The 288,358-nt window shown below is 44.6% G+C and overlaps 10 protein-coding genes and 3 long non-coding RNA genes across 36 annotated transcripts in view; 8 read left to right on the top strand and 5 right to left on the bottom strand.

The window, feature by feature from the left end:
* Positions 1 to 472, top strand: part of LOC125720308 (ELAV-like protein 2) — a 20,829-nt gene extending 20,357 nt beyond the window's left edge. For all 8 annotated transcript variants that reach the window (XM_048995536.1, XM_048995539.1, XM_048995532.1 and 5 more), the window contains one exon: positions 1 to 472. This exon is cut by the window's left edge. The gene's annotated coding sequence lies outside the window, so the exon portion shown is untranslated.
* Positions 473 to 70,576: 70,104 nt separating this feature from the next.
* On the top strand, positions 70,577 to 72,634 carry fabp2 (fatty acid binding protein 2, intestinal). Its single transcript, XM_048995550.1, has 4 exons — positions 70,577 to 71,203; positions 71,511 to 71,683; positions 71,843 to 71,950; positions 72,453 to 72,634. Exons 1-4 carry the CDS (start codon positions 71,137 to 71,139, stop codon positions 72,501 to 72,503), a joined length of 399 nt encoding a protein of 132 aa, XP_048851507.1. The 5' UTR covers positions 70,577 to 71,136; the 3' UTR covers positions 72,504 to 72,634.
* A 188-nt stretch (positions 72,635 to 72,822) lies between these two features.
* Positions 72,823 to 103,089, bottom strand: usp53b (ubiquitin specific peptidase 53b). 7 transcript variants are annotated; one of them, XM_048995525.1, is made up of 19 exons: positions 102,678 to 103,088; positions 100,735 to 102,501; positions 99,865 to 100,194; positions 98,567 to 99,150; positions 97,423 to 97,515; positions 97,019 to 97,153; positions 92,952 to 93,065; positions 91,217 to 91,299; positions 91,022 to 91,127; positions 89,747 to 89,893; positions 88,474 to 88,623; positions 86,992 to 87,160; positions 84,394 to 84,540; positions 80,400 to 81,054; positions 79,924 to 79,991; positions 75,936 to 76,014; positions 74,924 to 75,681; positions 74,640 to 74,734; positions 72,823 to 74,098 (listed from the first exon to the last, which is right to left on the bottom strand). In XM_048995525.1, the coding sequence occupies exons 4-18, from the start codon at positions 98,708 to 98,710 to the stop codon at positions 74,658 to 74,660; spliced, it is 2,925 nt and encodes a 974-aa protein (XP_048851482.1). In that variant the 5' UTR covers positions 98,711 to 99,150; positions 99,865 to 100,194; positions 100,735 to 102,501; positions 102,678 to 103,088; the 3' UTR covers positions 72,823 to 74,098; positions 74,640 to 74,657. The 7 variants fall into 7 exon arrangements, with proteins under 7 accessions (XP_048851482.1, XP_048851483.1, XP_048851481.1 ...); XM_048995526.1 differs by having other exon boundaries at positions 102,384 to 102,501; XM_048995524.1 differs by lacking the exon at positions 100,735 to 102,501.
* Positions 103,090 to 105,561: 2,472 nt separating this feature from the next.
* On the bottom strand, positions 105,562 to 113,368 carry myoz2b (myozenin 2b). Its single transcript, XM_048995545.1, has 6 exons — positions 113,229 to 113,368; positions 111,697 to 111,807; positions 110,670 to 110,836; positions 109,693 to 109,819; positions 107,782 to 107,965; positions 105,562 to 106,869 (listed from the first exon to the last, which is right to left on the bottom strand). The coding sequence occupies exons 2-6, from the start codon at positions 111,776 to 111,778 to the stop codon at positions 106,644 to 106,646; spliced, it is 786 nt and encodes a 261-aa protein (XP_048851502.1). The 5' UTR covers positions 111,779 to 111,807; positions 113,229 to 113,368; the 3' UTR covers positions 105,562 to 106,643.
* A 3,263-nt stretch (positions 113,369 to 116,631) lies between these two features.
* synpo2b (synaptopodin 2b) lies at positions 116,632 to 128,975 on the bottom strand. The gene is made up of 4 exons (XM_048995551.1): positions 128,826 to 128,975; positions 128,138 to 128,739; positions 124,510 to 126,539; positions 116,632 to 119,560 (listed from the first exon to the last, which is right to left on the bottom strand). Exons 1-4 carry the CDS (start codon positions 128,879 to 128,881, stop codon positions 119,117 to 119,119), a joined length of 3,132 nt encoding a protein of 1,043 aa, XP_048851508.1. The 5' UTR covers positions 128,882 to 128,975; the 3' UTR covers positions 116,632 to 119,116.
* A 1,544-nt stretch (positions 128,976 to 130,519) lies between these two features.
* Positions 130,520 to 141,931, top strand: LOC125720309 (polymeric immunoglobulin receptor-like). The gene is made up of 8 exons (XM_048995540.1): positions 130,520 to 130,650; positions 135,864 to 135,918; positions 136,177 to 136,331; positions 138,095 to 138,445; positions 139,540 to 139,860; positions 140,039 to 140,083; positions 140,506 to 140,599; positions 141,181 to 141,931. Exons 3-8 carry the CDS (start codon positions 136,286 to 136,288, stop codon positions 141,335 to 141,337), a joined length of 1,014 nt encoding a protein of 337 aa, XP_048851497.1. The 5' UTR covers positions 130,520 to 130,650; positions 135,864 to 135,918; positions 136,177 to 136,285; the 3' UTR covers positions 141,338 to 141,931.
* Positions 141,932 to 144,855: 2,924 nt separating this feature from the next.
* On the top strand, positions 144,856 to 155,955 carry LOC125720310 (CMRF35-like molecule 1). 3 transcript variants are annotated; one of them, XM_048995541.1, is made up of 8 exons: positions 144,856 to 145,042; positions 149,633 to 149,956; positions 150,249 to 150,546; positions 151,041 to 151,141; positions 151,876 to 151,961; positions 152,166 to 152,225; positions 152,583 to 152,654; positions 152,915 to 155,955. In XM_048995541.1, exons 1-8 carry the CDS (start codon positions 144,997 to 144,999, stop codon positions 152,915 to 152,917), a joined length of 990 nt encoding a protein of 329 aa, XP_048851498.1. In that variant the 5' UTR covers positions 144,856 to 144,996; the 3' UTR covers positions 152,918 to 155,955. The 3 variants fall into 3 exon arrangements, with proteins under 3 accessions (XP_048851498.1, XP_048851501.1, XP_048851499.1); XM_048995544.1 differs by having other exon boundaries at positions 151,876 to 151,969; XM_048995542.1 differs by lacking the exon at positions 144,856 to 145,042 and adding an exon at positions 145,110 to 146,167.
* A 1,108-nt stretch (positions 155,956 to 157,063) lies between these two features.
* LOC125720306 (protein transport protein Sec24D-like) lies at positions 157,064 to 173,709 on the top strand. Of its 2 annotated transcripts, none has more exons than XM_048995522.1 (23): positions 157,064 to 157,167; positions 158,383 to 158,552; positions 158,772 to 158,874; positions 159,020 to 159,090; positions 159,462 to 159,728; positions 159,959 to 160,080; positions 160,331 to 160,442; positions 160,770 to 160,897; positions 162,075 to 162,213; positions 162,674 to 162,789; positions 164,092 to 164,216; positions 165,166 to 165,357; positions 165,896 to 165,989; positions 166,077 to 166,193; positions 167,005 to 167,175; positions 167,784 to 167,880; positions 168,754 to 168,899; positions 168,995 to 169,133; positions 169,705 to 169,823; positions 170,730 to 170,909; positions 171,031 to 171,222; positions 171,566 to 171,655; positions 171,742 to 173,709. In XM_048995522.1, exons 2-23 carry the CDS (start codon positions 158,426 to 158,428, stop codon positions 171,877 to 171,879), a joined length of 2,985 nt encoding a protein of 994 aa, XP_048851479.1. In that variant the 5' UTR covers positions 157,064 to 157,167; positions 158,383 to 158,425; the 3' UTR covers positions 171,880 to 173,709. The 2 variants fall into 2 exon arrangements, with proteins under 2 accessions (XP_048851479.1, XP_048851478.1); XM_048995521.1 differs by having other exon boundaries at positions 158,960 to 159,090.
* A 600-nt stretch (positions 173,710 to 174,309) lies between these two features.
* On the bottom strand, positions 174,310 to 215,906 carry LOC125720312 (Kv channel-interacting protein 4-like). Of its 4 annotated transcripts, none has more exons than XM_048995548.1 (8): positions 215,726 to 215,906; positions 180,207 to 180,331; positions 178,288 to 178,357; positions 177,574 to 177,644; positions 176,864 to 176,971; positions 175,975 to 176,079; positions 175,556 to 175,618; positions 174,310 to 175,470 (listed from the first exon to the last, which is right to left on the bottom strand). In XM_048995548.1, exons 1-8 carry the CDS (start codon positions 215,811 to 215,813, stop codon positions 175,423 to 175,425), a joined length of 678 nt encoding a protein of 225 aa, XP_048851505.1. In that variant the 5' UTR covers positions 215,814 to 215,906; the 3' UTR covers positions 174,310 to 175,422. The 4 variants fall into 4 exon arrangements, with proteins under 4 accessions (XP_048851505.1, XP_048851503.1, XP_048851504.1 ...); XM_048995546.1 differs by lacking the exon at positions 215,726 to 215,906 and adding an exon at positions 196,227 to 196,361; XM_048995547.1 differs by lacking the exon at positions 215,726 to 215,906 and adding an exon at positions 184,805 to 184,895.
* A 7,470-nt stretch (positions 215,907 to 223,376) lies between these two features.
* Positions 223,377 to 226,331, top strand: LOC125720592 (uncharacterized). Of its 5 annotated transcripts, XR_007385504.1 has the most exons (6): positions 223,377 to 223,624; positions 223,761 to 223,955; positions 224,311 to 224,409; positions 224,933 to 225,186; positions 225,300 to 225,432; positions 225,511 to 226,331. It is a non-coding gene; the product is annotated as an uncharacterized LOC125720592 (long non-coding RNA). The 5 variants fall into 5 exon arrangements; XR_007385505.1 differs by having other exon boundaries at positions 223,377 to 223,955; positions 224,933 to 225,094; XR_007385506.1 differs by having other exon boundaries at positions 223,377 to 223,955; positions 225,300 to 225,428.
* Positions 226,332 to 232,401: 6,070 nt separating this feature from the next.
* On the top strand, positions 232,402 to 233,568 carry LOC125720591 (uncharacterized). Its single transcript, XR_007385502.1, has 2 exons — positions 232,402 to 232,810; positions 233,166 to 233,568. It is a non-coding gene; the product is annotated as an uncharacterized LOC125720591 (long non-coding RNA).
* A 2,624-nt stretch (positions 233,569 to 236,192) lies between these two features.
* LOC125720598 (uncharacterized) lies at positions 236,193 to 239,113 on the top strand. The gene is made up of 3 exons (XR_007385517.1): positions 236,193 to 236,335; positions 236,475 to 236,648; positions 236,991 to 239,113. It is a non-coding gene; the product is annotated as an uncharacterized LOC125720598 (long non-coding RNA).
* Positions 239,114 to 239,733: 620 nt separating this feature from the next.
* Positions 239,734 to 269,759, bottom strand: LOC125720552 (adhesion G protein-coupled receptor A3-like). Its single transcript, XM_048996085.1, is given in 21 exon segments — positions 239,734 to 240,604; positions 241,010 to 241,256; positions 241,258 to 242,191; positions 242,404 to 242,499; positions 243,297 to 243,442; positions 244,067 to 244,190; positions 245,117 to 245,241; positions 245,331 to 245,536; positions 246,461 to 246,647; positions 247,192 to 247,392; positions 247,933 to 248,064; positions 249,798 to 249,947; positions 251,075 to 251,282; positions 252,377 to 252,541; positions 252,856 to 253,063; positions 253,931 to 254,091; positions 255,168 to 255,239; positions 255,656 to 255,727; positions 260,004 to 260,075; positions 263,013 to 263,084; positions 268,576 to 269,759. Coding segments are annotated over 21 exon segments (4,395 nt in total). The 5' UTR covers positions 268,842 to 269,759; the 3' UTR covers positions 239,734 to 240,053.
* Between the last annotated feature and the right edge of the window lie 18,599 nt (positions 269,760 to 288,358).

Below are 288,358 nucleotides of genomic sequence, written 5' to 3'. Positions count from 1 at the left end.
TTTACTGTTGGGGGGGGGGGGGGATCCAACATCGTAGCTCTGAAAAGGACAACATGACGCACACCTAATTTCACGCTCGACATATACATCAACGACCCCCCCCCCCCCCCCTTACTCGATGCAGTCATTTCTTCTCGTCGTTTGGGTTTTAGGTACAGGAATTACAAATGGGATTTGCCAGTAAATTTCACCCCCCCTCCCCTCAGTTCGGACTCCATCACAACAGTGTCTCTCTACCATTCCTTCCCCACAGATCAGTATCGGCACTGAAGGGGACGTCTAGCAGGTCTACCTGCTAGTCAGTCTCTCAAACTCTGCTTATTTAAGGTTGTACAGTACGACTCTGTCAAAAGCTGTTGGAATAGAGCATATCTTTTTAGTATTTAAAGGGATGTACGTGTTTACTTTTGTGTTTGGACGCATTGTACTTTTTTTCCATGTTCAGTTCACCAATAAATGAGTTGAAGGGAAATGAACGCATGCCTGTGGTCATTTCTGCTTAAGCTGTGACCAGCTGGACTGCAGGTGACTTGCATGACTTGAGTCGCAGACCTTTCTGGGATATTTTAAAGTAAAATTATTACTACTGTACAGCTGCCTTTTTTGGCTTGGTTAGTATTCAATCCAGTGTTTTTACTAGAAATATCGGAATGGCATAGTGTGTCAGGCTCCCATCCATCTAAATCGCCAGTCGTAAATCGGAAGCCTTGCGCGAGTCCCATGTAAGCTACCGTAACGTGCTCTCTGCCTCGGCTGGATTGACACATTTCAGATTTATCGGCCTACAGAAGGCTGCCAATTGTACAGTAGGTTACACGATTTTTATAGCAGTAAAATGGTGCGTCTGGTAGCATGAGTATTTGGGTATTTCTTCATTTGTGGTGGTGTGAAATGTCAGTCAAAGCTGTTCTGAGTGGCTGTAATGTGACTGCTCACTTTGACGCACCGCCAGTTAATACCGTACGGAAACAATCATGTATACTTCCTCATGAACTGACATAACCTCGTGGCTCAGGTAAAAACGGTCTCGGAGAGGGATATTGTGGGCTTCTGAGGGGAGGTCGTGCTTCAGGCTGAAACGATGGGGAAAAACTCGTATATTGTATGTGTGGTCTGCCTCCGAAGGTAGTAAGGAGAAAGGTCTCTGTGGGTGGGGCTTATGTCTGCTGTATAATTTACTTTGAGCAAATGGTGCCTGTCGCTGATCGACGCCTGTTCCCGATTGGTCGAACCATTCAGTGATTGACAGCGCACGGTAATCCCGCCCCTCGCCAGCATGTGTGTCAGCTCAGATCATCTACACCCACTATAGCTATCTATTGCCGCCAGGAAGCCGTAAAGCCCCCCGGTGACATCCGGGGGTGCAGCACAAAGTTATATCACTGCCTTGCTGACACCGTTCATCCAGAACAACTTACAAATTGGGTCGTTATTCCAGGGGAATTCAGAAAAGTGCCCTGTTTTCCAGGTGCCGCCACAGCTATGCAGTCAAGGAACACGACTCCGCGGGCTGCCCCCCTACCCCCCCAACCCCCCCCCCCCCGGTCTCGTCGAGGCGAGGTGAGCCTTACGCTGGGGTGCCCGGCTCGGTCCCTGCTGTGCCACGCGGCCGTGGTGGATGATGGTATCCGGGAACAGGGATCACTGCCATTGTCACCTGTCACCTTCTGCGCTCTCCCGGTTCTGTTAGGTTCTCAGGCATTGCCGGGGACGAGCTCGCGCCGCGCTCCGGTGACTCACACCGCTCCCGGAGTTGCGTACGGCCTCTTCTGTAGAGGCACCCTGCCAGGTGTGGCGCAGGGTCCCAGCATAGTTGCTCAGCCCCCCAGCGAAGAAAAGCTTCCATGCATCCTGTCCCAAATGCGATCGTATCCTGTGCATCCTGGAATTATTGCATTTTATCAGGAGACTCTGGTGCCACCCCCCCTCCCACAGCACAGAAACACACTGAGGTGAATCAGAGTTACCAAATCGCCCATAGGGGTGCATGTGTGTGAATGTTGTGTGTGTGTGTGTGTGTGTGTGTGTGTGTCTGCCCTGCGATGGATTGATACCAAGTGCTGGGTTCTTCATTACCTTCTGGGTTCTAGCTTTCAGGCTCTGCACCACTGAGACTCTGTGTAGGACAAGCAGTATATTAGATGAATGAATGAATGAATGAATCTCAATATTGTTGCGTTTTTCTGTAAAAGACATTGCAGTTTTAAGATCATCTAAAATCAAGAAGCAGAAATTTCGCTTTTAGTGAGGATCTGCGGCGGAGGTTCGTCAGACTTATTTTTTGAAACCTTTTTCTTTTTTTCTTTTTTTTTGATGCGTTTGGAGCCTCTGCATAAGTGGATTCCTCCCAGGTGGTGGCGTCATCCTAAAGAACTCGTTCAGCCCTGTCCCCTGCGTGACAGATGCATAATGACATTTTTGGTATACATTTCTGCGCCTCTGAATCATATGCCCTGACGAGAAGCGACGGGGAACTGAAGGAGAATATTTTAGCCCTAAAAATGTAGGAGCAGGCAAGGAACTAAAAACCTACCCCACCCCCCAGCCCTCGCTATCCACTAGTTTGCGGTCCTTGGAGTAGGAGTTGACAGCTTCACAAGAAGATGCGGCACTAGGTAGCCTGGAACATCAAGAAGAGCGTCGGGGACACAGTCACCCTCTGGAGACATGATAGGGGAGAGAATTTAAACAGGGACATGCTCACTCTCACCACGCATGTATGGTCTTTAGATTATCCGTATTTTTGTGAAGCTTTTTTGAAATAGTTCTAAGTTAGCATTCTGTAAATTTGTTGCTCAGATGAATTTTAGCGGCAATGAACAGCTAAACTAAGCAGGGGCAGCCTCACGCACGCGCCAAAGTGTGCCGTGTAAATCAGATGTCTTATCTTTGCTAAGTAACCCTTTGCCGGAGCCTCCTGTTGTCTCTCTGCTACCATGCTGTCGTCTGGAACGATCTGGCAAACGGGCCGTCGTCGCCGTCATGACCGCTTACAGGCGAATGTCGCACATGACGAGTTTTGTTTGTTTATTACTTACCTTTCGATTAGCTGTCCCTTCAGGTTCAGCCTAGCCTGGGTCAGATGATGTAACATCTTTTTTTGATGCCATGCTGGGGAGGGGGGAGGGACTGCTCAGCCGGGATGTGTGGGCGACTTGCCCGCAACTCCTCACCCAGGGGCCAGGGACAGGGGCCAAACTCCAGAAGCGGACACAAACTGGTCCTCGTCCGATGAATGAATCGCGGAACGGAAGAGGAGATACCCAAGATCAGCTCATTTGCTTCTGCATGCCTGTCTCTGTTTAATTTAATAAGTGCAAAATTTACCGTGATATCCAATTACCGTGATATCCATTTACCATGATATCCATCCATCTTTTCACTGCTACCCATGGTCAGCATCACTTTGGGGGTGGGGGGGCTGGAGCCTAGATATATATATATATTCCAGCATGGAATCGTTGGGAGTGTTTCACCCCGCGCATGAGCGTTTGGCTTCCGGAAGCCATCTCCACCTCCGATGCCGCAAAGCATTATGGGACAGCGGCACCTTGCCACGGAATACCATCCACACCCCAACTGTTCCCCACTCTTCCTGTGATGACGCTTTCTCCTCAGCCCGTTGCTGAGGACCTGTGAAATTGCAGCTGTAAAGCGCCGACTGATAGCAGCTGAGAAAGTTTCTGCAGACATAACCTGGCCCCAAGACCTTCTTTGTTCTTATTTATAATTGAGGATCCCCCCCCCACCCTCGGAAACCCGCCAGCGCTGTCACCTCACGGCTTTTCCCCGTCTTCGTGTCCCATGCTAACTCGTGGGAGGCTGTTGCCGTCCTCATGCCTTCGCGTACCTCCATAAAACGTGTAGCTTAGAGAATGGCTTCATTATTTCCTGTTTGGGGTGCGTCCATTTGAACTCTCGCTCTCAGACCACAATTTCCCCATAAGACATTTGGGGCGACATCCCCTCCGCACAAATATTTCAACGATTATGTTTTCCGATGAGCGCCGGCATCGTGAGTACAATGTGAGCCCGGCGTGGAAGATGGGGATCGCGCGTGAAGTGAAGGTTACCGCAGTTGAGAGTCATCGCGAAACCTGTCACACTGGATAGCACTTGGTTTCAGCTTAGGCCATCACACAGGGAAATGAAATCTTGCGGTGAGATCACATACTCATTCACATGACTCATTTTTGTCTTTCTTAAATTAGTTTGTTGGGCTAATGGTGGAGCTGAATGCAAGATCATTCGGCCCTTTGTGCATGGTTAGGGCACATTTTGTGTGTGTACAGTTTATATGTCCTGTGCTTCCTATAGTAGACTGTGGGGTTACCACAGCCCTGTGTTGGGAAAGTGGTTATCATGGATGGATGGATGGATGGATGGATGGATAGGGAGAGAGGTTGGATAGATGGATGGATGGATGGGGAGAGAGGATAGATGGATGGATGGATGGATGGGGAGAGAGGATAGATGGATGGATGGGGAGAGAGGATAGATGGATGGATGGATGTATGGATGGATTGGGAGAGAGGATGGATGATGGATAGGGAGAGAGGTTGGATAGATGGATGGATGGATGAGGAGAGAGGATGGATGGATGGATGGATAGGGAGAGAGGTTTAATAGATGGATGGATGGATGGATGCATGGATAGGGAGAGAGGATAACACTTCCCCTATGTGGGTTTACACTGAATCTTAATCTTCTAAGCACTGGCACAGGTAGTAGAGGGAGGGCTGGCATGATGGCTGCAGGGAAGCGAGCGCAGCCGTCTACATCACGCAGTCGCTGGGCAGCGCCTGACGTTGCATAAGGGCCTGTGGTGAAATGTTCAGGCTATTCCTGCCCACATGCTGCGTTCAGGAGTGTTTTCTTCCTATCTCAGAGCGAAGAGATCAGTGGATTTTTAATAGTGTCCCTGTCGAAGCACAGTGCACAACAACAGCACTTTAAATATAGTCCGTATTAGATATTCATGCTTTTGATATGAATTTCTGCCCAGCACCAAGTAACAAGTTTTAATGAATCGTCAAAAGACAAAATCAGCATATTTTTAACTAAACATTCATATCCTTTTTAGTACAGAATCATCAACTTAAATTCCAGTTAAGTGAATGTGTTTGTGTGTGTACATATATAAATAATGAAGGCCTGCAGATTTGTTCAGTACATTTGGAGAAAAAAATGGCTCGATATCTCATTTACAAATGGAAGTCTCTTGTACATAATAAATTTTAAGGGTCAATGGGCGCAAAGTACCTCAGGAGTGGCTCTATTCAGGGCCAAGTGGCTTCGATACTTTGCAGGTAAATTCACAAGTGCCTTCCCTTTTATTAAAGGACTCCCAGTGTTTTTTTTTTAATTATCACTGACATAGAACAATACAGGTATTAGTGCCTAATGACATGTGGACCCGCTGTCAAGATCTGGCAATTTTCACTAATCCGAAAGAAAAAAACTTAGTTGTTGAGGGAGCATTTTAGTAGGTGGGTGGCCTGTTACTCGTTCTTTGAGGTTGGATTGAATGCTGTTTGTTTCTTATTGGCTAAGCAGTAAAATGAGGCACATGCGGATGGGGCGGGGCTTAGGGGGCGGGGCTTAGGGGGGCAGGCGGGGCTTGGGGCTGCAAGCACCTGCCTGTTTTGCCCAAACTATTTAATGTGAATTTGTACTTAGCCGCCCTTTTTAAACTTTGAGCACCTGCCCCTTAAAAAGTCTGTGTGCAGACCTGGTGCGAACCTTCATCTTCAGGGGAAGGAGACCAGAGCCGCCTGTCTGAGAATAAAAAGCGGCCGAGTTCTGCATCTCGCCCAGTGGTGGTTGTCCGCAAGCAGCGGGGTGAGTCACAATGTCATCGAAACAGCAGAAGGACAGAAGGTCAATGCTGGTTCGCTCCCGGCCTCGGGTTGCAGTGCGGGGCGAATCCACAGGCCAGCCGGCGATGTTGGAGCGGCGGGAAAATCACCGAGCCGCTCCGAACTGGCTTCGTCACTGCCGAGGCACCTTCCTAGAAGAGCTGGAGGAGGAGGAGGAGGAGGAGGCAGGGGAAGCTGCAGATGCTCCCTTATACACGCACCTCCCATCCGTCACCATCCCGGACATTGTACAGACGTAGAGGAGGCGGGCAGAGAAACGAGCAACCAGGACTGTCACGATGGGTCCATCCTATGCAGGCGCCCACTGCATTACCGCCAGAACAACACATGCATGTATAAAATATTCCATTTTCCATATCTGCTTACCCAATGCAGGCTTGCAGCTCTATATATAGGTAGAAAGCCTCCCTTGCATCACTGGCTTGGGGTACAGGTGGAAAGAATGGAAAAATAATCATTGGCATGACATTTTGAAGTGGTGTTCACAACAAAGTAACCACTACAAGCTTTTTTTGATTTGTATTTAAACGTAGCTGCAGTTTCGATGATGCACACGATATCTGAAATACTTTTTGAGCTATATAATGTCAGCTTACTGGGAAGGAGCTGAGAGGCGGAGCTATCAGTTGATCTCAGATCCCCTTGGGTTTTTATTTATTTATTTTCCATGAAACAACAGGGTTTCGTTTTCTTTCCTATATTTCGTTTTACCTTTTGTTCACTATTCATTTTCACCGTCGTTACCCATTTATTTGTCAGTTACTGACATTCTTACTCAGTTCTTTGTCATTTGCTCTGGAGAAAGTATTAAGGGAAGGATGTGAAGATTTTTTGTTTTCTTTTAAAATATATTTAAATTGTATAGATGTGGATGGTGATCCTTTGATGTTGAGGTCAGCGGCAAAAAAACCCGCTCTGGCTTGTTGCAGTCTCGTGGCTGCGGCCTACGGCAGCCGCTCCCTCCCTCCCTGCTACCTCCCAGCTGCCTCTCAACTGTGTCTGGCTAGTACTAGGCCTTGCGTAGTGAAGCAGGGAGCCGGAGGTGTGGAGGCTCAGTATGGTGGAGGCTCGGCATTCAACTTTTATCTTCACTGAAGCCACGTGCCATTGCTTTACAGCAACACCAGCACCAGCAGCAATACATAGCTAAGATGCATGTCAGCCGTGTTAACCTCATCGGTAGCGTTAGCCATGTTAGCCTGATCAGCACCGTTAGCCATATTAGCGTCATCAGCAGCGTTAGCCGTGTTAACCTCATCGGTAGCATTAGCCGCATTGCCTGCATTAGCCCATGCTAACATGTCTGATATCTATAGTACTGAAATTCATTCATCACAAATCTTTGAATTTCCCTAAGCAAGCTATTATCTGTGACAAAAGAAGCTGTTAGTGCACCTTCATATATGTATTTTTCTAATGACTATTATTATATAATACTGTTAAAGGATAATCTTATAAGAATTATTGTTGGTGTTTACAAGTCAAAAGGTTTACTTATTCACTAGTTTGGAACTAAAAGATGTTTCATTCACTATGTATGGTACTATATAGCTGTACATAGTCATGATTAAACTCCTGATTGCTCCCACAATGCAGTGGGGCATGACCCGAGTTGGAAGGGTCGCATTCGCTAGGTCACTAGGTCATTCCTCCCAAACTGTGCGCCCAATCTGTGTCAGCACAGGTGTTCCTCAGGATGTAAATGCAATTCTCTGATGAGAATGATGTATGTTTGTATGCTATGGCCTCAGCCACTAGAATTGAACCAAACCAAGGATTTAGATTAGATTAGATTAGATTAGATTTCAAGTTCACAAACCAGTTGATATCACTAGAGTTTTTATGGTGGCTCAGTCTAGTTTTCCTAAACCTGTCCATGCTCTCTACATGTGGAGAGCCTCTGGGAGTTTTACTTACACAAAAATATTCTCAGGGCAGAATGGAAAATGATTGCTTCAGAGTTAACCAATCAGATTGTAGAGGTGATGGGTACAAACAACCAGAGGAAGTAGGACCATTGGTTGGTCCTACCTCCTCTATAATCTGATTCATTATCTCTCTGAGCAAATCAATTTGCATTCTGCCCACAGACATTTTTGTGCAAGTACAACACCCATGAGTGTATGGAGATAGCACGTTCTCTCCATTTTGGCTCCCCACAGTCCAAGAACAGGTGGGTGTCTTGTAGTTGCTCATAGTGTGCATGTACGTACTTTGAGACAGGCTAGCATCCTATCCAGGGTGTCCCCTGCTTTAAGATCTCTGCTGCCTTGACTCTCTCAGGATAAGAGGCTGGAATGTAGATCCAGAAGACCCACTTTCACCTTTGGCCTCTTATACTTTGGGTATTTACTAGCAGATGCAGACTACTCACAATGGGAATTCTAAGTTATTCCTTTATTTATTGCAATGAAATGAAAGACAGAACTAGCCTTGGTCTGTCATAGCTATCTGCCATCTTCATATCTCATACCATACCTGTTTAATATCCTAACAGCGAACATGGGGCAGATTTTATTAAATTTGTTGTTTCACCTACAACATTTCGCCCACACAAACGCCGACGATCATCTGAATTCGCAATAACAAAAACCGCCATGAACGGACATGATGGCGACCGATGACGTGGGCGATGCAGGTTTCCAGCTACCGTCAAGCCACACAGCGAGCGGCGTGAATTGCGCTGGTAGCCCGTAACGCGGGTTTTACGAATCGCGGTCCTGGCGGGACGAGCCCTGCCACGTCGACTGCGATCTCACTACGGGGGCGACTTGGATGGGAGCCGCGGAGCAGCGTGTTAATCAAAGTGCACCGGAGCGAGGAAATTAAAGCCGCAGCCAGGACCCCCCCCCCTGCGAGCCATGCCGGAAGCCTGGGGAGGGACGGGCTCCAGCAAGGTGTGAGACAGGCAGAGTGAAGCCCCCGCCACTTGGGGCAGGGGGAAAAAAAAATACTAATCCGTCAGCATTAAAATTACATGGTTGAGAAAGTTAATGTGGAGGAACAAAACCAGATAGGGTTGTACAACAGATGTCGTCGCATAGCAAGCCTGAAATGAAATTCTGTACTCTGGGATACGATGGTGTTACCCGTCGCCATCTACGCGAGATACAGAGTCAATGGCAGCATCGACAACATCACACGGCACCAGCTATTCGTGCTTTCGTATGGTAGAATGAGATAAGTACGTTTTTATGATGAATAAGGGAAGAGCTGCATAGCTTTGAGATCACTGTTGTTGTTCTGAGGGTGTTTGGTTTTTTGGGAGATTGAGTCGTTTTGTGCGGCTCTGTTAGTAGGGACTGTCCCTGTGATCAGAAGGTTGTCGGTTCACATCCCCGGATCAACACCTGCCTTTACTATTATGCCCTTGCACAAGGCTGTTATCCCCTATTACTCCAGGGACTGTCTGCTTTCTCAATAGTACATCACTTTCAGATAAAGGCATCTCCTCAATGAATGTGAGTATCAGGCTCAGGCCTTAAAAGGTGCAGTAAACACCTTCCTCACACCACAACTACATGCCAGTTCTTCAGATTTCAGTTCACTTTTGGTATCATGACAGGACAATTTCTGAGGTTTCTGTGTAAATCCTATTCATGGTAGTGCTAAAACAGATCATTTCACCTACCTGACCATCACTGTTTACTACTATAACACCATTTGTTAAACGATTTTCATATAGATCGCTAAAGACGTAAGATTTTATGAGACCTGCTAGCTACCTATGCGTCTCTTAAAATAATACGATTAGATAATAAAAGCGAAATCTTCACGTGTAGATAATGGAGTCCCATAGTTTATCAGGGGTACGGGGTGAGGCTGAGGGTGGAGATGCAGCAGAACCTTGCAGAGTGTGACAGTGTCCTCTTATGTTCGGGGATTAACCGTGACAGAGGGAAGAAGCAGCCAGGACAGAGTGTGCAGCCCGATGCACTCCCCCGTGAGCTCCGAGCCGCTACCAGCCAGTCCAGCAACGAAGCCGCTTTCCATTTGGATACATTAAGATTAATGAGTTCCCAAAATGCCATCCCTCTTCACCGCTGTGTAGAGCTTTGAGCGTATCTGAGCTCCGTCAAACTGCAGAAAATTTGCCTGGAGACAGGACTTGGGGGGGGGGGGGGTGTGCACTGCACATGGGTGAAGGTGCCTGCTGGGAGATTCCGTTCCTTTCAGCGCGTGAGGGATCGCTCTGGGGGGGGGGGGGGATGTCAAGCCGTGCGGTACCTCGCAACACCGTAGCGTTTCCGGGTGAAGTAAGGAAATCACTTACTGCTGACTTAGCTTGTCCTGAAGAAAAAAACAAAAATCAACAACATGCTATATTGTGATGAAGAACAATGAAGAACAATGCATTTTTCTCTGTCACAATCTGGCAGGTTTTGTGGTGATTTCCTGCAGTAGGATTATATAAATACCACGTTATATTGTCAATCAAATGATTAGTAAATAATTTGTATTTGTAGAGTCTGATTTTAATATAACCCTGTCCAGCTTTCCCAAATTATCCCGAACCCCCAAGTCCACGTTCCCTTATTGCATTGTGCTGATCTCCACAGCATCCCGGTTGTTCAGCACCTTGCATGTTGGCCTCGAAGAGTTAAAGTCAATCGGTGCCATTGACCTACCTCTTGGGTTTCTGCTACCGATGAAACGGGTTCTGTTTTAGTGACGAGGCCTGAACGCCAAGCTCAGCCTCCAAAATCCACCAGTTACAGCAGTTTCGTTTTGTGAGAATACTTTAAAAACTGTTCTGTGAGGAAAAGTAGTGTGAACGAGTGCAGTAAAAATAGCCAGAAAGAAATAATATAAATTTTCCAGTGGGAATTCTCTTAGCTGACTGTCAGTGCAGGTCCTTTGTATTTTTGGAGACTCTTATTCAACGTTTCTTTTTTTTTGTCTTTATATTATGTACTGGGGCTATTCAGTTATGGTCCTGTGGGACCCTGTTCCTGACGTTTTAATCTAACCAGAAGCAGGACCATGTGATCCATCTAATCGCTCTGATCCAATCAAAACTGCGCCTGCTCTGAGCTCACAGTCTGCACTTTGATCTATGGGCCCATAATTAGACAACGGGTAAAACTGTAGGAGTGCTGCAGTGTATATTTTGCATTACACAGTGTAAGAGATGCATTTCAGTAGTAGAATAAAAGTGATTTATATTTAATGATGTCATGCTGATATCAATAATCATTCAACGATATGAGGTGTAAGGGTATTAAACGTACCGGGAGACTCACTGCCACTCCAGTCATCACCTGGAAGGGTTAACAGGAATTGTGCCCCCCTGGAAATGGAGACCAGTAAACAGAACAGGGATCTTGTTATGTAGTCGGTAAAAATGACAAGGACAGTTCTTCACGCAATCCCATAATTACCAATTAACAGCAGCTCACAAATGAAGCATTCACGGTGGCAATCTGACTCCCAGCGCACATCCTCAGCGTTGATGTGGCAACGTAAGCAACAGAAATATCGCCTCCCTAACTGTCACCTTCAAGAACGCAACGCGGTCTGGATGGCACCGGTCTGAGCTGGACTGGACACTTCCCCGTCGTCTCTGCGGTCAAGATGAGCGTGTTAGCTGGAAGAAGGGAGGGAGATCTCAGCAATGCCAGCCCTTGTGCAAACAGATAAGCCTGGACGCAGATAAGAACCAACGAAGAAGGATTGTCAGTGACAGTATATAGTGGTCTCACACTACGGATGAACTTTTGCTACAGGACTAATTGGGCTGTCTTATTACCTCAGCCCACTCTGTGTGTGTGTGTGTGTGTATACTGTATATATATATATATATATATATATATATATTGTCCTACACTGACATCATAACAATTTTCTAATCCAGTCCTCAGTCGCTGAGCCCCTAAAGGTGGGATGTTGACGAAAACAGAGGGACGCTCCCACCCTCACATCACTGCAGCACTGGCGAGATGCGGGTCCTCAAAGGTACTCCAGGATACTCCATCTCGCACGAGTAGGTCACTTTGGGCCTGAGCTTGGCAGCGCTGTTTACGTGAAGCCAATTAAAATCAATACCCAATCAGGAAGGCGAGAGGCCCGACAGAGGGAGATAAACGCGCAACTCGTTGACACCACGCTGTTGTCTTTCAGAATCATCTCTCTAATATGTCGAGGAGAAAATTGTCTTCTAGATTATCTTCGTGACAATGAGGAACGGTCCACGTGCATTTTATTTTCTCTCCCCATAGTACTTTTTCTATTTTCGGCTTCAGTGAATTTGAAATTAAAGGAACTGATCAGTAAATGATATGCTGTGCAGGTTTCTTTTCAATACGGAGAAAATTACAGCAAGTCTGGTGCAACTTTACGTCTGGTGCTTTATTTTCATTGAGCTACACGAGTGCAAAAATAAATAAATGAATAAATAAATAAATAAATAAATAGCAGCCCCCCCCCCCCCCCCCCCAGAATGATGGCAATAGCAACCCAACTTTAGAAATCTCACCGCAGGCTTCAGCTTAGGCAACTTACAGAAACGGCAGAGTGTTCGCGATTCTGCGGACCCGAGGAGCGAGGATTTGAATGTGCTTAACTGAGCGCGATGCATGAGTTGAAGAGCAATGGGTTTTTTTTTTTCCTCCCTCTCTCTCTCTCTCTCTCTCGCTTTGAGGACAGACAGCAATGCTGAGTTTGGGATTTGCCGTTAGGCCTTGGGGTCTTCCTGGAGCTGTTGAATTGGCACACAAACACGGCTCGCCCACGCGTGACTGTGCCTCTGATGGGGGAGCCCCCCATATCTCCACCCAGTCCCTTCATGTATAAATATGCCCAGAATGCGTGCATTTATTTCCAGCAGAAATCAGCCGGTTTGAGGCCGTCGCCGTTGTCGGTTCCCCATTGAATATCACCGTCACGCTGCCACAGAGTGTCCTCATTTCAAAGGAAGTTAAATATTAGTTTAACTCAATATACCAATCAGAAGTGAAATACTTATATGCTTTGCTGATCCATTAAGTCAGTGTTTTCATATACTTCTGACAATGTTCGATAGATAGTACAAGAAAATTTAGCGAACAAGACAAACTACAGCTTGCTTATAGCACAGAATTACAGGGACCTTTTACCGAATAGATCATTTTTCGACTGTAAATATCCACTGAAAAAGAATAAAAATATGAACATATGTGAATATGTGTACAGATAGAAAATGTTGAAAATTGCATAATTTGACAGTAATTTCAGTATATAACTTTGATGTCTTTCTAAATGACTTTAAGGCTAAATTTTAGCACGATGCTATCCGAGACGATTTTTTCCACATTCGCGAATTTTGCTCCATCTTGATACGGCTGGAACCCGGGTTCTCCTCTCAGTCCCTCCCTCATGGACCCTCGCTGTATGCTACCCAGCCTCATACCGCAAACCCAGCCCTGTGCCAATGATCACTTGTTCAAATCCCCACCTTCCTCACGAGGAGCATGAGGACATAGTTACCGCGATACGACTTCCAGCAGGTGACTCCACTAATGGCACCAAGTTCGAGAGGAAAAAGGAAAGAAAAAAAAAAACACACCCTTAACATTTACTACTCTCACGGTTTCCATAGCAACACTCTCATCCCATTCTCTCCTCGGAAGACAATTCATTCCGGGAAAAAAGGATTCCCAGTGAGAAACCGGTAGTTCAGGTGCTGTGTTCTAATACTGCTGTGATGATTTCATGGCAAGTAAATAATTCTATAGTCTAGTTTCATGGTACAAAACAGGCACGGTAAATATATTTCGGTAATCATTAAAAATGCAGAATCAAAGAACTGCCCCTAATATTCCTATAACCAGCTGAAAAAGAGTTTTTTAATACAGAACTAAAGTGTACCTCTCCAGCAATGATTGTATTGGCTTTTCACGTCTTGGCTATATCCAGCAATATAGCGTAAGATAATGTCGGTCCTAGAAAATTCTACCAGTGCTTTATGCTTCTGGTTTCCCTAAAAGACGGTTGTACATTTAATTCCACGAAGAAAAAAATAGATTTTTGCAGAGTAAATATTAATGTCGGAGGAGGCAGACTTTATCAAACAAACAAAAAAAAGAATGTATTTTTTTCTGTGATTTGTTGGCACAATTAAAATTCATCCATCTATCTGTTTGCTGCTGATCTTTGATTGAATCCTGTTGATCGGGATTTCGGCATAGCATACAAGGCTGAGGTACACAGTGCATGAGATACCGGTCCATCACGGGACATGTACACTCACGCACAGGAAAGTCAATTTAATTAGCCTGAAAGGATATTTTTAGACCGCAGGAGGAGATCAGGGCCCCCAGAGGAAGCCTACAAACTCCAAAAAAACAGAAGTGGGATTTAAACCCGCCCCATGTTGGTGAGGTGCTTTGCGCCACCCTGCCCCCCTGCAGAAATGTCAGACTAAAATAATCACATTTATGCAGAGAACACTTACACAGTAATGAAGAGCAATTCATGAAGCCCACTAATGCACAGCCTTTGTTAATAAAGACTCAATATTGACTAGTAAATTAATATTACTAAATAGGGAACAATTAAGCAACAAAAACAATATATAGAAGTTATTTACTACACTGGGAAAACGAATAATGAAGATGAGTTTTGTATAATGCAATAATCGTCTCCACAGACACCCACAGTTCAGAGTGATAACATATGTCAGCTTTTTTCATGAAATCCAAACGATTCCTTTCTGTTTGATGCAAGTCAGTTTTTAAATGTCCTTGGAGATGCGAGGGGATCCTTCTTAAAGAGAACAGGCCTGACATCAGCGTGAAGATTGAGTGAGTGGAGACGTCCACATTCTGCTCACCCATCGCTCCTCTGTTTTCCCATCTGGCCATTCGGACAGGAATTGCTTACACAAGTGGAATGAAAAGAGGTGTTCTCTCCAAAAACCTGCTGTGCTTGATTCAGCGTTTAGCTCTCTGTTATTGCTGGAAACATCCGGATCTTCGTCTTCATATCTGCCTCTGCATTGTTCACGCAACATATAAGCCAAAAATGTTGAGGAAAAATAGACATTAAGGGTGTCTCTCAACGATTAGAGCACATGTTGCATTTCACAAGGTAATGTTACATTCATAAGAATGCTCCTTTACCACAGTAACTATTCACTAAAATGTATAAGCTGCCCATTGTGCCATTTTAGTCTCTGTCACGTTTAAGGGGAGACTGGTGTAGCTCACAGACATTGAGTCACTCACTGAATTCACCTGTGACGTACCGTATCACTGGTTACACAAGTTTGCGGTCAGTTTCCCCCCCCCCCCCCCCCAGACCCATTTGTAAGCATATTTCAAATCAATTTTAATCATTTACAACAGGAACTGCAGTACTTTTCAGTATATACAGCACTGTGAAAAAACATTAGGCAGTCAAAGAAAATTATGTATAAATGATCTTCATGTTGGTTTAAAACTGAGATAGAATGTCTGCCGAAGTGAATCAGACTTCAATATTTCTCCAAAAGTGATCACGGTGTTTCCTGTGACCATCCAACACCCATATATCTGTCGACCGCTAGCGCACCATGTTTAACTAGTCAATTAAGTGAGCTGGCAAATTTAACACACCCGGAACTGCTTTGAGGAGGCATTTCTGCAACAAAACAATGTTCTTGCAGCCCATCTAATAAGATGCAGGTAACTTTTTGGAGAACAGGAGATACTCTTGTTATTTTTTTTAATCGTATTTATTTTGTGGATCGTTTGCATATATTATAATGTTAAATTGTGTTTTTTTTTTCTGAGCAAATATTCACTTACTACCCAGATTGATCTCTTTAAACATTTTCGCACAGCAATGTATTTCAACTGAAGACTTTATTACAGCTAATTATTGATGATGTGATGAATGTGTTTTTCTTTTATACTGTATAGAACCTCACAGAATTTATTTGCTAAACATCCGTCCATCACCTTTACATATTTGTTAGTGATCGTCTAAATTAAGAATAGGAGAGGCCATAATACTGGACCTTGAGGGACCTCTATTTATAGACAACCTAGTGGAGACAGAACCAGGCTTTCCCGCCTGAGTTTGGAAAGTTCATGGATTCAGTCATAAGCCAAGTCAAAAGCAAAAATTGTATAAGAACAGAGAATTTAATGCATTGCTGTTACCGTGTCACAATTACCATTTCAGTGCTCTTTTACTGCATTTCCCTCCTACGGCATGGTGTCACATCTGAATACATGTTTTATTCATATAGCAACAAGAGAACATGAGTGATAAAGACCTACTCGAGCCACAGGTTATGACTCATTACAGAATGATGACAGTTCTCGGAAGACACTGTAAAGTTTCCGTTTTTACACCCACTTTTATCTAAAGTCCTTCTTGCTCAGCGGTCTCTCACAGCCAGCGATCCACCTTAAAAGGAAAGCGTGTTGTTTTTTTCTGCAATTTTTTTTTTTTTTACACAATAAGCTACACAGGATTGTGAAATAGATGGAGGAGCAGGTATCAGTCATCGGTCTCCGTCACACCTCTGAGGGACATGATCTGTGCCTGAGACACAAACTCCTGCTCAAAAATGTAACATCGCAAGGCTATAATTTGAGATGTGAGCTGAGCTCTACACCTATAATGAGTACTTTTACCCTTTATCCACTCGTGAGGCACTTATGTACTCTGAACCTTTCTTATTTTTTCATTTCCTCTGCTGAAAATGCTTTTTAAAGATCCTTTAAGTACGATAATTTGAGCTGATTGCTGAAATTGTGATTTTTTTTCCCATATGTATAGTGAATGTTGCGATTGTGACTTTTCGTTTTGATGATTTTTTTATTGCTAAAATAACAACAGATGCCACGATTCCTTAAACCAGCCGGTTAATTTGGTCGATTCCAGCTGGATGTCTTGATCTAAGATGAATAGTTTGGTTTCTTGTAAACAGCAATCCAATGTGGACCAAGCAGCATTTTCCCCACATGCAGAAGTCTGAATATTTGCATTAGAAACTTTCCTTGAGGTTTCGTTGACTTACAGAATTTTCAGACATCGGAGTTTCAGATATTTGGAATTCGCTGAGCCGAAACGAAATGAGGTAAGTCTACGCAAAAATGAAAGTTTGCATGCATGTGATATTGAGCATCTACAAATCTGAGAGCATTCCTGTCATCTCACCCCCAGTGGCCCACTATTAAAACCGCTTTACTAATTGTATCTGTATCTGCAGACTGTAGCATAACAATGTGTTTTACATATTTAACAACATATTTATGCTGCTACTTTTGCAAACACAACTTTCATTTCATACAGAAACAAAACAATAATCGTAAAGAAAAATAACAGGGAGAGTCTTATATTTTACAATGAAATGAATGTAGATGTATGCAATCACAGTATAAACCGAGTACTTTTTTGATGAAAATGGATTCAATCTGACTTTTTTTTATTATTGTACACAGCATTGAAGCAGAATGAAAGCTCAAAAATGAAATTGATTGTCAGATTGCAAAACAATGCCACACAATGGAAACATTGTCCCCGTTCACTTTTGATTATGCAGTTAATGTCACTGGCCAGAAATGCACCCTAATGGCACTCGCTGATAATTTCCTCTCATTCCTACCGAGTCACGGAGGAAGCAGGGTCACTAACGAAGCGCAGATACCTCTAATGTCATTAAATTATTCAATGCGCACCGTATGACGTTATGATCTATGCTGAAAATGCCCTCAGTAAAGATAATACAGACACTCCTCTACTTACGAACTTTCAACTTACGAACTTTCAGACATACGAACGAAGAGGACCGTAAGTCCAAACTGTGTTCCTTGGGCTCCCGTTTCCTGTCCGCAACATAATTTTTTTTTATGCGCGCCAATTCCTCCCAGTACGACTTCTGCCCGCTACTCCCGCCGCGCAGCAGTGTAGCGTGCGAACTCCCATTATCCCAGGTCTTTGTACCTGCCTATACCCTTAAAATGATGTTGAATAACTTATGACTTATGACCATTTCAAGTTACGAACGGCCGTTTGGAACATATCTTGTTTGCAAGTAGAGGAGCGCCTGTATACACAGGCATGGCATTTGATTGGTCAGACACACAACTACGCAATGAGAGGAATTAATGGTTTAAAAGGGGGGCCAATGAATTCATATTTTAGTTATATAGTTTTAAGTTATATACATATTGCAGTTATATATGCACATGCTGTGTGTATGTATATATATATATATATATATATATATATATATATACACACACATATACATATTGGAAGATCTATGCAATAGTCTTCCTGCTAGCGCAAGCTAAAACCCTGGGTTCCTTTAAATCTGACCTAGATAAGATTTTAACATCTCTGAGCTATTAGTTAAGTTCTCCCCAAAGGAGCTTGGCCAAATGGTCTCCTCTCGTTTGTAAATTTCTTATGTTCTTATGGCACTGAATATTACCATCATAACACTCATCATATTACCTATCTCACTCTGAAAACTCTTCTCAGTGTCCAGCACATGGATGCCACCGAACATTACCATTATTAGTAGGTGAACTGCCCACTTAAGAGGTGCTTTTGTCAACTGTAAACAAGCCATTTAGGTAAAATGCAAAATTGCATAATTATGCACTCATTTGCTAAGTTCATTCATTATATTTCAGTCAACAGATGAAACCTTTTTTTTAAAATAAAATCACTGCAAATGCAAAATAAACAAATGCAACACATGGAATATTATGCCTGCTGTTCATCAAAGGGTTCGTTTCTGAGTAAGTTTCCTTACTATATTGCTTTAGGTTATAAAAACATTACTGTGTTGGAGAATGTACGTTAACACAGCATTGAATCGCAAATGATTGTAGTTTTTTTTTCCTAAACAAATTTTTTATCCCTAAGGGAGTATTGAGTTCCAAAGAGATGGCGTGATGCCACTCACTAGCCAGGCATCATACTCAGGCATGATTTAATAGCTCTGAAATTTCACTTCATCACTGAAAAGAGGCTTTCTTATCATTGACTAATTATTATATTCCTTCCCTGGTGCCTGAAACCTCCCCTTGTTTTCCTCATTAATATATAATAAGTTACAAAATCTCCTTGATAATTACAAAACCCAGACACAGACGTCGTGTACACCAACACTTACGGAAACACACGAAAAGCACGAAATTCAGTGACTGTGGAATTCCAGTGGAATCTAACTGAAGGTAATTCTCATTTTCTCTCGACTTGTGTAACTTAGGCGACGTCTCCAGGCCCCGTGGCCAGCGTTTGGGGGGAAATCCACCGGCCACATGCTTCTCGAAATCAGAACGCGGCGTTTCCCAACACGGTGCACCCCGGACAGCCAGCACCAGCCTTGTCGGTGTCTGCGGGGGCCGAGATTACATTTCTATCATTTGTTTTCTATTTAATGCTGGACCTGGGGGCAGACCGTAGGATCAGTCATCATGTCCTGACTGTCCCCTTGATTTCCCTTGAGTCCAGGCAACTAGACACTCGCAGAAAAGACTGCATTCCTCTCATTTTTAATGCATGAAATTCACAATGCTAATATAACACACTGCAGCCTCCGTAATACTGTATATATTCATACTGAAAACATGCACTAGTGTGATTTTAGGACTGCAACAGCAGTAACAACCAATAAAAAACAGTATTAATTCACATTAATATACATTTATGCACTACATAGGCATTTGTCATGGGCACTTTCGTTAGTGACTTGAAGGCTTAAGGAAGACCGAGTACCTACCTTCTAGAAATTTCCACTCTTGGTTCCAAGGATCTTATATCGGATCACACTGTTCAAACCAGAGGATATGAGTGAGTCTGAGATGATTTTTTTTTCCAGGGAATGTAATTCACAATGATCCAAGTGAACTTGCAATTAAGGCAGTTTACTGGTGCAATCGTAGTCGCTGTGGACAAAAGATGTGTAATTTTTGTCAGATGTGTGTATAAATTGCTGACTGCCAGGCCGGGTCTTAAAAGCTCTCTCTTAGAGACGACAGATTGCTTCGTTGATGGAGGGACCCGCTCGTGCTCTCTAGGGGTGGTTGCCATGGTAAGGTAAACTGGCCCACTGCTGAATTTTGCAGATTTCATTTTGGGAATAGGAACCTTGACTCTCCCTACCTCATTCTTGGCCATCATGGGCAGGATGGGTGATGAAGACGGATATATTCCACTCATGTTCGTGCCCACCACATGGTCACTAACACATTTTAGCCCCCGATAATCTCACTGGACGCTGCAGAACAAGATATATTTCTCTACTGGCATGGTGTATATCATGGCACAATAGTGTAAAAACATAACCAGGTAGATAAAAATTTCCTGCCGCAAACCATCGGAAGTGTATGTAGAATCGGTATGAAAATGCTAACCATCCGATCAACGTAAGCTCAAAATAAACAAAAGCTAATCAGGTTCCGTTCAGCCCATGAATTTATATCAGGTGTGGTTTTATTTTGTCACTTTTGCAGGTATATGATTAATTCTGTGAATCAAATTCAAACCATACACCCCCTTCTCGTCACATACACTGGGGAGAGGAGCCTGTCTTGCACAGATTAATATGACTTTCCTCCAGTAATCTGCACGGAGCCTCCTTGGCAAATGAACAATAGTCTGTCTGGACATAAAATTAAGTTCCCTCTGCTAGCCTATGATTCAGACATCTCCTGCACTCTTTCCGAAATGCGTAGGTTCCATTGTGCCCATTTGGCCGCCTTGCCTACCTCCAAACGATATTACTCCGTGTGTTTAAAACCCACCTCATATCCGAAGCTACTGTTGCAGTCAAGGTGCACAAAACATTCCAGATATCAAATGCCTTTTCAGGCCTGCTGGTGTTTTAAATGTGGAAAGTTGTGCTTTGTTCACTACGTTATCGAGCGCATGCAATGTATGACTTTAACCGGTGACCCTTTGCTGTTAAATACTGAAGGCCGAGAGACTTTGTGACCACAGCGTGACAACAGGCTCCACAACTCAAGTTGGAAAGTATTTGTGGAACCAGACTTGTGACCAGACGTTCACTAGGGGAGAAGCAGCATTTTACTTCCGACATTTTCAGAGATATTGTATGCTGCAAGCCCCCCCGGGGGCAAAGCAACACCGAGTGACTGGGCTAAGCTGATGGGCAGTGTCTCCATGGCGATTGATTTGCACCCACGGGTTGAATAAGAGCCAGCTGGTCCTGATTGGACTCCTGGCCCCTTTAAGGGCGTAAACAGAGTCAATGTGATACTTGGGGGGTATTGGTAATTATTATCCATCCATCCATTTTCCAAACCGCTTATCCTACCGGGTCACGGGGGGTCCGGAGCCTATCCCGGAAGCAATGGGCACGAGGCAGGGAGCAACCCAGGATGGGGGGCCTGCCCATTGCAGGGAACACTCAAACACCATTCACTCACACATACACACCTATGAGCAATTTAGCAAGTCCAATTAGCCTCAGCATGTTTTTTGGACTGTGGGGGGAAACCAGAGTACCCGGAGGAAATCCCACGACGACACGGGGAGAACATGCAAACTCCGCACACATGTAACCCAGGCGGAGACTCGAACCCGGGTCCCAGAGGTGTGAGGCAACAGTGCTAACCACTGCACCACCATGCCGCCCCAGTAATTATTATCATTATTATTATTATTTTCATTATCATTATTAGGGTATGGATGGTAGCGATGCTGCTACCGATACTGAAACCCCAAATATACGCCCCCAAATTATTATGATTGTTACAATCCACCCATCCATCCACTTTCTATACCCTCTTGTGATATGCAGGATCGTGGGGGCCTGGAGCCTATTCCAGAAGCTACTGGTGCAAGGTAGGAAATATCCCAGGATAGGGCACAAGCCCATTAATAATTATAATAATAATAATAATAATAGTTACAGCGGGGAATAGGGCAGGCATAAAGAAGATGATGATCCACTTGCGATTTTGTGACAAAAAGGGGCAAAGACAGACCGAGAAACAGGCACTTAAATACACTGAGCACAATGATTAACAAGGGACAGGAGTGGTTATACAAGACTATGGGCAATGAGGAGCAAGTGAGGACAATCCAATCAATTAAGGCACAAGACAACAGGTGGAATAAATTACAGACACAGGAACTAGGGAATATTGTGAAATACAGAGGGCAAACACTAGGAAGGACCTGGAACCCAAACACAAGCAGAACAGAAAGCCCATAAACAAACAACACAGGTGAAGCTGGTTCCAGGGCAGCTTCAAACCCATCGCCGGCAGGTTGTCAGCCCATTGAGCTATGCAGGGAGCAAGGGAAACACACTAGGGACTAAGAGCTAAGACAGAAAGAACAGCTTGGGCAGCGACACCTACTGGCTAAACAGGGAATGAACACATAGGACAGGGATGGACTGTATAATATTATTATTATTATTATTTTTTGTTTGCATGCAATTTTTCTTGTGTTGCGTATATTTGCAGAATCATGTCGCATTAATTTTTTTTTGCATTGCTAGTAAAAAAGGGTTTCGTTTTCCCCCCCGAGGAAATATTTCTCTCAAACTTCAAACTCTGCTGAATGTTCTTGCACAAACATTTTGAAATCTGAAGTCAGCCTATTGTCTTTGCTTTAAGATTATTCTCAATTTATTTCGGTCTGCTTCAGTGCGAGCAGAAACAGGACTACTAGAAGCCTCTATTTAATGCAGCTTCAGCAAACTATTTTTTTTTTATGCCTTCTTAAACCAGTCAATATTTTGTGATTCCTAAGCAATAATGTTTAGTAGTAGTAGTTTCTTCATGTGTGGCTGAGAATTTCCTTCATATCAGTACTGATGTGACTGACGCTGAAAAGGAAATTAGAGGAAGATAAATATTATTAGAACATTTACACCACAGACTGTCAACATTATTACATGAGATTATTTAGGGGAAGGGGAGTGATTAACTGTCTATGAGTTGACAGTAAAGGGGATTAAAAGCATAGCAGTGTAGCTGAGTTGCATTTTCAAATTTTAGAGATGACAAGACTCATAAAAGCCAGTGTATCATAAACATTTACTGAAGTATTCTTTTAACAATCACCATCCATCTTCCAATGCCGTATCCTGCACGGGGTCTTGGGAGGACCTTGACCCAATCTCGGGCAAGACAGGGCACCAGGAAGGCACATAACTGGACACGTGAAGCCTGAATGAGCAGAAGTGTACGCCGAGAATGAGTTACTGTTCATTCTAACGTGCATTGCACAAATGCATAATATCAGGCTATGCAACAATGTCTATATTCCACTGTATAAAAGAATTGCAGCCTTGTATTGCAAGAATAGATGGTACCACTTTGCAAGAATAATCATAGAAGTAATTCTAATTATGGTTGTAATATAGCAACGATGCTAGGAAAGAGATGATTAAATCTGTAGCCTTTTAAAATGAGTACGCGGCAGGCTTCTCATCTTACAGCACGTTGCCGTCGGTAACTGCCTCACTATTAGTTTGCACTATTGCTTTCTGCTGTCTGTGTTATAAACACGTTTGTTTTCCGTAAGCACGCTCCGCCAGCCATTCGTTTCACCCGACGACTTCCGCGCTGACAGCTCGTCCCCAGGTGCCACGTCTCGGAAAGCGGGTACACATCCAAAAAGACGGCAAGTCGGACCCGGTACATCGCAGGCAGAAGCCTGTGCAGGCAGCGCGCCTCCCGATTCGGTAGCACGTTGGAGATTAGACCTGGCACCCTTTAGTCAATCCGCTCCTCTATAACGGAGGCTTACAGTATATCAGACTCAGGATAGATCTGGTAATTATTTCAGCTACTAGAGTTGCAATAATCTTCATTTACCGCCTCCCACTCAGAGGCTGGTATGCACACTTCTGTCTCTGGGAAGCCACTAATAAATACACAGACATTGCAAATGATGCTTCCATTTTGTACAATTATATTTACTTTTATGGAGATCTGTTTTCTTCTGTCATCCTCCTGCATATGTGCCAGAGTCATTTATTTACAGGAATAAATTACCCAGATATGTGGTGCTCCCCCCCCTCCCCCATGCTGATACTAAAATGGCCCAAAACCCATAAAGTCTGTGATCCTGTTCACTCTGGTTCTGTTACACTATCTACGTGACGTTTTGCGGACCCCTGTGGGTAGGGCGATGGGGGGGGGGGGGGCATACAGTGACTTTTTGAGGGGGGGGTCCCTGCCAATCAGAACGGCCTTCGGTTACTAATAAGTCACCATTAGCACTGAAATCGGAATTGTCTTACACACGAACGTCTGTCATCACAGCGCCCCCCCCCCGGTTACCTGACAGAGGGCGGCGCTGTGAGCGATACTGTGAACAAAACTCAGCTGACCGGTGAGAATCTGACGGGACGTGTGGTAAAAATCTTTGTCGCGGGATCGACACTTCTGTGAGAGACCCACGGGGACAGAAAACCAAGTGATGTGAAAGGGGGTGATGGAGCTGAAGTTGCAGGCTGCGATGGGGGTGGTCACGTCACAGGGACTGGGAGAGTGAAAAGCTGAAACGAAGGGAGGGGCTCGCAAACTCACTAGTCTCTTGCCTGCCTGTAGGCTGCTGCCTGAAAGCTATTTTTCATTTAATATTAACGCGTATGTTTCTCATTTGCTGACTCCTTCTGTCGTTAAATGACACAAACACACATGTAGATGGGCTCCCCCTCCTCCTCATCACAGCGTAGCTGTTGTTGGGACTCATCGCATCGTGTGATGTCGCGAAACAGGCCCGTCTGCCTGCCGGAGGCAGCGCCCTTACAAGACCTGAACAGCCACCAAATCATCACAAATCGGAGTCTTAGCGACGAATGTGTGTTTGCAAATTGCTTACATCACGAAGTGGTACTGGATTCCTTTTTAGATTTCCTTTGTTTTTTTATGTGTTTTCACAGCAAAAATATATAATGTAAACATAATGTTCTACTGTCTGCAATGGTTTGGTGCCCGGTCCTGGGTTGTTCTCTGCCTTGCACCCACTGCTTCTGCGATAGGCGCTGGACCACTGTTACCCTGCAGAGGACAAGTGGGAACAGTGGGATGATCCATCTCAAGGTGTAGATTAACCTGTTAACAGTAACTGCAAGTTTAAGGAAAGCTTGTGTTTATATTATGTTTCATGACCACGCCCTCTTTGATCAGCCCTGCCCACATCTCAGACCACGCCCCTTTGATTTGCCCTACCCACATCTCAGACCATGTCCCCTTTGATTGGCCCTGCCCACATCTCAGACCACACCCCTTAGATTGTCCCTGCCCACATCTCAGACCGCACCCCTTTGATTGGCCCTGCCCACATCTCAGACCACGTCCCCTTTGATTGGCCCTGCCCACTTCTAAGAGCACACCCACTACAGTCTTTTAAAAATCGGAACGCCAGTGCTTCGCTTTTGCATCAGGCAATGCATGAAGGCCACATGAGTCTCTTCCTCCGGGGGATGCGGAGAGATGCTCGCCTCCAAGCTGGCGGAGAGCTGCGTGAGGCCCCTGAGTGTGACTGATCATGACAGAGGGTGAGGGAGCCATGGGGAGGTAGATAAAGTAGGGTGGGGGGACAAAAAAAGACATTCTGATCCGCGACAACAATTGGAAGTGCTTGTGAGGAGCGTGTGAATGGAACATGACAGCCTAGCTGACGTACTCCCAGCAGACAGGACGCCCCGCGTCTGGCTCTTCGCATCTGCCGGCTATGTGCTTGACGTTAGCATAATTCATCAAAGCTCCCCACACTGGACCATGTCGACCGTTAGGGCTTAACATCCGTGTGTGTTCAGTCAGGACCGGGAGCCCCCCGGATCTGTGTCGTCGTTTGGAGATCCGGCTGGATGGCCCAGAGAGCGGTTCCTTCGCATCTGCAGGCTCAGTTCTGCCATGATGACCCGTCTATCTGTCCGTGGACAGTCCACGCGCTTGCGAAAGCACGTATGTGGAACGTGAGCCCAGAAGCAGACACCTTTATACGGCACGTGCACATCTATAGATGTATATCTAGATGTGACATATGTGCAGGTGCAGAACATACTCACAGTTACACTATAGGAAATCTTTTGAGAATTTTGCAATTGTGAAATGCAATATAAGAATTTTCATTTTGCTCACTTGCACGCATATGCGCTTAATGTACCAACATCGCAATAACGACAATGCAAGCAGTCTTTAGGTTTCTAGCAATTCAGACCAAAAGTAGGTCATCCTTTGAATCCATTTTCCAACATGAATATGTACTGACACGTAAGTAATAAGTGACAAGACTGGGCGATGTGTCGCCCCCCCCCCCCCTCGTGTAAGATGGACCATACATACTTTGGCTGCCAATTTTAATCCTGTGCAGGTTAAGATTCTGAAAGATAAGATATTCTTTGCTATAATTCCCTTCGTCTAGCTAAGAGAAATCCCTTAACCTACAGCATGCTAAACTCGGGCTGCAAATTCAGCCACAAACTGCTTCTCCTTCCCGTCTGCGAACGAAAATCACGAATGCTTCCCCGGTTCATTTTGAGACCCGTGGTGCAATTATGTAACTGTGATGTATGGTAAGGCGCACAAAGCGCTAATCCCTCACCCCTAAGTGCTTACCCAGTGCAGGCACTTGGTAAGCCTGAAGTTTCTCAGCAGAAGCAAAGGGGAGGGGACACCTAGGATGGGATGCCAGTCTATTACAGGGAACACACTCCGGGCAATTTACAGACACCGATTCACCAAAAGGCACAATTTTTGATTGCAGAATGAAGTCAGGGGGGTGGCAGTGAATCCTCAGGAACGAGGGAAGAATATGCAAATTCCAGACACAGCAGGGGGTGGAGACTGAACTGACAAACTTTGGGGTGTAGGGCCGCTAGGCTAACACCTGAACCCCCACTCCATGCTATAGATAATGCTTTTATTTATATACTGTATAATTGTTTTTAAAATCGAAGTCTGATTTAAGGACAAAAATGCAAACACGGTGGGGCAGGTTTAGGTCTACGGTTCGGTCGAGGGTCACAGTTTGTCACCCCCCAGGTCCGCAGATGATTGCACTACTGAAACTTACACAAACCACCTTACCTGTTAAATACCTTGCTTTTACTCCTCTACATTAGTTTTGTATTTTGTATTGTATTTTTTCTCCGCCTGCCTATTGTCACAACGCTAAGAGTAGCAAGCCGAGCCAGAAGAACTTCACCGGCCTCAGTCGTGTGGCAATAAACATTCTGATTTTATTTGTATAAAATACAATACAGTCCACCTGCAAACTAAAATTATCTACCTATTTAAAATACTGTATTTCTTAGCAGATTCTTGTCAAAGCCGTTTAATGCGCTAAGAGGTCCGCCCAGAATTAGTCCTCCCACAGACGCCGAGCCTCTTGATTTCACATTTTCACGGATGAAATCTGCCAATTTAAATAATTCACCGCTGTTAGTAATATTAGCGAAAGACGTCCGGCAGGTCCCGCTGCACGCCGAACCGCCTCTGGCTGCTCTGCATTTAGCTAGCTGCCTGCTCTCAGAGACAGAGCAGTTTAATCAGAAAAGTTGCGTAAACACAGGGGAACTGGAGGGTTTAGTATGCTCAGGGTCGATACAACTGGTTCATTGCAGTTTTTTTTTCTCATTTTTTGTTGCTGTGAAGACGGCCTGTCCTGCCTTGTTACGGCGAAACGCTCCAAACGGAAGAGCATAGCCTCTCGCTCCCCTGACTGTGTCTGACACCCCCTCTCCCACCTAGGGAGGCATCACAGAACTGCTGAGGGGCTCCTGGACCAAAACACCCCCGTGGTGAGGGTTTGGGGTCAGGAGATCAATGGGTGCCAGTGGGGGTCACCGGTAGCCCCGTGGAGCAACACCGTCTTGCTCTACTGATGCGCCTTTATGGTGTAGGGGCCAGTCAGCCTTAAAATGGCAGGCCGAGGCTCATGAAGACACATCTGCACACAGCTCAGAGTGTGAACCTGCGCACAAACAGCTTCCTTTGTGACCAGGTCGCACGATCGATGGATGCCATTCTGTAGCAACTCTGAAGGAAGCAGCCATTGTTTACTGTGTAATTAATAAGACAAAATGAACAAACGATCAGGTGGCATTTATAGTATTAGAGTGTTTATGACCTTGATTCAAGTTCATTTTCAGTGTGTATATATATATATATATATATATATATATATGGGTGTGGAGCCTGGCTCTTGAGGGGCCCCTGATCAGGCACAGATGGGGCGGAGCCAGGCTCTTGAGGGGCCCCTGATCAGGCCCAGATGGGGGCGGAGCCTGGCTCTTGAGGGGCCCCTGATCTGACCCAGATGGGGGCGGAGCCTGGCTCTTGAGGGGCCCCTGATCTGGCCCAGATGGGGGCGGAGCCTGGCTCTTGAGGGGCCCCTGATCTGACCCAGATGGGGACGGAGCCAGGCACCTGAGAAGCCCCTTCTTGGGCTCAGATGATGGCCATTTCTCTCTCTGCAGCCTGTAGCACCCTCACCTGCAAGCCTCAATGTGCTCTTCATTCATTCATACGAATCACGTCATCCAAGTAACACCGACAGGCTTTTTTTCTTTTCTAATTCAAGCGAGATATGGAATCCACTTCGGGCAGAGAAGTGCTGATTACATTCAGGATTGACAGATGATGGATAGCGACCCCTGGAGGATCCGCGACCCCCACCAGGCCTTCTGCTCCCGGCACGGCTATCGATCTGCGGCTCTCACGCATCTCCCGTCGATTCGGAATGGGGCGCTAGGCATTTACACGCGTTCTCTTATGGAACCGGAGATAGGGATCAGACCTCCCGAATGGTAGAAGGTGTTTTCCGAGGGGTTATAAGGTTGCGGCCGCCATTCAGGCCCACCGCCCGTGCCTCTGTGAGCCCTCTACCTTTTCTTCTTTGCCTTTCCTTGTTTGTTATTTTCCCATTTTTTTTCTCTCAACAATGACATTCCCTCTTACACAAAGGAATCCTGTCATTACATTTTAACTGTACAGCAGGGTGACTTTAGGTAAAGACCAAACTATTCGGCTAAAGCACAATGCGGCACCAGAATATGTCGAATGCATCTATTGTGACAGAATGAAAATTGCTCCATGTGATTATTTTTAAACACTGCGGTATTCTTAAAAGTAGTTATCCGCCTGTGATATGCACAATACTGCTCAGGTCCTACTTTGGTTGCATGAAGATGTCTGCTGATTTTCTATGTCAGTGTTTCCTGACCCGGTCCTCAGGGACCGCGAGACAGTTCATGTTTTCGCTCCCTCCCAAATTAGGGAACTGGGTGGGAGCACAAATGTTGTCTGTCCGGCAGTGAGTTGGAAGCAAGCAAAAACGTGGACCGTTTGGGGGGGCCTCAAGGACCGGGCTGAGGAGCACTGACACCTGCAGGGAGAGAGGCCAATGAAATGAACGTAATCCTGTGAATTTATTAATTTTGGTCATTTAGTTGGGGTCTCAAGATGGGACCAGAGGGCCGAGATAATGTCCAGGGTCTCCCTGCTCTGGCACGTTCAAGTCACCAGTCCTGCCCCATAATGTGCAACCAAGGGTTGGACATGAGAATTTTTGCTACCAGCCAAGTGTGCTAGTCTCAATGAACATACACTAGCCCATAATATATAATGTAAGTTTTCAAGCACAAAGAGCAAAGCAAAAAAGGTGGTTGTGGGAAAAAGCAGATACATTAAATCTAATTAGTTTCCCACCGTCTCTTCTTCACTCTGGAGAATCTAATGCCAATCAGGCCCTTTGTGTTGATTGGCTAACTGGAGAGAGAGGTAAGGAGTATGATTACATCACTGATTACGTCACACAACAAACCACCTCAGGGATGAGACCAAAGGGCAGCCGTGTGGTCGGTGAGACCTCAGCACCACACTAGTGCGAATGGTTGGAGCACCAATCCTGCCACCAACCTCCAAGTTTTCCTTGAAAGTTGGAGGACCTCCTTGCAGAGCTGGATGAAGATTAACATCGTGCCCAGGATGAAGCAATTGCATGTTAAGGGCCTTGCTGAAGAGCCCAACAAAGTGGGATCACTCCTGATATTCATAGTATTCAAACCAGCAACCTTCCGATTGCTAGCACAGATCCCTAGCCTCAAAGCCGTACTTGCCCTTTGCCTAATCTCCAGCCCTGCGTGTGACACCTCCACGTTCACGTCTGTGCCACGTGATTTGAGGCCTTCCCGCTTTGCTCTCCTTCCCCTGGGGGGGAGGGGCAGAGCTGACCCCCGCCTGACCTCTGCCTTCCCTGACATCCAGGCTCCTCGCGGAACCTTCTCCCACTCTCGCTCTTTCCCTCTCGGGTTTCCACCTGCTTCCGTCTACATAAAAAAGAAAAAAAAACAGCCATTTCGCTGTTCGCCTGCGGGCAAAATCAGCCACCCAGCAGCCCGCTCTGCCGCTCAGGATGTCCATGTACCAGAACATATGTCTGTTGCACATATTTATAATCTCTGCATAGCCGGTGCATAGCTAATGAAAGAAACTTTTAAGCCATTATTGCATTGCGTACTGAGAGAATCTAGTTCACCTGTCACTTGTATTAAATGTACACTTTTCTCCTGGCTTTTTATTCACAGTGACAGGAAAATGTGCAGAGAAAATGTAATTATTATTTAAATAAGGGGCCTCGCAAACCTCCAGGGTTTGGGATTCTCAAAATATGCTTCTACCTCCAGTAGGTGTGTATACAGGGGCGGGGCCACCGGAGCACTGGTCTCAGCTGAAACCTGATTGGCCCCTGGAGTGCATCCTCCCCTGTCAGTCATTGATTCAAAATATATCATTGGCCCCTTTGTGTGTATTATGACCCCTCCTATGCCCCCGTCTTAAAAAATTGAAAAATTGAATAACCCCTGACCTCTAGTGTTTAAGGATCCAATCTGTGTGTATCAGTGGTATATGCATTTATGTTTATGTGCAATTCTTTAGAATTTTCAATATATAAAGAATCAAAAGGACAGTCAGATTGTCTCCAGGCAGTAATATTTCATCATTTACCTACGTTGCATCCAGAGGAAATCCCTGAGCCGTTCCTGACTCACTTCAGGAGTGCAAATCTTCCAGCTGTGACCTGTCTCCCATTTCCGCTCATTGATATATGTTTTCCTATGAGGGGCGGGGTAGAGGCAGTCAGTACGAACATCCGGTTGGGTGCACTGGCGGTGTACTGACATTTTCACTGGAGGTTGTGTGTGTGTGTGTGTGGGGGGGGGGGTGTTCCTACTTAATATACACAGAATAGCAACTGATGAATGAGCCCCTAGTGGGAGCAGAGCTCATTAACGGTCACATGACACCTCGGCCTGGTAGGTACCAGGTGCTCAGCAGCAGTGTGTCGGGGGGTCATTTTAACGACGCGCCGCAAGACTAAGACCTAAACGCCACTGGCACTGCAGAGGCAAGGATGCGCCGTTTAGACATGTCTGTGGGATGCCTTCAAAGATAAGGAGCAGAAGAAGCACTTTCCCCGCAGCCGGAGGACTGGGAGGGACGTGACCCCATCGCCTGACTCCACATTCTCCCAAGCTCCCAGGCGTGACAGCAGCCCGTAGGCACCTGTAGCTGGTATGGAGCACAGGAAGTGGAGGTGGAGCTACAGCAGATGTGGGCGTGGCCAGACATTTCAGGGTGCAAGGTTCAGATGTTCGGGTTCAGATGCTTGGACAACCGTTAGCCGAGTTGGGCGAGTGCTTGCGGAGTTGAAGGTTCTTGGTTTGATCCCGGAGTCCAGCTTTCTGAGCAGCTGTATGTGACTGCGGGTTAGGCCACTATGCCTGTTACCGGAAGGTTGCTGGTTCTAGTCCTTGGCTGTGCAGATTGATTTCATCACTGGGCGTTTAATCAAGGCCCTTAACCCTTGGCTGCTTCAGGGACTGTCTGAGCCTGCTTTCTCATAACATAAATGCTGTTAAGTTTAAAATAATAAAACATTCCCACATGGAGTTCTTAAGGGCCTATTATAATGCAAAGACACCAAATTTAATATTTTTCTCAGGGGAAAGTATGGGCCATCTGTATCTCCTTAAAGATCTCCATGCACATATGACTGTATATCCAGGACAGGGTTACACTGAGCGTGAATCTCCAGACACACAAAGCAGAGAGCTGGGGATGCCCAGGACAGGATGCTGGTCCGTCACATGGCATATACAACCACAAACACACACTGAGCTTTTGTGGGATTTGAACCCACAACTGTGTCACCCTCCTTAAAGATAATCTGAGGAAAATTGTGTTCCTATTAAGTTCATTCATATTAGTCAATGAATAATTATTTGACACAACATAAGGTTTAAATGTATTTAAATAATTTTTAGACTAATAATTACTTACATATTTCAAAGAAGGTCTCCTGGAAATTGCTTCCCTATTCCAGTTTATTTTTTATAAGTAACAGCTGCTTCAGCGTGACATAGTGAAAAATAAATGACATGTTGGCAAAGGACGATTTAAAAATGAGACGCATGTAAAGAAGATGTAAAATACGGGGGGGGGGGGGAAGATTAGCATTTCCGTACGCTGTGCTGTTCATGTGCTGCTGAAATCCATTGCAAATTCATAAGTAACACTTAGCCATATCAGTAATTATGTTGTTCATTTATACGCTTTTCCAACTATACTCAGTGGTCGAGCTGTAAAAATATTTTAAGGGAGGTAGTGGGATGAGATGGGTAGATTGTGTGGTAAGGATTAAAATGTGTTTCGGTTTGGAGTCCGCCAGTTCAGTTCCTCCAATATAGTCGGTATGACTAGACATAACAATTCAGGCGGACAGCATGTTTTCAAAGGGGATGGTTTTGGGGGTCTCGTGCTGTGGGACGGATGGATATTTTTGCTTTTCATTTAAATTAGTTTTCAGCAGAGATTCCATGTATAAAGTGTATAAGGTATAAAGGTGTTTGTTAGATTACTTGGAGCAGCTGTCCTGACAGGCAGCCGGATGGACGGAGCGGCGGGACAGTTCGGGGTCCTAAATCCACCGGGTGACCTGCACCTCCTGTCAGGCTGACACGTGCCCTTTTAGGAAGCGCCCTCTCTTAAGCACATTAAACACCTTCTGTTTGGACGCCATTGACCTGAAAGTCCGCTCTCATTGGCTGGGATTCAGGAGCTGCCCGGTGCTGCGTGTGGTTGGTTGGTGGTACCTGCACCGGACGCCTGGCACCTCCACTACTCTCTCTATTGACTTCTTTTTTTTTTCAGGTAGTCATTTCCTGTACTTTACTTCTCCTTTGTGTGTCGGATAGATATAGACATTTGGAACCTGGAGGGAGCAGAAGATTATGGAAAGTGAAATAACTGTTAAGGGATGATGGCAGATAGCAAATCCTTCTCTGTAAACACTTAACGAGGAGCCATGCTGAATAAGATGGATTATGCTGTTAGCGTCTCCTAGCGATTCCTCCTTCATGACGTCCTCCCAGTCTTTTTAAGGGCGTCTGTTCCCCCGTGTCTCACACGCGTCACAATTAATGTGACTGCGACGCATCAGAAGGAGGGGACAAGATCGGTGAGCTCAAGCGCGGTGCAGTATTGACATGGAACCCTTAACAAACAGGGCAAGATGACATGGGTGGAGTTTATTTACGATTCGTCGCGGACTGAAGAGGAGAGATGGGGGATGTTTGGGAGCGTATCTGAACCTACACGTTCGCCTCCAAGCTTTCCTACCCCTCTGTGGTCCAGGAATAACATCCTGGTGACGTGACTGTATAGATCAGGGCTGGGAAATCTATTCCAGAAAGGGCTACTGTGTGTGCGGGCTTTTCTGCAACTCCCTAATTAGCTTACTAATTAAAGGATTGATTGGCTGAAGAGTCGTCACACCAGGGTTTGAACAGCTGACCTAAAGGTTACCCCAAAAACCTGCACACACACCGGCGGAAACCGGCGGATCAGACTTGATCAACCAATGGCATACTGACCACACACAGACAAGATTAAAAAGTCTATACTTATGGTTTATGAGTTGGCAGCAGCTAGAGCACTCAAATGCTAAAGCTCAAGTCATAAATAGTTATTTAAAATGCGATGGAGACATGTATATATTAGCTACCACAGTTTAATTCATAATGTGGGCAATCTGCAGTAAAAATCCAGGAATAGCGACCTAAAACATACGGCAGGTTCGCTAATACGCCAGCTTCAGACTGACAGCAATTATCTGTTTGCTAATTATCATCGAGGACGGCAAGTGCGCAACACAATTTGAGCACGACGCTGTGGGGACCGACGGCGACTTTTGCCCCAGGCCTGGATAAAGTGAGCATCCCCACCGCCTCCCAAGGACTCCGCTGTCTGCTTGCCATTGATTGCTCTGTCTACAGCAATTAAGCACGATGGGATTATTTGATCGACTGACCCTTTACCTGACCTGGAAAAAGACCCGACTCCCAGTGCGTTTTCACAAACAACATCAGGGCCGCGTTTCCCACTACTGGTCGGGCTAAATCTCCTGCCCCGACAAACTGGGGTCATAAAAACCCATCTTTCTCATGGGTGAGGGTTCATTGCACATTGCGCTTTGGCTCCGCCGTAACATGTGCGCTGGTCCCCTATATTTTCCATCGGCGTGTGTCCTTAATGAGCTGTGGTGGCAGACAGGGATGGAGTCCCCATCCTTCGTCTATGTGGGTCGCGTTTACATGTTCTTCCGGTGCTGTTATGGGATTTCTTGGGGGGTTCTCTGGTACGCCAAACAATCTGTAGCTGTGTGTGACTGAGGTTTGTGCCCTGTGATGGAGTGACACCCAATATTGCCCTATTCCCAGTCTTGGCCTGCAGCTTCTGGGATGGGTTCCTGGCCCTCTGTAGGACAGGTGGTGTTGATGATCGTGTTGTTAATGAAATGTAAGACATGACTGAAAAAGGTTCACACATTCATTTGGATTTTTTTATCTAATATGAAGCTCTATCTATCTATCTATCTATCTATCTATCTATCTATCTATCTATCTATCTATCTATCTATCTATCTATCTATCTATCTATCTATCTATTTATCTATCTATGTGGCTTTTATTTTAATAATAATGGATGGGCCTTTCAGTCGGCCTCGTGCCCATTGCTTCCATGTTAGGCTCCGGACCCGCCGCGACCCAGTAGGATAAGCGGTTTGGAAACTGAATGGATGGATGGGTCTTTCAGTTAAATAGTCTAAGCACTGACATAGCCAATAGGGACAGCGCATCCTCACAGACATTGTGTTGAGTATCAGGGGAGCCGAAGGCAGGAAGCCTCTCTGGAGGAGACATTGACTGTGATCTCATCTCCGCATGGGGCTTTGTCACATGCACTGGGCCTAAAAAATCTTTTCACTTTGCTTAACACACAATCCACGCCCAGATGGTTGCTCTGTCGTGTGCTGGGAGGTGTAAATGGTTCTGTTTATATGCATGTATGTGTGAAATTCTCCGCGGTAAACGGCACGGCGTGGCCTCGCATTGTCTGTGAAGCCACACCGAAGTCGGGAGTCCAAACCGCGTCGCCATATCGCCGCATCCCGATTCGCACCCGCAGCCGTAGGGCGTGGCTCTTCAAACCTGGCCCTAAATTCCAAATCCAGGCCTTATTTTCAGTTCGACCAGGTACTTGGTGTAATAATACCTGACACTGATTGGCCAGAGGCTTCACTCCTGGCTCACAGGTGAAGGAGGACTGGGAAATCAGCAGCGCTCGGCTATCGAGAACCGTGATTCGAATAGCTCTGCTATTCTGGTTCTGTTCTCAATCTGCAACTCCTGGCCAAATGTGCCCGTACAGGTTGTTTAGGGCAGGCAACCATACCTACTCATACGCCGCATCTCAGCAAAGGTGTGCTTTGGTTTCCAAAGCGAAACGGGGACCCGGTACTCCCAAAACTCAAAGTATGTTACTCCCGGAGTTCCCCGATGGGTTGTGACAGCTGTCAGCACTCTGCGATCCGACTTGGGGCACCGAAGGCTGTAAAACCCCGTTCCTCGGGCCCTGGGGCTTGGATTGACAGCAGCGCAATGCCTGTTTTTAGCATCTGGGATGTGACGCATTAGCCGTGCTTCAGTTGTACACCTTCGTTTTGCACATCATACGCTGGTAATTTGGGGATGTGATGTCATACGTAATTCTTACTCTTGATGTCTGTGCATGTGTGTGAGTGTGTGTATATATATATATATATATATATATATATATATATATATATATATATATATATACAGGTCTGGGTCTAACCAACATAGCACAATGCTTACGCTTCCCTGAGGCGATAATTGGTTACTGATGCAAGATTTTTACATTTCTAGCAAGTAACTTCTGTAAATAGCTTGAGAATAAAAGCCCCTTTAAACGTGCGGAGGAGGCATGAAAATCTGTTAAAAACAAAACCCTTTGTTATGTGACTTTCTGCTTGTGACATATGCAAGAGCACAATTACGACCAGAATTTAGTTCGCATCCAAAAAACGGCAGGCAGCATGGAGAGGCGGCAGCGGCGGCAGTGCTGGGAGACCCCGGCATCGTCACTGACGTGCACTTTGCGGCAGAGCCGGCATCCATGCAGAGCCGGCATCCATGCAGAGCCGGCATCGTCAGTACGCATCGAAGTGGTCACATGATTCAGCTCTGCTGTCAAAGTAATGTGTGTATCACAAATGAGGTACTTACTCGGATTTGGCTCGCCATGCAGGCAAATGGAAACACTGCGTTATTCCAACAGAGGTCAAAATTCACCGGCAAATTCTCGTCCCTAGTCGTTTCCTGTTAAGGATTTTCGACTTTCCAAGGACCATTATAAAAGCTCACCTCACCCATGCAGCAGTGTCTTAGGTGCTTTAATGGTATCCAGCGGGAAAGATGCGGTTTCTGCCGGCAAAATCTCAGCAATGGCCTGTAAAGTGACTACCTTTCTTGATATGGGGACAACTTAACAACCTCCCATTACGACAGTCTATGGCGGCAGTCGGCACGACGACAGGCGCTAAACAGCAACCTCGGCGAGACTACGGACGAGCGCTGTCTCCGTTAATGAGACGACTCCGACTCCGGCTCCGAGATGAGTCAGTAAAGGGGTTCAGTACCTTCTCAGGAAACTTGTCGTGCTGCCAATTAAGAAATTAGCAAATTTTTAAGTGTAAGCCGTCCAATACACCTCCGTCCATTCAGTCTAACTCTTTCACAGGGTGTCAGTGATTTTAGTCTCTCCATTTATGTGGGAAAAGAGCACAGCATTCAATTAACTTGCATAACATCCTCAAATTACTGATGTTCCTTTTTTAACGATCATTTTATGCCTTTATGAAAAAATAACTACGTATGTAAATCATTCATTCGGCTTGATGCATGGACTGGAATGACCGCCATTAGTATAGATGATCAGTATTTTATTCCTTGATTGAGAAAAGGAATGCTCTTACATATGTTACTTTATTGTATCATTTACTAGTTTTTTTTTTTTTAATAAATAAGCGTGCACAATTAAAGTATATTTTTTTCCCTTGTTCTTAGCTGAACATATATCTAAACATCCTCCTTAATGTAATCCCATTTTAATTAGAAAGGAGTAGCACGCATCCAAAACTCACAATCTTTACTCCCCGTGGTGATGCCACACTGGCACGGAATCAATCACCAAGGCGCCTGTTGCCATGGAAACAGCTCCCGCACCGCAAAATAAGCGGTAAATGATTGCTTGTGTGACATATTGTTCGCAGAGTGTGGAAAGTTTTTTTTTTTTTTTTTTTTTATCACTCCCTGTTCTAACTATGCAAGGGAGTTAAATTAAAAGCTGTAAACATTAAATAAATCTCAATCAGAAAATGATGGGAGACGTCAGGTACAAAATCAGCCCCGATGCCGAAGTAGGGAGGGAAGAAACGATATTCGTGTGACAGATCAAAGGTGAAGGCGACCAAAAGCACGGCAAGGAATGTCGGCAGGTACTGGGAACGTGATTTCTGTTGGAAGAGGTGTAAGAAATAAATACGCAGTAACAATAACATTAATCACCCCAGATACCAAGAAAATAGTCTAATATGCATTAAGGAGTTAATCTTTAAACCAAGACTGACAACAACTATTGAGAGGTTATAAGTAACAATGTTAAAGCTGATACTTCAAGTGTTTTGTGTTCATTCTCTCACCATTTTTTATCCATCTTACAAACCACTTATCCTACTGGGTCGCGGGGGGTCCGGAGCCTATCCCGGAAGCAATGGGCACAAGGCAGGGAACAACCCAGGATGGGGGGGCTGGCCCATCGCAGGGCACACTCACACACCATTCACTCACACATGCACACCTATGGGCAGTTTAGCAACTCCAATTAGCCTCAGCATGTTTTTGGACTGTGGGGGGAAACCGGAGTACCTGGAGGAAACCCCACGACGACATGGGGAGAACATGCAAACTCCACACACATGTGACCCAGGTGGAGACTCGAACCCAGGTCCCAGAGGTGTGAGGCAACAGTGCTAACCACTGCACCACCATGCCACCTCCGCCTTTTTTTATATACTATTTTATTCAAATGAATAAATGTTATTCATATGATTTAAAACCCAATGTCTGATTTGACCGCTTGTTAGTCATGTGATCGGACATTCAGTGCTCCACATGGGAATTCCACCTTTGTGCATAATTAACCCTGATTGTTTTTTCTTGGTATTTTTTTGCATGTTATACGTGTGTTTTGGTCCCTCCCAGCTCCAGGACCAAAAACGTGGACCAGTTGTGGGTCTCCATTTATGTAACACTGATACAGAGAGATCAGATTCAATCATTGAGACCCTTATTCTGATATATTCAAGCATTATGGGAACCAACATTATTTATTTACAATGTGAACTAAAGGAAAAAGCTTTTTTTTTTTTGTTTTGAGAATTTATACACAAATGTAGATGCCAAAAGATTAATTATATTCAAGCAACAATGGCCTTCAATATGGCGGTATTTGGATTTTTAGTTTTAGGGTCACTCTACTTGTGTCATAAAATTTACCAATATTTATGAATTATTATAAAAAATAAAAATTATGGGAGGTTTACAGTGATGATTGGGTAAGGAGTAGTACTGTATTGTGTAGTGAAGTATAGTTGAGAATAGCCCATATCCTTAAAGAAACCGCACAGTTTTTACACCCAAAAGCCCCACAATCATTCAGTTGGGAATTATTTAAATTGCGGCGTTTATGCAGTTTGCTTGATTGTTTGATTGTTTGTTTGCACGCTTGCTTGTTTGTTCGGGTCTAACAACAGCCAGCCGGAGAAGCCCAGTTCATAACCATCCGTCCAAAAATCTCATCAGCAACAAACGAGGAGATTTATAACCCTGCTTTGTCTCATCTCAGGAAAAAAAAAAGTTATTTGGGGATTCTAGAGACGTGTCCAAATCAATATGTCACTCGATAACAATGTGCTTTATTCATAGTATAACGATTCTAGGTTTATAAAATTTAGTAATCCATCTTTAGATAATATTAGCATTTCCTAGTGAGTGTACAAGGACAAAAAGGGGATTATGCATAACGGTTCAAATGACTACTGTACAAATCTTGGAAATACTAAAAAAATTTATGTGCATCAAATAATTTTTAGATTGTAATTTTCATCTCACTTATAGTTAACAAGCTTTCACAGCAAACCCTACTAACCCAGAGTACAAAAGGTTGCATTTTATGACATGTGCGTTAAGTAGGTGTATTCTGTGTGTCTGTGCAGGGGCAGATTAAAACCCCATAAACCCAACAATGATCTGCCACAGGTTTCACGCCGAATTAAATGTCTGTCATAACAACCGTGACATGGGTCACATAATGTGTCAGACACCTGAGAGAAAGAGAAGCTAATCGTTTTTTATTTTTTTTAGATTTTCTTTAAGATTGATGAGACCGGGGAAGTTACATTATCGTTTTTTTAAAGCCCAATCACCTATTTTAGTTTTTGTAAAGTGTTTTCTTTTAAAGCCGTGTGGTGAAAATCGTTCTCTAGGGAGGCTACGGGAAAGAGGACCCCTAATTGATTACTTCCTCGAAGAGCAAGCAAAAATCTGTACGGAGAGCCGTTCCCTTTCTGGGTATATCTATTATTTACGATAAAGGCCTTAAAAATGGATTCTGCCTAAATGATGTACCATTCCAGTTTTATACAGGTTAGCCAACAGCGTTGAGAGAGGTACACTGTGTGATGGGGAGCCGTAGAAGAGCCCCATTCAGTTAAAAATAAATCTGATTATTTGTGTTATTGTTAAAAAGGTCTGGAGGAGACTGATACATTCGTGGTCTGTCACAGACATCATCCACCTTCACACTACTTCCCCCGGTGTGGGTCACGCTACACTAGCAGCATGTTCAGCAGGTCAGACCTAACTTCTCTTCCCAAGGCTATAGCTATCTACTGAGTGATGCCCCAATCTTCAGGTTGGGGTTATATAACTCCTTGTGTCTTGGGTCTTCGCGCAGTGGAACAGCTCTGATCTAGGTAAGGATATTTTATTGATCCCCATGGGGAAATTCTCCTCTCTCCTACCCCGTCTTGCTTTCCATGACACACATCGCATGTAGGTGAGGACAAGCTTGGCAGGAAAGGCCAGCCACCTGCACCAGAGCACATGGAGCCGGCCGTTAAGGGCCTCGCTCAAGGGTCCACAAGCATGGCTATTCTGCCAAGGCTGGGCTCGAACCGGCGACCTTCCAATGACAGGCACACGCTGAGCCAAACGCCGCCCCAAGGTCCAACAAAATGCCCTGACCAACTCGGCTAATCTTCTCGATCTGCTCTACTTCTGAGCTCCTCAGGTTCTCTGAACTCCTCACCTTGCGCGGACAGTGAGTCCAGGAGCCAAGCAGAGAAATATGATGTTGCTGGTTGTACTCAAATCCTCGTTCTTCTGGTCATTATCCACAGCAGAAGACCAAAAGGGGAGGGTGGGGCCCGTCTGGAAGGTGACAAGCGGCCGCGACGCAAGGCTGTCGCTTGTACTCCGTTGAGGTGAAACTGTCGCGAGAGCGAAAGATCTCGCTAATTTCTTGGAGATTTCTGAAGCTAAGCTGCGAAATAAGCTCCACAAAAAAGCACTTTTTGCGGGTGAACACTGGGGCTGTGAATAACATCTCTTATGGTGACACATTATTTCAGGCCTCTGTGGTGTGAGATCTCCCTGACCTTTACCGTCTGGCTCCCCTGTGTCGCAAGGTAAACTGGCTTCATGACGGTCGCCAGTGTGGCACCACATGGGAGAGTCACAACTCCGGCCTCTTTGTGTCCTCGGCTGAAGCTTGGTGATACAGCCTCTCTCATTTCTATCTTCCCCTCATTCTCAGCTTGAGAAATATTTCTGGCCATCATGGATGTTATTTTGTCTGTCAAAGTCGTCTCTACTGTCAATTAAACTGTCCTGAAAACTCTCTGCATCAAGGGCTGCTGGACTGCTTCTGGATTCTCTACGATTCCAAAGTCCCCTGTTCGCATTAATGCTCTGCACCACCTTTGACCATCGCATGGCTAAAAGAAACCCCGCCTAGATACGTCACGATTGCAGCAAACCGGGTTACAATCGACTCATCTTCAGTCAAGCTTCTTCTATTTTAAATGAATCTGATAAACACCTTTTCTGCTACCTGTGTCTGTCAGGTACATCCCATGTGAGGCTTCCTTCTTATATAACAATAAATAAATAAATTAAGCATAAATAGACATGGATAAATGTACTGGCTTACATAAACATTCTGGCTCAATAAATAGAAATAAATAAAACCTGTTTATACCTATGTACTGCCCTGCGAGATGTAGGAGATTAATTAAGCAGTCTGTGTTGCGTCCTTCCGGAGGGTTAATTGGAGTGTAAGGGGCCTTATATTCTTCAGGCTCGTCCTATGGGAGCCATTGACTGCTTTGCAGACTGGGGTGGGGGGGGGGAGCTTGCTGGCAGATCCTGGCCCAGTATCCACATGCAGTTCGGCTCTCGTGCCCCCGTCACGTCTTTCTTGCTTTTTCCTTGTGACTCACTCCTCTGTCAACACTGGGGGGGGGGGTGGGCTCAGCCTGGCTGGCTACGCTGTAGATAAGCAGGGCTACACCCGGTCCCTTGCAAAACGCAGCATCCGCGTGCACCGACCGCCAATATCCAGGCGAGAATCGCACCATCGGTGCTGCTCCCATATGCACTGCCCACCTCCCCACCCCCCAAGACAACATTGGCACTGAGCGTCGATCCTCCAGCGCTCTGTAGCCCAGAGAACCGCACTTCCCTCCTTTAATAAATCAATCAGCATCAATCAGCCAACAGGTCCCATGGCAACAAACTGACACGCAGGACAAACAGGATGTGAGGCAAGGAGGACAGCTGAGGTTGTTACAATGCAGGGAGCTGCTGTGCTTTACGGTTTGAGTCATGACTGGTACTGTCTGGAGAGGGACAATGGGTTTGCTTAGCATGTGTACGGAAAAAAAGACTTATACACTAATTCTCAAATCAAATGGGATTGCCAGTGTAGGCATGAAAGTTACGTCACGGCTGGAAGCGAGGTAGTGGATTTTGAATTTGTTTGGGCAAATGGACAGAACGTGATCATATGCAATTTTTTGGACCACTTTAAGTTATATCACTTTGATTGTTCATTTTGAAATAATTTTGGTTGAAACAATAAAATAAGGGGCGGCATGGTGGTGCGGTGGTTAGCACTGTTGCCTCACACCGCTGGGACCCGGGTTCGAGTCTCCGCCTGGGTCACATGTGTGTGGAGTTTGCATGTTCTCCCTATGTCGTCGTGGGGTTTCCTCCGGGTACTCCGGTTTCCCCCCACAGTCCAAACACATGCTGAGGCTAATTGGAGTCGCTAAATTGCCCATAGGTGTGCATGTGTGAGTTAATGGTGTGTGAGTGTGCCCTGCGATGGGCTGGCCCCCCATCCTGGGTTGTTCCCTGCCTCGTGCCCATTGCTTCCGGGATAGGCTCCGGACCCCCCGCGACCCAATAGGATAAGCGGTTTGGAAAATGGATGGATGGATGGACAATAAAATAAATATGTTTGTACAAATATTGTCTATTGAACTGCATGCAAAAATGACCATGGGCTCAGCCTTTCTACAGCTTTTGTTTCGATTAAAAGACAGACACGAATTGTAAACTTTTATTGTAACTAACGTTGCTAAAAATGACAGAATAATTCTGTTAAAAATTTATGAAAACTGATACACAAATTTTTATTTACTGGTCGGGGAAAGTAGTTTTAACCAATCAATGTTTTCCGCTCGTAAGCGTGAAATTAATGTCTTTCGGTACAAACGACTAATCCAAATGAACAGTAACCGTGGTATAAATGTGCATAAGCTGTGCATTAACCCTTACAAATGATCTTTTTCCACTTCATGATATTCAGTCGGTGTAGCTAAGCAGGAAATCAGCCATTTTATTTTATTGTTTTGGTTTTCGTAGAATGAACAATTCTGTACCGAAAGCCATGTTCGCTCGTATTCATTGTGCTCCGACTTCATTCCTTCATTTCACTCAGTTGTTTTCTTATTTCACGGGCTGAATCTGGGCTTTTTGGAGATACTTTGCATGTGTGAGATAAGCCCAGCTGACGTCTCCTCTGCAATGCATTAACCCAGCTCCGGAGGGCCCTGGCGTTTAGCAAGAACCTTCCGGCAGCCGCAAGGACGGTTTGCTCGGGGCTGATAACGGCACCGTGCCGACTCCTGCCAGAGCGAGTGGGGCTCGAGTTCCACTGGGCCGGTCGGGGCTTGGGAGGGGGTCGTGACAGCGGAGGGGCAGAGGTGTCTCACATCCCCGGCACGCGCTATATAAAGCTCGATAAACCTCTCTACAGCTCCACGTACATCCTTCCTGTCCGACGGAGCTGAGAGGAGCACGCTCTCTCTTGTCCTCCGGTGTGCCGGGAGAGTGCCTTGCCGGCTGCAGAGACAAAGGCTCCCCGAAAGGGAGTGTATGAATATTCTGCATGAGTAATGCTACACAGGCTTATTTTTGACACAGCCGGTTTCCGGGGGGAAATGGGAACGCTTATAATGTAGGAGAGCCATCTGTTATCTGTGGCTGGTGCTAGAGAGTAGCCCAGAAGCGCACCAGGCAGACTCGACACTCCCCTACAAATTGAATACGCTTTTTTAATTCTCCCCGTCTCTCTGAATAGAGGCTAATCAGGCACGTGTTGGGCTGAGGGCGGTCGGCCCTTTCTGCCACCATCACACTTTAAGCCGCCGCTGACCGCATTGCTGGGAAATCGCAGGAATCGGGGAGGTTTCGGAATCGCGGCTCAAGCTCGGAGTTTATATTCGGGGCAGGGGATTTTATTTTTTGCATGCGTGGATTTGTCTTTGTACACATTCATCAGTCTCTTATCTCGCCCTTTGTTTGGGAACCAAGTACATCAGAGATTAGAAGCTATCTTTGCAGGGGGAAAAAAAAATCGCCATTGACTACTTATATCACTGGAAATAATTTCACACTCTAATAGTCTGAAGGATGTAGATGTGGGCAAATATCCCGGGAAGGTAAGGTTACATATAGCATGTACCTGCCACTTCTAAACATGACAATTTCCTGAGAAAATAGCTTCAATAATGGCCTGAAATGACTGCTTTGCTATGTGGCATTATCTCCAAGGCTCCTGTCTCTGGCCCCTATTTGCATGTTAACAGAAAAACATTCTGATAGGCAACAGGACACATTCTCCCATGCGGTGCAAAGAGGTGGCACTTCATAAGACATAATAAGACGGGAAAACTCACATCCCAGGCCAAAGAGAGTGTGTCACACTCTTCAGTAAATATTACGACCAAAAACACGGCAAGCCATGTAAGAAATTCAGCCATATATTAAGTGACAAATGCAATTAGGAAATCCATGTATCCACCAATCGTCTGTACTGCCTTATCAGTGTGGGATTACTGTGTGCCAGGAGCATATCCCAGAATGCACTGGGCATAAAGCAGGGGACACTTTCGACAAGATAAATTAAGTAATACATGCCTCATGTAAACCCAGCATAGAAAAACATACTTCACACTCTGTACCTTTCGCCCAGTGACTTCAAAGCGGCTCAGATCACAGCGCAAAGTGCCAAGAAAAGCCAGAAAGTCCCAACATATTTGGGTCAACCACCAATATCAAAAGCAAAGTGTGGGGATTGAGTCATTTCCAATAACATCTCTCACAAAGTCTCCAGCAGTCCAAGTCTATAAGACTGCTAAAGTTTCACAGCACCACGAATCCTCGCAGTATATAAAAAGTCAGTTCACGGCTTGAACATCTATACAATCATTGCTCTATTCCCATCACAATCCATGATCCACCTCTTGTCTAAGCAACCCTTATCGGTGTAACATATTTCGTACATGTTGACCTGAACGGGAAACCAGGCTGCAGTTGAGTTATCCACAAGAATCAAGAATGGACAACTCCCACAATACACTTCTGTCAATGTTAATTGGTGTGGGCATCTCTGCAATCATTGGTGATGCCACAGTAAAGACTGACCTGATCTCCCAACTTCTTCAGAAGGGAGTCACAATCCTGCTGCAACAGGATTGGCTGATGGGAAAATGAGCGTGACATAAAGAAATGAATATTCAGCGGTCACTTTTTGCAAATTTTTTTCTCTACCATAGATGCCAAAAACGCAGTTTGAAACATTTACAAACATCACAAAAACGATAGTTCCAGGCACACAGCCACGTAGTCAAATGTCCAGCTAGTACCCTCCATCCGAAATTTATTTGCACCAAGCAGCAAGTTATGAAAATTATGAGTTTGAATCTGCGGGCCTGCGTAGTATGTATATTCATTTTAACCAAGACAATGATATTAAAAAGATATTAAACTGGAAGATCACAGAAGCTGCAAAATATCTCCTGGATCTGGGGCTGTGACCCAAACCAAAAGAATGGACTGAGCTGAAACAGATTGTGTGTGTATGTGTGTGTGTGTATATATATATATACACACACACATATATATGTATATATATATATACAATCACACACATACATACATATACTGTACAGAAGAGCATATAAAGAGTTATCATCAGTTAAGGTTCCAAAAAGTGCCCCGTGTCCCAGCACCTTGTAGCTGTAGCGGACGCCAGCATAGTGAGCGCCATCAGATCGAGACACGTCTCCTTGATCCCGCTGCTGCTGATGTGTAGATATGAGTTTTCCCACCGTGAGATGGAGTCAGGAGCTGTGAGTCTCCTCATCAGCCTGGGGGAGGCTGAACAGAAGTGCCCCGTCAGCACATTCACACAAGCGCCCTCCTGGGGGAGAGCTGATGCAGCTGTTAGGGTATGTATGTATATTAACAAAATGTAGTCCGTCTGCTTAGAGCACCAGGAATTACACACACACACACACACACAGCTTTATAATTATATATATATATATATATATATATATGTACATATATATATATATATATATATATATATATATATATATATGTCTGTGTGTGTGTTTGTATAGATAGTGTATGTTAAAGAAGCTCGTGTGTAATCCTGGGTGTTTGCATTGTGTGTGTGTGTGCATGTGCGTGTGTGTGTGTGTGTGTGCATGTGCGTGTGTGTGTGTGTGTGTGTGTGTGTGTATAGACAGTATACTGTATGCTAAAGAAGCCTGTGTGTAATCCTGGGTGTTTGCATTGTATGTGGTATAAAACAGCAGCTTATCAGGCACCAAAGTTAATTATATTCCCATTAAAATATGCTAAGTCTGACGCCTTTTCTCCTTTTAATTTAGAATTTGATTTGTTGGTAAATGGGCCATGACACTTTTCATTAGAATAGAGATGGCACCCGTCAAAGATCAATTAATACTATATTAACGTGGTGTAACATGTGATATTATACTATAATGTACTGTGGAAACAGAAAATGGAGGGACTGAACTGTAGCAGTGTTAGCGAAAGCTGTTTGTGCATGTGGTGTTTACCTTAACATAAGCAGTACATCCATCCAGTCTTAACATACCCATCCATCCATCCATCATACATTGTTTTAACATATCCATCCATCATACATGCAGTTTTAACATATCCATCCATCCATCCATCCATCCATCCATGCAGTCCTAACATATCTATCTATCCATCCATCCATCCATCCATCCATCCATGCAGTATTAACATATCCTTCCATCCATCCATCCATCCATGCATCTATCCATCCATCCATCCATGCAGTCCTAACATATCCATCCATCCATCCATCCATGCAATCTTATCATATCCATCCATCCATGCATCCATCCATCAAATCTTAACATATCATCTATCCATCCATCCATCCATCCATCCATAAGATTACCCAGTATAGGCTATGGGGTCCATCTGCAGATAGATGAACAGTAACATCGTGCTTCATTCTTAGTATTTCTCAGCACACACTTTCAGTCAGACTGACTAACTAGGCTAATAGGACATTTATCCGTGTGAAATACTGAGAGTTTAATGCTTTGAAGCGGCGCTGAGCTTAAACTGGCAAAATTTAGTCCCTAATCCAAGTTTTTACCAGCCGGAGAAGCCGGTTAGACGGCAGTAAGGAGTGTGTTACGGCTGGGAAGCACTGAGTGGCACAGCCTATAGCTGCCAAGCTGCATTTCACTATTCAGGCACTTATCTAGTTATTATTATTATTATTATTATTATTATTATTATTATTATTAATAATAATAAAAATTATTATAATAATAATAATAGTGATAATAATTGCATGACAAACATTTTAATTTCCTTTTTTCAGTGCACAATTTACACTTTGAACTGTTAAATCCATTCAGAGCACTTATGTTCAAAGAAAAAAAATCACATGCAGACATTCGCTCACGTGTGCATACACACACACACACACACACACACACACAAATCCATTTTTAGCCAGCAGATATGCTGGGATTTGGTGAAAATTAGCATTTAAATTAAAGTGTGTGCTGAGATAGAAAGTCATCGCGTTTATGAAATCCCTGCTGCCCCGCAGCGTGTTTTACAACGCAGATATACAACAGTGCACAAGGGCATGTCACAGCTGATTGACAAGCTTGTTCTGCCTTACAATTGGCTTTGGAGAGATGCCATTTTGTCCTTATTTACTCACTATAAGCAGCCTTTTAGAGGTCTAATAAAAATTATATATATAAGTGTTAGTGTTAGGTAATATTTTACAATAGACATTGACTGCAGTAAACAAATTGTAAAAATAGAAATTATATAACAACATTATTTTCCTGCAAAATGATCTGTCTCTGGGCTAATTTAATAATGGTGGAACCTCTCGTCTTCAATGAAATTTAATTGTCCCCACGTCGCCTGGTAACCTTAATCGTGGCCAGATCAGCCTTTCTGGCGTGGGATGCCGTGAATTATGGCCACACATAAAACGTGTCTTTGCCAAAACATTAACCACGTGGGTTTGTTGTCCGAGCTTGAAATAACTACATATTGCAAAGATGGAAGTGGCTTTCTCAGTTGTTGCTGTTGTTGTGACAGCCTTGTTCAGAGCGGCTTAATTTCAGTAAAAGCATAAACATACATGACTAGATTAAAGATGTGAATGTTCACCATTCTCTTGCCACTTTCACTTTGCTGCTTTGCTTGATTAGTAAACCAAAGCTTATTTATTGCTAATGGAATTTCACCGTAAAACTACTTACACACACATATATATATTGTGTGTGTGTGTTTGTGTATGTATATATATATTTTAAATATCACACATAGCTACATGCAAGTTTCACAATTCCTGAAGACATTGTAACACACTGGAAATATTAATGAATGTTGGCTATGGATTTAAATCCCAGTTGACAATATTCTTAAATTAACTGTAATCACCAGCACCTGACAGCCCCAGTGGCATTATGGGTAAGGCTCTGGTCTCCTAGGCTGTGGGTTTGAGTCCCATCTGGGCTGTGATTGATTATGGGCAGCTTCCGTGGGTTAGCTCTCTGTCCAGATGGTTGGATGGTCACTGGTGTAGATCTTGTAGTTGATGAAGTGATTTCACCCTTTGAGCCAAGCCCATAACCCCAGACCATGTTGCTCTGGATATGAGTCTCAGTGAAATAAATCACATCCCTTATTATTTGCATAATCTGTTACAACAAAGGTTCACCTTCGCCATAGAAACTGTTGGCACTGTTGGAGTAAATTATATATTATATTGAATTTTTACAGTCCCGTAATATGGGAACAGCAATGATTGTGAGATCCGCATCAAGGACTGAAAGTTCGAATACCCATGTCACCTGAGTGAGCACGCACAATCTGGATGCTTACATAACCGATTTGTATGAAAGCAATTTATTAAGCAAAGAACATTATGTCACACTCGACGCTCCCATGTGAAAAATTGTTACCCCCCTTATGCTCGACAGCTGATTGCGCTGCCTTTAGCAGGAATGACTCTGACTGACTGAAAGGCGGATCACAGGGAGAATATAGTTTTAAAAAAGGGTTCAAAGTTTGAATTCCCCAGAATCAAAACCTTTGCTGTGCCCTTTCTCAACCTATCGACCACAAAGTACAAGGTTGCCTCTCCTGACAAACACCGTTTTTCTCAAGACGACTTTAAAAGCGAGATAAGCAGCGCCGAGCCTGAAAGTAAATGAATTAGCATTCATCTTGATCGCTTAACCCAGTTTGCTTAGATAAATTGAGATTTAATTTCTTAGACTTTCTGCCAGGACTCGCGAATTCGCCTCTTTGACACGAAAACAATATACATAATGTAAATGCGAATGCATTATTAATGTCTCAGCCCCGAGATGGAACACCTGTAAAACACGGGAACTGTCAGATCACCTCACTCAGGCGGAATTTCAATGTATGTGGGAGAGGGAAGGAAATCACAGCTGTCACCTTAAACACACTGATGGAGAAAACGTACAGTTCGCATGAGCATCCCGTGTCATTGTGGGGACCCCATCCTGGATTGTTATCATAGCCTCCATTACAGGCCCCAGACCCCCTGCACCCATGAATAGCAGAAGCGGGTACAGGGGATGGATGGATGGATGGATGGATGGATGGATGGATGGAAGGCTTGTTTGCTAATTCTCTCCTTATGCAGTTAGATGAAAGCACAGCTTGTAAGGAGCAAAAAAAAGTTGGTGACACTGAGGGAATTGACAGCCTAAGTACAGTCCAAAGCCAGTTGGTCTGCTTATAAATCAGCTTCAAGATGAAGGTGAACTTTATAGTCCAATTCCACTGAAATATGTTCTTATAATACACACACACACACATATATATAATGGATGATGTATTGTAGATTATAGTTATAGATTAGATTATTAGAAGAGGAGAGGGCTGCAGAAAATGCTTCTCTTAGTAATCCTAACTCTCAGACAAGCTGGGACATCAGAACTGGGATGAGATGGGGGAGGGGGGGGGGGGCATTATGTGGATTATTATATTCTTATTTTGCAGAACAAATTAACTGAGCAAGCTTCCATTTATTCAGGAGCGAAGACACAGCACTGGTCTGGCTTCATTTATATCTGCACCGCAGGGATCGTATTACACATTAACGGTTAATCTCCTTCACTGTGAACACGATGCACAGGTGAAGCAGGATGAGGACCGAGCTATTTATATGACCGAGTCATATCTCCTGCCTGTAACTCCAAGGAGCCCTTATACCAGAGGAATAAATCTTATGAAGGTCTGAGCGGCAATTTAAAGTACAACATAGATCCCCCCAGTCTAGTGATTAGAAACCTCGTACCCATAACCAACCCACAAAACTAATGAAATGTACTACATTATACTGTGAACTGGTGCATGTAGATGTACTACTTTCTAAGTTTGCATTGATCACTCATAAACTTCATACAGCCTCGCTCACGTCATGCAGATTTCAAGCTTAAAATTTTGTCTTATACGCTATTGCACATTGTACAGTAGTGTCATGAAATGGCTTTCAAGCTCTCCACAAACGTGCTTTGAAAGGAAATACGTAACACAAAGAACAACAAAATATCGTAACATGGTAAGAAGCAATAAGATTAAAGTAACGATAAACTGAATGAAATATACTAAATAGAAATGGAGTGGGAAAAAATAGTTGTGCTATCAAGATATGGTGCCCAGTGTCCAGATCAAGGTGTAGGCAAACTAAGCAGCTACCTACGACTCGATCAGCACAAGGGAGGAGCCAAAAAAGTCACACACACACCACATCCACACCACCTCCACATACACACCACATACACACCACATCTACACCACCTCCACACACATTCCACATACACACCACATCTACACCACCTCTACAAACATTCCACATACACACCACATCTATACCACCTACACACACGTCACAAACACACTACACACACACCACATCTACACCACACCACATGCATACACTACATACACACCACATCCACACCACATCCACACCACATCTACACCACCTCCACACACACACCACATACACACCCCATATGGTGTATGTATGGTGTGTGTGTGCATGTGGCATGTGTGTATGTGATGTATGTGTGGTATGTATGTGTGTATGTATGGTCTGTGTGTGTGTGTGTGTGTGTGCATGTGGTCTATGTGTGGTTTGTGTGTGCATGTGGTGTGTGTGTGGTGTGTGTGTATCTTATTATTATTATTATTATTATTATTATTTATTCGGTCATACATTAACCTTTAATTTACCAGGGGGTTATTCCATGAAAGTAGCTAAAGAAAGCCAGAGTTTTTCGAAAAAGTCAGACTCAAACTAGCGCCATCTCTAAACTTAGCCTCTAAACTTAGCCGCAGTTCAGTTCAGCTTTAAATAGTTAAGGCTCATACAAGACAGACTTGCATAATCTGAGTTAGTGCGCACACCCGCGATGTTAAGATGCCCAGATGAATGGATGAACGATTGATGGATCAAATGAGTCAGAAAGCGTGTAAAACGAGAGCGGCACGTGTTTCTTTCCGCCGCAGAACAAACGCTGCTGATGGAGCTGTATGAAAAATACAAAGATAACCTTCTGGGTTGAGTTCTCGTGTCATTCTTACTGTATAATGTTATTCTGTATTATTTGATCTCCGTAAAATAACTTCCATCGCATCCGTGTGAAATGTTCGCACAAATAACCATATCTTGTCTTTCCTTTTTTTCTAATAAACTTTCAAAGTAGACTGTGACTAAACAAAATATAAAAATATCTTCCTGTTCATATTATTTTAACGGATTTTGTTTTTCAATTGCAGTCATTGCATTTCATGTTTGACCTTTGTGATATGATTACGCTTTTGTTATAATTCTTTTGGAATTAATTGAAATGCTGAGACGTTAGTTTTATAGCCTTTATTATATTTATGATATGACATGAGTAGTAAGAGCGCGGAATTTCGACAAACAGAACGATCTTTTGGGAATCTGTTCTCACACGTACGACGTTCTTTGGAGCGAAGCTTAACTAAGCGAGACAGTTAATCTGGTCCTAACCAGGCTTGTTCACTCGTCTAAATTACCATGGTAACTCAGCGCGGATTCATATAAGACATGTTGATGGAACAGAACTCCCACTGAAATGAGCTAGACTTGTCGAAACAAGTCAGACTTTCCCTTAATCTTGCTTCGTGGAACACAAAGGCAAAGCATTAAGAACAGTTTCTTATTTACAATGACAGTCTGGAATAATACATTGACTTACTGTATTGGTATTTCCCCACAATAGCCTTTTCCAGTGTGCAGTTTATAATAATTCTAGTTAAACTACGTATGTTTTTAGCTATTTTAGTAATTACTTAAAGTTCCTTATAATTAGGTAACTGCTTTTTTTCTTAATAATTTTTATATAAACTATACAACCAAATCAGTAATTTTTTATCAAATGATCGAAGTAAATTTGCTCATATGGTGAATAAAATTGTGTTTCCTTTGAGTTTCCAGGTAATTTTATTAGCTAAGGACGGATTGTTATTATAATACTACTGCTATAAGTAATTTGACTCCATTGGTTTTTGAAAATAGGTTTTGACAAGTTAATCGTGATGAGCAGCCTTATGTACGACGTTACGTTAAAAATAAGCTGTATAAAAATAACAAAAACAGGGGGGTTCAGTGTTTATATGTTTGCCCGTATAGAGCGATTAAACGACACACAAGAACTCATAATGAAAGCGATAGTGGCAGTTATAATTACAGATTTTAGATTAACTAACTGTAACTGGAGTTATACAGTATATTGGTAAATAATGGCTTGTAAACAATGTGCATATTATGGGTTTTATTTCATCTATATAATATACTCTTTCAAAGCAAATTCTGGATTTCACTTTCCTTTCCATTAAATATCAATCAGGATGTAATGAAACATAATTGCCGTGTGTAATAATTCATACTGCAGATATTCATTCACCCACACCGTTTTCCCGGAAGACGCCTCATTGCTGCCCCCGAAGGCTCTAGGGGGTACTGCGTTGAAGGCTTTCCAAATCACAGTTACCTGTACAGCTCTATTGATAAATAATTTGTGGGTTTTACCCTAATTTACAGCAGCGTAGTTTCCTTACTAGTCCAAAGTGGGGCGGGATTTCAGAAGGTTTCTTGAAGAATTACTATTTTGGGAGGGTGGGGTCATTTATAATGGATTTGTAGCTGTATTATGGAGCACCTAATGAGCCCCCCCTTTGCAATTTGTTTATTATTTATCAGCTAATTATCATTGAGATTGATCATTAGAAGATTAATAAGGCGGTAAATGACAGGTTCTTGGGAATCATCTTGTTATTGCTTCCTTGTCTGGTAAGGTCTTCTGATCTCTGATGCTCAGCTTCTCTGTTAATTACCACCATCCGACAGAAGGTCACTTAGCATTTTTTTTTTTTGAGGGGGGGGGGAGGCTTGCCACACACTTTCCATCTTACACAAAACGCTCAGAGTTTTATGCTATGATTCACATACCGCTGTTTGGTACATGGTCTTTCCCATCAGAATCATTCAGTTACCTGCGATCTTTTTTGTTTTTGTTTTTTTCGATTCATTTACGCAGCGTTAAGTAAATTGGGTTTCTGCAGTGTGGACTGGAGTTCAGGCCGCAAAATGAACACAAACTCCATCAGGGTGTATTGCATTACCCACTATCATTCTGTGTGTCACATTGTTGTGGGTCTTCAAGTCGACCTTCAAACAAGTGGTCTTTGTTTCCAAGCTCCTGTGTCCTTGAGATTCCATGGATCCAACATGTGCGACCGGGAGACGCGATGTATGGATTCCTCAGAGCACAGCACCTCCTCATTGGACCTTGTAAATCATTCATGAAGTTTTGATCTGCACTCTCACGGTTGAGAATAACGCAGCGCAAATAGCGCATAAAAATCAGGACCATTCAACTTCTCGTCCTTCTAAAGTTCCTGTAAGGCTGGTAAATAAATACTGTATTAGTACACAATGAAGAATAAGCCAGATGAAGGCCGTGAGTACCCTGGTGAGTACCATAGTGAGTACCATAGTGAATACCATGGTGAGTACCATGGTGAATACCCTGGTGAGTACCCTGGTGAGTACCTTGGTGAGTACCATAGTGAATACCCTGATGAGTATCCTGGTGAGTACTATGGTGAGTACCAGAGTGAGTACCATGGTGAGTACCTTGGTGAGTACCATGGTGAATACCCTGGTGAATACCCTGGTGAGTACCATGGTGAATACCCTGGTGAGTACCATGGTGAATACCCTGGTGAATACCCTGGTGAGTATCCTGGTGAGTACTATAGTGAGTACCAAAGTGAGTACCATGGTGAGTACCTTGGTGAGTACCATGGTGAATACCCTGGTGAATACCCTGGTGAGTACCATGGTGAGTAACATGTGCAGGACTGATTCAGGCACATGAACCTCTGCACCGTGATTGCTGTCAGACACCGACGGGACTCTGGAATTGTATGATCAGCTAGAAGATAGCTACATAGTATTGGGTTGATTCCTCTTTATAGTGTCACATGAGTCGATATAATCAAATAAGATGTACTGGGGTCTGATGTAGTTCTTACTTGATGAGTACTTCATGAAAAAAGTGTCTCACAGCAAGCTGGGTGTCGAACTGGAGAGTCATACAACCGTTACAGAGGGATTCTTTTGCTTGGTCTTTAACTGACGTGGAAAGATGTTTCTCAATGCTAGACTCCTTGTTCAGTGGAATTCATCCATCAATATGAATTTGATAAATATTGCCTTATACAGTATAGCAAATTTATATTTATACTGCAGAAATGAGTTTGATATTGATTAAGTCGTTGAGTTGACTGCCAATCAATAAAATATTTGAGTGATTCTAATAGATACAGCTAGCATTTATTAGTCGGTTGTCTTTGAAAGTATTTAAAGAGTGTTGTTATACTGCCAGAGGATCATTTTCACTGCAGTGTTAACCAGCAGCATTTGAAGTGATTTATCTGCAGGGAGCGGCAGCTCACTCAGAGGAGGGAGAGAGAGGGAGAGGTGACATCTGGCACACTGTAAAAAGCAGCATTTCGTGTTTCATTTGATCATTAAATTTGGCGGTAACAGCTCACGCCCGTCGCTGCTGGCTTATCCGCTCTGCCGCGTGCGTCACCGACAGCTACCTCGGAGGAGACGGTGTGACCGGTCCCGCTGTGGGCCGTGTGCTTAATTCCCTGTGCTGCCTCTCTCACGCTTCTCCCCGTCGAAGGGCACGTTTATCGCCCAACACCGAGAGACCTGTCAGTGTCAATGCCACTGTGCAATTAAGCTGCCGTGTAATACAAAGGCGACCAACACCGTCAGCACGCTGGGACTGCGGGTGGAAAACCACACTGCAGGCTCATGACCACACTGCAGGCTCATGACCACACTGCAGGTTCATGACCACACTGCAGTTTCATGACCACACTGCAGGCTCATGACCACACTGCAGGTTCATGACCACACTGCAGGCTCATGACCACACTGGAGGTTCATAACCTCACGCTCTGCCTCCTGTTACACAACACAGTTAGTTAATCTGAAACTATTTACTTTTTGATTATCCATCCATTCATCCATCCCACCACTGATCCATCTGTCTTCAAACCGCTCCGCCTGGTGAGGGAAACAGTCTTTTTGATTACACTTTTCTAAAAAAAAAAAAAAAAAAAAAAAAAAGCAAAAATCCAAATTTTGTCATTTCCCATTTTGCAAACACGTCCGTTTCCATGACGAAGACCTGCTTCCCTTCCGTAGAGGTTTGCTGGTGATATAAATCTTTTAAAAAAGCTGGGATACATTTTTAATAGATGCTGCAGGTTCAGGATTGCCTGAGTCACCCTAAAGAAAGATTTCGGGGGGGGGGGGGGGGTGCATTTGGATTTGAAATGTTCTGCTCCAGTGATGTGAGGTGAGGGGGCGATGAGCTCAGCTCTTCATCTCGGTTAGGGTCCACCACTGCACCGGTGGGGGTCCAAGATAAATCCGCAGGGGAGAAAGAGCCCAGCGGAGAGACAGATGATGATTTCGGGTTTATGAACATACAGATTTCCTAGGGGAGACAGAAGGTGTTCCTCACATCCAGTTTCTGACACAGTCCTGACACGGCTGGTTATCGACGCTGTAATTCCATCCAGCCGCAGCCCTTCAGTGCTTCCTGTCGATGGGCCAGGGTCACTGTCTACCCCCCCCCCCCATCCCGTAATGATCGCCCGTGACCCCCGCCCCCCCGAAATAATCAACCAAAGATGCTAAAAAATAACGACTGATAATTTTTAACAATTCCTCCACCCGCCACGAGCTACCAGTCCACAATCTGCCCCCCCCCCCCTATCAAATTGGTTCTGGCATCAACACTGTCATGGACCATCACATGCCAGGGCCCCAAGTGAGAATGTAGTGGCCAGAGTGAAACGCCAAGTATCTGACGCTCATGTTCAGTGTGGAACAACAAGGGGTGGATGCAGGGGACGTGCGTGTCATTAAAACAGCCTCTCTGCTATCATTTTTGCCGTTGGGGGGGGTGGGGGCTCTGTAATTTCCGTTCTGTTCACTGGGAGCCAGGCCAGTCGCTATGTTTCACCAGATAGGACAATGTGACCTTTGAATCCGAAGTACAATTACACCCAGGAAAATTACGAGATCTAGCTTTGAACCCTGACAGTCTTTTCAAGAAGCTGTTAGGAACGGCAGGCTAAATTACTTCAGGAAACATGTTAGGGGCATTTTCTGCCGAAATGAGATCACAGATGCCTCCGGTTTTAAAGGTTCGAGGCTCGCCGCTCGGAAGGTGCACTCATCCTGTCAATGTGCCGCAGCTACATTCAACCCGCCTGCCCCAAAACACGCTCGCACAAATAGTCACCTTAAATGGCTGACATCCCGTCAATCAGGATATGTAAATGGTGGCTCGCAAAGTGTTTTAAGAGGCAATCTGTGTAAGTAACACAGCAGGGAGTCCCCCATGGAATATGGCACGAGTCTGCTGATCATTTACATATTAATCCACACCAGTGAGAAATTCAAGAGCCACGTTTTTAATTAGAGCATGATCAAGTGCTTTGGAAAAAAGGTGCTGCCTCTCAACACAGCTAATTAGGTCTCGAAACGGGCGCGGGAACGTGATAAGCTGTAATGAATCTCAATCTTCATATCCGGTAGGTCAGAAAAAGAAAACTGATTTTATTTACATTGGGGGGGGGGGCAGCCCAATTTGCACTTTCAGACATTTGAAGGAGGGGCCCACTTTGCTGGTGAAATTCAGTCCAGGTTCGCAGGTGAAGATTGGACTCTATTTCTTGCAGATGGAATGACAACCTTTGGGTCATTAGTCTGTGTTTATAAATCCCACTTTTCATGAAAAATCATTATTACCTAATAAATAAGGCATAATTATTTAAAATAATTATATACAGTGTACTATAAATAATCTCATTAGGTATTTGAACCTGTATAGCACCCTATTTATTAGAGTCGTTAGTCGGGCCCTTTGAAATGGCACTCCTGCGGGGGTCCAAGCTAACGTCAGTCAGGATACGGTCTCTGGCCTTAATTGCTCTTCCAGCACTTTGTCTGAGGAGCTTCAGCTTTGGATTGAGGTCGTCTGGATTTTTTACTGCTTACCAGAAAGGTATTTCACTTGATAAACAGTGGCTCGCCGCAGTCCGGCAATGCTTGTGATGCATTATGTTTGGCTTGGAGACCACCGCTGGGAATTGCACCTGGCCAGTAGGTCAGAGCTGTTGATCCCTTTTTAGGACATCATAAGCTGTGAAATATTGGGGCAGGGGGTGGGTGGGGGGATGGCACGGTGCCCAGATTGGCTTTTGAGGTGCCCTGTGCTCTCTCTTTAGGGTTAACAGGACGAAAACTGTGGTCAGAATTTTGTTACAAACTCCACTCGATTATGCGAGTCCCAGCAACCCAATTGATGCCCAGAGTTTAACTGGGTATAATAAAAATTTCACAAAGTAAGTCTGTCAGCGAGCTACTGCGTTTGTCATTAGCGGGATTCTGTGCAAAGATCTGCAGCGAAGGGCTGGGTCTTTAGGGGCGGACGTTGGAGACGCATCATTGTGTCATTAATAAGTCTCAGGAGTACGACATGGTGATATATTCCTCACGCAGGACGTAGAAATGGATCCGTTAAACCAGCAAGAAGCATAATTACCTCTGTTTAAAGGCTTGAAGTGTGTCATTGGAGCAAAGAACAAACTGACGCTTTCCACCGGGACACGGACAGCACAACTGTAAATATTCTTTTCAATTTGCATGAAAAGAAACCAGTGATGGGCTCGTCTGGATGTTCTCAGTAGGTTCGAAAGGATGGCATGAAACACAACAGCCTGCTTCACATCAGTAACTCCCAGGCCTTGTAGATCCTTAGTATTTGATTGCTTGTGTTTAGTATTCATTTTCAACATTGATTTCAGTGGGATGTGGTAGACTTAACACAGATTAAATCCACATACTAGCCCTAATTCTTATATATATAACCCTATTGACTGGTAGCCATTATCACATTTAATGTTCAAGTACGGTTGGCAATGGAAGCTTTCATCTTCTCTTCTAAGAAGGCCATAAAAGGCAAAATAATAATCTGAGTATAATACAGTAATGAATCATACTCCTCTGTGCGACCCCCACCCTTTGACGTCAAAAGTATGAAGGCGATAATAGAAACTTTAATTCACTTGTACCAGTGAAACAAAGCTTGAGACGTAACGATGTTTATAGTCAGTGGAATCGAGCTAACACAGGTGACCCTGGTGACCTTCTAATTCCGCTCTGGACTTCAACAAGAAGCACTCAATAAAGACTCTTTTGAAGCCCATGTCAGCCCGACTGGCCAAAGTTCTATGGAGGCTCTTTTCTCATCCTTAATCTGCGAGCCCTGGGACCTGCCTGGGACATACGAGCGTGATGAGGTGTCTCGGGTGCAGGACAGAAGTGCCAGGTCTGAGCAGACTGGACACGGACCAATAAGAGGAACTCGGCAGACATATTTCTGGAAGGCAAATCATTTATTTTAGATGCTCTTATTGGACTTAAAGTATTTTTTTTCCCGGCACTCTTTGATCACAAGATCAAAGCGTGCCACTGTTTCATTATAATACATCACCTTATATGTGGCTAAAATGTCCTTTCACATATATACGCACAATGTTTCAAGAGTTTTAATCAATAATATGTCCTCCTGAATGCATTAAACATGGGACAATAAGGGTTTTCCATACATGCAGAGTGATAATCTATCAGTGTAGCACCCAGCTTCAGCTGTCGCGTTGTACCAGTACTTCTTAAAAACTATGCTAGTAGTCACTAAAGAGGCTTGTAAACACTTCTCTTTCCCCACTGAAATCACACCGTAGCCTCCTTAATCAACACATCTAAATAATCAGCAGCCGGCAGAACTGATTTCCCTCAGCTTCTCAACCCGTCGAGTTTTTTGTGAACGTATAATAATTGCAAATTGAGTAACCGAAATAGTTTTCACGTTTCACATATTCCTGTCACATCTTGTTGTTTTGTGCATTACAATGTATATACTGATATATCATGTTATATGTATACTCTTTGAAAATTATGTGTCGTGGTTTTATTTTTATTTTTTTTGGGGGGGGGGGGGGGCAGGGTATAAACTCTTAAGGTTCATATTCTTTAAAGAAAGTTAAAAATAACCACATATTGCAAACGTAGTCTTTCTGAACAGGAACTAATCCATGTCTAAGTTACTACTGCCTAAAATCACAAGGTGAACTGCAGTGATATCTATCACTCCTTTTCTATAAAAGAATTATAACAGACTTCAAAGCTGTTTTGTGTGGATCTTTAGATAGTCTCGCAAATGTAGAATAAACCTATCCCACGAATTATTTTAACCATTCATTTGCGAGTGATACTCGTCTACAGTGTTTACATTATCAGAAGCACAATGTCAAGCAAGCAATGAGATAAAAAGTGTGAAAAAGTGTGAAAATAAGAATGACACATTAAACACTTAACAGCTAGGAGAGGTCATTAATCGCTTAACGTTGAACACGAAGCACAATATCACCAGTAATTAAATAAACTGTACACCAGTGAGATCGCTCAACTAATACGCAGTCTAAAATATAATATTGTCAAATTCTGAAAAAGTAAGGGTGTATGCAAAGTATTTAGAAAGTAGTGTAGTTTAATTACAAAGCAGACAGTGGCTTGTTATTCTGGAACAGATATTCTGTCATCACCCCGTTTGCGTTAACCTGTGTTAACAGCTGAGGCCAAAGAGATTTGATATCTGTCAAAACTACAGCCAGAAGGGACAAGACACACTGAAGATGTGACTTAAGTGGGAAAAAAAATGAAGATTTTCCTTTTTTCCCAACGAATCTCCTTTTCCAGTCTCACCCATGCAGCATTTCCAATGAAACGAGTAAGAAACGACGCACAAAACAGGTATATCCCCTTAAAAGGCATAAATTCATAAATTCCTGTCACAGGCTGATTGCTTTTGCGACGTTTCGACAGCGAGCGCACCTTCAAACCCGCTCCTGCTGATTACAATGATTCTGATGCTGAAAGAGGAGCACCGATGACTTGGTGCATGATATGAAGAAGACTTCATTTATTTATCTTTTTTTTAGTGGCATGCCTACTGATTTCTAAGACTGTGTTTCCCGTCTCACAGCCTGAGGCGTTGTAGCCCTGCACACATGCAGAGTGAGACTGACAAGAAGCCATTAAAAGATCCATTAACTGTTTAGCATACAATGCCACTGTCTGTAATTATAAATATGTTACGTAACGAACATTCCCCGCTTCTAAAATATTTCTAACATGAATACATTATCGGGGACTAACAAATGTAAATTGATAAAATGTGCAAAACTTTCCTGTGAGCGCGAGATGAAACAGTTTATAAACAAAAAAAACTTGGAAAAAAGGGGGAAAAAAGTCATAATTTCCGAAAACTGGGAAGCTTTGCAAAGAAGCTTTATAGCACAGAATAAAACACAAAGGTTGTAAAAGTAGACTCAGTTCTCAGTTCGCCTGTGTGTCTGCTGCCACCTGCTGTTCATTTTATAAAACTTCTTAATTAAAAATGTACTCATTAAGATTATTATTGCGTTGCAGTACGCATGCTAAAATAATCAGCACTATCAAAACTCTTATTCTGGAGGGGTGTGTATTGTGAGAAACCAATTAGTCCGTCTGCTTTTGTGTTTTTTATGTTTCTTTTTTAAAGAGAAGCTAGCCGTTAGAAATTAAACTCATTATGGAACTTAATTTTGCTTCTGAGCGCCATGATTTAAACTACTGCAACCTCAATGCAGTTTGTTTTATAAGCAGTCTTTTCCAAAAGCTCGGCAGTCTCGCGCGGGCCACTTTATCATTATCAGAGGACGTAAACGTGATATTTAGGCTAATAAAAGAATGACGCGGTGAAATAAGCGGCAGGTAAATCTCATGGGGATTTCTAGAAGTATGACTGCCAGGGTCAATCGCCTATGGCTGCACCTTCTAATGGGGCGCCGACTAGCCAGCCGATTTTATTTTGTCTGAAGCGGGGGGGGGCAACGGTGATGCTCGCCTAGGGCGCCACACCGGCTAGAACTGCTACTGACGACCGTTCACTTTGAGGGCAAACAGGCTGAGATGCAGACGTCAGTACTATGGAGGTTTTCGCTGAACCGTCATTCCCGATCCATCGCCAATGAGACCAGCCAAGGAGACAAGGTGACACCCCGTGTGGGGGGGCTGCTGTCGGGGTCGGTGGGCTGTCACTCCCGGCTTTAGGCATCACTCCCACTGCTGTTCTGCTTTCCTTTGGGCGATGCGAGGTGTTAATGTCACTTCACTTTCGCAATGGAGTGGGGTGTCCAACCCCCCCCCCCCCCCCCCCCCCCCCCACACACACACACACACCGGCTTGATTTCCTCATATACTTCGTACAGTGTACGAGCTGTTTTATAAATCGTTAGAATGTTCTGGGTTTTTAGATTATGATCTTAAACGCCTTCAGGAGAGAATTAATCAGTTTCGGTTTTGAATAACAGTTGAGATAAAATTAAATACTTGCATTGCATCACCCATTTTTACTAAAAAGAACACTGAACTGCAAAAATGACTGTTTTTCATATTGGCCTATATATTCAAATATTCAAAGTTTGCTCTCATTTTCATATAGATGTGAAATGCACTGGATGTAGAAGTGAATACTGGGCTTTGCATGCTTTTGAAACGTGTGATATATGTCCTGACATTTTTAATTCATGTATTTAAGTGTTTGTTTCTGTATCGCATTAACTTTCAGTTAGTCATTAGTAGACCTACGCCTATATAAGTCTCCAGCCTTTCTCTGCTGGCTCTCGTTAGCGGCGTCTCCAGTCCTGCAGCGAAGGCTGCTTTACCAGGGTCCATGCGCCTGACAAAGCAGGGCAGCTCAGCTCGTCTGGCTCAGGACGGCCGACCATAACGCACATTTCTTTCTGCCTCGCTTAGCATCGGGTTGCATCTCTCCTCATTGTAGTCCTGTTGACCAGCTGCCCACAAAAGGCTCAAACAATGTGCCGACTGTGCTTCCGATGCCGCTCCGGGGGCGACGCTGTTGTAATTCAGACAGTCACTGAAGTATAGCGCGTCAATAATTGAAAATAGTCAATCAGCGTTTAATTAAGACTTGCGTTTATGACAGATTGAAATTCTACCTTTGGGGCAAATTGTGATTAAAAACATCCCGTTCGACACACTGAAGAAAGCTTCTTTTAAAATATTTATTCAGGTAACATAATTGGTGCAAGATCACTTGTTTTGCTCCTTTGAGTGAGACCCTTTCTCCGACTCTGTCAGGCTGGCATATTTAAATCCCAGCTGACTGTTATCAGTCTGTGTGTTTTTTTTTATTATAACTTGTTCATTTTCACCTTGTCTACCACCTCACTCAATATTAATCTTACTATCACGGAAGTACCACCTCTTCTGTACAAATATAACAGATTCTTACCACACTTATACTTTATGAAGCCAACATGCCTGGTAGTAGCTATTGAGCTGTCGTAGGGATCAGGTTTCTTACCCCTGGTGTAAGGCGTTTAAGGTTCAAGTTTGGCCATAGCTGTACCACACTGATATTGACCTGCCTGGCAGCCCGACACGTGGGAAACTGTATAGCAGAAAGCCTGACATGATATCATGCAGGCAGTGGACAGTGTGGCATTCGCAAAAGTATTGACCTGTTGATGATAGGGTTACACAGATGTATGGTACATAAGTATAGACTCTCAAATTGCTCAAATGTAACTTGCTGGTGATGTCATCGGGAAACGTCCAAACTTACTACTCAAGACCCAAGAGAATTATCTCATGGCTCCTCCACCATCTTTGAAAATGTACCCTTATTCCTTCGTATAAGCCAGTATGGTGTAAGGCAGGGGAGGGAACCTGATCCATGGAGGGCCGGTGCGGGGTTTTGGGATGGCCTCTCAATCAGCCAATAACAGTGGATTCCAAGGACTGGAGTTCAGAATCGCTGCTTTATTATTGGCTGATTGAGAGGCCATCCCAAAAAACCCACACCGGCTCTCCATGGATCAGGTTCCCTACCCCTGGTGTAAGGCATTGGTTCTCCAACTGTGGTACATTTACCAGCAGTGGTACTTGCAGTGCCCCCTAGTGGTATGTCAGAAGACTGGTAATTTAAAATTTATTTGCGTGCACTGAAAAAAGCAATAGATATTGAAACTTGAAATCAATGTAAAATTACTTGCTATAAAAATATTTGTCCTTAATTGTTTTTGATTATGATATTTTTAATGTTGCCTGTCATGTATTCTGTAGACTGTCCAGTACTGCATCTTACACAGATACATATTAGTGCCACAGTCACCAATCGAACCAGACAGAACAAAAAAAGCAGGCAGAAATCAGGTATTTTGTCATATGCGTTGTAGTTGCTGTAACTTTTTAACCCCTGTGTTACCTGGCTGCTTTGGTTTGACTCAAAGTGGTAATTGGTCCAAAAAAATATAAACGTCATTTTCATATTGCTGTGATATGCGTCAGAAAGGGAGAGTTGATTAGTGCAGACTTCTGGTGTCCAAACAAACGGTATCAGCTCAGTGCGGAAGAGCTTCTTCTGGGACGAGGAGATGGCACAAGGCTTGCTGCAGTAGAGAAAGAGCAGAGGCGATTATGTCACAGAGAGGCTCCTCCTGCAGGAGGTGTGGGGTAGAGCATGCAGCTGGAAGGCGCCGCTATGGCCTGTCTGCTGGAGAGCTGATTATAGCGTAAGTCCAGGTCTGTCCATTTACAGTACCAGTCAAAAATCTGGACACACCTACTGAAAATCATTCAAGATAGCAACCCTAGACACAGCTCTAGGTTATGTAGTATGATCTTGTGAAGAAGATAAGAGATGGAGTGCTGTGACAGATGACCTGAGCCCCCACACTCCCCCCGACCTAAACCCTACAGAGCTGTTTAGGGATGAGTCGGATCGAAGAGTAAGAGTAAGGTGGCCAACTTGTTCCCAAAATGTGTGTAAACTCCTCGGACGAATTAGGGCTTTGGGATTAAGCCCCAGAAGTCGTAAGATATCAGGAAGACCCACGTGTTTCACTGGGAAATCAAAATACCAAGTGCACTTTGAAGTACAGAAGCGTTACTTGGGATTGATTTTGTCTTCCTGTTTAAACTACTGTTGTCTGTAGATATGGCAGTAGTCCGATAAATGGTTAAATATTCATTCAGTAAAGTTTACATTACCATAAGGACAATATGAGTACCTCGTAGTTCTTTGGCTTTAGTTAAGTTTAAGGTACATTTTTTAATGCAATATTAAGGAGATTTTTTAAATAGTAAATTTATCGGTACAACCATTCTTGTTGCTTTTCACATAGAAAGTAGATTAAAGTAGAACTGGGTGGGTAGTATAAAAGGAAATGTAAAAATTCTGGGGTAAAAGTTCAGACTTGAACATGAGCAGTTCTTCATCATAAACCAAGGTGGCAGTATTGAGCCAGACCTTTTCTGCAATTGGTTCACACACACACACACACACACACACACACACACACACACACACACACACACACACACACACACACACACACACACACACGAGGAGCAGTGACCGTGCTCAGGAACGTACACTTTTCGCGGTGGATGTGTGTCAGAAGCCGGTGTCCGGCGGTCTGACAGCTCGCGTCATTGCATCACCGCTCTCGTGTGTCAGCTGGTCCGGAATCAAAGAGCAGGTTATCGGAGAGAGATAATGTGCAGGTACTCGGAAAAGAGCCATAAAACAGGAAGGAGGGGATTTATGGAGCTTTTGTGGAAAAGTACCGGGATCCATGCTGTACGCTTTGTGTCTGGTACATCATGCTGTACGCTTTGTGTCTGGTGCAAGGTGCATGGAGCAGAAATGCTGCATTGACGAACTAACATGCCTGTCATTTGTACATGTATTCATATCACATGCATAGACTCTGCACTTTTAATCGTTATTCCAATACAGGGTCCATTCTTGGATTCGACTTCAGAAGAAATATGGGAGGCAATTCATAAAATTTTCCAAGTGGGGCGAATGAAGTATATACAAAAAAAAATGGGACAAATTGCTAAATGGTTTTAGAATGATCATTTTTCAGAGGGGCTAAGACTAAAAGCAGGATCTTGCGAACACACATTCCGGATCTCCATTAGGAATGCCGATAATGTGGCTTCCTAATAAGGCTGATGCCACTTTCTGTGCCCCCCCCCCTCCTTAGCATGTTTGGGAATTTAACAACAGGAATCGGTTTTCCATCCTTTCAATATAAACATATAAATGTTTTTTTTTTCTTTTGATGATTGAAACTATGATTGAAAGTCGTGACACTAAGTCAGATATTCCAAAAGCTGAAATTACACTGTAAATAATGGAATTTCAGTTCCCATCTTTCGGTTCTCTTGAACCCTCTGCTTTTCCATTGCCTTACATGCATCTCCTAACCATGCAGGCTGACAGTGAATTTCCAGTGAAAGATCTTGGTGTCGAAACGTTGCCTTCGGTCTCCCAGTTTCACTCAGAGATTCCCTCTCTCGCCGACGTCTCTTACTCCAGAGCTAATGCTTTGAGCTGTAGATCCCAACTAAACCGATAAGAGGCTGGGTGTCTGCATGCTGCATCTCTGACTCTTGCTTTCAGTTACGTCTTGTCCTAGTGTCACCGACAAACGGAAATGAATGAGGACAGGTTGGCCGCTTTGGGGCTCCGAAGCATCTGCTCAGCACTCTGGGTGGTACTGTGCGGCCCAGCCGATTAAGACTATCTGCCCCGATCGGTAGGTTGCTGGTTTGAATCCCGTGGCCGGCAGACTGATACCACCATTTGGCCCCTGACCGAAGCCCTTAACCCCCAGCTCCAGGGCCGCTGTTGGCTGGATGACCCTGTGCTGTGACCCCCAAGCTTGCCCTCACCTGTCTGTATGGTTCTCACAATTTACCCACAAGGGTGAGTAAAGTATCACTGTTCGATTCGCTCATGGTCCAGGTCTCAGGAATGTTTTTCCAAGAGGTAACCATAGATGCTGCTCAAATTTAAGCTGTGAAATGTGATATGGACACCAATGTACCAGGCTCCTCTCATTGCCAGGAAAATGGTCAACAATACTGGTAGCAATTTCTGTGAATGCCACACATTCATAACACCTGACAATGCAATTATAAAGCATTATAAACATGCTTATGGATATATATTTAAAGGCATACATTATAGTTATGTTTATTATGCATTATGAATGCTTTAGGAAGCCCTCAGCTATCATGCATAATAAATACCTTCCAAATGCAGTACAAAGCATCCTTAATGATTATACTTACCATTATAATACATTATAAAGGTATCTATAATGCATTATAGATGAGAGCTTGATTGGAGCTTCTGACGTATTATAATCAATACTGTAATACCTTATGACTGTCAACAGAAGATGCTGTAATGGTTTATTAATTATAACAGCCCTTATAATGCATTACGAGGGCATCTATAATGCATTATAGATGAGATATTTACATAAAATGTTACCACAATATGTTCAAAGCTACTCTGTAATGACCATCAAGCACCATTGGTGGCTGCATGCAGGGGGGGAAATCAGTGGTTCTCCTGATAATCTTGATCCAAACTCACTTCCTAATCAAGATCTCTACGTCATTGAAAGTCTATGGGCAAGTTGTTGAAAATGTGTGTGGGGGGGGGGGGTTTGGTTCTCCAAACACTCCTTTACGGTTAGGCGAGTTTGATCTACTGTGCAGAGACAGGCAGTCCAGGTTACAACATGGCCTCAAAATATAACAACACCTCTGTCACAGGACTGTGACACAAGGACACATGACACCAGACAAAGATTATTTAGAAATTTATTTCAGTGAGTTGCTAATGTGTGTGTATATGTGGTTTATGTACATATTACATTGTGGGGACCAAATTGTCCCCACAATGTCATAAGAGCCTGCTATTTTGACCTTGTGGGGACATTTTTACGGTAGGGGTTAAGGTTGTATGGTTGGGATTAAGGTTATGCCCATGTAATTGAATGCAAAGTCCCCACAAAGATATAGAAACCTCATCTCTGAATTGCCCAGATGACAATGGAAATATGACTGAATACTTTGTATTTAGTTCTTTGTAATACGATTCCAGTGCTTACTTTTATCTTAAAGCCCTGTGCAGTGCTCCAGTTTTCTGAATAAAAAAAAATGCTATTTTGTAAATGAAATATTCACAAACTAGCACACTTCTGTGCTGCTTGGTGAGAATGTCCACACAAGCTATTTCACAGAGAATAGTTTCGCATATGAATATCAGCGGCTCATAACACACTGAACCCACAAAATGGCTCCAGGGAGATGAAATTGATTGTAATTGAACTGGAAATGATTCAAGTCCGCCATTATGGAGTGTGTATATTTAGCTTTGTCAGTGTGTTTAACGGCAAGTGCCAGAGAGAGAGAGAGAGAGAGAGAGAGAGAGATAGAGATGGTGGCTATCACCACCCTCTCCTGCCTTATACTCTGTAATGTAAAGAGATCTTATTGTATGCAGAGAAATCTTATTTTATCCAGTGCAAATAGAAGTGGAATTATACTAAAGAAAAGATTATTTCACGCTCAAATATATACAGTACCAGTCTAAAGTCTGGGCACACCTGCTGAAAATCGATGGTTTTTCAGCAAGAAAGCGACCCTAAGCACACATTGGGGTTATGTGAGTACTGGATTATAGTGTGAACGCGGACAGATGTTGAGACAGATGACCCGGCCCCCACAGTCCCCACCCTTAAACCCTAAAGAGCTGTTTTAGGATGAACTCAATCAATGAGTAAAAGCAGTTTCTGTGGAAGCTTCTTCAGGACTGTTGGAGAAGCATCTGGAAGTTGGTTGAAAGAATGATGAGTCAGCAATGCTGTCATCGAAGCATCGAATCTTGGCGATTGTACAGATTGAGATGTTGGTCACTTCTCTTGGTCGCAAAAGCAGGCGTGCACAGACTTTTGACTGCCACTTTAAATGCAAGTTCCAGCCTGCGTTAAAGCACCTGGCGATTTTCAGCTAGCCATTTAGAAGGTGCGTGGAAAAAATTATGCAATAGATGCAAAAGTTGCAGGTTTTTCCATCCAGCTTTCCACACATTTCACATACACTTGAATGGCTCACAAGCAACCGATGCAAATATTTTAGTGACAGCGGGACACCCACAAAGCTGGAAGCCTTCTGGCAGAGAGGCACACATCAGCTTACTGCCCACCAGACATCACAGGACTTAGAACTTAAGTGGATTTGTCACTTACTCTTTGTTTGTTTCCTTTAAATATATAACACGCAATGCTGTTCAGAAGTGCTGAATTACAACATTATAACAAGCATCCTGTATTTCACAAGATGCTTGTGTTTCTGGTTTCAATGCGTGCTTCACACTTTCAAAGGTCACACTCTATTTTAATCGTAAGCTCTTGAGCTGTCATAGCAGAGTGAATAGTGGTAATCCCAAGTCAAGTTCAGTGAAAAGGTTATTTCAGGCTGGCAGCAGATCTGCAAGACTCTCCTGACCTGGCAGGAACGATAAGGCAGCACGACATACCTGCTGCGACAGGATTCATTACATCTGGCTCTAGGTCTTTTGTGAGGCCACTGTCTGCAGAGCTAATATTAATTAAAGTAACATTTCTGTCAGCTGTACCTCATTTTCATTTTTGAATGATTGTGTTACCGAGTTTTAATGCACTGCAAAGGCTAATACATTCTGTGAGCATTTAGCTTAATTTGTTTTCTAATTTCCCCTGAAAGGTTTCTGGCTCTGAATGATAATGGTGCTTTTTAAGTGTCTGATGTTCCCATGGATGACACGGGTGGTTTTTGGCCAGCTGGAGAAGGAGATTCCTCCTCAGTGGGCAGCGGTTTCTGGCTAGCCGCAGACGGACATTAGTTCTTACTTTACCACGAGTATTGGCTAGCTGAAGACAGACACTCATTCTTAGTGAACCAATTGGTCTTGGCTAGCTGAAGATAGGCGGTAATTGTTAGTGAGCTGCGGATTCTGGCCAGCTGGGGAAAGAGGCTCCTTCTCAGTGGGTTGTGGGTTTGGGTGAGCGTGGTGACCAAGGGTCTTTTTGTGGCTTACTGGGCAATTTCACATTTTTTAAAGGGTTTGGCTGCAGGGTTACTCGCTGGAAGACAAACTACCATCGAAATCTTTGCGTGAAAAAATCAGTTGCAGTTTTGTGACGTTTCGGTGTATTTACTCCTGAAAACGGAGCGTTTTATTACCACACACCATGGGCATGAAAGAAGCATCAAACTTTGGTGTCATCGTTTCGTTATCACAGGGTCCCTCTAAATAGTACTGCGACACAAAATATCTGACTAAACCTCTGTGGAAATGCTGCAGATCATAAAGTGGAAATTGCGCATTTACTGTGTGGTCAACACAAACATAATCTGGTGCAAATCTTAGCGTGATGTAGGTCATCTCTAAAAGCATTTACATTTTAACTTACAATTCCAAAGGTCTTTGATAACACGGTGATATTGTGGAAAGATTATGGTACGTATAATCTCTTACAATAAAATTGGCAATGGGTCATGTCGCCGATCTTCTTAGGGTCAGTGAGTCAAAGGTCAAAAACACGGCATTGACTCTGTGAAGATTGACCTTGTTAAACCCAGACTTCCATGATGTGTCGGATTACAAGTCAAAATCAGCAAAACAAGCATGTAATAGTAATTTATATTTAGTTCCCAATTTTGGCAAATGAAACAAGCTGTATGTGCTTAAAACTGCTTTTCAGAACTTTACATCTGTGGCTTTCATGGCATTTATAAAAGAGGAATTATACTCTCACGTGTGTGTGTGTGTGTGTATGTGTGTGTGACAAGTAAACCACTTTCACAATGACTTCCCTTTTCTGGAGCGTCTGTAAAAGTGTTTTCCGTTCCGCAGGGAACTCAGAAATGTGAGCGTCTCTTGTGTCTTAAGACCAAGTGACACTTTAGAGAAACAGCCTGCATTCCCTGAATGCGGTTCAGTTCTGTCTCAGCATAAATGGATACGCGGCACCCGAAGTGCCTGCGAGGGCAATTCGATTCTTCCGAGAGACGCCGTAACATCTGTACGTGAAATTGAGGGACTTTCAAGCCTTCGTTATGCGCTGGGGGGGGGGGGGGGAACCTCGGAGCTACTCACGTCATAAGTGGCACAAAGAGAGACGGTCTCGAAAGAGAGTGCGGCCAGGCATTTCGTCACGGCGGCGAGGGGCAGATCCGTTCTACACGAGCTTTAAACAGCCACATCAGCAGGCAGATAACAGTGTCTGATAAGAGGGTGCGATAACAGCTAAGACGGTTTAAAAGGATGTACTCTGACACTTAGAGGCTACTGACACATGCAGCCATGACGTTCGACGGCACCTGGAAAGCCGATCGCAGCGAGAACTATGACAAATTCATGGAGCAGATGGGTAAGGAGATGCACTCGGGGAAGGCTTTGTGATCAGCTGTCAAAGGGACCCTGATACGTAAATCACCACGGCTTCATAACAGGATGTTGCATTATATGGCTACATTAATCACTGCTATTTGGGATTAAGCCACGTTCTATTGCAATATACAATCTCATATAACAATCTATGCATGAAATTCCATATGAATGAAAAAAACACACACATGCAGTTCGCTGGCACAGAAATGCAAAAACTCACGCAGTGCTTTGTGGATCAGTCTGAAAGTGACCAGGAGTGACGATGGGTTTCTGGGTGTCCGTCACAGGCATCAATATGGTGAAGAGGAAATTAGCTGCACATGATAACCTGAAGATCACCGTCCAGCAGAATGGAGATAAGTTCCATGTGAAGGAGAGCAGTACATTCCGCACACTGGAGATCGACTTCACCCTGGGAGTCACCTTCGAGTACAGTCTAGCAGATGGGACCGAGCTTTCGGTAAGCAAACCTGTCATGGTGACCGTGACCTAAACATCACAAGGCCCCGATGTACCTGAACCGAGATCGATCCGAATCCCTGCGTGCCGATAAGTTGTTTCACGCAATCGTGTCAGACTTTTCACATCAGATCCGCTGATTCTCTCTGTCGCTTCCCAGGGCTCCTGGATTCTGGAAGGTGAAACACTGAAAGGAAAATTCACCAGGAAGGACAACGGGAAAGAGCTGCTCACCACGAGAGTGATCTGCGGGGACGAACTCGTGCAGGTGGGCATTAGGATCTGGGTCAAACTCTGACTTAAGCTTCCTGTTTGTCACCAGCAGCCTGGATTCAGTTCCTTACATTCAAAGCTGTGGAGAATCCCCCACAAACTCAGCTACCATGGTGTACCGCTGGTATTTTTCGGTGATTTCATGAGTTTTGTGGTTCATCTGGTAGTGTCACGGACTCACACATCCAGGACTGTGGGCTTGATACAGGGTCTAGCTCTCTGTACAAAGCGCACACATTTTCTCTCAGGGGGGTTCCACTGCAGGTCAGCTAACTGGCTATCGTAACTGCCCATTGGGTGAGTGAACAGTACTTAGTTATGGAAGGATGTCAGTCCCCAGGATGTTACCCTGTCCCATAGCATAGGCTAGGAGTCACTGTGACCCTGTTTGGGTTATCGGGTGTCACTAGTGTACATTTCAGGTATATGGATAACAAAATGCCACCAATCATATCAAATGACTCATTTTTAAATCAATGCTTATTTTCTTTTTTCAGACCTACAGCTATGATGGAGTGGACGCGAAACGGATTTTCAAAAGGGGTTAGGACTCTGCAAATTAATTTTTTTTTTTATTATAACATGAGACAAACTGTTTCTGGGTTTACAAATGTGTGGTGTTGCATTGTCCTAAAAATAAAATGGTTCATTACTCCACGGCAGTATTTGTTACTGAAAAATGGATGAAGAAATAAATGCATGAACCGTAAAATGTGTAAATGCTTGTATTTGTTTCTTGTAGCTCTGATATTTTGTCTTATCGATTACTTACCACGTGATTCCCATTCGAAGGTACCTTTACAAGATTCCTTTGAGAGCAAAAATATTCTTGTCATGCAAATTAAAGAGAAATCTATTACAGCACACTTACATGTTGAATAAAATCCAGTTTATCAAACAATATAAATAAACAATATAAAAGCATTTCCGAGTATATGTACATGATTTTACAAGTTATGGTACAAATTAGATTTTAATTTATTGTACATGGAAAAAGTAAAGGCACAGGATATTTAATGTACAAGGTACATATTTAAGAAAAAAGAGATAAAGAGAATTCATGCCTGAGCGCTTTTTATAATGCAACACAAAAGCGCCAATGATAGAAAGTAACAGGTGCAGCGTTTCATTAAAGCCCAGCCTGGAAAATACTTCAAATTGTCTTTCTTATTTAGGACACAGATTATGGCATCTTCGATTCCTGTGCAAATCCTTCTGAATACTGAGTAAAATCTGTGTTTATGCAAAAAAAGCAAGACCTACATTTACAGAGAAGAGCTTTACACTACAGTATATTTCATTAGGCCGTGAAAATAAAAAATAACGTAAAGCTCTACTATACTTCAAGAAAACTCTGGGAAACAAGGAGAAACCAAAACAGAGAGCATACAGAAAGGGATCATAAGTGGGATCATGCTGACCATTCCATTGTCCACTCCCTGCGGGGTGCGAATTACGCAATAAGAATATAGATTTTAGAGACTGCGTACTTTTCGTCAAACTTTGCCGCTGTTACTGCTGTTTGCTTGCATTGCAGTTCTCTAGACGAAAAGCCCAAAGGCGGTAGTAAAATGTGCTTATTTTCGGCTGTTTAGCTTAACCCCCCCACAACCCGCCAGCCGGAGTACTTGACAATACAGTTCGTTAACTCGCTAGTAATGTGTAGCTAGATCCTGCAAATAATTCATCTCATTATGGCTCTTCGAGAAGAATCTCACCGCTTCCTGTGACTGACACAGCAAATGTCTGCTGTTAGCTACTTAAACGACAGTTTAAAGTGCAGGTAAACCTTAAAAACAAAGCGCGCGTCACAGCTAGCCCTGATCCAGAGTGTTTTGTTTACTAGGCTTAGAAAAAAAAATCGTCTTGAGCTTGGCTTTTTCCATTTTTGGTTGAAAATGTAACAAACCCAAAGATGCATAACAAAGTGCCTTGCCTCTCCTCCTCCCCCTCCTCCCCCTGACGTAATACCTTGCCGCAGGGCCTGTACATTCTGCTCCACGCGCGACCTGCAGCTTCGCAGAGGTCGTCCGCTATTACACGAAACCGTAGAAAGCTTTCATTTCATCCCCTTTGGCCTCCACTTCGGCACGTGGTCTCCGCACCACACCTCCGAGAAACATGAATGCGAAAGGCTTTATCTCTGAGGGATTACAGAAGGACATTCATTACCTTCTGATGCTGCGTTTAAAACGTTACGCCGTTCAGTACGAAAACTAAGCACCGTGTACGAGAAGCTGTAAATGCGGTATGAGCAAAAAAAAATCGCACAGACAGCCAATAAATGAAGAAACTGTTATTATGCACTTAGTGGCCAGATTATTTGGCCGACCTGCTCGTTAACCAAATCAACCTGATCCTCCGTGACTGCAGTTGAATACATAGAGAATCACTCGCAGAGATTCAGATACTGCGTGGCTAAGCATGACAGCTAAGATATGTGATGTAAGAGATTTCGATTGCGGTGTGATTGTTGTTTCTGGTGTCTCAGAAACAGCGGCCATTCTGGGATTATAAAATACTACAAGTGCAAAAATAACAGCTCAGTATGACAGTAGTATAGAGAACGGCTTCTCTAGACGCAGAACTCGTCTACCCTTAAAGCAGTTCTGGAGACAGAAGAGGATCGTCTGTTAGACTTCTGAGAAGATGCTTGCTTAGCAGGCAGAACTTTGTTGACTTACCAGTCAGTGTGTTTCTCATCACAAGAAGCCATGCTCATCCAGCCCTCTAGGGGTCACTGCGTTCCATTTTATGGTGGGTTTGCTGATAGAAAGGCCTGAAACACAGCAGTCATATATATAAAGAAACAGGCGACAGTCTGAGGCCACAGTTGATGTCAGTGTGATCCGCAGTGGCACTTCTTCACCGATGAAAATCAGAATCACGTGACCATGAGATTAACGCGGCCTTGTAAACACAACTGCACTGTTAAAGGCTGTAGACGAGCCTCTGAGGTGATATTTACCTGTTTCAGGCTTAGTTTTAGGTAGGTCTGAGGACAGAACAGTCTCTGCTGGGACAGGAGGGCTGGTGTCACCAGAGTCACTGCGGTCGCGGCCCCCGGGATCAGCAGCGGGCTTCCAGTGAGGCCTCCGGTGGTACCTTAGCCGGTACGTGTCCGTCATGCAGTTGTCCACGGAAAAATAGGTGGTGAGCGAGATTTTAGGGTCACGGTAAAGCGTGGGTATTTCCATCCTCTCCTGGTCAGGGGAGGTTGCCGTGGAGACGGACTTCTGTTGCCGTGAGACAGGCTCCGGTGCCACGTGCGAGTGGACCTGGGGGGTTTTGGCCGGGGGTCGGGGGCTGGTTTGAGACGGCTCCTGCAGCAGCCTGGGTCGATACCCTGTCCGGCAGTCCTCAGGAAACGGGGCTTGCTGGCGGCCATGCCGCCCGGGAAGCGGAGGTGAGGATGCCAGCCAGCAGAGAGGCTGGCTCTGCTCGCCAGGCCAGATGCGGAAGGTGCGACAGGGCACTGGGCTCGGGCGCGGTGACTCTGGAGGTGCCGCCTCGCTGTTGCTGGAGCGGTAGGCGCTGTCCTCCTGCTCGGACGCCGGGCCCGTCAGTTCGTCCGAGCTGTTCCACTCCGAGCTGCTGGTTTTAGACAGCTGCTGTGTACGGGGGCTCCTGCCTGTCACTTCACGCGGTGTCACATCCAGGGATGCAGACTCCCCACTGGAGCCGCTGGCCCTCTCCGGGCTCCTGGAAGAGACACTGGGCTTTCTCCTGCCAAAACAAACCGCGAGGAATCAGTAATCTCCCCCGATTCTCGTGGACTGATACTTCTAGGGCTTATAGCCATCTGAGGGAATAGCTCAGACAACTAATGACGCTCATTCACAGAATAAAAACATGTGGCTGATATTCTAAAATGAACAAACAGTGAAGACTGGTAGTGGCTGAGTGGTTGGCACATTTTTATAATTTTAAATACATTGTCATCATCGTAAATAAGTTTCTGACTTTTTTTTTTTTTTTACCTTAAACTTGGACTAAACCGGCTGACGTGGGCATCTTGAAGGTGGTAATCTGCTCTTTTAGTTTTCATCTGATGTCCCCCTTTAAAGGAAATCCATACACATTTATTTGTCAGTGATGTTGATTAATATTCCTGGCTAGGAAACATAGATGCTCACATATGTAAGCAGGTTCTAAATGATGCAATCATATTACATACAATCACACTAGTGCTGTAGTTCTAGACCGGGCTCAAGACCAGTTTTTTGTGGTCTCGGTCTTGTCTCGGTCTCGACTCTATTTGGTCTAGGTCTTGTCTTGGTCTCAACTCTGTTTGGTCTCGGACATAACCATCTCGATGGGATGGAGAAAAAAAGAGAAAACAGCGCATCCTCACAGAACAGTATCATTCTTTATTACGCACCTCAATTCAAATGCAACCAGTCAGATGCAGACGTTACATTGTATACATTTTCTCAATGGACACTACCAGCGCTTCACAGTCCACACACATCATACACATCGCATCATAGCAAAGTCGGCAAAGAAATGTCCGAAAATGTCCGCGAAGTTGGCAGTAATTAACTTTGGCTTTACAGAGGACAAACAGAATATTTGTAAAACGTCCCAATTTTTGATTTAATGAGTAAAGATACTTTTCAGCAATTCCTTTTTTCTTTACAGTTGACCTGAGCAATGTGATGTCGATTCTAGGCGTAGTCTGTTCTCGGTCTTGGTCTTGGTCTCGACCTGCCTTGGTCTTGGTCTCGCCTTAGTGTGTCTTGGTCTTGATCTTGGTCTCGGTGGTCTTGGTCTTGGTACCCTCAAGTCTCGGAAGTGTCTTGGTCTTGATACCCTCCGGTCTCGGCAATGTCTTGGTTTCGGTTAGGCGGTCTTGAATACAACACTAAATCACACTACAGACTCCTCCCCTCGACCACTCTGTTCTGTTCACGTGGGAACAGAGAGCTTCCTTCTTCTTGAATCCGTCATGCCCCTACGTTTTCATTTTCAAACATGGCTAAAACTAAAATACTGAATTTGCAATACAGCTCTGCTGACTGCGGGAGCCGCTACATGTCAGAGAAATGAAAGATGACTCCAGGGAAGCAGAAACGAGCTCTTAGATCATGCAGCCTTTGGTGCTGAGCAGTGAGGAATCCTGCCTCGGTACTCTGTCAGCTTTATAAATAAATATTTAAAGCTCCTGTTGCATTTGCTTCCTGTTAGTTGGAGGTTAAAAGTTGAACAGACGGATTGGTTATGTGTAAAGGATTACAAAAACTTTGTGCCACTGAAAACTGGAATCCATTTGCACAAGCATAACGTACAGAAGAACTAGGGAACAGAGGTGGGTAGTTCAGGTCCAGAAAGTAAAAATCCAGACCAAGATTTTGCATCCACCAACCAGTTTAGTACTCTGTGATTGTGACTCTTTATACTGAACTGGTTGGTTGAAACAAAATCCTGGTCTGCATTTTTACTGCCTTTGAAAAGCATTTTGAATTGCCTTGTGTCTGAATTGTGCTATATAAATAAACTTGCCTTTCCTTGCTTCGCCTTGCCTCTGGACCTGAATTACCCACCTCTGCCTGTGTGGCACTGAAAGCTGATCTGAGCAGCAGCTATAAGATGACCCACATCGACAGCGTATCGACACGGTCGACAGTAGTCCCCAGTGGCCCTTCTTCGGTGCTCCGATGCACCCTCCTCCTCGCCAGCCAAGCAGACAGTTGGGAAAAGCAAGTTATGCAATAATGCTATGAGCCTAACCCTAACCCTCCCGCCAGCCCCCCCAAACATCCCAGAAAAATCCAGCGAAGCGCAACTATTTAGGAGACTAAAACCATTACAGGGAGTTTCCGGGGGGGTTACTGCCTACGATATATCTGACACGTGGGGGCCGTGAAGGTGGGGGCCGTGAGGGTGAGATCATACCTTCCTCAACAGGCCTACAGCAGGCAGGAGAAACCAGCCAGGAGTGAAATGAAGTTTCATCGTTATTAATTGTTTCCACTACTGGGACAAATTCTGAATCCTTATCATTTACATCTGAAGCTCATAGCTTGTTATAGTAATGGGTCAACATTTCTACTTGGCTAAACTCCCCATTAAGGATCCCCCTGATACAAGTGATGTGCAAATTCCAGTGGCACAAACTGATCCATTAACTAGACCAGGACAGTAAAGCCACTCTGCGATTCGCTGGGTTCATGCACAAATTCTGGCGGGGGTTGTACTTAAACTGTTTTTTGACCTAGCTGCCCTTCACTAAAAAAAGATGCTTTCACTTTAAGCCGAGCATTCGAAGGCTTAACTCTGTGTTACATATCGCACCATTTCCTTTGCGGCTTTTTTGAAAGAACCAGATTTATCTGAAAAGAGAGATAGAAGCGGGAAGATGAGTCAGAGAGAGGGAGGTCGAGAGGAAAGAGAGAGTGAGAAGAGAAGCAGAAAGAGGGAGAGAGTGGAAGGGAGAGAGCGAAAGAGATAAAGGGAGAATGCCACTGGTTTGGTGCAGAGATCCATTACACTGGAGGCAGCAAGGGGGCAGCAGAGAGTAGCTCTCAGAGTCAAGGCATGTCATGGCTGCTGGGCCAACACGCCAATCGGGCCACACGCTGGATTCCTACTCGATATAAATAGGCACATACCCCCCTCCCCCCCCCACTGCCCTCCCCTCCACTGACCCAGCGGTCCATGCAAGGATAAAAGCTGCAAGCTGTCCTCTGGGAATTTTGGCTGTGGGTTCACAGGGGTCCTAAATATGGTCGGTGCTGCTGGAAATGCACAGGCTGGGACTGGCGTCACAGAGAGCAGGGTGGGCTGTTATCGCACTCGCAGTCAACCCCCACACCCGGGGATCACAGGGCGGCGAATCAGACGAGGGCAGCGAGGGAGGTGGGCTGAGCCGACGGGACGTCCCGCAGAGAGATTACAGCTGCAGTGCATTTTTAAATCAGTTTTTTGGCTTGTCTTTTAAAAGGGATTAAAACTGGACCAAAGAGGACCTCCGCAAGCTGAATAAATAAGATTCAAAATACCAGCAGAGGCTCCTTATGTTACACACAGGCCATCCCAGATGTGACCAGATGTGAGCTTTTGCCGACAGGATGAATAAGGAAGAGAACTGCTCACAGGAATAGCTCTTACAGTATAAGCAAGATGTTTCTTTTAAAATCTAGAACTGAACATTATTATTCAGTTGATTTCGCTTCCAGAAAGAAGGATTTATCTTACGTGACAGCTGATTGGTCGGATACACAGACCAATCACAAACCGCGTGCCACTTTACTTTTGCCTAATCCCCTCTGCTCTGGGCTTTATGAGTACATGTACACTCTGGCTGCCGTCAGCTTTTCACTCCCTCAGCCCACCCCCCCAGAAACCGTGACCGGGATAGTGGTTAGATATTAATCCAGTCCCGTGTAGGTTTTCCCCCAGCCGCTCCACATGACCCCCCACCAAATCCCAGAATGATGGAGGTATTTTAGTATCCAAGGGGTCAGTGTGTCACCACTATTTATTGCTAATTCGCAGTGATGGCTGTCTGTCGGATGCAAATCGAAAACACTAATGAAACGAACATCTCTCGCTACCTACGTCTAATTATAGCTGCAAGCGATCAGGCATTACCTAAATAACAAACAAAAACAATTTAAACAAAGGTTAAGTAATACTCTGCGGAAAATACAGGGGAAAAACACTAAACTTTCAGATATCCGTTATCTATGACTATTTACAGTGCCTATTTCATTTGAGTTTGATAAACAGTTCAGCCAGCAGCAACATTTTAAACAGGATACTGTGTCTTTTGTTGCTATGTTACTAAAACTCAGCTAACCTATTTTTATAAGCATGAAAGTACGAGAAAATTAGAGGTTTCACTGAATTAGCCTAGTTAACTCTTTGCTGACGAACACGTTGGATCTCTTCGCTATGTAGCCTCAGGCGCTTAACAACTCTTAAATCACGGCGGTCGAAGGATCTCACCAAAGCACGCCGTCTTACCGGGAAGTGTGGGAGATGGCAGGATGTACGCCTTCGCTTGCTCTGCTCTGCTGTGACAACCCCCGCCCCTGGAAGGAAGAATTCCCTGTCCGCTGAGACGAAACTAAACATGACACAATGAGGGCCCGTGCTGTGCCTGCTCTGGAGCCAGGAGGCGCTAATGGGCAGGTCTGCAGTTTGGGAGGGTGGCCTGTCTCTCGGTGTGTGTGCCAGTCCATAGACGAGCAGGCCCATCATCCTTCTGAGAAGGGGATGGACGCCTCTACTGCAATCCATATACTTCATATGTTAAAGCCCAATTCGATCTGGATTGAAATATTGACATTGACTACCAAGTGTTAATCAGTGCTGTGTCCAGACAGAGGTCAACAACAGGCCACCCATTTGTTGAAATGTCCACGCAACAAAGTTAGACAGAAGATGTATGAAACATGGAGAAAAGTTCCAGGAAGTTCTGGAGAGTTCCTGACTCTTACCTTGCCGGCTGGTCCTCAGCGACCCCAGTCAGCTCATTTGGTGTGAGGTTCTCCACGCCTGGAGAGTCGGGGTTTGTGGAGCCACTGCTCAGCCTGTCGCTGCTCTCGTACCCGGACTCGGTGCGCTGGATTGCCCAGGAGCTGCCCCGCAGTTTGGGGTTGGCCCTCCCCTCCGGGCCGTCTTTGTCCGGACCGGCCCTGCTCTCCGACTCCAGAGAGCTGTGGCTCGCGGTTTCCTGCCTCTGCTCATCCTCGTAGATGGTCATGAGGCAGTTGGGGCGACGGTCGTCCTTGGCGCGGGGCCGCTCCCGCTCGCAGTGTACCAGAGCCGGGCCGGGAAGCCGGCGCTGTGGCTGGTGCTGCTGCTGCTCGCGCCGCTCCAGTTCACTCAGCACGCTGTCCACATTCAGCACCTCCCGCACCGGCCTCCAGGGTCGGCTGTGGGTGTGGCCTTTCTCACCCTCGCACTTCCGGCCGTGGCCACCAGGAGGCGCTCCATGGATGTGGGATTCGCTGGGCTGGCCCTGGTGCTGCGTTCTCTCAAGCCGAGGGGGCCCTTTGGCCTGAATTCCATGTGACCTGGGCCCGGCTTGCTGGTGCCCCGCCTTCTCTGGGGGGGAGGTGCAGCGGGGGTGTATCTTCTCGGAGAAGGCATCTAAATGTGATCACAGCAGAGGATGCCGTTATGAAACTAAGATATCAAGAGGCTTATTTTCTTTTTTATTTAGTTTTACATTACGTTAAATTTTCACTTGAAATCCAGTTTAGTTTTAGTTTGTTTTCTGAATCATTTTATTACTTTTTGTTTTAAAGTTTATATTTTCGTTGTGATAATTTTTTTAGTTTCAGTTTATACTTTAGTAATTTTATTTCAAAGGACAGACTTCAAGTTCAATATGTGTAATCTTTAGAGAATTCTTCATGAATACACAATGCAAGTAATGCCCTCAAAATGGGCAAAATGTGTGTCAAGTATTATTAACAGTAATTAAAGATAAATCATTACTTTAATGAAATAGCATTCAAAGTACACAGAAAATACTGAATGCTTATTATTTATTTACAGCACTATTTATAGTCTTTGTTAGTTGTGTTTTTTTTATTTTATGTCTCCATCTTATTTCATGTAAACCTACAAAAACGTTTTCTTATAGTTCTTGTTTTCTTTTACGTTAATTACCCTGACACACAGTGTGTCAAAAAAATCTGCCCCGAGGTTCACAGATTTGGCAGGAAGTGTGGAGTCTATTGCCCAGGGCCACAAAGCTGGAGATTCTCTGGATGGGACGACAGTCTGCCAAGGGGCAGCACTCACACACTAACACACATTCTCGCAGAAGCGACCCTAGCGGGGACTGGAAACGAGAATGCCCTGGGGATATGGGGGAATTCCGTATAATCAGTCAAACGCACAGCCCTGCAGGTGGAGGTCAACCTCTAGCTACCAATTCATTCTGTAAAACTATCTTCCATAACCATTTATCCAGTACAGGCTCCCAGTGCCATACAGTTAAGGAAAGCAGTTTCACACGTTAAATAACCTTGAGAATTGAGCGCTAAAGTTCGGCACTGAAATTAGCTACCTGAACCAGTCATTCCGGGATCTCTAGGTGCGTTTAGCATTAGCGCCTGCCTGTGTTTGCCTGCGCCATGTCTGTCTGCGGGGCAGTGTCATGCCAGTCCGCAATGCCAAGTGAACCTGGCACACAGCATCACATCCCCCCACATGCCGCTGTGCAGCTAATAGCTGCTGCGCAGGGGGGCGGGCAGTCACGCGTGTGAGAGCGGGAGCACAGACGCATATGGGCACAGTACTGGCTGTCGGGGGCCTCTCCTTGCCTCATCATGATTTCCTCTCTGCTGGCCCCCTGCTGGCCACCTGGGGGTTCAGCGAGAACCAGTCAAGGTCGAGATGAATCACAGTTGGCACTTGGTGGGAGGAGGTTGGGGGGGCGGGGGGGTCACCCAAGGAAGGAGGAGGGTGTAGTCACACGGTCGAAGCTCACACCATCCCCCCGTGCCTGCTCCTCTTCCTCTGACCCACCATGGCGTCGAACTAAATCACCAATTAAGCGTTTCTGTAGATCCAAGGCATCTGCCATCGTTATTTTAACAGTGGAAACAAGAATCTCCTCACCAAACTCTCAAGTCTAGTCAAGTCAAATTGGCTTTACTGTCATACCGTCCATATACAGGTATCGAAGCAGCATTCCACTCAGGACCGTGGCGTAACATCCAGCAGCAATGACTGGGGAGATGGTCTTCACAGTACTTAAAGTGCAAAAACAGGGTTGGTGCGGGTCATTTATGGATTAGTTACATCAGCAGTTTATTAATGCGGGCAGCCGGTTAACGCGCCGCAAGGCAGGATTTCGTCGACGTTACTCGGTTTTACCGTACACCCAGAGCCCTGACTGATGCCAGCTGACGTTTAGCGCACATATTTATAGCCCCGTCAGAAGTCCTCAGAGCACAGGGCCCTTTGGCGCCAATTCGCGGATAATCAGATTAACGGGAGCAGCCCGGGAAAACACGTCCGAGAGCCAAATCGGAGAAACGGCGACGGTCCGCGAGAGCGTCTCGGCGACGTGTGACTAAACAGACCTGCCTTGTGACTGAGCTCTTTTATTCCGCTTCGGATGAGGCTCCCGTCCGCCAGCCTCGAATCACACCGACACCACGTATACGGGAAAAAGGGCTGGTTTCCTTTGCTACGACATGGTGGCCCCGCCCAAATCACTAGCTGTGCTCCACCCTCTCATCTCATCGACATCTTCCGGTACTTTCCCCATAAACAAAAGCAGCACCTCTAGATGGTGCAGTGGTTTGGTGACTCAATGACTTCACACCTCCTGGGTTGTAGATTTGGTTCCTGCTCCTGTTTCTGTATATGATGTCTGAATTACGTCGCTGAAGTGATATTTCTTTTAAAAATGCAGCTATATTATACCTCACAAGTTACTGGCAGATTTCCTGCCTGACATTTTACACGCACACACTGGTCCCTGTGTGTTACTGGTTGAGAAAGCCTGACTTTTGGCACACTGTAGTGTCAGAATATAGGACGAGTTCTCCGCAGGATGTGACCCTGTCCTGACAGCTCATGTCAAGGTGAGGTTGAGTCAGGTGAGCGTCTCCATGGCAACAGGGCAAACGTGGTCTGGGGTGCTTTGTGGCAGCTCGCATCAGGGTGGTCGTGTGTCACAAGTAATCTGCTTCTGTTGTTTCCCTCCCAAATGTTGGGTTATGTTGGGCATGGGCTATGGGGCACCCAGGACAGAGGGACATGGATAAGCCCACGTAACATCCATACTGAGCCAAAATCCGTAACGTTAAAACACCGAAAGTCAGAAATTTACCATCCATACTGAGCCAAAATCCGTAACGTTAAAACACCGAAAGTAAACCAAGTGGCATCCAGACTGAGGCGAAAGCCGTAACGGTGAAACGGTGAGATCTATAAATGTAAAACGCCAAAAGTAAAGGGTACTTTAAAAAGTGCTTATCAAGGTATACAGACCAGATCGGTTTTGCTGAGATATGAACTATGTGACCACTGTGATGGACTGGTATCCCATCCAGGGTCTACCTGTACCTTGTACCCTATGCTGCCTGGGCCAGGCTCCAGCCCAGCCCCCCACCCTCCTGGGATCCTGTACTGGATAATGAGTTGGAAGATGGATGGATGAATGAGATAAACAAAAAAACTGCAATGCACAGAGCAAATATTTCCTGATGTTACCCTCTATATATCCGTAGTTTGTTCTCTTATTTGCTTAGACACAGGTTCCTAGACAAAAGTCCTGAGGATCTTCCTATTGGTGATCCTGCACGTCCAGCGACCTGAGTTAACATTCTTCTCTCTTCAGATAACACACGCTGTGTACTGTGCTGCGTGTTCCTGTCCTGTGCGCACTGTAAAACAAAAAACCCCACCTCGGCTGATTCTTCACCACACCTGACCATCATGAACATCCCTACAGGTGGCTCGTACCTCGCTGGGCCAGGGAGTCTAGTCTTCTCTGCCCCCTTGAATGCTCCTTCCTCTGAGGGTGCGGCGTCCGCACCTCCCCAGGCCTCTGAGTACACTCCTTGGGACCCTCCCTTAGTTTTCTTTTGGGACTGGTGGAGGGAGCTTTCGCTGCAGGACAGAGGGGGCCGTTAATTCTCAGATGGGTCTTCCTTCGGTCCTCCTCGATCCCGCTAAATGCTCCTCACATGCAGTAGTGTTTTTCCCGGAAACCCCCGGAGGTGTCCGCTGCAGCAACAGGAACGGTGAAACCTATTTCCACTCACCTCGTTTCATCCCAGCTAGAACATTCTTTGTGAAAATAAAAAACCCTTTTCAGAGGCGGCAGGTGGCCACCTCAGTACAGCCAGTAGTTTCCTTTCTCGTTAAGGCGAATGTGTAATCGCACTCTTAATATTTCTCTGGCCGTAATTAACATGCCAAAAATGTCAAATAATATACCTCGAGAGCTTTATTAACGAAAGTTAAGGGAGGTAAATTGCAATTTCTTATAACATACTTAATAGGTGAGTTTACAGTATATTATATATAATAGAGGTATATAAACACAGTGCCCAGGCAAACCCCAGGATTTTAATGATTTAACCGATAACACTGCATGATGATACATAAAGAGTGTAAATTAAAGGTTCTCTCTGCGGTATCAGGCCTGTGCCTGCTTGCTAGCAGCTCAGATTTACAGGACTCCTCTTTGGACAGCAGGGGGCGCACATGAGGAGGCGCACACCCAGACAGGCCAGGCTTTCATGTACATAGTCGCTCAGTAACGTGCTGAGACCTGCTGACTGACCCTCGTCCGCATTTAGCCGGGGCGGACGGCTACCCCACGGCCCCTAGCTACTCAGAAGACCCCCAGACACACTCTGAAATGAACTCATGTAGTGCCTTTGGGCACAGCAATGGTTCCTTCCTGGCCATATGCAATTTAAACCGATTTTAATTACACCGATTTAATTGCTTCTGTGACTACTTGTGAGGTTCCGATTAATTTAAATCGCACCCGTCACATCACCGTTGGATTCTTACGCAGAACTTCCCAGGGACGGCTATGTTTTAAGAGTGCAAAATAAAAATAAATTGAACGGAATGAGCTGAAACGAGGTAGACTGTGCTGGCATCGATAAGCAGACCGGCGACTGCGCTTCCTGGACAGGCTCCAGGCTCCTATTCTCTTAATTAAGGAGGGACAGCGAGATGTACTGAGCTGGGGGAGTTTTTTTATCCCTTCCTTCTTTGGTCATAAGTAATGATGTGCTCCGCTACGGAGTGTGCTGTTTTAACATATCCATTAAGCGGGTAGTTCTAGTTCCGCATATTTCTGTGAGTGACATTGACAGTAAAAGGGGGGGGTCCCTGCCAGAGGGAGCCGGAAGCCAGGGCAATCCGGAGCGCGTGTGGGTGTGTGTGTATATCGGGGGGGGGGGGGGGGGGCAGCTCGGGCAGCAGGTGGTTATCAAAAGATAGAAGGCAGAGTGAGTCATTCACTTAAGTTACTTGGAAAAAACATTTATCTGCTGTCATTAAGCACTGCTTGTCCTGTTATAATAATTTTGCTAAATAAATCACAATAACCAATAGTGCACCTGAAATCAACACATTAATATATTATCAATCAGCAATTTGCCTAACAGACTCTTAAGATGCACGGGGGCTTTAAAGAGCTGTACACCAGTCCTCCATGAAATTTCCGTTAGCCTAAAGGGGGCTTATTCTCGTTGAAAGAGAGAAACTTGTTTCCTGTTTCTATCTATAAACTGCCCAACCCCTCTCCGAGAAAGCTGAGGTAGACGGGGGTATGTGAGGACAGCGGTAGGATTTTACCTTCAGCAAAACATTAGCTTAAGGAGTTGACGCAAGACGCTGATATTGTTTTTCTCAACAGGCCCCCCGGTAAACCAAGCAGCTAAAGCTAACATAATCCCCCAGCTAAAGATATGTCAGGCATGAAATCAGACCTGGCAGTCAGTTCAATTAATCTCTTGCAAAGAGGAGAGCCTGATAGTACCGCTACGAATCCACAGGTTCTCATCTGCACATCAGACCCCTGTTTAAACAGCTTGAATTGTGTCTGTAAGCACATTGATGGGAAAATACATTCAAGTGTAAAATGTCAAGGTGTAAATGAAAGTGAAAGTTCAACTCGAATTTCTTTAAATTAAAGAACTTGGCCAATGAAAGACAATGGAAAGGACTGTCATTCGAATGTTTCATGGCCATTAATCTTCGAGTTTCCCAGAGAAGATGAGATGGTTGGGTATTTCTGACAAGCTTAACGGGAAACTCAGATAGCATCAATCGCTACTTGCATGCAGTTTTGGTCTTTTAAGTCTGATGAATCGCAGACCGTATGCTACTTCACAGATGGGTCAGACACAAACAGGACTAGACAGAGGACCCAATTGAGGACTTCAGAGAGCAGAGAAGTAATGAAGCCAGACTTGTGTCTCCCCCATACTGCCCTGTGACCGTTTCTGCGCCTTAGCACAGTGTGTTCTTAGCTAATAAGTTACTGTAGCTGGAGACCACACTTTCAACTTTCAAGGAGCCGAAGAGGAGGCTCACCCATAGCTTCTCCATTGACGGGGAGTTTGCGGTGGGACCAGAGGGTGGTCTGTCGGGGGGCGTCCTCCGTGGAAACGGCTCCGCCTTCAGGGTTGGCGTAGAACAGAAGGAGTGGCTGGAAGTGACCTCGGATACATTTAGAGACCACGTCTTTCCACTTCGAGCCGACCTACAAAGCCAAAGACACTTACGATGACTCAAAATACACACAGTACTGTTCAAAAGTCTTAAGCAATCAAAGAAAATGTTTAAAGCTATTTATCTCGATAGCAAGTGTACTGTATATTTGCATCAGAGAAAAACTAATTAACATTAGAACATACAGCACACAGATTAAGAGCAACACAATGCAAACTAACAAGAATTTCTTCATGTATCTCTTGATGTATCGATACGATAATCGATGATTATGGCATCAGTTCCCACATATTATCCTCGACGATTCCACCAGCTCATTTAATTAATCCATTTAATTAGTCGAATAACTCAATGATGTATGGATTAGCGGAACAAGCTGCGCTAGTAGCCGAGTCAAAAAATACAAAAGTGCATTGAATGGTTACGGCAAATATTGAGGTGACCATAAGTGAGGTGTCGAAATGCCTCAGCTGACACACTTTAACAGACAAAACAATGAACGACATGAAGATAAACATCATTTTCTTTGACTGCCTGAGACAGCAACGTACGACATATCCAACCAACACTTTCAATGCCTAAAAGCAAAAAAAATTTAAATCCTGCGAACAATATTAATTACTCACCCAAAAGTGACATATTCTTTAAGTGTTACTGAGCTTGTAAGCATGAATATATTAGCAATACTAATGCCTCACACTCATTCTAGCAGCTCTTTTCTGTCTGCCAGATTGCTGAAAACATCCATATATCAGAGCTGCTTATCCAGCCCAGGGTTGCAGATGAGCCTGGAGACTCTCCCGGGAAGCTCAGGGCAGGAGCCAGGGAACACGATGAACATTTTCGGGACGCCAATTAACAAAACCACATGTTTTTGGACCGCAGGAGGAAAGTACATCACCGGGCTACGAACCCAGGAACACGGGGAGAACATGTGGTGCTGCAGTTATAAAAAGGTGTTCAGCTACCTTCAGGGTTAATCATGATTGACCTAAGCAGTGAGAACAGAGATTAAAGCCCAGCATAAAATGGTAAACACGCTGCACATGCATCATCGTCCGCTTAGCAGTACAATCTAATAGGACCGGGCTCTGATCTAAAATGCACAGAACATACTCCTACGCTTCACTGTAGTCATTTGTTCTTGTAAGCTCTTGTCAATTGCATTAGATTATGTTAGGTAATGGGTTTTGCTTTTTTAAGGCATTTTTAAGGGCAGTTCAAGAACACGTGTACTACAATATCAATGGTTCGCAGCGATTCATGGGTATGCTCTTCGGTTTCTCAAAGGCACCACCTCCCACCCCCCCTCCCCCCCCCCGCCCCCCACCATCTCACACCCACCTCCTTCACAGTAGCGTCATCGAAGAAGACCCATCGGGATGTTTTGGTGTGGTGGGCAAAGGCGCAGTAGTGTCTACTGGAGTAGCAGATCATTCCCACAAGGAGAAGCTCGGTCCGCCTGCCGTTCTCGTCCGCCACGCGCCAGAAAAGCTGCGATGGAGATCGGGCCGGTTAAGGAGGGGTCTTCTTGCCAACACTGTGCCCCCGAGTTGTGTGCAGGATAACCAGGGAGATCACGTCGCACCAAATCCCAAGTTGATGGGATGTCAAGGCTAAGCTTCATGTCTTCCAGAATAGTCTTTAATTGGATTTGTTTCACAAACGGGCACATGCATGAGAATTATACTAGGAGCTGTTCGGAAGGACCTAAAAGAGAGCCACTGGAGAATTTTCAGACAGCACTCCCATGAGTGCATTTGAGCATAGCGGATGATGGAAAGGATCAAGTGGAATCCGGAAATAAAAGCTACCAAGGCAGCAGAGGTTTTACTGTGAAATTAGTCACCCTGGGGTTTCGCCTCAGGACGAGAGTTCAAGCTCCACTCTGCGGGCATGTGTGTGAGATGGCATGTTCTCCCAGTGCTGTACTGGGTTTCATATTGCAGGTTAGTTTGACTAATTGGTGTAAACTGCCCAAGGTGTGTGAGAGAGTACAGTATTCTGGCATCCCATCCACGACGCACCCTAGCCTAGCATCCTCTGCTGTCTGGGTCAGGCCACTCATTACCCTGGGCAGATGGACAAATCGCCCTAAAGCCTAGAGAAACAAACATTCAAAGTAATATTTTTGCTCGGAGAAACACAGCAAACAAACAAAAGTATAAATATATACAGTCTCACGTCCAGTTACCTGATCGAGCCTCTGTTCATATCTTACTTGTACTTCAGTATATAGATGTGATGGACGGCTACAGCATCGTGGTCCCGGTCTCAAATGTGAGCGTATTTAAAATTAGAGCCTAACGTGTAATTCAATTGCAATCAACACAGTTTACAAATAAAAGAGGTTAATTACAATTGCAAGGAACAATGGGAGTCCCCATTTTACAGAGTTGTAGTGAAACCCTTGTAACCTGACTTTTTGCCTAGCTGGTGAACATGAGTTTCTTTTCCATTCTTTCCCATTTCTCATATATACAGACCGACTGGCTGTCTCTCTATACTCTGCCCCCACATGCGAAACGCCATTCACACCATCAGCACACACCCGTGTGAGAAGCTCAGCCCATCAACTTGGGAAGAGGAAGGGCACGCAGAGCAGGCCTCCCCTTACCTCACAGAGGCTTAGGTGTGGCCCCAGTGATCGGATGACGTCCTCTGTGAGGTCGGACTGCTCCGCGTCCCACACAAAGCCGATGGTGACGATGTCCGGGCAGTTCATCAGCACACGGCGGATTCTGATACTCTGTCCGCAGTTGCTCTGATGTTCAAAAGCGGGAAAAAACACATATAATCAGTAACAATACAAATGGTCACATACTATATCGTCTCGGTGTGGTAAATGTGCATGGTGATGTCACGAAGGACATTTTCGGCATCCGCCGGCTACTGGGTGAGCAAGGACAACATCTTTAAGATTAAGGTTCCCAGAGAAATTCTTTAAGTGGTCGGTTTTAATGCTCATGCAGGCTATAATGATCCCACTAGATCCTACTTCCGAGCCTGGCTCGAAAAGATGAAAAACAGTCTCTGGAACTGATTTATACTGTAATGTAATATTCAAAACACAAAATACTGACTGCAAAAGGCAAGGGGGAAAGTGTATTTTTTTGGTATATTTCAACGGTGTCTTAGAATATCCATAATACAAACATCTCTCTCCTGATCTGAACATCACACAAAGAGTTCATTTGCACAAATATCCGTAGCTCCTGGTTACATTCTGCCCATGTCCCACTCCTCCTGGATTAGCGAGATCTGCTAACACGGAATGAGCGGGTTACAGCCCGGGCGCCATAGCAGCAGGAATGCCTACCGATACTTTGCAGTATGTTCCAGCAAGGCTACTCCGCTCCGGGCTGTCGCGAGGGTCTCGCGGCAGGCGGCGCTGGTACCGACCCGCTAAATGTTCGCGCCAGACAGTGGTATCAGAGCAGCATGCTCCGGTTGCCAAGGGAGACGGCTGACTGTTATATATAGCAACACACGATGGGCCCAGCTCTCCCTACGGGCAGCTTATGCGTCGTCAGATCCCAGCTATGGCAAAAGAGCTTGATGCTGCTCTCAGCTAGGCCTAAACCCTCCAATTACAAACCGCTTCTCGTGCCTCCGCTGCCGGGCTCCATGACGCTGGGCAGGTTGGCGGGAGGATATGTAAACAGTCGGCTGAATAAGGTCAGTATGGAAACGGGGTATTGAGCTCAGTCCAGAAGGACAACAGGACTCTACAGCACTCAGGCACTGAACCAAAAGCCATCCATATTTATAAAAGAAGAGTTTAGTCAGTCCATGGAACTGAACTGCAAAACAGGCCAGTGCGTGACTGCCGAGAACACCGAAAATCTGTAACGGGGGTGAAGGACTTCGTGCGTGTGGGTCAGCGATTTACCGGGCAGTTCCTGAGGTCCCCAGTGGTGCTGGCCGCCTGGAGCAGCTCCCCAAATGTGTCGGGCCGGAGTCTCTCACTCTTCTCCAGCACACGCTCCACCTGCTGGCTGGGAGGCCGAAATGCAGAGAGAGCGGCTGTCACTGAGGCCAGCGGTACATTAGGGGGCAGCGCGACACGAGGAGAAATGAGGCTTACCAGAGGGCTGTGGTAGAGACGTAGTGCACCAGCTCCGTGAACGGCAGCGGGTCTGAGGATGCTCCGCAGCTGCGGCACACGGACTGGCGATGACCGTCAAAAGATAAAGGTGCGTTATTGCATGCTGGGAACAGCAGGGAACAAGAAGTTTACAAGGCGGCGGTGTATGTCTCAGCGGGTTAGGTTGAGTGACTGAATGGTTGCTGGTTCAGATGGGGTATACAAACCCATTTAATTTGGCTTCATTCATCCACACAATGAACAGACCTTTACATATAAATCATTACATTGTCAATATCAAACTATCTCCTAAACCCCTGCGCAGAGTGAATTCACAGTTGGGTCCCTTAGCGTGGCCCTTAACCCACATCCCTGCTGGGAGTCTGCTTTCTCAATTGTACGTCGCTTTGGATAAAAGTATCTGCTGAATAAATAAAATGTAAAGGTACATACATTTTAGTACAAAACTCCCCATAAACTTCCCATAACAGTAATAAACCTTAATCGTCAAGCATCATTCCCTTTATAACCTTGAGTGATAACAGCTCTTCATTTGTTAGAATTTGACATGCCTGAAATATTCTATCCAAAGCAATTTAAAATTATTCATATTATTCAGATTAAATAATTGGATCACACGTTCTACCCAGTTCTGCACTTGCACCCATTCATGGCCTACGGTTGTGCTCAGAGGAGAAGATTGAGTGCCATTTCATTGTTTGCAGAATGACCATAAAAACCGTTTCTTTTGCATAAGGACAGTGATTGATGACTCGAGGCGGGAGTGCGCTCACAGTGTATACGTTCACCACTTGAGTTGGACATGCGCTGTTCGCATTTTAGCACATGTGCCACTTGACATTATTTAGTTTCAGTTTCATTGCAGTCTTCGCACGTAGACTGTTTCAGCCGGCAAATGCTACAATGTTGCCACTGTGGTCTAAGATGCGGGGAACATTGACTAGTGACTCTTTGAATTAGGTGTGTGAATGACCAACATCATTCACCTTCCCTGGAGTCATTCATGTTAATGTTTTCCTCAGTCATCTAAAGAGCCCCTTTTTTGTTCCTGTTTATGCTTGTGTGTGTGTGTGTGTGTGTGTGTGTATGTTGACCCTGTACCTGCCATGTCCCCATCACTCTTGAAAAGATAATCTCATGGCCCCAGAACCCGCCGTTCCATGCCAACCCACCCCCCCCCCCCCCCCATAATGTCATTTTGTTAACCATCCAAAGTGATTCTCTCCCACTCTCTCAAACACACACTGCCTCTCTTAGATACATGTATAGTCTATCCTTGTGACCTTGGACTGCATAAATGAAAGATTGATGAAGAGTTGCTATAAATACGAATACGAAGGCAGAAAATAAACAAATTTCAATAATTAAAAATACATGTTAGACATAGCAGCAGAAAGACAAAAAAAATACATTATAATCCTCAGGAATTTGGCCTGGGAAAATTTCTCTCTACAATCTTTTAATCTATGTATATTTTTAATCTGTCGTCTATAATTGGTCTTGACATTTGGTCTATGGTATGTTTGGTCTATCTGACGTGGTCTATAACATTTCTTTGGCATTTAAAGTTTGAAAAATCACAAATCATTTTTTCCCCCATATAATTAGCCACCTAAACAGCATTTTATGTCACTATTATCAATCCAAATCATACACATAGTAAATCTGGACAGTTACTTAATGCAGAAAGACCGCCCGCCTGTTGTAATCACACCTGTTCATAGAGCGTCATCGCAAACTTCTGATGCGTGATGCAGGACTTTGACGTACAGGTTTCCATGCCAATGTCAGAAACGATGTGCAAGTGAATTCTCTCCAGAATGTTCTCCTAAAACACAAAAATAAACACAAACCTTATTATGGAAATATGATGAGCACATTTTCACGCTGTTTCACCAAAATAGTTTTAACACTCAGATCAGCAAAATGTATCCAGTTGCTTCTTTGTTTGTGACTAAGATCTTTTTTCCATCATCTTAAAATTGAAGACTGATTATCCATCCATCCATCTATCCATTCACTTTCCAAGCCACTTATCCTACTGGGTCACGGGGTATTGATTATCCATCCATCCATCCATCCATCCATTTTCCAAACCGCTTATCCTACTAGGTCGCGGGGTACTGATTATCCCGTAAAAGGAATTATGAAACATTCCTTTTTGAAAGCACGACCTGAGGTAGCAATTTGGCTAGAAAACTGTAAATCCAGGTCATTTTAAAATGCATTTATTGTACAGCCGTGGCCAAAAGTCTTGAGAATGACACGAATATTAATTGTCACAAAGTCTGCTGCCTCAGTTTTTATGATGGAAAATTTGCATGTGCTCCAGGATGTTATGGAGAATGATCAGATGAGTTGCAATTCATTGCAAGGTCCCTTTTTGCCATGAAAATGAACTTAATCCCAAAAAAAAACCCATTTCCACTGCATTTCCTGCCACAAAAGGACCTGCTGACATCATTTCAGCGATTCTGTCCTTAACACAGGTGACAATGCTGGAGATCCCACTGTCATGCTGATTGAGTTAGAATAGCAGACTGGATGCTTTAAAAGGAGGGTGGTGCTTGAAATCATTGTTCTTCCTCTGTTAACCGTGGTTCCCTGCAAGGAAAAACGTGCAGTGATCACTGCTTTGCACAAAAATAGCTTCACAGGCAAAGATATTGCCGCTAGTAAGATTGCACCTAAATCAACCATTTATCAGATCATCAAGAACTTCATGGAGAGAGATTCAATTGTTGTGAAGAAGGCTTCAGGGCGCCCAAGGAAGTCCAGCAAGCGCCAGGACCGTCTCCTGAAGTTCATTCAGCTGCGGGATCCACCAGTGCAGAGCTTGATCAGGAACGACAGCAGGCAGGTGTGAGTGCATCTGCATGTATAGTGAGGCGAAGACGTTTGGAGGATGAACTGGTGTCACGAAGGGCAGCAAAGAAGCCGCTTCTCTCCAAGATAAACATCAGGGACAGACTGATATTCTGCAAAGGTGCAGGGATTCACCCCCATTGGAGGATGGGGGTGAAGTCATTTCCTCTGATGGATCCTCTTTCCGATTGTTTGGGGCATCCGGAAAAAAGACCAAACAAACCCAAAAAAAAAAGACTGTGGACAAACAAAACCCCAAAATTCTGACAAACTCCAATCATTAATTATGCAAATATGGGCAGCCGTCAGTCAGGATCTGGCCCAGAATTTGACTGACAGCATGTCAGGGGGAACAGCAGAGGTCTGGAAAAAGAAGGGCCAACACTGCAAATATTGACTCTTTATTTTATGTAATCTTTACTTTATGTAATTGTCAACAAAAGCCTTTGACACTTATGAAATGCTTGTAATTATACTTCAGTTTGCCATAGAAACATCTGACATAAAGATCTACAATCACTGAAGCAGCAAACTTTGTGAAAACCAAGACTTGTGTCATTCTCAAACCTTTTGCCCACGGCTATAAATGTATTTAATTCCATTAGCTGGGAATTTCTCAGCTACCCAAATAAATAGTTCGGCATTGACAAGATTAATAATCTGCTCTAGAAATGACGCAGGGTGGAAATAAATTAACAAGTAAAGACGGTTCTCCTTCCTCAAACGCAAAGAACAACCTCATCAAGCCTTCCCAGAACTTATGATTCTCCCTCACGGTTTCCTATAGCCTCACAAACAGCTTAAGCTACGCTTTCCAGAAAAGGAGTGGTATCCAGAGCACTGAGCGTTCAACCAACTGCGTTGCCAGGGAGTTAAACCTGCTTAGTAAGACATTCTGAATGCGCTTCCCTTTGGGTCTGAATAGAAGAGCCGGCAGATGTGCCTGACTCCTGCACTTCGTTTTAAACAGATGATCGCAGACTGTCAGGTTGCCAGAGCTTCCCTGTGATTTAGTCAGTTAGCTTCTGTCTTAGTTACTGCGAGGGAGATGTCTTGAAGGAGGGGTTTCCATAATAAGATATGCTACCTAGAAGCATATGCTGGAATGCATGCTCAAGGGAGACGGGGACATTTTGCAGTGTTTGTTTCATCCTCCTCTACTTTAATCCTTATATTTATGCATAAGAATCCCTAAATCCTTCCTGAATTGAGGCTGCTGAGAATGGAGGATTTGCCGGACCGTGCACAATATAAACACAATGATGTTCTGCCACAGATGCTCAGCTAGGACTGCTGGCAGCCTTGTTACGACCTACCCCCCCCACCCCCCCACACACACGGGTCATTATCTACCTCTCCACCACGTGCTCCCTGGCTTTTATCTTGAATCCAATAATGGTTCACTCTGTGCTGATTAGCTCAAGCCGATAGACCAGCTATTCCAGCTGAAATAATCATCAGCTTGCGGCTCGAGGCCGGTCCGTGACCCCCCCCCCGAATCTCGACGTGCCGCAAACACAACGGACCCTCCGCACCACCGGCGTGAAGACGACAGAGGCGGACTTTCTGAAAACCACCTGCTACCTTCAAAACATATCCTGCTACCGCGGCAGTAAAGAAACACGCAGCTCAGCAAAAGCTCTTACGCCAACATTCTACTCCTAACATCATTACCATAAAGCCGTCATCAAATCGTTGTAGGATTTAAATACTATCTCAGCTCTGACATTTTAATTTTCAAGACTGATCTGATGGTCTCATTCCAAAAGAGCCCGGGGTGGCTTTTCTCAAAGAGTATTAGTTATATTGAAAAAGGCCGGTATTTTACCAGTGAGTTAACCCAAACAAATGTCAGTGAGATTTAGGGTTTCTGTTCCGCGATTCCTTTAAGTGATGTCAAAGCTGCCATAAAAATGACTAAGACTACTTTTGTTTTGTCATAATGGGAAATGAAATTATGGGGATTACTGCAACGGTGCACCCAGCTGAACAGTACCATGCAGGTCAGTCGATAATACTCACTGAGTTAACATTTATTGACAGTCCCCTAAAACACACTCAGCCACTGCAGATTAAACCAATATTGTTTTTCCTTTCATACAAAGCAGGCCTGTTTTCAGCAGCAGAGAAACAGATCGGCAACAGCGACGATACAATTTGTCTGCATGCGAGATCCCTACGTTTCCCGTGAGAACGTACTTTATACTGTTACCCTGGCCAAAAAAAAAAACTGTGTAATTGCAATGGTGGCTTCCAATACGATTTGGATAGACAGATCAGAACAGCTGAGTAACAGGAAGACGTACATCTGCAGACTAGGTGTCCTTGAAGAAAACCAAACATTGTAGCTTTAAAGTTACCCTGGAAACCGTGGCAAAAAAAATCTCACCTGTCCTTGTCAGAGATAAAGGTTTGAAAGAAACAGGTGCCACATATAGGCTGGGCTCTAGAAGAATCTGTGATGATTTCTTTGCCACATTGTTAGTGATTTCTGTCTAAGACAAGTACAAGGCACTGCATTTAATTAAACAAATTACATAAACAATTGGTCTCAGATACAATACCACCATGGTAACCCCAATACCAAACTTTGATGAAAAAGTTTATTATTATTGTGAATGCTTACTCAGGATCTTCGGAGAGATCACTAAAAACAAAGTGTTCAGTTTTTGCCAGTATAGTGGCTTTGTACTTGTGACTTCACAGGGCTAGTAGGAGCGACAGTGGGGGGCTGCAACATGGCGGTTGCATAACACACAGTGATAACCATCGCTAGTCCCAGCCAGAACACTCCCTCTCACAAGTGGGCCGCCCTCTGGCTGAGACTGCCTTGAACCGGTACGACCCAGCTCCCCAGACCGGCTGCTGAGGGGAAGTTCGGCTTGCTCGCCGGCACCGCGGGAGAGACGGACTCACAAAGCACTCGGCCGCGTCGTCCATTAGGCCCAGCTGGAAGCGTCGCTCGTCCTTGAAGGTCTCAGCCAGGGCATGGCGTAGGTTGTCCGAGGGGAGCGCCCTCTCCCGACTGTGCTGGAACTGCGTGAAGATGCTCTGGGGGACCGTGAGGCACTCGAGTCAGCTTCATAAGCCAATTACCGACGGGTTTCCAGATGGCTCTCTGGATTCGGCCAATAGAATCAATCCTCACATCACCAGCTGATGACTGAGCTGGAATATGTGTGCACTTAAGCACTAGTCAGCAAGCACTGGCACATACATTACCATTAAACTCAAGTAACAGTACAACATGAATAACCCTCACTGGATTGATACCAAACAAATGACTCCCCAGCTCCAACACGGAAGAGATGTTTACATACCTTCAACGCACAAAATATGCAGGCATCCCCAAGACAGAAGTGTCCTGGGAGTTGTCTCAAACTCCGCCTAAAGATGTCCAGCTGCCATAACACCTGCAGGTGTGGCAGGAGCGAACACTATGTTAGTGTCCTTGTCACAGAATCGCAGGACTAATTTAACCCCGCCGTCGTGCTACGCCACGGGGACACACAGATGTACATGCATTCATTCATTTCACGCTGCGTATGCTTATCACCGAAAACGGTATTCGTGTCACAGACAGGTCTCGCGACAGGAAGCCCTGAATCCCCGTGGACGATTCTTAGAAATGAACGCTAAGCTGATTGCCGCGCTTCCGTCGCGTTTAGCCCAAATAGAGCTCGACGTATCAGTGGAGAAGCCCAAATAAAGGCTGACCTTTCTTGGAGCACGGAGGGTGGAGAAATGGCACGATTTGCCCTTGAGTACTGTTTGACAAACTTTCGACTCAGTCGCACAGCCTGAGGTTAAGATCAGCACAGCGGGGCGATGTTTCATTTCACGACGCAGGACTGACAAGCTCCGCCAGCTACGGATGCCTCACTGCGACTGGTTATGGCGTACAGCCTCGAATACAGATCTCCTTCCCTGCTCATAATTTCCGATCATTTTGAGCAACCCTGACCACCTCTTTTATGCTACCTCCTAAAATAAGGATCGTGGCCACCAAGTAGGAGGACCTCTTGCATGTTCCAGATTAACCTCTGGTGTCAGTGGGGAAGTACCCCGGTGCATCGTGACAGACAGCCCATAATCACCTACCGCCTGAGCACCGTCAAGTTGGATCATAAGCACCATGGAGAAAATAGATTCCTACGGCGAAAAGCATGCGTACCCGAAATCCTTCTAGAAAATCCTTTCGGCGGTTGCCTCTCTTATACATTTTTTTTCCATTTGCCAGGGGATTTTGTGGCGTATCCCAGAAATACAAGCTATCCTTCAAAACCAAGGCACAGACCCTATCTAGAGGGTTTTTAGGCCTATTGTCATTAAGCTGTTGGTCAGTCGATCTCCGCTGTTGTCGTGACGAATTTCTACATGTTCCGGGTGCTGTGAGGCATGGCAACAAGGGAACAGTGAGAACAAAGAAGACAATCAGCCCTGGGATGGCGAGGCAGGACCTACCTGCACAGCACTGTTGAGAAAGCAGCTGTTCTGCCCAGGCTCATTGAGCAGACCCTTGGTGAGAGCCAACGACACCATACTTCCTGGCTGGTAGGACTTGCCAATGTCGCTCACTGGCTTCTTGAAGAGCTTGACCCATGCCATGAGAGGGTACCCCTGGTGAGGGCAAAGTCAATGGCCGGAGCAAACAGGCCAGTCTGTTGGTATGGCTGGGCCGGGCGTTGTGGGGGACATTAGCGAAGAGGATCCAAGGAAGATTTGTGACAGATTACCAGTATCCACCCCTCGCTGACTGGAGGGGCCACGAGGTCTGCTGATGGCGGTGAACTTTAGCAGCCAGGAATAGCTACAGAAGGTCTGGGTGGCAGCTCCGGGCCTCAAGGGCACGGCTGTGTGTCACCCAGAGGCTCCATCCCAAATGACGGTCCCCCTCCCACGTCTTCCTGTGTCCAGCCACGTAGGAAAGGGGCTGTGGGCTTGTACAGACATTGCACTGCATCCCTTTGAACCAGGGGGCGTCAGCGAGGATCATGTCCAGGCTTCGGGCTGGCAGCCTTGAGCATTTTATTTCGATAGCCTTGGATCTACCGAAAAACAGGACAAATCGATGAACATACAAGTCGCCGTGCAAAAGTAGCGTCCTACTCAACGGCGTTCTTCTCTAATTTAATTAAGCGACAACTTAATTAGATTATACAGTAGGTCCACTTTGTTAGCTGTAATTACGTACCATAAATCTTCATACAGTCACACCTCAACCTGACACACACGTCATCATGAATACCAACTTCATCCTTTCACCTGGCACTAGACACAAGTGACCTTCTGCTCGTTCATGCCCTATTAGTGCAGCAGTCCCTACGACCCAGGGAGCCCAGAGGGATGCCAGTCCATCACAAAGCACACACTCCCATGCATATTCACAAGGAGAACCTAAGCGGCATTGATCCCAGAGCTTTGGCAGCTTGTGTCCATCTACAGTGGCTTTTTAATTAAAAAAATGCAGCCAAACAAAAAGGATATAATGGTGAAAGAGCATCGAACCTGATGCAAGGACCCGTATTCATTACGTGACAGTGGCAGCTCGCGTCCATTACAAAACCCTATATAATTACATTATTTCGCTAATCGGTAAGTGTTATTCAGTCCACATAGTGCTTTTTCCATCTAAGCTGCAGGATATCGTCGTTGACGCAATTACGGCTAAGTGTGTAGCCCAAGGGCACAGGAAGGGGCCCTCAGAGGAATCGAACCCGCAGCCTTTTGGTCACCGTCCCGATGTTTGACTACGACGTTACCTGCTGTGTGTTTTGATGAGGTCACATTTCAATCATCCGTCTCCCGCCAGCCGATAAAGGACATCGCCGGGCATGCCGTAATCTCACTCACTTCAGGGGGAAAGTTTTGGACGAGGTTCCCGGCTAAAACGTTGTGTCACCCTTTGCCCAAAACTGCTGAGTTGAAAATTAGCGAGGCCCGGGAAGAGTGCCAGATCGAAATATCGCCGAGTTGCTTTCAGCCGCTCCTCCGGACTCGGCCAACACAATCAGTCAAGGCTGCACTGCAATTTCTCTCTGATGTCTGAGTCAGAGATCCATGAATCACTTCAGAGCCAAAGCGAGTTAGACCTGTAACAACAGGGTAATAAAGGTAATATGAAAGACTAAGCTAAACAGCCATTTGCATCTCATTGTCAAATTGGCACAACATAAAATGCATAACCTGATCTCCACACTGGTAAACTATCCCAGGGCCGGTGGCACAGTGATGTGTTACATGATGCCTGGACACTTTTCAGGGTTTCCATTCGAGGTTATATGGGTCACTTTGGGTATTAAACAGCTGCTAGTTCCCTCCATGTCACGGGCAGCCTCTGAAGGTTAATTTTGATGTGTAATGGAATTAGTCAAGGGGTATTAAGCAAATTATAATAAGTGTCTAAAAGGACGTCCCATGCTATGCAGCAACCCTTGTGGTCCTGTGACCCAGAGATTTCAGTGATGCAATGATGTTTACCTGGTGATGCAGGCTAACAGAATCACGTGCTTTGCACCTAATAATAATAATAACCAGAAGCTGTGCCCAATCAGTTATCCAAAAGCTATATACTCCATGCATTGTTTGATTCATCCATCCATCCATCCACATCCATCCATTCATCTTCTAACCACTTATCCTGCTCAGGGTCACACGAAGGCCCGGAGCCAATCTCAGGCAGCACATGAGGAAAGCGAGACACAGAAACAGGATGAGTATGAGGCGCACTATCAACAAGAAATAAAGCTCTAAGAGCGACAGCGTTTTCAGAAAAAAAAATTGGGGCAGCAGCGGGTTAGTAAGACGCTAAACTGCTAATCTGTCATGCCTTTCATCTCTGTCTGGTTGGTGCGTAAGACCCTCCTGAAGTTCTGTGTTACGCAGCGAGTGTCAGCGCTAGTTCCGAGCACAGAGCGTGACACCGACACGCTTAGCTTCGCATCCGAACATGTGCCAGCTCGTGGCATTCATTAGCCGGTGTCCTTGTGTTGTCGTTAGAATCACATGGAAAAAGCTCTTTCTATGTCACAAGACCCAGCAAAAATCTCTTTTGAAGGAAGCAATGAATTGATTATATTACTCCTATTGCTGCTAAATCGCTGCATATGAGAGGCCCAGTAATGTCTGACAACAACAACAACAACAACAACAATAATAATAATAATAATAATAATAATAATAATAATAATAATAATGTAACAGACGGATTACACAAATGTCCAGTTCAGGCTGTTTTTCCCAGCATGCAGCATTCTTGGTAGTCTAAATATTAAAAATGAGAGGTTCAAACGTGTTTATGGTAAAAACAAAGACACGTTCACCATCAGATGGAGAATCAGTCACTATTTCCGCCAACAAACGCCAGTGATCAGCGTAAAAAGACACACATCTGGCTCCACACGTTAACTAATACTTTACACTTTTCTTTGCACTACGTCCGTTTGATATTCTGACAATTACCAAGAAAGGTAAGGTCTAACCGCGAAAACGAAGCATGTGAAATTTTTCATTTAATAGGATATTTAAAAATAGCAAGAAGTGGTGCGTTTCAGAGCAACTTGAAGGTTTAAAAATAATAATAATAATCCAAACACATTAATTATCTCGGTATTTCACTATTTAATCTTACTACGCAGATGTGAATATCCCGAGCACACACTGCATCAAGATATAGTCTATTATATGAGAGCTTTGTATATTTTCAGTTATTTTATGGTGCATTCTAATAAATACGTAGCTATTGTAAACAGAATAACAAAATACTACAGAATTGTCATTTAATATTATTTTCTTTCACTTCGCAAAACAACGTACTCATTTACTTTGATTTAAAATTGTCAAAACCTCAAATTAAACGATCAGACATACGATAAAAACAATAAAAAACATGAAAAGTATCTTAATCACTCAAAATGAGCAGTACGCTGGACATCAGCACTCGCTCTAGAGCATTTTGCTGTATATAATATGACATAGCACGCTTATGACCAACTGCTGTATACTACCATTAAATATTATAAGATTGATAATATAATATGTAAATAAATATCACAGTAAGCAGCTAGAAAACGATTAAAAAGAGTCCATATGACGGACCTACACTCTCATTCCAATTGATTAGGTACATTACACCTGTTAACATATACTTCATGATCTGTCTCCAGCTAATCAGCTATATAGTGCTAGTATTCCATGTATGATACTAGTATTGGTTTTACTAGATGTAGTCGAACTAAACGCTCGTGAAAAAGTTTATGGTCTAAAAGCGAGGAGCACTCACCCCTCACCGCCGAGCCAACGGAGCTGTGCGGTATTTTCCGCCAGCTTCGGCTGCACTTCTCTCGGTAACACGGGTGGAAAGTCCCGGCGCGTTTGTACCCAATTCAGATCGGAAAAATCTGGAGCTCCGCATTAAATAAAGTAATAATAAAAAATAAAAGCATTAAATAGTGAGACTCTTGTCCGATTCTGCCCGAAAGAGCAGCAGGGGCTTTTGCTTTCAATCTGCACCTGTAATTTTCATGGTATGACATGAGGGGAAGCGGTAAAAGCGACGCTCGGCGATGCACCGTACCTGAGTAATGATCCGCATGATGTGACACTTGATCGGCAGGTTTTCGGGACTCGTGTCCTTAGCATCACGCTTTATTACGGGCTGTGCGGACGGGCGCTGCGCCGCGCTCCGGAGTCCGCGCTGGATGAGTGATGTTTCGGGAGCTGCCGATGAGGTCAAACCCCGCCTCCGGAGTACAGTATGCTGCAGTCCCTCACCGGGCAGCCGTGCTCGGCGCTGTCATGCTCACCGGCCATACTGTAGAAAGGCTTCCTCCCATTCGTTTCACTGATCGCCCAGGTAGGACACCCCGTTCTCCCGGAGCAGGGCGATCATCCTGCCCCGCTGCTCCGCAGCTGGCAGATGTCGTTCGGAACCGTGCGCCATATTTGCGGCGTTTACTCCTAATCATCCGTGTTCAGTGATTAATAGGTGCAAATCTAGCAAATAACGTTATATAAGACACGCATTACGGCAGCGATTTTCGTGCAGCTGCGGACACGAATGAGAGTAAAGCGAAAACTAAAACGCCTTTGTCACGGAATTATTGTTAATATATTCCTATTTGTTTCATATTGTAGCAGCACGGTTAATAAGCCCACGCGTTTAACAGGCCTTTAAATATACTGCGTTTTTTTGTTTTAGTGTCACTTTACAGAGTATATTTGGAACAGTAGGAATAAAGCATGTTGATTAATGAAGCAGTGATTCAGTTCATATGGAATAGATCTCTAGCACAAATACCGGCATAGCGCTATTATTATTATTATTATTATTATTATTATTATTAGTTGCAGTATACTTTAATAGATATACAATTAATCATCACTCATTTGTTTTGCTTATCAGAAATGCACTTTCAGAGATACACAGCACACTACCTGATTATGAATAAAAGTAGTTCTGACATACAATGTATATGTATTTTAATTTTTGTTTTTTTTTGGGGGGGGGGAGATACTCTGTTTAACAAGTTTACTAGCTTTATGCAACTCCACTGTTTCCTGGGTCTTATTATTTAATAAATGAATGACATGTTTATTTTTCAATACTCGTACTTCTCGGCAGGGCATAATAATGGTATAATAATAAGTATTGCGGGGGTGATACGGCAGTGTGCATGTAAAATATCCCAGCTCACATATTTCTCCTCCAGCGTATCATTAATCTCGGTTTTAAACATCTGTAACGAGTATCAACAATTTACGCATGGCGCCGGTTAGCTCGCAGGTTTCATGTAAAGTTTGGCTATGGGGTGTTATTTGGCTAACTAATGAAGGCCATCGTTTATTCTCGGGATCATTTATTTCAAATTGATCTCCTCATTAAACTGGGGGATTAAGAGTGTTGTAGACTGCTGATGCTCTCATCCCTGTCCGTAAAGGATGATTCACTAGGCAGCCGTACTGACACTTATATTAGACGCCCTGGCTCTTCTCAACGTCTGTGGATCCGAGCTGCGGGTCAAAACTTTTCAACTTTGAAATAATTCTGGTGAATCGCTGAAGCGTTGCTGTGCCCTGCTGCACCGATTAATTTCTTATAATAGAGAATCTACTTGCCGTAGACGCCTGCCAGTCTCGCTGGCTGTGTTCAGAGGCTGCGTGATACCGCCACTATAAAATACATTAGGCAAATTTGCCAAACGAGAACATTTAATTATTACGGTGCTATATTTTTATGTCCATCAATTTATTGACCCAATAGCAATGTGTATTTTTTATTTGGATTCCAAGCTGAAGACAGATGTCATAAAAAAAACAGGCGAACGCGTGGCTAATAGTGGAAATAGTTCGTGTGACTTGTGAAAACATGGACATAGATAGAATCTATCATTCTGTGACCCAAAAACCAGCAATCAGCATGAGCTTGATGAGACTGAAAGCTCCTTGACCTTGACGGATCGCGTGCGCAGCTAAATCTGTTTCCAGATGCATGTTACCCAGAAGGTCACTTGATGGAGACGGAAGCGATGTTTCAGGTACTTTCAGGGATCGTTTGGTTTTTATATGCTTCCCGTAATTAGTTCTTCCTCATGGTCAAATGACCAATGCACATGTCAAGAAAACCATAAAAAGCATTTAAAATAATATCTGTAAGCCAATTGAACAGAATAATTGCAATGACTAGCAATGTAAAAACAAGGCTTGATGTAACAAAGTCCCAAACGAGCTTGATGGGCCGAATGGCCTCCTCTCATTTGTTAATTTCTTATGTTCTAACAATTAAGGAACAGCTAGATGGCTGCCGTCATTTCTGACCAGCGCTTTTTAAAGTTACACTCTCTGCAAACTCACTGTGTCTGGCAGTCTGATAATGATGGTTGTGGCATTTAGCTACTTGCCAGTGGCAACCTTTCCATGCTAAAACTGGGATATTGGAGCATTATGTTTCCCCTCGGTTGATTGGTTGACCTGTTCAACTCGACCAATGGTGAACAGTGACACATATGTTCCTTTGGCTTATATAAACTTTAGTGCTGCCTTGCGGTGTAATGAATAGGAATGAGACGACAAGCAATGACTGAGCTCACCTTTCTCTATCCTCACATTCACCTTGTCTCCTACTGATGTAAAATGCAGCACTGTGACCTCGCAACTCCAGGGCAAGGGGCTTAAAATCCTAGCTCTCCTCTGTATATGTGTGTGGAGCTTCCAAATTGTACGGATCTTCTCCATCAGTCCAAAAAAAATAATAATAATAAACCGCACCGGCAAATTGACTTCTGTCAACAGTAGACTGATAATGAACTTGAACTTCTCATGGGGAGAGTGCCTTCGTGTCAATGCACTCGTGTGAAAACGATTAAAACGTGCAGCCACAACCCTTGGGACTGTTCTTTGCGGTCATGGTTTTGACGTCTGTGATCAGTGTGTGCCGGGGAAAAAGACATCAGACTTCGACGTTGTCGTTCGCCGACAAAGTTTATTTTCACAGCATATCTAGAGAGAAAATTTATGCATAGCCCATTTCACATGACCCCCGGTGTCGCGCTGGTGCCCTAGAGGCAAAATAAATAGAAGCAGATGAAAAATTCAAATTCAAAACTCATAATATGAATCACGTTATGGTGCCAGCTAGTCTTGTATATAGCTACCGTTTGTTTTTTTTTCTCTATTCCCTACAAGCGATCAGTGTTAACGTCCATTAACTCACTGTGTTTGCAGCTTGGATGGAGATAAACAGCTTTTTATTGTTTAATGTTGTTGATGTTTAGCATGCATGTTTTGCTTACCAAAGTAGCAATGTTTACTTTCTGTATATATGTAATAAAGAGTATTTAGTACCAGTTCCAGTCTTTATAGAATCAGATCCGCCTTTGTCCGTGATCAAGGCACAATTCATATTGGTGAAAGATGTTTAGTGAACTAGCTTATGCCATAAATGAACACTGCACACTCAGGTCCGGAAAGTCAGTTGAATCAGTTGAATACTCTGTGACTCTTAATAGTCACCTGGTTGGTTGAAATAAAACCTTGGTCTGGATTTTTACTTGCTGAACCTGAACTTTCCACCTCTTTGTTCAGTGCATGGGTCTTTATATGTAATCTGTGGGTTTGTGTGTATAATCTATTGTAAAGCTAAAACCACAGATAAAATAGTACGAACTGCCAAAGTCACACAGCATTCAACAACTGGACAAACATTCATTTACGTTTTACAATGAAATATAAACTAACAGTTTAGCTTGTTGGTTTTGAAGCGTTAACTGTATCAATTCGTATGTACAAGTCAGCCTGATATTTGACTGAATGAAAATTTAGCTCATGTAATTTAGCTATTTTGTTGAATTGCTCTGAATTTAAGATCTAAAGTATACAATCATTCCCCTGATAAAGCTCACCATCCAGAAGACATGAAATGATAACATGCTGATCTGGTCACATCCCAGTAGGTGGCGCACATCATGAGGCATGATGTGCACCATGCCTGTTGGCACGGGCTGCCTGTGGGATTACGTGAAATTGTCCTCCGTGGTCACGTAGTTCAGAGATCGTCGGATTCGGGGATGGCCACGGGTTCCAGAGGCACGGTGGGCATGATCAAGGGGGCGCCATCAGAGATCCAGCCCTGTGCCGTTCTGTTGAAGGTTGGCCGCTTGCTTCTGGGGTCCTGGAGCTCGGGGTACTTGGGGTGACTCAGATCCATGTCGGGCAGCTTGAACGTGATCCCTCTGGGGGCTTTGTCGAAACCCCCGAATGGAGTGGCTACCCTGGATGAGGGAGGGCAGATCATAACGGCACATTCCCGTTAGAAATGCGCCACGCTGCTCTTCGAACACCCACACAACCGGACAGCTTCATTTCGACATCCCTCAAAGCAAGAGGTGAGACGCGAAGCGAGTCAGTCACTGGACTCCACAGCCTAGGAAGCTACAGGCACAAAGCAGGGAACGACCCAGGATGGGGCACCAACCCGTTTGCAGGCCACACACACCATTCGCTCACACAAGTCTCCCTACAGGCAGTTTGATAACTTCAATTAACCTCAGCATGTTTTTGGACTGTGGGGGAAACCGTCAGTGTCGGGAATTTTAGGTCCAGAAGATAAAAATCCAGACCAAGATTTTGTTTCAACCAACCAGTTCACCATAAAGAGTTGTAGTCACAAAGTACTCACCTGCTTAGTAGAAACAAAATCTTGGTCTAGATTTGTAGCTTCTGGACTTGAAATGCCCAACACTGGAAACTAGAATACCCGGAGGAAACCCCACAGTGGTATGGGGACCATGCAAACTCCACACACATGACATTCGAACCCTGGTCCCAGATGTGTGAGGTGACAGTGAGCCACTGAAATTGCTGCTAGCAGGTAGTGAGACTATGCATTTGGACCAAAACTAGTCTTGAAGCCAAACCGTGAAAATTTCCATGCTAAAAAATGAAGTACAACTGCATGTATCTGAAAGGAATTACATGGTTTCTGTGGGAGAAAAATAGTTGCGGTTGTTAGTAGTTCTTGCTGCAGCCCAGTGTTTCCCAACCTTCCTTGCATCCTTGGGGATCCACAGACGGTCCATGTCCTTCCAGGGAGGGAGCAAAAATGTGGACCGTCTGTGGCTCTCCGAAGACCGGATTGGGAACCTCTGCTACGACCTATCCCAGAAGTGCAATGGGTGTCATACCTATTAAAGCTCTTGTAGTCTGGCATCTCTGACCGGGGCTCAGGGACTGGCATCTGGGGGTGTAGCGTTTCGGCCAAGGCGGGGTCGTGGATGATAGCCTGCTCCCAGGGGGACTGGTACGACTTGGGGACAGCTGTGGTGTTAAACTTCTCAGGAGGAACATCCTTCAAGGGTCCTCCGTAACCTACAAGCCGGGCCGTTCATCCGTGACCGTCAGACGCCCGCGCTGTCGACATGCGACCACTCACGCGACACCTGTGTCTCAGCCTCGAGCTCCATAAACATGACCTTGGCGTACTCAAGGCGAGTCCATGCCTCCTATCCTCAAATCTTCTAATATAAGAGAAGATTAAACTTTCCTATTGTGCCAAGGCTTAGTCTTGCCATGCAAGATTAAAACAAAAATCAGAGTTTAAAAATGCCAAATATAAAATAATAATAATAATAACGATAATAATAATGCAATTTTAAAGACAGATTAAAAACAGTTTTAAAGATTGGATTCGTAAGACGGTAAGTAGCTAAAGGAGTTGTGTGCTTGAGGGTGCATATAGGGCACTGTATAAATGTAGAAAAATGCAGGATAACATATGTATGCAAAAGAATGAAACAGATCATTAAATAAATACTATTAAGATCAGGGTCCAAGAGTGACGGGAAAAGCAGCTACGAGTCCAACCCTGTGAGATTCGCTGCAATGTAATGAGATGATGCAGTCTGTCCAAATCCAGAAGGATGCACTCTATACCTCTGCCAGGTATATCAAGGGGGAAAAGCAAAGTCTTATCTAGCCCTTGAAATAAAACAGGCTGCTTGTATATTGTGTACAGTGTTTTCTGGCCCGAGGAAAACATGCCCTTTTACTACAAACACGCAGCCGGTGACCTGCATCCTGCCAGCAGTTACGCGAGTCCCTATGAACGCCATGCCGGCCGGGGCTTCCTCTCGGAAAAGGGGATTTGCCCGGAGATGGCGTCGTTTCATGTAGATGCCTGTCACAGCCTGTATTTATAGCCCCCTGCAATGGGAATGAACTCTGACTTTCTATGTCTTAAGGAAATTGAGGTCTTATGGGGGGGGGAGGGGGGCTGCAGCCAGCAAGACTAGCAGGCTCAGTAATTAATAGAGAAAAGTGCCGGTAACAGAGTGCCCCTAACAATAATCCGCTAAGCACTGAACCACGCTGTGAGTCATCTGCACGTTCGGCCGCTCGACTGGAATTTACCACCATTGCTTAAAGAACAGTGCTGGCTACTGTCTACTAGCTGTTAGTTCCGCTTCCTTTCTGATGGTTTTTATCCAGTAGCCTGATCCTCTGGGACTTTTGGATACTGGGGTTAAGTAGGGATCGTACAATACGGACGAATGACCGGAGTGGTCGCGATTACCAAGTCCCCTGTGGGAGTCAGGCCTGAAATAACATATCGTGGGCTTACCTTCATCGCCTAATGTGCAAGGAAGCGGCTGGTTAAGAGGATTGTGGGGAATGCACAAGTCTATCGTGTTAAACAAATCTTAGGGGTCGATCTCGGACGAGCTGCCCGTGGTGGAGAAGCTAAGCAGTGGGGCTGGACATGTCCAATAGGGGGTAGGCTACAGAGGGCTGAAATTATTTACGTTTTCCTTCAGAAGCCACCCAGAAGGGGTGTATGTATCGCACGGCTGCGTTTGCTTGACAGTTCACTCTCTGCTAACCGTAAAATTCATTGCCTTGCACTTTTCGCAGATGTCAGCGGAAATTTGAAATATAGGATTTGGGCCTGTGCCCTCCGGTGACTATTTCAGGCAGAAACCCTGGGGACAGGGGTGTGGGAATCCATCGGTTTGTGTTGTACATTTGGGCTGAAGGCTCTGCCAGAGGCCGCGCAGCATGAGGCAGCCTGCAGGGGGCGGGCCGGCGACGGCACCCACCAGGGGCGATGTTGTTGGGGTGCGCAGGGGACCTCGGATGGGGCGCGTTCGCTGACGTCTTCGCACCCGGCCCGCTGCCGTCGTCTTTGCCTTCCTCGTGTTCCCTGCTCTGGCCCTGCACGCCATTCTGGGAAGAGGGAACACTGCGGTCGGAGAATCCCGGAACCAACCCAGCGTGGCCAGGCCGGGAAATCGGAATTTACTGCCGATATTAGCGTTAACGACTCCGTTTTATTGGCGCGAATCTTATGGAAGACGTGAAGCAGCTCATGTACATAAAAAATAAATAAGCCTCGTCGTCAAAAGGCACGCATATAATTAGAAGGAGAGCTTTTTAAAGCGTGACTTACAGCCAGAGCCCCAGCCCCTGCGCCCCAGCCCCCCCACCACCCTATAATTATTTGGCTTAACAGACATGACATAAGGAAATGAACTCCGGGCAATTATCCAGCTGAAACAATTACATACAGTGCTGGGGGCTGTCGCCCCCGGACACATACTTTCAAGCTGAAAAAATTTGGTAACTGGCACCGTAGTTTACATGGGGAGGGTCTAGGGCACAGAATTAATTGCTTAACAGTGACCCTCCTAACTTTGTGCGTCATAGTCGATCACATGCAGTAGCAGTAAGGAGCGACGTGACAGGCTGAAGAAAATGGCAGAATCGCCTGAAAATAAGGGTTTGGAGCCTAATGGTGAGACTTCGTCATCACTGAAGAGACGGCCAGGGGCGGAAGCATGTGGCATTGGTGCCGCCGGACCCACGTTGTCAGATCTGCTTGCTCTGTAATCTCTTCCCTCCCCAGGGAGTCTAGCTTTCTGGATGAAACTGGCGGGACGCACGAACACCCGCAACTGCTGATAAATTCGCGGAGCTGCTGTCAAAATTGGGAGTGTCGTCCGCATATGGGATGCTACCCCAGTTGCGCGATACCCCCCTCCCGGACGCGAGGAGCCAGAGCTGGAGCCTGCCTTACGTCGAGTTGCACGTTAGCCTCGTTCTGGATGCTCTCGAAGGTGTACTTGTCGGACCTCCTCTGCCGCATCTTGAAGAGGCGCGATCCCTTGTTAGACAGCAATGACAGCTCCTCCAGCATGATGTCCTTGGGCGTGCTGAGCTTCTTCCCCAGGTCCATGGTGTTGCCTGGAGGTGGGGGTTGGGTGGTGGGTTGCGGGGGAACAGTACAGTGAGCTTCCCGAGCCATTCCAAAATCTGCCCCCGCCTTCACCACTGATGTGAAACATTGAGCTCCCTGATCTTCAATCGACAATGTAAAGCCAAAGATCCCCTAAGACAGAAAACATATCGGAAAAACAGGACTATTCAAATCTCAGTCCTTTTTTGTTGTCTTTAAGATGAGACTGCCAATGACCTGAAGGCACGCTTTATCACTATACGTTACAGTAGCAGGAATCAACCTCACTCAGTCCTCATGTGAGCCTACAGAAGATCCGTAAAATTTTCCAAAATTCACGTAAAAAGCACCTACTTACAAAAATGGACTGAGAGAGTTTTGGAAACGTGCCCTTCAGCTGAGCCTGTTTGAAGGACACTTATTTAACTCCATGCTGACTTTACATATTCTCTACACTCTTCTGGTTTCAACAACCTAATATTCATTGTAACATACATATTCAGCGATCACCTTTCTGCCTTAACGAACGCAATCAAAGTAACTTTGAAAATTATTTATTTAGATGATATATAAATATTGAAACGGTATTCCTATGGATTTCCTTGTTCTTTGTATAACCCCGCGGGGCTCTCAGCCACACATCCCGAGCGGTAAAGGGCATCCAAGTCTTCAGCTGTTACGGATTTGCGTGCCTCCACAGTGGGACACAAACAGTTGTCTCTCCCCTGACCAGAAATAGCTCAGAAGGACGACTACAAAAGGATCAGATGCCATAGGTCACGCTATTAGGGTATTTATGGTACACGGCGGGAACGGCTTCTGGCGTCCTGAGCCCAAGGTGTGTGGGGGTTCGAGGGCTGCGTCATACCGTCGTAAGCGCGGACCTCTCGACATATAGCCGCAGCCTGCATCTTCCTCTCCCTGGTTGTCATCATGGTAACTCGAGACATGACAGCGTCAGACGGCAGGCACGCGTACCCTGGGACCAGAACACATAAAGGACGTCGGTTGCGCGGCTTGCTCCGCCCACCAGAGCGTGCTTCACATCAGGCTTTGTTTGTCCCCTGCTGATTGGACGCTGGTCGCCGCCAAGGCAGAGAGTGTTGAGTGGGAGCGAAATATTGGGCTGGTTTAAAAGACAGAGTTAGTAGCTTTAAATGAGCTCCGCGAGCTGGCGCTGTGCGTTGAGGATGTCAGGTGTAGTGAAGGGTTTGCGATTCACGCTGTTAGATGCCAGTATCGCCCACTGCACTGAGAACATGCTTACGGTCACAATTCTCTATTGTGCATTAATTCTGAGCACTCCAGTCAAAATCTGTGCTGATCTCAGGTGTTCCAGCGGACGCCGGCCTCCTATGGAGCTTTTCCTCCTCTGATTCTCCCCAAAACTCTTAGGCCCATCTACTGGAAAGCAGCAGCACCGTCATTCGAGCCCCAGTTCCCTCATTACTGGTTCCTGTTCGCCACGGTACCCCCTGTCCCCGACGCTTTTTAATTTAGTCTGGATGCTCCAGTGCTGTTTCGTGGCGTATCTAATGAACTGCGAGAGAGCGCTGCAGGATTCACTCGTCGTCGCAAGGAAAAGAACACTCCTTCGTGTCACAATGCACAGGAAGCACAGCGACGGATTGTCCGACACAATTTCCTTGGGGTATGCCAACCCCCCCCGCACCCACTCCCCCGCATCTGAAGGAGAATAACAGAGAAACTGCCAGCCGATTGGACAGCCACGTACTCACTTCAGGGAACTTCCGAGAATAACACCCCAGGGTGCCGTGCATTCATGTAAGATATTAAGAGACGGGACATGCAGTCGAGGCCCTCAGCGTCCATCACGATAGTGTGTCTGGTGACTCGCAAACCTCAACGCGCCCTTCTGTGTGTCCTTTACTGCACGTGTTCAGACTCTCGTTTACTTAGTTCAGAGCGGCCATTGACTCCTTAACACCTACTCTCACTTCCATTCTAGTGTTAACATGTACAGTTAAAAGCAAAGTGTGGCTGTTTAACGAACAGGACTTCACAGCCTGCACCCAGACCACAATGAAAATGCATTTTTTTTTTTTACATTTTTTGAGCCAGTCATCAAATCAGTGTATAAATAACAAAAATAACTTTTTCTATCCAGAATTAGGAACCTGGACCTTTTGTGGTTTTTATTGTCCTCGTTAATAATAATAAAAAAAAATGTATCTCACATTTGCATTCTGTAATTTAAAAAACTATTTTAATGAAGAGAATTTAGCTGCTCCGGGTCACCTGAGGCACTGTGAAGGACGCGGTAATGCTGTGCACGCCGTCCAACTCTGTGAGAGTCACAGTGCTTGCTTGTGGCAGTAAGTTACGTGGGGATTTCCGTGCAAGAGAATCAGCATCGACAGTGACGGAATTAAACTGTACCTGTGTTAGCGGTGCCTTCCTCTTGCTCGCCGTGTATCCTTGAAAGCAGAGAGCCCGACGGGGGGGGGGGGAGTCAACCCAGGTAGTCGTTCTGCGTGGATCCTCACGCTCCCCAGGACTAAAGCAAACTGGGGAGGGGGGGGGGGGGATGGTGGTAGGACGTTCGAGTGCCTGTTGTCGCTGGTATGTGGCTCACATCAGCTGCCTAAATATAGATTCCCCCAAACTCTCTGAGCAGCGGATGTGTGTGGACGTTAGTGTGTTCGCATGCGTGAGAGCAGGTCAGCGGTCAAGGTTTATCACAGCTGCTACGTCTATAAGCGTGTGTGTCTAGGTCCCTGGACTTGCCTACATAGAAACAGGTGCATCCAGATCATGGATTCCACCACAGTCTGCTTTGGGGGTCTATACATTGGTGAGTTCTTGGGTGGTGGGACCAAACATTCCTAGGCCCAATTCTCAGTCCAGTGAAGTGTTGGTGCCAGGGGCAGGTGGGGACAAAGCTGAAGAGGCGGGGCTTATTCAGGATGACATGGGCCGAGCCTTATCCCAGTTTGACGGGGAATGACACAGCGGACCAAGGTCAACCCCCCCGAACAAACACGGGCCACTCTTGCATAACCCTCCTCACCAAAGACCGTCGCTACTTATCTGACAGTTACCACTTCATCACTCCTTCTTTTTTGGGAAGTGGGATCCGGAAACTGCGACACCGGGCATGCGGTGGGGCATCTCTGTAGCTGCAGACCCATACTGAACGTTTGCGTGTAACGAGATTTCCCATCCTGCCCGGAGATATGAGGGGAATGTACATTGGAGACAAAGAGCAGGCTGCCTGACTTGGTTACAATGCCGCTGTTCTCTGACTTGGTCACAATGCCGCTCTTAGCAATCCGTCATGTCACGATGAAATAAACGGCACTATTTATAATTTAAGTGCGTGCAATTTTCGGATCTTCTCAACAATTTGTCCTGTCATCACGGCAGTGTTTACAGCTATTTAATTGACTTTATTTATTTAGTTTATTGACAGATATAAGGATTTATAGTGTAATTTCAGTGTAATATAATAACGCATGAAGTGCGTTACATTCCGCTAGCTAGCTGAAGTGTATATAATTACAGTCGCTAAACTGTTCCGATGCTGGTTTAGCACAGCACTCCGATACACTCCTGACTGAGACGTAGGACAATGGCCCGAGGCTCGAACCCGAAACAGCGGCATAAACTATTAAAAAGACAGATTAAGCTACCAGATTGAAAAGACCAGCATAAAATATATTATATCATTCTAGGCTTGCATTTTATATTAGTATCTAAAGAGCAAACAAATCTGTCCAGGCTCATTTTAAGATTAAACTGCAATATGGTGTCTTCTTCTGAAGTATGACTATTATGGAAATCATATTTAAATAAAATGCACGTGTTTATATAACAGGAGTGGGAGTGTTTGGACGGGTGAATGTCAGTCGAGGACAGTTCAGCTTTACAATGCCTCTTCTAAAATTTATTAGAGAAGTGCAAACTGAAATGATATTAAGGTTTAGTTTCATAAAGATGACCGGCCTATCAGCTTAAAGTGAAATGTGCAACGTAGATTGTCATAAATGACTATACGGGCACTGTTATGTGTTTGGAATTGTAATGGGGGGAAAGCGGGAGTGTTTAGAGTCGTTGGCATGGAAATTTTTATGCAAACACTAGCTAGTACATTTTGTAACTTGAATTCAGCAGCAGGGAATTGCCCCCAGCTGTCAGGGCAGGGAGTGTGCATCCCTAAACAGGACATCTTAAATTGTGAAATAGAGGTAGGGATGGACCGTAGCTCTCAGTGGGTTCGGACACCGCACCTGTGATCAGAAGGTCGCCGGTTCAAATCCTGTGATTTCACCACTGGGCCCCTGAGTAAGGCACTTAACCCCAGTTGCTTCGGGGACTATCTGACCCCGCTTTCTCAAAAAATGCACGCTGCTTGGGATAAAAATGTACGCCACTTAGGATAAAGGTCTGCTAAAGAACTGTAAAATGGGGGGTGGGAATGGATTCAGAGCATAACACCGTAAGCAGCGGATGTCAAACCTTGAAATCCTTTCCCACAAGTTTTGATTCGTGGATAATGAAGGTCCAAAACACTGCCTGGAAAACTTCATTAAAACACATTCACAGTAGCTCATAACCCGCATATACATTTCCGCAGCGATATTAGCATGTGATGCTTAGCATCTGCAGAAGTTTGCACTCTTGCCTGTCCCTGGTACTTTTATTAATCTCCTTGGTAACCAGTTTAGATTATCTTTCTGCTTGCGCTGTCGTTAAAACTGTCACTTAACTTATGAGGTCTCTCCGGAGAACAGGAATTATATCTCACAGACGGGGTATTTTGCTTAGTTTAGTGCAGCGGATGCATTCGTGGGCCAGAAATAACGCACCGATCACCCGTAACCTCAGTTAACAGTACGTCTTATTTTAATATTTCTATTGGTAGCTTATTTTAATTATTGAATTATTTTAATTATTCTCCAAATGTCTGGTTTGGCTTTTTTAAAAAAAACACACGTCATGATATATGACCGATTCTTCAGAATATCTTCATTTTAGCCCATTTTTTTTAAACAGCTCAACTTCAATAACATTTCAAATTCATCGACCGATATTTTCAAATCAAATATAGCAATAATAATAATAATAATAATAATGCATTTTATTTGTAGGTGCCTTTCAGGACAGAACAAGACGCCTTACAAAATATGTTTCACTGATAAACACAGTAGCTAAAATAAATACTGCATGTATTAAGTGTAACAGGGCGAGAGTCGAATTCTTCAGTTCAGAACAGTGGTTAAAGGTGCTGGCTCTTCCATTGACATCTTCTTATCTTCTCAATCCCAGCCATTCATCGCTTAAGAGCCTTTTGAAGAGTGGGGCGTTTTACACAATGTGAAGGGGAAATCGTTAGGGAAAGCTACAGGTGTCCCTGCTTTTCAAAGCTTCTCACAACAGCAGGATTAGCAAGAAGCTTTCATGACAAATAGCCAACATTTACGTAAAAGAAATCTAGCAGTAGAGTAGCTAAGTTTAACCAAATGTGGTCAGTCTTCTAAATATAACTATAAATCAAATACATCAAAGACTACTGTCCAAATTAGATATTTCTAAGACCAGAGGTATAATTTCAGAAATAATTACTAGTGACTGCTGTTATGTTTTGAAATGAAGATTAAATATTAGCCGTTTTGTATATCCTCGATGTCTATTTGAGGAAATATCAGATTGTGGTTGTGTGTAGCTCAGTAGGTCAGAGATCCGCGACGCTGTCTGGAGGATTATGGGCTCAAATAGTCTGATGTCACGTAACTTTGCACACGTCACATAAATAACACAGCGAGGCACAATGAGTCTGTGAGCACGTCGTAAAATGTTTAATTGCATCACTTCGTTCAGACAGTGCAAAATGTGCGACATTCACAGCTATCTCCTAAATGCTGTTTAGAAAAAAAGTACTTTATTTTTACCACAATGAGTCATTTTAGTATCATGTTATTACGTCATTTTGCTCTATATTTAGCAACAATTAAAATGGAAAGTATCAGTCAAAGGCCATTCGTTGTAAGTTTTTCATGCTGTCTGAATATTTTGGGCTGATCCACGGCCTTAGAGAAGCGGTCAGCGTCCCTGGCGACCCAAAACCAAGTGGGACGACTCACGCCGCAGAGCAGCGAAAACACCACAGGTAATAAATAGCAGACACAGACCTTTCATTAAATACCATGGAAACAGCACTAGAGACAGTAATTATTCTTGTCTTTTCCCATTCATAAAACATCACATAATTAATCAACTGTTTCAAATCATTACTTACTTATTACACACTTTAGAAATCACATAAAAATAGCATCACTATTTATGTGGAGCAGAAGTAGCTGCTGGTACGAAATGGATTTAAAGCCGAACGTGTGCTTTTGCGGAAAGTGTGGATAAAGTCGTATGAAAATGCATTTTTGTTAAACAAATTGAAAACATAGTGTCCTGTAAGTATTCATACAAATAGTGGCGGGAAAGTAGGAAGGTTCATGATATGAAACTGTGCAGGTAAAATATGGATATTTAATGTCAATATGTGTACTAAACAGAGGAGGCTGGACCATTGAGCTATTCTTGAGATTCAATTATGAAATGAGTAATAATCTTATTGTCATTTAGAAACAAATTTTCTCTATTCTTTTGAAAATTAATCAGTATTGTAATATTGTAAAATGTATTATCTTCTTACATCCTCCGATTTTTCAGCCACCAGCCACTATTTCAGAGTTACCCAACAGTCCCACAATTACTGTCCCTGATTCAAATACATATTTACCCCAAAATTCCAAACTGTGTCAACACGTCTTCATGCTCTTTTTTTTTTCATTATTTACAAACCATCGTGAGGTTACTAGTCACTGCAATTCATGACAAATATAATTAAAAGTTACAAAAGACTTAAAAGCGAAAGCCTGAGTGCCGGGAAGCCACTGCAGACACTCATCAGATGAGGCTTTACATCACCTGCGCCTTCATAATGCTTTTATATTGCATTCGTACAACGTTCAGTACACCTTCATAATGTATTCATTAAGTATTTATAAAATATTCATAAACATCATATATGTACACCTTAACATCCTAAGATCCCTTAGCAGCTGTAATATACATGAATAACAAACATTATTTAATAATAACAAACATTATAATTGTATAATCATGTAATGTTTGTTGTTGTTGTATATTAAAGCTGTTAAGGGATGTTAGGATGTTAAGGTGACCTTGCATGCTGCTTATGAATGTTCTATGAGTGCATTATGAATGTTCGGTGAATGCATTATGAAGGGGCACTGAATGGGAAGTGTTACACATCATTTTTTTAATCTGCCCCATCAGAAATTATATCTTTTTTTCTGTAAGCCTCAAACTCAGTCTCAGAATTTACACACACTGGACGTATACTGGACACTATCTACTCTAACCTTCATCTCTCTGCTCGATTCTTGTACATGTCTGACTCTTGGTCTATCCATCTCTATTCCTATGTAACTAAATGCTTTGTCACAAATTAGTATTTTTTAATCTCTTTAAACTTTCTTCGCGTGTCTATTTCTGCTATTAACTTTCTCAGAGTCTCTTCCTCAGTTCATCTTCAAGCCAATCCATCTTTCAAGTACTCTTATAAGCATCAGTACACTTTGTCCTTGGAGTGAAATGGTTCATTTGTATAGCTTCCTGTCATACAAGGGTCACGAAATGATGTTTTCTTCAGCTGAATGAAAAATGCTAATGTGACGTGGGTGCATTGATCTTACGAGCCAAGCAGTGCATCACCGAGAGAAGTTCTCGGGGATTTTAGAATGCAGATGGTGTCCAAGGAAACGCCACATCAGGCTACCGTTAGAACGCACAGCCACCCGGAATACTAATAAACCTTTACATGCACAGGATGTGAAAAGATGCTCATTACAGGTATGTCACGTGACTGTAAGGAGTAGCTAGCTGGACCTGATCTTATTTTCGGTGGCATCCCTCTATGTTGACGCCCACATGACATGACGCTGTGCGACGTGACAGCAAGGGGCCCGTCGCTACACCGATCACAGCATGTAGGCTGGAAAATCGTTCGCCTCACTTCTCCTATGCTTGCCTCAGAACATCAATTTTGATTTCATTTCTGGCATGAAAATATCACGGTGTATCCGTCCTTCTTTGATGTGAAATGTCAGTGTTTCTATAAATAGGGAAAAGGGAAGGGATGATCGGCTAAATGTGTGTCTGGTGTCTCAGAAGTCTGAAACTCTGGGTTCCGTCTTGTACAGGTATATTGTATTTGAGGGGTTGATTGCTCTTAATATTGTGCTGTTTTAGTGTCTCCAGGCCAGGCCGCTTAATGGTCTGTAGACCTGCTGATTGACGGGCTTTCTGAGCCCAGAGCTCGACCCGCTGTACCTGGTGCTGTCCTCCGGCATAGATCGCTGGGACTGATACTGCCCAAAGGATGGCCCGTACTGGGTCGACGAGGCAGGGGGGGACAGCGGGCTCTTAGCTGTGGCGATAAAGGCTGGAGGTGCTGGGTAGAAACCCTCACTTCTCCTCCGTTGCTTGGACGACTGGCCCAGGGTGCTTCTGCCCATGGACTCCCAGGGCCCAGCCGGCCTGGTGGTGGTCTCCTGCCACGAGGTCTGCCTTTCCAGGGAATCCCATGAGGGCTCGAACACTGGAGTGGAGGAGCTGGATTCAAAGCCCGACCTGGACGACATGGACGGCAGCCTTCTGGGGAGACTCTGAGAGTAAGTCCTGCAGGAACCCTAAAAGAAACATTTTCCATGTTGTTCTACATGTTACACGACTCACCTACGGCCCTGCCTGGTTTTCACCCAGCCATATGCAGACGCTCGCCAGGTTACAGTGGTCCGTGTTACGATATTTCGACTTCAGTACATTATTCAATAAATTACATGAGATATTCAACATTTTATTATAAAATATGCTTTGCGTTAATGATTTTGCCCAACTGTAGGCTAATGTCGATGTTTTAAGCATGTTTTAAGTAGGCTAGGCTAGGCTATGATATTTGCTAGCTTATTTGCACAGTATCAGAATTAAAAGCATTTTCGTCTTATAATATTTCTGACTTATGATAAGTTTATCGGAACGTAACCCGATTCTGGGGAGAGGCTATATGTCTATTTTTTTTTTACTTCATTTACATTTTGTGCTCGGTGATCTTCACCATATTGGATGGTTTGTGTAAAATAACCCCAAATTGTGATGTGTATGTTATGATCAAATCTCTATGTGACAGACTCATAATTAGCTGTAGTTCTGCTCTGGTGTGAGTTTGAATATTGATGTGTTGCTATTGGACATTTCACTTGATTTAACTTTCACCAACACTCACAAATTAGCATAACAAACACATTAAACATAACTTTCATGGTTGGCCAGCGCTGACATTTTGGGCTACATGAATTTAGACTTTTTGGAAGTCCCAGAGATGTCCCTTACATGGGGTGACCACCTAATCCATGTCTAGGGGGGGGGACACTTTGAGCTACTTCAGGTTTTACGAACTGCTTTAAAACTGAGAGGCTCCAGTGTTTGGTTAAACAGTTCAGCACTTCTTGTACTTTGACTGGTTTGTTTCCTTGACTGAAAGACTCACCCAGCTGTTTCACATTAACATTAGTGACACGTGCATGATTATAGGAGACTGACCAATCAGCACGCAGCAAGAACTCGGATCTTAAGTGAAATCCAGGTCCTTTTAATTGAAATGGTTGAAATGGTAGTTTTCAAAGCCTGTCTTAGCTCACAGTGTCCCTTCTGACATGGATTAGATGGCCATCCTACCCTTACATGGAGTTCCCTGACAAATAGAACATTAGAACATGGATGTTTGCAGCTTCATTATCTTTTGAATGTGTCGTTTATGACCTATTACGGTTCCTGAATCATAAGTGTACAAGCAGAATATTGATTTCTAATGTGGTGACACCTTAAATATGAAGCAAGCTAAGCAAACTGGGTGACTAATCTCCGTTTTCTGTGCGGAAAAACCCCTTTCGGAAACACAGGAGATCGGACGCATTAATGAGAGGTAAGCAGCGAGAGGTAAGATTCCAGAATCGGTGTCACGTGATGTTGCTGGATAAGGTGCTGAATGTACATAACGTCAAGCCGCAATAGATTGCAGTGTTTTATGTGTGCGGCGGGCAGCTGGAATAGGGTGTCTGCTGCCACCGTCTGGCGGACTAGTGTAAGGACCGCAACGTTACGTGTTTCAGCCTGCTGCTTCAAAACCACAGCCAGCCCAGCAGAGAACATTGTATCTCGGTGAAGTGTACCATCTTCTCACTTTCACATCTTAAGTGGTTTATTTTGGTCCACTTCTGTTTAGTGGTTTCCATGCAGTCGTGCCATTGTTAGCCAAAAAAAAAAAACTATATGTGCTATTAACACAATATAATTTAAATTATTTAAAGCCAGTTAGAGTTAGATTCTTTGCTTAAAGAATTTCACTTTGGATCCCCCCCCCCTTCATTTTATAATTTATTTAATATGATTACGCACATGCACTTATCTTCATCTGATCCCACTATGCGTATGAAGATCAAAAGCTGTCTAAATATAGTCACTGGTTCTAGCTTCTACTGAGCTCCCGCTGATATTAAATTCAAGCATCACGTCTTTAAAATAAGCTTCGGACTGCATGACGCGACAATGACATGCATGGAGACGAGTGCTAATGCTCAAAAACATGACTCCTTAACTTCGAAGGATCCGTTCATCCAGAATTATAGCTCGTCACCACTGACTCACTGATTAATTCAAAATAAACATGTAACTGGAGCCGGAGAGAAGCGGTTTTCCATTTGTCTTTGCTCTGAGATCCTCTGGCAGAAATTCGTCGTATCAGATCCTGTCAGGCAGTGACAGACTTTTAAATAAGGACAGCGTGGTTTCAAGATGTTGAGCATTCGGCTATTAATAGACGTTGGTTAGCTTCCTATCGCTATGCTTATTCACTACCCTAGTAAACTAAAGGGGCCAAAATGTAACTTTGAATGTCTTTTAGCGTATCGATGCTAACGGCGCCTGCTATGCGGTGCACGGAAGCAGATTTTGGGGCCTGACTGATATGACCGTGTCACATCAGCAGGCAGGTGAAATTGTTTCAGTAAGTTAAAAAATGGCAAATATTTGTAACTATTTAAATCACGGCCCTCAAGGTCGGAGCCCTGCTGGTTTTCCAGCCTTCCTTTAGCAATGAAGCCTCTGGCCAATCAGAATCAGTAATTATTACACCAACTACCTGGGAGAACTAAAAACGCGGCCTGGATTTGGAATCGAGGGCCGGGTACGAAGAGTCAAATTGTAATCCATCAATAAGTGATCAAGATAAATGCATCTGTCTTATACGATTTATATGACTCATGCCGGGATTTGGTACTTATAATATTTAAATATGCAAATACAATCATTTGAATCTTATATTAATCATATTTTAAAGACACTTACTGCAACAAAGTGAAAGTGTGCAATCGGTACATTCCGGGATGTGAGCTCCGTGTCAGGGTTGGAAAAAGAAAATGCATCGTTTGGAGCGAGAATCAAAGCAATCAGAAGGGAAAGGGTGGAGCGGCGAAAGCTGTGAACCGCACGCCAAACAGGAAAGTTAGGAATGAAGAGAGAGAGACGAGTGAAGGAGGTATTTAATAGTACAGATTTGAAGCACGTGAAAGGCAAACGGAGAGAGGCACTTCCAAATAACAGAAAAAAAACAAGACAACAACAGGCAACAAGAGTCTGCTACAGCTCCTCAGTACGCAAGGAGGTTACTGCCCTGAGGGTATCGGGGCTTAGTGCGTGTCCTGAAAACGCCATGGAATGAACACTGGCAGAGTAGTACGTAGCCTGACAGACTAGTGTGAGAAGGGAGGGCGACCGCGAGCAAAAATATGGTGGCAGAGATCACCTCAGGTTGGGACGCTGTGCCTCCGTCGCAAGGTCGCTAGTTCAGACCCCAGAGTCAGCAGAGTGATGTCATCATCGCGTCCCTGAGCAAGGCCCTTAATCCCCTCCCGTGCTTTCTCAATTCTGTGCTGCTTCCGATAAAACCGTCTGCGAAATAAATATGAGTCTACGACTGTAAGGCTGACTGCAAAGATCAAAACGTTTGATTTTGATTCTGAGGAAGAGGATCTAAAAATGGTTGAAATGTCAGTGGATTCACAAGGGGGCCTATTATCTCTCATGTAGCACAGATTTTAAACAGGGACATATTTTGAATAATTGGTACTGATTAAGACCTAAATGATGCAAAATATCTCAAATAACTAACATACCAAAAGACTGTTGGAAGCACTTGAAATTTCACTTCTGTTCTCTGTATGGGGTATAGACATGATTACAGTGAAGTTCATAGATTTTTATGCATCAAGGGAACACAACCCTTTGAGGTCCATAACTGCACTGTCTCATCTACTAACACCCCCCCCAGTACGTAACCACAGCTACACCCCTATCACTAAGTCTCAGCTCCAAGCATCTTCTAAACGTCACCAATTATAAAGTGAGCTTCTATACATGCATGCTGTTCTCTAGCAATAAGAATGTCCTTGCTTCCAATTCACTGCGCGTAATGTGCAGTGTGAGGGGAAAACAGCATTTGTAGTACAGACAGTAATCCCATCTTTTGTAATTACATTCTTATTTATTGTCACCCTTAGTGAAATTCAATAAACAATATCCCTACCTCTTTCGTTTCTTTAATCTGATCAACATTCACTTTCCCTTTATAAATCCTAACTCCCCCTCGGACATTCCTACACTCACTCTCGCTGCAAAGTCATAAAAATCACAGTGGAGATCAATGTTTACAAATTACTACCGATAAACCCATCAAACAGTTATTGGGCAGACACCAATAAATAACCACAGATAAATTACTTGTGCCTTTTTCTCATTTGCATCTTCACCCTTTCTGTATAAAATATGAACTCCCTGCATTTCTGGCTCTAAGGATCAGTTACCTTATATTTTATCATTTTATTTTGCAACCATTCGCAGCTGATAGTCAACATGGCAGCTGTGTAATAGTAAGCTGAATTCTGCAGTAATGCTGAAACAATACTTTATTTAACACTATCCAGCTGAAGGATGGCCTTAATTCTATGCAATAATAAATTAATAATATTTAGGTATCCTCAGAGCAATTTTTTTTACATCCTTGTGTAAACCTTGCTGCATATATGTAATACACAGGGTAGATAAAAAAAATCAATTGTTTTTGTATTGCACTAAAATCATTATTACGTTCTTTTTCCAGGATAAAGTTGACTCTGAACATTGGGTTGGGGTTCTTAGTAGCTTAATGAATTTAACAAACTCTGAAGTGCATGTCACTTTGATTACAGCATTAGCTACAATCTGACATGCCCTATTGCCTCATGACTACTGGCTTCCACAGCTTGGTTGCCGTAGCCGGCTGTTTTGCAGAGAAATTGGGTCGCGGAGCCCCAAACTTGGCAGTTCCAGAGGTCGGCTGAGGTTTAGAGGGTTTCGAGAAGCTCAGGACCGTGGAGATGCCGGAAGCAGGCAGGTGCGAAGTGGCCGGAGTGTAGCTGTGAGGACCGTCATGCAAGGTGGGTGACAGAAGAAGCACCCCACATTTCTGGTGGGGTTTTGGGGGAGGTTTTGGGGGGGCTTGGGGCTGCTTCAGTGGCTGGCAGGCAGAACGGGAAGGAACACTCACCGGTGCAGTGGGCTTTGATGCTTGGCCTGTAGGGGGAGGGACCTGAGTAGCAGAAGTGGTAGCTTTTTCTTCAACAGACGGACTATATGTGAAGAGGGAGGCATTCAGTTGGTACGGCTGATGTTTCATGACATCCAAGGAATTAATATGCTTGGGCGCTGGTTTCCCCTTCTCGGTGGTCTTAGGTTTAGGTGGCGCACTGGAAGATGGGGGTGACTTTACTGCTGCAGGGGGGTATGAGGGGGTCAGAAGGGGGTTGTATGATGAAGGGGGTGGTGCTCGAACAATGGACGAGTACTTCCAGGCACTTGGGAGTGAAGGGGAGGGTGACTGGGCCCGGGCCTTGTTCGCTTGCACCGTCTCCGAGTCCACCACAAACTTCTCCATGCGTGACTGTCTTTTGGCAAAGAGTTCAGCTCCTCTACCCCTCATGGTGGGCATGTCTGAGGCTGGGCTCATAGCCCTAGCTGAGGAGGCGCCGCCAACCGAGGGAAACCTCGAGCCGTAGGTGCTGGTGGAGAGGTGAGAAGCGACAGATTTGGCAGAGATGTAAGGCTGATTCCATGAATTCCTGAGCTGGTTTTGAGTCGGAAGCACAGTAGTCACTGGAATACGTTGCTCAGCCCAAGGTGGCTGGGCTGGTGCTTGAGGCTGAGACATACCCCAGGGAGCAGCACCTGGAGGTGGTTGTACTTTGGGTTCAGGTGCAGCCCAAGCACTCACAGGTTGCTGGAGTGGCGGATGGAGCTCAGGGGGATTCCAGGTGCTTGTGGTAGTGTGTTGTTGTGGTGAGCCAACCAGTGCGGGACTTGCAGTGGGTGCAATGGCTGATGTTGGAATTCCACTAGCCAAAGGTAGCTGGGTATTTTCTGTTAACCAAGGTGGAGAAGCAAGGTTAATGCTAGGCTTTGGGGCGACTGGTGGTGGAGTCTTATGCTTGACGACCGGAGCTTGCAGGAAGTTGCAGGCCTCGGCACCTAGACTAAGGAAGTCTTCTTCTACACTCAAGTCAAAGCCAGGCCTCTTATCACCTTTCGGAAGGTTCAAAGATGACATTGTGGAGGACTCTTTAGAACCAAAGGCTGTCTTGGCTGCACTTCTCTTTTTCGTATCATGCAACATCCCGGTCCTGATAGCTGGCACTGAGATGCGCTCATCACGTGAAACTATCTGTTCCCTGTCAGTGGGTGACAGGACCTGAGGCCGTGTGGTCACAGGAACTGGAGGAGGATTTACTCTGAGTTTGCTGTCTGAATAACCTGGTTGATCTAACACTGGGCTAGGGATGCCCACTGAAGGTGAAAAGGGGACAGGCACTCTGTTTGGGACTCCTGAGAAGGGCTGGGCTGTCCTGTTAGGAACTTGGAACCTCTGCAGGTCGCCGGGCTGATAGTGAGCCGTACCATTCATAGTGGGAGGGTACTGTGGAGCCTGGTGCTGCTGAATGGCCACTTCCACGTTGACCTCATGGGACTGGCTGTCAGGAGACTGCTTATAGGTGTGCTCCGCGGACTGGTAGGACGGCATGTTTTCTGGCCCCAGCGGACCCTCCACCGGAATCCCCTTCTGCCTCATCTCCTCGTGTGTGGCGGCGATCTCGTCGATCCTCTGCCTACGCCTGGCGAACATCAGAGCCCCTTTGCCCTTCGTCTCCGGCAGGTATTCCATCCCTACCCGATGGTCCAGCTTCTTGTCCAAGTCGGGCGGCGCGCTATCTTTGTCAAAGTTTACGCCGATCTTGTAGCCTGAGGCATTAGCGAAGGTCTCCCCGTCGAGTTGCAGCTCTCCGTTAGCTAGGAAGGTCACCTCGATCCTGTGGTAGTCTTCCTCGTCCTCAGACTCAGGTTCCTCCCTTCCAGTCCCGTAGCTGACCAGTGTGTACTTCTTGGCTCTCTCTCTGTGCTTCTCAAACATCAACACCCCCTTGCTTTTGGGGTTGGGTGCGGCAGTAAGCAGTAGAGAAATCCGCTTACATTTAGACTTAGCTACCTTAGCCTGCTTCTCCAGCTGGCTCTCGCTGCGCCTGAATCCTGTGGTGGGGGTGGGGAAGGATAGACAAATCAGCTCAACATATAAATAATCATAACTTCATATTGTATGCAATTATAACACCGAAATAATCTGAAGTGCTTCCCAAAGAGGACGCTTCCTCAGAAATTGTGTGATAATATGCATTCCCCTCCCCAGATATAAAATACTTTTTTACTTTTTTTCTAATTGATACTTTTTTTATATAAAGAACATTCCATTTTCTTTATACCAGTAAGAGCTTAAGGTTAAAAGTACTAGTAAGGTCAGTTCGTATAGCATACATACACTTCCACAGAACTGAGTGGGAACCAACCAACAAATAATATTTTTGTTTAATTTATTTAAGTGAATTCGTTATATATATTTTTTTCATTTTGTGGATTTATTTTCATCCTAATCTATGGATGAATTGAAGAATTTGTTATTCCCCCTTTTAAGCCACGAACGGCGAACTGGCATGCGTCTGACGAGAGAGAGACTTTTGGTGTATGAATAAAAGAAGCTACGAAATTGTATTATATTAATTTGCCAAAAGTATTTTACATTGTGTCGTCTCGTTTCTCCAGGGAAACCATGTACTACGCATGAAAAATGCATACAGACTCAAACACATGCCAAAAAAATCATTACAAAGCATAATCATGTTCCAGCTTTCGGTGCTTTGTTAACTAATCATAGTCGTACAATAACAAAAGCACCTGCTTCTGGTTCTCGGCCTCTAACCACATCTGCAGAGAATCAATAAAGAGGTAGAATCTGTGAAGTGACATGCAGTTAAAAATAGCTCGGAGATTAGTAGCACTGCACCAACACAAGACCTTATCTGTAAGTCCGCTTCACTTCTAGCTCCCTAACCCTTGGAGGAAGAGAAGAAGCAGGTCATGTTCCCTGCATGCTAAATTAAACACACACACACACACACACACACACACACACAGCAACTCAAACAGCAATGAAGCTAATCAATATGCCTACATTTTATCAATAATAAAAATTAAATATACAAACAAAATACACCCTCCCCCCCCCCCTAAATAGACCTCGGGGTCCAGAAGTCTGCAGAAGTGGGGAGTTTCACTTTTCACTGCGGTCAAGACGTGCGTTTTTTTAAGGGATCGGGTAACGGGCCAGAACCACACATGTTGGTGTCTGTCACACAGGGTTCTGCAGGCATCATCAGCAGTGCGCCCCGGCGGCACTTCAGTCCTGAAGGGAGGGCAGCCATCCCTCACAGAGCTGCCCCCCCCACACCCATACAGAGGATTTAAAAAAAAAAAAACACAAGGCCAATGACCGTCAAAGGGCCTCATTCTCTGGTTTAGCCTCAGGTAAATGCGCACGCAGAGTTTATGGTGTCAGCCATGATATGAAATTCCTCATTGATTAGGTAAAAGGAAATAAATGTTTTCGCTTCACCTATGCACTCTGGCCACGGCAGAAAATGCAGGTGCTATTTTAAGGGCTGACCACAGAACACCCTTAGGAACCGAGGACCCGGCTACTGTCGCCTTATTACCCATAGAACCGAAACTGCAATACACTGACTGGAAATGCGGCAGAAGCAGACAGGTGCATGCATGGGGGGGGGGGTACTCACTGGCGAGCCTCGCCCGGTGCTTGTTGGGCTGTCCGAGGTCCCTCTCCGACTCCGAGTCCCACCGCTCTGCTGGCCTCGCACCTACTGCCGAGATTCCAAAGGAGACCGAGGCAGGAGGCGCCTCTCTGTTCCCTCCTTCCTCTGGAGGATCGACCCACCCACTGGCCTTGGCCTCTCTCTTGGCCCCCACCTCCTCCCCATGGCAGCCCCCCCGAGGGAGCTGCAGGGTCACCCCCGCCTGGCCTAGAGAGCAGGAGGTGGAGTCCTGGAGTTGCCCCCCCCAACGCCGGTACTCTCGGTCTGAGCGGTAGATGTACAGGGACTGGATGCTGCTAAGGGCACCTAGGTGGACGCCCCCCAACCCTAGGCTGCCGTTAACCTCCCCATGTGGCGGCTCCTCTGGTCGGTGGTCAGAGATGTAGAGCTCCACCATGGCTTTGGAGGAGACGCTGCCCTTGTGAGCGGCCTCAGAACCAGGGTACTCTCCATCGGCGGTCCAGGCCGTCTGGCTGCCCCCCAGAAAGTTGACGTCATTCTCCTTCCTGCCATAGCGTGGTCCATCCTGAGACTCGGAGATGCACGGTTTCCCGGGAGGGTGCAACCTGTGGGGGGGGGGGGTGTAAAGAAATTACTACCATTCTAGCATTTTTTAGACGCTGTGGAATCCGCATGCGGGTTTATACTGGACCTTAAAAGGCAAAAGGCCCTCCGAAAGACGCACGGGCAGCATCTCTCCAAAGACATGTCGAGCGATCCCCAGGCGGGCCCTCATTGCCAAGCCATAAGACAAGCGAGAGAAGAAAGCAGAAGGAGAGAAAGAGAGGGAGAGGAGAGAAAGGCAGGAATGAAGCAGCCCTGGGAGGCAGAGAAGCCAAGACCAAATTGGACACTCAGCCTCAAGGGATGTTGAGTCAGTTATTTACTACATATGGAGATACTACAAAAAATCCCTGTACCCGATGCTCCTGTTACCCAGGGAGAGGGAAGGAGAATTTGGCTGCAACGTAGGAAACGTCTGAGGAGGTATTCAGCAGCCCTGCAAGGACCATCTGCTGACTGAGAAATGTAAACCTGACACTTAAATGGATACGTGGTGGGACAACAAATGGAAATATTTATACTCGCACGGCGTGTTTGTTTTGGGAGCATCTCTGCTCACTCTGTGAGGAAACAAAGAACCGGGCTCTGGACACGACGTCCCGCTAAGGTGTTAGCCAGTCAGATGCATCTCCTCGGCTGCGTCCACTCTGCCTTCCAGAAACTGGAAAGGCCGAGCGCATGAGGCAGATGAGACATAAGTAAAAAACTGCATGACAAATTATTTCGATTTGCTGATTCTGGAGATTTGGGACGCCTTTTTTCCCCGAGCCGCTGCCGGCAAACGGATTTCCTGTTTCCACGGTGCTCACTTGCCGTGATAAGTGCTGGGGAGGTGTAAATAATGTGCAGTGTACAGGCTGGCGGATCTGCGGCAGGTTTACTGCCTCCTTGTGGCCGATTTACAGCAGGGCGCCGACCTTTCTGACGTGACGCTAACCTGCCGCCGCTGCCTCGCCGTCCCACGCAGCGAATTACCAGCCTCTGTCCACCAGCTGCAACACAACGCTCCAAAAACTCCATCAAATGGTCCGTTTATAGCTATGTAAAGTGTAGAGGTGCAGAATTTCTCAAGTTGCGTTTTTCTTTTTCCAGTGGGGAACTTGGTCTGCTGTAATGAGGTCCATGAAATACGATATGAGATTCTCGTATCGTATTTTATAGGCTCATTATTCTGGCTGTCTTTTATATGATAATTACCTAAATATTTAACTATATATGTATGTAAATATACTGTAGTGTGTGTGTATATATACTATATACTATAGTATATATACACACATAGTATAGATCTATAAGCTATATATATATCTACAGTAGATAGATTGATTGATTTAGCTTTATTTGTTACATTGATAGTTTCATTGTTACATTAATTAAAGCCATGATACCGCAGTGGTAGTTATGTAAACAGAGGAAATGTTATGCCTACAGACTACAGACAAAGACCAGATTGTGTATTTAACTGCCTTAAGACACTGGGGGGGGGGTCCTTATATGGTAATACCTCTCAGAGACACCCCCCTCACCTCCTCATGTCCTTATCACAGACCGAGCCAGAGGAAAGACCCCCCATACCCCCCCCCCCCTCCCCCTGGGCCAGAAGTTTCCGGAAGTGACCTTTTGACCATCAGCTACAGGCTTTCGATGGAGGTCCTTAGAGGTGCCACAACCTCTGGGGCTGTGTGGTTAGCACTGGACTCCCCGGTCAACAGCAGCACTGCATCCCACTGGAACAGGCCACTCCCCCCCCCCCCCCCCCCCCCAATCATCCACCTGCCAGGAGAGATGGCGTGGAGGGGAAGCTTGGCTGAACACTTCTCACCCATCTCTGTGGTTGCACCCGTGCAATTTTTTTTTCCAGCACAGAGAGCAACACAAGGATGAGGCAGGCAGCTCGCTCTCTAAATGGAGAGGTATGTGCGCCGCGCTCACGTCCAAGACAGCGAGCGAAAACAGCAGGGCGGATGCTTTCGATACGATGATTTACGCAGTGGGCTTTTCTTCTCCTCTGGGCTCTGATTCAGCAGCCCGTGTGCAAGCATCAGCCTGTAAGCTTCCATTTATGTCCTGCGACCGCAGCTGTGTTCAGGTTCTAGGAATACAGGAAAACGACCTCGGGCCACAGGCACACAGCGCTCAGGCGCCTTCAATGGCTACCGAACACTAAATAGCTACTCTGATGAGGACTGAAAACATTTCAATAAAGACATATCTCGCTGAAGCGACGTTTGTTTGCATTAGCTGCAGGTGCATGTTTGCAGTTTATGCGCAGCGGCAATCTCTAAGACAGGAAACGTCTCTAAAAGAACCAGCTCAGCACAGTCTTGTTGTCTTTATGTACAAACTTCTACCACAGCATATCTTCATTTGTGTAGTATTGGTAAAGAGACATTTATTTCAAGCAGATTAGAAGCAGCCGGGCTAGATTCGGGATCCGTGGTGGGTCTTTCTTCATGACCCTAGTCTCTACTGACGCATATACAGAATTGCATACTGTGCCATAGTCAGCACGTTCTCGGCTCTGTCAGGAGCTGCTTTACACGGAGCTGCGTCTGCTTAATTTAGCACTCGGTTATGTGCTACGGCCATAAACTAGATCGCATCACATCAGTGGAAAACTACCGGGAAAAATAAGATGGATGGGCTTAAATATCTGGCGCGCCAAACATACCGGCAAGACATATAACAGAAAGAACAACGCCGTCGTCTACTAATTGTGCGCATATTACAATAATAAGTACGACATCTTGGGTGGCATCTCGTTGTAGGTAGAACAATTTCTGAATTTCTCTTCAGACGCCGAGTTCTCATAAAATCTGATACGACGAGGTCTCCTAAATACGCCAAACATCCACCTCAAAAATCCCAGTAATTAATGGTACTCGTTTCAGAAGTCCAGCTCATCTCCATGGCATCAATTCATACCGCACTGTACCTTACAGCAAGCGCTATTTCTCCACAAGGATTAAAAAACGGGCGCATGCGCACAAAGACCGGCTCCTCAGTAATTAAAACAAAGGGTTAACGTAAAAGACATATTTGTAAGTCCAGCATTTACGACATCATTAAACTTGTTCTACTGTCTGTACAAGCGTGTCAGGGATACTGACCGATGCAGACACTGAATTTCTGCTTTTTTGATTTCAAAAAGTATGTTGTTTTTTATTATATTTTTGTTACCTACTATAAATAAGTGCGGTGATTCAAAATGGCGTAAACATACTGCGTTGTTAATTTAGTGACCCCAGTCGAGATAAATATTTTTTCATTTTTTTGTCTCATCTTTCGACAACGATCAATAGCGATGGGGCCACTAGGGGGCGATTTTGCTCTTTTATTTTTACCGTTGAAACAGGACTGAACTTTGTCAGTAAGTGTGACGTTAATACTATCATAAAGAATATTTGCCTTAAAAACTTACTGAGCTCTTTGGAATAATAATTATTTATTTCAGCCAATTAAACTTTACATCAGCTATCTAAATTTGAAATGCATACAAGGGTATACATTTGTTAAAAACACAAGAATTATTAATCACATAACCTAATTTAATGGTTTTGTCATTGACTGTTGTTAAAGAGCAGGAAAAAGTAGACCTCTGGGATTATTTGATGAATTTTAAGGCTGTAGAATCGTCTACATCTCTTCATAAATATGACCTGAAACATCATCAGATTTCCACACAAGTCCTCAAAATAGATAAAGAGAACCCAGTTAAAAAATTGAGACAAAAATATTTCACTTGCTCATTTATTTATTGAGAAAAATCTGTCAGTGGCAAAAGTATGTGAACCTCTAGGATTAGCAGGTAATCTGAAGGTAAAATTAGTCAGGTGTCTTCAATCCCTGGGATGGCAATCAGGTGCGTGTGGGTACCCCGTGTGATTTAAAGAACACGGAGCTATTGAAGTCTTAACACATGTTCGCGGAAATGTATCATGGCACGAACAAAGGAGATTACTGAGGACCACAGAAAAAGGCTTGTTGATGCTGGAAAAGGTTACGAAACCATCTGTAAAGAGTTCGGACTCCACCGATCCACAGTATGACACATTGTGTACAAATGGAGGAAATTTAAGACCATTATTACCCTCCTCAGGAGTGGTCGACCAACTAAGATCACTCCAAGGCAGTGGCTAATGTTCATGAGTCCACCATCTGAACAACAATGGTTTTCGTGGCAGGGTTTATAGGGGAAAGCCACTGCTCTCCAAAAAGAACATTGCTGCCCGTCTACAGTTTGATAAATGTCATGTGGACGTTGGACACAGGATGAGACCAAAAAAGAATGTTTTGGTTTGAATGAGAAGCGTCATATTTGGAAACAGAAAAACACTGAATTCCAGCATAAGAACCGTATCCTATCTGTGAAACGCGGTGCTGGGAGTATCGTGGTTTGGGCCTGTTTTGCTCCATCTGGGCCGGGACAACTTGCCATCACTGATGGAACAATGAATTCTGAGTTATACCAGCAAATACTAAAGGAAAACGTCAGGACGTCTGTCCATGAACTGAATCTCAAGAGAAAGTGCAGCAAGACAACGATCCTAAGCGCACAAGTCGTTCTACCAAAGAATGGTAATGTTTACTGTATCTTCTCAGAAGCCAGATCTAAAACAGCATCCTCTCCGCGACAGTGTTTGACAGCTTCTCAGAAATGCAGAGGATCTTTTGAACAAACTTTGGACGGCTCTGCAACTCCCATCTTTGTCTAGTAATTCATTTCCCTGATATTGACAAAAAAAATGATTTAAGACACATTCCAGTCCATGAACAAAGCTGCCTAACACAATACACTGGTGATTAAAATCCTTTATAATTGTCTACATTTCTTCACAAATATGACCTTAGTGCATAATCTCAAATGTCATCCCCTTCCCCCCCATTCAGCGATGTTGATTCAGCTTTGCTGGTACATTACATAACATTAGATTACTTCTAGATTTTGAAGATTCGATGTGCATGCAAAGTTTAAAAACTCAAAAAGTATTTGACAGATTTCTCTCACACAAATGGCCGGGAACCAGTTCCAAAATCATTTATATTCCGTGTCCTGGGGAGTCTGCAGATACACTCATGTATTGCAGTACCTCCATATCTGTACCTGTCATCAAAATTAGACTTATTAGTTCGCAACTGCCTGGAGTTGCTATTACAACCTGTTCATGTATTTTATCTGTAAGAACCCCTGTAATGAAACAACAGGCTATGGACTCTGGCGTCCAGATCTGCGCGTGTCTGTCGAGGTTGAGAGAAACACAAACAGAGCTCAGTCTGACAGGACTGCTGAAAAGTCTCAAGTGGCATTGAACGGCCCCACCCTGATGTTACAGAGACACGTATCCAATTGTGCATACAGGAACCAAGCCATAACCACGAACTGAGACCAGTGGGTTCAGCTGACTTCGGTTTTCCACTGTTGAAGGTTCAACTCGGTAAAGGCGTTGCCGACTTTGGAGAGTGACAGTGATATAAAACAGCCTATTTAGTGTTCCCACAGTGCACCTCATTATTTACTGTGTGCTAATTTCTGCTAGCAAGTCAGTGAGAATCGCTGTGTCATTTTAGCGTCAAACGCTAGCAGAATTGGCATTTGCTTGTGTAAATATGCATTACAGATCCATTCCATTCAGCTGTTCTATAACACTTTTGTGACTAGGCTGCTAGAAATGTTCAGGTTCCAAGTTATTGGGAATGCATCAATATTTTATGACGTGCAATACTACTAATAATGAGTAATATATAGAATATGCTCTTTTTTCCTTCAGATAATCCATGCTTATCAACACAGAACACTGGTATCTTCCTACATTTCAACCAATCAGACGGTCACGCCTTTAGCAGGGCCAAGTCAGGATGCGGCTTGGGTACGACTTGCAGTAGAACCATGTCAGGACACTAGGGGACACTAAAGTACTGGGGAATGGAACAGAAAATAGGAGAGTAAAGGAAAGAAGGTAAAGGTTTGAATTCACAAAAGCTGTACCTGTCATCATTGTCTGTGGGAAATTCCGAGATTCACACCAGAACATTATACACGGCTTAGATAATTTACAATGGCCAACCATCAGTTCCTGGGGGCAGTGGCTAAGTGCCCCCCCCCCCCCTTACAGAGACAGGTATCTAATAGGTCTCTTGGTTCCTACTGATCCACAGGGATTAGAAGAACCTACTTCAGTGGCACCTTCAATCACTGTATGATCCATAGTAAAGCCTGAGAAGCCTATTGTCACAGACATACGGACAGAGCCTCTGTATACAGCACAGTGTTTCTACAGGCTCTCACCCTCACATCCTGTGTGATGACGTGTCTGCTTTTCACAATAAGTATGTCTCACAGGGACGGATTATGGGTTGTGTGGGCCCCTGGGCAAAACGTTCGCGAGCCCCCCACCACCACCACCACAATTCAAGGGCCCTTGGCAGCCAAACGCCCTCCCTATAGGGTCAGGGGCCCTTGTAGGCAGAGGATCAAGGAATGTAGGCCCTCTAAAATAGACAAACGAAAATACATTGTTGATAAGCGTTGCAAATTGTTTTGGGCTAGGGGCCCCACTGGCCCCCTGCACCCCAAGGGCCCCTGGGCAGCAGCCCCGCTGGCCCGGTCCATAATCCGTCCCTGATGTCTCAAAATACCTTCTGCATCATGCTAATGGTTTAGCTGCTTTGTGCTCATCTGTGAGAAAAAGGGAAGTTAATCAGTCTGCTTATGGAGACTTACCTGCTTCACATGCAGGTATTTTTAAACTGTGTGAACCACAATGATTATTTATATACAGCAGCTATCAGGCATTTTACTGTGTAGCTGATTCTAAAATTATGACATTTCAGGTGTTACTAATATATTCTAGTAAACAGCAAGACAAAAGCTACATCAAAATGTTTCGAAATGCATCAGTGCACAAACAGTCACAGCATAAAAATTATAGTCTATGGCAGTATGTACTGGTCCTCGCGGAAACCAAGCAAACTTACTGTGGTTTATCAAAGTTCCTCTGTATCTTATCATGATATCAGACATCTAACACATAAATCTGCCACCTCAGCACTTCTGAGTGCCGATACTCACTGTGACCATAACTGTGTCTGTGTGCAGTTTGCATGATTCCTCTCTTCATTTCTCCAGGTCTCAGTGCCCTGCAATGGACTGACGTGTTGATGAAGGTTTACCTTACTTTACAGTATGTGCTCCCTGCATAAGGATCTAGATAATTATACTAATAATAAATAGCTGTGATAAGACAGAGGGAAATCTTTAAGGCAAGAGAGATGCAACAATTTATTTCTCATTATTAGTAATAGACTATAAATACACATTAACTTTAAGTTCTTTTTTCACGCTTTCAACTTCAGTTATTCTGCTTTACAAAATAATAATGCAATGATTTGCTGAAGCGCTAAACATTCAGCTCTGTGGTTTTGTCACTTCCTGTGCCCAGTGTCTGACTGCTGTGTGTGAGAACAGAAAGGAGGGAGACAGTGAAGGTGCAGAGGATGAGGAAGTGAGGCTCAGTCTGCACAGGTCTGGGCTCAGTGACACACACACGTATGGATCCTCTGATGCTCCTGATTCTCCTCATTCCTGGGTGCACAGGTGAGTGTCACTCATTACAGTGGAGCTAAGTAGAGATCTCTCTCCTGCTACTCCACTCACTGCCAGATACAGTTCGCAGTACAAATAGTCAATAATGTAGATCTGCTGCTGTATGACAAGAACAATTTGTAGGTGACCAGCTTCCAGTCACAGTAACTTCATCTTGAAAATTGCTATTAATTTTAGAATTTTTGCAGATTTCGCAACATTTTATAGAATTCAAAAAGAAAAAAATCATTTCTCCATAAATCTATCATTACTTAACATTCATTTGTTTATTTTTTTTCCTGACTTGGATCAAATCACTGGACTGCTTAATTTCAAAATATATATGGAAATCCAAGCTACCACGGATAAGTTTAAAAACTTTACAGAAACCCAAAAACTGTGGGGGTATGGAGCTTCCTAATATGTACAACTACTTTCTTGCCAATAGGTTGATATATGTCCTAAAAAGGACTACGCAAACAATTTAGACCTTAACTGGCTGGATATCGAGCAAACTTTCTGTAACGATATTCGAATCCAGGACCTGCCATTTATCAGGCTTATACTTAAACAACATTGCTGTTTTAAGAGCATTAACATCAGCACATGGCTGACAGCCTGGTGGGAATTTCATAAAATGAACCAAATTTCACTGGTCCCATGCAAACTGACACCCATCTGGAACAACCCTGACATCCTGCTAAATAAAAAAACGCTAAAGTTACTTGCATAGTATAATGAAGGAATCAAGTGCCTCAAACATATAATACAAGACAATGGCATGATCTCATTGGACAAAATAGTAGAAATTTATAACATTAAGAAAAATAAATACTTAGAATATCTTCATCTTAAATCAATAATACATCATAGATGGTGCCGTAAGTAATTAGATCTGGAGCTTTCAGCTAAAGTAACAAACTTCCTAATAACTCCAAGTAGAAAACTACTATCTAGGATTTGTGTGCATCTAGCAGAATCGGATACACTGATCTCTCTCCCTACCCACAAATGGGAAAGGGATTTACTCATCAAGCCAGACACTAACTTCAGGAGGCAAATTTACCTTGTATAATACCTTTACCTTTCGAATGACTCAGAACTCCAACCTGCAGCTAATACAGTACAAAATGTTGCACCGAACGCACTACACAGGGGAAAGGATGTTCCAGATGGGTATTAGAAATACTGAAATATGCGTAACTTGTAAGACGCAACAGATAATTACCTGCATGCTTTCTGGTACTGCACTCCAGTCAACGAATTCTGGCAAAGGATCTGTGAAGACTTACCGACACACCTAGGGCATCCCATCCCACCATCCCCCTCACCCTGCCTGCGTGGGGACCTCACTAACATTAATATAGACAGGAATACATCTTGCATGCTTCACACAGTGCCACTGCGCTGGGGTGGGTGGGTTTGGGGCGTGGGCTCTGTCGGCTGGACAAAAAAGGCATTTGATGTTTATTAGCGTAGGAAACGGCGGTTCTAGTGCTAAACCACTACAGAAAATGCTGCGTCGGTTAAAATAGAAGCGCCCCCTCGGGTTTTAAATCATAACTTTCTGTTTTGCTTATCGGTCTGGGTCCATATGGGACAGCTTCTGGGTCCGGACCTGGACCGCGGTCCTGCTGTTAGTGACCTCTGAATTACGCCCATCTCTCTGTGCCATGAGCTTTGGTCCATGTGTCATACAAAATGATAACACAGTATATTAATCAGAGATACTGTGAATCTGAAAATGTGATTTCAGTTGGTTATTGTCCCCACAGGTCCCGACAGTGTGTTCTCAGTAAAATGGATGTCTGTACAGAGTGGAGGATCTGTCACCATCCCATGTTTATATAAAGATACATATAAAAACCATGTGAAATACTGGTGCAGAGGGAAAGATCAGTGGTCATGTACTACCATAGTACGGACTGACTCTCCACAGACGAAGGGTGATGTGTCAATCAGAGATGATTCTGACCAGCAAGTCTTCACTGTGACCATGAACCATCTGACATTTGCGGACGATGATTTCTACTGGTGTTGTGTGGAGATCAGTGGACATTCAGATATTAGACACTGGGTTTTAATAAAAGTGATTGATTTGATGACTGTAGCCAATGAGACACACAGTAAGTAACAATCTCATTCAGTCAGAAAGGATGGACATTAACACAAACACAGAAGGAAATAATGTTTCAGAAAATATTACATTTCAAAATATCTTTTTCCCCATGACCCCAGTGGGAAATGAATGGTTATTATAATGGATGGATGTAAAATATTATATGTATAGAACAGGCTAGAATATTACTTCTATTACATGGAAAACATGACTTAGGAGAAGTAAAAGGCTGGGAATTATATCGATATGTGCTTGCGAATTTTATGTGTACCCAATTTTTGAACAGATTTTACTGAAGAGCGATTCGGGTCTACAGGTAAAGTAAAGACACGGGCTGTAATGCTTCACTATCTGCTGTGTCCCTTTCAGTTACAGCATTTTCAGTTTGCAATGAAGCAAATTAATACATTTCTTGACACGAGTGAAACCTAAATTCAGAAGCAGATGCTCCGCGTGGAAACTATTACGCTAAATGTGGCTTTGAGCTGGTTATGGCTGGTGCTGTACAGCTCAGAGACCCTCAGACATCACTAAAATCTGCAGTCTGTGAACATCTTGGCTTCGCAATAAATTACGACAAAATGAGATAGAGAGAGAGCTTGATTAGATTGTCTGTCGGCTCTGTTATACTAAACTCTGGGATTTTTCTGCAAACTCATCCAACATGCTAACTTATTTGAGACGACATCATCCGAGTGTGAGGTTCTGGCAGGAAATTCAGAATATGACTAATGCTAAGTTCACACCACATCTTTATAGCCCCAATTTCCTGCTGGCCATAAGCTTTTGCCGATGGCCAATAAAGCCCCAGACTGAAGGCACATCGATCTTCGCTTGGCGCTGGCAAACCGGCACCCGATCGCTGTTAGTGCACAGGCGTGATCGGGCGATCGGAGGGGATCGGAGTCAGATACCTATCAGGCTAAATGTCTGCACCCGTCACAACTCCCATTCCTGTAGGTGTGGAAAGTGCTAAATGCACCCCTACCAGAAAGGCCCTTTTGTTTATTAAACGTTACTACAAACACGAGTAACTGTCTCATATACATTAACCCTGTGTATATATGGAGTGTATTTGTTGTTCATAATCTGTGTGTTCAGGTTCCCCAAGGCTGTCAGTGGACAAACAGAAGGTGACTGGTGTGGAGGGAGGCAGTGTCAGTGTTCAGTGTCGCTATGGACACCGTAGCAGTGAGATGAAGTGGTGTAAGATCAGGGGTTCCTGTGTATCAGTGAATTCTGGGAGTTTGGATGGGACGCCTGTGGAGATCATGGCTGACAGAGTAAATGAAGTCTTCAGAGTGACAATGAGGGGACTGGAGAGGAAGGACACTGGCTGGTACTGGTGTTATGATGGATACAATCAGATCCCAGTTTATATTACTGTCAATCCAGCAGCTACAACCACAACCACCACTGAGCGTAAGTAATTAATTTAAAGTCAAAAGTAAAAGAGAGATCACATACTTATTGATCAATATCAAGTTTAAGTATCACAGTGTAATCAGTTGATTTTAGTAAGTCAAGTTGCTACATATTATTTTAAAACCCTGGATCAGGAAATTCTGTGTTAAATTTCTTTATCTGATTTCTGTACCAGTTCCTACTGTCAATCAGAAAACTACAACCACAACCACCACTGAGCGTAAGTATTAATCAGCCCAACAGCTCCTGCTCTTTCTCATGTACATGATCGTCTGATCACTCTGTTACTCCTGGTAGCTCTTTGGAACCTCAGGATTAACCTTCTTCTAGTTTGTCATATATCTGTGTTACCGATGTACTTGGTAATTACTGATCTAGTTCTGCAATAAATACATTATGATATATTTATAAAATACATAAATCTCACCAATTACCTTTCTATGCCTTGGAATATGGACACTTTGGCCATAACAGTAATTTATTATTCTGTATCCAACCAGCTGCTCTACCGAATATTTCACATTATTCTTAATTAGGTTGTAGAAATTGCCTGCTTATGAGTCTTTACTGACAGACAGATCAAGGTTTTTAAATCATAATCATGAACCACAATCCTCATTTCCACCGCTTTCCTTTTCTCAGAAACTGTCAAGGCTTCTGCTACTGGACTTACCACCAAAATGCTCCTACAGACAGACTCAGCACATGATGGAGGAGGGAGTAATGAAACAGAGCGGTGAGCATTCAGCGGCATTTACAGTCGGGTGGGGGTCCAACTAGCAGCACTGACCAGCCCAGGATGGGGGGCCAGCCCATCGCAGGGCACACTCACACACCATTCACTCACACATACACACCTATGGGCAAATTTAGCAAGTCCAATTAGCCTGAGCATGTCTTTGGACTGTGGGGGGAGACCGGAGTACCCGGAGGAAACCCCACGACGACATGGGGAGAACATGCAAACTCCACACGCATGCCGCTCCCATGTTATATAATAATCACAACAAATTTAACTCTTAGATTTCTGCAGCTATTTTACTGCTCTTTGTTAGTGTCTCCTGTTCCTAACATGCAGTCTGTGTAATAGTACAGATGTGGCTCTACTGTGTTGCTATGAAGCATGGAAGATAGCTCAAGTCACACCACCCTGACTACTCTCAGAATCGCGAAGCTATGAACATTTATCAACCAAATTTTACTTTACTGCACCCCCATAATCAACATTTCAAAATAAAACAATGAAAAGTCTTGTAACAAATGTATTCTTCAAGTGCCAGACGTGTGACTGACATTGATATATTATATGTCTGACAGGTGGCAGCAGGTTCTGGGTGCAGTGCTGAAAGCTGGGACTGGTGTGTTTTATCTGATCTGCACCATCATCGCCATTCAGCTGCACTGCAGCTCCTGCAGAAAGAGGGGATCCAATCAGAGAGAAGAGGGAGGGGCCAATACAAACCACGTGTCTTAGGAAATTCTGATTAGATACACAAGCCTGCTAATCCTCTTAAAATGACTAACATACACCCTCTGTTAGTGCAAATAAATGACCAAACCCCAAGGCTGTATCAGTAGGGTTATGCTGTGCTTGTATGAAATGTGTCTGCATGTTTCAGATACGTTTCAGTTTATACTTTAGTCATTGTTTTTGTGCTTGAATCTCCCTGGGTCAGAGGCAGCTGGGAGGGGGGGTGACCTTTGTGGGGCAGAATGAGTCAGACGAGATGTAAAATAAATGGTTATGCTAACTGCAGTGAGGCCTCTCTCACGCGGTCCTGCTCACTCTGTCCAGTCACATCATGAGAGCCAGTTAAACACAGAGCAGTGTGGGATTATCTGCTGGGACCCTGTAAATCCAGTGCTTTGTACCTCTACTGGCCTCTTCCTCACAAGCTCTTTGCTGCCACCTGCTGGTTAGATCTCCCTTTGTTTTGTTTTCTTCAGATTTCACTTGACTGTCTTATCACTGCTGCAACAAAAGTTTAATGATGCATCTTTATTTGGTGAAAGTACAATGAAATCTTTTCACATTGCATATTAATTCTGGAATTCCATGTATGCTAATTATTCTGACTTATTAAATGGTTGAGAAATTGATGGTTAACTATACATTTAATATTTTTCTGAAATTGAAGAATTTTTCAGAGGTGAAGCATGTAGTATGTGGTTTCCAGGTGCCTCCTCCCAGAAAGAGCCCACCAATCAGTGGCCGTCTCAGAGTGTGATGTAACACACATAACCAGGACCGCCCACTTTTCACTCTGCAGTAAAAACACACCGGCTTATCTCAGCAAAAAGCAGCAGGCCTTACTTATCAGATAAGTGGGAAAAGGGATGTGTCAGATGTAAAAAGCAAGATCTCACATGCGTATTTGTCAACATCAAATGAAAATGCCTCAGTGTGATTTATTGTTGTCTGCTTTAACACCCATTGAATGACAGTAAGTTAAGTTGCTGTCCATGTTCCTTAAATCTCGGATCAGCGAGTTCAATATTAACTTTCTTTATCTCATACTGTCCCCCACTTTGACAGGTTTGTACTGATGCTTTCTCAAGGCTCCCAAACATCATATAACAGTTTAATACGTATTAAGCAGTATATTTAGACCTACACACCTTGTCTTGCTGTAAGACACACCTTCCTGATGGGCCGCGATGCATCCTCAGTGATGTTCCGGAGGGCCTGTCAGAAAATATACGCCCCCTACAGTTGTGTGTCCAAACTGCAGGCATCACTGTGCTTGTGAGACATGTGGCGCTCAGTCGTGGTTATTATTATTATTATTATTATTATTATTATTATTATTATTATTATTATTATCCATCCATCCATCCATCCATCCATCCATTTTCCGCTTATTCTACTGGGTCGGGGGGGTCCGGAGCCTATCCCGGAAGCAATGGGCACGAGGCAGGGAACAGCCCAGGATGGGGGGCCAGCCCATCGCAGGGCACACTCACACACCATTCACTCACACATACACACCTATGGGCAAATTTAGCAAGTCCAATTAGCCTCAGCATGTCTTTGGACTGTGGGGGGAAACCGGAGTACCCGGAGGAAACCCCACGACGACATGGGGAGAACATGCAAACTCCACACACATGTGACCCAGGCAGAGACTCGAACCCGGGTCCCAGAGGTGTGAAGCAACAGTGCTAACCACTGCACCACCATGCCGCCCCCATTATTACTATTATTATTTTTTTTTTTTTTATATATATATATATCTGAATGGTTGTCGGGATAGATGTTATATTCAGGCATCTTACTGACTAAGTGATTGTAGAATATAGTGCAGTGGTTTCTGTGTCCACTGTGTATACAGAGATTCTACAATTCCAACTGTGGGATATATGCTGGATTACTTAAATTCTCATGTACCTCCATATATGTAAATAGTTTGTAATTAGCTGGAGTTGCTTTTACCACCCATTAATGTATGTTATCTGTAAGAATCTCTGTAGTGATACAACAGACTGTGGACTCGGATGTCTGTGCCTGTCGGGGCTGAGAGAAAGACAAACAGCTCTCAGTCTGACAGGACTGGTGATATGGCCCAGGTGACGTGAATCAATGTGCCCATCGCCTGATTTACCCCTCCCTGGGAACCCCCCCCCCCCTACCCCTTACAGAGACAGGTATCTAATAGGTCTCTTCGTTCCTACTAATCCACAGAGATTAAAAGAACCTACTTCAGTGGCACCTTCAAACACTGTATGATACATAGTAAAGCCTGACAAGCTTATTGTCACAGACATACGGACAGAGCCTCTGTATACAGCACAGTGTTTCTACAAGCTCTCACCCTCACATCCTGTGTGATGACGTGTCTGCTTTTCACAATAAGTATGTCTCAAAATAACTTCTGCATCATGCTAATGCTTTAGCTGCTTTGTGTTCATATGTGAGAAAAAGGGAAGTTAATCAGTCTGGTTATGAAGACTTACCTGCTTCACATGCAGGTATTTTTAAACTGTGTGAACCACAATGATTATTTTTATAGACCAAATATCAATCAATTTTACCGTGAAGCTGTTTCTAAAATTTTAAATCTGCTACTAAAATATTTATTTCTGTAAGCATCAGAACAAACGCAACATCAAAATGTCTCTTTTTAAAAGGCAGAAAATGCATCAGTGTAACAGTGTAAGAATTGTAGCCTTTGGCTGTATGCACTGGCCCTCAGTGAAACCAAGCAGCCTGAAGATAAAAATTGATGGATTTTGAAGCCATGGTGGTGCAGTGGTTAGCATTGTTGCCTCACACCTCTGGGACCCGGGTTCGAGTCTCCGAGTCCCCACAGTCCAAAAACAAGCTGAGACTAATTGGAGTTACTAAATTGCCCATAGGTGTGCATGTGTGAGTGAAGGGTGTGTGAGTGTGCCCTGCGATGGGTTGGTCCCCCATCCTGGGTTGTTCCCTGCCTCGAGCCCATAGCTTCTGGGATAGGCTCCAGACCACTCGCGACCCATAGGATAGGCTCCGGACCCCCCACAACCCAGTATGATAAGCGGTTTGGAAGATGGATGGGTGGATTTCAAGGCCTTATTGTGGTTTATCAAAGTTCGTCTGAACCTTCTATGATATCAGACATCTAACACATAAACCTGCCACCTCAGCACTTCTGAGTGCCGATACTCAATGTGAGCATGACTGTGTCTGTGTGCAGTTTGCATGATTCCTCTGTTCATTTCTCCAGGTCTCAGTGCCCTGCAATGGACTGACGTGCTGATGAAGGTTTACATCACTTTACACTGTGTGCTTCCTGCATGAGGATCTAGATAATTGTACCAATGATAAATAGCTGTGGTAAGACAGAGGGAAATTGTTAAGGCAAGAGGGATGCAACAATTTATTTCTTATTATTAGTAATACACTATAAATACACGTTAACTTTAATTTAAGTTCTTTATTCACGCTTTCAACTTTAGTTATTCTGCTTTACAAAATAATAATGCAATGACTTGCTGAAGCGCTAAACATTCAGCTCTGTGGTTTTGTCACTTCCTGTGCCCAGTCTCTGAGTGCTGTGTGTGAGAACAGAAAGGAGAGAGACAGCGAAGGTGCAGAGGATGAGGAAGTGAGGCTCAGTCTGCACAGGTCTGGGCTCAGTGACACACACACGTATGGATCCTCTGATGCTCCTGATTCTCCTCATTGCTGGGCTCCCAGGTGAGTGTCACTCATTACAGTGGAGCTGAGTAGAGATCTCTCTCCTGCTACTCCACTCACTGCCAGTTATAGTTCGCAGGAAAAATAGTCAGTAATGTAGATCTGCAGCTGCGTGAGACAAAATCGGAAAAATTAACACTTGGAGTTGCAATAATTTTGTCACAAAACTGCCGATGCTTATTGAATTCCTACAGATGGCACAACATGTGGTACAATTCAAATAGAAAAGGAAAAAAACATTTCTCCGTGAATGTATTGGACAAGTGAGTCTGGCGCAGGGACGTTTCCTGCTCCGCTTTTTAATTAGATTGGTGTATTTCAAATTTTACTTGGGATTTTAATTTTAAGCTTTATAAACTGAACATACGGAGTCATACAAAGGTCTATTGGTGAACTTGGACCCTCAAACTCGTCCATGACGTTTGTCTTATTGTGAGCATGTAGAACATGTGCTGTAGTTGAGGACCAGTGCGGTCGGTCTCTGTGACGACGCAAAGTTTTAATGCTGCAGGTGTCTGACAGCAGAGAACCGTGTATTACGTCATTCTCATCATAAACCTAGTCTGCATGTATGTATCTGAAGAAGTTTGGTTTCCTGTGAGGCCTGTGATTGGTTGTACTGGGGTCATTTCAGCAGCACAGGTGGTATGTAAGCAGACAGCCAGGATACCATCAGTCATTTCTGTGTCTACGGTCAGAGGGGTCTAAACACCCCGCTCCATGTGCTACTGGAGCAGGTCTGTGTTTATCAGGGGTCAGGATCAGCCACAGAGGATTGAGACAAGATCTGGTAATCTGACACTGCAGTGCTTAACACTAATAATCTCTAGGTCAGGAGTGGGCAGCCTTTTTACAATGAGAGCTACTTTTACAAAGAAAATATTCTGGTGAGCTACTCAATTGTAAGGTTTATATTTTCCCATCTGATTGGGGAGTGGTTTTCCCTATTGGGGGGGGGGGTTATCGACTTGGATATTTTTGGTTATAATCATCTCGTGATACTTATAGAAACACACTGACATCGACTGGCCTCACATCTCCAGGCTGGGGGGTTTGATATCTGGCACAGCTCTCTGTGTGGAGTTTGCATGCTCTCCCTCAAAAACTCAAAGACATGTGGTTCAGGTGAATCGGTGCCCCTAAAAGTGCCCGTAGTAGCTGTGTGTGAGTGTTTGCCCTGTGATAGACTGGCATCCTGTCATGTCTGTTCCCCTGCCTTGAGTGTTTGCCCTGTGATAGACTGGCATCCTGTCCTGGCTGTTCCCCTGCCTTGGGTGTTTGCCCTGTGAAACACTGGCATCCTGTTCTGGCTGTTCCCCTGCCTTGAGTGTTTGCCCTGTGATAGACTGGCATCATGTCCTGGCTGTTCCCCTGCCTTCAGTGTTTGCCCTGTGATACACAGGCATCCAGTCCTGTCTGTTCTCCTGCCTTGGTTGTTTGCCCTGTAATAGACTGGCATCCTGTCCTTGCTGTTCTCCTGCCTTGGTTGTTTGCCCTGTGATAGACTGGCATCCTGTCCTGGCTGTTCCCCTGCCTTGAGTGTTTGCCCTGTGAAACACTGGCATCCTGTCCTGGCTGTTCCCCTGCCTTGAGTGTTTGCCCTGTGATAGACTGGCATCCTGTCCTGGCTGTTCTCCTGCCTTGAGTGTTTGCCCTGTGATAGACTGGCATCCTGTCCTGGCTGTTCTCCTGCCTTGAGTGTTTGCCCTGTGATAGACTGGCATCCTGTCCTGGCTGTTCTCCTGCCTTGAGTGTTTGCCCTGTGACAGACTGGCATCCTGTCCTGGCTGTTCCCCTGCCTTGAGTGTTTACCCTGTGATAGACTGGCATCCTCTCCTGGCTGTTCCCCTGCCTTGAGTGTTTGCCCAGTGATAGACTGGCATCCTGTCCTGGCTGTTCCCCTGCCTTGAGTGTTTGCCCTGTGAAACACTGGCATCCTGTCCTGGCTGTTCCCCTGCCTTGAGTGTTTGCCCTGTGATAGACTGGCATCCTGTCCTGGCTGTTCCCCTGCCTTGAGTGTTTGCCCTGTGAAACACTGGCATCCTGTCCTGGCTGTTCCCCTGCCTTGAGTGTTTGCCCTGTGATAGACTGACATCCTGTCCTGGCTGTTCCCCTGCCTTGAGTGTTTGCCCTGTGATAGACTGGCATCATGTCCTGGCTGTTCCCCTGCCTTGAGTGTTTGCCCTGTGATACACAGGCATCCAGTCCTGTCTGTTCTCCTGCCTTGGTTGTTTGCCCTGTGATAGACTGGCATCCTGTCCTGGCTGTTCTCCTGCCTTGGTTGTTTGCCCTGTGATAGACTGGCATCCTGTCCTGGCTGTTCCCCTGCATTGAGTGTTTGCCCTGTGATAGACTGGCATCCTGTCCTGGCTGTTCCCCTGCATTGAGTGTTTGCCCTGTGATAGACTGGCATCCTGTCCTGGCTGTTCCCCTGCCTTGAGTGTTTTCCCAGTGATAGACTGGCATCCTGTCCTGGCTGTTCTCCTGCCTTGAGTATTTGCCCTGTGATAGACTGGCATCCTGTCCTGGCTGTTCCCCTGCCTTGAGTGTTTGCCCTGTGAAACACTGGCATCCTGTCCTGGCTGTTCCCCTGCCTTGAGTGTTTGCCCTGTGATAGACTGGCATCCTGTCCTGGCTGTTCTCCTGCCTTGAGTGTTTGCCCTGTGATAGACTGGCATCCTGTCCTGGCTGTTCTCCTGCCTTGAGTGTTTGCCCTGTGATAGACTGGCATCCTGTCCTGGCTGTTCTCCTGCCTTGAGTGTTTGCCCTGTGACAGACTGGCATCCTGTCCTGGCTGTTCCCCTGCCTTGAGTGTTTACCCTGTGATAGACTGGCATCCTCTCCTGGCTGTTCCCCTGCCTTGAGTGTTTGCCCTGTGATAGACTGGCATCCTGTCCTGACTGTTCCCCTGCCTTGAGTGTTTGCCCTGTGACAGACTGGCATCCTGTCCTGGCTGTTCCCCTGCATTGAGTGTTTGCCCTGTGATAGACTGGCATCCTGTCCTGGCTGTTCCCCTGCATTGAGTGTTTGCCCTGTGATAGACTGGCATCCTGTCCTGGCTGTTCCCCTGCCTTGGGTGTTTTCCCAGTGATAGACTGGCATCCTGTCCTGGCTGTTCTCCTGCCTTGAGTATTTGCCCTGTGATAGACTGGCATCCTGTCCTGGCTGTTCCCCTGCCTTGAGTGTTTGCCCTGTGAAACACTGGCATCCTGTCCTGGCTGTTCTCCTGCCTTGAGTGTTTGCCCTGTGATAGACTGGCATCCTGTCCTGGCTGTTCCCCTGCCTTGAGTGTTTGCCCTGTGAAACACTGGCATCCTGTCCTGGCTGTTCCCCTGCCTTGAGTGTTTGCCCTGTGATAGACTGGCATCCTGTCCTGGCTGTTCCCCTGCCTTGAGTGTTTGCCCTGTGAAACACTGGCATCCTGTCCTGGCTGTTCCTCTGCCTTGGGTGTTTGCCCTGTGAAACACTGGCATCCTGTCCTGGCTGTTCTCCTGCCTTGAATGTTTGCCCTGTGATAGACTGGCATCCTGTCCTGGCTGTTCCCCTGCCTTGAGTGTTTGCCCTGTGATAGACTGGCATCATGTCCTGGCTGTTCCCCTGCCTTGAGTGTTTGCCCTGTGATACACAGGCATCCAGTCCTGTCTGTTCTCCTGCCTTGGTTGTTTGCCCTGTGATAGACTGGCATCCTGTCCTGGCTGTTCTCCTGCCTTGGTTGTTTGCCCTGTGATAGACTGGCATCCTGTCCTGGCTGTTCCCCTGCATTGAGTGTTTGCCCTGTGATAGACTGGCATCCTGTCCTGGCTGTTCCCCTGCCTTGAGTGTTTTCCCAGTGATAGACTGGCATCCTGTCCTGGCTGTTCTCCTGCCTTGAGTATTTGCCCTGTGATAGACTGGCATCCTGTCCTGGCTGTTCCCCTGCCTTGAGTGTTTGCCCTGTGAATCACTGGCATCCTGTCCTGGCTGTTCCCCTGCCTTGAGTGTTTGCCCTGTGATAGACTGGCATCCTGTCCTGGCTGTTCTCCTGCCTTGAGTGTTTGCCCTGTGATAGACTGGCATCCTGTTCTGGCTGTTCTCCTGCCTTGAGTGTTTGCCCTGTGATAGACTGGCATCCTGTCCTGGCTGTTCTCCTGCCTTGAGTGTTTGCCCTGTGACAGACTGGCATCCTGTCCTGGCTGTTCCCCTGCCTTGAGTGTTTACCCTGTGATAGACTGGCATCCTGTCCTGGCTGTTCCCCTGCCTTGAGTGTTTGCCCTGTGATAGACTGGCATCCTGTCCTGACTGTTCCCCTGCCTTGAGTGTTTGCCCTGTGACAGACTGGCATCCTGTCCTGGCTGTTCCCCTGCCTTGAGTGTTTGCCCTGTGATAGACTGGCATCCTGTCCTGACTGTTCCCGACACCCACATTGTTTTCGTGTGACTTTCCCTTCATCTCATGACAGTCTTGTTATTTTACCTCGTCACTGATCCCTTACGCCCATCTCTCTGTGCCATGAGCCTTGGTCCATGTGTCATACAAACTGATATCACAGTATATTAATCAGAGATACTATGAGGCTGAAAATGTGATTTCAGTTGGTTATTGTCCCCACAGGTGCTGACAGTGTGTCCACAGTAAGATGGGTGACTGTACAGAGTGGAGGATCTGTCACCATCCCATGTTTATATGAAGATACATATAAAAACCATGTGAAATACTGGTGCAGAGGGATTGATGATCGGTCATGTCCTCCCATAGTACGGACTGACTCTCCACAGACGAAGGGTGACGTGTCAATCAGAGATGATCCTGACCAGCGAGTCTTCACTGTCACCATGAACCATCTGACAACTGAGGACGCTGATTTCTACTGCTGTCGTGTGGAGATCAGTGGACATTCAGATGTTGGAGAATGGCTTACACTGTCAGTCACTGATGGTAAGATGTCTGTACTGCAGACTGTAGCCAATGAGACACACAGCATGTAACATGTCACTCAGTCAGAAAGGAGGGACATTACCACAAACACAGAAGGAAAAAATATTTCAGAAATACGTTTTATTATGTTCAAATAGAATCATTGATGGTTTATATGAGCAACTTCAGGGCGTTAAATATGATAGAAAATACGTAAAAAAAATGACAACAAACATTAATATAAACACACTCTAACTGTCTCATATATATGAATATTTTAAATTCATTTTTATTTCCTAATCTGTGTGTTCAGGTTCCCCAGAGCTGTCAGTGGACAAACAGGAGGTGACTGGTGTGGCGGGAGACAGTGTCAGTGTTCAGTGTCACTATGGAGACAGTAGGAGTCAGAAGATGTGGTGTAAGATGGGGGGCTCCTGTTTATCAGGGAATTCTGGGAGTTTGGATGGGAGGCCTGTGGAGATCAGGGATGACAGAGTAAATAAAGTCTTCAGTGTGACAATGAGGGGACTGGAGAGGAAGGACACTGGCTGGTACTGGTGTGATGATGGACACCAGCAGATCCCAGTTCAAATTACTGTCATTCAGCCAAGGTAAGCATTCAGCTGCATTTTCCGTTTGCGATGCAGTTACAGCATTTGCCTGATCATACAGTAATGGAAAATTTCCATTATGTTTATGAGAATAAGGATATTATTTTTTCCCATTTTTTTAAATTGTAATATACTTGAGATGGCATCATATCCAGTGTGAGCCCCTCCCTTGGGCTCACTGCTGCCATGCATAGACTGCGGGCTCTTTCTGACAATGTTCTGGACAAATAATTGGAAGATGGATGGATGGATGGATGGATGGATGGATGGATGGATGGATGGATGGATGGATGGATGGATGGATGGATGGATTTTTCATGTATAACATGTTATGTAATAATCATAATAAAACTGGCAGTTAACATCCTCCAGCTACTTTTCTGCTCTTTGTTAGTGTCTCCTGTTCCTCACATGTGTAATAGTACAGATGTGGCTCTACTGTGCTGGTATAAAGCATGTAAGACTCTAATGCTCAAACCCACCATCTCATTCAGCCCTTTGGTCCAGCTGGCTCTGTATGTTGTACTGGGCTTATTGGTGCTGCTGTATATCTTCATCTTCATCATCCTCACGTGGAAAGTGCTGGACAAACGCAGTGAGTATCTGCCGACGCAGACGGCGTACAAGTGAGCTGACTGTCTGCGCAGTGCTGCGTGTCCCTCTGCACTCCTGCAACCAGCAGCTAAACCTTCATGCTTTTATCCTTTTCCAAAGACGGCTGGACAGGGAGTCAGGCAGCAGGATTCAGACACTCGGGTTCATGCAGTGAAATTAAAACAGAATGTTGTCTTGTCCCCTTTAAGAACACAGACTAAACATACAGTAGTGCAGGACTAAAAACTGCTATGGAGCAAACAGGAGATCAAACCTCTACTTCCTCCATGAACCTGCAGGTTTTCCTCTGACCCACTGAGTTTGTCTCCAACCAGCTGAGTTTACAAAACCCTAAACAGTCATTATCATTTGTCTATATCAGGGGTCTCCAACTGTTTTTGCCCAAGGGCCAATTGCCCTCAGTACCACAAAGCCAAGATCCACTGGGGGGCGGGGGTGTTCCCAAAGGTAGGATTATTTGCCCAGGAGTTTGCGAGGAATCGTGTGATCTGGATTCAGTTTTAGTTCAGTCCGATACAGAGTGGAGTCCGTTAGCAGGTGATCACTTGTGTAGATAGTTTGATGCAATTATTAGGCTGGATAATGTTTTCAGGTACATTTTAATTGATATTAAGAGGGACTGATTATGTGTTTGTTGCTCAGCAAATTAACTGTATCAGCTAAGAGCAAAAAAACTAATTATCTGTGTTTTTTCTTTGCTTTTTTTCCTTGTAGAGAAAAAAATGACCAGAAACCAAAATCATGCTGCAAGAACAATGACAATGACACCACCACCAGTTTGGAAAGAAATTGCGTTATATGTAATACAGTGAGATAAGCTAGCTCTTACAATGCATTTAATATGTGTTCTAAATTCAAATAGGAAACGAATATTGGAGGATATCTGTATAAATCATTAACTGCTACACCAGATTATGACCGACAGTGATGTCCTATTGTTGTCAGTTAAAGAATGGAAAGGTGGTTCTGAGCAGATACGTGGTGATAATGTGTTCCTCTCTCAGGCCTCTGTGGAACCTGGTGATGATGTCATCTACAGCTCCATCGTCCTGCCAGGTCCAGAGGTAAGATGATCTCATGTGAATCTCATGTGAATCTCATTTGAATCTCATGTGAATCTCTGTTCAGTACAGGCTCAGGATTAATACCACAGTGAGAGACTAAGGTGAAGTAATGTACTTACTGGGCAGGTAGAGCTACAGCTCTGACCTGTCAGATCCACGTGCATCATGCTTAGATGTCAGACTTAACATGACAGCCATGGTGTGTCCCAGTGATTCAGTTATTCTCCCATTTGTTTTCACCTACTGAGCATTAGAGGAGTTTTAGAGAGAGAGAGGTTTAGGATTTTATGGGCTTGTGGTTCCTGCACAATGGTTGGTCTTGTACCTCCATGCTAAATGATGAAATACTCCTAGCAGATGTCCTCTAGTTCTTCTGCTGCAAGCACCAGCGTTGTGATCTACAGCTCAGTTGCCCTGAAGCACAGCGAGGTGAGTTTCCTTTGACACTGTATACAGCCACTATTTCAGCATCATACATGAAGGTCATTTGGCTTCCAGTTTTAAGCCAGATGAAAGTGAACTAAAGAGATTTCCCAGATTAATATACTGGTCTGGTTTATTTCCTGTTCCTGTAGCAGTAACATTAACTCACCACACGCCCTGAAATGCTGAGAGGCGTCGAGCCTCAGATACCAAACTGAACTGACGAATCAGGTAGCTGATGTTAATGCTTATATGTTCTCTTCCAGTAGGGGGCAGCGACGCGGAGATGCTCCTCTACATGTGGGGACCTACTGCTCAGGATGAGATCTGTGAGGGACAGTCATATGCTGGGAGATATTTTGGGCACTACATTTTTTTTTCTCATAAGAGTCAATATAGATAATCATTTAATTTATAATTTCTGCAATTTAAGGCTCCATTTCTGCCTAAAATTCACTAGGATTCAGCACACACAGTGAATGTGAAAAAAGACAATGAATCGAATTGACTGCAAACTGAAATGTATTTTTAATAAATCATACGTAGGTCATAACACGCCCATTGCTTCTGGGATAGGCTCCAGACCCCCCGCGACCCAGTAGGATAAGCGGTTTGGAAAATGGATGGATGGATGGATGGAGGTCATAGCACTAGGAAATGCTGACAGTCTCTTTCTTCCTCGATGCTCGTTGCGGAGCTGCATTGTTCAGATGTAATTCGACTGGATTTCAACTATGAGATTAGACAGACAAACAGACAGACACTTTATTGATTCCAAAGGAAATTTAGGAATTGGATCAAACCTTAAAAATGTATTGTTAAGAAAAGAAAAGAGGGACTCCTTTGACACAAGACAAAAGAAAAATCAACATTATCCTGATCCCAGCAGTAGGGGTGGATTTCAGGAACAAAATGTACAAAAACTTTAAAAGTGGTCAAATGATATAGGAATGCAGGATTCTGTTTTCCTTGGCTGATCTCGATCGCCATTTTTTAAGCCTGATCCGCCGATACCGATCCTGGCCAATTCCAGTTTTATTAGCTTAACAATAATAACAGAGCAAATATTTTTTAACACTTTAATGAACTTGGCTTATTGTAAACAAAGTATTTTTAAAAACCTTTTCAAATAAGAATGGCTGCATAACTATCAAATTAAATTGGTTCCAAATGCTTTTGGGGAGGGTATCCACTGGTTACTTTTTGTTAATGTCTTACACACTGTGAATTTAATGTCTTTGTCTCGCATTATAACGAATCTCCAAACAGCAGCCATGTTTACCATAAGTGATTGACTTTACATGTCATGTGACATAGTTGGGGGAGGAAAGGTGAGGGGTGGGAGGCACGACTGTGGATGGAAACTGAGCTGGCAACAGAGGTGAGCGAATGACCGAAATGTCATATAACGAAACCTTTGGTTATAATCACGATCCACGATATAGGTCACGATTTTTTTTAGAATGTGTGTAGTAATGTTAATTAACCATTTATCCACTTAACCAGCAAGTCCGTCCTTACAAGAAACACTGTTTGTAACATTATAATCCATCCATCCATCCATTTTCTGAAACCACTTGTTCGATTCTGGGTCGTGGGGGGTCCAGAGCCTGCCCTAGCGAGTACAGGCACAAGGCAGGGAACAACCCAGGATTGGACAAGAAGTAACGTTAGTTCGTTAATTAGTTGATCGGCTCATAAAATCGTCTGTACTGTATTTACACTGATTGGCTGATTGCCAGTCAGCCTCAATCAGGGCGAAAATCGATTGACCGGTGCATCCCTATGTTGTACATAAACATTTATTTATATTTTGCACTTGATTTGTTTAGACATATTTGTGATTATGTACATAAAGAAGACATTAAGCTACCTATTAAGCCTTTCAGTACGATAAAGAAAAAAACTATGTTGTCCCGATAAAATTATCCCCCAAAGAGCTGTCAATATCAAACAAAAAGTAATACGCCTGTGTTTCATTTTAACTGTCATTCATCGCTGTATGTTGATTAAAAATGATACAATCATCAGAGATGAAAAGGAGGTTCTAACAATTACATCCAGAGCATCAAAAGCTGGTCTTCTCAAAAATGAAGAACTCTGAAAGTTAGCATAAACAGAAAACCTTTATTTTGTTAACTACTGGACATTTAGCCTTTTGTGATTCATTTAGCTATTAAAAATATCCACAATGTATTTCTGAAAAAAATGCGTATTTGTTTATTATTTCTTTTTATTATTTGTTGTGTATAATGTGAAGGTAATGTTAGAAGTGAAAAGAGCATATTTTAAATTAGCCTTTTTCTCACAGCATATTGGGGTCACAAAATCTAACGTCAGATGTCAGAAAAAGTCAGAGCTGACCTGTACATCCCAGTAATTAATTCTTTCCATGATTATAATTTCTGTTTATGTGAAATCGCCCGAAGTCTGTTTAATTACTGTTTAAAAGTAATGACATGACAGGTCAAGAACTGATCCTGACAGTTTCAGAGTCCTTAGGTTCTGTAAATGCATTGTGGCAACAATACAGCAGTTCGTTAACATTGAAAGGAAAATGTACTTTTGAATAAGTATTTTTAAAATCAAGTACTCCAGTATTTTAACTCAAGTAAAACTCTGACAGAATAACTTTCACTTGTACTAGAGTAATATTTGACCAGGAGTATCTATACTTTGACTAAAGTAAAGCAGTTGTATAATTTGTCCACTTCTGGTTTCTCATCAGCTATTTATCAACATTTCTAATTCTTATTGTTTTCATTTTAATAACAATATCTTTACCTCGTGAGAGTTTAGTGAAGTCTGTTAGTTCTGGTTTTAATTTTATGCTGTACTTACTGACGCTCTTCACTGCCCCCTGCTGGAGCAACTGTGGAATTAAAAGCTGCCCAGTTGTATTTCAGTTTGAAAGCTTTCATTTGGGCACAGTATTTATTCCTCACAAAAATATTAGGCTTTTGCTTATTGATAAGTGGTGTATTATTTTAAAATGCAGGCCACAGACTGTGAAACTCCTCACACATAATGTTAATAAAATGCTTTACATTAATCCTGCAGGCTGCAGTGGTGTCTCAGTGTGTTACGGGGAAATAAGTAGGTTTGGACCCGGCCAGCAGTTGGATGAGAGACCAAGTAGGAACGCTGGGCTGATGCTGGAAGAGATGTTGGTGTGACCAACAGGGGAGCTCGTCATGTGGTCTGTGTGGATTCCAGTGCCCCAGTGCAGTGATGGGGGTCACTGTGCTGTAAAAATGGTGTCGTCATTCTGGTGAGATGTAAGCCCGCGGTCCTGGGTCAAAAACAATTGCTGAGCATCTTTTGAAAGAGGAGGGGAGGTACCCGATATTCTGGCTTAAATTGTGTGATATCTAAACGTAATATTCACTCACTCATATTATGGTTTCCTTCCGTGGTCCAAAAATATATGTCTAGGTGGATTAGAAACCCTAAACCACCAATAATATGTATAATAACCTGGCGTCCCATGCAGAGTGTTCCCTGATTTGTGGCCCGTAGGGGTATCTATCTCAGCTTCGAATCTGACAGCTCTACCTGAGACACCAGAAATGGTTGAAGCCCTATGGTGGGACGCTGGGACGCCCCCCCACAAGGTGATTCATAGGTCTGCTGTGTAAAGTCGTATTTGCTGGGACTTCTGCTTGCTACTCACGTTGTAATGCAGATGCGTTATATAGAGGGAATCGGTAGTCCTCACGTTGTAATGCAGATGCATTATATAGAGTGAATCGGGAGTCTTCACGTTGTAATGCAGATGCGTTATATAGAGGGAATCGGGAGTCCTGCAACCGGTCGGGAAATGTCGCTGACGATCTTTTAGTCTGTTTTCCTTATTTTTTATTTAATATAACACAGCGACACACAAAGAGATTATTCTTCCATGTATACCTTTACTAAGCAATTTAATCACGAGCCTTTTAATTAGAATACCCTAACTTTCATTTTGTTTGTAAACAACTAAGTATTTATTAAAACAACGAATAATTGGACGGAGATTTAAGTTTATTTGTAATATATGCAACCAACTCTCTCACCCCCGTAGCATATTTATATAATATAATAAATTACTCTAATCATGAACGCACATTTCTCGGTTATTCCGATGAATTTAAAAATGTATTAACCATCAAGTAGAGTAAGTATATTAACCGAATTCCTATTTCAGCCCCACAATGCATTCATAGCCGTTATTCATATACAGACGTAGTAACGCTCACAGATCTCATCCTGAGCAGTAGGTCCGCACATGTAGAGGAATATCTGCCCCCTACTGGAAAAGAACATATAAGCATTAACATGTATATACCGTAGGTTGGGCACTCGAGCCGGCGCTGACGTGTTCGGAATTCCCTTTTGTGGTGGTGCGCATGCGCAGTACGAGCCGGGCTTTGCACTGTGGACATAGGCACCGGTCCGCTGTTGGAGTTTGACGTGGCATTCAGCTCTCATTTACAGTGCGCACCGTGCTGAACCTTAACCAGCTGAACCTTCCAATCAGGTAAATAACATCTGTCTACTCGGCAGCTTCTAAATTATATCACAATAAAACTTCAGCTCACTGTACTTTTTATAAAATATACTTTTACTTGCTTCTATTAGGTACGTATAACTTTGTTGCAATGGATTGTTTCATTGGTGATGGAATACTGTCCGCCTGTCACGGATTATTTTTATGTCATTAATTACACAGTACGTATCTGTGGAATTAAAACAATGTAATGTTAGTTTCGATTTACCCACCTTATGTTATAATTATCTTTGACGTGGCATCAAACTGGGAAGTTTTGGGGGAAACTTTAAAAAGAATCATTTGCGCTTTCGCGTCTTGTCACACCGGTTATGCAAGGTGACAGTAAAACGTTTTAAATAATTGTCTGTGCCGGGTCATTTATGTCTGTTTTATAATGTTATATAATTTATTAGACGCGTGTGTTGCTCAGTTCCATCAGTCAGGGCAGAACCCGCAGCTTTCCTGCCTACGGCTCCTACTGCAAAGTTCTTGTCAAGAAACCAGTTATACTGTAAAAAAAAGTGAATAATCTTGTTGCTCTAATTATCAAAAGTAACATTGCAGCTCATTCAAATAATTTTCGTTAGAAATTGCGGTGTAGCCGTTCTTAACGGAGTAGTTCTGATCTAACATATGCCGACGTACGATATGCACGTCATTAGCTGTCCGTTTGCTCTGTGACACCGCGTACAGCTTGCTGAAGGAGGCGCCTTGTTTGTAGTCATTACCGTAATAAACTTATTCCTTTCTTGCATACTTGTTTGACCCTATACGGGACCCTCCTTATGGCTTGTGAACTGGTGCAGTGGAGATGTGTTATGGCAATAGTCGTGTTTACATTGAGTGAAATTAATTGATGCTTTTTGTGGCTTTTTTTAAACTCAGCTCACTGAGGTGTCATATTATATATAATTATATATACGTATTACATATAATATGTATATATGTACTTGTTAGCATTTTTTCTCGAGAATTGAACAAACATATGATTACCTTTACACTGCACTGCAGCCTACTGTATGTTTTCCACGTGAGTTTGTTATAGAAGTGAATTTTGTATAATAAGAGATAATGCCGACTGACGTAACCCCCAATTATTATTTCCAAATAGACTTTGTTGACTTTGTGTGATATTTTGCAATGATTCCCCTTTTAGCCGCTTAGGAAGGTTAAGGTGGGGAATTAACCGTGTTTTGTTTCCAGTTCTTGATCTGGGATGAGAAGAGTCTGAACGGGACCAGGCGCGATGAGTCAGCAGGGCTTTGTGGCTGGTTTCTCTCAAGGTGGCTATTCTAGCGCCTACGGAGCCTCGAACCCCCAGACTCACTACGGGCACTTCGCGGTCCCGCCACAAGGGGTCGCCCCAACGCCAGGTAAGGAGCTGTCCTGGCGCTTCAGACCGTGATAATGTTTTTTATTTTGGATTATTGTGCTCCAAATTCGTGTCAGATCTCAATTTCCTCATATCGGTGCCACACATCCCATTCTCATTTTTGGATGCTTACTCAAGACTACAGAGAAGATACTTAAAAGACACTTAAATCCCCTAATCATTCTCTGATGTAAGGATTGTTTTTTTGTTTTTTTTACAGCCACGTTCAAGACGCCCACATCTCCTGGATCCGGCATGCCTCTACCTCCAGGGACTGGCCAGTTCATGACCAATGGTCTGCACAATGGAACGAGCGAGCAAAGGTAAGGCCACCCTGATGAGGAGGTTTAAGGCTTGCAGTGCGTACGCCTCTACCTGCTTCGTCCCACATGGATTTTACCCCTCTAGGTTCCCGCCTCCTACCTCAGTCCCTTCTCCGTCTGCCTACCCTCTCCCCACTGGTCCCAGATTGGCTGCTGCACCAGCTTCCACACAGCAGCTGACCAATCAGATGGGTGGCATGCAAATCGGCGGATATGGTAGGTTCTGTTGCACTGCCGATCCCCAAAAGCCAGTGGCCTGACTTGACTCGCTACTGTTATTTACCTTAGATCTGGCAGCGCACGTCATTCTGAAAGCCTTGGTTTGAACATTTTGAAAGGAGGTCCACTATTACACTAACCTAAGGATTAAATTCCAAAGGCTTAGCTTCTCTTTGTTTTTCGAGTTTCGATTTTTAGGTACTTACCATGTTGACTTTAAGAGTAAATCCGTAAATTGCTTAGATTAGATGGTGGATTAGTTTAGATTAGATATTAGATTAGTTTAGATTAGCCCTATTGAAATGCTTCCATAAAGCTGTGAAAATGACCACGCATTCACTGTCATCTGCTTGGTTCCTTTGCTATAGGCCAAAGCTTACTGCAAGCTCCTCAGCCCCCTATGAGTTCTGTGGCACTGCAGACAATGTCTTCACCACCCTTGGGACATGTCCAGCCATTGCAGGCCCCTCCCACATGTCCTCCTCCAATGGGCGTGGGCCCAGCCATGGGCACCATGGGCACAGTCCCACCAATGGGCATGCCCGGATCATTCCCAGGCCCGCCCCCTCCCAGCAGTGGTACACTCCAGCAACTTTCAGGATTATGTGGGCCGCAGGAGTTACTGCATCAGCAAGGTATGGAGTTCTGCTCACGTGCAGCCTTCCCGTAGGACATTATTCTGAATCCATCTCTGCAGATTATGACCTTTATCACCCGTAGGGGGAGCCACAGAACAACTCTGAAGATGTAAAAAGAGGACATAAGGGTCTTTTGTTAGTTTCAGTTTGGTGTGTGCTGATTGGCTTGACTGCATGACCTGGGGGGCTATGCAAGTAAATGTGACAGGGACCTTTTTCACTGGCAGGTGGATACGGGGGCCAACCAGCGGGCTCTCTGCCCGGCTTCCCTGGGGCCTTTCCCCCCGGGGCAGCACAGATGGCGGGGCCCCCACAGAAGAAATTGGACCCCGACTCCATCCCCAGCACAGTGGGTACCCGCCTTGGCTCCTGGAGACCAGTCTGTTGGATGTTCAGTATCTGCGAGATGCATAGGCGCAGAAATTCCAGGAATGCTGTCTCACACACATACGTCTAGTGCGCCCACATCAGGCCGGTGTTTGTGTGCTTTCAGTCTGCTCTCACCCTCCGAAAATACCAACGTGCCACATTCCCACAGCAGAAGGCGGGTCTCTCTCCTCCATAGCTACCATTACTCAGCTCTGCTTTCTCATATCTAGACACAAGTGATTGAGGACGACCAGGCCAAGCGTGGTGGGCAGATCTACACCACCAATCTCAGGGGCCAGGTCCCCCCCCTGGTCACTACAGACTTTGTGGTTCAGGACCAAGGTAATCGACGGCTCTATGGCTTATTATATTGTATAAAAGAAAAATATATAAGTAGTTATACAAGTTTGGGTCAAAGTCATAACTTTGGGTTGATCCTTGGGGGGGGGGTTTATTGGCTGGTTTTGATTATTTGATTATTTGGAAGTTACAACCCACCACCCCTCCCCCCATAATTTACACCTATGCTTAGCATACATATACAAGAGTCTCCGTATATGTAGAATATGAAATGTGATCTGTATATTGTGTAGATGTAGTCCTTAAGAGTGGACACCTCCGTCCTCAGTATAATGTGTGAGATGACATCACCCCTCGGCCTGTCTCTAGGCAACGCCAGCCCGCGAGTCATGCGCTCCACAGTCTACTCCTTCCCCTGCACCGCCGACCTCGCCAAGCAGTGCCAGGTGCCCCTGGCGGTCACCATCAAGCCCCTCGCTCTCATCCCCAAGAACGAGGTAGGGTCTCAGTCCCCACCGTGGACACCCTGTTCTTAAAAACAGTGGGGGCTCCGGGATGCCCCCTGGGGAGGCTTTTCTGGGGATTCCCATGTGCTCTCTGTCACCAAGTTTGAAAGGACCACATGCGGAACCGGAGGGTGTCGGGTTCCTTGGACAAAGGGAGATAAAACACAGCGTTTTTGATGAGTGGATGGGAGTTGGAATTTGAACCAGTTCAAAATCCCGATTCTGATATCAGGAATTCAATTGTAATTAACTATAATGAAAACTCAATTATGACTAGTTACAGCTGAATTCCCGATAAAAGAAAATTGGATTGTCAGCTAGTTAAAATGTCATTTCTGATATCAACAATTGGCATTTCGACTAGAAACTGAATTCCTGATACCAGAAATGGTATCTTAAATAGTTAAAACTGAATTATAATTAGTTACAATTGAATTTCTGATATTAAGAATTTGTATTCTGGTCAGACAGAACTGAAACTGAGACATTATGACAGCAGGTCGTAATTTATGACGTGCTTGTAAACATGTTGATAATAAGAGATCCCTGCTAATCTCCACAGCATGTCTCAGTCCGCTTTTATAAACGTCCATACGTGGTTTAATGACAATTTTATACAAACTTTATTGACACGCAGGCATCCAAACAGCAAAGGCTTAATCCAAATAATGTTCCTTTTCGATTGGACGTCTGAACAGTTTGCGTCTGAGCTGCTTAAAATAAAACATTGTCTGCTGCAAATTATAAAGACGTTAAAACCAGTGCAATGTAACTAATGTCCAGTAAAGATTCCATTATTCAGGCTTGACAGTTGCGTAATAGGATGGAAAAATCAATCAGTTCTACTTCCAGAGGGCAAAGGTCTAGGGTTTGTTGGCCCTTAACTGCTTCAGGGACTGATCTTCTATTTATTATTTTATTTATTTTTTTATGTATGTTGTTCTGGATTAAACAGTCTGCAAAAAAAATGTAAAGATAAACGTGGTAAGAAGGGACTGGGTTAAAATAGCAAATATCAGGATAAATAATCCTTAAAAAGCGGATTTCGGCGAGGTTAGCTGGTCTGGAGGACGTGGCGCGCCTTCTCAGAATGATGGCGGGCTTCTCCTCGCTGGTGTTCATGCCTGAGTACGTTAAGCCCCCCCCCTCGCTCCCTCCCTGTCTGCAGACCCCCCTGTACACAGTGGACCACGGCGAGGCTGGACCCATCCGCTGCAACCGTTGCAAGGCCTACATGTGTCCTTACATGCACTTTATAGACGGGGGGCGGCGTTACCAGTGCGGCTTCTGCAGTTGCGTCAATGAAGGTCAGTCTGCCCCCCTGCCTCCTTATTACCCCCCCCCCCCACACTGACATATTGTCCCCCAACCACCCCTGCCTTTGCACGCACAGCTGGATGTCATACACTCACCAGCTGTCATGAACATCCTATTGTGTGGTTTGTCTAACATCCAGATGTGCTTTTGGCTAATCGCGATACTTTACAGAGAGTTTTATTATAATAGGTCTGAGTTTAACATTATGATCTTCAAACCAAGCTCTCGCTCATGGGGGTTTTACTTGCACAAAAAATGTTCAGAGGGCAGAATGTAAATCTTTCAGAGAACCAATCAGATTGTAGAGGAGGTGGGTTCAAGCCACCTCTAGTTTCTTCGACCTACCTCCTCTACAATCTGATTGGTTATCTCTCTGAACCAAACATTTTTCCTTCTGCTCATTTCTGTGCAAGCAAGAATCTGAAGATTATTCTTCTGTGCCTTTTGCAGTGCCGACGTTTTATTTCCAGCATCTGGATCACGTTGGCCGCAGGGTGGACGCCTACCAGAGGCCTGAGCTCTCCCTGGGCTCCTACGAGTTCATCGCTACCCCAGAGTACTGCAAGGTTCCTGTTTTGTGTTCATCATTTTGAGTGATGCCTTTGATCAGTGCAGGCTCGTGTTCTGAGCGAAGTGTCTCTCTTGCTAGTCATCAGTAGGGGAAATGACACTTTATTAATCCTTGTAGGGAAATTCTTTCCCCGTTCTGGTCTTCATGAGATAGTCACACAAGAGCAAGCTTGGGCTCACAGTGCAAGCGCAGCCGTCTGGCGGTACTGAGCGAGCACATGGGCCCGTGGACTTGCGTCTGTTCTGATGACCTTCCAATCCCAGGCACAAAGGCTTAGCTCACTGAGCCACACCGAGCTACACATCTCACGTTCGTCTGTACTTCACAGGAAAATGTTTACTTATCGCTGGCTGTAGCTTTCAGAGTTTCTGTGCTGAGCCTGGGGAGGATTTCTTGCTGCTTTGTCGTCAGGGCGTCGACATCGCATGTTGAGCGCACGCGTTTTGTCCGGGGCTGCCAAGCTACGTTTGCATGAGCTCTGCATGTTCCCTCTGAGCCATTCATAATCGCTTCCATCCTGGCTGTTGCACTCGCTCATAGATGGTGTGGCACAGAGGAGAAACGACAACTTATCACAAAAAGACATCTGTCTTTCGCTGTGTGGATTCCGCAGAGATGATGTTGAGTACGAGCTATTCGTCGGCACAGCTTTGTGTCGTCACAATTTGCAGCAACACCAATATTTATCGTAAAACTTTCAAAAATCGCATTATGATTTTTTTTCCAGTATCCTGCAGCTCTGGTTAAGATTCTGCGCCCATGATCAGAATGGTGCTGGTTCCGCAGAGTGATTTACTGTTGGGTCCTTCAGCAAGGCCCTTAATCCCAATCACTCCCAGGACTGGTGGACTCTGCTTACGGAGTTCTACATCACTTTGGATGAAATAGCTGCTAAATGAATGTGATGTAACATAATTTTTCCACGTATCAATTGGGAGGCCCTGGGAATAGTTAGTCTTGTTTTTTCCTGATCATTTTTCAGATTTATCGATATGTTAAATACTCGCTACGGAATCATATGATGAAAACTAATATAAAAATTCAGGCAGTCATAACCTTTTAACCCCCATCACCTTGATTAAACATGTTATGCATGTAACTGTGACCCTGAACACATCCAGTAAATTAACTTTACAGGTCATTTTTACGGTATCTCTGGCTACCAGGGTATGTGGTCTCACACCTGTGTCAATTTCCATTCCTATTAAGTGCCTCATAAATGACTACCAGAGGCATGATGGATGCTGCCATAAACATGAATGTCTCTGGGGTGCTAACTGATGCTTCTCTCGCTCAGGACAAGAAGCCCCCGAATCCACCAGCGTTCATCTTTATGATCGACGTGTCCTATTCCAACATCAAGAGCGGCCTGGTCCGACTGGTGTGTAACGAGCTGAAGGGGCTGCTGGAGAGACTTCCAAGGTGATCTGAGGATTCATTCTCTACCTCTGAGAATACTGAATACATACATTCTCAATACTCAAATCTCTGAGAGTACTGAATACATACATTCTCAGTACTCAGATCTCTGAGAATACTGAATACATACATTCTCAGTACTCAAATCTCTGAGAGTACTGAATACATACATTCTCAGTACTCAGATCTCTGAGAATACTGAACACATACATTCTCAGTACTCAGATCTCTGAGAATACTGAATACTCAAATACTCAGTACTTAGATACGCTCAGTTAGGACTGGGCAACATATTGATAAAATATTGTATTACTATCATGAACATTTATATCGCCATCAATTTGAATATTATAAGAATTATGATATAGCCTAAATACTTGTTTTCTTGTATAATTAACAGTCAATGCACTATTTTTGCACAAATTCTATTGAGACATTCGTCTGTTGTTGACATAATTATTATCATACTTGCCATGTGCAAGTAACTATTAGTAAAACAGTTCTCATCAAACTCAAAACCTGGTCGCATTGGCAAGCCTTCTCCCAGTGCTCTTCTTCTGAAAAAGAACAATATCCATACTATTGTTTATCTCATCTTGATAGGTGTGTGGGTTAGTTTTGTTACCTTTTAAGAGTGATATCTTATTCACCAGAGTGAAACAGGATTTTTGTAAGTGTTCTTGTAGTAGAGAATATGGGTACTCTAAATGTCTGGTGAGAAGATGTCCTTGTATTACTCAGATTCATGAACATTGGTTACTGTGATGCTGAATGAACACTTGACCTTGGATGTCAAAAAATGTTTGTTTCTGTGCATGAATACTTGTTGAGAAAGTTGTGGGATGTTGCTAAGGACTGTGAGGAGCATTGAGGTGAATTGATCGTTTTGGTTCTTAAGATAAACTAGGAGTAAGAAGGATATTGAGGTTCAGAGCGTGTGTGTCTCGGCCAGGGAGGAGGGGGCTGAGAGCTCGGTGGTCAGGGTGGGCTTCGTGACCTACAACAAAATCCTGCACTTCTACAACGTGAAGAGCACCCTGGCCCAGCCCCAGATGATGGTGGTGTCAGACGTGGCTGAGATGTTCCTGCCCCTTCTTGACGGCTTCCTCGTCAGCTTCCAGGAGTCGCGATCTGTCATCAGTAGGTATGTTGAACCGCAAAAGCCAACCCTCTACGTTTCCTACTGAAACAGCAAATGCATTCTTATATATTTTTGTTATTTTTTGATTTTTGCAGCAGCCAATTATATAATAACTGGTAGTAGCATAATAAAGTTTGCATTCTTAATCTAATGTCAGTAATGTAACAACTTACCAATTATGTAATTAAATTTCTGAATCAAAAACGTAATAAGAGTTTCTGAATAATGTAATTAGTTACTACAATATTGGCTGGTACATATTTTTATATCGACTGTGTTATTGTGATCTTCGTCTAACATTGTGATTGTTGTTTATTTATTGTGTTACTTGTCTGTTTGTCTGTTGGTCTATTACGGCACTCTTCAGTCTGGGGAAATGTCGTTTCATTTTATTATGCATGCAGATGACAAAAAGTGCCAATAATGGAGGACATCTGAATCTTTCAGTGAGGTTATATTTTATAAAATAACAGCATGTAACAAACTCTGGTAGGATAAACCTCCGTTTCTTTTCATCTTCTGCATCTCCCCGTGTTCTCAGTCTGTTAGACCAGATTCCAGACATGTTTGCTGACACCGGAGAAAGCGAGACGGTCTTTGCCCCCGTCATCCAGGCCGGTGTCGAGGCTCTGAGGGTAAGTTAGCCGTCTTCTCAAGCAGCTCACCACCCGACGGCGGCCTTCGGACGTCTCTCGTGACGGCGAGGTCTCCCTGTCCTGCAGGCAGCGGAGTGCAGCGGCAAGCTCTTCATTTTCCACTCCTCGATCCCGACCGCTGAGGCCCCCGGGAACCTGAAGAACCGCGATGACAGGAAGCTGTTCAACACAGAGAAGGAGAAGGTGCGCATCATCAGTGAGGCGAGGGGACACGGGCTGCTGTGTGGGGGAAGCTTCCGGCGTGACGTTAGCAACCTGAATCTTAACAGAGAAACCTTTTTACTTTGGTATTTGTAGTTAAATGTATGTTGTGATCGATCTGACCTCTTCCTCTGTGTCAGTGCTGGGGGAAAGGGGTCCGTACCAATGCTAAAGAACAATCGACATTTTTTACAGTCGCCAGCCCCGCTATCCAATTAACAGCTTTATCTCCCCCCCCCCTGAAATTCCAGGGTCTGGCTATCAAATTTGTTCTACCTCTGACACTAACTTAGACTTTAACATTAGTTATGTTATTTCAGTTAACTGAAGTGTGTCTGCTCTTGATGGTCATGGAACAGCCACCCAGAGGCTGAACTAGGAATTCTGGCCCCCCTGACTAAATGTCATCTTGCCCCCCCCCCCCCAGTCCCATAGTACATATAATTTTACATATTCAAGAGCCCCTCCAAAGTTCTCCCCCCCCCTCTCAAATTAGCCAGGGTATCCATGTCCCTACTGCATCCCTGCATGTCTATTATGTAAATTATCTAAATGTTATTTATAATGGTATTTTGAAGGATTTACAGTTCTGATCAGGAGAAATCCCTGTCCATCAGTTTGTACACCCCTGTCTTGATCATTAGCCGCCCTGATAAGCGCTAAGCAGCGCTTAGCACTGGTGACGTGTGGTTAATGGTTAAAGGATGTTGGGCTTGGCCATGTGCAAAGTCTGACGAGTAGCCCCGTGTGACTCAAGGTTCACGGCCTGTTTACCTTTGTGCTCGCCGAGCAGACTCTCTTCCAGCCCCAGAAGGGCGTCTACGAGCAGCTGTGCAAGGACTGCGTCACCAGCGGCTGCTGCGTAGACCTCTTCCTCTTCCCCAGCCAGTATGTGGATGTGGCCACCATGGGCAGCGTATCTATGCACACCGGAGGCTCCGTCTACAAGTACAACAACTTTCAGGTGCTGAGATGCACCGCCGCGCATTACGGTGTCTGTGTGCTACATGCAGGTCTGCATGGGGTGATGTGCAAGGAACAATATGTCATTAGCAGCTACATTGCTACAGTGTGTCATTATCTGCTACACAGATACAGTGTGTCATTAGCTGCTACACTGCTGCAATGTGTCATTAGCTGCTACACAGATACAGTGTGTCATTGGGTGCTACATTGCTACAGTGTGTCATTAGCTGCTACACTGCTACAATGTGTCATTAGGTGCTACATTGCTACAGTGTGTCATTAGCTGCTATACTGCTACAGTGCGTCATTAGCTGCTACACTGCTACAGTGCGTCATTAGCTGCTATACTGCTACAGTGTGTCATTAGCTGCTACACTGCTACAGTGTGTCATTAGGTGCTACATTGCTACAGTGTGTCATTAGCTGCTACACTGTTACAATGTGCCACTAGCTGCTACACTGTTACAATGTCTCACTAGCTGCTACACCACTACAATGTGTCACTAAGTGCTGCACTGCTACAATGTGTCATTAGCAGTTACACTCCAGTGTCTAATTCAAGCAAGACTATTCCAGAAAAGTCTAACATTTGAGTATTTGCTGTAGGTGGACATTGATGGGGAGCATTTCCTCAGAGATCTCAGAAGAGATGTGGAAAAGCCGGTTGGGTTCGACGCCATCATGCGAGTCCGTACCAGCACAGGTAATGAGCCTGTCATGCCATGTAGTGACATTTACAGATAAGGGAGAATTAGAAGATGCTTGTACACATCTTAGATGTTTTCATTTTTATTCTGCTGAGGATGTTAACAAGACGCATCTACTTCAGTGACACTTTTAAGTGAGAGTGGTGTAACGACAGTGACTGAAAGCACAATACAAATGTTCAGGATTTTGTGTACACCCACCCCCCCCCCCCCCAACCCACTGCTGCAGATGCAGCCTGTTGAGCTCTCAGTTGCATCACCAGTGTTACAAAATTCATTTTTCTTTTCAATATAACATGTAGATCACATAATTATTATTCTTTTTCAAATTTGGTGAGATTGCATATTTCGTAAAGTTTACACATTATACCCATTTTATTGTCTTCCAAAGGTAAATAACATTTTGGTTATTCGGCAGAATATAGTATTTAATATAATAATGACACTTTACTGATTTTTCATGGGGAGGTTCCCGTTACCTACCCCGCCTTGCACTCCATGCCACATATGTAGGTGACAGCAAGCCTGTCAGTGAAAGACCTGACCTGCAGTGGCACCCATGGACCTGGGGATTAAGGGTCTTGCTGATGGACCCACAGATGTGATTAATCTGCTGAGGTTCAGCTCAAACCAACAACCTTCCAATCAAAGGCACTGAGGCTTGGCATACTGAGCACACACTTTGCCTTCAAACAAATTTTTTCTATTTAGTTCTTGTTTATGTGTTTTATTGGGGGTTAAGGGCTTTTCCCTGAAGCCCCATGGTGACATCAGTCTGCTGGTACTGGGATTTGAACCAACAACCTTCTGATTATATACAGCAAGTCCTAACCCACTGAGCTTTTGCTTCTTCTCTTTATGTGTTGTAGGCTTCAGAGCCACAGACTTCTATGGCGCCCTCCACATGAACAACACCACCGACGTGGAGATGGCAGGTGTGGACTGCCACAAGGCCGTCACTGTGGAGTTCAAGCATGACGACAAGCTGAGCGAGGACACGGGGGCCTTGATTCAGGTGGGGGTGTCGCTCTCCGCCGGCCCTCGCTATCGACGGGCTTGTTCTGCACGTGCTAGCTGATGGAAAAGAATGATTCCTTGGTCTTGCTGTAGTGCGCGCTGCTGTACACATCCGTCGGGGGGCAGAGGCGGCTGCGAATCCACAACCTGGGCCTCAACTGCTCCTCCCAGCTGGCCGAGCTCTTCAAGAGCTGCGAGACGGACACCCTCATCAACTTCTTCGCCAAGTCCGGTAATCGCCATGCTGTGATGCTTGTTGATTTGTAGAGATTCTCTGCTTCTCCACCCGCCATTTATGGGGTTGTCTGTGACTCAGTGGGTTACGATGCTGTACCTGTGATCAGAAGGTTACCAGTTTGAATCCTGGCGCATGTGGAATTGTTTTATTGTTGGATCCTTGAGTAAGACCCTTAAACTCCAATCGTATGTCATTTTGGATAAAAGTGTCTGGTAAATGATGGTTTCTCAATTCCGGTCCTTTAGTGCAGGGGTGTCAAACTCCAATCCTAGGGGGCCGGAGCCCTGCACATTTTTGGGTTTCCCCTCATTTAACACACCCGATTTAACCCCTCGTGCTAATTATCACGTCGCTGTTGAGCTGGATCATTTGTCGTGGAACAGGGACAGAACTAAGGTGCGCAGGGCTCCGGCCCCCCAGGACTGGGGTTTGACACCCCTGTACTAGTGGGTCACGTAACTGTGACAGGGACACGTGGTTTAGTCCCTAATTGGCTGACATGACTGGAACTCAGTGGGAAAAATTAACTGTGGTATGGTAACTGAGGCTCCCATGCTCCCCCTAGCGTACCGTGCCATGGTGAACCAGCCGCTGAAGACAGTGCGTGAGATCCTGGTCAACCAGACGGCCCACATGCTGGCCTGCTACAGAAAACACTGCGCCAGTCCCTCCGCAGTCAGCCAGGTCAGTGTGCTTTGCATGCCAGGTGACGGGGCTGCCCCCTGCAGGTTGGACATGGAATAGTCGGCCTCAGCTGACCACAATGCCGCCTCTCATCTGGACTGACAAACTGCCTTTCTGTCATAAATATAATGCATTTTCGCCTCAAATTCCTTAAAACAATCAACTCTGTTCAAGGTACTCGCTGCAAGAAGATGCATAGAGCAGTATTTACCATTTGAATAGAAAAGGCATGACAGGAACCAGGGTACTGCAATAGGGATAGTATCTGTGTCTGTATAGAGTACTGAGGCCTCTCTGTCATATGGGTATCTGCCTCTTTGTCCCTTGTGGTTTAATATTGTTGATATCTTGTAATCCACGAGGGCTCTTCCAGCTTCCCGATACATTAATGTCTAACCCTTTATAAATGGCTCATTATGCCAGTCCTTTAGAGAGTTTGGATTATATGATCTTAAACAGAGCTGAGTCTTTTGAGGAGATATCCATGACCGAAAAGCAGATAAGAAATTAGAACACAGTTCTTCTCTCCTTGAGAAGAGGGCGAGCTTGAAGTGGAAATTATCCGTATCGTAGAAGAAAATTTGACCACTGACACCAGAGACACTTAATGACAATTATCCAAGCATTCATCTTATCTGGCTCGTGGTCGTGAGAGGCCTGATGCCTGCCCAGCCAAAGCAGGACATGAGTCCAGGGTAAATGCAGAAAAGTAATATAAGCTTAACTTTATAGGTGAATATGGTGTTTTGGTCGCTTGCTGAGGAATTAGAAATGGTTTGCTTGCACTTTAACGGTAACCATGCTTTTCCCCAAAAGCACGCTTGCAGGTTAAAACTCTAAAATTGTCTAGTGGCTTTCGGTTAACCACTGCCTACTGTTAATCTTGCTGCTTTGTTCACCGTCCAGCTGATTCTCCCAGACGCCATGAAGGTGCTCCCCTTGTACATGAATAGCTTGATGAAGAGCGCCGCCCTGGTGGGCAGTCCTGAGCTGTCCACTGATGACAGGGCCCTGCACAGGATCACGGTGACGAGCATGGGCGTGGAGGAGACGCAGGCCCTTCTCTACCCCCGGCTCATGCCTGTGGTGAGTCTAAGTTTCTCTGAGCTTCAGTGAGTCTTGAAGCTGCATCGGTTTACCCGGGAGGTGGTCCCTGCAGGTGTCCTCGTGTCCGCCCCGCTCACCCCCTACCTCCCTGTCCTTGCAGTACTCCATGGACATGGTGAGCGACACGCTGCCCCCTGCTGTCCGCTGCTCAGAGGAGCGCCTCTCTGACAGCGGGGCATTCCTGCTAGAGGACGGCCGGCGGATGTTCCTGTGGCTGGGCCAGAGCTGCTCCCCGGAGTTCATCCAAGGCGTTTTCAACGTGCCGTCCTTCACGCACGTCAGCCCGGACATGGTGAGACGGTGCCCCCTGGCTGTTAGGGGAAGCTTAGCATCCTCATGCAACATCAGATTGAAACGTATCATAAATGATAATGAGATGAGAAATTATAAACAATGTTTTTTTTTTATTTTTTCTGTCTAATAAGATTCTAAACTTTTTAGTATGAATACATTATTCTGGAAACTCAGCGTTAAATAATTGAAAAATATATATATATTTTTTTTTTAAATGTCCCAGTAGGGAGTTGGAAGGGAGCAAAAATGTGGACAGTCTGGGGGTCGCTGAGGAGCAATTTGAGAAACTCTACTCTAACATAACAGAACTCTATGTAAACAGAATTCCTTGTGTTTCTCAGACTTCAATACCCGAGCTAGACAACCCTCTCTCTAAGAAGCTGCGGACTGTCATGGAACGCATCAGCCAGCAGAGGGCGCAGGCCATGAAGGTACAGCAGACTGACAGACATGCACGCATCTGTACCACACATGCCCCCCACAGACACACACAAGTCCTGCTTTTCAATCTTCTCAGCTCCTGATAGTGAAGCACAAGGAAAAGTCGGACATGCTGTTCCGTCAGTACCTGGTGGAGGACAAGGGCCTACATGGAGTCTCCTACATGGACTTCCTGTGCCACGTCCACCGCGAGATCCGACAGCTGCTGACCTAACCGGGGAGGCTCGGTGTCACCGGCTGGTACTGATATCTGTGGCATTATCACTATGAATAATCATAACATAAATCTTTTAACCGGGGCAATATTTAAAACACTCAGCCTGGCATGTCCACACTTTTCAAAAGCCGGCTGTCCATCCTAGCACCACTATTAAAGCATCTTTATCTCTCTGGGCTGTTTAGAGCAGCGCTTCCCGATTCGGTCCTGGGGTCACACGGACAGTCCACAAATTTGCTCCCTCCTGTCCAGCAGGGAGTTCAGAGGGAGCAAAAACATGGACCGACTGTGGGTCCCCGAGGACCGGATTGGGAAACACTGGTTTAGAGTGATACACAGACTCACAGCGGTCATAGAGAGCGGACCAATCGCTTAGTGCCAAAGGCTGATTGAGGGCTGCACCGATCAGCAGTTGTAAACAACACATCAATCATTGAGGACCAAAGAGACTCTTTATGACAGCTGCATAATGTGTAAAGTCTGTTCTGAGAATCATTAATTACCCTCGTAGCATGTGACTGCACGTCATGTGACTATTATTTTGTAACAATGGGATATGATTTAATATTGTCTGCTATAAACAGCCTTAATCGTTTTAACTCATCTGTATTTATTAAATATGTGACTAGAATTACGGCATTTAGCATGGGGCATTTTTCCAAGTCCGTCAAATATCAGGTCGTCAGAGTGCTAGTTAGAAATAAATGCAATTGAATTATTTATCCCAAAGCACTATTTTACATTGTGTGTAAGATATGCTAATACAAATTGCTGCAGTCTTAAAAGCGTTAAGAGTTAAGCTCTACTGATTTGTATTCCATTACAATTCTGCGATCAGATCTGATTGTCCTCCAAAATCGTCTGAATCTCTGGTTAGACTTGCTAATAAGATCTTTGCTAATGAGAACACCACATGTTCACAATCCTCACCATAGAGTGAAAATAAGAAATTTAGTAAAATGATTAATGTAGTTGTTTGAGTTCTCTGTTAGTCACAAAGGAAGTTGTCAGATATCGGTAAAAAGGAAAAACAGCCGTTTCTTATGACTTTATAGGTGCATCAACTAGGTCTTATTTTAAAACATCCCATAATTTTGCACATTTATGTAATTCATATGCAGTTTGAAAATATATGTGTATGTAACACATGTAATCTGATAATACTCAAGCAAAACAGTTTCCTAGACCAGAAAGCACAGATCGATACTGTGACTGTATTCCTTCCCTTTTGCATATTTTTAAGATTCAAACTTGACATGGATAGGAAATATTTGTTTGTACGTCTCAGGTACGATGTGTCCTACAAAACCTTTGTATATGAATAAAGGAAATGGGTTGGTATATTGCAAGAAATCCACCCACCCATCCATCTCCCAAACAATTTTCCTGGTCAGGGTCTAGGGCAGCATGGGGCACAAGGGTTGGATACCCCCCACCCCCCCCCAGGCAGGATGCGAATCCATCACTGGGCACTTACACATGCGTACTCATGCACTATGGGTAATTTAGAAACGTCATTTAGCCTGACTGTGTGTGTTCAGGCTTGTGGGAGAGAACCTGTGCAACACAGGGACAATATGCAAGCTTTACAGGGCCAGTGGGATTTGAACCCAAACCCTAGCGTGAGGCAGCACATCCACTCAGCAGCACGAGCGACAATTGGGTGTAATTTGTTGTATGAGTGCATCCATGAGAATTGTGCAATGTGTTTATATATTCCTATATAATATCTCCTAGTGTTTTTTTGTATTATTATTGTACTAAAGCATCTTATAATCTATCTGAGGACCTGTAACCCTCTGACAATAAATGTTCTATTCAGGAGGACTGGATGGTAATTGGATTAGTTGTTTGATTTTGATGAGCCTTTCACCAAAATATCTAGATTTTTGTGTTTGTGTGTGTGTGTGTGTGTGTGTGTTTGTGTGTGTGTGTGTCTGTGTGGGCGGGCATGTGCATATACATTGTGGGGACCCCATAATGTGATAAAAACCCGTCATTCTGAAATTGTGGGGACAACCTTTTCAATTGTGAAAATTAAAAATGACAATGTTTAGTATGGATCCTTATGATTAATGTTACGGCTGGGTAGGGGTTAAGGTTGTCATAGGTGGGATTAGGGTTTTCCCCATAGAATACAAACGTGTGTAAAATGTAATTACAACAGAATATTAAGACGTTCTGCACATGCCCTTGTTGCCTTGCTACTACAGGTATATATTATATATTATAGCGATGACAAAAATTCTACCAGAAGGTGGCAGTATTGCCTTTTACTATTCCTCTCTGCTTGTAATCAGGGTGATCAGGGCAGCCGTACAATATATAAACTAATATGAGGGTTAAAATAGCTCTTTAAAAAAAGACACGTTTGTTGGCAGGTGTCCTACTACTAGCAAATGGGGCATAAATAATAGAACACACACATTTATTGTCTAGTATTGTATTGTGCATAGAAAACAAAAAACAAATGACATTTACAGTAATAATAAAAATAAAATATACAGATGAATTCAAGTGACACATTTATGCAAATTATAAAGCACGGTTCTGCACAGAATGATATTTTCCTATGCCTTCATATTTCTATAAACTATACCTAAGCATGTGCTTCAGCATTAATTAATACATTTTATTCTCTAACTTTAAATGGTAACGATGATTTTTCAAGTTGATAACTACCATTTAACATGGCATTTTTTTCCAAGTTACAGATTCCGTAATGCCTTCTTGTTTACTGTTAGTCTTACAGTATATTGTGTGCTTGTCAGTACTGTAACAGGGTCCAACAAGGGCACGGCCCAGAAATTTACTGTTTGATCTAAATCAAAGCTTGAATGTAGCCTGTTCCGCTGTCCAGACATCTCTCCGTGTGCCTTTAACACTGCAGAGGATGCTCTCCGACTTTATTCTGTACAGAGACAAACTCTTTCTGAATTTCAAGGCCGTTCAGTACTTCATTAAAGCGAGTGGGGATGTGCTTGGGGACGGATCCGGATGGGCGCAGACAGCCCGTTGGTTTGGTCCCCTTTTAGGTTCGCGGCAGTTTACCTAGATTTACCAACGAGCCAAATCACTTTGCAGCTCCACTCGCCCCGGTAATTAACCACACTCATCTGGCTCGTGTTGCAACAGAGGAGTAAAACATCTAAATTACAGTCCCTAACGAGGCGTATCGCTACTAACAGGGCAGAGGTGCAGGAGAAAACTAACACAAACGTAACGAAAAACATGTAGAGATCTGTACCGTAAAGCGGCTGAACGCAACGCAGTCCGTTGACCGGCTCACCGTTTGTCGATGACGTGTAACTATCCCATGAGGCGCACAGTATCACGGCACCATCTCATGAAGATGCACCATCTCATGAAGATGCACCATCTCAGCGAAGATGAGAATGCAACCAGATGAACCTTTATAGGTCATGTATACACATATACTCTGAAGATACTCTGAAGATACTCTGAAGCGGCGTCAAATGGACAGTCCTGTGAAGAACTAGTGGAGAACCAGCAGGAGGACGGGACTGGACCGGACCAGCGTCAAATGACGTTCTCAAACAGCTGCATTGACCTCATTATATTCTCATCCTGTGAAGATAAGATGGCAGAGGTCAGAAGAATTCCATAGGACTGGGTCAAAACTGCCAGATGTATGAAGAACAAGGGTTCTTACTTTTTGGCAGCAGTCAATGAATTCATCTATGGTCACCACTCCATCTTTGTTCTTGTCCATTTTCTGTTTGCAAGAAGAACATCTTTATGAGGTTAGTCAAGACACTGCTTCCTGTCAAAAGAAAGTAACCAGCTCCACAAATAAACACCCCCCACACACACACACACACTCGAAACACCCCCCACACACTAAACTTAAGATATGAGTGATATGGTAATGATGGTATCCTGTGGAATTATAGATGGAAAAGACAAATCCACAGAGGAATGCCAAAATATCTTGGTATGCAGTTAGAGCTGGTGCAATCCGTCTGTTATTTTATTGATCGATTTTGCTTGCTTGTCTCGATGTATTATTCATCTCGCTGAAAGATTTCTGAGCCTCTTACAGTGAAAGTGAAACAAACGGGCGGTTCGTACCTGGAAGAATATCTCCACGTGCTGTCTGGGCGTGTCGTCCTTCAGCACTGGGTAGGTGCACCTGCCCATCATGCTGTAAATAGCCCTCATGATGTCCAGCATCTCCTGAGGACCAGGGAGATGGACAGGGGAACATTTCCGATTCAGTCATAAGGAACATGTGAGCTGAGTATTTTTCACACTTTCATTACTCTTTGGCTTCATTTAAATTTTTACGCAAAGATACTTTCATTATTCAGTAATTGATACATATGGGTGTCAGACAGTCAATTAAATCAGATTGTTATTTATTATATAACATTTTTACTTTTTACACCATACTTCACACACTAATTTTACAGACAATCAAAAAAACAAACAAGAAAAATAAACAAACAATCTAGGTGATGGTCTTGCTCAAAGACCCTTTCGCTAATTTAATTTGCAGGGTAGGCGGAGCCTGTGCTCTCATTGCAAAATGTGATCCCTTCACAAAGTGGCAATGAGCTGGTTAAAGTGATTGGTTGCTTTTCCAGGGCCAGGTCACTGAGCGGTAATGAATCCCAGCTGACTCTGATTAGGCTGTGGGCTTCGTCAGGGTATAAATAGGGTTACCTGCAGAGCCCCTGGTGGATATACGGGGAGGGAATCTCTATGGGTGTTTGGAAGGGGGTGTTTAAGTGCAGATTTTACTGCAGTCCAGGGAATAGACTTTCTTCTTCGGTAGGCTTATTTTGCGGATTCTAAAAGGGGCTGTGACCCTGTTTTTCCTACAGTTATTTTCTTAGTTTAGACCAGTTCTCTTGTGCCTCTGTACTGGCTTATAGTAGATTACCGCACTAGAGCCTGCCCCAAGACTATTAAAAATAGCAAAGTTTTTATAAAGAAGCCAGTAAAAATGGCCGCTTACGTCTTTAGTTATGTATCCGTCCTTATTAATGTCGTATAAATTGAATGCCCAGTTTAGCTTCTCCTGCACCGAGCCCCGGAGCAGGATGGAGAGACCCAGCGCAAAGTCCTAGAGCCAAGATGGAGACAGATTGAGATGTAAGATGAGCGGCTTCATTGACATTAAAATCCACTTTGTAAGTTATTCATCTGGCACCTTCGCAAGCGTGACAAACGCTGGACGATTTTAACACCTACAGTCTTGAGTTCTGAATGAAGCTCGACAATGGAACGGGAAGTGAAATCTTATCTGGGTTAAATCCGTAAAATTCCATTTTGTAAGTTGCGGTTGTACTTGGGGATTTTCTTTTCTTTTTGCTGGGTTCTCTACCATCTGCTATTTAATAAAAAGCCTTCCTTGATTTTCTAAAGTATATTCTCATTTTCGTAACATTTAACCCATATAGTTAATGTTGCACCCCTCAGCAGCCAACTTGGTAAACACTATCTTTCGTTCTTTTTAAAAAGATGGTCTGAACGTATGATTTACAGTACACTTTGACCTACTTGTTTTCCTATTGTCCATTAATAAATTATCGCAGCTCCTCTCCATTTCAGTATTCCTTATTAGGAAGAACCTTTTTCACTTGAGGAATTAAGTGCGTTTTATCTGGATGGCAAAAACCAGATTTAAAATGTGAGTCTGTAAGACAAGTGTAAATGCGGGCTTACCTCAAAATTCACAGAGCCGTTGTGATCTGTGTCGAATGCGTTGAATAGGAAGTGTGCGTACCGAGACGCGTCTGCGAAATTGGACATAGAAATCAAGCCGTTTCTCTTTAAGGGCTGAAGACGGCGCGGACAACAGCCAAAACAGCCAGACACAGAACAATAGAACAATAGAAATAAAACTTGATATACTGAAGATCAAGATATAAAACGTCGACGTGAAATGCTTTGTCGTGATGTGTGGTGATGATGGATGGATGGATGGATACATACATCCTGTCTCCATAGGGACATTTTACTTGGACTGTACAAAGCTGACCCTGCTGAAACAAGTAGACACATCACTGGCTCACACATAAGACATCGAAGAAGCAAAAAAAAAATGAACGAATGAATGATTGAACGAACAAACAAGTGGATAAATCCCTATTTCAAATCCTGGGTACACACTTGGTAGGCTAACTGGAACTCCGCAGGTTTATAGAAAGAAACTCGTTGCATTTGAGTTTAATTCAATCTGTTTTATTCTTTATCAGAACAGTGTGTTTGGCTTTACATTGTCACAGGCCCCCGTACAATGAGAAACTGTTTCAGTTATATAACAGCATATAACAGAAATTAGATGAGTGAAATTTAGTTCACAGGAACCATGTGAAAATGAAATTAAAGAGGCAGAGGTGCCCCCTCCCTCTCCTCAGACCTCCCAGCACTCCATACCTCCTTGTGGGAAGAACTGTGAGTAGATCCCTTTGAAGGTTTCCTCATTAACCACCCCGCTTGGACATTCCTGAGGAAAACAAAAAAAGTAGATGTATGAAGTCATTTGCAGAAAAAAAAAAATCTGAGAGGATATAAAAGAAATTCATAATTGGATAGCCTCAAGCAGCAAAAACACATAAATGAGGCACTTTAAAACTCAGAAGTGCCAATTTCCTTTTTTTTTAATTAATTTTCTGAAAAGTTTGTCGGAAATGTCCGTGATATATGCTCAGCATTTTCGTAAGTAGCAATTAATGCCCAGGCCCAAACTGGTTACATACGGCCTGCGTGTGTGGTACGTACGAGGCGCGCTCTACTCATCACGCAAACTCTACATGCGACACCCAAAGATCAGGGACGGATTACGGACCGGGCCAGCGGGGCCGCTGCCCAGGGGCCCTTGGGGTGCAGGGGGCCCGTGGGGCCCCTAGCCCAAAACAATTTTGCAATGCTTATCAACAATGTATTTTCGTTTGTCTATTTTAGAGGGCCTACATTCTTTGATCCTCTGCCTACAAGGGCCCCTGACCCTATAGGGAGGGCGTTTGGCTGCCAAGGGCCCTTGAATTGTGGTGGTGGTGGGGGGGGCCCTCGCGAACGTTTTGCCCAGGGGCCCACACAACCCATAATCCGTCCTTGCCAAAGATATTCAAAACCGTAACGTCAAGACGCAGAACGTTACCGTAAACGGGACTGGAATTAAAAAAAAAATCAGACAGCTAATCCCAGAACCATGTGACACGCTAACTTTGGAGGGGCTAACGGGAGGGGGGGGGTCTTTTCCATTTCTCCGGCACCAACATGTTCTTGGTACCATAAGACCTCCATGTCAAGGTTTTGAGTCTTTTTTTTTCCACCACGGTTTGGCCGTTTCACATTTCAGGCACGTGAGCCCAACCAGGTGGTCATGATACGGCCCGGTTATTGCATTTAGCTGCGGCAGCTGTCCCTGCCTGCCCACAGCTGGGCTGCTCTGCCCCGGGTCCGCGACTGGGAGAACAATCGGCCGGATCTGGCAGAGCGAGAGACTGAGGCCTAGGAGGCAGAGTGATGACGGCGAGGTCTTTTGTCACACCGTAGTGATGTAATCTCCAGGGACAGCCGGAACAGAGGGACAAAGGTCGTCGTGTGAGCCTACAACATCCCCATCACATTAAACCACAGGCCAATAAAACCATCAACAACATTATTAATGGATCATTATTTAGCTCTGTGCTGAAAGCTTCTCCCAGCCAGGCAAGAAAAACAAGATTTACTTCGACTTTAAACCAGGAAGGATAGAGTCTGAGGTGTTTTAAAGGACATTTAAAACATTTCAGAGTAAAATAACCCCGTTCTGCTGATCTTCCAGACCCTGGAGATCTGCGGAAAACCTTCTCTCCTGGTATAAGTCTCCATATATATGGCGTCCGTCTGAACATTAATTAGGAAAGTTTCAAAGATTTGTAGCTTAGCCGGTCATACTGTCCATCTTGTTTGGGTAGTGGGCTATGGATAATGTGGATGTTATTATAAAATACAAGGAATCGGGCATGTGAGCAGCATTTCAGTTTTAATGATAAAATTCCAAATGAGATGCTGTCTAATTAGCTGCTTCCATGTGTTTGTAGAATAGAGCATCTTAAATGTTAGCCGCGTATCCAGTGTTGTTGCGGAGTGTAAGTTTGGGTCCTGCATAATTGCATAAGAAAACAATTCCGTTATTTATTTCTCACTGCTTAGAGGGAAACCGGTGTTACAGTTTGAGATGTTAGCAAGAGCGAGATGAGAAGGTGCTTTAATGATCCCCAGAGGGAAGTTAGGATTTCACAGGTGTCAGAGAAGGATCATTATGGGGTAAAAAAAAAGCCGACAAAGATGTAAATTAGATGACTTACATTCTTGAAGCCTCTGTAGAGAGTCTGAAGCTCTTTCTTTGTGAACCTGGTCTGAGCTTCTAGCTGCTCCAGAGCCTCGGGACGATGGCGGATCGTGTACTGCTCCTGCTCATCGTCGATACTGTCTGCAGGGGAAGAGCGCCACCATCAGGGCTGTGGCAGCATGTGCACTAAGAGCACGCCCCTGTCACTTCCAGATGCTGCGTTTGTGGAACATCTCCTGAACTTTGGAGAGCTACATTGCACACTTCAGGTCATTTTCTGCCGATAAGGGCTCCGCCTGAGCTTGCCAGGATGGTTTTTGAGACCTCGCTCTCCTCTGGTCATTTTCCGAAAGAAATACAGGCAGAACTGAAATTTATTTACATGACTTTTGCAGTTTGAGCTGTGCAAAGCTGGTAATATAAGCCTTATGCAACAATAATACAAAACATTCCAATTCCAGCAAAACATTTCTTCTCTCTGTACAAAACAATATAAGCTTATTTTCTTTATAACAATATAAGCTTATTGTCTTTATCATTCTTGAAACTAGGGGCACCATGGTGGTGTAGTGGTTAGCACTGTTGCCTCACACCACTGGGACCTGGGTTCGAGTCTCCGCCTGGGTCACATGTGTGTGGAGTTTGCATGTTCTACCCATGTCATCGTGGGGTTTCCTCCGGGTACTCCGGTTTCCCCCCACAGTCCAAAAACATGCTGAGGCTAATTGAAGTTGCTAAATTGCCCGTGTGAGTGAATGGTGTGTGAGTGTGCCCTGCGATGGGCTGGCCCCCCATCCTGGGTTGTTCCCTGCCTCGTGCCCATTGCTTCCGGGATAGGCTCTGGACCCGCCCGCGACCCAGTAGGATAAGCGGTTTGGAAAATGGATGGATTCTTGAAACTTAAATCAGCTGTAACACTGTCCCAACATCACTGGTATTATATCAGTTCTGTGTTTTTAATCCTTTTTTTCCCCATTGTGGCCCGAGGTAACACTGCCAGAGATGTCATTAAAGTATAGTTAGTATACTAGAGTCATTATTAAAGTATAGTTAGTATACTAGAGTAGTATAGTTCAAGCAAATTCTGAGGAAAGAAAGTATAGTAGCTGCATGTACAGTGAAAATAAATACACAAAGAAATATGAGTAGAAACCATGGTGTTATTTTCAAGGTGTCAGTTAGCAGAATATCCATTCGCAGTGGCCGCAGAGCCGATTCCAGAGGCTATGGGCACCAGGCAGGGCACAACCCAGGATGGGGCACCAACCCACCAGACAGCACACTCAGCTTGACAACCCCAATCCACCTCAGTGTGTTTTTGGACTTTAGGGGGTAACTGGAGAGCCTAGACAGAAGAGGGATAATGTGCGAACTCCACACACGTGGATCCGCGGGGGAAACTCCCCCGAGGTGTGAGGCGACAGTGCTGATCACTGTATCACTGTGCCGCCCCACTAACGGAAAACTGTCCCAAGGCCCAGTTTGGGAAGAGAGCAGGCAATGACAACTAATAAGACTTGGCTACTGCGGATACCAAGATTCCATTATTCTTGTTAGAAAACGGAACGTAGAAAATCTAGAAACCTAGAGGGTCAGCGCATCCTAAACAAGAGTCTGATGTCACCAAGCTAAACTGGGCCCACAGGCGTCAGCCAGCAGGGACACAGATCAATGCTGTATATATAAACATTTATGATGCATCGACCTGCTGAACTGGCCAATAAACCGAATGGATTTTTTCAGTAGGATTTTGCATTGTAACCTGATTTGACTTTCAGGCCCAAATGTTTATAAAGAGCTAATTATTATCACCCAAAAACATCAAAAATGGCTGTAAAATATCTCATTCTTTCTCTCCTGAAAGTGTTCTCGTATATTTATTATGTTAATATTATATGTAATGTTTATTAAGCACAACAATTTTTTCATTATGTGCATTTGTGTGCCCTAAAGTGTATAGTCTTCCTTGGAGGATGTGGCACACATACATGAGTCGCAAACCCACATCCTTGTGGTGAAAGTCCATAGATGTGTGTATAAAACAATGTATACTTAAATTCATTATAGTGTTATTTCCTGACTGCAGTAATTTGCAGCTTGGTGCCTGTCAGCTTAAACACGGAAAAATGCTTGTTCATCTCCGACACAACAAAAAAATCCAAAGAGGGTCTGAGAGCACAACTTGTGGATATGAATTATCCCCAATACAGGAACCGCAGTGTTAGAAAGGGTAGAAGTTACCATAGTGGGTAATACATGGATCATTTCTAACCTGTGGGCTGTTGGTCCATGATGACCCTTTGAGTGTGGTGCTGCAGTGGAGTCACATTCAACATCAGACCGTTGACTCTGAAGCCTTCATTTCCTGTATCACTGTGAACGTTCTGTGAGTTGGGTGACCTGGGCGCTTTTTAAATCAGCCAGTTAAATTCCTTAAAATACTAAATTCACACTGCAGTGCAGCTACTGCCTTACGAGCTAGCTGCGGACATCGATCAGGAAAACCAGCTTAAAAAGACAATACACTCCCCTGTATCAGTGTGTATAACACTGTAAATGGATACAGGAAGGTAGCAGATTGCTTTTCCAATTCACGAGCTGGTCTTTCTCAGTTTATAGAAGATAGAACTGTTATCATTATTACAAGAGTTTGACTCATCGGGAAGTTAGGTTAAATAAGGAAACGACTTCCAGGAACAGAGAGGTATACTGTAGCTATTTATTTTATGAATGACCTCATGAGATGCATGAACCTATAGTGGACAGACATTTCTGGGCCATCGTCTGCTATCCTGCGGCAAAAGGACGCAGATCATCACTTGTCATGGTGCTCAAAAACCCCCGGCTAAGGACAATCCAGACACCCGGCTTGGGATTACAGAACTCGTGCTGTCAGCCTTGAAGGCCCCGTGAAGCTAGTAGGTGAGGAATCATTTCCAGGAAGCCCCAGCAGCTAAGCCCTCTATGGTCGAGCTTAGCCCAGTCATCCCAGAGCCATGTCTCGACAACTTACCATGAGGATTAGTCTTCGGAAACAAGCCGTCGGCTACAGGAACTGAACGATTTCTTGCCATGACGAATGACTGTGACATTACCATCATTCTGGACTAATATATACCTACAGATACATACACACACACGCTACAGCACAACACAGTCCCTATTTGGGCATATTCAGTGCTAAGCACTTTTTGTCAAAATTAATCCTTTGTAATTTTGACTTCCAGGCCAGCTGTAAAATCGGCCAGTTCAGACGAGGGCTCAGTGGTGCAATACGTTTGATTGTCCTCGCGTTTGCCCAGTCAGTCCCCCAGAGCAGCCTCAAATTCAAATAAATCTGAAAATGTGTCGGAGCGGAAAGAACTCAGTGTGAGTTTCCCATCAAATAATGCCCTGCTGTAAGTTACCCTCTATAAAAGTACTTGGTGCTTTAAAAGAGTAATTAATCTGCCAAACAGCTATGATAGCTGTATCTTTTTAAAGGATCATATGAAGTAGAACCAGTGATTAAGCTGAACTGCATCAGTCATTCTCTCTCTCTCTCTCTCTCTCTCTCTCTCACGCTCAAAAAAATAATGTGGTTATTCCAGATAGCATCTACTGTTATACATTATTCATCTGTCTATCTATCCTTAGCAAACCATTAACAGCACATTCTTGTATGGTTATATATGTTTTTATACCTGTGCAAGTAAATGCACACTCGTCTAGCTGTCCACAAAATCATTGTGCAATACAAAAGTATTTTTAGTAAAATATATCGCGGTAACAGCCATAAATATGCTGCAGTTATGTAGCATTTTACAAGCAAATTCGGACTTTCAGACAAAACTGATTTAGATGTGAAATCCAATGAGACACCTGGCAGGAACCGTTGGCTTTTCACAGCTGTTACTGCGTAGAGTTCGGGCAGAAATCTCTATAAATGGGACCATTATCCTTTCATTTAAATAATCAGATGTTCCAGAATGTTTCTCATATATCCATTCCCAGAGCCATTTAAAACAGCACATTCAGATGACTATTACTGAGGCAAACGGGTCATACAGCTTTATCATTTCTGCGTATCAAACAGAAGTCAGCATTTTCGACTTAAACCCGAGCCAATTATCATCAAATCCAGACCGGTTTCACATCACATTGTTTAGTATAATGAACACTAAAACCAAGTCAACATTTCTACCACATTAGCGTAAATATTTAGCAAATTATTTCTATAAAGTTCTCCCAGTGGTGGGCTGATGAGTGTCTGATTTAAATATAAATAGTTTGCTTTACCACTTGCTGTTTTTAGATTAACTGGTAATTAAATGCACATTTAAAGGTATGCAAAACAATAATGTTTTCACTTGCTCCCACCACCATTTTAAAAATGTAATAATAATAATAATAATATAATATTCATCTAAATATATAGCATTCTACTCATCATTATCCTCAAAAGTAAGTAACAATATATGCTCTGTATAATTACACTCTGTATAATTATAATGATCATAGAATGCCAGCACCTTAATTTCCTCTCCCTTTAGCTAAATATCACTTCTTCAGAGCAGGTATAATGGCTCCCAGGACACCCATCCACCAAGCCCCCCCCCCCCCCCCCCGCCTTACCTTCCGTGAACTGAATGAGTCCCAGTAGGTGCAGCAGTTTGAGCGAAGCACAGAGTACCAGCACAACAGCCACCATCTGCAGCCCCTGCATCTCCCAGTCTCCCCCCCACCCTGCGCCCCCGGGGGCCGCCCCCTCCTCATGCTGCCCCTCCGAGCCCCAGCTCTGGTTCCCGCCGGTCCACTCCACGTCCGCGCCCCCAAAGGTCGGCGGTCCTGATAGTGGCGCCCGCCGTCCCCTTCTATCGTTTTCCGGTCTTCCGGAAAGGTCTAGCCGTTGGATACTCAGCAGCGGCCTTAAAGCGTCGGCCTTGTCCTCTGACCCCCCCTCCCCCTCCTCTCCCCCGGCAGGTGACCCCAACCTTCGGGCAGCGAAGGTGCCTGTGAGTGAGAGTGGAGAGCACCGCCCGTGTTCAGTGGCTGAGAGATGCTCCTCTGTGTTGCTGGGAGTGTAGTCACACCGTTTGAAACACAGAATCGCGCATGTGTGTGTATGTCTGTGAGAGAGAGAGCTACTTTTGAGAAAAGAGAGCCTGCAATTCACAGCATTGTTCACCCGGCGCCAGAAAGCTTCCATTGTCTCCTCCAGTCCTCCTTCTTCATATCTATGGCAAACGTTCAGAGCCACACTTTCTCCGGGGAAAAAAAAAATGAAAAAAAGAATTTCTTTTTTTACAGCACAGTTTGATGCCCAGAATTCATGTGTTTGACTGAGTTTCCTCTGAAAGGACAGGCAGACATATAAATCGATACCTGTCTTTGTGTGGTCTTGAGTACTTGTAATGTCGGCATGACAATAGTTGACCAAAGGCGTATTGATGGGTTTATTTGGGCTTCGAAAGTCACAAACCCAAGGATCTGTCTGGCGCACATATTTATACACACGTCTACGGACTGTCACCCGCACGGATGTGTGTTTGCGACTCGCGTAGGATCTGCCACATCCTCCGAGGGAGACTATACAGTTTAGGGCACACAAATGCACATAATGAATACAGCTCTTCTGCCTTAAAAGCCAAACCTGGGGCCCCCTGCTGGAGCAGCGGTGACACCTCTAAGGCAGGGGTGGAAGACGCGTTACTGAAAATGAGCTCCTGGTGAGGCACGCTTGGCGGCCATCCTGGTACGGCGTCCCCAGTCACAGTCACCATTCCGAAACAGCGACCCTTCATGAGGAATAAGAGTTTGCCATGCCCAGACACACAGACCCCACCTCGGCAGCTACCGCTGATATCGGAATTTTGCATTGAATTGTGAATAGCGAAATGTTGAGTTCGGCAAAGAATGCTAGCCAAGACTGTAAAAATAAGCATGACCTCATTTTTATATCCTATTTTCTACTTTGGACAGTTTACTGTTGCCATATTTCTCTTTATATATATTTAAAAATGTTCCAAAAGGTCTTCGGAAATTAATATGGATATATTATCTGTTGACCAGGATTGAGCTGCAGGGGTTACACTGCTTGACACTTGATATCCCAGAAACATAAAAAAAAAATAAAACAATTACTAAATCAGAAACTGGAGAAAGAGGGTTTTTAGCCTGAATGAGTAGCACAGGAGGGCTGCAATGTCCCGTCATTTTTATTGTTCTAAATATCTATCCTTCTGGGAACATGTTATACATTTAAGGTCAAGGTGACCCTGAACCCATGGTGGGAGTCAGAATTAACGAGATGAAGGACACTTTGGTCAAGCTGCCAGCTCCAACAGCATTTCAGAGGCTGCAGTCTACCTGCACAGCGCAGATGCAGCAGAAGACTGTATAACGTCCATCAAAAATTAACATCGATTAATGCATGCAATTTTTGCAAAAGATAATTGGGTCACACTTTCACTTGAGGGGACATGAATAATGTAGTAGTACATGCTTACTTAACGCATGAATTAACCAGTAACTAAGTGTTAGTTACATACTGATTCCATGCTTGTTCATCATTAATCAATCATGACGGTCCGTGTATTCCATTCAGGCACTATAACAGTTAACTAATTAGTTAAAAATGGTAAGACTTCAATTGAGGGGCAAACATTTCTTAACTCATTTACTACTCAACAACAGATCATGAGCTAATACAGGTTTCCCTCTGAAATATATGAACTGTCTTGCCCAGTATGTGCTGCAGATGCTATGCTCTCTCGAGTGACTGACACAAACACTTCACGTCGGTACTTATGCACTTCAATGCAAAGTGTTATTCTGTTAGACAGTCTGCACCTGAAAGTAGATGTAAGCCAACCTCCCGGCCTCTTCCGCTACTCGCTTCGGCTTCTATTACTCCATATCTTTTTGTATTAGCGGCACGACCAAAAAATAATGTGTGAAAAAACTGTGAGCGATACTAATAAAACTAATAAAAGCTTAAAACAAATTAGCAGATATGATAATATCAATTACACGTGCACCTTCCTCTAGTAAAACATATCCAACAGGGGTCTTTACTGGTCTCCAGACTTCCCAGAATGCCACAGCAAACCTGCCACCACTTGTTGAAGGCGGTTATTATTCATAACCAGTTTTTAGAGCTTGGAACAATCAGAGCGTGCGAGACAGCTGTGTCGGCTGGTTATGGGGTGACACCCAGTGATGATGATTCATACACAAGCCATTAGAGAAAGCTCACTGCCAATGAGATGCCATGAATTCCCATGATGCATTGTATGCATTCTCTTATTGTCAGAAACCATCATGGCAGCGATTTACCCACAATACCCCATTAATACATGCTCTGTTGTACCCTTGCGTCTTTAAAAATGGTTAATGGTCTGGCTCCTGTAGGCTCCGTGGGATGCCTGTGTTCTGCCAACCCTTTCCTAGTCATCTTCTATGCTGAAGCTCAGGGGGTGAATAAGCCCCTCACCCCCACACAGTCCTTCAGGGCCACACAACACTGCTCCGGCACTCAAACCCAAATGGATGAGAGGATTGTGTCATTCTCTAAACATAAGCCCCTCAATATTGTAAAATGAAACCCTCGTAGATATGCCGCTTGAACTTCCACTCACTGGAAAGATCACAGCTCTAGTCGCTAAGCCCTAAGAAATACTTTTCTAATAACTAAAATAATGAAAAAAAGTTCCGGGAAAATAACTATCCTTGCCCAGTCATTTTCTGCATCTTAAACCGATTGTTCAGCCAGGAGATGTTATTTCATTAGAATTATGTGGTACCTGATCTACCAAAAGTGTGCAATTTTTTTATTGAATAATTAATTTCAAATAAATGACCACTATCAAATGAACCAATATGGCGTACGTTCTATGAGTGAAGAAGATTCTTAAAATCAATAATTTATTCATCCAAAGACTCATTTTATGAACAAAACTGTTTTTTCTTTAATAACATAATATTCCATCCAAACAGAGAAGTTGTAGTTTGGAAGGCGAAGACTCTGATGGGACCTGAATAATTCATAATTCAAATAATTAATTATTTGAGCTAAAGGCATGGATAAATACTGCTTATATGACAGCGATGTATCTCAGATATGAACCCTGGTCCTGTAAACACGATGTCCCGGCCGTTGATAATAATACCTGCTTAGCCCACTGAAGGCTTTTAAGGGGGTGAGAGGGCTGACCATTGGTCAGCACTGTCAATCAGTCATTCAATCAGTCATTCAATCAGTCATTCAATCAGTCGTTTTAATCAGTCATTCAATGAGTCATTCTCCAGAATTCAAAGGACAATACTGGATGCTTGATTATAATCATTATCTAATAAGCATGGTCAAAATGTTACTAAAGAGTATGATTTAGAATCATTTTAAGAAGCATCTTAATATATATTTCACATAAGAGTGAAAAAAAATCTATAATTCTTCAGGTAAATTTTTTAATGTTGAGTTCATTTTTTTTTTTATGTGAACTTGAATATGTTGTCAAAATATTGTAAACACTTCCTCCTGCATTTAAAGTTCTCCCCACTGCCTGTACCTAAAAAGAGTTTAATAAGCCCGTCCTCGAGATGTCCATGTCTTCTGTGGCACCCCATAATAAGCAGAAACAGATAACTGTGCAATCAAAGTCAATTTACCACGTGGAATGTTAAAGATGGCAATATTTTTAGAATCCCCATTATTATCTAAAATGACTTAATGGGCTCAGCAATCAACAAACTCATCATCATGGATGTAAATTTGATTTAACGATATTGTTCCTCTTCTGTAATCACTTGCGCAAACTTTTCTTTCGCTGAAGTTGTTTGTTCAAAGAAACTCTTCTGTCAAATTATTGTGACACTAAAATGTTTTGTATGAGATAAAATGTCCACCTTTTCAACTAGCTAACGGAATGGATAATGTAAAATAAGTCAATTTGTTTGTTGCCTTCTCTTGATGAGAATTAAATTTGCGAGACAGAAATCAGAAAGGGCTACATCATACCACAGTAACAAGTGTGACTCTCCGCCAAACGTCCAGCTGAGATGAAAAGTCCCGAAATGCCTGCCAGTGATGGTAATGTGCTCAATGTGCCGTAATTGTTCATTCCAGTGACCTGCCTGACACCCTGCATGCTTGAAGACTCAGCACGATTCAGAAAGTAAAGCCTTTAACCTTGATTTAAATTGAAAATGCATTCTAGTGGCAAACACTTTCGCAATAGACACATAAACAGACGTGTGGATTTACATGAAACCGCGTCGCGCGGTGTAAAGTGTGAGGAGTCTTAAACCGATTTCTTAAAAATTGCTCAGCACAGTGTTCTTTGCCCTCTTGCCCTCAGGGTTTAGAAGTGATGTAATAGAGTCTTAGGGCAAGTGTCACAGTGCATGATCATGTGATCAGGAAGGGTGAGGGTGACTGCAATGTGAGCGCATTGAAACAACAGCCCAATCCCAATAATCACACTCATGGACTCACAGACTATAAGGCGCTTTCCTTTGAAGTCCTTGAGGGCCTGTAAGAACACATTACGTAACAGTGCTGCATTATGTAATATCTTGACAAAATGTAACAAACTGAATGATGATAATAATGACAATAATAATAATGTCGAGTATAACACTATAAAGTAGTCTATAACTTTAATTTGCAACATTTTGTCAAGTTATTACATAATGCAATGATATTATATAATGCATTGTAACACGTCGTCGGGCTGTCCTACTGTCTCATTGTCAAGTGCATGAAGACATTTTGAACCCTTTATGCACATTTTCCATAAGGCTGCATTTCTGCAGACGATGCCTGAGGTAATTACCCACAGTTCATAGCGCTGTGCCCTGAAACATGAAGGTTACCAGGAGAAGCCCAGAAGTGTAGACGGCAACCAAACTATTTCTTTTAGTTATTGATAAATGATGCTGTTTTGACAAAAACAAGTAAATTGACTATTTGATAATTATCTCTCGTCCACTCTGCAATGCAAGAGCCTGGAACACATTCAAATCAGGCAGTGCTTAATTAGGCAACGCTTGATTAAGTGCCTTGGCAATGAAGTAAGCGTGAATCTTGCAAGTTCCAAACCCATATAACGAATATGCCTCGGCATTGGCGATGTCACATGATATATTGCAAGGTGCTGTTCTTCTTAAATTCCGATTTATACCATTTGAATCCTTGCAGTCTTTTGCACTCAATCAGTTACCCGGTAATGTCATTTAATGTCTGTGAAGGTTCAGGGCTTAGGTCTAAGGGGAACGTTAGGATCGGGCCAACCAGAGCAAGGGTGAAGACCCCAGGGCTGGTCCTCAATACCAAGGACACGAAGATCGTACTTGAGGTCTTGGCAAGACCGTTTTTGCTAACTTGCGTCCCAAGATCAAACTTGGGGTGCAATGAATTATGGGATTGGTCTCATCTGGCGAGGATGCAACTGATGCAACAATTTGGGGCGGGGCACGAACGACATACGTGGATTTTTACCGCCTTCTATACTTCTGTTCTTGAGTATTGGAACTGGTCGCCGGCAATGGAAGGTACTCGAGAACACAGGTACTGCCAAGTACGCATATTGAAACGCACCCATGAATTATGAAACCTGATCTTTTGCAGCCGATGCACATGCTGAGGTCAAAATGAGGAATGAAGCAAACCGCAAGAAGAAGTGTGACCATTTTATCCAAAGTTACAGGACATCGCATGAATAATCAAAATAGAGTTATAACTGTTTAAGTGAAGATGAAGAAGAAGAAGATCAGCCGGTCCTGCGTTGTGTAAGGGCAGGTCATCGGTTGCCAGCCCTATTTCGGTTGGAGCTCTCTGTTGTCAGGGTTTGACGGCATGTTATCTGAGCTGTGGAGCGAAAAATCACTAAGATCGGCACCGAGACCGCGGTCGCCCAAGCGGACCGAACTCCAAATTACGTCGTCCGTTACAGAACGAGCGGAGAGCCAAGTTAAGGCTTTTCGTTTAATGGGACTTGTACACGTCATTAAACTTTACCAAGGAAGAGCGCTTCACAAGACGACGGCTGCACTGGTTCGATCATGCAGAGACTGCAGCCACGCTACCCGCTCAATGCTCATTTGTTGCAACCCGAACTAATTTTGTAAGGCTGTTTATGCATTGTGTTATTTATTTAAAACATTATTTAAAATGGGTTCGAGGTGACCGTGGTTCTCTAATATAATCACGTTCTTAAAGTAATCTATTATAGAGGATGTTATGCCGTAAGTAAAGTAAAATGTAATGCAATAGTCAAAGTTAAGCAGAAGCTGGTTTCTGTAATGCGGAAATAATGGATGCTTATAAAAGTATAACTGAGTTATAACTGAGAGTTTCTCTGCATCAAGAGCTTTTTATACTTTTGCATGGTTTGCATATTTATAAGAGGACGTAAGAAAGCATTATGCTACACCGGTCAGGCTAATATAAGATGACAGAATAGACATACCGTGTTAATTGAATGAGTGTTTATAGCAGACTTATTTGCATATGAAGTCCATAGTTGTGTTGCGTAAAAATCAGCAAATTTGAAGCATCCATCCATGTCCAACCGGACACAAAAATCCATGGGGTGTTGCTAGAGATTTTGGGCCCCATGACAGCATTTCATACGGGCCCCCCAGTCCAGACCAATCCTGCTGTCACTCAGGGGCCCTTGGAATCGTCTTAAGCTGCCCCCCCCCCCCCCCCACCACCACCCCGAGTAGGATGCCTGTGTAACCAGCTTACTACATTATGAAACAAACTGACTAAAAATTCCATTTATCCACTTCTATAATGTAAATCGCTCATATTTAGCGCCATCTAGTGTTACTTTGGAAACCCCAGTCTCACGCAGCTTTACATCCCTTCCAAAGCACCAACGTCAATTCCTAAATTTGAGAACCACTAAGCGATATACATGATTTTTTTTGGGGGGGGGGAGGGGGGTATTTCTCTATTAAAAAAAAAAAAAGAAAAAAAAGAATGTAATTTTTAAAGGTACGATAATGCTGTATTTTGAATGTACAAGTACTACAGGAGTATTGCTTGAATGTGATTAAAAATAAACACATATATGTGACTAATATTCAACATCCCATAATTGTATTGGGAAGTGTTTCCTATGCTTTATACTTTTTAGTTTGTTTTTGGTCAGTTTACTTTGCGTGTCAGAAACAGCAGATACACATTCCCAGACTGGAGCTACTCTTGTCCTGACGTTACCTCAGGGGAACATGTTTTGTGAAGCCTCTTCTAAAGCCTTGTGATTGATTACCTGACCCCTAGACCTCATCATCTCATCATCTCTCCTACCTGGGACACTTGCGCTGTGCTACCGGCTAGCTCCATGCAGATCTGAAGCATTCCCTGGAGACCGACACGATATTAAGCATCTAATATTCTTTGGGAATTGGGACAGTCTATTATCTGTGTGCCACACAAAGGACGTATCTGCACCACTAATTAAAACTCCCCATAAGTGACTATGCATGAAAGCATCTATACAGTGCAAGTAAACATTAGAAGACAATGATTTACCCCCCCCCCCTCCCCCTTAATATGTGCATACACGAAAGAAAAAGTACCCACTTCCTACAGGGAGGAAGTTTTATGTTTTTAATTATATTTAAACACTGTGTGTTGAAGAACTTTACGCAAATCGTTTTCGCTACTGGCCATCATTTGTCTTTTAATAGACATATAAAAGCAGAACTGTATTTTATTATACGATACAAAAATAATAATTGATCATGCTATTAAAGTGGTATGTAGAACAGTTTATATTCTAATTGTAGAGTCAATGACTGATGAATCAGTTTTAATAGATGCTATAATAGACGAACGCTTCACCATTTATGCCGCGAGGAGTTTCTGTTGCTCTGAAAGCTACGTGTCAAATGAAACACACACAGAAGCACATTTGTCTCCTTCCCTAATGTGTGATGACGTCTGGGCAGGATCTGGGCTGATAACAGCTCTGCATGGTGCCATCATTACCCATTGTGTCTCTCCAAGTCCTTGGTAGATTCCAGTTCTGCCCGATAGGTCTTATCTCGCTCAATATCAGTGCAATCTTCTTCCAGTGGTTTAACTTCCATGTCCACGAATTGCAAATGGAAATTGATTCAATGGACGGTTCCTTATGGAGCCCTTCGATCCCCACTCGGACCATCCATGTTGAATTTCCAACAATGACACATTGTTCCCCTTCTCTGAGTGTTGTGGGAATGTGGTCCTGCCCATCGGTGTGGCATCCCAAGCAGATCGGTGGGGCTTTCGCTCAGTGAAGGTCAGTCTCCCAGAGCAGGGACATCCTAACAAAGCTTCCCAGATATGACACGGTGGACGTTTTTGACCATCTTCGATATGTGCGACCTGCTTTTTCTATCCGGTTACAAGCAAAACTGCCGGTTTTGAGTCATCACAAATAATCACGCTGATTTGTTTTTCTTTAATACTTTACCCAGAAAAATCATTATTTTAAAATGTTAATGCAGGCTCTCAGTGAACACTGTGCACCTGCTACTGTACTTAGTCGGCTTAAGCAGTGGGATGGCATTATGCAAATGGTGTTCCGGGGGGGCGAGCAGGGACGCCTGGGACGAAAAAGAAGCCAGCCAGCAGTGTATCAAGCCTGTGGAGTCTGAAGAGCCCAGAGACATCAGAGGAGATGGGCGTAGCTCTCTACTAAGCCAGTGCATGGGAAAACAGGTAGGAAGTGTGGGTGACAGTTTACTTGAGGGCACACAAATAATGTAGTAGTACACTCTGATTAGTTAATACATTAATTAAGGGTTAGTTACATACTGATCCCATGTTCGTTCATCATTAATCAATCATTACTTCATATATTTCATGCAGTTACCATACTCGATCATGATTTGTACTTGAGTAGTAACTGAGTAACTAAGTTACTTGTGCCCCGTCAACTAAAGCACAACCGAAGAGTTGTTTCTCAACCCGGTCCCCCCGGGGACCCCCAGTTAGTCCACGTCTTTACTCCCTAACAGACTGTGTACAATTTTGCTCCCTATGGGGTGATGGGAGGGAGCAAAAACATGTACTGTCTGAGGATTCCCGAAGACCAGTTTGAGAAACGCTGCTTTAAAAGACAGACCCTGCTTCGAGGATCTTATCGCTAAAGGGAAACGGCTGGATAATCAGAATCAGAATTTTTATTGCTACATGATCAAGGCCGGTGGACATTCATGTTGACACACGTTACTGCTGGAGATTCTATGATAACAGACAACAAACAATTAGGGCTTAACGCAGACAGATGACTATTCAAAATAAAGTATTGCAGAGAATCAGGCTTCCTCAGTCAAGTATCATTCTGTGTCCATGGTCACCACCGCCAATGAGACTGAGGACGAAGGTTATCTTTTTGTAATGCTAATTAGGCACCCAAATGACCACAGACTATTAAAAAATGCTTAACAGCAAGCTTTCCATTTCTGACAGAATTCACCTCTCGGCCTTAGATGCAGACTCAGCGAAATCCTGAAAGTCATTAGATCCAAATTCAGCTAAATTACATTTGCTACCCTCTGTTTGTCCTTCAGGGTCATTTTACATTCAGTATGGTTACTGGAACCCACAAAATATTACAAACACTACAGAAGTCTCCTGACACATAATATGTGGGTCAGGACTTCAAAAAACCGTCTGACCAAAAGCTAAAAGCTAAAAGGTTTGAGGCATATACAGTTGAAATATTTAATGATGGGTATCTGCAGCCGACCTCATCAGTCAGCTAGCCGTTTGTTTTTAATAATACATGTATAACGAGTCACATGGCCTGATACATCATTAATTTGCATGACCACAACACCATATTCCAAGGACTGGAGTGTGGCTGTTTCAATCTAGACGTCAAAGTGTCCGAAAATTAATTTAACAGTAATACTGGAGAAGAAATGGTTTTAATACCAAGAACATGTAGCCCTGCGCTCATCTCAAAGGTCCCTATTCCATCCAAGCCAGATTTTTCCTGGGTTCAGTGGGAGAAGACAATTTGTCAGTATTCAGCACACATACAGATGACATTTATTACCTCTGACTCAAATAGGATCATTCAATGCAACAAACGGATGTTTTAATACAGCTATTTCAGTGGAGCAGCAGGACACAAAGGCACTTAAGGGACTATATGACAGGGAACTATTATGTCGCTTGAATTATTGTAAGCGAATCGCTGACTCACTTTAGTTCGCTGAATTATGGAAATTATTGCATTTATGGAAATTACTGCATTGTACAGAGACTTTGACCTACATTCTGAAGCGGCCTTCAGGGACACATTGGGGCACATAAGTGAAGGCAAGGTGAGGTATGGAAATGCACTTTACCAGAAAAAAACGCAAGTGAACTGAAAGAAAAGTCATGACTGACGATGCTGTAAGAGGTTGTTCTTTCTCAACTATGTCATTTTACTGGATCAGTTTATAAAGGGAAATGTCTTTTCCCCTTCAGGTGGAGTTTAGCTATGGGTAGCGTCAGCGACCCCCCCCCCCAGCAACAAAAGCCCAGCTCCACCAACCACGAAGCATTCTGTGGGCGTACAGAACGACATCCTGCTTTTGGAGTAACAGCTTGAAGCAGGGAAACAGAAAATTAGGGACAGAAAGTTCTGTGGGATAGTTATTAAGCTAGCAACTTGTTGAGACATTCCTTCAAAATTTTCATTCATTTTTGTTTGTACTAACCTGATAATTAACCAGAAATTCTAACTGATATAAACTCTACTTTGAACTTCGTAGATTAGACCTTCATACTATCGAGGTCCTTAGTCTGTAATCAGTAAAAATAACACGATACAGTAAAATACGATATCTCACCTGTGACCTATTCTGTCAGGGTGATCATATTTCAGTAAGTGCCCTCGCTTTCTACAGATCCACTAACTGATAAATAAGAAGCACATCGTAAATACTTAATAGTCTCGTAGCCTACTGTAGCTTTCAGCGTCGACACGAATCAAAGTTAGTTCAGCGCATAAGCTCTCAAGGCGGAATAATCGGGAGAAAAAAAGCCTCTGCGCTTCCTTACCGTCGGTGATTCCTTCGAGGAACCCCAACTGTTCCAGGACCTTGACCAGCACGGCCACCACCACCAGCACGGCGATCATCTCGAGTCCCTCCAAGTTCATGGTCGTGTTAGACCATGGTCCCGTCACGCCGGCAAGGAAACCGCACTGGGCCCTCCTGACTTCAACTACGCTGAGGCAGTCGACATCTCAGCTTTAGGCAGAAAAGACGGACCCGGAGTGGAGGGAGGGAGAGAGAGAACGGGGGGAGAGTGAGGACGTGAGTGCGCCCATCGTCAGCGGCAGGGGTGGGAACCGGATGAACTATCCACTGCCAATTACCCAGATCCTTGTTATCTTGCCTCCGCAGTCAGACGCCCATGAATTAAGGGAGACATCAATCCCCTGATGCCCCAGCAAAGGTGTGATAGCCACACATCAGGGATAACACCCCCCCCCCTACTCTGCCCAGGGGACTCAACATAACATTGTCCAGTATAATCTGTTGCTGGGGCAACGAGACCTCAAACAAACAAGTAGCTCCGTGGCCCAAAGCTTACATTGGAATAGGAGCGTGCTCATCGAACCGTATTGAATTCCCATAAATTTCACAAAGGAGCGATCAGCCATAAATGAACGTTTCGCCGTCACGAAAGAAAGGCTAACTCCTATAATAACACGGTCCTTTGTCCGGGTCAATATCTCATGATCAATAATGCTGAAAACATCCTAAATTATCCATGGTGAATTGTTACCCGTCGGACGATGCACTCCATCTCCAAACATTCTAGTCTGCATTCCGCAAAAAGACGAAATTTTTCTTCAAAAGGAAACAGCAGCTAAAGTTATTTTTCTCATTTGACACCAGGAGCAAAGCCTTTTAGATGAGCGGTAATCAATGAAAACATTGATTATTCACAAGCAGTAGAGTAGCTACGATAAATGGAAAAATAGAACTTGCTTGTGGAGGTGCTATGAAGAAAGTATTAAAACTGACGTAGCCTAGAGTTCCATAAGTTTACTTTCTCCAGAACGGGCTCACCGTCAAATTTACCCGACGAGCCAATTTGTTAAAAGCTCCCCGGTAAGTGACCCGCAAAAGCACCCGGTGATCCAGTGATAAGTGGTCACAGCTCCAGTTTCACTCTAGGCCTCATTTCCCTCAACAGGGAGTTGTGAACCCGACTCCCCCCTCATCGTCCTTCCTTGTACACCATGGCTGACTGAGTAGTGAAAGTAGTGGACTACGTACGGGATCAAGTGCTGATGGCTACTTTTGAGGAACGTAAAGGCGAAGCAAACGCAGAAGCAAGATCCGACGAAAACGAGGAAGATTCAGCATTAATACTGGTAACGAGGCATCCAACCAAATCACGTGTTAATCTGAATTCGTATGTTAAAGTGCATCCCTCATAAAACAAGGCCCTTTTGTCTGTGTTCTGACACATGACATTTTCTGAATGTATGCGGAACTCTTTTAAACTACATATCATGCTTCGATCTCACAAGCGCTATATACTATACCAGTCAAAATTCTGGACACACCTGCTTTAAATGCATTCATTCCTATTTTAGCTATATGATTCACCAGATAGTAAAAGGCCTCAAGGTAACTTAGTAGTTCATGTCCAATATTGCAACAACCAGGAGAAATGTTCAACATCTCAAATATCTCACGAATATACGCTACTCACATAACCTCGAGGTGTGCTTAGGGTCGTTTTCTTGTTGAAAACCAAGTGATTTTCAGTTTGTGTGTCCAGACTCTTGACTGATATCGCAGTGTACGGATCCTGGAAGTTAATGTGAAAGTCTGACCATTTGGGGGCAGCACTGATGCGGTTATTGGTGTTCTGAACATTGCCGGCATTAGGGAATGAATAAAGCATGCTAAGAGAGTCAAAGGAGAGTCAAAGGAGAGTCAAAGGAGAGTGAAAGACGAGTCAAAGGAGAGTCAAAGGAGAGTGAAAGACGAGTCAAAGGAGAGTCAAAGAAGAGTCAAAGGAGAGTCAAGGGAGAGTCAAAGGAGAGTCAAAGAAGAGTCAAAGAAGAGTCAAAGGAGAGTCAAAGGAGAGTCAAAGGAGAGTCAAAGATTCTTCATTGCCGCTGCTTAAAAAGCACAGATACAGAAGAGGAGACATTTATTCACACAGGAGGGTATTTTCTCTGAGAACAGCATGCAGAAAATCTGAGATTCTGCTAATTCTGACATAAGGCATTGCAGCTTAAGAGCACTGTCACATCCACCTTACCAGCGGGCGACCAGAAAGCAATTATAGCACCTCTGCTCCAGTCTTCAAGCTGCGTTAATCAAAAGCAACTAATAACAAGCAGCACGTGACCTCGATTTTCCACCCCGAAACTCACCGAAACCATGTCTTCGTAGTCGTGCCTGTTTACTTCAGAAGTGCCATCCGAACTTCAATGCGCTGACATGCCAGTCTATACCTCTGATTTAGATCTTATCAAGAGTGGAGTCTGAGATCAAGTGATACGTTAACAGGATCCATCTAGTGTATGAGGGAAGTCAGGATGGATTTCAGGCATGGAAATGGAAGTCAGAAATTCTTCTCAGAAAATACCAAGTGCCATCAACAAATACTGAGAGGTCCTCTCTGAAGGTTACAATGAAATTATTCAAAAATGTCACCAAGTAGAGGCATTATGGTGGACCAGCATTTCTACAGAGCATCATTTAATTACAGGGGCCATCAAGTATGGCACGTAATGATCTCCTCAAATGAGTCACGATTATTAGCTGATTAGATATGACCATAGGTGTGGTTTCCCACACTGCAACCTAAGAACCTTCAGCCCTATCTCAAGTGATCCGAAAATCCTTTACGTTTAAACATCTGTGCACTGTAGCACATTCGGGCAAGATTTCATTTAAACTTTGGGCACGATGTTTTAAATACCACTTGTTGCTTGACAAGAGTACATCCTTGATGTATGTCCATATGCAGGGTAATACAGCCGAGAGCGTCTTGAAGAAGCAAATTGTAGATGGAGTTTGACGAGAGCGCCCTTCAGGCCGATAACCTTTAAAAGAATAGAATTAGTCACATGTTAATCTTGTTTTGGTGTCATCAACATCTAATAATGGATCTGGGCATTGCGAATGTGGCAGGATGTACCCTCTGTGCCCCCACCAAGCGGGAAAAAGCCAGGAGGCCCAATGCTCATTCGCCATCGGACAACGTGAATAAAGAGCTCAATTGCAAATTTCTCTCACTGATTACATAATAAGGACACAGACTCATAATAAAGGATATTTGTCAATGGATCGATTTCTATGATGCAATTTAAAAGAAACGCTAAATGAATCTGGCAGTGATGTTCTAAGTTCTCTGCAATGAGACAGCATTTATTATTTGCAGATAAATGACAAAATTTAATTTCACAGGCTGAGGAGTTTTTACTTCATTTTGTTCTGAGTAAATGTGGCCATGGAGATTGATGGACACATCCAGGAATTGGCAAAAAGGAGAAAATAAGGTAAAGTAAAATTTTTGAATTCTGGTGTTCAGGGTCTTAGTCTCACACACGATCTGCTAGTGCTCACCTGTTACTCATTTGCTAAAAAGCTGCAAAATGAAGAATTTCACTTACCATTTAAGGGATATAGAAACAGATCTACTTCTTTCTCTTAATATCACAAAACCTTTCAGGGATCGTCTTCCGCAGAGCAGATCAGGACCTTTGAAAATGACCTCACATCCATGCTTTTTCTAACCTCACCTCTGCTAGGGAAGTGACGTAACAGTCACATAGACCATCTTGCGTGACCGAGTGAGAGTCAATGTCAGGGTTCCCTGACGATGAACAGGCACATCCTTGTAAAAGTCATTTCGACGTGTTCTATCTGACAACGGCATTAATGAATATTTTTTCAAAATCAAACAAAAACAAACATACCCAGACGTCAATGTGGTTCAGCAATGAGTACGATATGATGCAGGCAACACATTTCCACATGAAAGGACTAAATAAGAGCCATAATAATAGATAATGAAGATAATTTGATGCTCGTAGCCTAGTAGTTAAATGTGGGCTCTACTTCAAAGACGAAAGCTAATGCTGCTGTAAACCTATGGCAGGGATCCATAAAATCCCCCAAAGGTTACATGAAACAGGGTCCGACAGACAGGCCGTGTCCAATAAAGATGTTAGATGGTGCTCCTTAAACCCGCAGAACCGCAGAACGTGTCATTAACAGAAGCAAGCTGGCGGCCTTAACTAACGGGAGCTACTTCGTTTGGCTCTCACGTTCACAGCGTAAGCTCAGCGCCTCCACTTAGGTGTTTCGTGCCTTCAAGAAATCCCCGTTCTCAAGCTTTTAACTGTTTGTAAATAAGGGAATATCAAGCTTTTGGTGCAAAAGCAGAGGGTTATCGTGGGTCTAACAGGAATGAAGGTCTTTGGAATTTATTTCAATGCATCTGGAAATGAACAGTCAAAACGTTCCAATAATATAGGTGCTGTTAGGTCAGTTCAGTTTCAACGATGCCAAACATCCACAGTAAGTAGCACTGGAAGTCAAACTGTGGAATCGGTTCGGGGTTGTAGCTTTACGCCTAAAGATTTCATCGCCGACCTCATGCTGTTGAACATAAACCAGCTGCGGGGGAAATTTAGGACTGAAAAAAAAAGACTGTTGGAAGATGGATGGACAGAAAGAAAGAATTTTTTACTCTGCCACACCAGTTATGTGTGATTCTGCTGCCCCCACTAGAAGATCAAAGGTACTGCAGCACAATATACATTTTGCCACCAAAAATGCATCCTTTCAATCAATACACTTGATAGTGTCCCACATGATGCTCATCCTCATAGCTTTAAGACTGTTTAAAAGCAGATTAACATGTTTCAGACGGTTTATTTTAAAATGAGCCTAAGAGCATACATCATGCATTTCTACTTTGAGATAGAATTCAGGGCTTGTCTGAATCCTTGCAAAGTGGAACAGCTTGGTTACGAGATAGTGACTTCTGAAGAGGATTTTTCTGAAACATACTCAGAATCGTTGAGACCTGTTGTAATCACTGAGATGTGCAGACAAACAGTTAGACCCAAAGTTAATTTTTTGATAGCGAATGTTGTGCTTTTCTGCTGTTTTATATCGCTATCAATTGTAGAAGGAGTGCTATGGGTCTCTTTGTCCACAAGAGGGCAACCTCATCCACTTTACTGCTCAGTCTTGAAGCTTTGAGCATTAGATGTATGTGATCCTGTGTCGGTCATCTAACTTGCATCTGTTCCCTGCCTGATCTCCGGTCTGTCTGGCAGAGACAGGGATGTAGCCAGAAATTCTGCCCCCACCCCCCCGACTAAATGCCCCCTTGGGCCCTCTACTTGGGTTTACAAGTCTGAAGATATACTGGTAGATATAATTTGCCAAGTGAGGGTAGTGTCTGATGGCGGATTTTGCTCCCCCGACCCGAATCTGCCGCCACGGTCTCCCGGTTGTACTCGTCTATCAATTGCTTTTTCACACCTAAGTCCCAGCAAGACTGAACAGCCAGACTCAGGGTTTGCAGGACAAGGTAACCGGCGCTCTCTGTCAATGCGGTCGCAGTTTTTCGACTTTCGAAACTGGGGCACTTGGCAAAATCGCCGACCAGCAAAAGCACATTTCCATAAAAGGCACCCCGGCTCTGAGAGACGGCCCCTGCCAAAGCATCCTGCGGCACCTGTACCCTCGTCCCGAATTAGAGCTGCCCTTCAAAACGTCCGGCACTGGGTGGAGCCACTCGCTGCCGGCTGGAGTCGCGCTCTTACGAAGCAGATTGACTTCATTCACAGAGACTGTCAGCGGACGTTAAAATATACAAAGCATATAGCAAACAATGTTGCGTGTCTCGCACGGACTTCATCTCAGGTGACAGACCCGTCTACTGTAACCACACGTAAAAGGGGGGGGGGGGGAGTTCAATGGTGGCTATAGGAGGTTACAGTGAGTCTCTGCTCTCTGGCAACGTCGGCCGTTAGATGTGGAATGAAAATTATCCATTAATGCAAATATATTGGAACCTGTATTTTCACAAATGCCGCCTTGTTATTCTTTGAAATAGACACACATACACACACACACACACACACACACACACGCACATACACACACACGCACACACACACACACACACACACACACACATACACACACACACACACGCACACACACACACACACACATACACACACATACAGCCGAGAAAGCAGGATCAGGCCATTTATCTGGTTTTAAGGGCCTCGCTTATAAGCAGCTGGAATGAAAAATCTTTGACTCTCCTTTGACTCTTCTTTGACTCTCTTAACATGCTTTTGGGAGGTTAAGGGCCTCGCTTATGAGCTCAAAAGAGGTGCAACTGTTCTGCTAAGGCTCGAACCAGCAACCTCACAAACACAGGCGCAGAGTAACCCCCCCACTGAGGGACACTGAGATATTTAATAAAATGAGTATCTCATTTTATCTGCCAGCTCAGGCGTCAGGACACAGTGTGGAGACGACGGAACAGTCCGGCTCATGACAGGTGCCCTTCTACTCTTCGATGCATCATATTTTTAAATTAAAATGCAGGCTTTTTTTTGTAATATTTAACAACCTAGGTCCTGTGAAACTGCAACACACCAGAGATATTTAATATGAAATGTATGAATCACTGCAGTAGCTTTTAGGTTTTGATTCAAATTTACATCCGTATGTCGATAACACCAGTTTGTAAGAATTATGGGTCACTGGCCTACTACAAATAATGACAGATCCATTTTTAAACCTTGCAGAAGAGCACGATATCGCTGTAGCAGGGTCCCCCAATCCGATGTTCACGTCCATCTGTTCAGAGCACTAAGTGTCATCTTCCCAAAGGTTATTTCCTGTGTTTCCATGGAAATCCATTTCCCGCCTAGCATGTCAGTTGCCTCTTGATGTGTACAATCTGTTAAGTGCTAATTTTGCCACTGTTTATTTGCATACTCCTCGGGGAATATGCTAACCGCAGCTCATATGTCATTAATAAAGAAACGTTTCCTTACTCCCCGGTCAGCTTCACTCCGTTCTGTATCTTTAGGGGCATTGCTGGAGCGCGTAACGGGAAGACACTCTCCTGGATTACTTAACCTGTTCAAACATGCATCGGCTTGGGAACTGCACAACCTCTGAGCTAATAGGTTTCCTTCTCCAGACATAAAGTCAACGCGGCCTACTAAGCTACTTCCACGTCGACAGTGGTGGGAAAAAAAAAACCCTAATTCTGTAAAGGAATCTCATTCGGATTTCAGTATCGGAAAACTGGAGCACCTGCCCGAAAATGGCTTTGTAACCTCATTGTGTGATACTGCATCCTCTATCAATAGGCTGGCAATGGTGTAACGTTAAAGAACTTTTCAGACAGGAAATCAGGATGATAGAATTAAGCCCTCAGTGCCGCAGTAATAAAAGACAGCTGCAAACTTCACACTTTCTTGCTGAGTAACATTTCCATTTCATATACAATTGTCATTCTGTTCATTTTTCCGCCTCTGTGAATACCTTATGTATTTTGCTTGAATTAAACCGGATTGTTTATTCTAAACCCGGTAGCTTGGATTCCTGCCGTTTTCATAGCTCCAGCTCAAGGCCACCGCAGGTGCCAGTTGTTCGGTACAGGTCACCAAGGATCTTCTTAGCTATTGTCTAAAGGATCGTCGTCTACTCCCACCTGAAATGCTGTACTAACGAACTGAGCCAAACGCCAACACTGAAATGAGGCAGACAGAGGGGAGACCATAATTAAACATTCCTGAAGCAATCTGGGCCTCATAAATATGGAAATTGTAAATCCTAAAATCTGGTAAATGACATAAGTAGATGAGAGAAGCTCCTGAATTAAGATCAGTCAGAGGCAGCTACCCTGCTGCTCCCAGTTGCCACTGGTCTGTCGCAGTGGCGGACAGCATGTTGCCCCAGAACACAGAGCCTGTCCAAATCCACGAGGAAAAGAGATGGATGGATTGGTCACCCTCCCCTGCCACACACCGTCAACCTGCCACAACCTCACTCCAGCACCTGCTAGGTCAGAACTAATCTCGTCCATTTCTTTACACCTGACCCAACTTCTCAATTCTTTAATGACTGCTGTCTGGGATCATTGAAATACGTTTCAAAGGTTTAAGTATGGCTAATATGCTAGTGACTACAACATACTGCTGGTTACAGTATTTCATTATCCAGTCATGATGTTACAAAACTGACATTGCACTTTTAAAGTCCTCAGCCAGCAAGTGATGGTGTTTCTTAGAGCCGGGCGATTCCGGATGACCTGCAGCTACTCTCCATCTCACTTCTTCCCGTCTCTAATGAGGGAAGGGCGGCGTTTGTGCCGTGCGTCTGCTTCTCGTCAATGAGGAAACGCACCCCCGCAACTGCCTCCGCTGCTGAAGCACATTAGAGAAAACATTACTCTCCTCTGTCGTTCACATCCGTGTTTCGCCTCCTCGCTAGCAGAGACCCCTCCTCTATTATCCTGGAGAAAGACGTAAGAGGTTTCTCTGGGAAGATCAGGTTCTAAACCTTAGACAAGATTTACTACAGTTTGTGGTATAAAGCACTTGGCATTGTCAACTGATAGGTTGAGTCACACAATACTGTAAGTGAAACACACTCAGTGGCCATTCTGTCGGATATCTATTGGACATAAACTGCATGCTCGTCCAGACAGTGCAGTCGAACATGCGACCGAAACTGAATACATACAGAGTCACACAGACAGAGGTCCAGTTACAACGTGTCTGATCATTAGAATGTAAATTACGAACGCAGTGCGGTTCTTAGTGCCCTTCCTGGTGGGTCCCGCATCACAGAAACAGCCAACCCTTCCGGCATTTTCACCCATTGCAGTATCTAGAGTTTAGTAGCGAAAACATTCAGTCAGCAGACGTTTTGTGGTGACAAACACCTCGTTAATGGGAGAGGTCATGGGAGGATGTACAGACTCGTTAAAGCTAACAGGAAGGCGACGAGCGCAAAAATACCAGCTCAGTACAACACTGGTGTGTGGGAAGGCTTCTTTGTCCCAACGCTTAAAGCCATATTCTGGAGACAAAAATTGCCAGTTTAGCTAACGAAGGAACCACCGACTCTGCGGCCTCGATTGACTTACCGTCGCTTTCATGCTGATATTATGCAGCGTGTTTGTGGAGTGTCCACGCTCACAGCTTACCGCCGCTTCTCCCAGATCACCTTCTGAGCCATTTAATTTCATTTCACCACTGATGTACCATGGCATTCATGCATGGCATAAATAAAAATCCTGCATCTCGAATCTCTCCACAGGTGCAACAAGTGCTCTTCTGTCTGTCTGGCTATATTAAAATATACCATAATTGTCATTAGATCTGAAACTTGTGACCTAGCGTTCCAGATGACTTATAATTTTAATAAATAACAAATTATTATTTTACTAAATCCTATACAGAGGTGGATGGCATAGCTACAGGAAGTAAAAATCCAGATCGAGATTTTGTTTCAACCAACCAGTTGAGAATAAAGAGTCACAGTCTCAAAATTCTTTAGTTGAAGCAAAATCTTTTACTTTCTGGACCTGAACAATCCGCCTCTGGTCCTAAAGTCCAGATTGTTTTTTTCCTAGTGTTCTAAAGACACGGCGTCTTTACATGTTGTCTTCCGTTCAGACCCTTTCTCCTTTATCCATCCCGTAACCCTCTTCTTATGCTAATATTCTGTGGAAGAAGAAAGTAGCACTTCTGCTCACTAAAACCCAATTAATGTATTAGCTTATGAAGAGCCTCGTGAGGATAACACAGAAAATGTTACTTTCTCCCGGATCCATCATCATAGATAAGAAGTGCAGTGGCCCCTCATAGACGAATGAGCTCTGAAAGATGCTGTCGGTGGAGTTATCATTTTCTGCGAATATTGGTCCAGGGCTCTGCACAAAGGAGCCATATCCTGAAGCAGCCTTTTGGCTGGCAGCTATGGACGCCCCACTCGTCTGCTCCACCCTGTAAAGTGGTTTTTAATCGCAAACGACTAGGGAGAGGAAGGTACCGGCTATGAAGGAAGCCCAGGACGGAGCTCACCTTGCAGGGAGGAGTAACAGGCTTTGCCAGCTGTGAAGGGACAGCCATGACTTCGCGGGAGTCGTACCGTTTAATGTCCTACTCAGAGGAGGACATAGACAACTTCTGGATGAGTCAGTACCATGGTAGACTCCGAAAACGAGGCTGCCCACCAGGACGCCGTTTGAAGGACATTGCAGTAAGCAAACTGCTTTGTATGACAAAGATACATGGAGGATTAGCTTGTGTCTTGGCATTGTGTAACAGTTCCAGAATAAGCCTAAAGGTTCCGAGGAAACAGGAGTGTATAACACACAGTCAGGGTCGTCTTTCGTTGCAAACACAGTCAGGGCTGTTTGTATTTCTGCTGCACTTCAACAAGATTCAAAAAATGACCAGAGAATGAATGTTGCACTTCTTGTAACATCATAACATTATTCTTTCCAAACCAGTTTGCGATTCATCTATGAGTCGTCGGTAATAATGAATGGACTTGCTAATGTAGACAAAAATACATACTAGAGCGTTGTAAGCTGCTCTAGTGACTCACTGAGTGTTTCACTGAGACCGGAGGAGAGGTCAAGTGCGTCTGTTAGGAGCCACTGGTGTAGGAGACAGTGTGTTCAGGTTATAGTTTGTAATCTAGGCCAGTGTTTCCCAACCTGGTTCCCGAGTACACACATATGGCTCACGGTTTTGCTCCCTCCTAGCCTCCGACAGGCTACTTTGCAGCTGGAACTACTAGGGAGAAAAAACATCTGGACTGTATGGGGGTCCCTGAGAACCAGGTTGGGAAACATTGCTCGAGGCCGGGGGAGGGGGGCAATGTTATCCGCAAAGGGCCGGTGTGTGTGCAGGTTTGTGGGATAACCTGTAGGTCAGCTGTTCAAACCCAGGTGTGAGGACTCTACAGCCAATCAGTCCTCTAATTAGTAATTAGGGAGTTGCAGAGGAAACCTGCTCACACAGCGGCCCTTTCTGGGTAAGACTGGCCACCGTTGCTCTAGGCAAACTAATAATGCTATTTCATTGTCCCTTGTAGAATTTATATGTATAAGCGGATTGAAAATCAATGTCCCAGGGAAAGGTGTGTTTTCTCCTCCTTAAGAAGGTCGGGACAGAGTCAGGTAGTCCTTTCCTTGCAGGCCGACAGCACCACGATGGTCTGTTTAGCATTCAGGGCGACTAACACGCATGTGTGAATGGATGACGACGGGGAGGAGACTCTGTCTGTGTGACAGGCAGCTGCGAGCCGATTAAAAAGGCACAGTAAAACGGAAATGAGCTTTGTCGTCCATGCGCCGGTGCTTGCAACGAACCCAGCCCTTCCTCAGTGCCATTCGCAGCTGATTAACAAATGCTCTTGCCTCAAACGCAATGCCCCAAGGTAGAACTTATTGTAACAAGAGAACAATTCACATTACTGTTGTCCTAATGCAGTGGTTCTCAAACCCGGTCCTTGGGCCCCACCGCCCTGATTGTTTTCCAGCTATCCCTGCCCTACACACTGCTGATTACCTGGGTCAAGTGTCTTCAGTCAATCAGAAGCTGAAAGACAGCTGGGACAGCTTGTGTGTGGGGCAGGGATAGCAGGAAAACAAGCAGGGCAGTGGGGCCCGAGGACCGACTTTATGAACCACTGTCCTAATGTATGTTTAATAAGACTATTGTATACATATATTACATGTATATAAACCAGACTGATGCTCTATTCATAGATCTTACATGTAGATACTGTGACTTTTCACTTGATCAGGGTTGCTGTTTCTCTTTGGGAACCTGAATACATCAGTACCACGGATGCACACAGACTACGACACTTGTGCAAAGGTCCTGAACAAACACACTGCATAAAACCAACATGAAAGCGATGACAAGTCAAATGAAGCATGCGTCAAACGAACAATGCATCAAACGAAAAAGCTAGTCTGCATGAGCCTCTCATCTCCACCACTGCTGAGCGAATAGCCGGCATAAAGAGCAGAATTACTCTGCGGAATCTGCCCTCCGGACATAAAGCATGAAATTTATAGACCTACACATCACACACGGCAGTTTCTCTACCAGAGAACAAAAAGCTGATTTTAATCAGCGCATTAGAAATATTAACTTAACCACGCATGTGACGTTATTGCCGCTATCAAGGATGTCTGTGGCAACAAGTTCAATTCTGAAACGCAAATGAAGGCGAGAGAACATCGTGGAATAATCTAAATACACGATCTCAGCGTTCATTAGAGGAACACGGTGCCGCAGTTCATAGAGGAACAAAGCTGGGAGAAACGGTTCGATTGCAAACTGATTGTAAATTAACAAGGCGTGCAGACAATAAACAGCACATGATGGCGAATAAAAGTGGGCCGCTTCATTTTTTTTGACTGAACCCAGTAAACCTTTAATACTTCACATCCAGTGTCCTTGAATCCAGAACCTTCTTATCTGATAGTGAGGAATGAATCCTTCTCCATTAGCATGGGGCTGAAACCACAAGGCACAATCGTTGCTCCTGCAATGATTTTTAATTTGAGTTTCTCATAAACCCGCTGCCGTCTCCAGCCACAAACCTCAGACAAAATCACTCAGTAGCCAGACGGGCTTCTCTCTATGTCCTGCTTCCAAAAATACACAGGCATTTCTCTTCAGCGAAGTGCTTATCACTTACAAACACACAAATGGGAAAGCCTATTGCATTTGCCCGAGGCCGTAATTGGTAAGAGAATTGGCTTGCGTGGGTTGCCTAGAAACAATTCGGAAAAACACAAATAAACTGTAAATTTTAATTTTAATTCTTAAATATGCCTTTGGGGAGATGAGTGTTTCTGCACTAACAACAAAAATAACCGACATAATACCTCGCTTCACACTCTTCTGTATCCTGCTCTTCCTGAGTTTATTCTCATTAATTTAACCACCTGTATTTTATAACATATCCTCCGGAAATGTTATGTATTGTTGCTTGAACAGGAAGAATTAATAAAGAAAACTGAAAATAGACACTTATTGTAAGTAACAAACTGTGAGACATAAACCGTGATGCTCAATGTGTCTCCCATTGTGGTTTTAAATTAAAAAAGAAAAATTATATATATATATATATCCTAAAACCAAAAGGGCAATAAAAATTTAAGATGAGAGTATAGGAGCATGCAGCCTCAATGCAGGGATTAAATAGATTTTTACGGATTCTTTACTAGTTCTGTAGCCTGTCTTGACAGAAAGAGGGTTCCCAAGTGACTTTGAACTGGGAACAACTGTGGATGGATTTACATACATCACTGACAAAGGTCGGTGGGGAACAGCCAGCAAAAGGAAGGACCGACATCAATCAGTCAAGAAAAAATGGCAGCCTGATCTCCTTGATGCAGTGGAAGGGTCGGTGTCCTCACCACGAGTACCCAGAATGCCTTGCTGAACAACAGATCAGTGATCCCGCAAAAGGTGTGCAGATCACAGAGGCTGGCATTTGCGGAACTGATTCAATAGTCAAAAGCTCAGTTGATACGCTTTGGGCGATGGCCACTTTGGTTTTCCATGAGGTTTAACCCAGCAGATAAGGGTATGGAGGACAGGGAAGAGGAGATCTTCTTAGGTAGCCAAACACGTAGCACTATCCATATGAATAATAACGTTCATGTTCCCAGAGTGATAGTTATGTTGCTTTGGCTTGTACATGGCCAGTAGCATAATACGTGAGAGTTCAGGTTTCAATTTCTCTATATTTTATCCGTTCAGGCTTGGTCCACTTCATTAACACCCAGGTTTGCACAACACTAGCCTCCTCGACTCTCACACATCGCACTGAGCCAGCATGTAGATTCATTCATCCATAGTCCAAAGCGAAAACGCTGAGGGATCATCTGCCCCAGCAGACAAAGCGAGGATGTACAGAATTCTCCTTGCCGCTACGGCGTGGGTGTCATGTTTCAGCAAGCGCACGGGCAGACAAACGCTCCTCTCCAAGCGCCATTAGCGAGCGGACAGACAGGAAGTGAAGGAAGCCGTCTGGAGCTCGACTGTGATTTGTCTCCATTCGGATGGAACTGAAGGATTTTATGAGCGGTAACCTGAACCATTGGCTGGCATTAAGTATTCAGGAGTAGCCTGGAAGTGCAGGACAGGTGCAACATGAGCTGCTAGGAATCAGAGAGGCAGGGGAGAGACGAATAGCGGCTAAGCTCCGGCCCCAGCTCTTGCCAAGGCCTCTGAAGCTATGTTGGCGTAGACCAGGGGCACTAGGCCAGGGAGCAAAGAATTCCTTTCTGTGAAGTGAGAAGGCTGCCTCACGTGGGCACCGTGACCAGCTGTAGCATCGATGCTGCCCCAGGCTACTGCCTCAGTGAAGCTGAGCTGGTAGCCATGGGACCAGTGAATCAGATCAGCACACCACTTCAAACAGTATGAACGATCTCCTGGTGTCAAACGTGTTTCCCCTTCAGTTCCCCATAAACCTGAATGAATTAGGTCCTCGGAGTCCCAGGACAGAGCAATGAACTTTCTTCAAATCCCTGGTGTTTGTTTCCTGCTTTTACATTAGCATGATAAAATGAGACACGTTGGTTTAACTCCCAGCACAATCCCTCACACCTAGAGCTAACAGAACAAAACAAAATACAACCGATCGAGTCACAAAATGGTGGGTCCACGAATCCCAAATTAAATGTTAAATTAAACCTGTGGATTGATTATTTCTCTGCATCCAGTAATTATCATATAATAAATCTTGAGTGCTTGTAAATCTGCCCTGCAGCATTTTTTTGTCACCTTAGTAAAGTAATTTGATGCAAATGGCTTATGAATGCAGATCTACGGAGAGCGCAGAGGGACAGCAAAGTGGAGCATCGTGTCACAGGGACAAGGAATTGTATTTCGTAATATTCACTAACGCAGAAGATTGACTTTCCACTCGGGAATTATTATGTCGGAGCATAGATCTAACTTGTTCATTACTTTGGCAGAATAATTACATTTATTAAATCATGATCAACTTTTATCAAACTTTTAGAAATGCACGCACCTGAGGCTATCGGGGCAAAAGGCAGTATTTTAGTCTTTAATTACCTTCACATATAAATGTTTCACATCTACTCTGATAATATAATCAAAAATCAGCCCCAAAAATGAATTATACATAGCTACTGTGTGAGTGGGCATAGTGTTAATCGGGGGAGAGATCAGGTAGCATTAGCCTTATAAACAGTGATTCATTAGCTCATACACAAAAACCTTAGATCCCTCTGGCAGTTGACTGTCACCCTGTCAGGGCCAAGACCTCCAGGCCTTTTTCGGTGATGCTGGCTTCTCCATATATCTCTAGCTTTCGGTGAAGCTGCTGACTGCCTACTGGGTCGTAAATATGCGACTGGAGTGACACATTTTGCGAATCTGTGGATATCCTATAGGAGATACATACAGATATATATATATATATATATATATATATATATATATATATATATATATATATATATATATATAGACACACACAAACACACAGAACTGTAAACAATCTTTGTGGGGACCGCTCATTCATTTCTATAGGAAAACTGCTAATGCTAACTATGACGACCTTAACCTCTACCCAGTCCTAACCATAAGCATAAGTAACCAAACCAAAAATAATAATAAAAAAACGGTGTTCATCACATTGTGGGGACATTTGGTCCCCACAAGGTAAGGTATATACATGTATGCACACACACACACATGCATATACTCTGTCCATTCAACAATTGATATCGATTACTGCTTATGCAACACAGGGCTGTAGAGTGCATATGTATAGTCAGGGATAAGTCCCTGTTGTGTCATTTGTTCAGGAATTAAAGAGAGACATTGTTGTGTGTGTCTGTGTCCCCTTTCCGGATTCCCCTTTCCAGCTTTGCATAATGAAAAGATGTTTTGAAGCGAACCCTTTAAACAAAGGAAGGCAGAGCTAATTCCAGGGTGACATTAAGACAGTTGCTGAGCTGGTAACCTAGAGACAGTGTGTGGCTGTGGACGAGGCCGGGGTCCAACTCATTACTCAGCTTCCCAGTTCTGCCTCCCCCTGACAGGTGGCTGATCCTCTCTGCAGGCCTGCACGATTAGCATTAGCACGGGGGGGGGGGGGGGGGGTTCCACACCCGGAAGAGTCACTTCCAGCTGAACGAAACCCGACATTTTTGTCAGATCGAAATCACAGAGCTTAGCACCACATGTAGTGCATTCACCTGAAGACAGATCAAATTGTGTGAAATAGCTTAAACACAAACATGTTTACAAAGGCTAAATGTAACAGTCTCAAATCTTAAAATAGGTCTTAAAATCAATGTCCAGTGTATATTTCTTAGAACTCTCACGTACACTTCTGTAATGACTAGAAATCTCTGCTGGATAAGGAGTTTGACAGATGGACGGATGGATGGATGGGTGGGTGGATGGATGGATGGATGGATGCACATCTGTTCCAGAATATGCAATAGATATAAGAAACATTTGGTATGTCAAGTTCTTATTATGAGAAAATCAATTTCCAGATTTTCTAGGAAAAACAAAGACTGGTGAGAACATCTTGCCTGTTTCTTAACTGCCCGAGAAACAACTGCTAATCATTCAACCAAACCCCAGAAGCTAATTAGCAAGAATAATTTGAACTGCAAGAATAATGTGAACTTTGCATCTTGTGAACCACGTAAAGTAACACTCCAGCCAGGCATTCTGAGCAGCCTGAACAGCCCCAAGATCTACAGGAACTTATCAGCAAATAGAAAACAAAAAATAAGAAATCAGAGTTTTAGTTTCCTTGGGCAGACCCAAAACATAAAAGAATCATTCAGCGATGAACTGCAAGCAGGCTTTATAAGAAAGGCAAAAATAAAGCTGATTATTTCACTTGCAACTTTTTAATTTTTCAGCTTGAAGGGGAATGGAGATGAGTAAACAGCCTGATTTTTTTCGAATCCTTTCAGCAAAACAGCCTAAATATAAGAAATGAAATCTCCCAGCTTTACCATCATCCACCTTGGACACTTTAACCATCCCATCATTCCTCTTGGCAAATTGGAAGAGATGCTCATCGGCGCCGAGATCCCTTATCAAAATTTCATTCGCGTTGGCACCTATAAATCAGCTCTAAAACCTTCATAAAAGTACAGCCTTCACTTCAAACATCCTCGTTCTGGCAGCTAACCATGAACACTGCAATACCAGATTTGGTACAGAGTGTTGTTATGTGGTTCAGCGGGATAGGCTGCTGATCTATAACCATAAGGTCACTGGTTCAAATTCCCGCACCTGTACAGTGGCGTCTCTATTGGGCCCTTAAACCCCAGTCGCTCTAGGACAGGGGTCACTGACATGGTGCCCGCGGGCACCAGGATGCCCCCAAGCCCCACGTGAGTCGCCCGTGGACCTGTTCTAAAAATAGCACAACTCACCAGTGAGCAGCATCTAAAATGAAATTTTATCCTGCTGCTATTCTTCTTTAATCACATTTGCATTTATATAGATTTGAAAATGACAATATCTAAAAAAAGCATTTAAAACATGTTTATCATACTGATCAAACTTGTTATTTAAGAAGAGTATCAAACTGGTAGAATGGCCCAGTACCTGTGAAGTAGCTCTCAGTTTCAGAAAGGCTGTCTGATCCTGCTTTCACTTTGCATAAAGGCATCTGCTAAATAAAATGAAATTGTTATTGCTGAAACCTCGGAAACAAATGAAAATAATCTGAATGTTATCCCATCGGCATGTGATGTCACTCGCTATTTCACCATTCCTTGTTTTGAATGCTGGGTGCATTAGCATACTGAATCACCTCCAAGAATGTGAATACGGTAAAAATGTATCCTTCAGGAAGCCTGGGATGAATAGCTCCCAGACAGGAGTGCGGATCAGGCAAGATGCCCTTCTCGTGGGATGGGGATGAAGGAGATGAAAACCCGAAGACGGCGGGGGCACTGACAGGAAGGCGCTCGCAAAAACGGCACCGCAGAGCAAACAAAGAGCGGTCTGTGTGGTTCTGGTTTCGGACGACGGAGCTGGGGCTCTTCAGAGCGGACGTCCAGCCTGCCTGTTCTCCTCTGGCCCCTCGCTTGTTTAAAGTCACAGCAGAATGGAATCTCACGTCTGTCACGCGAGAAGGTCTGGATACGGAACAGAGCAGCTCGACACAGGAGTATTATCTCATATATACAAGACAATCCCACACTGTACCACTGGAATTACTCTCTGAATACTGTACTCTATAAAAGTATTTATGATCTCATTAAATCCTGCATATAATTTAGAGAGAATCTTATGAGGAAATGTACTTATGGTGCCTAATAGGTTTTCCAACAGTCTCTAATTACTTAAAAGCCTTAAAAGCACTCAGCTGTATCTGGGAAATAAAGTACGAAAGCAAATGCAAACAGGGAAACTGGGTCAGAATGGATAGCAGAGCGTAAGCTATAAGCTTAGGGTCACATCCTGGGCTGCTCGTCTCCGGCAGCGACTCAGGTCACCTTGTTCCTAAACACAGCTCGGACGTAACACGGCAGCTCACCAGGCTCGTGAAACACCCCCCCCACACACACACCTCCCCGGGAAGTGGTCTCTGTTGATGATTTCGAGACCCTTCGTGTCTTTGTCTGTGAAAGTGGTCCACTCACAGATCATTCATCAGTCCGCTGTATGTCCTGTGCTGTACTGTTCTGTTTATTGCAGAGTCATTACTACTGAACTTTGCTTGACCCTCTTTGCACTTTTACAGTTTAATGTCATTTATTTTGTATCGCTACCGTCTGTTGATGTGTAAATATGTTGTTTATGTTATATGTGTGTGTTGCACTACTGTGAACCAGTTATTTCCTTGGGGATTAATATATGTATGTCTGTAAAGCATGTATGTATGTATGTATGTATGTATGTATCTATCTATCTATCTATCTATCTATCTATCTTATGTGTAATACGCAGCTTCTGTCCATCCATTTTCTATACCCGTTTGTCCTATTCAGGGTCCACAGTCTATCCCAGAAGCCATACAAAGCTTTCCTGTTATTTTATTATGGGATATGTCACGTTGCACAGCCTGATTTAACTAGCAGGTGAGCATTTAATGGCTGGCTACTCAGAACCGAACCACTTATGCTGGTGCGTCCAGAACGATCCGTAAGGCAGGTTATACCTGAAGAGCCCCTGGGCGCAGGACACGCACACACACACAGTAGGTTTTCCTCACATAAGTGCCTCTTTGATTCACGCTGAGTTTCAAAACCAAAGCATCTCATACTCTGCCCACAAAGACCAGCTGCTCTTTTCACACCAACCAAATGCCCTCTTTAATATGCAGGCTGACAGTAACCAGTTGCAACAGATTGATTTGAAACTACCCCAGAAGCAGGTTCATGTAACACTTCAGAAAGACAAAGGTCATGGCTGTCAAGCGTCCTCCGTTTACAGCACATGATGATCCCCCGGTTCACGCATTGAACTTTACCTGTGCTCAGGGTGCCTGTGATTATCCGGAAGACATACTGGGCGAATTTGAGGATCTGCCGCTTGCACCTCTTCCTGCAGCCGCTCATTTTCAACGCGTGGTTCCTCGTTCCCTGCTGCTGCCGCTCGACGACTCGGAGTTCGGAGATCCTCAGCGACGCGGCGTGCTCTGTCGACCGACAAGCACTCAGCCCCAGTGCTGAGGGTGGGGGGCCGGGAGGAGGGGGAACGGGGTGGCGGGGGGGGGCAGGCACAGCTGCAGGAGGCCGCGGGCTCAAACCGGCACACGCGCCTTACGTCGTCTGTGTGGCCGGCCAGAGGCTGATCTCCCTCTTCCTCACTCGGCCAGACTTTCTGGGCTCTCATACAGCAGCTGTGTGCCGCGTCTAGCCCTATCTGTGCACATTACAGCCTCCTGGGCCTCAGGGAGGCGGAGCCTGTAAGGCCCAATGAAAGGCGAGGGAGGGGAATATAAAAGACCCACTGGGAATCTCTCCCGGTTCATTGACAGAATCAGATTTACTAGTGAGTTCCAGGATAAACAGAGACGTAAGCGTGGGGGAGATGGGGCTACTGAATTAGGTCCAGGCAGCAAGGAAGCGAAGGCGCCCCAGGTCAGGCGCAGGAACAACTTAAAAAAATTGCTGAAAATAGCAACGTCGCTAATGGAGCAGTGAGTTAGGACCCACATCCATCCCTGCTAATTACCTCCTTTACAATTATAGTCATCTGTCACAGGTGAGACTCCAGTTCGACAGGAACTGAAATGAACCCCCTCGGTGTAATTTTCATCCGCAAATCATCCACCTTCAACAGATGTCAGCGCTAATTAATAGATATTACTTAAAAAAATTCTGTGTGACAGAAAACAGCACCCAGGTTCTGCATCCAATTTCCTGGTTTCTATAATAGTAAACATAGTACGCAAGTAGCCAGAGTTAAACCGAATGGTTTTGTTTGCCCTTTCGTTTTCTTCTAAACGAACAGCCAAACGCATAATTATTAGCACAAGCAGCTCTCATCTCCCATCTGCCCAATACTGTAATTTCACTACCTGAGTCTCCTTGGAAAGTAGAGTCCCTTTAAAAATCCAACATTTTTCTCTTAGCCATGACATTATATATGTCTATATAGAAAGATCGCACATGTAGCTAGAGACCCGAGACAATATCTCTTGGCGTCCAGCTGTAAGAGCCCCGCTCTTCTATCTCGGGCAAAGCGTGTCGTGGTGTCCTTGAACGTCCAGCGGGATTCATTACCATACGTTGGTGGCCTCGTTCTCTCTCCCTGCGGAGAGGAAACCAGAACCTTCAGGCAGAACCGCTGAGCCCCGCTCCTGTTGAAATATTTAATCCCCGGGAGGCTCCTGAGCTACCCTTCCGCACGGTGTGCCCAGGGGAGCGCCGGTCTTTCTGGGGATCCGCTTCCTGAACCTCCAGCCCCGGCAAACCAGGCAGGAGGTGTGATTTGGCATGAAGCTGGCATGAAGCTGGCATCTAGAGTAGACACCGAGTTTCCTAAGCAAACGATTGGACAGTGGGAGTCACGGCCGGCACATGTATTTCAAAGGCTGTTTATAACGTTCTTAAATAAACACCTCTAAATGTTTACGCCGTGTGTCCATTAGGTGCAGAGCTATCGTTCTGAGGCTGTTTTAGTTGTGTAACAATCTTCGATAGCCTTGGACAGAAACTCTAAAAAGTCTGAGTTCTAACCCTTATGGGTACCTCACGGAAGAGTCCTTCTCTTAGTACTATTTAGGACACACATCTTCTCGTTTGTTTCGCTGTCTTGTAACAAGCTCTCCAAGTTCAGGAACACCATGGAAACAACATCTAGATCAGTGTTTCCCAACCCAGCCCTCGGGGAACCCCGGACAGTGCGCATTTTTGCTCCCTCCCAGCTCCCAGCCAATCAGGAACACCGCTGGGAGATGAGAGGAAGCAAAAATGTCAGGAAATAGGCCCAGATTTCAAAGGAAATTTATCTTCAAAAAGGTGAATTTTGATCGTCATGAAACATCTCACCCAATGGATATGAAGATGATGCCCCTACACTTATCAGGACTACAAATGGATGTGACAGCACCCTCAGATATGTGTTTCGCTTCTGAGAGTTGGGCTGTGGAGGTGTGACAGACAGACCAATGCGTCAGCCACTGCAGAAGCACCTGCGTCCCGAGGCTCACGGCAGCAGATTGCCGTCTCTGAAACTCACTGGTTCACCTTCCGCTGCTTCTGATCTATCCAACCATTTTAACAATTAGCTCGCCAGCTGTTATAGATCTCTCCTTCTGCACTGGAATCTGTCTCCAGTGGAATTAACTGGCTAATATTATGACAGAAAAGCTCATACTGTAAAAGCAGCTACCATTTTAAAAATGATATGCAGACCATTTGTGGGAATGCCAGTTCAATTACTCATGTAGTCATAATAATAATAATAATAATAATAATAATAATAATAATAATTTAAAACACATGACATGAAATGAGGAAAGTCTAAGATACCCCAGGAAGAATCTCCAAGTGATTTTCCAGAAATATGGATATTAATAATCTCGTTGGGGGCGGGGGGGGAGGCACAAGCCTGTTGTTTATTACATTAGACAGCCTGCGCTGAAGCTGCCACCTGCGAGATGTAGGATGGGAACAGCGGACGACAGAGTGGCCTCTGGGGAGCAATGGCCAGCGGATACAACCATGGCTACCAGCAGGGCCAGAGCCTTCCCAGATTCTCAGATGAATGCAGGAGGGTCGATGGGTATGTAAGCAAAGCAGGAGGAGAAGGTGTATGGATATATAACCAAAGCAGGAGGAGAAGGTGTATGGATATATAACCAAAGCAGGAGAAGAAGGAGAGGTGTATGGGTATGTAACCAAAGCAGGAGAAAAAGGAGAAGGTGTATGGGAATATAACCAAAGCAGGAGGAGAAGGTGTATGGGTATATAACCAAAGCAGGAGGAGAAGGTGTATGGGTATATAACCAAAGCAGGAGGAGGAGAAAGTGTATGGGTATATAACCAAAGCAGGAGGAGGAGAAAGTGTATGGGTATATAACCAAAGCAGGAGGAAAAGGAGAAGGTGTATGGGTATATAACCAAAGCAGGAGGAGAAGGAGTGGTGTATGATAGATAGAAGGTAGATAAGCCACGCAGAACGAGAGGGCTGATGGGTATATAACCAAAGCAAAAGGAAAAAAGGAGGGTTTATGGGTATACAACTAAAGCAGAAGGAGAAAAGGAGGGCTGATGGGTATATAACCAAAGCAGAAGGAGAAGAGGAGGGCTGATGTGTAGATAACTAAAGCAGGGGGAGAACAGGAAGACTGATAGGTAGATAACCAAAGCAGGGAGAGAACAGGAGACTTTTCAGGTATATAAGCAGATCAGGGGGAGAACAGGAGGGTTTGTGGGTATATAACCAAAACAGTAGGAGAACAGGAGCTCTGACAGTTAAAACCCTCTTATTTCACCACAAACCTCAGTCCATGTTGTTCACACTAACCGTCGCTCTGATGCAGAGTCCCATACATGTGCTGTGCTCTACAAAGGAGCAGACTCTGCACTCTGCCAGTGGTTTACGAGGGAGTTAAAATGATTAATGGGTTCCAAAGCGATAAATGGAATAGGGAGATCATGGTGGTTTTTGTAGTAGAGAAACACAGCCCTCATTGAAAGGGGACGTTAATCACATCTTGTGATGCAAGCACCAGGCATGACACTACTGTGTGGAAAGCGATAGTATCTACATTTCCACTCAGTTCTGCATATTAAAAATAATAATAAAAATTAAAAAAATATAAAAAATAATATTTGTAACATTTATAAGGATGTGACACTGGACGAGGAGCTGCCAAGCTCTGGGTGAATGTTACACAGGTTTATGCGACGATGCAATGACCAGATGTATCGGGTGCCATATGAGCGATTCTAGACCCTATCTAGCATTTTTCAAATCCTAGAACCACCCGTGGAGTGATTCTTCCTGTATAATTTTACACCAATGGCAAATAAAGCCAAAGAACAGCACCACACATCTGGGGATTTCGTTTATGATTCAGTTTTAATGAGTAAACAGTACGAGTCCTGCATTACTACAAAAGGTGGTCTGGCATGGCTGTGCCTGAATTCCCGAAGATGTCGCATCGCAGATATTTAGATCGCCATTCCTATATGGGTGACACACATCTGGGGCGTTGTGGCCCGGTTTCCCGGTGACTGGGAACAACCCCTATTTCTCACCGATGATGTGTTACAGTCTGGACTTTCCCATATTTATGAGGATTCCATCACCAAGAGCTCACTTCTGCCTCAAACGTATAGCAAGCAATTGCGGATGACGTAACACTGAACTTTGTAATGCTTAAAGACACCACTACGCCTAGCTACACGATTTTGGAGAGCAAACATGAGCACCTGGAGGTCATATGACATTTTAGGGGTGTGGCTAAAAATTGTCACCTTGCCCTGCCTCCCCCTCTTTCATTATATAATCATATAACGTCACATATTCAAGGGCCCCTGTAAAATGCTGGGCCCCCAAATCTGCCAGGGTATCCAAGCCCCTACTGTTCCCCTCACTGTCCTAAGCTCACATGGTCACGAAAAGCAACCGTGCTGGCTTGTCTACCAAAGTATGACGAAACGAAGATTAAAACAGGTAGAGGCAGAAAAGGTGGTTGTATTTATGTTTAAAGTTTAAAGATCTATATGGAAGTTTCAGGGAGGGAGCACGACTCATCTTCTGAAAAGTCTTCTAAAGTCACATGTGTGACCATCATCCAGAGGTGATTGGAGGGAAGGTGGCCATAATTAAACTGATGAACAGACATGCAGAATTAGTGTAAATGATTATATATAGAGGGTATCTGGGGAAGAATGTAGATATTAGCTCAGGATATTTGGCTATTATGGACAGGTACGCAGTCTGACGATGACAGAAGGTGGCCGATCGTGTTCATGAAGCCTGTCACAGGCCTGGAACCAGCAGTGTTGGAGGGGTGTCAGATATCCAAGCAGATCTGGGGGGGCAGCACCTGACAGGGGTCCTTGGATACATAAATTCAAATGTAAAACTGGGCTGGGGGCCCAAGGTGCACAATTTCTAGGTAAGTTCCACCAGGGTGGAGGTATCAGGAGATATATAATATGCATATCATGGACACCCCTTCATTCATATTGCAGTGAATGAGTTTCATACTGGGAGATTTTGTTTGTATTTCAGGACTGAATCATGAGCATTAAATAAAATTCACTCATGCTAAATCCAGGGATCTATCCTTCACTCACGCTGGGCCCCTTGGAAATGTGACCTTCTTTTCTGCCTTACATACGCCATATTGAATGGTTATTAAATAAGATAAAATAAGATATGACCGATACAATTTCGTGCTGCATGTTATGCTGGTCAGCAGATATAACGCCGAGCGGCAGCGTTTACGGGGAATCCCGCCGCGGTATCAGTCGGGATCTGCAGGAACTCAGGATGAAAGCTGCACTTCTCATCTTCAGCAGGCTTATGGAAGCATGACAGTAAGACATGCCGCGTGCCTGCCTGAGAAGGCGGTATTAGTATCCCGTGCGCCAACCCGTTAACTTGCAAATGAATTCACTCGACACCCCCATGTGGCCACTTCTCACGGATCCCAGCAGATGCCCGTCTCTGCCTGAATTTCAGAAGGCCAGTAGCAGCATACTCCCTCAAGAGTGTATGCAGGGGCGTGGCCAAATAGCACTGAAAGCTGATTGGCCGCTGGAGTGCGCCATTCCATGTCACTCACTGATTCAAAATGATCAGCTAATGATAAGGCTATCCTTCTATATGACTTATGCCCCATATTAAGCCCCTTAAAAACCCAAGAATCGCCCTGAATTCCATCCATCCTTCCTTCTTGCTGGTTATCCTGTCCAGGGTTACAGGAAAACAGCACTGTCCCATACGGCTTAATTTAATGCACACCGTTTCCAAGGTATACATTAATACACATCTAATACCTGTACATTGGAGAGACAATCTGAATGTTGGGCATTGAATTATTTCAGTTTTTCTATGGATGTCTCTTTTATATGTTTTAGGTAAGGACGTTTCTGCTAGAATGACTACCTTATGAAGTGTGAAATGAAAGCAACTGTAGGCCACCAGGGATGACGTGCTGGTGCAGTGGCCAGGGTTCGAGGTTCTGCCAAGGTTGCATGTGCCTGGAGTTCACATGTTCTCCTTGTGCGTTGTGGGGTTCCCTCTGGGGCCTCCCATCATGGTTCAAAAACATGCTGAGGGTAATTGTTGGTGCCAAACTGCCGGTACGTGTGAGGGCGCCCTCTGGTGGCTTGGTGCCCAGTCCCGGGTTGTTCCCTACCTTCTTGGGATAAGCTCCAGACCCCCGTGAGCCTGAATTGCTCACATTGCTGTGTGATGTAGCAACATATGCTAAGTTCCCCCCCCCCCACACACACACACACACACACACACAGGCTGATGGAACGGAAGAGGTCCGGTATGGCTGTTAGCTTGCTGCTTAAAGTACCTTCATCTCATCTGAGCCCTGAGTGTTAAACAGGAGGTGCTTTCAAAAGGCACAGCAAACGTCATGAAACTCCAGGCTGTTTCCTTAGACCACAGTTGTAATGTGAGCGTGTGCTGCCACCTTCTGGCGACTGATATTAATGCACAACACACTGAGCCCTTGATTGTGACCCTTAAACCCGACTACTGCAGGAACATAGACTAACTCAAAAAGGTCTGTTAAATTTATGCAAGACACCAGAAGAGACTAATTAAAGCATATTAATAACCCTTCAGTAAACCACTAATATACTTTACTGAATTATTACAGTAATTCAGTAAAGTATATTAATAATTTACTGGAGGTTCAGTATTAATCTATGAATATCTGAGCGACATCTAATACATTTTATTTGATTTTGTTAAGCAAAAATCTATGCCTGGATGGCAGTATTTCAATGTCAGATTTGCATACAACAGAAATTACACTCAGTGGCCATTTTATTAGGTACACCTAGCTAGTGCAGAGTATGACACACTTCTGCCTCCAGAACAACTTTCACAGCAGATGGGTTCGGTGTTCAGAGAAGCGATTCTACACACCACTACAGCAATGAGCTATTATTTTTGCACTTGTGGCCTCCCTGTTAGTCAGCATCCAGCAGTCTGGCCATTCTGCTCTGACCTCCCTCATTAGCGTGGTATTTTCAACACTGAAATGCCCCCGATTGGATTTTTTTTTTTTATGTCACCAATCTCCATAAACTACGTGCAATGCAACGGGTGCGAATGCCAGGAAGATCACGTTCTGAGATGCTGTATCCTGTACATCCTGTTCTTCATACATATGACGATTAAACTTGTCGGACAGCTGGACCGCTGCAATGGCCGAGAGTCACACGCATTTCAACCGGTTCACACATAGGGATAATGTCCACCGATGTATCCCGTTATGTAGAATTGATGGACAAGGACTGGAGTACGTTCTCCGACGAGTTTATAAGTGTTCAAAGTTATACAGCGTTAATAGCCATCTACCAGCCAATCAGAAAATAGCATTTGTTGTTACCGGGTAAATGACGTATGGTGCTGCGGCAACGCGCTGTTACAGATGGAGTGTAGAAGATGTGCAAGATCTGCGGTAGGCAGGACTCTAAATACTAACTGTGCCGCATTTCCGTCTAATAACTGCTTATATGTTTCATATTTGCAGGGGTCCTGATATCAGTCACACACATTGCCTCTGCTTTCTTCTCACTGATGGGGGGCCTGATGATTAAAGTGGTAAAGATTGGCTTTACTCACGGATCATTACGGAACGGAAGCAGATAATCAGTGACAATTCGGAGAAAGAACAATAACTAGAGAACAAGCGCCATTCTGTTTGCCTAAGCGGGTATAACTTATTCTTCTTCCCACATTGGATTTTAAAACTTTTTTGTTATTACTTTAATGTCTGAATTCTGAAACTAACTTTGCCGCAGTTCCGTCTTCCAAAGGGCTTAATTAAGTTATTTCTTAACTTTTACTAGAGACCATTAAACTGTACATTTCCGGGCTGGATTTACTTGTGAAATCGAAATTGAAAAGAGGCAGGCTTCCGGAAAAGGGAGTGAAATGTTCATATGGTGTGGATGTGAATATAAGATAAAAGGCTATACGGAAATACCAGTTGAGCGCAGTATAGAATAAGGAAAAGAGAGAAGAAAACTTCAGTATTGAGAGCAGTAAGTATTCACTGCAGAGAAATATTAACTATTAATACATAGCCTATGTAAGTGTACAGCTCTGAGACTACGTAACTAACGCGAAGTACTTTAGAACTGTATTAATATTATTAGGCTTTGATTTGCTAACTTGCGAAAAAGTTTTCACAGATAACCTGTTTGTACAAATTGTTTAATTATAAAGAGCAGTTCGTCATTCCTATGGATTATTGCAATCATTGCGTGATTAACAAAGACGTATTTGAATGGTCCTCCGTGCTTGCGTAGTAAATAGCGCTTTAATTATTTGGTTTAATTAAAGAGATATTATTTTTCCACAATAATGAGTCGGGTGTTTTATCGTCTTCCTCAATAGAGCATAAAGCAGACTGCGATACCCGGAAGCTGCTTTCTTTGCAGATATGATGCCGGAGCCCTGATCGTCTAAGCCGTGGCTCGCCGCTCCCATGAAGAGGTGACGACGGTTTGCCATGTAATACATGCTGTAAATACCAGACTCTGCACTACAGAAAAGCTTAAGTTCAACACATGAACTATTTTTACCCAGAAGTTACTGAAAATAGCACCGAAAAAAACTCGCTTTCCAAATGTAGAAGTAAAAGGTGTATAGTAACAAAATAGAATGACATATACTCGTTATTGTCTTAAAGTGATATTTTTAGCATGTGCTTTTTTATGGTGTTAATCCTGTTTTTTAATGTGCTGTATTGGGTCTTAAACTGCAGTATTTTTTATTGCTGCCCATCCTGGTCATGTCTCTCTTGCAAAAAGAGATTTTAAATCTCAGTAGGACCAACCTGGTTAAAAAATGGTTGAATAATGATATTTGATAAACAGACGGGTGACTCTAATAGAAATAAAATACACATAGCAGAAAAGTGACGTTCATTACTGGAAAGGTCAGTGTGTGTGTCTGAGTGACCGTGTACAGGCTTGTGAGGTCTCATGAACTCGCCTCTTACCCTCTTCACACCCAGGCCTCGCTTGCTGGCCTCTTGCTGGATTACCTGAAGGAGCTCAGTGATTACGAGCTGAAGGAGTTTAAATGGAACCTGAGACACATGAGGTATAAAGAGTTAAAAGGACTCGAAGGAATTGAATAGAATGGACATCGCCGGCTTAATGATAAGTTCCTACTGGTAAGACGGTGATCTCAAAGTCATGCATGAAATCCTGGGGAAGATGAACCTGAATGACCTTGCTCTGAGACCGAATAAAGACCTGCAGAAGAGTAATCATATTATCTTCTGAAATATAACATTTTAAAAGTTCTTGAAAAAGGACAACTTGTCTGATACTGATAATAGAAATTAGAAATAATTTTTATATTGACCCTTATTTTAGGTAACGAGTAAGGAGGAGAGCAGGATGAAAGAATTACCGCTCTGTGGCGTGTTCCAATACTCTACAAGTCAATAAAAGCCAATAAAATCTCATTATCGCACTTTCCTTTTCCAGTGTGGCAGGAAAAGTGTGGGTATGTGTACATATTTTATGCAGTGTTTAAATCCATTTTGTAGAATGATTTTGATCCTTACATTTCCTGTTATTTCAGATGAGAAGTACAGAGATGTCCAAGGACAAATTGAAAGCAGACTCAAGGAGAAGTTATATAGTCAAATGTATATTTGAAGCATTGTCAAAACAAGGGAAGACCACCTTTCTCAGTGATATCTACACAGAGCTGTACGTCACAGAAGCTGGGAATTGGGGAGTAAATGATAAACACGAGATTCTAGAATTCTGAAAAAATTTTTTCGCCCAGAACACACCATGAAATGCAGTGATGTCTTCAAACTGCTCCCCAGTCAGAGGAAACATATCAGAACTGTTCTGACCAAAGGTATCGCAGGTTGACTGGGCAGAAGGAAGAGAAAACCAAGATATTGATTTTGTATTTACTCTTCCTTTCCGTGACCTAAATCGGATGAAGGAGAAGCAGTGTAGCCTCATTCGGCTCATTTATTGGCACTTTCCAGAAATGGAAGAAGCAGAAAAGATCACGTGGGGGAAGGTTATGTTTACCCTTGATGGCCTGGATGAATGGCGTCTTCCCCTTAATTTCAAAGACGATGAAACCTGGTCAACTGCAATGGATGTGCTGTTAACCAACCTTATCACAGGTGTTACGTGAACATACACATTGGTATTTTTGTGTCTATGTACCTCTGTTCTTTTGCCAGGTCACCGGACCCAGCTGGGGGTGCTTGGGACTTTGCTCCGCCTCTTCCTTGTCAAGTGGGAGGGGCTTGGCCTACAAAAGCCTGGTTTTGCTGCTGCTCAGGGTCTGCTTCGCTGCTGCTCTAATGCTGTTGCTGGTATTCAGCTCTGCTGTTTTATGCCGCATAATAAGACTGTGACGCTACTGTTGTGAAATGCTGTTCCTAAGAGTTGTTGAGGTATGAAGTGGAGACAACTAAGGTTAGCATGTGTGCGCATATATACTCTTGTGTAGCTGATCAAACTGTTAAAAACACTAGGTAAGGGGTAGGTGCCACTTGGGGGCGCTTTTCCACCACACAAAGTACGGTATTTTCGGTACGGTACTTCGCTTTTCCATTGACGTCCGGTCGAGTATCAGCACCGAAAGTTCCAGTACCGAAAGTGCCAAACCAGCTGGGGTACTTCTCTGGTACTTCGGTACTTTGGGGTGGGACTTGCAAACATATTTGCTGTTGATTGGTTATGCAAATAGCCGCCATCTTTAGAAACACACACCAAACAGCGAGAAATGAAATAAAAAGCATTAGAGATAAAAATATTTTTTAAAAAGTAAAATGGAAGGATGGACAAACGAGTACCAGTTTTTACGATAGTGGAAAACCTATGGTCATGAGCTATGGGTACTGACCGAAAGAACGAGATCGCAGATACAAGCGGCCGAAATGAGTTTCCTCCGCAGGGTGGTTGGGCTCTCCCTTAGAGATAGGGTGAGGAGCTCGGTCATTCGGGAGGGACTCAGAGTAGAGCTGCTGCTCCTCCGCATCGAGAGGAGCCAGATGAGGTGGCTCGGGCATCTGATCAGGATGCCTCCGGGACGCCTCCCTGGGGAGGTATTCCGGGCATGTCCCACTGGGAGGAGGCCCCGGGGAAGACCCAGGACACGCTGGAGAGACTATGTCTCTCGGCTGGCCTGGGAACGCCTCGGGATCCCCCCAGAGGAGCTGGATGAAGTGGCCGGGGAGAGGGAAGTCTGGGTCTCCCTGCTGAGACTGCTGCCCCCGCGACCCGACCCCAGATTAAGCGGGAGATGATGGATGGATGGATGGAAAACCAACACAAAAGAAGTACCATACTTTTGGTACTTTATGGAAGTGCTAATAGTACCGAAAGTATGGTAGCTGGTGCGGTGGGAAAGCACCCTTGGTGTACGTTTGGTTCTCCTTCCCTCCCCTCTCCTCTGGATAACCTCCCAGCTGGCAGCAACCAGTCAGATCCCTCCTGACTGCATCCAACAGCTAACAGAGGTACGGGGATTTAATGACGCACAGAAATAAGAATACTTCATCAAATGGTTCAGCAACATGGCCCTGAGCAACAAACGTGCTATTCACATTACGTCATCAAGGACCTTGTTTATCATGTGTGTATTCCAATCTTGTGCTGGATTTCAGCAACTATCCTTGAGCGACCAATAGGTAACGAACTCAGCAAAGACAAACCCCAAACTCTGACTCGAATGTACACTCACTTTCTGCTCATTCAAATAAGCCTTAAAATCATCAAGGGAAGCATGTGACGAATTCAAAAACGTTGTCAGTGGAAGATAAAAATACTAATCTCAGACTTGGTGAGCTCTCTTTCCATGCTCATGCTCCATGGAAAACCTGATATTTTATGACGAGGATCTGAAATCTTGTGGCATCGCTACCCATGAAGCATCTGTATATTCCCATCTGTTCATAGAAATCTTCATTGAGGAGACTGGGTTGCATCAAGAAGTATACAGACACATACACTCGAGCTTTCAGGAGTGTCTTGCTGCTCTGTATGGTGTTTAGAAATTCACACAAGAGAACAAGAAATGCATTGGACCCAGACTATGGGGTAGAAAAACACAAACTGTGTTAAGTGTCAAATGAGCATGATGTCAACTCAGGAATTATGGGAAAATCAGAAAAATCAGATTGTGTGACAAATAATGATGAGAATGTAATTAAGGAGAAAAAAAATCTTTTTTGAATATTGCAAGTATATTGCAAGCAGTCCTGTGTAAATGTATGTCTAACATCCTTCTTCTGACATCAATGGGCAGGCTTAACATTGTAACCTTATTTGTAAGTCATGCGAAAGAGTGGCATCAGCTCTCCAGGTAACTAACCACCTGAGAGAGCTACTGACCAGTATTGTCATCTATAGAAATGAAAACATGGTGATTGTTGAGTTATTCTTTCCATTGACAAAGTGATCTTCACAAAATCTGCTGCTGTTAGGGGTCTTCTTGGTGAGATTCGCTTTTGAAATGCTATGTAAGCATAGTTGATGGTGCTCACGAGATAAAACATTAATTTTATTAAAATGACTCACCACACGATGCACGCACCACTATACTATAATTATTTGCGCTATCTATGTGGGTTCACTGCATCGAAAACATTCGGTAGACCTGTGGGATGACAGAGTAAAGAAGGTGATGGGTGCCATTTTGAGTATGCAACATGTTCGATTTCATTTTGTCTGGACGTTGTTTGAAGTATATGGCCACTTTTAAACAGGATAAATTGGAAGGCTCTGGTATATAAAACATAATAGAAAGAGGTTTGATTGAGAGGATGACTATTGAAAATTCAGATTCTGCATTGAAGCAGTGATTCTTGGCAATAGACTGTGCAGTTCTTTAGTTTATTGAAGTGTTGAGGACTCTTTATTGAAGTTTAGTGTAACTACAGTAAAGATTTGCGCTGCAGTCTGTGTTGAGTCAGTCGTTCTTCCTGTCTGCAGACTGTCAGGGTGTAGGGTCACGGAAGGAGGCTGCGTTTAATTCAAGTCGAGCCTTTAATTCAAACCCCTCACACCTGAGAGAGCTGGATCCGAGCTACAATCACCCGGGCGTCTCTGGACCAGACTGGAGGAATTCAGCTGTGGGTTGGAGAGGCTCTTCTGAGTGTTCTCGATTGGCTACAGTCGCTGCCCATCCTGTCCATCAGGAGATATGGGTTGATTTTTAAGAATGTGTGCAGGTGGATGTGTGCAGTCTCTGTACTGAGAATACATAGCAGTATTGTCGTTCATCTAATTTGTGTTGTTCTGATTCTGTGTTTTTTAAGTGTTGACCATTGTGGGGAGAACAGAGACAGGCCAGGACTGCAAAAATGTAGGTTTTATTTCATATTAATACACTTTATTCCATCATGATCTAACCCATGATTCCTGCAAATACTTTCTCATTATTTCCAGTTATTCCTTCTGTGTGGTGTGTTTCTCATGCGTGCTACATCAGCACCATGTCATACAAACCAAAGACACAAGCATAGTTTTCATAACCACTGACCCGCAGATTTCTGCAACTTCAGTCTGGATCCCCCTACTGCGCAGACAATTGTTCCTGTCTGACGGGGACCAAAAGGTGACGTGGGGGAGAGAGATTACAGTGTTACCCCAGTAGCTCGGAAAGGTTTAACTGCGACTTGCAAGTGCTTTCCCATGAGACCCTCTCTGGCCGCTGCAACTGGGAGGTCAGGGCCAGTGGGGAGGTCACCGTCAGGGTGGCATACCGAGGAATCCATTTACATTTACATTTACAGGATTTGGCAGATGCCCTTAGCCAGAGCGACTTACATAAGTGCTTTGAAACTCTGCAATGAATTTCCGATGCTAGCTCAATAAGGACCCAAGCTATGAATCCCACGGAAGTATAGCATTTATGAAACTCCTGATGGTACCGTGCTGGAGTATGACAAGTCTTGGCTTCTCCATCGCTTACGTGAGTCTGCAGGGTCATATGTAAACATACAGGATGTGTTGTTTTCCACAATGGTTGAGTTTCTAGTCCCAACAGGAATATGGTCACGACACTGCTACCCCACTCCGATTTACAGACTCTGGGCGTGTACCTGGACTCCCAGGCCAGTACCCTGTCCTTCTACCATGTCTGACCACAAAATGACTCAAATGGTCACGTGTCAGATACTCAAAGTCACCAGTTAAATTTGGAGTACCACAAGGATCAGTGCTTGGTCCTCTATTGTTTTCTTTCTACATGGTGCCATTAGGAATCACAATGAAAAAAACATAATGTTAACTATCACTCATATGCTAGCGATACTCAAATATACATTTCGGTTACGCCTAACGACACCACACCTATTGTCACCTTACATTTTAATGAAGTCAAGACCCGGATGGCTGAAAACCTTTTATCGTTAAACGCTCAGAAAACCAAGGTTCTGTTGTCTGGAGGCAGGTCTGCAGATAGGGATTTTATAATCTCTGCACTCCGCTCCAAAGGGCTGAACTTTACCCTCACTAGCTCACCCCGTAACTTAGGTGTCATCTTAGATACAAGCCTCTCATTTACCTGATTTTGTCATTAAATAATGCTTTTTGTGGTACAGAATGTATTTTCTACATGAAAATAAGCGCTTGACACTTCCATGACAGGTAAGGAAAATCACTTATGGGAAACGTGGCAGTTGTATGGAGATTCATTACATTTTTGGATGAAGACTTGAATTTTGCAATGTATAAGTTGTCATTGGAGGAAATACCCCAAAAAAAATTTTTTTGCTTGCAGAAAGCGAGTTTCATTAAAGAAATGTTAATCTCTGTTTTGTCTGCTACTATTACCATGAAGGGGAGCACATGGTCTGCAATAATGTTTAGGTAGGTGATAGGATGACCGAAGGTCTCCCAGCAGAACATATCCCTGAGCATCACACACATCTTCTCATAGTGCAGCCTGGTGCCATCTCTTCCCCAGCAGTCCATATGATGTAGCAGAATATGAGACTCATTAGACCAGACCACCTTCTTCCATTGCTCCATGGTCCTGTTCTGGCATTCACATGACCAGTGTAGGTGGTTTTGGACAGAGGTTAGCATGGACACTCTGACCGATCTGCGGATATACAGCCTCATATGCAGGAACCCATGATGCGCTCTGTGTTCTGTCACCTTTCTATCAAAGCCGGCATTAACATTTTCACCAATTTGTGCTACGGTAGCTCCCTTGCGGGCCAGACTGGCCAGCCTTCTCTCCCCCCGCACATCAATGAAGGGACTCCCATGACTTGATCACGAGTTGGTCTTCCTTGGACCACTTTCGGTAGCTACTGCCCATTGCACATCAGAAACACTCACCAAGACCTGCTGTTCTGGAGATGCTGACCCAGTTGTATAACCATCATAATTTGGCTCTTGTCAGAGTTGCTCAGATCCTGATACTTGCCCATTTTTTTCTCCTTCCAACACATCAACTTCGGTGTTTTGATTTGTATTTACTTCTGGTTATTGCTTTTGTGCCTGTGACTGTGTTTTTACCTATCTGTTATTCCCCTGTGTTGTATTCGATTTCCCCATTTCTGTTAGGTTCTTAGTTTCCGTTTGATTCCCTAGCTCCCCGAGTTAATTATTATTTTCACCTCGTTCCTGTTTTTTTGTGCCAGTCCTTGTGTGTTCTACCCAGATTGCTCGTTGTCCTGCACCATCCCAGATTGCTTAATTGTTTTCACCTGTCTTCTATTATCCTTGTTAGCCTTTTGTATTTAAGTTCCTGATCCTGTTCTGTTCCTCTTGGAGTCATTGATGTTTGTCCCGTGTAGTATTGCTTGTGTAGCTCATGGGGTGTATCTCATGTCTTTGAGGTTAACCTGTGTTTCCATGCCTGACCCGTGTGCCTGAACCTCCCAGGTCCATGACAACTTGGTGTTGTACATCTTGCTTACAACAATATCTTTAAACCATTCAAAAGCAATTAATTTAACTTCTCTCAAATCAAAACTCTCCTGTAGCTAATATTTACCAAACTACGGGCTGTAGTGTGCTACTCACAGGGCACGTGTTCTGCAACATGTGTCAGAGCAATTTTGATTTATTCCAAATCAACGGAATTCTAAATAAATAAAACAAAATCACCAAAATCAAACTGCAGTTAAAAGTGGGAAGTTAAGAGTTGTAGTATGTCCTCTGAAGGACACTTGTTACACAGCCTGTTTCAGAGCAAAGTAATTTTTTTTTCAAAAGCTACCAAATTTTAAAGAGAAATTCTATGACATTCAGCTCAAGTTAAAGTAGCTAAATTAACATTAAAGTTACAGCGCTTGAGTTGTTCTACAACCTGATTTGCAGCAAACTTTTCATTAGTTGAATTCATTTAGCCAGTCCATTCCAGCTTTTTGTTTTAATTTACAAAATACAAGAAAACCAATAGCTAGTAAAAGCAAAGCATTTGCGCTTTACTGTTGGATCGTTACGTCTCCGCGACACGGAAGCAGATATTCAGCGGGCATTTGGAGAAAAAAATATAACTAGCGAACAAGCGCCATTCTTTCATTCAGCGGGTGTAGCTTATTATTCTTCTCCACATTGAAAACATGTCATTTAAACATTTTTACTTATCGTTTGTGAGGTTCTGATCCAAAGCATCCGAATGCCTGAATTCTGAAACTAACTTTGTAGTTCCGTCTATCAAAGTGCTAAAATTAGTTTTTTACTTCTACTAGAGTCCATTAAACTGTACATTTCCGGGCTGGATTCATTTATGAAATCGAAATTGAAAAGAGGCAGGCTTCCGGAAAAGGGAGTGAAATGTTCATATGGTGTGGATGTGAATATAAGATAAAAGGCTATACGGAAATACCAGTTGTGCGCAGTATAGAATAAGGAAAAGAGAGAAGAAAACTTCAGTATTGAGAGCAGTAAGTATTCACTGCAGAGAAATATTAACTATTAATACATAGCCTATGTAAGTGTACAGCTCTGAGACTATGTAACTAACGCGAAGTGCTTTAGAACTGTATTAATATTATTAGGCTTTGATTTGCTAACTTGCGAAAAAGTTTTCACAGATAACCTGTTTGTACAAATTGTTTAATTATAAAGAGCAGTTCGTCATTCCTATGGATTATTGCAATCATTGCGTGATTGACATGGACGCATTTGAATTGTCCTCCGTGCTTGCGTAGTAAATAACGCTTTAATTATTTGGTTTAATTAAAGAGATATTATTTTTCCACAATAATGAGTCGGGTGTTTTATCGGCTTCCTCAATAGAGCATAAAGCGGACTGCGATACCCGGAAGCTGCTTTCTTTGCAGATATGATGCCGGAGCCCTGATCGTCTAAGCCGTGGCTCGCCGCTCCCATGAAGAGGTGACAACGGTTTGCCATGTAATACATGCTGTAAATACCAGACTCTGCACTACAGAAAAGCTTACGTTCAACACATGAACTATTTTTACCCAGAAGTTACTGAAAATAGCACCGAAAAAACTCGCTTTCCAAATGTAGAAGTAAAAGGTGTATAGTAACAAAATAGAATGGCATATATTCGTTATTGTCTTAACGTGATATTTTTAGCATGCTATTTTATGGTGTTAACCCTGTTTTTAATGTGCTGTATTGGGTTTTAAACTGCAGTATAGCTGCACTGGTCTAATAAAAGGCACGGTCTCTACTGATGTTTTGAAGACTTATTTATTCGTTTCGATCTCCAAAGACATCGTGAAAACTACACAAAACAAAGGAAAATAAAATATGAAGCATTAGCGTAAGTTCCCCGTTCATACGTGACTGTACATACATCAGTAAACATATCACATAAATAACAAACTTAACAAACCACAAATTGCTGACAATGTACACAAATCATGAAATGCGTACTTTTACACAGTGCATAATATTACCGTGTGCGCCCCATGACCATGTACAGACTATTTGCTCTGCCGTGGCTTCCATGCTACTCAACCCATGATGCTTCAGGCCACACCTTACCGGGCTCAAGTCATGTGACCAAGCACGTCACATACCAAATTAAGCGCAGCTCAGCCACTTTACATGAGTAATTTAAGCACACACTTTTTAGCACTTTTTATCAACAATCACAAAATTTTTATACACTTTAACTTTAAATCTAACATGAGCTTAACACTTAAAGAATTTGACTAAATCCATTTTCAAATAAAAAATGTTCTTAGGACATTTACATGCAGTATTTTTTTATTGCTGCCTATCCTGGACACGTCTCTCTTGCAAAAAGAGATTTTAAATCTCAGTAGGACCAACCTAGTTAAATAATGGTTGAATAATGATATATGATAAACACACGAGTGACTCATAGAAATGAAATACATGTAGCAGAAAATTAACGTCCATTACCGGAAAGGTCAGTGTGTGTGTGTCTGAGTGACCGTGTACAGGCTTGTGAGGTCTCATAAACTCGCCTCTTACCCTCTTCACACCCAGGCCTCGCTTGCTGGCCTCTTGCTGGATTACCTGAAGGAGCTCAGTGATTACGAGCTGAAGGAGTTTAAATTCAGACCATCCCCAGAGTATCCCAGTATATAAAGAGTTAAAGCCCATTCCTGGGGTCAGCTGAAGGACATTAAAGATAAAACGGACATCGCCTACGTAATAAGTTCCTACAATGAAGACGGTGCTCTGAAAATCATGCTTGAAATCCTGGAGAAGATGAATCTGACTGACCTTGCTCTGAGACTGAATAAAGACCTGCAGAAGAGTGATCCTATTTTTTACCTTCCTTGTGTTTCTCCGACAATGAAACATTTTTTTAAGCTCTTCAAGAAGAACATTGTGTTGTATAGCATGATAAGGAAATGATTTTGAAATTCTCTCTTTTTTACGGTAACGAGGCAGTAAGGGAGCTGGGTGACAGAACTACTGACCCATGGTGCGTTCAATACTCTACATGGAAAAAGTTGAACATTTCTCTTCCATACCTACGGATAGGCACAAATTGGGGGTGAATATAAGAATCCAGATATTTATTATTTGTTGTTGTTTGTTGAGTAGTCTTCACTGCAGATTACAGACACTTCTGGCTCCTGGACTGAGTAGTCCTCACTGCAGATTACAAACACTTCTGGCTCCTGGACTGAGTAGTCCTCGCTGCAGATTACAGACACTTCTGGCTCCTGGACTGAGTAGTCCTCGCTGCAGATTAGACACTTCTGGCTCCTGGACTGAGTAGTCCTCGCTGCAGATTACAGACACTTCTGGCTCCTGGACTGAGTAGTCCTCGCTGCAGATTACAGACACTTCTGGCTCCTGGACTGAGTAGTCCTCGCTGCAGATTACAGACACTTCTGGCTCATGGACTGAGTAGTCCTCGCTGCAGATTACAGACACTTCTGGCTCCTGGACTGAGTAGTCCTCGCTGCAGATTACAGACACTTCTGGCTCCTGGACTGAGTAGTCCTCGCTGCAGATTACAGACACTTCTGGCTCCTGGACTGAGTAGTCCTCGCTGCAGATTACAGACACTTCTGGCTCATGGACTGAGTAGTCCTCGCTGCAGATTACAGACACTTCTGGCTCCTGGACTGAGTAGTCCTCGCTGCAGATTACAGACACTTCTGGCTCCTGGACTGAGTAGTCCTCGCTGCAGATTAGACACTTCTGGCTCCTGGACTGAGTAGTCCTCGCTGCAGATTACAGACACTTCTGGCTCCTGGACTGAGTAGTCCTCGCTGCAGATTACAGACACTTCTGGCTCCTGGACTGAGTAGTCCTCGCTGCAGATTACAGACACTTCTGGCTCCTGGACTGAGTAGTCCTCGCTGCAGATTACAGACACTTCTGGCTCCTGGACTGAGTAGTCCTCGCTGCAGATTACAGACACTTCTGGCTCCTGGACTGAGTAGTCCTCGCTGCAGATTACAGACACTTCTGGCTCCTGGACTGAGTAGTCCTCGCTGCAGATTACAGACACTTATGTGAGTACTCCTGACCGCAACATTTGCTTTGTTTCAAATGGAAAGATGATCTGCAGGATGTTAAGACCAGGAAATTGTGAACTTGACTTTTCTTGCCCGCCCCAGGAGGTTGGGCTCCTCTTCTGAGTCTGGTCCCTCCCAAGGTTTTTTCCTTCTGGGGAGTTTTTCCTTGCCACTGTCGCCTCTGGCTTGCTCACTGGGGGCTTTGGGTGAGGATGCCGTGAAGCACTTGGAGACAATGTAATGTGAGAACGTGCTATACAAATACACTGAGTTGAAATTGAATTGCAAGACGTTTTGCTCTCCTTTCTCCAGGCTGTTGAACTGTTATTTCACTCAGGTAGGCAGTGAGATCCTGGCATCAGCTCTGAGTTTAAATGCCTCACACCTGAGAGACCTGGATGTGAGCTACAATGATGTAGGAGATGTTGGTGTACGAGAGCTTTGTGCCAAGCTGAGCCGTGCGAGTTGTAAACTCGAGGCGTTAAAGTGAGTACAAACAGAGGATGATTGTGTCTAAATAGTTCCTTTTCCTTCTACATATAAAGGGTCCCACATACTGTTTTCACACAGGTCTGGGTGGGTGACTGGCACTCCTAGCTAACAGCTGGAGGTCTTTTCTTGACAGGTTGGGTTACTGCTGCCTCACAGAGGTGTGCCCTGGAGATCTGGCCGTACTGTTGCGCTCTGCCAGCTCTAAGCTGAGGGAGCTGGAACTGAAAGACAATGATCTCAAAGACTCGGGAGTGAAATTACTTTGTGGTGGACTTGAAGATCCCAACTGTATACTACAGCGACTCGGGTGAGAACTGTTTGTTAGCTGTTTATGTTAAGTATATAGAATCTTTATTTATGAATGCCGTTAAAATTATACATTATTATTATGTACTGCATAGGCATAAATATTCAGAGGTGTAAAATAATTTAAATGAAAAATTGAAATAAAAAAAAAAAACATTAATGGAGCTGTAATGCAGGTTTATTAAGGGCTTGTGATTGAAAGAGGCTTGATTAAGTGGATGACAAGTGAAAACTCAGATGCTGCACTAAATCAGTGATTCTGCGTAGTTCTCGAGTTTATCGTACTGAGGTGTCAAACTCAGAGTAAACATTTACGTGAGTCAGTCGTTCTTCCTGTCTGCAGACTGTCAGGCTGTCGGGTCACAGAAGATGGCTGCGTTTTCCTGAGTCAGGCCCTTCATTATCAAACCCTTCACACCTGAGAGCGCTGGATCTGAGCTACAATCACCCGGGTGACTCTGGACTGACAGTGTTCTCTGCTGTACAGGAGAATCCCAGCTGTGCACTGGAGAACCTCCTGTGAATGTCCCCGATTGGCAGCTGTGGCTGCCCCCGTCCATCAGGGGATACGGGTTGATTTCTAAGAATCCTTTGCTGTTAACTTGTGGAGCCTCTGTACTGACAATCACATATCAGTGCTGTCAATCATCTAACCCCCGTCATTCTGATTTTGCCAATTTGTAGTGTCGACCATTGTGGAGAGAACAGAGACAAGCCAGGGCTGCAAAAATATAGGTGTTTTACACAAAATACACAAGTATGGTCAAGGACGCATATTTAGAAACACCCAGAGACTTACTGTATGAAAACCGAGATTCACAAACCTGTCCAATTTGGTCTCTACTAATTGGATCCCACTAGTTACAGCATAATTGTCTCATCAGTCATCTGTTTACCCTACACATACAGCTGTGGCCAAATGTTTTGAGAATGATGATGATGATGATGATGATGATGATGATGATGAAAACCCTTTATTGCTGTTGCAATACACCATGTCACTAGTCACAAGTACCGGTGAAAAAACCAACCATCAACACGACCATACATATACACAAACATCAGAGTAGGGGGTAGACCGGTCAGGAGACAGGGGCAAACAGAGAGAAGAAAGAAACAGAATGACACAAGTATTGGTTTTCACAAAGTTGGCTGCGTCAGTGTTTGTAGATCTTTTTGTCTGATGTTTCTATGGTATACTAAAGCATAATTACAAGCAGTTGGTAAGTGCGAAAGGCATCTTCAGTTCCCCCTGGCATGCCGTTAATGAACTTCTGGACCGAATTCTGACTGATGGCAGCCCATTCTTGCACAATCAGTGCTTGGAGTTTGTCAGAATTTGTGGGTTTTTGATTGCCCACCCGCCTCTTGAGGATTGACCACAAGTTCTCAATGGGATTAAGGTCTGGGGAGTTTCCTGGCCATGGACCAAAGTGTCGATGTTTTGTTCCCCGGGCCACTTGGTTATCACTTTTGTCTTATGGCATGGAGCTCCATCATGCTGGAAAAGGCATCGTTCATCACCAAACTGCTCTTGGATGGTTGGGAGTATGTTTTGGTACCATTCATTGTGAGTGAGTCCACTCTCTTGGCTGAGAAGCAACCCCACACATGAATGGTCTAAGGATGCTTTACTGTTGGCGTGACACAGGACTGATGGTAGCATCACTTTCTCTTCTCTGGGTCTTTTTTCCAGATTCATCAGAGAAAATGACTTCACCCCAGTCCTCAGCAGTCCAATCCCTGCACCTTTTGCAGAATATCAAACTGTCCCTGATGTTTTATGTTGGAGAGAAGTGGCTTCTTTGTTGCCCTTCTTGAAACAAGGCCATCGTATAAGTCACCTCACTGTGTGTGCAGATACACTCACACCTGCCTGCTGTCATTCCTGAGCAAGCTCTGCACTGGTGGTGTCCCGATCCTGCAGTTGAATAAACTTTAGGAGATGGTCCTGGTCCTTGCTGGACTTCCTTGGGAGCTCTGAAGCCTTCTTCACAACAATAGAAGCTCTCTCCTTGAAGTTCTTGGTGATCCGATAAATGGTCGATTTAGGTACAATCTTACTAGCAGCAATATCCTTTTTGTGCAAAGCAATGATGACTGCATGTGTTTCCTATCATGGGTACCAGAAGAAGAACAATGATTTCAAGCACCGTCCTCCTTTTAAAGCATCCAGTCTGCTATTCTAAGTCAATCAGCATGACAGTGGGATCTCCAGCATTGTCACCTGTGTTAACAAGAGAAGCACCGAAATGATGTCAGCAGGTCCTTTTGTGGCAGGAAATGCAGTGGAAATGGGTTTTTTGGGATAAAGTTCATTTTCATGGCAAAAAGGGACCTTGCAATGAATTGCAACTCATCTGATCACTCTCCATAACATCCTGGAGCACATGCAAATTTTCCATCATGAAAACTGAGGCAGCAGACTTTGTGACAATTAATATTCGTGTCATTCTCAAGACTTTTGGCCGCGGCTGTATTTTGTAGCGCTTCTCTGTCTTTGTTCCCTGTCTTTAATCTTTATGTGAAGTACTTTGATCTGAATTTCAAATTTGCAAAGAGCTACATAAATAATGGTTAAGTGGAGAGGTGTGTAATGAAGGTGCCCAATTTCTGCAGAAGCAGACTGGAAGCAGTGCAGGTATCTGAGCTTTGCTGGGCCTTCTGAGGGTCACAGAGTATTTCAGTTCACAACCAGGGACGTTGCTTCTCCGATTCTCCCCCATAAACCTGGCCTTCTGTCTTATGCATGTGACGGCGTCCAGGGACACATTATCGGCCTCCACGCGTCTCGCCTTTTTAGAAATCGACCCTGACAGCGACTCACGGCGATGGGTTGCGACGCTTCCTGACGGTTGCCACACCAGAGCCGTGCATCGCGGGTAGCCCCCTGGCCCTTATAAAGAAATGGCTCAGGCTCCAGCATCTAGAAAAATCCACATTCGACCCAGTTTAGCTTTTCAAAATGGATGGCAGCTATCTGCTGGTTTAGAAACAGAAATTAATCACTTTCAACTAATCATCTGAATGTCACTGAAGATCCTCAAGGAAGACGCTGTTATGTCAGGCATGGGTATATCGAGAGCTTGTGCAAAGAAGATACTCAGTTTATTATAAAATTACCTTCACAAGGACATAGCCATGAGACTTGACATAACATACCTTCATACAGATATGAGCCATGCAATAATTCTGTATACAAAAGTACAACAAGAGTAATCAGATTATAGAAAGGCAATCCTGTAACATGACACCTTTACATCACCATGGACATGGTGTTCTTCTGCATGTAAGGTAGCTCAATTCCCTCTTTCACTAACGTCCGTCAGACACAGGACGCTCTATTTGACTGAATGGAAACCTCACACCGCAGAGAACGAGGCAAGATTTTAGGAAAGCAGAATTGCTACACAGTAGTTTCATGTTTCCATGAGACGATTTTCATATCGGTAGGGTTATCTGCCATAAGTAAGAGCCCATCCCTCCCGTTGTCCATAACTGATCCATTCTGATTGGCTAGGTCGGGCCCATGTGACTCAGACTGCCCACCCTCCTCCATGCTCTGTTCTATGTAATCTATGTTTGTGTTTGACTCAAAGCCTCCAGCTGCCTCTCCTTCCCCAGGACAGCTACTAGCTCTGCTTGGGCTGCTAGCCTCTCCAGATGGCATGCTAACCACCACACTAGGCATGCTAGCCCCAATGCTAGACGCTAAGCTAGTCCCCACGCTAGGCACGCTAGCCCCAATGCTAGACGCTAAGCTAGTCCCCACGCTAGGGATGCTAGCCCCAATGCTAGACGCTAAGCTAGTCCCCACGCTAGGCACGCTAGCCCCAATGCTAGGCGCTAAGCTAGTCCCCGCGCTAGGCACGCTAGCCCCAATGCTAGACGCTAAGCTAGTCCCCACGCTAGGCACGCTAGCCCCAATGCTAGACACTAAGCTAGTCCCCACGCTAGGCACGCTAGCCCCAATGCTAGACGCTAAGCTAGTCCCCACGCTAGGGATGCTAACCCCAATGCTAGATGCTAAGCTAGTCCCCACGCTAGGGATGCTAGCCCCAATGCTAGACGCTAAGCTAGTCCCCACGCTAGGGATGCTAACCCCAATGCTAGATGCTAAGCTAGTCCCCACGCTAGGGATGCTAGCCCCAATGCTAGACGCTAAGCTAGTCCCCACGCTAGGGATGCTAGCCCCAATGCTAGACGCTAAGCTAGTCCCCACGCTAGGCACGCTAGCCCCAATGCTAGACACTAAGCTAGTCCCCACGCTAGGCACGCTAGCCCCAATGCTAGACGCTAAGCTAGTCCCCACGCTAGGGATGCTAACCCCAATGCTAGACGCTAAGCTAGTCCCCACAGTAGGCACGCTAGCCCCAATGCTAGACGCTAAGCTAGTCCCCACATTAGGCACGCTAGCCCCAATGCTAGATTCTAAGCTAGTCCCCACATTAGGCACGCTAGCCCCAATGCTAGACGCTAAGCTAGTCCCCGCGCTAGGCATGCTAGCCCCAATGCTAGATGCTAAGCTAGTCCCCACAGTAGGCACGCTAGCCCCAATGCTAGCCCCTAAGTTGCTCCATTGCCTGTCCATGCTGCGGCATCGACGGGGCAGCGGGGGTACCGGTGTCGCTGCTGTCCAGATGTCCCTGGCTCCGGCTCTGAAAGCGGCCCCCATGAGCCTGTTGGCTCCCGCATGGCCCCCTCTGTTCACTGCCGTCCACACTGGTGGGTACGTCATAAGCGTACCCCCGCAGCGCCTCCAGCCGGCCAAGTCGCTGGGCCCGCGTCCGACACTTCTGCAACCTCCCCGAGCGCCAGTCAACCCGGCATGATGACTCGACCGGAGCCACATGCATTTGGATCTCGTTGTCCAAAGAGTGCTCCGTCAAGCTGCAGTCCAGAAGGGCGGCGGTGCCATTACTGGGCAGTGGGAGGGGCTTATGCTGCACCGCCTCCACCTGCAGATTGGTCAGTTTGCACTCCTGGGAGGAGTTCCTTGTACTGGACGCGCTCCCATTGGTGGAGAAGGACCTCGTGTTGCTGTTTGGCACCAGGGGCGGACATCCATTAGCCGTGCTTAGCATGACCTGGCCTGAGTCGCCTCGCCTCCTGCTACAGCAGGCCGAAGCCCAAAGACGCCTCACCTCCCCCCTATATCCACAATGGTGCACCAGCAGTAAGGTCCCTGTGGCCAGAGCCAGAACCCCAAATAGGCAAGAGAAGCACAGGTCTAGCGGATTGTCCTGGGACACGGCCAGTGCGGCGGCTGCCCAGAGCAGCGCGGACAGCAGCAGGGTCAGAGAGGTGCCGAGCAGCTGGGCCCCGAACGAATGCTGGTTCTCCGAAGCCGCCGGTGGGGCACCTTGGGAGGCGTCTCCCGCCATGTGCTGTCGCTCCTCAGCCAGCTCCTTCAGCTCATAGCGTCGGCCTGGCCGGCGTTTCATGTGCACCAGGGTACCGAGGAAGTACAGGCAGGCCACCAGGGCGGCGACAGAAGCCGGACCGTAGAAAGCAGCCAGGCTGAGTTCCCTCGCCATCCAGCAGCTGGAAGATGGAGGATCACAAAAAAATGATTTTCTTCAGAACTATTTTTCATAAAGCAATTTACGAAAACTTATTGTCAAGTACTGACAGCTAGGTGGCAGACTGGGTAATGGATGCATGGACATATGTCACTGTGCTATAAGGCCTGTCTTCTGCCCTACTGCCACTGGGGAGGCGGAACGGGACACTGGACAGAAGCTACCATCACTTACTATGCTGCGCCGCCCTGCTGGCCGTAGTTCTTCATGTCAGCTGACGCAGTAATACCACAGATGGCCATCGGTACGCCCCAGCCAATCAGGTAGAACCTGTGGGGAGAGACACGCCCATCACTTCTGTGTTCAGAGCCTGTTCACAGAGCTTCCTGCAGTGTCGGCTCATCACCGGAACAGCTGGTCACAGCCACACTGTTGCCCAGATTAGCCCTGACTAATAAGGTGGCGCTCATCACGCACGCTCACATTTTTATGCGCAGCGTTGCGTAGCACGAAGATGATTCCTCATCAATGAAACACTTCAGTCAAATTCAGAAATATTCTTTCTTTAGTCCCTGGAGATTGTTATGAAGTAGTATTTTCAAATCAAAAAACAAAAACTGAAATATTCCGGTCAACAGTGGATGCAAAGAAACCTTGGGCACGGTCAAAGGTGGGATTCTTCGTACTATAGTGACCTCCTGTGGTCCACAGTTTAACTGCAGAAAAAAAGTGTTTCGAAGGACAGGCGTTTACTACTCAAACACCATCATCATTACCACATACCTGATAGCAGTTCTAATTATCACGGTGTGAACAGCCATTATCGCCGTGATATTTAGCAAATAGGTGCCTTTCAGGGATTCCTGAAACAAGCTCTAAATCTGGGATTCTTTAATTGTGGTCTGCACACCACTGGTGGTGCACAAGCTCCCCCTAGTGGTACACTAAGTTATCACCATATTTATACACGGGTCAGAATGGTAGATGGAGAGCGTATGGTTTTCTGGGGTGATTCACAGTGTAGAATTTGGAGAATTACTGCTCTAAGGCACTGTAATTAAAAGAATACTTGGTATATTATTGGTAAAATCCCCCCCCCCCCACCAGTGTTTGGGGAGTACTCCTACCTCAACATAGGCTTAGCTGGGGCGGGGGGCTCATGCAACTCTTCTGAGCTCTTGGCCTTGCAGGTCACCTGCTTATAAATGTTGCGTGCGGTGACTCCCAGCCAGAAAACTGTGGCCAGAGAGGAGAAGTGCAAGACAATGCCAACCTGGAAGGAAGGAAGGGATGGATGGATGGATGGATGGATTCTTTATTATTCTTTAATAAGGAAATTGCAGGTTTACAGTAGCACAACCCATACAAATATATTTATATAAGTAAAGATATTTAGACAGTATTAAACAGTAACCATAATATATATAATAACCAACGATAAACAGAAACAGTGAAAAGATTGTCCTGCAAGAAATTCTATAGTAAAATAATAGAAATCTATAATATTGCAAAACGGGTTGCACAGTGCATGTAGCAGCTGAATGACAGGATAGTACCGGCTAGCTAGTTAACATTACTGTTAAACATAATTACTGTTAAATGAGTGTCCACCAGTAAGATGAATGAGGGTCTGCTCTCCTAGACCAACTGTGTGATGCCACGGGTACCTGTGGTCATCACTTGATGTTAGGCAGTCCGTTTGATGACAGAATAATCTTAAGACTCTGATCAGATGTTAAGTTGCAGACATGGCTTTGCAGGAGTGGACCTGCGGAGCACAGTCCTTAAACTAGTAAATCCCAGAGGATGTGCTTGGTTTAAGACTCTCAGCGAAGCGGCTGAAAGTTATATAAATGTAACGGATAAGATACTTGGGGCCTTCGGAGGCGATACGCACCCTCTGACAGACGCTTGGCTGGTGCGTCTGAGTGACGCCGCCCACAAACGCAGCGCAGGTCAGGAACATGTGGAGACACGTGTTGCCCAGCATGTGCCGACTCTTGCGGCTGACCTGAACAGACCTGGCGTGCAAAGAAATACAAGAATGGCTCGTGTGACACATTTTCACGTGTCTTGCATGATCATGAACGACTTCCTGAAGGAATGTAAGTTGAATTGAATTGAATTTAATGAACTGAATGGATGAATTGAATTGATTTGAACTGAATTGAAAATTCTTGCTATATTGTTATCAAAATAATGTACACACACAAATACAGTTGATTACTGTTGGAAGACACACCAGGCAAAATCACTTCCTCTAGAACAATGGTTCTCAACTGGGGGCAGAAGCACGCCCCGCAAGCGGACTGCAAGGACAGGGCGGTCGTGCAATTTACTTGAAAAGCATGGAAAAATGCACAACATCGCTATCAATATGTTTTTGATAGATGATATAGGATGAGACAATGACATTTATATCGATAAACACATAAAATATTGCATCTTTATCATTCGAAGATTTTTCACGGAAACTAACAGTATTCCTTCCTGGTTGTAAATAGCATGATACGCTTCGAGTGCCGCGCTGCAGAGAATCCCAGAATTCACAATTAAAACTGAACCATTCCGTTAGCGGCGTCTCATGGAAGCTGGTGGAGGGGAAAGGCGGGGAATCATTGCGACTTGGTTCAATAATTGCGCGTTTTAAGTGTGTTATTTTGGGACGGTCTGATAGCTTGTACTATTTTCAAACACGGGACACAAGCGAAAAGGCTATAAAACATGAACAATTACAAGAGAAATGATATTATAACATGTGTGGGGGGGGGGGGGGGGGGGGGGAAATGTGTTTTCTTGGACACAAGGGGTCCTTGAATAAAAAAAAGGTTGAGAACCATTGCTTCAGAAGATGATGCAGCGTTAAAGCCTGTTAAGTCAGGATCTGAATAGTACGAGATGAGCGGAAAACTGAAGCACGTTGCAGCAAAAAGATGGGGGCGAGTACTTGTGGTGTAAAGCGTAAGAGGCGAGGACGACCAGCAGACACAGCAGCAGGACGCTTGCCGAGGCGTAGACCACAGGGTGCAGCGAAGCCGCGTCCGAGGCGAAGCCGCGCACTCCATTCAGGTCCTGGGGAAGATACGCATACCTTTACAACCCCAGCAGATCAGAAGCTGCATATATACAGAGTGCAGCCTATCAGTGACTGCAGACCTCACCATCAGCACAGCGTATCCGCCAAGCTGGTCACAGGAGATGGTGGTGAAGTTGGCGTCCGCGTGGAGGAGGCGGCAGCCGGCGGGTTCCCAGTCCCCCTGGCCGTCCGTCAGGCTCGCGTTCCAGCGGGCGGCCGTGGCGTTGGAGCCGCGGCCCAGTCGGCGGAGCGTGACGTTCATGGGGCTCTGCAGGGCCGCCTCGTTCTCATCTGCATGGCGCACAGGCTTTCTTAGCAAATTCCACGATAGAAACTCAAAAAAAAAAGAGTCTGTCCAACTACCACTAGCCTTAAACTTCAAAACGTGATAATAATAATCATGAATGATATAGTAGCTGAATAATAATTAATGATAAGGTAGCTAAATAATAATAAATGTTTTGATAATAAATCATAATCAATTAAATTATAATAATCGATATGGTAGCTAAATTATAATAAAGTTTGTTAGCTAAATAAATTACATTGTAGCTAAATAATACAATATAAGGTAGCTAAGTAATAAATTATTTGGTAGTTGAATTATAATAAATTACATGGTAGATAAATAAAATATATGGTAGATAATTATAAATTATAAAGTAGCTTTAATTATAGTAATGAAATATGTCACCTACATAAATTATATTGAATTTATAATGAATTATAAGGCTAAATAGCTAAATAATAAAATTAATGAACAATAAATAATACAGTATTATTATTTTTTGGTTTATATAGTCGCTACTAACCTGAACTAAATCTTAACAGTTGCTCTGAGACCTAGATGTCACACCCAAGGGGAAGCAGGAGAAGGAGTCGAAGATGCGGGGAGCGAGGGATTTATTGGACGAACGGCACGGAACACGAGGCAAAAACACGTAATGACGTTAATGACAGAACTAGGGAACGACGCACAGGGAAGCACTTAAATACATGAACTCGGTTAAACAAGGCTAGACACAGCTGGTAAGACAGGGATTCCACACATGGTTAACGAGGGGGCGTGACACACAGGAGGAGCGGCAAGATCGGGATATACAGTAACACTAGAGGTGCTCGTTTAGGTTACTCTCGTTGACCCTCTGTAAATGCGTTTATCCTTGCCCTGTGACCCATGTTACATGCTTTTACTGTAAGGCTTTTCACATGCACCTATCTGGATGAGGATGACTGGTGTGGCCACGATCGTCCTGTTGCCCGAGTTTCCGGTGGATGGAAAAAGCCACCCATTTCTGAAGGCCAGCAGCTGCAGCCTGTGGACGTCGTCATCTGGGCCAGAACCCGGCAGCTGGGAGAGCAGTGAGGCCGGCAGCTGGATAGACGCTTCCGCCATGCTGTTCTAGCAAACGAGCGAGAGGGGAGTATCACAGCTATGTCGTGTGGGCAAGTCCGTTAACGATGGTAAGCTCAGTAAAATCTAAAAAAGAAGCTTTTGATTGGAACTAAGAAAGCATCTCTCTAATGCTTCTTCTTTAGTACCTGAGTGTTGGTACTGATGAAATTCAATCACTTTCAGCTCCTACTGTTCAGAACAAAGCCTGTGTTAGTCTCATCTAAGGCTTATTTTACATGCTAATATCTGCGACATCTAAAATTGGATTTATGTTTATATATTTAGCAGGCACTTGTGCTCAATATGATGTACAAGGCGTGCAGATAGTACATCAAGGAGTCAACTAAGCATAAGTTGAGAAAGAAGGGTTTTCCGGTGTAACAAATGCGTGGTGCAAGTTAGCATTGGAATCGGAGCTATAAAATACACTACAAACACAAACACAAGAAGCTAATAAGAGAGCTAATCAATCAGGGTACAGTGCTCTCTAGAAAAACTCACTATAGCCCATATTATAGCCCTGAAAGGGCTACAATGGAGGCCAACAGACCTTGAGGGCTGCACTGGAATTAGTGCTGGTCACATCACACTTGAAGCTCAGCTGTCTGTCCAGGATCCCGTCTGCCTCGCGGCCACCAAGTTCAGGGGAGGCTCCCCGATCTGGAGCCACCTTCTGGAACAGCATGCAGGTCATGCCATCGAAGCTGCTTGCTCGGAGAATGTGGGCCTCCAGGGCGATGTTACGGGAGGCCTGCAATGTCAAGCGTGTGCCAGTGACCACACTGTGCACCCTGTCCTACGTCAGAAGACGAGAGATGGCTGAGATGGCTCTGGCTCTCTGCCAGCCTGGGCTGCCTGATTCCTGATTTAAGTTGAATTAGCTAAAATTTTGAAGCTGTGGAAGGAATTCTCTAGTCCCTTTACTCAAGGGTGGTTCTTATATTTTACTCTTTAGGAATTCTTTAGTCCCTTTACACAAGGGTGGTTCTTATATTTTACTCTTTAGTCTGAGCCAAGTATTCAAAATTGTTTGGAAACATACAAAGTCTACCAGTTTGTTGTTAGTACTGATCTGAGGTCATGGGGCCACAAGCAGAAGAGCACAGGAACTTTTCTCTATGTGAAGGATGATGAATGTTTGAAACAAGCTCCCTAATAGTGGACTGGAGCTCTATTAAGTGACTCAAGTGACCCTGTATTGGATGGATGGACCCAGATGAACGGAAGAGACCGAATAGCTTCACCACACATCAGATGTTCTCTGTGAACTTTCAAGGCTCCACTAGCGCACCTGGTGGCCCTGGATCTTCTGCAGGCACTGCACAATGCGGGTGCAGGCTCGCCCCTCCTGCTGGGCCAGTCGCAGCAGCTCCCTGTCCGCCAGCATCAGGTTACTGGCGATGTCCACCATCACATCCCCTAGCTGTGGGTGTGCAAAGTGCACCGGTTTAAGGTCACATTACCTCAGTGTCGCTACAGTAGCAAAGGCTGCTGGGAAACATCACCGTGTGGGCTTACCTCCTAAGACAAAACCATTCTCCTGCTCCCCATTGGTGTGATTTTAGTAGCCCGTCATGACGCCACCACATTTCTAGGAGCTACTGGATGTAGAAATACTGTAATACAGTGTGCCCTGTATCTCTGGGCAGTGTGGCCCCTGATCGGTCACTGCACCCTAGAATGACGGCGCCCCCTGCAGGTGCTCTCCTCTCAGTGCCGGTGTAGCTTGGCCACTGGAATGAGGTCTGCTCTCTTGTCACAGCACGGTAGCCAGACAGTGGTCCAATTGCTCCTGTGGCTTCCCGACGACATGCTCTCTGTAACTGTCACTGCAATCTCACTGGGGATTAAATGCGACAAGGCCTGAGAGCAGCTGGACCATGAGTACAGAGGTGCAGTGAGGCATTGTGGGATATCATACAGAGGGATGGAGTGGGGGTAGTAAACCCATTCACATGAGGGTATATGGGACCACATGATGCTGAGACAGGAGGAATGGATGGGGGGTTTTGAGCAGAAGCCATAAGACAGGGCCAATCACAGATGAAAATTAAACGGGCATCAGGTTTGAGGAAAAGCTATTGGTTATATTGGGGTGCGGGGTTCCTCAGTAAGTGAAAAGGCGAAATAAATGATAAAAGAAGCAAAAGATGGGGGAGACAAACATGCAGCTCGTCCAGAAAGCCAGCAGGGGGAGCTGTTCATTGTTTCAGAAGAGTAAAGCTGCCCTCTGTGGCAGGAGAATTGGGAATGTCAGCAGGGAGGTAGTTAAAAGGAGATTTAGCGTAGTATTTCAACTGGTTGAGTGGCAGAAGTTAGTGGGGTAGTGTGGGAGCGTTAGGGTTAAACCTTGGTCATGTGACACAGCGGAGCCACATGCCTGGACCCCATGTACCCCAGCTGTCTGAGGGCAGACAACTGATAAGCGGAGTGAGCCGCAGGTAATGACCCCTCTCAAGATCCATCATCTCCCTCCACCTGCTCGCCTGGGCCTTCATCTCTGAGAGCTAAGGGCAGGTGGCTCCCTCAAAATCATTACCATGAAGAGGAGTGGCAAATTCAGCCTCTCCACACCACAGCGAGCAGCGGCATCGGATTCCGGGGTCAGAAACACAAGGGTAACGACAAAATACGGCGTTTTACCATCTGCATGGAGGACAGCGAACCGGTGCAGGTAAAACTCTCAAGCTGTGATTTATCTGTTCCGCACATCCTGAGGCCAGACTATGCTAGAGGAGCCAGAGTCTTACCTTAAAACTGCTCTGGGTTCTCTACTAATTATTCTCTATTTGATAAAAAAAAAACACACTTTGGAAACTGTGCTTCAGAACCGAAGTGAGAAAATCGTTAAACTTCACCTACTGACTATTCTTATCGCATTAAATAGCGCTGAAATTATTTCAGCCGTATCTAAGTACATGTAGGTTTCCTCCACAGTCAAATGAAAATTGATGTTCTGTTCACCACACGTCACTAGATTCTCAGAAACTTCATTGAAACAGTGTCTCAACCCAAGTTTGAGGACCCAAGATGAGGAGGACCCAAGGTGCCATGCAACACCGGGGGCTCACATCTTATACGTGATCACATAGCAATAGTCGCTCGTCAAAATACGGTTGACCAAGCCATCTTCAAGGAATAATCCGCAGAACCCACCTCCTTATACATCCCAGCAAACTTGCCAAATTTCTCAATCATTTCAGCCACAAAGATGATGTCCATCTTATCGAAGAAGCTGGTAGCCTCCTCGGTGTAGAAGAGCAGCTGCCTGGCGATGGTCCCTGCGTTGGTGAGGTTCAGGGGCATCTGGGGAAGGTGACCAGCATCTGTTGATTGTCCCTCGTCAAAGGCATTGGCTGATATATATACAGGCATGAACTTCACGTGCTCAGTGGAGCACCTACTGGTAATAATCATCTACTAATCATTGGCCACAAAAAATCTGGTTTTGCTACAGATTCACATTCTGAGAAACAAATACACTGAAAACGAATTCACTCGGGAAGATGCAGTGAAGTGTAGAGGGTATTTCACTCAGGGACCGTGAATTAGAGAAAATCCTCGGGCGCCAAGCTTCTCTTGGTGATCTGGATTTCCAGCCTTAAACAGCCCAGTTTTGAAGACCGTGTACGATCTTCGCATTTTTTTTTTCAAAGTAGGATTTCTGAAGTAGTATGAAAATGCACCATCTGCTCCTTTATGTGGTAAAATATGGGCACGCATGCATTAACCTTAGACCTGAAAATGACACGGCATTTGCTCACGTCAATAAAGAATACCTTAGTGAAATCCGGCAGCTCCTAATCAACCTTCACACTGCGGCTGTCGCATTGACAGGCGACTTGAGGGTGCGTTCAGTTGATCTCTGATGTCAGTGACTCTAATCAGAGGAGGATTTCTGGCCGTAAGTCATCAAGGAGATGCTGAACTACAGAAACTTCTGATGGGCCCCACTGACCTCACTAAGCAAGCCTACTGGGGGGTTGGCTATGTGTTTGATTATGTGCGTGATTGAATATCCACTCCCCCCCCACCTGAACTTGCTTTCATCCCCCATTATGTTGCATTTATTTATGTTTTTAACAATGAAAATCGGGTCCACATTAAGCCTTGATCATTGTTCTTCACCCGATCGCACTGCATTGTTTACGAAGCAACGTATCAATCTTCTGCGTACAGCGAATTGCAAAAAATTGTGCCGACACTGCCAAATTTTAGAGACGGCACAACTTTATTTAACTGCTGTTCAAGTTCCTTATCATACTGTGCACGTTATTTGTAAAAATCATACATTCGATGATTAAACAAGTAACTGGAGCAACAATTGAATAAAGTTCTGCGATCTCTAAAAGCGTTCACACAATTTCGGCCAGTAGGGACGGCAGAGTGGGGCGCTTTCCCACACAGTGATTATATCTCAAATTCGCTGTGACCTGGTTGATGATGAAGAGCACACGGGTGACGTCCTTCAGATACTGGCAGCTTGAGTAGTTGCCCTGGGCCCAGATGCCGTCCCGCTCGCACCGCCGCCAGGCCCTGATCTCCTCTCCGGGGACGCTGCCGTAGATGCCGATTCCTGAGCTCATGCTCACCCGGCTGCAGGGCAGATAGGCTGTTATCCCAGCCAGAGTCCACGGCCACCTGGAAACAACAATAATGATAATTAACCCTGATAATAATTAACCCCTCCATGCATTCTGCTGATAATCAGTTCATAATTTATTCTCCGTAATATTTCGCTGCTTGCCTAATTCAGGAAAAATATCAGGAGTGTTTTCTTTTGGGTTTTATAACGAAAATCATTATTTTATTCATTTGTTTCATATATATATATATATATATATATATATATATATATATATATATATATATATATATATTAGGAACAACCAGTAGCTTTGAGTTAAATAAATTGAAACCCAAATTATACTTCCAAAAGGCTGTTCCGTGTTAAAAAGTTAATTGACAGGCAGATCCATCGGGTACTTCTTCATTAATAACACCTTTGCAATTAAATAAAACACCAAACATTTCTATTTAGAATGACTCTAATGACTCTAATTGCAATTAACAGCAAAATGGTAATAACAGAATTGAATGAGTTGGTCAAAACAAAAAAAATCACCACGTTTAATGAAAAGAAAATGTGCAGATATGTTAAATGTTGCTTGTTTTGTTGTGAAACTACTAACTTGCAACATTTTTACAGAATTAGCCAAGCATCTCAAAGACTTTCTGTCTGCCCTGAATGCAAATTCACTGGGTCGTAAGGAGATAAGCAGCCGAACTAATAGTGAATCTTCTCCAATGTAAAATATCACGGTGATTTGAAATCCCCATCTTAAGATTAAAAGTATGTTTAATTTGGTTTTACTTCAGCAGCATCCAGAGATGTTCCTGGACCTCTGAGGTATTGGTCACAGGTTCTGGTACGGGTGCCATAAAAAGTAATAAATGATATTACAGTACTGGACAGAAGAGATGGACTAGCGATGATTCACCAGTAGATGTCACTGATGAGCTAAGATAGAAGAAGTCGCGTCACATTTATAGCAGGAAAGGTTAGATCAACAATAAACAACATTATTGTTATTAAATACTTACCATGTAGCTGCCACGTTTACGTTAAAGACATACACGAAGGTCCTCCACTGCACAAAACTGCAGCAGATGACGGAGTATTCGGATATTTCCGATAACAGCAGTCCTTCCCTGACAACCCCCTGTGCCCTCACCTGAACTTGCCCTTGTTGTTGGTCACCATATCAGGTGGGCAATGTTCAGCGGACCTCTCCAGAACCATCACGTGGACGGCACGTGTGCTGTTCCCACGCCGGGTGCTCACCAGGCACTCCCAGCTGCCCGTCGAGTCCGGCTGGACATTGGAGATGGTGAGCACGCTGCAGCCGGCAAGAAGAGAGAGGGATGGAGGGAGGGAGAGGAAAGAGAGAGAGGCTACTCAGTCAGATGCCGTGCAAAACCAGCTGCCACTCTACTCCCAGGGGTGATTCTTCCGCTGGACCTATGAGTGAGATATTCATCCTGAATCGCTCCAGTAACATAAGCAGCTCTTTAAACAGGTCAAATATGAAATGATCGTATGATGTAGAACAACAACAAATAGCCCAATTAAACCCCAAGACTTCATGAGAAGCCTTATTGCTGGGATTGCAGCTGTAAGCTAGTTGTACAGTAGTCGTCCATTACGCCCTACCTGGAGATGTAGGAGCAGCCTAATGTCCGCTCGATGGAGATGCCCTCGGTGGGACTGGCCTCCACCTCCTTCCCATCCTGGAACCAGAGGACGCTCATGTCCTGGTCGACATAGGAAGCGAGGCACCTGAACGGAAGGCTGTCGCCCTGGAACACGATCTGCCGCTGGGATGGAATCATCTGGAAGGAAGGCAGCTCCAGAGGGGCGTCTGGGATTGGAAAGGGTGTCGCCCTTGTTACCCCAGCGAAAACCACTAAAGCATTTCAATGAACGAGCAGCTTCTGGCCATTAAAACACCTCATTAATGACCCCCACCTACTGTAGGACACACGCATGCTCTTCCGTCAGCGGCATAGAAGTTATGCTAAAAGTAAGTATCCAATGTCCAAACCCTGAATAAAACAGCATTTTACCGTATTCTGCTCAGGATCAAAGATGAATTGACCCTTAATGAGAGCAATGCAAATGTGATATTTAATTCTTTAGCATATATTCTAAACAAAAATACATAAAATGAATATGATGGTTTATTCAAAAGAGAAGATAAATCATTAGGGGATGAATCCTTTGCAAATATCACATTTAAATACTGACATCTGCCGAGTGAAAAACTAATTTTTCCACAGGGAGTCATTGCCAAAAACTGCAGCATAAACACTGTAACCCTAACCCAGAAGCCTAAGCCTGACCCAGAAGTCTAAACAAAACTCTAACCAGCAGTCTAAACCAAACCAAGATGCCTAAAGCGAGCACTAACCCCGCAGTCTAACCCTGACACATAATCCTAACCCTAATCCAACAGTTTAACCCTCACCCTAACTCAACAGTCTAACCCTAACCCAGCAGCCTAAAACTAACCCCTAAACAAGCAGCCTAAACCTAACCCTAGCCAGCAGCCTAAATCCTAACCCTAACCCAGCAGCCTAAAACTAACATTAAGTTAACAGCACAAAGATCTGACTTGTCAGGCTATGTTATTACAATTAGTAAATACCCCAGCTTGCTCGTTTTTTCATGATTGACAGCGGGCCCGTCCTTTCCCAGCCAATCAGATCCAAAGTTAGGTGTGTCTTACCACAGGTAAGGCGATCCGCCTGGAGGGAAGGCAGGGGCCGGCCCCTTAAGAGACGCGGGTATGAGCAGCGGGTGTCCCTCATGGTGACAGCCCTCTCCCTGGCCCAGCGCAGCAGCCACAGCATGCTGCAGTCACACAGGAGGTAAGGCGTCTGAAGCTCCCTGCGGGACGAGGGTCACACAGAGTGCTGGTTCGGCAGGGCAATAAGACCCGCGGATGGAGTCTACCTTAAAATCTACGTCCTGCTGCTGGGCTGCCAGTTCACCAGAAAGCAACTCCTAGATCCTCGAATGAAAAGCCATTCAACTCTACATTTACCAAGGTCACCGACGAAGCTTTAGCTGATATTTAAAAACCTCCATGCCTTGTGTCATTTTGACTTCATCAGATCTTCATCTAGCCTTGATAATAGAGAATTTTACTCACAGAAAAAAATGACTTTCAGCATTGATATTAAACACAGTAACCATAATTCATGGTTGGGATGATGAAACTTCAGTGCTTGGTGTTGGCCAAACATGCTTCCTATTTATGCCTATAAAGGTCAAACTGGATCTACTGTATCTTTAACAAGTTTGAGATGAGAAGCGTCTTCTTTGGCTTCCTCCCCGCTCTCCTCCCATGAATAATACCCCTTGTTGAGAATTTCCCCTACAGTGGGTTGAGGAACATTGAAATTAGCCAAGATGCCTCTGCAAATCCGTCGCTGTTACCGCAGGAAACTGAACCCCTGGAGGAATTTCTGTTCGACAACCACTTCTGGGAAAAGTAACAGCATGTCAGATTTTTTCCACTTTAGTCTCCATGGCTGACTGGGGATTGATGGAGTCCGATGGGCTTTATAACGCTTTTCATTCTCATAAGCTCTTTTTGACAGCTCTTTTTCTGACATCCTCAAAAACCGCTTTCGATAATTCACATCCACAAACCCCCCAGTCATGGGGAACCGGCTCTGATAATGACAAGTGTGTTTTCATAAGGAGGAACATAACTCACACCCGATTGTCACTGATTGGAATAACCGATTGAAATTATTCCCTTAATGCAGATGAAAGTTCTCTGGAAGTTTCGCATACGTTGTTTTCCCAGCTAACAAGCGAGAACATTGCATCATTTTTGTTCAACAAACGCAATCAGTCTTCCATCATCACAAGCCGGAATGCGCGCAATTTCAAACTTTCTAACATTGCAGGGTAAAGTTTGTTAGCCAAAAACAACACGACGGAGTGAAACTTACACCGACTTCAAAGACCCGAGCCTGTCAAAGGCTCCTGGGGAGAAAGACGCAAACAGGTTCCCTGAGAGATTCCTGAAAGGCAGAAATTCAGAATCAAATTAAAAAGGGCCTTGTTTTGCCCCCTTAATGAATGGCTGACCTACAGTAGTTGAAAAAGTTAATTACTTCACACTGTATGGGGGCAGTGTAATGAAACAAGAATGATGTGCGTCTAATACCATCTCCAGGAGAGATCCTGAGTTTTTATTTCATTTTATGGGGCCCAGTGTAATAGCAATTAAAGAACTGGTCTCATAAGTAAAAGGTCACAGTATCGTATCCCCAGCATAACTGTTCTGCCCTGCGGTCTGGTGAATATTTATTCTGGATAGTATAAAATATAGGTGTGATTTTACAGGCTGCTAAGCCTAAAAATAAATGATGTCATAAATGATCAAGTGTTACTCCAGACAAACTGTGTTATGAGTCAGTAAATTCGAATTACTCACAATCTAACAAGACCTGGGAGATCGGCAAACATGTCCGCATGTAGGCAGCCGAGTCTATTGTTTGACAAGTCTCTGGAAGGAGAGGAGGAAGACAGGAGGGTTATATTTCCAAAAAAAAATAAATCCAAAATAAAGCGTGCTGTTGCCTGCTTCGTGCCATGTGCCTCTCGGACAGGCTCCACGTTCGCAAGGCACGTGACCTCTTATGGAAACATTTGCTATCTCTATGTGAGTAAATCCCAGATCATACAGTTTCATACTCTCCCGAGATCCAGGCAGTTATTTTTTTTTTAATATTGATTAAAATTTTTATTTGATAGGGAAATGAAGTTGGTAAGGTCACCTCCATACATATGTGCATATGTCTTGAAACTCCTAAATGTCACCTTTAAGGAACAGCAGGACTTAATAGAATTGCATGCATAGTCCAAGATATACGAGCAAAAACATCATTTCCTGTACAGAGGACAAAAATAAATGGCTGGATTTCAGGATGATAGAAGGATTGCATGTAGTATTACATACCAGTTCAGTGGAATGTCCTATGCAGGGAATAAGAATATTAAATGATATGTCTGTGCTATAATGTGGACATGAAAAATACATTTGCTTTAGCTGAAGCACTTCAACATCCTGCTTAAACTACTGTAAATGTAAATGTAAGTCAAATAACAGCTAAACGCTCGTGAAAATGTCTCACTGAACTTCCTGCCTTCGGGCTTAAGATGAACTACTTGTGATGAACATTGTAAACATCAAAGGCAATTAATCTACTTGTGGCCCTAGATTCTGGAAAAGAAAAGTGACAGTCAACTACAGCCTTATCAGCGAATACCGAGAGCTGAGCTTGGCAAACATGCGAACGCATGCTGCGATATGGATCTCGATGCATTAAAAAAATTCGTAATAATTAGCGAAATGGAGAGATACTCAAGGAATACACTTTGGTGTACAACGCAAAGTTCCACTACGAATCAGCTACTTCCTCCAAGCCAAAGAGACATCATACTCTAATATCAACATCCATCCCTATATGTGCTTATGTGTTATAACTTTGGACATCGGGCTGGGCGTGAGTACGAGGGTGAGTGCCAGGAGTTTTGCGCTTTGTGTCTTTTTCTCTGAGATAAGCGCTTTATAAATAAATAAATTACTTACTTGCTTACTGTCTAGCCCACGGCCAAAGCACAGCCCTGACACTCAAGGCGTGAATGCTTCTCCTTGTCTGGCTTGATCTTCAAAACTTCCAAGACAGTAATTCACTGAGAGCAGCCGTGCCTTTCGCTGCTTTTCTGAGGAGGGCTAGTCCAACGTCTCCTGTTGGCTGGGTCTCACCTACTCACGCCCAGCCGATGTTTTATTAACGAGGCATAGAAGACATGTGAGGGTGAACCAAAAAAAGCCAGACTACCCGAGTCCCCATCGCCTTCAATTGTGCCTTTTACCCTAAAGGTGACATCGTTTTCTCATAGCAGCAGACGAAGAAACAAAAAGGTGTATAGAATCAGGTCATGGGACCACAAAACAAGAGAATGCAGATGAGCATTAGGGGCATCCTGGTCTTCAGGCTTGGCCTGAAGGTATGATACTTATGATAAGGTGTGATTCTTTATCTGACATATGTGCTGCATTATCCATTGCCTATTGCAGTTGTTTACAAAACGCAGTGTTTATACCTTAACATATCTACTTCATTATTTATTATATTATTATACTATTCCATTCCATTATTCTATTTTAAACTTGTTACACCAGCTACAGGAGTCACAATAAAGCTGAATTGAATCCAACTGAGTCCAACTGACTCGTTCCCAAGGAGGCCAGCGTTCCTGGGAATGCCACCTCCAAAAACAGGACAACACGCATAAGGTGCATCTCACCCTCTACGCATCACTGATTACGAAAGCACAACTCCGGACTCTTCCAGGAAACCAATCGCGGGATTTAACCAGGTAACACTGGTTAACATGAGGGTAACACTGCTAAAAGATTCAAATAAACACTCTGTTTCAAGGGAGCATAACGCTCGCTATAAAATAACTGTGTATTACAACTGAATCGCGTTAAGCACTGAATGACAGAAACCAGATGTTGGAAGCTGGGTAAAAAGAGCGCATGTAGAGAGCTGAGCTTTGTAAGGACTAAAATAATTAGGACAGCATGTTCTTTGGAAGGCCAAACGGTACCTTCATCGCCCTCAGGCAAATCCCGAACCACGTTCGCTGGCGAGAGCAGGGTACAGACATTTTGGATTAACCTTGAGGTCATGGGCAAGAAGCTCCTATTGACTATTATCAATGCACTCAGGCCATCGCATTAATGTCCGCAATGAACATCACTTGGGGGGCAAACTCTTAAACCCTGTCTGAGAATTTTTATTTTACGTTTTATAACAGAGGGAAATCTCAAAAAAAAAAAAGGTTTAGAATTAGTTTTCACTATTTAGAAATAGCCTCTCTTTCAAAATTTACAATTAGCCGTTGTATTTATTAATTTATTTTTTTGTTGTTGTTTTGCTAATTTATTCAGCTGGATGTTTCACTGGTGTTATTTGGATGCTTAACGTGCTCGAGAGTCCTAGTGAAGCGCCCCCTCTCTGGGATGCGAACTGGTGAGAACCGGTATGAACCGGTGGGAAGAGGGTCAAACCGGTCGGCTACTCACAGTGTTTCTCCCATGACGATTAATTTCACTTTTATTAAAAGGCTTTAAAACAGAAAAGGGTACGAAATGTTACTGTTAACCAGACTAAAGGTCAGGCTCTGCTCTGGACAGTGACACCATTACCGCTGCACGACATTTCCGTGATTCCAACGGCCGACTTCTACCTGCACTGAGAGTCGCGCTCACCCAGAGACACACGCGCAGGTGATGACAGGTTGCGTTATAACATCGCTCCCTCGATTTAAGGTGTCCGATCTCGGCCGGGGGTACGGGTCGCCGGTTCAGGCAGCTAATTACGCCTTCTGCTCCAGTGCTGGGGGGGTTGAGCATGCGGGGCATGTTGATGGTGCCAGACCTGTCTCTGGCCGCCTGTACGCTTTCCTCTACCACGCTAGGGGCTTCTAGCTCCGCCTTCCTAATGCCAAGGGGTCGCATGGCAGGCATTTTGGACTAGCCCCTACGGAAAGTGGACAGCTGCAGCAAATCATGAATATCTGGCTCCTGGGCATTTATAAATACAATAATATAAAATGATCCGAACATTTCCCAACCTCGAAAGACGATGGAGCTAAACGTTTTTTCTTGGGGCTACATACGGGGACAAGGAGGCATTGACCACAATTGAAAGCTTATTGGCCCATGGAGTCCACTCATCCCTGTCACTCAGTGATTCAAAACATGCCATTGGCTAATGATAAGTCCGGCCCCTCTGTATGAATCATGGTACCTCTTTTGCACCACTCACCCTGAAAAATCCTAGAATCGCCCTTGCCCCCCCCTCCACTCCTTTCCATTTAAGGAGGCAGGAACAAGCAGGAGAGCGGTTATTAAAAGCTGTAAGGGGCACAGTTGACCAGTGAAGGTGGTGGCACCTCAACGAATGGTGAGAAGAGACAGGCGTGGAAATCGAGATGACGACAAAGGAGAAACTCGAAGGAGGAGGCCTCGATCTCCATGAAAAGACAAGATACTCCTCCCTTCCTCGCAATATTGCAGCTCTTATTATTATTCACTGTTCTGTTGTGCCTTGAAATGCATGAAAAGCTTTTCATGTGTATTTCAAATAAATTCTCCATTCTGTATGTGTATATATATATATATACATATATAAAGAAAATACAAGCAGTGGTGGCCCAAGGCATAAGCCAATTAAACGGCTGCTTAGAACCCAGTGGCCACCAGGGGGCCCCCTCCATCTGATCAGCCTGTCAGAATGGGAAGGAAAACAACAAACAATCGCGTTAATCAAAATTGTCCCCCCGAAAGAGGAGATCCTGCCTGCAAGAAAACGAAGCGCACTGAGAACGCTGGCCTCCAGGCGGCGCCGCAGTCAGGCAGGAATTCACAGCCATCAACTGAGCCGGTGCTTTTTTCAGTGACCTAATGAAGAGGTGACACGAGGGGCCACATCTGCCCGGCGACGACCTCCGAAGGAGAAGCTGTTCGATCAGTCAAAAGAGCCAACTGCCAGCTGCCAGAATCTACCTGAAATATGAATACATCATGCGCCAAGACATTTCCGTCAGGGGCAGAAGAGACAGGGAAACACCCCAGTCCCTCAGCTCGCTGCGATGTCCACTTTCCGCCAAGGTCCGTGATGTTATCTTTACTTGGCAGAATCAGAGCTCGCCAAGTGATTTAACCTCCTCCCACGGCAAAAACCCGGTTCGTCCGGAATACTTACAGCCTCTTCAGTGCCAGGAGTCCAGCGAACGCCCCCGGCTGGATGTGACTGATGAGGTTATTCCGAATATCCCTGTGGAACACGGAGAATGCAACATCAGGACCCGATGGACGTGACACAGCATAAACCGTATCCTCCACGTCAGGAATTCTTCCGTTGCTGTTGTTTGTGAAGCAAATATACACACGCAAACAAAGGTGATCACATGACGCATCCTACAGGGGATCTGATTATTTATGAAAGCGATGCGAGCATGATTTGGGGTGTAGTATTACCATGGTGCACGAACAGCGACAGCGTTCACCACCATGCAAACCACGCATTTGCCCGCCGCCCCCCCTCCGTTGCTCACTAACAGTCACTACATTGCAGCAGTTTTTCAAAGCCTTTTTTTCTACCACGGACCACTTGTCATAAGGTAATTATCCCATAGCACACCTCTGATTAGCGTATAATACTAAGCGGCTCGTACCTATAACACGTATCACGTTGCTCTTGACCTGTTGGTTCAGGATCAGATACATTTTCTGAAATTTCCCTTTTCGAAAATCCGCCCATGATCTTGTCTTTTTGCAACAACAGCGGTTTGTAGATTGTCAAAAATACGTACGTGAACAGGTGGCAATCGTAGGGCAGCCTAATTCTCGGCAGGATTTGATTACGGGACAAGTGCGCTTAAAGCTAATTGGACAATTAAATGAATAGAACGGCGCTTATAGACACACACACACACACACATATATATATGTTCACCACTGACCCTCACACCTCTGGGACTAGCCCTATCCATCTCCCAGATGTGTTTGCTACAGTAGGGATGGTGAGGGCCACGAAGTGATATTTTGTGTGGGCAACCGCAAACAAAAAACCCCCCTTGCTTGCAAAATTATCAAACTGGCTCATAAAATATGAAATAGCAGTGAGGGTAGAGAGAGAGGGAGAGGGCTGAACTGTCTGTAACACTCTCGTCCTAATTGGCTGGCAATCGTGTAAAGTGCCGGGGGGAATCCTGGCGGACACGCCGCATTATTGGCCCGACTGAAAGTCTGCCAGCGCTCACAGGCTCAGGAGAGAACGGGAGGGGCTTTTAAGCTCGACTGTCATTGATCCATTTATGCCATCTGGCCGTCCTTCGGCGATTCTCATTGGCTGTTCCCTCCTGCGAAAGAGTGACATCAGTAGCCGTCGCCTAACTAGACACAGACTCGAAGAGAACTTCATAATTCATTGTGGCGGCCAGAGAGCCAAGGTTTCAAGGTCCGGAAACAGTACGTACATCGGCGAGCTTTATCTGTGCACCTCTGCACCTGTGATGAGAAGGTCACCGGTTCAAATGCTAGTGTCGACTGAGTGGTTTCACCATTGGGCCCTTGAGCGAGGTCCTTAACCGCCCCCCCCCCCAATTGCTCCAGGCACTGACTTACCCTGCCATCTCAAAATGCATGTCACTTTGAATAAAAGTGCTTTGTAAAACAAAAGTAACCCATCACCTCTAGAGGTGCAGGGCCGATCATCTCTCCCCTGCTCCAAATGAGATACGCCATTGATTTACTTGCTTGTTGGCTTGTTGACAATGGAAGAAAAGCACCATTTCCCCACATTTTAGCAAGGGACACTGCACCGAGTCTGTTTGTCAGTCTCAGAGATTTACTATGACGCACGCTCGATTGCTGCTGGGGGGACTGACGAATGTTTGACCCCCCCCCGGGGTTACGGAAGGCCTCATGGTGATGCAGCCTCATCACAAGGAAGGCGTGAACTTTCACAGCCATTCCTATACCTCTCTGCGTATCACCCTAACAGCTGCAGGACTGGCCATCTGACATACCAGGCATTTTCCCAGGGGGGCGATGGGTGTACGGGCTGACAAACCCACCCCAATTGGCAAAATCCATCATGGGACCCCCGCTTCCCCCCTCCCAGGAAAAGTGTACTATGGGGAATCCCAAAGCACAGGGCCAATTTTTAATCCAAGTCCTGCTCCGGCTTCAGTAGCCAAGGGTGTGTCTGTCAGTCTAGACGAAACATCAGTATAGTTGCACCTCTGAGTGATGTCATGGCGACAAGCATCCAGACAAAGTGCTAAGTCATTTCAGGCTTGGACAGAGTGTGTCTTCTGCACAAGGTTAGGTGTGGCTGGGGGGGGTCTGCGTAGGGTATGGGAATGAGGGTCACACGTCAGAGTCTGCTCCCCTTAAACTGATAACGAGCAGCGCGTTAGGTGGCGCCTCCTGTAGGGCGGGGCGCTGATTCTTCGGCGACGAAAACGCGAGCTAAAAATCACCCAGCGTCAGCTGGACCCTCTCCGGGAAACGTCAGCGCGGGGTAATAAATCAGGCGGCCGCGCCGGCCGTCGCTGGAAGGTTCCGGAGCATTTCCTACAGCTCTCCGGGGGAAGGAGAAGCGATTGTAAAAATGACTCAGCCGTACGCTCGGCTTTCTGCAAGAAACAATACCCTTTCAAGCCCACCCCCGAGTCCCTGTCCCCTTCAACATACAATCAGACCCATGCTCTAGTACACAACCCCTCCCTGACCATGATATTTTTCATTTTCATCATCCTGGGAGTTTGGCTCTGGTGCTAAACCTCAATGCTCCGCCAACTAGCACCGTAAATTGGAAAGGGCTGTCCGCAGCCATCGTGGGAAAAGCTCGACACGGAAACCCCAGCGGTTAAGGGCCTCCTCCACCAAACCAGCATCCCGCTTGTCCCAAATTCATGAGCGTCAGCTTTCTAGGAGAAAAAAAAAATGACCGATTTCTGCAACCTTTTAAAACCATTTAACGTCCGGTTGAGATTTATTGAACGGTTAAAGTAACAGGCGGAGTGTAAACTGCTCTGGGGAGCAACACAAAATAAATACCCCCCCCCCTCCCCTTCATTTCATCACAGAGGCACTTTCTCCTCATACGGCACCAGGCCCCCGAAGGAGCCCAGCACCATGTGGTGGCCGACCAATCGCATGCCTAGTAAACAGGCAAAGGAAAACGTGTGTTTGGAATACTCACAGTCTTTCCAAAGATGAGAGACCCAGGAAGGAGCCATTTTTGAGTTCTTGGATTTTATTGTTGCTTAAAATCCTGTGGAGAGAACAAAAAACCGAATGAGCGATTCTTAAAAAGGATGATGTCATTTGGATATCACAGATATATGAAACACAGGAGGGCAAATGAGCTATTTATACTGAAGAATGGCCCATTAAGTGCTGAGTTTTTAGTAAAAAGCCTGGTTGATTTTTACTCTTCATATGTTCTACAAGGGCTTGCTGTTACTGGTATGGTGGCTATAACCAAACACACTGCACAACTTAAGTCTAAATCTATTTTTTTATTGACCTATTTCAGCAGAAATTTCACAATCTGCTGACAAGTACACTTGCCAACGTAAACAACAGCAAACAAAGGATTTATGAATTTAAATGTATTAATGCTGACAGAATATCATTGATTTGAAAATAGAAAAAAAAAACACATTCTATATTTCAGTTACTATAACTGTAGATTTATTATTCAGTGTTGAACTGAAATATAAAAAGCGACACTGCATATCCACTGCACATTTGTTTCACAGCACATCTGTGCAGAAGGGAAGGTCATGTGATGGTCCAGTGGCCAATCACTGAAATGTACATGAGCACTTGTCATTCTGAGCATTGCTAACATAAGGAAAGGGGTCTTTTGATGGGACAGTAGCCAAACCCCTCGACACACAGAAGGGACTGGCTGTAGGCTGGAGTTCCCCAAATACGGGAACTGAATCCTTCTTCAGGAGCGGATCACCATGCTGTAAGTTTCACCGCAGTGGAGGCTTGGACCTAAAGTCTAATGGATCCTCTTGATCTCATCTCATGTGATTCTCCGGACTTGCCTGTTACTCCGTTTGTCTAACCAAAATCTATGTTTTAATTACTGCCAGAGGTCTAGGATTAAACCCCGGATTTAAAAAATATTCCAGGGCCTGAAGTGTGGTTTACTTCTGTTGGACTTTTGGGAAATGTGTGTGGCTGACTATCTCAAAAAGGTTCCATGAGGCTATCGCAAGTGGACATCATTCCAAGGAATTCCTACTCAAAAATAACTTGTGTTTTTCCTCAACTCAGTGTGAAAGTGACGGAGCCAGGAACAGAATCCACCGACAAACACCTTCCGTCCTCAGAGGAAAGACGGTCATTCAAGACAACATCAATTCTCAATCACGTAAAATCTCGTAAAAACTCATTTCAAAACTTTGTTAATCAAAGCAACACTTCATTTTAATCTACAAAGATTTCATTCAACATTGAGTTCCTCTGCCAGCTGAGCACATTTTTGTAAGCAGTGCTATCAGAAATGGTCTCCACCCATGACTGCCCCCTATTGGTGCTTAGCTGAAATGCATTTACAGACAGTTACACATATGGCCATTGTACTGGTAGGGCATACTGTGAGTGAAAAACAAGGGTGATGTGTTTCCAGTGCTGAAATCCACCCCTCCAAGCTAAAAAAGCAACTTCTGTAATCCATCACACCTACACGGTCCCTAGTAGCCGCACTCTCCCATACCAGACCTCCCATTCCTTTATTGATAACGTCAGACATCCGTGGGGAAATATCTGGCTAGGCACAACACCCCCCCACCCCCCCCCTCCATCCGTTAAAGGAAGGCCTCAAAAGAGATGGAGTACTATAGTTCTCTTCTGACATTCTCTATGTACTCAAAGGGCTACAATAAAGGGCATCCAGAAATCAAGTACAATCCATCCTGGACATGCAACAATAACAGATCTTTCACTGGAGTACACTCACTGATCACCCTCTCACAGATTTTCACACTAGTGCCCCAGCGGCACCGTACAATGCAGTGCTTAGCCTGACGGGTAAAATTACTTGCAAGCAACACCATGTATAGCAGTCTATGTGACAAATAAAGAATCTTCCAACGGACAAGGCCTTGAGGGACAGACCACACATCTCAAGACCACAGATTTATATATGGTCCGTATAATGACCGTCAAATTAACAGGGGATTTGAGCTGCCCTGACCAGATCATCTCATCCCTTCTACCACAAATTCCAAGCACTTCAGGAAACCAAGTCTCTGACAGCTGAAACTCCCAGATTCTTTCTATAAACCCGAGTCAACTGTTCCATGGGGAATGGAAACTCTCAGCTGTGAGGGACGGGCTGACCGTCCAGCGACAACCATATACGGCACCATGCAGTACCAAGAGTCTGGACACACCTACTTTTAAGGCTTTTGTCTCTAATTTAGCTATGTTATTCAACTTATAGGCCTCGAGGTAATGAAGTAATGCATATGAAATATTGCAACGACCAACAGAAGTGTTCAACATCTCAAAACATTCTCATATTTTAGACACTTCTTTTGCTCCGATGACAGGATTGCAGAATCTTGGCATCCTTTCAACCAGCTTCTAGAGGTAGCCACCTGGTCCTCCATCAGTTCTGGTCACAAGTTGACTACCTTGTCCTGTCACAGCACTTCATCTCGTTCCTTGTTTGCAAGATATCACTTACTACATAACCTCGAGATGTGCTTAGTGTCGCTATCTTATTAAAAAACAAATAATCTTCAGGAGGTGTGCTCAGACTTTTGATTGATACTGTACGTAACACTCTTCGAAGGATCTATTACGCAAAAAAATCATTCAGTCCATTAGAATGCTGTTAAATCTCAGCAGGTGAGGGAATTTTGTCTGTCTGGAATGTTGTGGGTTCAAATCCCAGCAAAGCCAGCAAAATAATCGTATCACAGCTGGGTCCTTGAGCAAGGTGCTTAACCCCAGCTGCACCAGGGGCACTGGCTGTTGGCAGACCCTGTCATATGCATGTGAGTCTGTTTCTGTCATGGAGGGAAAGATGGGATATGTGAAAATAGCCCAATTTCACCACACGGATGAATAAAGTACTGCTTCTCTGAGTGAGGTAAATAAGAGCGTGAGATAACTGTTTACAATCGATTTTGCTGCAGATCGTGGTAGCTAGGCAGCAGCGTGCAATGTCAGTTTGAATCTCTTAGTCAAGAAGCACATGCCCACATCCTGAACAACATCTATAAAGAAAATGTATATGTGTTTAGCAATCCAGATAATATCCACAGAAGTGTTAGCCTGATATTAAAGTTTTCTGTGTTTGGTGGGTACTTCAAGTTATGGCACAAACATTATAACGACGTTTGTCAGTGTGTCTGTAATACCTGTACGCAACACATGCAATCCGAATCATCCTGAACAGCACCCCCTACCTCACAGTGAAGGGAATTGTGCTTGTACACAAACTTAGACACTACAGTAAACGATTCCCAATGTATTGCAACAGAATAGCCTTAAGCATAATTTCTCCTGCAGTTTAAGGCTTGCTGGTTCGCGTTTTGACAAAACTCTTTTGTTTATAAAGCGTCCTTAGCTGGTCTTCCGCTTCTTATAGCACTCCTGTGTCCGAGGTTGCAAAAGGAGTGTTAACACCCCTTACCGCAAGCTAGGTGAAGGAAGCATGCCTACCGTTCACACTTTTTGAGGTGTCGCCCCTTGCCGTCCCAACAGAGAGATGCGAACCACCAACTTCACGCCTGCCAGTCATTAACATAACAGGTAGCTAATGCCAGAATGTACCCTCTCGAGGCTCCACAAAATAAGGGACTAAAAATGAACCTTTTTAAGTATGTTCACATTTGGCGAAATAATACTTGGCATCAAAACAGGAAGCCTGAAGATATTACCCAAGAGAAGAAGCTGTGCATGCAAGTCAAAGATCACCAACGCTCCTCGATTTTAGATGACATTCAATTTAATGAAAACCGGAGCAGATTCTGAGCAACCACTTTACCCAAGGCCATAAATTATAGGGCCAATAATCAAAACCAGCCCCTCCCAATGATCAACCCAAAATTACGTCCTTGACTTTACTCATTCAAACATAATGATCACCACTTATGCTGTTGTTTGTCACAGAGAGCCCTTCCTCAGTGACATTTACTTATCAGACACTTTTATCCAAAGCAACATACTTTTTTTTCCCCCCCTGGAGCAACTGGAGGTTAAGGGCCCCCCTCAAGGGCCCAACAGTGCAATCATTCTGCTAACTCTGAGATCTGAACTGGCAACCTTCCCATCTCTGGCACAGCAGCCTGACCGGCTGAGTCACGCGGCGCACCAGGGACGGTCTCAGCAAAGCCCACTCTCCCTCAAGGCATCATTTACTCCCCCCTAAACAGTGACACATAGTGACAGGAAGCGGCTCGCTCTCGAGACGGAGGCTAACAGAGGCTGCAGTCAGCGCGCAAACAATCATTTTTACACCGACCGTGTTCACAAGCAGCTGCGAAGCAGCGGTACTCAAAAAGCCAGCCTGGGTGTCAGCTGTTGGACCATCGTTTGATCTGCGGCCAATTTCCTGCTCCTCACAAGGGCGCAGATGTAGCTCTCCACCGCTCCACCTCCATCTCATGGCCCAAAATGAGTTCCTCTATTTATCTCTTTTAAATTTCATCTGGATGCCATGGAAGTCAAATGTAATTTATACGTTCACAGCTGATGCCTGTAAAGGGCCAAATGTAATACCAGTCAACAGCTGTCCTTCTCGTTCCTAAATGGACCATCAAAATCCATCGAAACTGCTCAGTAAAATGTATATGCTCTGTTTATAAACTTTATTTATATGCTCTGTTTCTCACTAGAATTTCCAATGAGAAACTATTTGTATGGAATGTGATGCACCAGGCACACAGGACAGAGACAAAAGTAAGCAATGCACTTTTATGGGGGGGGGACACAGACCAAACCAACTTCCTCTCTTGCATATTAAAAAGATGGCCACCAGAGGCACGGGAACCAGGGGGGAGGGGAGCGTGTACCACCCAATATTTCATTCTGATTCATTAATTATTAATGAAACACACCTTTGTATTTTTAAAAAATACAATTATCAAACAAATCAATTATCGCAATTTTGAACCTTTTCCTGCACCACTGACGGCCACTGATTCTGGGCAGAGTTAGTAGACAAATTTCGCCAACTCTACCGTCTGACACGCTTTTAATGGGGGGGGGATACCAGTCCATGTGGAAAGTTACACGTTCCAACAGATTTCTCGTCACGAGCAGATATGGCCAGAAACAACTCATCTACAACAGGAATTATACTGACTAATTAGGCAAAACAGTAAGTATCTAGTTAAGGGGGTACAAATTAAGCAGGAAAGAAAACAGCTAAACACAGAATTTTCATGCTATTATAAAATGCTTAAGTAGATAAACGATTTCAGGATAAATATCCCTTTCAGTAACAACACAAATATGCTAAATTAAATTAACTATTTTGTTGTAAGTTTAAAACAGTAGAACTACTACATTGTTATCCACAGGCATAATAGTATAAGTTAACAACGTGATAACTTCACAGTGTAATTAAATAAGTAGACATCCAGATCAGACCTTCTACATCAATATGTACAGTGACATCAGTATGATTTCCTGTTGCCCACTTTTATAATGCCTGCGATTCCCTTGTTTTTATTATTTCGCTCCATGGAAAGAATGCAGTGAGAAGTAACTCCAGTGAGTGTGGTACTTACAGTGTCACCGTGGTGTTGGGGAAGTCACCGGGAGGAAGCACGCGCCGCAGTTCCATGCCGCTGCACACCACCCTCCCCTCCCGCGTGGGGCCAGACCACAACGTTCTCCCGACGTTTCTTCGACGTTCGCCATAGGTTTTGCAGTCGGATACAGAGAGTGCAGAACTACTGCTTCCAAGAAGGAGTAATGCAAGAACGCAAATACCTAACACAACAACCTTCATGTCTAAATTATACAATACGATGTAAATTATATAACGGCACATATAAAGCTGAGAAATCTTTAAAATATAATCAAATTCGCGAGGTTACAAATTGAGTAGAACAGACGGCCCATGCCATTTTCGGTGCAATTGGTGCTCACCAAGATTGAAAAATGCAGCTATCTCCTCTGAATTTCCTAGACTTTCTATACTGATGTTTACTAGTATTCCGCTGCGGGACAAACTCTTTTGACATAAACCTTTACTTGTGCATGAACCATTTTACACTAAGTGCAATATACGTATAAGTACAGTGACAGGCTCTGCAGATCATACTCTGTCAATAAAACACAAACGTGGTACCATGTGCGTGAAAGATAAATTCCCAGTATCGAGCAATGTTTTTCTGTTTCCAAGATTAAAACTTCATTCCACCAGCAAACTGCATCTTCGCGTTTAAAATTCTGTACGGATTTGAGGAAACTTGATAGCCGCAAAGTCAACATGAAACCTTCCTATTGTCCAGCGTATTTTTGTCTTTATCATACATAAAACTATTTACCCGTAAGTTCATTCAGGTTTATGAAAGATAATAAAATAAATGCATTCACGTCACACTATTATGAGCTTCGCGTTTGCTTTAAGACAAATCTAACAACTGTGCAGATTCTTGAAAAGTTTCTTGAAGTGGTTCAGTTTTATACATACTTTAAATCCTTGATGCCTTTGTTCAAATGTACTTTTGCGGCTTTTTGTAAAAATAGAAAAGAAAAAAGTGTCCCATATAGAAAAGACCGAAATCCAAGTCTGGCTCGCAGTTGTAAGTCGTCTCCCGGGTCTAGGTGATGATCTCACGGGTTTCCCACTGAGAATCCCCGCTCCCTCCGGCCGATTCCAGGCTCCATGTTGTACTTCTGTTCCCTGACGTCAGGACTGACCACAAACACTTTCATTTTAACTGTTTAATTCTAAAAACAAACCCAATACTGTAATACACCTTCATATTTCTTAATTCCCCGACGTTAAACCATTTAATGATGCATGAACGTTTCATTACATGACTGAATGTGCTCTAAATTTGATAATAATGCGCATTTGAAGCAGTTTGGTGGCATTTTGTAATAAATATATAAAAATATAAATTTATAGTTAAATTATATTGTGATATACCTATGGGTTTTAATAATTAATTAACGATTAATATACAATATGTATAATTTACTGTCACGTGAACTTAATGGCAATTGTTGCTCATTCTACATTCCTATTCTTATTATAATTACGTACAGGGGCGTGGTTAGGCCTATTTTAGGTCTAAAATGTTCTTTACCTGCCAAATAAATGTGCATTTATTGGTTTAAATCAGTGGTTCTCAAAGTCGGTCCTCGGGCCCCACTGCCCTGCTTGTTTTCCTGCTATCCCTGCCCCACACACAAGTCCCAGCTGTCTTTCAGCTTCTGATTGACTGAACACACCTGTTCCAGGTAATCAGCAGTGTGTAGGGCAGGGATAGCTGGAAAACAAGCAGGGCAGTGGGGCCTGAGGATCGAGTTTGAGAATCACGGGTTTAAATGATTAAAAGCTCTTTATATTGCATATCTTTGCCATCCTCCCTACCCCAGTAAAGATTCAGCCCCCCTATCCATTCATCTGTAACTACACCCCTGATTACATATGTATTATAATTATAGTACTATTTATACATTGTAGGTTAGTTATAGAATTACATTAACACTAATTCCATCCTTTTTCCACATTTGATTGCAGAGGAGTGAAAAATAGCGAAGGTTGCAATGGATGAAAGTTTTTTGGTGGACTGGGAGCTTTCAAGCGTCTGGGGATGGCCAGGTCCTTGTAACCATCGGTGCAGCATATGAATAAAGAGCTACACTTATTTTATAACCTCCTTATCACAGCCACATGCAGTCACTTAACCTATTATGGTCAGGAATTCAGGTCGGGGACACCATCTACCACTTTGCCCCGGCAGTATGTAGTGCATGAACATAAGGATATTGTGCACCGGAACTGTCTAAGTCCAAAAATACCCCTGGCATACCCTCGAAAGCATGACTAAGTTGTGTGCTTTCATGGACATACCCCCTGGGGAAGACAAGCTGAAATCCTTTAGGCTAAAATCTTCAAGTGAAACCCCCATGAATGTGATCGTCTAGAATGTTCTACGAAACTCACCTCAAGTCTAATACGTGACACAAAGATTTTACTTAACAATTCCCCAGGCTTAAGGAATTCCACAAGCAGGCAGGCGCTGCATAACTTTACCTGTCTTATTGTTGTTTTGTTTGTTCTAAATTTCAAAGAAAAATTAACTTAAAATTCAAAAGTGCGCTTGGAAACCCTTCACGCAAAATTGCAACAGAATCCAGGCTTATAGGAAATCCTCTGAAATGTTATGAATACGTCACGCGGATTTAAATGCTTACCTGTTTACGGTAGAGCTGAACTGCACATCCTGACATACAGTTGCCTGATCCTCCTTTGGTCCCCGTACGCCTCAACCTCAAAGTCCCCCCACCTTTCAAAGGAAAATCTAAGACATGGAGAGAAAAGGCACTGAGTGACAATTTAAGTTATATCCATGTTCTTGACATCTAATTGCATTGTGGGAAAGACAAGTCTGGGAGATGACAAAAAAGAATCACACCCTCACAATACTGTCTGTTCCTCTGTAGTGATAAGTGAAATGCCAGCATTTTCATGCACCTGAAAGGCTTTGTTAAAGAATAATGGTCTATTTTAGATGTTGAGCAGATTGCAGTAAAGCGCATGACGGGTATCTTTGAAACACCTCCGGCAAAATCTGCTGGAAGCGCACGGAGACGTGAAGAAGGGCCGACTCAGAAATCATAATAAAATAAAAGTGAAGTAGCAACACTCTGAATTTGCCAGATGATCAGCTTCTACTAACCTATGTCTGCCTGTAGCTGATCTTCGGATATGAACCGGTAAGTAAGTTAATCATTTATATGTGTTTTATTTAAAATCCGTGTATAATGCCAAAGAATATGTGCAGGGATTTTCATGCATTTTAAAGCTTATTTATGAAAGCTGAAAAACAGATCTTTTGGTATAATGTGAAATAATGTGAGTCAGATTTACTGTAGGGTTTGTGGGATTTAGTGCTACAAATGATTACAGCGCCTGATCAAAGTTACCAGCGGATAGCTTTGGCACTAATAATTGATGAGGGAATCACGCTGATATTCTGTACATTGACGTCAACTGTCCTGTAGGAGGCACTGTGGTTTCATTCTTCACGGGCTGTGGGTTCGATCCCTAACCTTGGTTCTGTCTGCGCACTTTGCATAGAAATCATAATGTCCAGTTGGGGGCGCAATGCCACACGACACATACACTATGTGGAGAATGAGCTTCGGGGAGCATTGTGCTCTGTTATTCGCCAACTGGTTTAAGACACGCCCCTTTGCAAAGCCCATTGGTTCCCAGTGGAGTGAGAATGACAGAAGGCAGCGATTCCGCCCACCATGGGTTTCGTGAAGGCCCATTTTACCCATCACCAATGAATAGGCTTACGTTATTTTCCCGACGCTGCATTGACAGGCACCGTTAACTGCTACTTGAATCCTTGTCATCCATTACCATTCTTCACAATTGTCCAGCGCTCCATTTTGCAGTAAACAGGCGAGTCTGCTAGCATTTTTCTCGAGAAAGCATTTTAAGCCTTAAAATATTAAAATGCTCTCCCCTGAAATTGATCATGCGCTAGGGAGGCTGCGTGAGCGTTGCTGGGCCGCATATCCGTTTCCAACCGATCCTACTGCGATTGGCCTTGCAGACAAATAGCTAGTTAATAAATTAGCAGCGTGCTTTGGGCGCCGTACTTAAACACTTGGAGAGCAGTTTGTAACTGCAGAAAAAAGTAACGTTCACTTGACAGCTTTAGTGTTTCAGACCTATGGATAGTATATCAAATAGGCGAGCACTCTGTTTACTCGTGGCAGATCAATATTTCGAGGCTGCCAGCTAACAAACCAAAGTAAAAAGATCATTTTAGCCAATAACAGTTTACACTTGTCACTGTATATCATTCCCACATGCTGGGGGCCCTGTGGGACAGAGACGGCAGGAGCCTATGGCCTATGGGAAACAGGAAAACAGGGTGTATGTCCCTGAAATCGTCCTTATTTGTTTGTTCGTTTGTATGTATCCCCACAAATTCTGAAACGCATTTTGTTCAAAGTGTCATGTTGTGTTCGCCCGTTTGACCTCCCGTCTTCCACCGATAAAAACGGCCACTCAAAAGTCGCCCCCATGTTACAGGACGATATGCAGCTTCCCGGAGAAGCAGAGATCTTTCCTCTGAGCAGCAGAACATTTATCAGGAATCACAGCAAAATATTTTAATCATGGATTTCTAGTAGGTTCTGTTTATAGCACCGTGCAGGTTTTAAGTAGAGGAGAATATTAAGAAAGTTTTAAAAAATTTTTTTTTTTTTATGAATTGTAAAACAAATGATGCACATCATATTAATAACTACTAATCTTACAATGGTTGTTATTGTCAGGTTAAATAAAAGGTTGATGTACATCAGCAAAGGATATCCCCTTTGGGTTTCATAGTTTTGGTTTCCGCTGAAAGTTATAGTATAATTTCAGAACATTAACATGCAGTTTAAATGGCTGAAGGCAGTTTGAGCTTCAGACTACTTGAGGGAGAACGAAATGAAAATTAAATAATGACACGTAAAAATTATTCCCCTTCTTCAAACATCTGGTCATCCAGACATGAGCAAAGCTGAAGAATTTTCACTTGCAGTATTTTTAGATTTAAAAATTCACTGTCTCTGTTAACCAACACAGAAGAATCTAAGTTGGACATTTATTTGACTTTCGGATTTTCCGTTCACCGTATAGCGGACTTGTTTATGAATTTCGTCTACTTTCAAGAAACATTTACTTCCCTTTAAATTCCGAAATACAAAATAAACCAGCAGCGTTTAATGACATTTTGAGCAGTGGTGCGAGAATGAGAACAGAATTTTGGATTTAATGGGGATAAATGTGGCAAACAAACAAACAAACAAACAATGTGTGAATAACAAAAATAAACATTTACTTGCAGAGCTGAAATGACATCCAACCTGATATGTTTAGGGCCCCACAATCAATGTAGCAAAACTCCCCAACACAGACATGGCTGCCAGATATAATCTATCCAGCCAGCCATGTGCTGTCCCAGCCAGGAAGGGGGGGGCGGTGGAACAGCTCTGTTATCCAATACCCACGGGGCAGCTTCAGTTAAGCATCCAACCTGTAGCCCGTATGGTTCAGGCATAGGTATCTGATTGCCCCCATATTGCACAGGAAGGTACAATACTGCCCATTGTACCCCTACACTAAGCTGCACCCATGTTCATTGTCGTAGCCAAAATAATGCATAGGCTGGGACTGAGGTGAGGTGTATGAAAAAACAGCCTAAAAGGGGAGGTCGTGTCCAGAGGCCCCTCCCCCTGGCAACTGGCCACTCCTCCGGGAAACTAGCCACACCCCTTCCCAGGGAACTGGTCAATTTTGTCAATATAGCTGTAGTGAAAATAGTTCAATAATAACAATACCTGTATCAGGTATGATTTTGAAAAAACCTGTACTGGGGGGAGGGGGGACCGGCAGTGTTGGGGGGCGTGGAAATGGTGATAGCTGTCAACCAGAAAGGGGGGGGGTGGCACCCCCATGAAAGATGCTGCCCTAGGTGATTTCTCATCTCACCCATGCCAGGATCTGCCACTGGCTGTGTTTGTGGAACCCCAACTCCAGTGTCCTGGCATGGGCTGCCCTCCCAGGGCGCGGTCTGGGTGCCGTTGCCAGTGGTCTCTCTCTCATCCCCACCACAGCCCGGGAACGCCCCCTTTCCCGGTCATTTAGCTTCTGGGCCTGGTGCAGGCAGCGCTCCCTCTGGGATGTATGAAAGGTGAGAGAGAAGCTATGAAAAGTAATTTCAGCGCTGACGGTTCTCCCCGGGGGGGGGGCCTCTGTCAGCCTCTCGCTTCGCACTCTGACAGATTGAAAGCCTCTGAGTAGCAGGCCTCTCCCAGCCTACAGGGGACTCAAATTGATTGCAGGGCCATGAAAGGAGCTGTGAAAAGGGGATTTCTGTTGGCGGCCCCTTTAGCCGATGGGCTCAAACGACACAGCGAGGATGCGGCACCATAGCCGGAAGCCAAACGCATGACAGACGCAGCCCGGAGATTATCCCGAGTAACCGAGGATCCCTTCAACATATTCGTCCTCTGCATCCCCCCCCCAGCCATTTTTTATGGTTTTGTCTACAGGGTCATGCGCCATAAAGCAGTGGGCACATATTTATTGGAATTACACAGGACATGGAAAAGTAACGATGGTTTTAGATGTTTGTTTTTTTTATTGACCTACACTGCCGTTATGTGGACATTAACGGTACTGCAATCAATCAAAATAACACAGAGACTGGAAAAAAGCATATACCACACAGCAAACTTGAGTAAATGATAATAATTAATTGATTGATTAAAAAACACTTTGGTAGCACTGTAGTACAGGGACAAGCTGTTCTTTAATGCATATTTTTTTTGTGTGAGATTAAATTACTTGGGTAGACTTTTTCATGGCAGACTTTATAAACTTTGTTCATCCTTCTACAAGCTCGAAGGCCCAAGGGCTGATACCTGTAGACTGGCAAGCTACAATTGGGTTTGAACAAAGGGAATTTTAAAGATGAAATCTGAGTTGATTTTATTTTGTTTCTTGCCCTGAGCTTGGAGATGAATCATTACCCATTCTTAAGATCCGTGCCTTGATTCTCGGTGTTATGCTACGCAGCAGTGACTTGGCGCCAACGCTGCCCTGAATTCTCTTCCTTAGAAGACGCAGGGCACCTCTGAACCGTGCGGAAGGAGACAACAGAAAGTCATGACCCCGGGTTGTCATGGAGACAGCACCTTACCTTGGAAGCAGCAGGGAAAAACCCTGTATACACAAGTCGCAGCTTTGCCATTTCCTGTCAGCCGGTCCAATCCTGTTTGTCGATGCTGTGATGTAACTGACCAATGAGAGCACAGCCGGTCTTACCACAGAGGGGTGTTTTATTGGACTGTGCCGGGTGATGAATTGTCCGATGAATAGGTGATATATTACATTACACTACTGGGTTACTTTGTAAAGGCCAACATACCTCATGGTTTATAATTCCCACATTCGTACGCTTTTCTACCTTGACATTTATGCAAGCAAAAAGGTACCAAACTGTGGCCCCTGGGACTATGCGGTCATGGCGCTGGTACGTAGAACCGAACCGCTTTGCTCAGCCCAGTGTGCAAACTACTGGGCATCTTCACAGAAAGCCATGGAATTCATTATATGCGAAGACCATGATATTACATGAGGGTACAGGTGTGATTGCGATACATTTCGAAATATGACCTCGTCGTTTTTTAATCGCTCTGAATTTATGTATTACCGCTAGCTTAAATTCTGATTCAACTGCAGTGGTTCCTCTGGGTTTTGTTACGTTTTGGTTATCATGATTGGAATGGGAGCAATTTCTGAAGCAATCGCCTTCCGTTGAATTTGCCTTCTTTGGTGCAAGTGAAAGTCAGACTAGTGAAAAAGGAGTGAAAGGACTCTGAAATGTCACTTGTTTTTTTTTTTTTTTACATCTAACATTTGTCGCAGGGCCTATGAAATATTGATCTGCAGGTGCCTCTGTAGAGCCTCAGATGAACTTGGTAACCGGTGTTATGGTGAAACTCTCTTTAAGGGAGTCTGACCCTTGTTTTGGTGGCCAGGCTGTCACTGGCTGATAATGACTCCGTCCTTCAGGGGCCGCGTCGCATGTGTCTGTCCGGCAGACGGCTATCTGCATATGGATTCACCCTCCTGGGCTTGTCTCCGGCACACCATGGGCTCGCGGCCATCATCTGCATGTAGACGCGTGAGAGAGAGAGAGAGAAAGAGAGAGAGAGAGAGAGAGAGAGAGAGAGAGGGCTCCCCACTCTCTACATCACATTGACCTACTTTTCCATTTATTTGTGAGGGATTTTCATTAAAGTGAGACACTGGATAATTCAGTTCAATTTATTTTTATATAGCGCCTTTGATTACAAGGCACTTGACAAGAGTGTGTGGTAATCCATATTACATCATTTACATTAAATGGTAAGAAAGTAGAAAGATGCCGGAAAATAATGGAGGTAGGAGCAGCGTTCATGCATGTGTCTCCTACAAGCCCCGCCCACTGGGCCTCCACCCGCCAGCGCCATTTCCCATGATGCACTTGTGCCACAACAAACACATTACTACTGAGGATGTGCTGTTCTGTGGCACTGACCCACCTGTCCTCCAAATCCGGGCCTCTACGTTCATCAATTCACCCGGAGAGGCGAGGCGCCAGAGTTCAGTGGGCTTTTGGACAGCTTTTGAAATTCCACCATTGATTTTCCTTTTTTATTTTGTCAGACAGTGCAGTAACAAGGTGCAGGCATGTCAGAGACACTCTCCCTCACCAGGCCCCTCCGCCTCCCTCGAGACGGGCACACGTTCAAGAAAAATGAACCCACCCCAGCCCCCGCCGTGCTTACTGTAAAACATAACGATATATCCCATCAGGGATCATCTGAAAAGTGTAAGTCCGTCTCGTTTTTTTCTCCTTCAAATATTTAGGGATATACATGGCCATGCGCACGTAACTGGCAGTCAGGGTCTGGGGGCTCAGGTGCCCTGGGGATCGACCCCCCCCCCCCCCCCCCCCATGAGTGTAGGCATGGTGACCCCCAGGCGTCAGCACAAAGTCCCGGCAGGAGGGAAAAGACGAGGCGGGGAGAAAGAACAGGTTTATTAGGTTGCTGCGAGGCAGCCAGGCGGAGAGAGGGAAAGGCAAAATAGGAACAGGGACTAATGGTTTAATGGATTATAAGGCTATTAATATGCTAACAGTTCTATTGGTCAGACTAGTTCCTAGAAAACAAACAGACTGGAATAAAAGCGGCTCTGGTTGGGGGAAAAATCACCTACAGAAATGTTTAGGCTTGACAGATTCTGACAGATTCTGTTCAAACCTCAAAAATCACACGTCATGCACACAGGGACCTAGCTAGGAATCCTGCGCCCTTTGATAAAATGTTACTTTCCCCTCCACGCGAAAGCGGGTTGGCCCGTTCAACTTTCAGCGTGAAGGAAGACAGGCCAAACTGTAGGTATTGGTGAGTGGGGAAGCCCCAACAATAGGATCTGGGGCCCCTGTAGAGCACCAGCCCCCCCTGCCAGGGTGTCCACGCCCCTACTTTGTATGTAAAAAATAGTAAAGTACAATAATAATAATGGGGGCAGCATGGTGGTGCAGTGGTTAGCACTGTTGCCTCACACCGCTAGGACCCGGGTTCGAGTCTCCGCCTGGGTCACATGTGTGTGGAGTTTGCATGTTCTCCCCATGTCGTCGTGGGGTTTCCTCCGGGTACTCCGGTTTCCCCCCACAGTCCAAAGACATGCTGAGGCTAATTGGAGTTGCTAAATTGCCCATAGGTGTGCATGCGTGAGTGAATGGTGTGTGAGTGTGCCCTGCGATGGGCTGGCCCCCCATCCTGGGTTGTTCCCTGCCTCATGCCTATTGCTTCTGGGTTAGGCTCCGGACCCCCCGCGACCCAATAGGATAAGCGGTTTGGAAAATGGATGGAAGGAGGGATAATAATAATAATAATGCAGTGATACTAAAAGTAAGTACATACTGTACTATGCTGTACTGTATCTCGAGCCGTCAAACGGCTGAAACCAGGCAAAGTTTTCACGAACGTTACAAAGTAGCCCATCTGTTCGTTATTATGAACCATTGTACTTAATCAGAATTTTTTATGCAATAGTCTTTATGACAGTCCGTTAGTAAGTAGGGGTTATAAGTCGGACATCCTTAGCGCGGGTACAGCCTGTATATGCTGATAGAGGTATTCTCATAAGAACTCATTAGAAACATGTATAAGATGAGAAGTTTGCTCTGTTCATCACCACAGCATCTTCTGTGCATTCTGCATCTTCTGTGCATTTGATTTACTACAAATTTACTTGCATTTATTTTTACACAAAGACCCGCCTTCTAAACATGCCCCATGCAGACCTCTCACAGGCACGCTGACAGACATGCACACAATCGCGCCTTCCATGAAAGTCATTATTGCAATAGGTGCCCTGATCCATCTCTCCTGGAGTCTATTACAGGAGAATTATCTGTACTGACATGTAATGCATTTAAATTAACATAACAGGCCTGACGAGTGTCTATGGTCGCTGGTTTTTTTATCGAACAGCTTAATCCTCCGAGAAGCATTTTTCAAAGCGTCGCAAAAGCCTCTTTGCCCATCTTTTAATGTATTCTTTTCCCCTCCTCTCATCTTCCCGATTCCCAATACAATTAATAATCAGGTAGTAATAAACATGCCCCAGAGTCCTCAGGTACATGAAAAAATAATAACGAACCATCCCAGATGAAACGCGACATCTCTGACCGGCGGAGAAAATCCTCTTATGTTCATAAAGCCAGTGGATTAGACGAGTTAGCCAGGTCGCAAGTTTACCGTTAAATTCCCAAACCGACAAAGGAGCTCCGCGGGATTGTTATAATAACTGCAGCCTTTGGGCACCCCAAGGTGGGATCGACAAATGGGCAACACGCAGCTCCAGACGTAATGAAAAAAAAACCCATGGACACTTAGCAAAGCACCTAATTCCCTTTTAATTACTATGACCCAGTTATTTATCCACATTAGACGGAAATATCGTATTTTCAAAAGGAATTTTGAATTTAATAAATTTGCGATGCCTGATGATCGCCGCGCGGCGGCTTTGAAGTTCTTGACTCTGCGATATAGGGGGATAGCCAGGTTTGGCAACCCATGCGACTCTTGAGGTTCCCCCGTATTTCTGCACTTCAGCTGTCCGTGTGGGGGTGTGGAAGGGTGTTCCCTGTGTTTCAGAGCAGACTTATGTTTATTTAGCAGATGACTTTTATCTTAAGTGACACGCAAGTGAGAAATCAGGGTCAAACAGTCCCTGGAGCTACTGGGGGTTAATGGCGTTGCTCAAGGGCCCGATGATGTCATCGCTCTGCCGACCCTGGAATTCAAGCCGAGGACTTTCTGCTCACGGCCTCGCTGGCGTAACCCACTGAGCCACAAGCTGTCCCCCAGAAGAACTACGGCCCTCGGCTTGACCACAAGCCCGCGATTCAGGTTAAGTGAGAACCATAACTGCCGGAAGTATATCCACCCACTTCCTGTCGGCTTGTTAGCGACAGGAAGTGAGTGCGACACCCAGAAACAGCCTAACGGGAGCAGATGAGAGCCAGGATGGGCGGCGACGTGCCGCTCTACGATTGTCGGCTCGCTGAGAAACCAATATTTCAGAAATGGACGATCGGACCAAAACAAACAAAAGATAGCACGTAAACGCGGCTGTTTGAAACGCGCAGCTCAAGAAGGGCTCTGCAATCTGTGTTATTGTTACTCTTCAGCTTGTACGTGCAGCATGGACTGAATCTCACACCCCCAGCTTCATTATAATACAGGTACGTTTGATAATGAAACTGTAATTAAATAAAGCCGAAAAGGGCCCGATATACATTGACTACCAGCGTAAAGACCCAACCAGAACAGTTTTATTTGTCACATACACAATTATACTCAGTACAATGAAATGGTAACACTTTGCAGGGGCACATGTACTTAGAGGTAACTAAGTATAAATCATGAACAAATACTACTTGAGTCACTACTATTGAATTAACGTGAGATCAGTCTGTCACTTAGACTTAGTTTGTGGTTAATTAACACATAAGCAGGAGTATAATATTGTATTATTTGTGCTCCCTCAAGTAAATTGTTACCATGAAATGCATCATTGCCAAGCTTCGGACTGTGAAACTCTTGACATAAGCATAAAGAGACAAGACATTAAACAATAAATATGACAATAATCCTAAATATTCAATTGGTAACCTACCATATCCTCATGGGCAGTGAGAACACATGGATATACAGCCCAGATTTGCTATTATTATTTTATAGATAAATATAGTTTGCCAAAGTATCATTTTCATGGAGAATTTGCCAGGCCTGAAAATATATTGAAAAATTTGCATGTGAGCCCAACTGCAGAGCCTTCTCGGGTCCTCTGAGAGTCAGCCTCCGACAGACGACAGTCAGCCTCCGACAGACGACAGTCAGCCTCCGACAGACGACAGTCAGCCTCCGACAGAGGAAAGTCAGCCTCCGACAGACGAAAGTCAGCCTCCGACAGACGTAAGTCAGCCTCCGACAGACGAAAGTCAGCCTCCGACAGACGAAAGTCAGCCTCCGACAGACGTAAGTCAGCCTCCGACAGACGAAAGTCAGCCTCCGACAGACGAGAGTCAGCCTCCGACAGACGTGAGTCAGCCTCCGACAGACGACAGTCAGCCTCCGACAGACGACAGTCAGCCTCCGACAGAGGAAAGTCAGCCTCCGACAGACGACAGTCAGCCTCCGACAGACGACAGTCAGCCTCCGACAGAGGAAAGTCAGCCTCCGACAGACGAAAGTCAGCCTCCGACAGACGACAGTCAGCCTCCGACAGACGAAAGTCAGCCTCCGACAGAGGAAAGTCAGCCTCCGACAGAGGAAAGTCAGCCTCCGACAGACGACAGTCAGCCTCCGACAGACGAAAGTCAGCCTCCGACAGAGGAAAGTCAGCCTCCGACAGACGACAGTCAGCCTCCGACAGACGAAAGTCAGCCTCCGACAGAGGAAAGTCAGCCTCCGACAGAGGAAAGTCAGCCTCCGACAGACGACAGTCAGCCTCCGACAGACGACAGTCAGCCTCCGACAGACGACAGTCAGCCTCCGACAGACGACAGTCAGCCTCCGACAGACATAAGTCAGCCTCCGACAGAGGAAAGTCAGCCTCCGACGAACAGCAAGACTCCAGAGTGAATAAAGCGGATTGATCAGCGAGGAGCAGCCGTGTCATGTGGGTCAGTGATCTTCCCCATGAAGCCCCTGTCAAAAAGTGCCGACAGACAGCTGTCAGGGTATTTGCGCCCCAGCTTCCAACCCCCCCCCCCCCCCCCCCCATGCTATTATCAGAGCAGTAGATTTGAAACGTGACCTGCGATGCATAATTTCAAGCCACTGAACTTTGTATGTCTTTGAGATGCCTTTGAAATCCCCCTTGCTAATGGGTGCTATGTTCCACTCTGCATGATCCTCTTGGAATAACAAGTTTTGTCAAGATTTCCAGATGACTTCTGGGCCTCCTCTACACTTACCATGTATTTGTCAGGCAGCGCTGCACACGTTAGGATAGCTGTTAAGCGTAGGTCAGCTACCACATCCATTATAATTGATTTTGACAGCGACAACGGGGCTGAAATGATGTCAAAATTAGGATGATCTTCCATCTCTTCCACCTTGGTGGGCGGGTGGCCGATGGTCTGAACATCCTAACCACGCCTGAAGAGCACCTTGGGAGGTCTGCTCACCTGGGAAAGCTCTCACGGCCAATCCTGAGAGACTCCACCCCTTGGATGCCACGGCACCCACACAGATGGAAACATTATCTGAGGTGGCCCTGACAGTAGGGGGGTGTACCGGACAGCCCCCAGTGCTAGCCTCTCTGCCTAAATAAATACGGCTGTCACCAGCTGTCGGTGAGTTCTTAAATCCCAGTGATTATGGAAACGCTGGTCAGACATGCATGCGGTGATCAATGCCTGCTATCAATAAGGCTGGCAAATCGCACACGACGGAAAGGGCACTTGATGAATTCAGTGCCGGTGGCTCAAAGGGACGCAGAAATCAATTGACGTGATTAAAACAAATGGACTGGCGCTACAAGACTGAATCCGGGCCACTTTTCTTACGGACTGTAATTACTCTCCGCTCCCTGCGAATCTTAATGTGACCGTACCTCCATTTCATGGCCCGTAATGGAAAAATCACGAATGTTAAGATGCGTCCTGCTGTTAGGGGGCGACGCCGAGGACAGGCACAGAGCCAGTGTGACCTCTGCGGTCATCGGCGTAGCCCTGGACACTACCCCAGCCATAACGCATGCCCTGTACCAGCCCCGGGTGTCTCATTCGAGAAGGTAGCCAACACGTCAGTCCAATGGGCTCAATCTGATGACTTGATATTACGCCGTTGAGATGACTTATGCGGGGAAATTCACAGCCGCGTTCTGTCCCGGGCTTCCGACGGCAGGTTGTCTGGCGTCCGTGAGCACATCGGGGCATTTCCCCCCGCCGGTGGTACTTAATTCATGGCGCCGAGAATAGCACGAGCCATGCTCCGCCAACGGGGGGCACACTCGAGCCTGGGGATTATATAACGGCGCCCCACCCGGAGTTAAGGGCCATATCAAGCAATCTGGCAAAGAGATTGGACTCCATAATGGATAGATTGCCTTGGCAGTCACCAGGCTGAGGGTCACCTGAAGGATGAGGGCGACAGCCGTAAGCGACGTCTCGACGGGACTTAATCTGCGAACATCTCAGAAGGTGCCGGCGTGTTTCCCGGGGCCGTCAAAGAAAAAAAAGAACGAGGCAGCCATCTCTAAGCCGTCGTTGAGTCATGTGACCTCAACAGAACAGTGTCCATGAGACCGGAAACCTGAAATGGGAATGTCCATACCTGGATAAAGGGAGCATTAAGGGCATTTCAGGAACTACCTGTCCAGTCAGTGATGTCACAGGTGACTCGACCAGTCATTCATCTCGATAAATACATTGCAAAAAAAAAAGTACATACATTTATAATAAATTTGTATTATATATCATTATGACTAACAAAAGCCACATATTCAAATATAACTGTACAATATAATTAAATCTTATTAAACGCAATATGTTCAGGTAGCATTTTCACCTGATGAGTGAGGAATAGCCTCTGGGATTGGCTCTGGACCTCAGCAACCCTGCATAGGAGAAGCTGGTATAGAAAGTTGGATGGATGGATGGATGGATGGATGGATGCAGTTATACCACCTGCACCCCCCAGGAGAATCGCCTAAGAGGGATGTGGAGAGATGGGACCAGAGGCAGGAAGCGCAGGCTGCAGAGTGGACATGTAGCTGGGGGTCGCTGGTATAAATGGACCTGAACGGCGTGACTTTGAAAGCTGGCAGCCAGCCAGGCTGCTCGCAGGAAAACTCCCAGTGACGAGCAGAACGAGGGTGGCCAGGAACCCGCACTGCCTGCTGTGCTTCTCTACAAAAAATGGCTGTACTCCACCGCCTTCCCTCACCTCAGAAGGCCCCCGTCTCCTTGCCACACCACTAATTATGTGGCACGTCGCAGGTTTCCGCCCCTGTTTTGCTTAGCACTCGATGTCAGGCTCATCTAGATATTGGCAAAAATGCAGCTTATTGAATTGGGCAGGCATGGGTGAGTATGTGCCACGCTAATAGCCTGAAGGTGGACCACCTCCTACCAGTCAGAACTATCCCGTTTGCCACCCCATCTCAATCATTGTATGATTTTTGTTTTTTTTTTTAAGAATTTATACAATTGCAGTCATTGGTTGATGGTGAATCGTAACTTTTTATAAATCCAATTTTTCTCTTTAGACTCCTTCTTTGTGCTGTAAATCGTGCATACGCCATCATTCCTTTCTTTATGCCGTGCTCTCAATAACCCGCGCTTGTGCTCAAAACAGGCTGTGGCGTTTCCAGAGGACACTGGGTGCCTTGCCGTACTGCTCGGGGAAATCGTTCGTTTGAGGCGAGGATTGGACAGCCCCGCAGATCCCAGATACGCAAACGGAAACTGTCACCGCGCAACTGAAATCGAGATAAGAGCTTAACACGGGCCCGAGGTTTTAAATAGGAACTGAAATGCACCGTTTAGCTACACATGAGCAGAGTGGGTAGCGTTTAATGTGTTCGGCGTGAGTTACATGTTTGTGGCGACATCTGCGTGAAATCCATTTGCCAGAAAAGAATGTATATCCCAAATTAGTATATTTGTATTTATACGCAAGGAATTCCATCACCGGGAAACAAGCGGACGAACAAACAGAAACATAACAGGAAGGAAGACAGATATTTGATGTCTCAGGACTTTCCCCAATCCCCCCACCCACTCCTTCACCATGTTAACCTTATAAATCTGCTTCTGTGAGGTGGGCCTGAGTCCAACAGACAACATTGTGTTGAGGTCATCTTTTCTATTAATCCAGCTGGGACAGGATCCCTGCCGTATTCACATCTATATAGAGAAAAACCTTATTTTAGAACACATGGGAATAAAACCTCGATCGAGTTTTCCACCAGAGTCAAGGCTTCCAAGACCCTGAAAAGATAGGTTTGCCCCTGACCACCTTTCATATTTGTTATTGTCATCAAAAGAAAACTCTTACAAGTTTTGTGAACACTGCAGTATATTGTTCATTTATTATAAATAACTGAGATATTTTATAACCTTTTTTTTAAAAAATAAAAAAAAGGGGGGGGGGATTCACTTCTTTTGCTCAGGTCCAGTTCAGGGTTTTGTAAATATCTCTAACTCCCCCAAATACAAAGTGAAATTCCTCCCATTCAGTCCTTAAATATAGTCATTGTGGAACAGACTTGTTTTGGACTGTTGACACCATAATGTACTGTTGAATTTTTATGAATACTTAAAATGTCACCCCACTCCGCACCATGATCTGAATGGGGGAGGTTCACGTTCCCTCTGATGGTTTATCATGCCATCCTGACAGTAGTAGTCGCTTTCTTCGCAATTTGTCCTTACATTTTTATGAATATTCAGAATTTAACGGCATCCTTGATGCCTTCTCAAGGACACACAGCCTGCTCCTCCATCCCCCCCCCCCCACCCCCCAAAGGGCATCGCTCATCGAGACGCATTTTCAAATTAACGTGAAAGTTTGGCTAAAATCTCGCTTTTCCCACTTCTGATGGTTGACAAATAACCCGTGCATAGTGAGTGGGAGACGCTGGGTCTTCAGCATCACACTCATCTGTAATGCAAAATCAACAGTTCTGATGGTGCCTTATCACAAAAGTTAGTGCTGGTTCATAGTTACGGCCAGTAGAACAATAATTGCAATAATTTTACTATTTTGTTAAGTTATTCATCACGTAGCTCAAAAGCAGAATCAAATTTTAAGGAGTCCCAACTGGCCTTTCTATTAAAAGCCACATTATACGCCAAAGTTTACATTAGAATATCACAAGCCTTAGAAACATTCATTACGCTAAAGCAGCATTTCCCAGTTTGGTCCTCGGGGACCCAGAGTTGGTCTATGTTTTTGCTCCCTCTGAGTTTCCTGCCATACTGTCTACATTTTTGCTCCAGCTGGGAGGGAGCAAAAACGTGGACAGTCGGTGGGTCCCCGCGGATGCACCGCTGTGCTAAAGAATTTTTGGTTGAGGTTGAGAGAACATCTCCCTGGTAATGGGGGGCCGGATTTAGGGTATGGATACCTGGGTGGAGAGGGAAAGAGTCTTAGCGGCACTGGGATGTGGCCTCCAGCCTCTGGGCTTACCGAGAGAGCAATATGAGATGGTATTAGGTAAAGGCCACCACTGGCTCCGGTAGGATCAAACCACAGAGGAACAGTAGACAAGAAAAGCCATTTTTCTTCCTCAGCCCATGTGGATTTGTCAGGGGAAACACCACAGTTCATAAATCTTTGGGGAGTTTTTTCTGCCCAGCACTGTATCGCTAAAAGACTGCATGTACATATGCTGTTTAAACACAGGGGGCGTGTATTGCTGTTTGTAGCCAAACGAGGCCTAAACGCAAGTGGAGCCCGATCAGTTCGTCCAGGGTTGCTCGGGGAAAGTGGAAAAATGAACAGAGTGAAGAGGTGGAAATTGGGTTCGCTGGCCGCGTGATGTGTCCAGACACACGTGCTCGGCGTGTGGCGATAGAGCCAAGGCGTCAAGATTCGGTGTAGCTAAATGTGGCTAATCGTGGCTAATCGCCCACATGTTTATTCACAGCCTTTAAGAGTGATTTAGGGCAGGGCAATCACCAGGCTACCTGTCCTGCCAATGCCGAGCTGAGCATGCGTCTAGATAAAACACCTCCCAAACGCACAGAACAAATCGAAATGCGTCCAACAGTGTAAAATCCACTGTCTGGCTAGATATATTTACGATGCACAGCCTTTAGTGTATAATGCAGCGCTACCGTGTTTTAAGATTCCCTGAACAGACGCTCAGCGTAATTGATTCAGTGCAGAATAAATGATTCACTGGGGCCGTGTTTCCAGTGCGGAATCACATCAGACGGCCAGGCACGTCGTCCCAGAAAACTGGGAGCTGATTACACTGAAAACTTCACCCAGTGATGTCAGACTTGCCTCACCATGCATCTTGTAAGGCGGCGTGGACATCATATGATATGATAATAGAAAACCCTCCATGTCCCAGCTCCTGTGATAACCCCCCCCCGCCCCCCCGGCTCCTCAAAGAACGACAGGCAGGCCGCTGTCGGATTTCCCGAAAAACAAGGTGGAACTCTGTGCCGCCAGGGCCGCTCATTACCTGCTCATCTCCACGGCAATGGCTTGTCACCGCATGCCCCCCCCCGCCGGCGACACTGGGTCCCTCCGCGTTTCGGGCCTGTCCGCACCCTTACCGTTATCGCTCTGCTCTGTCAGCCGTGTCAAAGTGACACCTGCGGCTACAGATCCTGTCAGTCCTGGAGAGTCCGCACAGTCCATTATTCAACTTCCAGTTTTCTGCGGTTTTTATTTTAAAATAACAACACGGATTTACGGAAACAGAGGGATTTTCGTTAACTTTATTTTTGGGATGATTCGGCTCCGGCAAACGCCTCTGCATTGGGCACGAGTGCCGGGAACGAGGAGGAACTTAGTCGTGCTTTTGTTTGTTGTTGTTGTCGTCTTCCCGGTGACAGCAGCTGTGAATCGGCAAATGTCAGGATCAAAGCAATCAGCCAGGAGAGAGAGAGAGAGAGAGAGAGAGAGAGAGATGCATGTCGGCAGCGACGGCGTGAGCAAAACACCACCGTCCACACGCCCTCCTCCGCGGTCACCCGTCAGACCAGCTCCTCCAATTTTAACGTGCAGCTCGAAATCTCCTCTCATTTTTTTTCTTCCTTTTTCCGAGTGCAGTATCTCCCCTCACAGATTTGCCGCTCCGCAGATCCGCCTCAAGGCCCCGTGCTTGTGATATGCTAACATCCGCCGTCGCGCAGAGTGACAGACGGGGAAATGAGTGAAGCGGGAATCCAGCCGGCCACGTCCGTCCACTGGTGTGGGTGTTCTGCTCCTACCGACAGAATAACTGCCCGATGTCTTCAAATTGTTTTTCCAGTCCTCTGTATTTGAGAAAGTGTTTCATGCTCTGTGATCTTGCGTGGATGTGTGTGTGGACTGAACCGGGCTGGATTTCAGCCATTTCTGTCTTTGCACAGCCTAGCTCAGTGTGACCCTGTCCTCAATACGTAGTTATGGATGGATGGATGGATGGATATCCTACTACAGGCTATGGTAAACCCTTTGGGAATATATTAACCACAACAACTTACTAAACACTGAGGTATCAGTAGAGGTGGAGATTTCAGGTCC

This window comes from Brienomyrus brachyistius, chromosome 25 (assembly GCF_023856365.1).
Source record: "Brienomyrus brachyistius isolate T26 chromosome 25, BBRACH_0.4, whole genome shotgun sequence".
NCBI lineage: Eukaryota > Metazoa > Chordata > Actinopteri > Osteoglossiformes > Mormyridae > Brienomyrus > Brienomyrus brachyistius.
The sequence above is the reverse complement of the archived record's forward strand: the minus strand, read 5'-3'. Positions and strand labels throughout refer to the sequence as shown.

Coding starts and splice junctions, on each gene's coding strand:
- fabp2 (XM_048995550.1), top strand. CDS start 71,137: ATGACGTTCGACGGCACCTGGAAAGCCGATCGCAGCGAGAACTATGAC. Junction 71,204..71,510: donor CAAATTCATGGAGCAGATGG/GTAAGGAGATGC, acceptor TGTCCGTCACAG/GCATCAATATGGTGAAGAGG. Junction 71,684..71,842: donor CAGATGGGACCGAGCTTTCG/GTAAGCAAACCT, acceptor GTCGCTTCCCAG/GGCTCCTGGATTCTGGAAGG.
- usp53b (XM_048995525.1), bottom strand. CDS start 98,710: ATGGCATGGGTCAAGCTCTTCAAGAAGCCAGTGAGCGACATTGGCAAG. Junction 97,516..98,566: donor TTCTCAACAGTGCTGTGCAG/GTAGGTCCTGCC, acceptor CCACACCTGCAG/GTGTTATGGCAGCTGGACAT. Junction 97,154..97,422: donor GCATATTTTGTGCGTTGAAG/GTATGTAAACAT, acceptor ACGGTCCCCCAG/AGCATCTTCACGCAGTTCCA.
- myoz2b (XM_048995545.1), bottom strand. CDS start 111,778: ATGTCTCGAGTTACCATGATGACAACCAGGGAGAGGAAGATGCAGGCT. Junction 107,966..109,692: donor CCCCAACAACATCGCCCCTG/GTGGGTGCCGTC, acceptor CCCGGCTTGTAG/GTTACGGAGGACCCTTGAAG. Junction 106,870..107,781: donor GACTACAAGAGCTTTAATAG/GTATGACACCCA, acceptor TCCCTCATCCAG/GGTAGCCACTCCATTCGGGG.
- synpo2b (XM_048995551.1), bottom strand. CDS start 128,881: ATGTCTTTGGAGAGATGCTGCCCGTGCGTCTTTCGGAGGGCCTTTTGC. Junction 126,540..128,137: donor GCACCGGGCGAGGCTCGCCA/GTGAGTACCCCC, acceptor CCCCCACCACAG/GATTCAGGCGCAGCGAGAGC. Junction 119,561..124,509: donor CATCAAAGCCCACTGCACCG/GTGAGTGTTCCT, acceptor TGTTTCTTTTAG/GGTTCCTGCAGGACTTACTC.
- LOC125720309 (XM_048995540.1), top strand. CDS start 136,286: ATGGATCCTCTGATGCTCCTGATTCTCCTCATTCCTGGGTGCACAG. Junction 139,861..140,038: donor AACCACAACCACCACTGAGC/GTAAGTAATTAA, acceptor TTTCTGTACCAG/TTCCTACTGTCAATCAGAAA. Junction 140,600..141,180: donor GGGAGTAATGAAACAGAGCG/GTGAGCATTCAG, acceptor TATGTCTGACAG/GTGGCAGCAGGTTCTGGGTG.
- LOC125720310 (XM_048995541.1), top strand. CDS start 144,997: ATGGATCCTCTGATGCTCCTGATTCTCCTCATTGCTGGGCTCCCAG. Junction 150,547..151,040: donor ATTACTGTCATTCAGCCAAG/GTAAGCATTCAG, acceptor CATCTCATTCAG/CCCTTTGGTCCAGCTGGCTC. Junction 151,962..152,165: donor GGAAAGAAATTGCGTTATAT/GTAATACAGTGA, acceptor TTCCTCTCTCAG/GCCTCTGTGGAACCTGGTGA.
- LOC125720306 (XM_048995521.1), top strand. CDS start 158,426: ATGAGTCAGCAGGGCTTTGTGGCTGGTTTCTCTCAAGGTGGCTATTCT. Junction 159,729..159,958: donor GGAGTTACTGCATCAGCAAG/GTATGGAGTTCT, acceptor TTTCACTGGCAG/GTGGATACGGGGGCCAACCA. Junction 164,217..165,165: donor CTGCTGGAGAGACTTCCAAG/GTGATCTGAGGA, acceptor TGTCTCGGCCAG/GGAGGAGGGGGCTGAGAGCT.
- LOC125720312 (XM_048995546.1), bottom strand. CDS start 196,326: ATGAACTTGGAGGGACTCGAGATGATCGCCGTGCTGGTGGTGGTGGCC. Junction 180,332..196,226: donor CCTCGAAGGAATCACCGACG/GTAAGGAAGCGC, acceptor CTTCCCCTGCAG/ACAGTATCGACGATGAGCAG. Junction 176,972..177,573: donor ACGGCTCTGTGAATTTTGAG/GTAAGCCCGCAT, acceptor TCTTGGCTCTAG/GACTTTGCGCTGGGTCTCTC.